The 288,358-nt window shown below is 44.7% G+C and overlaps 2 protein-coding genes across 3 annotated transcripts; both read left to right on the top strand.

Moving 5' to 3' along the window:
* The first annotated feature begins 4,313 nt into the window (after positions 1-4,313).
* On the top strand, positions 4,314-16,360 carry LOC138663411 (gastrula zinc finger protein XlCGF66.1-like). 2 transcript variants are annotated; one of them, XM_069749604.1, is made up of 5 exons: positions 4,314-4,457; positions 13,074-13,223; positions 13,353-13,529; positions 13,613-13,736; positions 13,820-16,360. In XM_069749604.1, exons 1-5 carry the CDS (start codon positions 4,455-4,457, stop codon positions 13,936-13,938), a joined length of 573 nt encoding a protein of 190 aa, XP_069605705.1. In that variant the 5' UTR covers positions 4,314-4,454; the 3' UTR covers positions 13,939-16,360. The 2 variants fall into 2 exon arrangements, with proteins under 2 accessions (XP_069605705.1, XP_069605704.1); XM_069749603.1 differs by having other exon boundaries at positions 4,409-4,522.
* A 101,700-nt stretch (positions 16,361-118,060) lies between these two features.
* LOC138663406 (oocyte zinc finger protein XlCOF22-like) lies at positions 118,061-222,823 on the top strand. The gene is made up of 8 exons (XM_069749595.1): positions 118,061-118,109; positions 133,066-133,168; positions 205,664-205,814; positions 205,934-206,110; positions 206,193-206,316; positions 206,405-206,502; positions 206,702-206,792; positions 218,373-222,823. The coding sequence occupies exons 3-8, from the start codon at positions 205,737-205,739 to the stop codon at positions 219,551-219,553; spliced, it is 1,749 nt and encodes a 582-aa protein (XP_069605696.1). The 5' UTR covers positions 118,061-118,109; positions 133,066-133,168; positions 205,664-205,736; the 3' UTR covers positions 219,554-222,823.
* The last annotated feature ends 65,535 nt before the right edge of the window (positions 222,824-288,358 follow it).

Below are 288,358 nucleotides of genomic sequence, written 5' to 3'. Positions count from 1 at the left end.
CCGTGTGTGTCCGGGTCAGTTCTACAGGGGGATAGAGAGCCGGGGGTCTGTGAGCGAAGCTGGGGGTTTACAGAGTACACAGAGGGGTCTGCGACCGAAACTGGTGGTATATGGGTGTATACAGTGTACACAGAGGGGTCTGTGACCGAAGCTGGGGGGATACGGGTGTATACAGCGTACACAGGGGGGTCTGCGACCTTAACTGGGAGTATATGGTGCAACTTCCTACCTCTGATAGCTGTCCCATCTGCTGCAATAGACTCTAATGGTATTAACTCCCACCTCTGCTTGCTGTCTGTCATCTGCTTTACCATCTAGAAACATAATTTAATGTGTTTGCTAATTCATTGGTATAATTCATTAGTTGCATTGCACTTAAAACTAAAGGTACCGTCACACTGAGCAACTTTAGAATGATAACGATAGCGATCCGTGACGTTGCAGCGTCCTGGATAGCGATATCGTTGTGTTTGACACGCAGCAGCGATCAGGATCCTGCTGTGACATCGCTGGTCGGAGCTGAAAGTCCAGAACGTTATTTCGTCGCTGGATCACCCGCTGACATCGCTGAATCGGCGTGTGTGACGCCGATCCAGCGATGTGTTCACTTGTAACCAGGGTAAACATCGGGTTACTAAGTGCAGGGCCGCGCTTAGTAACCCGATATTTACCATGGTTACCATTGTAAATGTAAAAAAAAAACACTACATACTTACATTCCGGTGTCTGTCGCGTCCCCCGACGTCAGCTTCCCTGCACTGTCTCTCTCTCTGACCACAACATTCTCTCCTTCACACTCACAAATCCTCGCTCACCCGAGCACCCTCCTACCTACCATTCAGTCAGAAATCTACAAGCCATTAACCCTCATACACTTTCAGACTCCCTACGCTCATCATTGTCCCCAATCTCTTCTTTTTCCTGTCCTGATCTGGCTGTACATCACTTCAATGACACTCTTAGAAGCACCCTGGACCAAGTAGCTCCCCTCACCCTCAGAACCTCCAAACACAGAGTGAAACAGCCCTGGCTCACATCACAAACCCGATTTCTCCAGCAATGCTCTAGGTGTGCTGAACGCTTATGGAGGAAAACTCGCACACCAGAAGACTTCATACACTTCAAATTTATGTTAAGGACTTATAACTCTGCCCTTCACCTCGCCAAACAGACCTACTTCACCACCCTGATCTCCTCACTATCCAACAACCCCAAGAAACTTTTTGACACCTTTCACTCCCTCCTCAGGCCAAAAGCACGAGCCCCTATCACAGACATTTGTGCTGATGACCTGGCCTCCCACTTTATAGAGAAAATAGACAATATCCATCAGGAAATCCGCTCCCAACCACTAAGTTCAGTGACTCCCATCCCTCCCCTCATTTCCCCTGGCTCACTCTCCACATTCGATCCCATCACAGAAGAAGAAGTCTCCAAGCTCCTCTCCTCTTCTCGTCCGACTACATGCACTACCGACCCCATTCCCTCACATCTAGTCCAGTCTCTCTCTCCAGTCGTCACAAGTCACCTAACTACAATCTTTAATCTCTCCCTCTCCTCTGGCATTTTCCCCTCCTCCTTCAAACACTCTATCATTACTCCATTACTAAAGAAACCCACCCTCGACCTATCCTGCACAAACAACTACAGACCGGTCTCCAATCTCCCCTTCATCTCTAAACTCTTGGAGCGCCTGATATACTCCCGCCTTACCCGTTACCTCTCCACTCACTCCCTCCTAGACCTTTCACAGTCCGGTTTCCGCTCCCTACATTCGACAGAAACTGCACTCATCAAAGTGACCAATGACCTTCTGACAGCAAAACGTAATGGTGACCACTCATTCTTCTCGATCTTTCTGTAGCTTTCGACACTGTTGACCACCCTCTCTAGGCTCCAGTCACTAGGCATTAAGGACACTGCTCTCTCCTGGTTCTCCTCCTATCTTTCTGACCGCTGCTTCAGTGTTCTGTTCTCTGGCTCCACTTCATCTCCTCTTCCTCTCGCTGTCGGGGTACCTCAGGGCTCAGTCCTTGGCCCCCTTCTCTTCTCCCTCTACACAGCCCCAATTGGACAGACCATCAGCAGATTTGGCTTTCAGTACCATCTTTATGCTGATGACACACAACTATACACGTCATCCCCTGACCTTACCCCCGCTGTACTACAGAACGACACTGTCTGTCCACAGTCTCCAACATCATGTCTGCTCTCTATCTGAAACTCAACCTCTCCAAAACTGAACTTCTTCTGCTCCCGCCATCTACTAACATCCCTAAATCTGACATTTCCCTCTCCGTGGGTGGCACCATAATAACACCCCGACAGCAGGCACGCTGTCTGGGTGTTATGTTTGACTCCGATCTCTCCTTCACCTCCCATATACAATCTCTTGCCCGCTCGTGCCGCTTACACCTAAAGAACATCTCTAGAATCCGCCCTTTTCTCACCATGGAGACAACTAAAACCCTCACTGTCGCCCTGATCCACTCCTGCCTGGACTACTGCAATGCTCTATTAATTGGCCTCCCCCTCACACGACTTTCCCCTCTCCAGTCCATCCTGAATGCAGCAGCCAGGGTCGTCCATCTGGCTAATCGTTACTCGGACGCGTCCGCTCTTCGCCAGTCATTACACTGGCTGCCCATTCATTACAGGATACAATTCAAAGTACTTGTGCTCACCCACAAAGCTCTCCACAGTGCGGCACCCCCATACATCTCCTCCCTCATTTCTGTCTATCGGCCTAACAGACCACTGCGCTCTGCAAATGACTTTCGACTAACCTCTGCACTAATCCGTACCTCCCACTCCCGACTCCAAGACTTCTCCCTTGCTGCGCCAATCCTCTGGAATGCTCTACCACCACAATTTGCATAGTTTTAGGCGCTCGCTCAAAACACATTTGTTCACTAATCAAAGTCATTTTATGTTTGTGTGTGTGTGTGTAGCCCATTAACTATCCCTATCTATTACCCAACCCCTGAAGAAGGCTGGATCATCATTGTAAATACATCATTGTAAATACACACCTGTACTTTGTATCTCCCCCACCTCATTGTAGATTGTAAGCTCTCACGAGCAGGGTCGTCTTATTTCGCTTTAATTATTGTATTGTTAACGTTGTTACTTATGACTTTTGTGTTTGAAACTGTTAAACTGTAAAGCGCTGCGGAATATGTTGGCGCTATATAAATAAAGATTATTATTATTATTATATGGGTGTATATAGTGTAAACAGAGGGATCTGCGAATGAAGCTGGGGGTATACGGGTGTATACAGCGTACACAGAGGGGTCCGTGACTGAAGCTGGGGGTATATGGGTGGATACAGTGTACACAGAGGGGTCTATGACCGAAGCTAGGGGGACACGGGTGTATACATTGTACACAGAGGGGTGTGCGGTCGAGGCTGGGGGTATACAGTGTACACAGAGGGGTCTGTGACCAAAGCTGGGGGTATACAGGTGTATACAGCATACACAGGGGTCTGTGACCGAAGCTGGGGGTATACCAGTGTATACAGCGTACACAAAAGGGTCTGTGACCGAAGCCAGGGGTATATGGGTGTATACAGCGTACAGAGGGGCCTGCGACCGAAGCTGGGTGTATGGGTGTATAAAGCGTACACAGAGGGGTCTGCGACTGAAGCTGGGGGTATACGGGTGTATACAGCGTACAGAGGGGTCTGTGACCGAAGCTGGGGGTATATGGGTGTATACAGTGTACACGGGGGGGGGGGGGCTGCGATCGAAGCTGGGGGTATACGGGTGGATACAGCATACATAGGGGGGTCTGTGACCGAAGCTGAGGGTATATGGGTGTATATAGCGTACACAGAGGGGTCTGCGACTGAAGCTGGGGGTATATGGTTGGTCAGTACACGGGACCCCATACAAACAGGGCTCCGCTCAGTACACGCCCGGCTCTGCTCTGTACACACATAGCTGCGCTCCGTACACCTCATACACAGGGCTTCACTCCATACTCCTCATACACACACGGCTCCTCTCCGTAAACCTCGTACACACGACTATGCTCTGTACACCTCATACACACACGGCTCCTCTCCGTAAACCTCGTACACACACGGCTCCGCTCTGTACACCTCGTACACACACGGCTCCGCTCCGTACACCTTGCACACACGGCTCTGCTACATCCACACTGTAAACCCCTCCTGACCTCACACATAAACTTCCCCTCATCCAGCTCCATGACAACCAGCACAGCAGAGTCCTGCATACACTGAGGCCCCTGATCATGTGACTCCTGACTCCTCCCCTCCTGTGACATCATCACAGGTCCTGTGCGCACAGAGCAGCCGTAGAAATCTCTGGCCATGGTGGTCTCACCCAACTTCTGCTCTTTCTCCTTCTTTTCTTGCAGGGGCCGCAGTGGATTTCATCCTAGATCCATAGATCTGAATAGAGGAGCGATGTTCCTTCAGTCTGATGGTAATTGATGGTGACTTTTGTCCAACTTCCACTTTACCGAGTAAATCCCACCAGGACTGTAGCAGGTAAAGACCCCAATATCCACAGGTGTCTCTTCTAATGGGGGTAAAGTACCAAAGAAAACCCATCATATCCCGAGAAAAATAAACCCAGTACATGGAGACACTGGCCTCATATATCTCCTGTCTTGGTTGTTACCAACAATCTAATATATAATTGCCTAGAATACTACTTCCTGCAATTTGTGCCAACTTCCGTGGCTTTGTCCGGAGCTAATGTCTGGAGCTAATGTCCGGAGCTAATGTGCGGAGATAATGTCCGGAGATAATGTCCGGAGCTAATGTCCGGAGCTAATGTCCGGAGATAAGTGACGTCAACAGTGTCCAGTGTCTGATTGGTTGCCGCCTGCTGCGAGCGACCAATCAGAAACGTGCCGTACTGTGACACACTCCGCCCGCCATTTTGGTGTGATTTTTGAATTTTTACCTCACAGCAAGTTTCTACTGCGTGGAGGCGGGCCCAGTAACGTTGCTCTTCAAGCTCCTGCCGAATTTCGTCAAAAAAATGATAATACCATTTACCAAAACTATATATATTTAGTTGTGAAGTGGTTCAGTGACATTTTCACACCAATTTTGAACTTTTGTTTGGTGTTTTCTCCATATACTGCCTATTATTCACTGACTGTTATACTGAGAGACTGCCGTTTATTAACCTCTTCTTTGCCACATTGGGTATATTGCTCTATTATTTGCCACATAAGGACATTGTCCATTATTGCCCAGCAATTTCTCTGCAATATAAACTGCCTATTTATTAATATCTGCATTCCTGCAAAGAACTATTGCCTATTATTAACTGGCTATTTTCCTACTACCTGACACTGCCTCTTATTAACCTGTTGTTTGCCACCACCACGCTTAAAGCTGTTTAGCTTAGCCAACATGAGCTCTAATAGTAAGGATACTAATGACACAGAGCCCAAAGCTGCTGATGGCGCACGTAAGATTAGGTCTGATAGAAAGTATACTAATAATGCAGAGCAAAAAGACGCCGATGCCGCACGTAAGCGCAAACAGCGTGCTAACAAGAGTAGAGAGGATAGATGCAAGCGCATGGACACTGTTAAGTATACTAATGACACAGAGTCCAAAGCTTATGATGGCGCACGTAAGATCAGGTCTGATATAAAGTATGGTAATGATGCAGAGCGAAAAGCCGCCGATGCCGGACGTAAGCGCAAACAGCGTGTTAACAAGAGTACAGAGGATAGATGCAAGTGCCTGGATACTGTTAAGTATACTAATGACACAGAGCCCAAAGCTGCTGATGGCGCACGTAAGATCAGGTCTGATATAAAGTATGGTAATGATGCAGAGCGAAAAGCCGTCGATGCCGCACGTAAGTGCAAACAGCGTGTTAACAAGAGTACAGAGGATAGATGCAAGCGCCTGGATACTGTTAAGTATACTAATGACACAGAGTCCAAAGCTGCTGATGGCGCACGTAAGATCAGGTCTGATATAAAGTATGGTAATGATGCAGAGCGAAAAGCCGCCGATGCTGCACGTAAGCGCAAACAGCGTGCTAACAAGAGTACAGAGGAGAGATGCAAGCGCCTGGACACTGTTAAGTATACTAATGACACAGAGCCCAAAGCTGCTGATGGCGCACGTAACATCAGGTCTGATAATAAGTATACCAATGACGCTGAGCGAAAAGCCGCCGATGCCGCACGTAAGCACAAACAGCGTGCTAACGAGACTACAGAGGACAGACATAAGCGCCTGGACACTGTTAATGCTGCTTGCAATAAACACATTACTAATGAGTCTTTTGAGGACAAAACTAATCGATTAAGTAATAAAGCTGCTGCTGCACGCTCTCAACGTTGCAAACATAATATTTCCACGTCCTCAGTCATAGATTCTGCCCACAATACAGCTTCTTTGTCTCCATTCATAGAATGTGTGCAGCTTGAAGCTCCTTTAACCGTTGGTAAATCTGCACGTAAGCGCAAACACTGTCCTACTTACACTCCAAATGATAAACGCCGTCGCCTGCACACTGTTAAGTCTGCTTATAAGACATGCTTCACACCTGACTCTTCTAAGGCAACAAACAAACCATTACCAAATGCAGCTGGTGCACGCCGTGAATGGCGCAAAAAAACCGCTTGCACCTCCATATTAATAAACTCTGACCACGATACACCTTCCAACTCCTCAGTGATTGAATCTGTGGACAGTGAAGATCCTCTACCAGGTCCACGCTTTATATATGTTGGCTTACAGAAACATTCCAATGCTCCGTTATCACAACCTGTACCTCAACATCCTACAGGTTTTACTAATGATGACAGTACCATAGTAGAACACTCCTGTGGTCCTATGAACTATTTATGTGAACATTGTCAAGCATTACATTTTAATGCTGAGATACCAGCAGATAAAAATTTTACTCTGTGTTGTCACAAGAGTAAAGTGCATATACCTATACCCCAATATCCCGAGGTCTTTAAACGATTGCTGACAGGGGAGAGTGAGTTCAGTAAGAATCTCATGGAAAATATTCGTAGTATTAACAGCTCATTTGCTTTCGCCTCCATGGGTGCCAATATATCCCCTCCACCTGGACATGGCCCTTACTGTTTCCGTATACATGGACAAATATATCATCGTACTGGAACTCTACATCCCAGTGATGATCAAGTTCCAGCTTATGCCCAACTGTATATTTTGGATACCGCTACCGCGAATGAACAACGTTTAAACTGTGAACAAAATCAAAAATGTCATCCCACTTTGATGAGTATAATTGCTCTTCAGTTAGACAATGTGAATCCCTTTGTTGCTGCCTACAAAATGTTACGAGATGTGGAACATGAAGAACATCTTAAAGCTGAAGCTAATGGCACTCTCATGCCAAATATCATCATGGCCCTTAAACAAGATCGGAATCAAGACCCTCGCCGATATAATAATCCAACTGTCAATGAAGTTGCTGTCATATTTGAAAATGACAATGGAGAGCCACCATTTAATCGTGATATTTTAATACATTTACAACCGGACCCCAAAAATCCTTTGGCGCCAAGAACACAACAGGTCAGCATTCTACACAGTAATTTAGATGCTTTACTCTATCCTTTATTTTTCCCTTACGGAGACCAGGGCTGGCATGATGGCCTCAAGCAACAAGGGCAAAGTCCACGCAGAGTTACACAACTGCAATATTACTGCTATGTGCTGTCTGTCCGTAATCAGTTTAATCCACTCCTGAATGGTGGCAAACTCACTCAGCAGTACTTAGTGGATGCTTATGTGAAAATCGAGGCAAATCGCCTAAATTATATCCGTCAACACCAAAAGGATTTGAAAGTAGAGGACTATTGTGTACTCCAGGAACATCTCCAGAAAAAATCCATTGAGAAGGGCATCCCCATTGGAAAAACGGTCATTTTACCATCTTCGTTTGAAGGCAGTCCCAGGAATATGCAGCAGCGGTACCAGGATGCCATGGCTATTGTGACTAAATATGGTCGTCCTGATCTATTCATCACCATGACCTGTAATCCGAAATGGAATGAGATTACTGAGAATTTGGAACCTTGGCAGCGTGTGGAACATAGACCTGATTTGGTGGCACGTGTTTTCAAAATAAAACTGGAAGCACTCTTAAAAGACATTAACAATGGATTATTTGGGAATGTTTGCGCTATGGTTCATGTAATTGAATTTCAAAAACGTGGCCTTCCACACGCTCACATTTTGATTATTCTGGACAGCAACTCCAAATTAAGGACTGAGGAGGACATAGACAATACAGTGTGGGCTGAAATTCCCAATCCTACCCACTACCCTCAGCTCCATAAAATTGTTCTCCAACATATGATTCATGGTCCGTGTGGAGAACACAACCAAAATTCTCCCTGTATGGATCTGGGGAAGTGTACAAAAGGTTTCCCTAAAGATTTGCAACCAAGAACCATCATAGCTAAGGACGCCTATCCTACTTACCGCAGACACTTTGGCCCATCTTTTCAACACCATTCTAACATGATTGATAATTCGTGGGTGGTTCCATATAATCCGTTCCTGCTATTAAAATACAAGTGCCATATAAATGTCGAAGTTTGTGGTTCCATTCAGGCTGTGAAATATTTATTTAAATACGTCTACAAAGGACATGATAAAGCTAATCTTGAAATCTGCCAGACTAACATCCAACATGATGAAACACACCAATTCATGGATTCAAGATATGTCAGTGCACCAGAGGCAGCTTGGCGAATATTCTCATATCCAATGCATAAACAATCTCATAGCATCATTCGCCTTGCTGTACATCTACCGCATTCTCAGCCACTCTATTTTCATGAGGATGACTCTATTGGAAACATCAAACAAAAGCTCCATCAAAATTCTACACTTATGGCCTACTTCAAGCTTAATCAGAACGACCATCATGCTCATATTTATTTATACCGTGAAATTCCCGAAAACTATGTTTGGAAAGAAGGTTCTTGGGAAGTTAGAAAGCGAGCAGGTGGTTCTGTGATTGGACGAATGTATACTGTCAGTGTGAAAGACCAAGAACGTTACTATTTAAGATTGTTATTGTTACATGTCAAAGGTGCAACCAGTTTTGACAGCATAAAAACTGTACACGGAGTCACACATGAAACCTTCAAAGATGCGGCATTAGCTCTTGGCTTACTATTTGATGATAGTCTGTGGAGAAATACATTACTTGATGCCAGTATTCTCAACATGCCAGCAGAGCTACGTGACATGTTTGCCTACATTTGTATTTTTGGTCCTCCAGCTAAACCTCGGGACTTATGGGATGAATTTAAGGAACACTTTGTAGAAGACTACTGCCATGCATACCACTCCGACACTCTGGAGTGTGTCAATTGTGAAGGCTATGCTATGACAGATGTCCAACATGTTCTTAAAGCTCATGGCAAAACTTATATTGATTTTAATTTGCCACGTCCAGTCAAGAAACAACACCTCCTCCCACAGTATGATAAAGATTATGAGTTATCAGCAGCTGCTGAAATGAAAGCTACTCTAAATGAGGACCAACTTTTTGCTTTTGATGCTATCACTCAAGCTTTAAAAGACACTAATTCTACAGCAAAGTGTTTTTTCCTTGATGGTCCTGGTGGCAGCGGAAAAACGTACCTATATCATCTACTCCTACATCAGCTAAGAGGACAAGGAGACATTGTGTCACCTGCTGCCACTACTGGAATTGCCGCCAACTTGCTACAAGGTGGACGAACCATTCATTCTCTTTATGGGATTCCAATTCCTGTGAATGAAACATCTGTTTCCAGGATTAAGAATGATACCGATGCAGCAAAAGATTTGCACAGCACTAAACTTTTTATTATTGATGAGTGCACAATGCTATCCAAATATGCATTGCATGTCATTGATAGAGTTTTACGTGATGTCATGACAACAAATGTAGCTCACAAAGAAAAAACACCGTTTGGAGGTAAAGTGATTGTTTTTGGAGGCGACTTTAGACAATGTCTTCCTGTCATCTCTCATGTGACAAGAACTGATGTTGTAGAGAGCTGTATAAAATATTCACAACACTGGCAACATTTTACTCGCCTGCCACTTATTAACAACATGCGCTCCATTGATCCTCACTACAGCAGTTTGTTGCTTCAACTGGGAAATGGTGAACTATCTAATGAACATAACCTTGGAGATGATGTAATTGAAATTCCTCCAGACATGGTATGTACTGGCTCTTTAATAATTGAAATTTTTGGAGATAATCTTTGTATTGATGTGAATGACACCGAAAGTATAAATACAGCTGCATCTCATGCAATTTTATGTCCAAAAAATGAGGACGTTGAGAAAGTCAATTCCCAAGTCATGGATTTATTGATAGGTGACTATACTGAATATATCAGTGATGATTCCATCGATCCTGATGAAGCTGATGACCTCGATCAATACCCACTTGAGTTTTTGAATTCACTAACACCAACTGGTATGCCTTCACATCGGCTGAAACTTAAAATTGGCACCATTGTCATGTTATTACGTAATGTGAACACGAACAAAGGTCTCTGCAATGGAACGCGGCTCATTGTCACTGCCTTACATGCCAATATCATACTGGCTAAAGTAATTAGTGGGTCAGCAGCAGGAAATGTGGTATTCATTCCACGAATTGATTTGTGTCCATCAGAGACTGGATTACCTTTTAAATTAAGACGGAGACAATTTCCCATCAAGCCCGCATTTGCAATGACCATAAATAAATCTCAAGGCCAGACCCTCCATCGAGTTGGCATTTATCTACCAGAACCTGCTTTTGCCCATGGTCAATTGTATGTTGCTTTTTCCAGGGTGAAGCAATGTTGCAATGTGAGGGTTAAAGTGGTTAATACACCACTTCAAGGACAATTATTGGCTGATAGTACTAAAGTCTTCACACGTAATATTGTGTACAAAAATATTTTAGTTTAAACTTAATTTTCTTTTTTTTCATTATTCAGTTTTTCTAATAACATAGACAGCAATAGGCAAATTCTATGTGTAGAGATAAGGAAAAAAATAAAAAATAAAAAAAAATTAGTGTAGCCATAGACATATAGATTTTAAGTACTTATGTGGGAAATACGTATATAACATACGTACTCATTAGCATATAGGGTTAATAACTCTATATCATATCTACATAAATTTAGAAATATGATATATCAATACATATTTTTATAGGTAAGTAGAACACACATTAAGTACAAGATGTAAGATGTGTATCATTCAAATGCCTGTATTTGGTGATAGGAACCTGTATTTGAAGCTCCAGCAGTATAGCTGCTGAGAGATTTCATTTTGTTTTTAAAAAGGGTGAGGTTTTTGTGAACAGGTAAGAGACGGGTGGGATGGCTGTTCACACACATCTCTATCTTCAGGTGTGTTCTGTACATAGAAATAGATATATAGATAGGTACATTTTTAGATAGATAGGGAAAGAATAGAGATTTTGCTTTCACATCAACATTTTTCTGCTATTTGGAGAATTTATGGTGGAAAAAAGGCTATTTCTGCACTTCCTGCCTAAGGGCTGACCCACGCCACTCTTGCTGTAAGTTGCATGCAATGTATACGGAATTTGTACTTCACTTGCGGCAGGTGCGGCACATGTGGTTTCTGCTGTTTTCGCCACAAAATCTCCACTTACCAGTGTTTTTGTTGTGGCTGCATTTAATGCAATTGCCGAAGCCGCGTTTGCTGCATTTACTGCAAGTTAACTCCAAGCTTCATCTACATTGCATGGCACTTGCTGAAAGTGTGTTGTAGGTCAGTTCTTTGGTGCCAAGTGTGGAAGTTGTATTGTTTTTAACATTACTTCTGCAAATATCAGAAACATGCAGATGTGAAAGAGGTCTGAGTATTAAGAAATAGGAATCAGTTAGTTAGGACCCATCAGTTCAAAGGCTACCGTGATGTGGTTGATGGGCATGCTTATATTAGCCCATCGGTGTACTATGAACGTTGATTTCTTAAATTTTACACTTCTGTAAAAATAAACACAAAAAATTTGGGTACACAAAAAGGCTTTTATTTCTGTTGTACCTATTAGAATTATTTAAAATGAAGGCTTAGCTAAGCCCAAGAGATGATTAAAAACGTTTCATACCAACCCATCAGATGTAAAATTACTGTGAAAATACCTGATGGGCACACAAGTATGCACCAGTATGGGTACTAAGAGCCTTTCCACATAATAATGAAATATTTTAAAATGTCATAGAACATACCAATATACATAGTTATTGATACATATTATTTATTATTTACATTATTGTTCTTAAGCAAAGAACCGTTGTGGCATTTGCCACAACACGCAAAGTTGTCGTCTGATGTCTTTCATCCCTCCCCTCATAAGCATGTTCATGGATCCTGTGTAACTGTACCTTAAATAACAAGAATTGTCAAGAGCTGGTGAGTGCAGCCATTTTTTGTTCTTTCTTACTATTATTTATTAATTGTATTATTCTTACATTTGAATAAATAAAGTATATATGGATTCTAGACTCCCGATTCTTTAGAATCGGGCTGCCATCTAGTCTCTTATAAAAGCCTCAAACTTCTGTGTGTGAATCAGACCTGAGATCTAACGTGATAGAAGATTACAGTGCGGGGAAGACGGGAAACCTTCATATAGACGGCCGGTGGTGATGGACTCAGTGATGGACTCTGGACAAATATGTATCTAGAGCCGTAGTAGAAGATGAAGATGTCGTCCTCATCATGAAGTAGTTATTTCTCCTGTCCCGTGTAATGAATATCTCCTGCAGTATTGCTAATGCCGATCCCAGTGTCGGTAAATGAGACGAGAATTAGCATTATGGAAGACGAGTCTATGAGAAACGTATTCAGCTGCCGACTCCGAGGAAGAAACTGCTTGTTGTCTGTGACCTAAATATATAGGTTTTATTAGTAGATGGAAAGAAGTAAACTAAATACTGTATAATAATAAATCTCCTCATATGTTTCCCTTATCTTCAGTAATTGTATTATTACACAGGATTTTTATGATGTTACATCGGCTCATCTTCTTCTCATTCAGATCTCTACAATATCGGATCCTCTCAGTGAAGATCTTCTATATAAGAGAATTTTCCTGATTTACCCATCAAAGATGGATATGGACAGACGCAAGATGACGGAGAGGATATTACACCTCACCCTAGAGATCCTCTTCCGGCTTACTGGAGAGGTGAGATATTCTGATGACGTCACATTACATCATTCTTATCTATGGGAATAATAGATGGACAGAACTGGAGAGGTGAGGACTCTGGAAATGTCTGTAGTGAGATTTATTAATGTGTCTCTCCATAACCAGGATTACACAGTAGTGAAGACCTCTAGTGAGCGCTGTCAGGATCCTGTGTCTGAGGGATGGGGAAGACCCCTGAGCCCAATCACGGGGCCTCCACCTCACCCCCTGATACAAGAGGACATCAATGACCAGAAGATCCTAGAACTCATCTACAAGATGATTGAGCTGCTGACTGGAGAGGTGACACTGCTGGGAATGCTGGGACATTATACAGTAACGCTATGAAGGGATCGGGGGGATGACGGTATCATTGTATGTGTCAGGTTCCTATAAGGTGTCAGGATGTCGCCGTCTATTTCTCCATGGAGGAGTGGGAGTATTTAGAAGGACACAAAGATCTGTACAAGGACTTCATGATGGAGGTTCCCCAGCCCCTCAAATCACCAGGTAATAGACAGGACTAAATACACATGGTCTATAATTATCTGTATGTAAGGAATGAATTCAGTCCCTGTATGTGTTTCCTCCAGATCTATCCAGTAAGAGGACAACACTAGAGAGATGTCCCCGTCCTCTTCTTCCACAGGACTGTAACCAAGAAGATCCCAATGTTCCTCAGGATCATCAGATAGATGGAGAGAAGGTGTAATGAGATCTCCCTTAGGCCGATTTTACACTTCTTTTTATTTCCGATCCCGGAAAAACCAATACTGGAGATATTAGTGTCCGTGTGTTTAATACTTGCGGCACACGTGTGGCAACCATGTGCTGCCTCAGTACCACACAGACGGCCGCCTGGGAAGAAGCGCTACTTAAAGTGCTGTTCCCCGGTGGCGGGTGCTGAAGACGGCTCTCATCGTTCTTCCCTGCTCTGCCAGCAATCGTCAGGAGCAGAAGAGAATGATGAGTTATATTAAAGTCTGAACGATGACAGGAGGTGGGGGCTTTTCGGACTCTTACTCCCATCATCCGACACTTGCTGCAGCTAATAACAGTGACAGCAGGAGCGGATGATCGGGGTATTCCTCAACGATATAATGAAATAAATTAATGAAAAACCCGGTGTGGGTTCCCCCCTAATTTCTTTAACCAACGAGGCAAAACTCACAGCTGGGGGCTGCAACTCTCAGCTGTCAGCTTCAGCAAGGTTGGTTATCAAGAATAGAGGGTGTGAAGACCTGAGGTTGTGGGTTATAAAAATCACCTAGGCAGGTTAACGATGCAACTAATTTTTTAATTCCATACATCCATGGTTGTATAACAAATCCATGTAGATGGCCAACACACAATGTCCTCAGTCCACAAGTTCCCAATCTGAGATCGGTAGTTCCACTGGCTCCATACCAGGCGATGCCCACTGCCTCCCAACTTTTGGTTGGCCCACAGATTTTGTATCTCCAGCTGGTATAGTGTGCAGTCACTGCCTATGTTCCTCCAGACGATGGATAGCCTGACCGTAGCTCATGGATACCCCTCCAGCCAACAATCTCCAAAGCTCCATAGATCATCCATCCATTCCAACTTGGATCCTCTTCCATCAAAATCCCTCCAACAACCTCCTGATTCAACCCGATGTCTTTTTATCCCGCCCCCTTAAACATTTATAATAATAATAATATTTTTTTATTTATATAGTGCCAACATATTCCGCAGCGCTTTACAAATTATAGAGGGGACTTGTACAGACAATAGACATTACAGCATAACAGAAATACAGTTCAAAACAGATACCAGGAGGAATGAGGGCCCTGCTCGCAAGCTTACAAACTATGAGGAAAAGGGGAGACACGAGAGGTGGATGATAACAATTGCTTTAGTTATTCGGACCGGCCATAGTGTAAGGCTCGGGTGTTCATGTAAAGCTGCATGAACCAGTTATCTGCCTAAGTATGTAGCAGTACAGACACAGAGGGCTATTAACTGCATAAAGTGAATGAGAACATGATGCGAGGAACCTGATTGTTTTTTTTTTTTTTTTAAATAGGCCACACAGGGATCGTTAGGTTAATGCATTGAGGCGGTAGGCCAGTCTGAACAAATGAGTTTTTCGGGTACGCTTAAAACTGTGGGGATTGGGATTAATCGTATTAACCTAGGTAGTGCATTTTCCTTTAGCTCACAGAACAAGGCATATTCCATCAGCTGGGACTGTATGTGAGACCTCCCGTGGTGATGGCTCCCCTGAGTCTACTATCCCAACCCACACAATGGCCTAGGTTTCGGAGTACAATGGGAGTGAGACCTTGATACAAATGAGATTGATAGAGTCTGGCCTTAAGGTACCTTCACACTGAGCAACTTTAGAATGAGAACGACAACGATCCATGACGTTGCAGCGTCCTGGATAGCGATCTTGTTGTGTTTGACATGCAGCAGCGATCAGGATCCCGCTGTGCAATCGCTGGTCGGAGCTAGAAGTCCGGAACTTTATTTGGTCGTCAGGTCGGCGTGATTCATCATGTTTGACAGCAAAAGCAACGATGCCTGCAATGTTTCTTCATGGAGCGAACAACCAGCAAGAGCGATAAGTGAGTCGCCGTTATGTCACTGGATTGCTCCTGCATCGTTCTGGTGTTGCCGTGTTTGAAGTCTCCTAGCGACCTAAACAGCGACGCTGGAGCGATCGGCTCGTTGTCTATATCGCTGCAGCGTCGCTTAGTGTAACGGTACCTTTAGGTTCACATAAGCTCTAGCCTGCTCGTCTTCCTCTGCTGACTGCCACTGAGTAGAAACTGAGCATGAACAGATGAGCAAGAAAATCACTAATAAAATAAAGCAAGAAAATCCCTAATAAAACACATCAAGCAAATTATCTATTAAAGTACAATAATATTGATGTAACCGGTGCTCCGTGCTGGAAAAAGTCTTTATGTCTTAGAGCTGTGGACTCCGCTCTACGTCCATTTGTCCTATAGTCTTCAGTAAACGGCCATATCCTCAGTGATGCATTGAGTAAGATCGGTTAACGATCGAAACGCGTCGCATGTTATGTGCACTCCTGCATTCGCACTTAGACAAGGATTTGTTGTTCTTATTCGTATTTTAACGGAGAAATAAAGATTTGAAATTTTATGGAGCTGGAACGCATTCTTCTGTTTTCCACTATATCTACTCATCCTGGTCCGAGATGAAGTTCCGTGCACCTGCGTTTGATCGGTGAGCTGGCTGTGGCTTTTTAGCCCAAACTTTTTTTGCTTTAGGCCATATCCTCACACTGGGGTCCCTATGCTATGTTTGTTTTTAAATATTTTAATAAGTAATTTAACAAAAACGGCATAGGGTCCCCGCATTTTTGGCAACCTACCTCGCTAAAGTTCACAGCTAGGGGCTGGTATTTTCATGCTGGTAAGGGGTCATTGCTTTAGGCCCCCTCCAGCCTAAAAACAGCAGCCCACAGCTGCCCAGAAAAGGCGCATCTATTAGATGTGCCAATTATGGTGCTTTGCCTGGGTCTTCCCACTTGCCCTGTAGCGGTGGCAATTGGGGTTAATATTTGCGGGGTTATTGTCACCCTTATATTGTCAGGTGACATGAAGCCCAAGGCTTAGTAATGGAGAAGTGTCTATAAGACACCAGGGGCTGCCATCAGAGCATTACTGCCCTGACTGGCGTATGGGGCTCAGGGGGCAGAGGGGGCCCCGTCTCATTTGCCCATCGGGCCCGGGCCCCGAGACGCAGGTTCTATTACTTTGCGGGCCAATCGGAGGCTGGCAGCTGACGTCAGCGCGCACGTTGCCTGCGTATGATGTCATTGTCATTTGCCGGTGAGTCCGCGCTGAAATGTCTGGGATGGACGTCGGCGCTGGAGCCCGGCCAGGTAAGAAAGCTGTTTTTTTTTTGTTTTTTTTACTGAATGCGGCAAGCCCGGGGCAGATTGGAAACACAGGGGGCAGGAATGAAGAAAACACAGGGGCTGAATGAAAACACGGGACAGAATGAAAACGCGGGGCAGAATGAAAACACCGGGGGCAGTATGAAAACAACACAGGGGGCAGAATGAAGAAAGCACAGGGGGCAGAATGAAGAAAGCACAGGGCGCAGAATGAAAACATGGGGTACAATGAAGACAACACGGGGCAGAATGAAAACAATACAGGGGGCAGAATGAAAACAACGGGACAGAATGAAAACAACACGGGGCAGAATGAAAACGGCAGGAATGGAAACAACATGGGGCAGAATGAAAACATGGGGCAGGAATGGAAGCAACATGGGGCAGGAATGGAAACAACACGGGGCCGAATGAAAACACGGAGAAGGAATGGAAACAACACAGGGGAAGAATGTGGGACACGGGGCAGAATGAGACACGGGGCAGGATGTGAGACACGGGGGCAGGATGTAAGACACGGGGGCAGAATGTGAGACACGGGGAAGAATGTGAGACACGGGGCAGAATGTGAGACACGGGGCAGAATGTGAGACACGGGGAAGAATGTGAGACACGGGGGGTAGGATAGACACAGGAGCAGGATGGGAGACAGCAGAATGGGAGACACGGGGGCAGGATGGGAGAAACGTGGGGCAAGGTGGAGACAGATGGGGCAGGATCATGGTGCAGGATGGATACGATGGAGACAGATGGGGCGGTAGGATCATGGGACAAATGGGGCAGGATCATGGGGACAGATGGGGCAGGATTATGGGGACAGATGGGGCAGGATCATGGGGAGAGATGGGGCACAATCATGGGGACAGATGGAGCAGGATCATGGGGACAGATGGGGCAGGATCATGGCGACAGATGGGGCAGGATCATGGGGACAGATGGGGCAGAATCATGGGGACAGATGGAGCAGGATCATGGGAACAGATGGGGCAGGATCATGGCGACAGATGGGGCAGGATCATGGGGACAGATGGAGCAGGATCATGGGGACACTTGGGGCAGAATCATGGGGACAGATGAAGCAGGATCATGGGGACAGATGGGGCAGGATCATGGGAACAGATGGGGCAGGATCATGGGACAGATGGGGCAGGATGGATATTCATGAGGGCAGAATGGGAAAACATATGGCTGGAGCCAGGAATGAGATACATGGGGCCCTCTGGGGAATATTATTACCATAGGGGCTAATTAAGGTATATTATTACTGCAGTGTTGTATTTATTTTATTTTTTGAGTATACTGTTTTAAATGTGGGGGGGGGGGGCGGTCCTGTTACTGTGCAGAGCGACACTATGTTAAGTAAAATTAAGTAATGTGTTCTGCAAGCGGAGCTCTAGATAACTGTTATTTCCTGCAGAGACGGCTCCTGGCTGGAAGAAGTGATGGTGGTCTGTGCTGGATTAAGATGAAAGGCGAAGCTGAAGAAATACACCTAGAGACGTCACTGGTGAGTCAGTGTGTTACCTGTACACTGAGACTATACACTGTATACTATATACAGCGGTCCTGTGTACAATGTCACCAGTGATCACTGTATTATTTTTACACTGACACTATATACAGAGCTCCTGTGTACAATGTCACCAGTGATCACTGTATTACTTTTATACTGACTCTATAGTCAGAGCTCCTGTGTATAATGGCACCGGTGATCACTATTACCTGTACACAGACACTGCATACTTAGTACAGATCTCCTGTGTATAATGGTTCTTTTAGTGATAGTATTGCGGTTTTTTTAAATTAATGATCAGTATTTTAATATTCAGTCATCATGTGGTGGTAATATGTTGTCCGACCATGGTGTAGCGGTATTTGTTCCCTGTATGTGGTATTATTCGTCACCGTGTGGTGGTCTGGTCTTGGTGTGGTAGTATTTGTCTCTTGTATCTGGTATTATTCGGTCACTGTGGTGGTAATATGTGATCTGGACATGGTGTGGCAGTATTAGTTACTTGTATGTGGTATTACAGGTCACTATGTGGTGGTAATATGTGATCTGGTCATGGTGCAGTGTATTTGTCCCTTGTATATGATATTATTGGTCATATTAAAGATTGAAAAATAAATAAAAATATACCTAAATTGTATTGCATATTTTAACAAATTTTTAATAGGTTAGCGTAGAGTAGAGCTCGGCCAAAAGATTCTGCCTTGTGGTGGCAGATTAGAAAAATATTTTGGCTAAAACAAAAGCTGCTGGCTATATCTGTGATCTGGTGATGGGAACTGTTAATGTGTGATTGGTGAGAAGTGGAGTTTTTTCAAGAGAGAGCGGTGGGACTTTGGACAGTTTGAGGGGTGGAGGCGGGACTGGGGTGGAGCCTGGGCGGAGTCTCAAAGGGGCCCAAAAAATTTTGCCTGTATGGGGCCCCGAAATTCCTAGTGGCAGCCCTGAAGACACCTATCCATTACTAATCCTATAGTTATACAGTATGTAAATAAAGACACAGCCAGAATAAAATCCTTTAATTGAAAAAATGACAGACTCCTTTATTAATCTCAATTAGTTACTGCATCGTCTAATTCCACTGAAGCCCTCAATCTATAATAAAAGGAAAATAAAAAAACAACAATATAAAATGACTGTCCGTCGTTCTGTCCCACGCTGTAATCCATTTCTGGGGGCTAAATAGTTTTCAAGCTGGACGGTGCCAAGATGCGACAGTCCAGGTTGAAAACCACTGGTGAATGAGCTGCTGCGAGCGCAGCCTCAGTGACTAGCGGTGACATCATCACTGGCATTTTCCCACGGTCCTGAGGTCACGGCAGTTCAGCCCGGCCTCGATTATGTCATCGCTTTTAAATGATACTGCGCTCTCATCAGCTCATTTACCAGTGGTTCTCAGCCTGAACGGTCACATCTTTGCACCATCCAGGTTGAAAACTAATTATCCCCCAGACATGGATTACGGCATGAGACAGAATGACAGACCGGTATGATATATTATTGTTTTGTTATTTTATTTTTATTACAGGAGATCGAGGGCTTTGGTGGAATTAGTCAAGGTCATAAGTATGGTTTAATTGAGAATATTAAAGGAGTCTGTCATTTTTTTTCAATTAAAGGACTTTATGTGTCTTTACCATATAACTATAGGATTAGTAATGGAGAGATGTCTTAGACCAGGGGTGTCAAACTGCAATCCTCAAGGGCTGCAAACAGGTCATGTTTTAGGGATTTCCTTGTACTGCACATGTGATAATTTAATCACCTACACACAATGATTACAGCACCTTGTGCAAAGCTAAGGAAATCTTGAATGCAGTTTGACACCCCTGTCTTAGACACTTCTCCATTGCTAAGCGGTGGGCTTGATGTCACTTGACAATACAAAGATGAAATCAACCCCACAAATATTAACCCCTCTTGCCACCTCTACAGGGCAAGTGGGAAGAGTCGGACAAAGCGCCAAAATTGGTGCATCTAATAGATGCACCCTTTCTAGGCAGCTGCAGGCTGCTGTTTCTAGGCTGGGGGTCAATATCCATGACCCCATACCATCCTGAGAATACCAGCCCCCAGCTGTGAGCTTTAGCAAAGCTGGTTGTCAAAAATGGGGGGGACCCCACGCCATTTTTTAAAATGATTGATTTAAATAAATATAAAAATAGTGTGGGTACCCCTCTATTCTTGATATCCAACCTTGCTGAATCTGACAGCTGGGGGTTGCAGCCCCCAGCTGTTATTTTTTGCCTGGTTGGTTCAAGAAAATAGGGGGGAACCCACACCAGGTTTTTCATTCACTTATTTTGATATATTGCAGGTGGCGGGTGAGGAATACCCCGATCATCCGTTCCTGCTGTCACTATTATTAGCAACAGCAGGTGTCAGATGATGGGCGTAATAGTCCCCAAAGCCCCCACCTGCTGTCATCATTCGGACTTTAATATCTTTCGGACTTTAATAGAACTCTCATGATTCTCAGAGCAGGGGAGAATGATGAGAGCCGTCTTCAGCACCTGCTGCCGGGAAGCAGCGCTTACTGTAGCGCTTCTTCCCCGATGCTGATGTGTGTCACACGGAGGACATCAATGTGTGTTCTCCATTTGCACATGTGCAGTACGTTTTGCCGTCCATGCTGATGGTGAAAAAACGGACATGTCTACGTGTGGGTCATACAGACATACGGTCCATGGAAACACGGTGACGTGCACAGACCCATTCATTCCGGTACGTGTGAAAACTTATCACCTCACATACCAGACATACGGACGTGTGAAAGGGGCTTTATGATGTTGTGGTAGTTCACCTACATGGCGGCACACAGAGGTAGGAAAAATGGGAACACCGTCTCTTTAATGTAAGGCAGCATAAACTAACTTGTGGGGAAAACAAACTTAGACTTTTTGGCTAAAACAGGAACATAACAACAAAAGAAAACAAAATGCTGCAGCACAGTCCGTATGTTGCTGGTGGCACCCCGCTCTGGAGCAGGACAGGTTCAGTCTGTACTCGATGAGCCACAAAGCCTCTGGAGTCCTCTCTCCGGGCTAGCTGGACCCAGACTGCCTGTAGAGCTCGGTTATTTCAACCCAAGCCTGTAACTTCCCCATCATGTGATTGATCACATGATCATGACCTCATGCAGGTCCTGGCAGGTCTGCCATGGGAGATAAAGTGGACTTTCTCCCACCCGCTCTGTGAAGGTCCACATAACACCAGCCCTGTTTATGCAACTTTACCCTCACAGCACGTAGTGTGCTGGAGAAAAAAATGCTCTGGTTTCACATCACTGACGCCGTTAAGCGCAGTGACACATATCTCCCCTCTATCAGCTTACCAGCTGTCACAATGTGTAGACGACTGTGAAGGTCTTGTGTTCAGTGTTCCTTTATCCACCAGTATTATATGTTTTATACTTGTGTAATGAGAACGGTGGAGATGGTAGGATTAGAGCTGATTATAAATGTGACGTCTCCATCTATCTGTGACTTTTACAATATTTGTTTCAGGGTGAAGATCTGACTCATATTAATACCACAGAGACATATGTGAGGGGTGATGAGCGGTGTAAAGAGGAGATTCCTACATATGACTACCCAGGTGAGTAGTAACCACTAAATGCAGAGAAGTCACAGATTCTTCTCAGTCATCGGCCGTGGCTGCTTTATCGGTCTTGTAGTCCGGCCGTATTACAATCGTGTGATCACCATTTTGCCTCTAGACCACAACATTCTCCTCCACCCAAAACTGTCCGAGTGACTTTGGGCATTGAAAGCCCTTTTCTATAGAACTTACAACCTGGAGGATCCACCTACCCCCTGAGATTAGAAGACTCTGACCGTTACCTGCCCAGATCTGTAAACTACAAAGCCAAATGACAGCGTACGTAGAATGTGCTGACAAGTTAGAAAAATATTATGATGAGAAAACGGAGGGTAATGATGCTGTTGGCTTCCACAATCCCTGATGTGGGAAGAAGGAAAAAATCAGGGCTTTGAAAAGCCTTTGCTGAGCCATAAAGTTGGCTATCAAAACAAACGAACGTTAAAAAAAACAACAACAAACTTTTCATTTTAATATTCTACCCATTTCCGATGTGAACCAGCTCCTTCCTCAGGCATATACAAATGATACATTGTGGAGGTTTTATATCCTCCAGAACGGCGTCACTGATCCAATTGCTTAATTCATTAATTAAACCGCGCCTATGGTGCAGTTTTTTGTGTTAAAACCGTTCTTCGTATACAAAACAATACAAATAGATGTAAAATGCATATTGGATGCACAATAAAATCCATATAAAGAAAAATATATGTACATGGAAAATCCTCCGCTTTGAGTGTGGATAGTTTAAAAATCCAATAGGATTATCTATTCACACTTCTTTGGGACCTATTAGACACACATTCTGATATTTGTTCTAATATAATGAGTCTTAACCCCTTAGCGACCGCCGATACGCCTTTTAACGGCGGCCGCTAAGGGTACTTAAACCACAGCGCCGTTAATTAACGGCGCTGTGGAAAAAGTCCATAGCGCCCCCCAGAGGCCGATTTTCTCCGGGGTCTCGGCTGCCGAGGGTAGCCGAGACCCCAGAGAACATGATTCGGGGGGTTTTTAACCCACCCCGCATTTGCGATCGCCGGTAATTAACCGTTTACCGGCGATCGCAAAAAAAAAAAAAAAAAAAGCGATCTCTTTTTAATTTCTCTGTCCTCCGATGTGATCGCACATCGGAGGACAGAGAAAAGGGGTCCCAGGAGGCCCCCCAATACTCACCTAGCTCCCCCGATGCTCCTCGTGTCTCCCGGTGGGCGCCGCCATCTTCAAAATGGCGGGCGCATGCGCAGTGCGCCCGCCGGCCGGCACCGGGAGAATCTTTGGGGTCTCGGCTGCCGGGGGTAGCCGAGACCCCAAAGAGCACGATCGGGGTCGGTATTACCGACCCCTGTTTTGCGATCGCCGGTAATTAACTGTTTACCGGCGACCGCAAAAAAAAAAAAAAAAAAAAAAGTAAAGTGTAATTCTCTGTCCTCTGATGTGATCGCACATCAGAGGACAGAGAAATAGGGGGATTCGGGGACCCTAGCATACTCACCTAGGTCCCTGGATCCTCTTGCTGCTCCTCCTGGCCGCCGGCAGCAGAACATGGCGGACGCATGCCCAGTGCGCCCGCCATCTGTCTCCATCTGCCGGCCGGCAGGAGAACAGCAGTTGGGGCTAAAATTAGGGGTAGGGTTAGGGGTAGGGTTAGGGGTAGGGTTAGGTTAGGGGTAGGGTTAGGGTTAGGGGTAGGGTTAGGTTAGGGTTAGGGGTAGGGTTAGGTTAGGGGAAGGGTTAGGGGTAGGGTTAGGTTAGGGGTAGGGGTAGGGTTAGGTTAGGGTTAGGGGTAGGGTTAGGGGTAGGGTTAGGTCAGGGTTAGGTTAGGGGTAGGGTTAGGGGTAGGGTTAGGGGTAGGGTTAGGGTTAGGTTAGGGGTAGGGTTAGGGGTAGGGTTAGGTTAGGGGTAGGGTTAGGGGTAGGGTTAGGTTAGGGTTAGGGGTAGGGTTAGGTTAGGTTAGGGGTAGGGGTAGGGTTAGGTTAGGGGTAGGGTTAGGTTAGGGGTAGGGGTAGGGTTAGGTTAGGGTTAGGGGTAGGGTTAGGTTAGGGGTAGGGTTAGGGGTAGGGTTAGGTTAGGGGTAGGGCTAGGGTTGGGGCTAAATTTAGGGTTAGGGTTGGGGCTAAATTTAGGGTTAGGGTTGGGGCTAAACTTAGGGTTAGGCTTCTTTCACACTTACGTCGGTACGGGGCCGTCGCAATGCGTCGGCCCGACATACCGACGCACGTTGTGAAAATTGTGCACAACGTGGGCAGCAGCTGTAGTTTTTCAACACATCCGCTGCCCAATCTATGCCCTGGGGAGGAGGGGGCGGAGTTACGGCCACGCATGCGCGGTCAGAAATGGCGGATGCGACGTACAAAAAAACGTTTCATTGAACGTTTTTTTGTGCCGACGCTCCGCCAAAACACAACTGATCCAGTGCACGATGGACGCGACGTGTGGCCATCCGTCACGATCCGTCGGCAATACAAGTCTATGGGCAAAAAACGCATCCTGCGGGCACATTTGCAGGATCCGTTTCTTGTCCAAAACGACGGATTGCGACGGAATGCCAAACGACGCAAGTGTGAAAGTAGCCCTAGGGCTAGGGTTAGGGTTGGGGCTAAAGTTAGGGCTAGGGTTGGGGCTAAAGTTAGGGTTAGAGCTGGGATTAGGGTTAGGGTTTGGATTAGGGTTCGTATTAGGGTTAGGGTTGGCATTAGGGTTACGCTTGGGATTAGGGTTAGGTTTGGGATTAGGGTTAAGGTTAGGGTTGTGATTAGGGGTGTATTGGGATTAGGGTTAGGTTTGAGGTTAGGGTTGAGATTAGGATTAGGGGTGTGTTGGATTTAGGGTTTTGATTAGGGTTATGGTTAGGGTTGACATTAGGGTTGTTTTGGGGTAAGGGTTGTGATTATGGTTAGGGTTAGTGATTAGGATTATGGATGAGGTTGGGATTAGGGTTAGGGGTGTGTTGGGGTTAGGGTTGGAGCTAGAATTGGGGGGTTTCCACTGTTTAGGTACATCAGGGGGTCTCCAAACACGACAGCCAATTTTGCGCTCAAAAAGTCAAATGGTGCTCCCTCCCTTCTGAGCTCTGCCGTGCGCCCAAACAGTGGGTTACCCCCACATATGGGGCATCAGCGTACTCGGGATAAATTGGACAACAACTTCTGGGGTCCAATTTCTCTTGTTACCCTTGTGAAAATAAAAACTTGGGGGCTACAAAATCTTTTTTGTGAAAAAAAAATATTTTTTATTTTCACGACTCTGCATTCTAAACTTCTGTGAAGCACTTGGGCATTCAAAGTTCTCACCACACATCTAGACAAGTTCCTTGGGGGGTCTAGTTTCCAAAATGGGGTCACTTGTGGGGGGTTACTACAGTTTAGGTACATCAGGGGCTCTGCAATCGCAACATAATGCCCACAGACCATTCTATCAAAGTCTGCATTCCAAAAAGGCGCTCCTTCCCTTCCGAGCTCTGCCGTGCGCCCAAACAGTGGTTTACCGCCACATATGGTGCATCAGCGTACTCGGGATAAATTGGACAACAACTATTGCAGTCCAATTTCTCCTGTTACCCTTGTGAAAATAAAAACTTGGGGGCTACAATATCTTTTTTGTGGAAAAAAAAATATTTTTTATTTTCACGACTCTGCATTCTAAACTTCTGTGAAGCACTTGGGCATTCAAAGTTCTCACCACACATCTAGATAAGTTCCTTGGGGGGTCTAGTTTCCAAAATGGGGTCACTTGTGGAGGGTTTCTACTGGTTAGGTACATCAGGGGCTCTGCAAACGCAACATAATACCCGCAGACCATTCTATCAAAGTCTGCATTCCAAAACGGCGCTCCTTCCTTCCGAGCTCTGCCGTGCGCCCAAACAGTGGTTTACCCCCACATATGGGGTACCAGCATACTCAGGACAAATTGGACAACAACTTTTGGGGTCCAGTTTCTCTTGTTACCCTTGTGAAAATAAAAATTTGGTGGCTAAAAAATCTTTTTTGTGGAAAAAAAAAATATTTTTTATTTTCACGGCTCTGCATTATAAACTTCTGTGAAGCACTTGGGCATTCAAGGTTCTCACCACACATCTAGATAAGTTCCATGGGGGGTCTAGTTTCCAAAATGGGGTCACTTGTGGGGGATTTCTACTGTTTAGGCACATCAGGGGCTCTCCAAACGCGACATGGCGTCCGATCTCAATTCCAGCCAATTCTACATTGAAAAAGTAAAACGGCACTCTTTCTCTTCCAAGCTCTGCGGTGCGCCCAAACAGTGGTTTACCCCCACATATTGGGTATCGACGTACTCAGGAGAAATTGCACAACAACTTTTGTGGTCTAATTTCTCCTGTTACCCTTGTGAAAATAAAAATTTGTGGGCAAAAAGATCATTTTTGTAGAAAAAATGCAATTTTTTTTTTTCACGGCTCTACGTTATAAACTTCTGTGAAGCACATGGGGGTTCAAAGTGCTCGCCACACATCTAGATAAGTTCCTTAAGGGGTCTAGTTTCCAAAATGGTGTCACTTGTGGGGGGTTTCCACTGTTTAGGCACATCAGGGGCTCTCCAAACGCGACATGGCGTCCAATCTCAATTCCAGCCAATTCTACATTGAAAAAGTAAAACGGCACTCCTTCTCTTCCAAGCTCTGCGGTGCGCCCTAACAGTTGTTTACCCCCACATATTGGGTATCAGCGTACTCAGGAGAAATTGCACAACAACTTTTGTGGTCTAATTTCTCCTGTTACCCTTGTGAAAATAAGAATTTGTGGGCAAAAAGATCATTTTTGTGTAAACAAAAGCGATTTTTTATTTTCACGGCTCTACGTTATAAACTTCTGTGAAGCACTTGGGGGTTCAAAGTGCTCACCACACATCTAGATAAGTTCCTTAAGGGGTGTAGTTTCCAAAATGGTGTCACTTGTGGGGAGTTTCCACTGTTTAGGTACATCAGGGGCTCTCTAAATGTGACATGGTGTCCGATCTCAATTCCAGCCAATTCTGCATTGAAAAAGTCAAACGGCGCTCCTTCACTTCTAAGTTCTGCGGTGCGCCCTAACAGTGGTTTACCCCCACATATGGGGTATTGGCGTATTCAGGAGAAATTGCATAACAAAATTTATGGTTACATTTCTGTTTTTACACTTGTGAAAATAAAAAAAATGGTTCTGAATTAAGATGTTTGCAAAAAAAAGTTAAATGTTCATTTTTTCCTTCCACATTGTTTCAGTTCCTGTGAAGCACGTAAAGGGTTAATAAACTTCTTGAATGTGGTTTTGAGAACCTTGAGGGGTGTAGTTTTTAGAATGGTGTCACACTTCATTATTTTCTATCATATAGACCCCTCAAAATGACTTCAAATGTGATGTGGTCCCTAAAAAAAAATGGTGTTGTAAAAATGAGAAATTTTAACCCTTATAACTCCCTAACAAAAAAAAATTTTGTTTCCAAAATTGTGCTGATGTATAGTAGACATGTGGGAAATGTTATTTATTAACTATTTTTTATGACATATCTCTCTGATTTAAGGGCATAAAAATACAAAGTTTGAAAACTGCAAAATTTTAAAAATTTTCGCCATATTTCCGTTTTTTTCATAAATAATCGCAAGTAATATCGAAGAAATGTTACCACTAACATGAAGTACAATATGTCACGAAAAAACAATCTCAGAATCAGCGGGATCCGTTGAAGCGTTCCAGAGTTATAACCTCATAAAGTGACAGTGGTCAGAATTGCAAAAATTGGCCTGGTCATTAAGTACCAAATTGGCTCTGTCACTAAGGGGTTAAACTGTTGAGATCTCGTTTATATTCTAAAATGAAATGCCTAAACAGACAGATTACACCTCTCCTAATATTATGTCTATGGCTTGGGTCATTTTTAGATCCCTGATATTGGATGAATCTCCCTTCTCCCCCTTGTGTGCTCCTGAATGTGATCATATGGTCCCTACAAGACCAGATCCAGTCTTTCTGGCCAAACTTCACTTTTATGATCGACAACATTAAATGTGCAGTGAGGCCAAGTGTGAATTTCTGTACAATAACAGCCATTTGGTAAATTAAAAAAAGTTCATTTTTTTCTCATTAATGTACACTCTGCACCCCATCTTGACTGAAAAAAACAGGAATGTAGTAATTTTTGCAAATTTATTAAAAAAGAAAAACTGAAATATCACATGGTCATAAGTATTCAGACCCTTTGCTCAGTATTGAGTAGAAGCACCTTTAACCCCTTAATCCCATATGACGTTCTATCCCGTCAAGGTGACCTGGGACTTAATTCCCAGTGACGGGATAGTACGTCATACGCAATCGACCCCGCTCACGGGGGGAGCGCGGCTGGGTGTCCGCTGACTATCGCAGCTGACATCCGGTACTATGTGCCAGGAGCGGTCACAGACCGCTCCCAACCTATTAACCCCCCGCACAGCGCGATGAAACATGATCGCAGTGTTCCGGGGGCATAGGGAAGCATCGCGCAGGGAGGGGGCTCCCTGCAGGCTTCCCTGAGACGATCGGTACAAGGCGATGTGCTCACCTTGTACCGAGCGTCTCCTCCCTGCAGGCCACGGATCCAAAATGGCCGTGGGGCTACTTCCGGGTCCTGCAGGGAGTACGTCCGGGTCCAGAGCAGGCTCTGGTAACCAAGCAGCAGGGCAGGCCAGATCGCTGATCTGGCCTGCCCGATCAAAGTGTCAGATGATGGGCTCTGGGACAACGTATAAAAGTAAAAAAATTTTTTTAGATGTGTAAAAAAAATAAAAATAAAATAAAAATTCCTAAATAAAGAAAAAATATATATATTGTTCCCATAAATACATTTCTTTATCTAAAAAAAAACAAACAATAAAAGTACACATTTTTAGTATCGCCGCATCCGTAGCGACCCGACCTATAAAACTGTCCCACTAGTTAACCCCTTAAGTGAACACCGTTAAAAAAAAAAAAAAAAAAAACGAGGCAAAAAACGATTTATTGTCATACCGCCGAACAAAAAGTGGAATAACACGCGATCAAAAACACGGATATAAATAACCATGGTACCGCTGAAAACGTCATCTTGTCCCGCAAAAAAACGAGCTGCCATACAGCATCATCAGCAAAAAAATAAAAAAGTTACAGTCCTCAGAATAAAGCGATGCAAAAATAATTATTTTTTCTATAAAATAGTTTTTATCGTATACAAAGCGCCAAAACATAAAAAAAGATAAAAATGAGGTATCGCTGTAAACGTACGGACCCGAAGAATAAAACTGCTTCATCCATTTTACCATACGCGGAACGGTCTAAATTGCCCCCCTCCCCAAAAGAAATTCATGAATAGCTGGTTTTTGGTCATTCTGCCTCACAAAAATCGGAATAAAAAGCGATCAAAAAATGTCACGTGCCCGAAAATGTTACCAATAAAAACGTCAACTCGTACCGCAAAAAACAAGACCTCACATGACTCTGTGGACCAAATTATGGAAAAATTATATGTCTCAAAATGTGGTAATGCAAAAAACATTTTTTGCAATAAAAAGCGTCTTTTAGTGTGTGACGGCTGCCAATCATAAAAATCCGCTAAAAAACCCGCTATAAAAGTAAATCAAACCCCCTTCATCACCCCCTTAGTTAGGGAAACATAAAAAATTTAAAAAATGTATTTATTTCCATTTTTCCATTAGGGTTAGGGCTAGGGTTGGGGCTAGGGTTGGGGTTAGGGTTGGGGCTAGGGTTAGGGTTGGGGCTAAGGTTAGGGTTGGGGCTAAAGTTAGGGTTAGGGTTGGGGCTAAAGTTAGGGTTGAGGCTAAAGTTAGGGTTACATTTACGGTTGAGATTAGGGTTAGGGATGTGTTGGGGTTAGGGTTTCAGTTAGAATTGGCGGTTTCCACTGTTTAGGCACATCAGGGCTCTCCAAACGCGGCATGGCATCTGATCTCAATTCCAGCCAATTCTGCGTTGAAAAAGTAAAACAGTGCTCCTTTCCTTCCGAGCTCTCCTGTGCGCCCAAACAGGGGTTTACCCCAACATATGGGGTATCAGCATACTCAGGACAAATTGGACAACAACTTTTGGGGTCAAATTTCTCTTGTTACCCTTGGGAAAATAAAAATTTGGGGGGCTAAAAAAACATTTTTGTGAGAAAAAAATTATTTTTTGTTTTCACGACTCTGCCTTATAAACTGTAGTGAAACACTTGGGAGTTCAAAGCTGTCAAAACACATCTAGATAAGTTCCTTGGGGGTCTAGTTTCCAAAATGGTGTCACTTGTGGGGGGTTTCTACTGTTTATGTGCATCAGGGGCTCAGCAAATGCAAAGTGACGCCTGCAGACCAATCCATCTAAGTCTGCATTCTAAATGGCGCTCCTTCCCTTCCGAGCTCTGCCATGCGCCCAAACGGTGGTTCTTCCACCACATATGGGGTATCCACGTACTCACGACAAATTGGACAACAACTTTTGGGGTCCAATTTCTCTTGTTACCCTTGGGAAAATAAAAATTTGGGGGGCTAAAAAACATTTTTGTGAGAAAAAAATAAATTTTTATTTTCACGACTCTGCCTTATAAACTGTAGTGAAAAACTTGGGGGTTCAAAGCTGTCAAAACAAATCTAGATAAGTTCCTTAGGGGGTCTAGTTTCCAAAATGGTGTCACTTGTGGGGAGGGTTCTACTATTAAGGTGCATCAGGGGCTCTGCAAATGCATCATGACGCCTGCAGACCAATCCATCTAAGTCTGCATTCCAAATGGCACTTCTTCCCTTCTGAGCTCTGCCATGCACCCAAATGGTGGTTCCCCCCCACATATGGGGTATCAGAGTACTCAGGATAAATTGGACATCAACTTTTGGGGTCCAATGTCTCCTGTTACCCTTGGAAAAATACAAAACTGGGGGCTAAAAAATAATTTTTGTGAAAAAAAAACACATTATTTTCTTGGCTCTGCATTATAAACTGTAGTGAAACACTTTGGGGTTCAAAGCTGTCAAAACACAGCTAGATAAGTTCCTTAGGGGGTCTACTTTCCAAAATGGTGTCATTTGTGGGGGGTTTCAATGTTTAGGCACATCAGGGGCTCTCCAAACGCAGCATGGCGTCCCATCTCAATTCCAGTCAATTTTGCATTGAAAAGTCAAACGGCGCTCCTTCCTTTCCGAGCTCTGCCATGCCCCCAAACAGTGGTTCACCCCCACATGTGGGGTATCGGCATACTCAGAACAAATGGCACAACAATTTTTTGGGTCCAATTTCTTCTCTTATCCTTAGAAAAATAAAAAATTGGGGGCAAAAAGATCATATTTGTGAAAAAATATGATTTTTTTATTTTTACGGCTCTGCATTATAAACTTCTGTGAAGCTCTTGGTGGGTTAAAGTGCTCACCACATATCTAGATAAGTTCCTTAGGGGGTCTACTTTCCAAAATGGTGTCACTTGTGGGGGGTTTCAATGTTTAGGCACATCAGGGGCTCTCCAAATGCAACATGGCGTCCCATCTCAATTCCAGTCAATTTTGCATTGAAAAGTCAAACGGCGCTCCTTCCCTTCCGAGCTCTGCCATGCGCCCAAACAGTGGTTTACACCCACATGTGGGGTATCGGCGTACTCAGAACAAATGGCACAACAACTTTTGGGGCTGAAGTAAATTTTTTTGTGAAAAAAGTTAAATGTAAATTTTTTTAAAACATTCCAAAAATTCCTGTAAAACACCTGAAGGGTTAATAAACTTCTTGAATGTGGTTTTGAGGGGTGCAGTTTTTAGAATGGTGTCACACTTGGTTATTTTCTATCATATAGACCCCTCAAAATGACTTCAAATATGATATGGTCCCTAAAAAATATTGGTGTTGTAAAAATGAGAAATTGCTGGTCAACTTTTAACCCTTATAACTCCCTAACAAAAAAAATTTGGGGTTCCAAAATTGTGCTGATGTAAAGTAGACATGTGGGAAATGTTACTTATTAATAATTTTACATGACATATCTCTGTGATTTAAGGGCATAAAAATTCAAAGTTGGAAAATTGCGAAATTTTCAAAATTTTCGCCAAATTTCCATTTTTTTCACAAATAAACGCAAGTTATATCGTAGAAATTTTACCACTATCATGAAGTACAATATGTCACGAGAAAACAATGTCAGAATTGCCAAGATCTGTTGAAGCGTTCCAGAGTTATAACCTCATAAAGGGACAGTGGTCAGAATTGTAAAAATTGGCCTGGTCATTAACGTGCAAACCACCCTTGGGGCTTAAGGGGTTAAAGCTAGTACAGCCATGAGCAGGGTGGATTTGATTTAAATCTAACTGATTTAAATCACGATTTAAATCACTAGTCAGTAAGACTTGATTTAAATCAGTGATTTAAATCAAAGTTTCTACCTAAACTAGTTCTTGCTACTTTAACATGCAAGTAGATGAAGATTTTTAGAATCACTTTTTATATTACTTTTTTCTCCCCAGTTTAATGGGTTAATCATTCATATTTGGACACCTGTTGTGAATTCCGCTCTTGGGCTCCCTCCAGTGGTTGTAAGTGGCACTTTTGTGAGTTCTGCTCTTGGGCTCCCTCCGGTGGTTTTAAGTGGTATGGCTGCTCCTTGTATTTAGCTGTCATCAGCTGCTTCCACTGATTGTCTATTCTGCTCGGCTATTTAGCCTGGCTCTTTCCTTCAGCTGGTGCCACTTGTCAATGGTTCCTGGTTGGATTCACATCTCTTTGGATTTCCCTGTTATCCTGACCAGTTCTGCAAAGCTAAGTCCTTGCTTGCTCTTTTCTGTCCACAGGTTGTGGACTTATCCGTTCTGTGCTTTCTATGTTTGTCCAGCTTGTCAGTATGAATTAATTCAGTGATGCTGGAAGCCCTGGGAAGCAGATTTACCCTCCACACCTTTAGTCAGGTGTGGAGATTTTTGTAAACTCTGCGTGGATTTTTTGTAGTGTTTTTTACTGACCGCACAGTATTCCATCCTGTCCTATCTATCAAGCTAGACTGGCCTCCTGTGCTCATCCTGGTTTCATTCTGTGTATGTCTTTTCCCTCTCCACTCACAGTCATTATTTGTGGGGGGCTATCTATCCTTTGGGGATTTTCTCTGAGGCAAGATAGTTTTCCTGTTTCTATCTTTAGGGGTAGTTAGTTCCCAGGCTGTGACGAGGTGCCTAGGGAGTGACAGGAGCATCCCACGGCTACTTCTAGTGTTGTGTTGAGCTTAGGGACTGCGGTCAGTACAGATACCACTTCCTTCAGAGCTCGTCCCATCTTGCTCCTAAACCACCAGATCATAACAGACACCACTGTTCTGTTGTACTTAGGAAGGAGAAAAATAATCCTGACCTTAATAACAATTTAAATAGATTTATTCAACTGAAACAATAACAACATTACAGCATAAGTTATTTGCTTAAACAAACATCCATGTTTGTTAACTAATTTGGCTAAACAAAATATATATATATTTTAAGAAACTTAGACTGTCAGCCCAGCCGACACATGAAAAACTTAAATACTACTGTCCCTGCTGTCCTCTGTAGCTCACTTGTCGTCATCTTCATGTTCTTCTTTGTTCCTATTCATAATCTGGAAAAGAAAAACAAGCTTTCCTGCTTTATTGGGTCCCAACCGATTTCTCAATTTAGAATGAATGAGTCCAAAGGAAGAGAATATTCTTTCAACGCCTGCAGAAGAAGCTACTGCTGTTAAAAGTGAAATCATTACTTGAACAGTCTCTAAATCCAAGCGCTTAAGTGACTTCCACCAGTTTACTGGTGTGACCTTCCTTAAAATATCTTCAGCAAACATGTATTTCTTGAATGGTTCCCCCTTAGCTCTGAAGTTTATTATAGTTGGCATTAAAGATGGATGATTGCTGGATACCCATGTCATAGCTAACTCCTCTTCCTCAGCACTTAGGTTTTGACCCTGATATTGGATATTGACAATATTTGCCAAAAAATGAGCTGGAGTCAGTGCTTGTCCCATTCGTTTGTTTACTGCTTGTAATTTAATTCTGTCCATGTGTAGTTCTGTTTTTAAGTGTTCACTCAGTTCCTTCCAAATTTCAACAGCATCCGCATGAGTCTTCTTGGGAATGATGCAACAAGTTTTTCACACATGGATTTGGGGATCCTCTGCCATTCTTCCTTGCAGCTCCTCTCCAGTTCCGTCAGGTTGGATGGTTAACGTTAGTGGACAGCCATTTTCAGGTCTCTCCAGAGATGCTCAATTGGGTTTAGGTCAGGGCTCTGGTTGGGCCAGTCAAGAATGGTCACAGAGTTGTTCTGAAGCCACTCCTTTGTGTGCTTAGGGTCATTGTCTTGTTGGAAGGTGAGCCTTCGGCCAATCTGAGGTCCAGAGCACTCTGAAAGTGGCTTTCATCCAGGATATCTCTGTATTTGGCCACATTCATGTTTCCTTTAATGACAACCAGTCGTCCTGTCCCTGCAGCTGAAAAACACCCCCATAACATGATGCGGCCACCATCATGTTTCACTGTTGGGATTGTATTGGGCAGGTGATGAGCAGTGCCTGGTTTTCTCCACACATACCGCTTAGAATTTTCATTAAAAAGGTCCATCTTTGTCTCATCAGACCAGAGAATCTTAGTCTGAGAATCCTTCATGTGTTTTTTTAGCAAACTCTATGCGTGCTTTCATATGTCTTGCACTGAGGAGAGGCTTCCGGGCCACTCTGCCATAAAGGCCCGACTGGTCGAGGGCTGCAGTGATAGTTGACTTTCTCCCATCTGCCTACTGCATCTGTGGAGCTCAGCCACACTTATCTTGGGGTTCTTCTTTACCTCTCTCACCAAGGCTCTTCTCCCACAATTGCAAAATTTGGCTGGACTGCCAGGTCTAGGAAGACTTGTGATGGCCCCAAACTTGATCCATTTAAAGATTATGGAGGCCACTGTGCTCTTAGGAACCTTGAGTACTGCAGAAATTCTTTTGTAACCTTGGCCAGATGTGTGCCTTGCCACAATTCTGTCTCTGAGCTCCTTGGCCAGTTCCTTTGACCTCATGAGTCTCATTTGGTCTGACATCCACTGTGAGCTATGAGGTCTTATATAGACAGGTGTGTGCCTTTGCAAATCAATTCCTATCAGTTTAACCCCTTACTGACATCAGGTGTAATAGTACGCCGATGTCAGACTTCCTCCCTTTGATGTGGGCTCCGGTGGTGAGCCCACATCTTTCATCATGTTTTGAACAGCTGACATGTGCCCGCAATAGCCACAGGTGGAATTGAGATCCACCCACGGCTATTAACCAGTTAAATGCTGCTGTCAAACTCTGAAGCGGCATTTAAATTTCGCTTCTGCAATCGCGAAGGGAATACGCACACCGGTGACAACTCGTCAGGTGATCACGGGTCACCGGTGCATTGGCATGACAATCTGGGGTCTCCTGGAAACCTCTATGGTTATCAATGCCGGCTTCCTGTGAGCGCCACCCGGTTGTCGGCGCTCATAGCAAGTGAGTAAATCAGCTACATAGAGATGATCTGAACATCGCCTCTATGTAGCAGAGCCGATCGGGTTGTGGCAGCTTCTAGTCTTCTATGGAGACTATTGAAGCATGCCAAAAGTAAAACAAAAAAAGTTTTTAAAAATAAAAAATATAAAAATTCATATAACCCCCCTTTTGCCCATTCAAAATAAAATAAAAATAAAATCAAACATACACATATTTGGCACCGCTGCGTTCAGAATCGCCTGATCTATCAATAAAAAAAGGATTAATCTGATTGCTAAACGACATAGCAAGAAAAAAAGTAAAAGCGCCAGAATTATGTTTTTTTGGTTGCCGCGACATTGCATTAAAATGCAATAATGGGCGATCAAAAGATCATATCTGCACCAACATGGTATCATTAAAAACATCAGCTCGGCACGCAAAAAGTAAGCCCTCACCCAACCTTGGATCACGAAAAAATGAGACGCTAAGGGTATGGGAAAATGGCGCCAATTTTATTTTTTAACAAAGTTTGAATTTGTTTTTTTTTTCACCACATAGATAAAAAAGAACCTAGACATGTTTGGTGTCTATGAACTCGTAATGACCTGGAGAATCATAATGGCAGGTCAGTTTCATTATTTAGTGAATGTAGCAAAAAAGCGAAACAAATAACAAGTGTGAGATTGCACTTTTGTTTTTTAAATTTCACCGCACTTGGAATTTTTTCCCATTTTCTAGTACACGACATGGTAAAATCAATGGTGTCATTCAAAAGTACAACTCTTCCCGCAAAAACAAGTCCTCACATGGCCATATTGATGCAAAAATAAAAAGTTATGTTTCTGAGAAGAAGGGGAGTGAAAAACGAAAACGCAAAACTGAAAAGGGCTTTGGGGGTGAATTAAACACAGCTGGCCTCCAATGAAGGCGTAAAACCATCTCAAGGAAGATGACAAGGAAATGGACAGCATGTGACTTAAATATGAGTGTCTGAGCAAAGGGTCTGAATACTTATGACCATGTAATATTTCAGTTTTTCTTTTATTTTAAATTTGCAAACATTTCTACATTTCTGTTTTGTTTTCAGTCAAGATGGGGTGCAGAGTGTACATTAATGAGAAAAATGAACTTTTTTGAATTTACCAAATAGCTGCAATGAAACAAAGAGTGATAAATTTAAAGGGGTCTGAATACTTTCTGTACCCACTGTACATTTATTCACACCTGCAGGAGATGTGTTGGCATGGCTCGAGCCCTGGTTTCATGGATTCACACCATGTCATAAAATACATTATGTTTTCAATCCTAAATACCGTATATACTCGAGTAGAAGCCAACAATTTCAGCCCATTTTTTTAGGCTGAACTTGCCCCTCTCGGCTTATACTCGAGTCATATCCTGGGGTCGGCAGGAGAGGTGGAGTGGCAGCTGTCTAAGCATACTCACCTGCTCCTGGCGCGGTGTCCCTGGTTCCCCAGCGCTGGCAGCTTCTTCCTGTAGTGACGTGAGCGGTCACATGGTACTGCTCATTACAGTAATGAATATGGACCCGACTCCACTCCCATAGGGGTGGAGCCGCATATTCATTACTGCAATGAGCGGTACCATGTGACCGCTCACTACAGGAAGAAGCTGCCGGCGTCAGGGAAGCAGGGACCGCGCCAGGAGCAGGTGAGTTTAACGCAGTGCGCGATATTCACCTGCTCCCCTTTCGACCGTCGCCAGACACCGCTACATTCCCTGTCCACTGCACTGATGCTCAGGTCAGAGGGCGCGGTGACGCAATTAGTGTGCGCCGCCCTCTGCCTGAGCAGTCAATGCAGTGGACGGGGAACGTAGCGGCGGCTGGCGGCGGTGGAACGCGGAGCAAGTGAATATAGAAAGTGCCGGGGGCCTGAGCGACGAGAGGTATGTGATTTTGTTTTTTTTTTAATTGCAGCAACAGCATATGGGGCAAATGACTGTATGGAGCATCTTATGGAGCCATAATCAGCATTTATGGAGCATTACATGGGGCAAATGACTGTATGGAGCATCTTATGGGGCCGTAATCAGCATTTATGGAGCATTACATGGGGCAAATGACTGTATAGAGCATCTTATGGGGCCATAATCAGCATTTATGGAGCATTATATGGGGCAAATGACTGTATGGAGCATCTTATGGGGCCATAATCAGCATTTGTGCAGCATTATATGGGGTGTATTTTGTATGGAGCATCTTATGGGGCCCATCATGAACTGTATGGAGAATTATATGGGGCTCCTGATTCAATATGGATATTCAAAAACAGCCTACTGATGTCTCAATTAATTTTACTTTTATTGGTATCTATTTTTATTTTTGACATTTACCAGTAGCTGCTGCATTTTCCACCCTAGGCTTATACTCGAGTCATTAAGTTTTCCAGTTTTTTGTGGCAAAATTAGGGGTCTCGGCTTATACTCGGGTCGGCTTATACTCAAGTATATACTGTAATTCGGATTGTGCAGTAATCTCTCCTGAAATGGGGGCACTAATACTTTCCCTTCTCTTCTGGTCAGGACTCATAGTAGCTCCAGTAGTCCACCGTAAATGAGTGCAACTCCGGTTTAGTGTTGGAGTTCTCCCCTCATACATATGTTGTTGTTGAGGATGTAACTTTTTTTTTGATACATGTTCATTCTGTATGATAGTTTGATTGTGCTGGGATCGGCCTGCCTCACTTATCTGAGTCTGTAACTCCCTGGTAGTGTTTAGAAAATGGTTTCAGATACCAAATGCCTAAATTTAAGACACCTCAGCTCTGCAGTATTATAAAAAGTTCTATTTAAAATGTCTAATATTTCTTCTTGACATTTATCTGGCAGAAAATATTGGTCCTTACGATAGTTTATATTGCTTAGAGCCACCATGTCCCATACTCCAATTACTCCAGAGAAGTTTCACCACTACTCATTTTTTTTTCCTGAGGTTGATTGTTTAGCTTGATCATTTCAGTAGATGTGTTATTGTCTATAGTCACAGTTTTGCCCATTACCCTTAAACTTCTTTAACCCCTCTACATGGATTTGGACTTACACAGAGACCCCTGGGCTTGAAGCACAGTGTTACCTGCTGTTCTGTGGAGTAAGATGGGAAGAAGAATAGACAGATAACTGTGTCAGAACCACGAGGCAAGAGAAAATACTAACTCAGGAGACATAAGAGTAGTCAGTTAACAGGCCGGGGTCACAGCAGGAAACAAATACACAAGCCGGGAGCTGAGCACAGAGGACTGAACTAGAGGAGATCAAAGCTGTTTCTGGCAGATTCCAGCAATATGCTTCAAGCTGTAGTAAGATGTGGTCCTTTCAAAGTCCAAATCTGATTGCCCAAGGTGTTCGCAATCTCAGGCGGACATATTGCATATGCTTTGGGATTGCCCCAGATTTTCTCCTATTGGATTGTAGTGTTGAACTTCATTGGTGGTGGAGTGGTGTATGGGTGCGTTATCCCTAGAGATCCATTGATATCTATGTTAGTGTATGTGGAGGAAATATTAACTGACAATACGACTAAAATTGTAATTGCAAGATTATTGTTTGCTGCAAGGAAACTGATTGCAAAATATTGGGTTAGAGAGGAGCCTCCGTCCAGACGCGAATTCACTGCTCATATGAACCACATAATTCAACTTGAGATAAGTATTTACACCAGGAGAGAAGAGCTGGATTTCTTCCATAAATTATGGCAGCCGTGGTTGGATAGGATTAATGTTATACTAGTAAATAGTACAGTCATGGACAAAATTTTTGAGAATGAGACAAATATTAATTTTTCCAAAGTCTACTGCTTCATTTTTTCTAATGGCAATTTGCATATACTCCTGAATGTCAGAGTGATCAGCTTAACAGCAATTACTGTACTTGCAAAGTCAATATTTGCCCAGAAAATGAACTTTAACCCCCAAAACATATTTCAACATCATTGCAGTCCTGCCTTAAAAGGAGCAGCTAACATTGTTTTAGTGATTGATCCATTAACACAGGTGTGGGTGTTGATGAGGATAGGGCTGACGATCAATCAGTCATGATTAAGTAAGAATGACATCACTGAACACTTTAAAAGGAGGCTAGTGCTTGGTATCATTGTTTCTCTTCAGTTAACCATGGTTATCTCTAAAGAAACACGTGCAGCCATCATTGCACTGCACAAAAATGGCCTAACAGGGAAGAGTATCGCAGCTACAAAGATTGCACCTCAGTCAACAATCTATCGCATCATCAAGAGCTTCCATTGTTGTCAAAATGGCTCCAGGGCGCCCAAGAAAGACCAGCAAGCGCCAGGACAGTGTCTTAAAACTGTTTCAGCTGCGGGATCGGACTACCAGCAGTGCCGAGCTTGCTCAGGAATGGCAGCAGGCTGGTGTGAGTGCTTCTGCACGCAGTGTGAGGCGGAGACTCTTTGAGCAAGGCCTGGTTTCAAGCAAGGCAGCAAAGAAGCCACTTCTCTCCAAAAAAAACATCAGGGACCAACTGATATTCTGCAAAAGGTACAGGGAGTGGACTGCTGAGGACTGGGGCAAAGTCATTTTCTCTGATGAATACCCTTTTCGATTGTTTGGGACATCTGGAAAACCGCTTATTCGGAGAGGAAGAGGTGAGCACTATCACCAGTCTTGTCTCATGTCAACTGTAAAGCATCCTGAAACCATTCATGTGTGGGGTTGCTTCTCAGCCAAGGGAATCGGCTCACTCACAGTCTTGCCTAAAAACACAGCCATGAATAAAGAATGGTACCAGAATGTCCTCCAAGAGCAACTTCTCCCAACCGTCCAAGAGCAGTTTGGCGCCCAACAATGCCTTTTCCAGCATGATGGAGCACCTTGCCATAAAGTAAAGGTGATAACTAAATGGCTCATGGAACAAAACATAGAGATTTTGGGTCCATGGCCTGGAAACTCCCCAGATCTTAATCCCATTGAGAACTTGTGGTCAATCATCAAGAGACGGGTGGACAAACAAAAACCAACAAATTTAGGCAAAATGCAAGCATTGATTATGCAAGAATGGACTGCTATCAGTCAGGATTTGGTCCAGAAGTTGATTGAGAGCATGCCAGGGAGAATTGCAGAGGTCTTGAAGAAGAAGGGTCAACACTGCAAATATTGACTTGCTGCATTAACTCATTCTAACTGTCAATATAACCTATTGGTACTCATAATATGATTGCAATTATATTTCTGTATGTGATATAAACATCAGACAAACACTAATAAAAACCAGAGGACAGCAGATCATGTGAAAATATAATTTTGGTGTCATTCTCAAAAATTTTGGCCATGACTGTATTATATAGTACAACTTATGGTAAACTGGAACTCTTTGATATTGTCAACTATGGACGAATTATTGTTTTCTCCTGATATGGTCTCCATTGGGGGGTTAATTTACTGTAAAACATAAAATGAGTATGAACATGTGATCTGTTGTAAATCTTGTTATGGTTAATACAAATTTATCTGATGAAAAAGGTGTGTTGCTTTCCAATTGGCTAAAACAGGGAGCAGATTACTGCAGCTGAGAGCATAAACACCCATACTGCCAGACTGGATGGTACTACAGAGGCCAGGCACCCTAATCTTAGTGGCTGGGAAGAGCCTGCACCGCCAAGAGCTTCTGGTTCCAACCCCACCTCTGTTACCAGCATCGCCTGCAGAATTAGTAAGCCGCGTCTGGTGTCCGAAGCAGACGTTACAAGAGCAGATCCCAGAGGAGATGGGGCACACCATTTGCAGAATTTCTAATATGACCAAACTGCAGAAAACCAGAGCAGATGAAATCCCTATAAAGTGACTCCATTTTGTAAATTATAACCCTCAATAAATTAATCTATAGGAATAGTGACTATTTTGACTGCACTGCAGTTTCCAGATATTAGCACGCGCAGTGGATGTTGGAAAGTGAAAATTGCAAATATCCCAAGTTATTACCCAACACATAGTGCCCAGATTGTGCTCCAGGAGATACACATGCCGTAAAATAAGTGGTTTCTTCTCACTATAGTAATGCCAAAAGCATGGATGCTTAATGTGGTTTTGAGCACAGTCTAGTAAACTGTCATTGTCTTGGTGAATAATTCAATAATTTTGCATAACTTGCCATTTTTACAGACCTTTTAAGTAGAAATGTTCAAAAATATAGAATTCAAGGATATTTTATTCTAAAATAATAATTGGTTTTATTCTTGGCAGATGACCGTACCAGGAGATCAGCAGGACAGTTGACATCTTCAATGTTTAAATCAGATAATCTTGAGATCCCACAGGATACAATTGAAGTGAATGCCATTACTCCAAATATACCATCCTCCCTTCAAAGCAAAGATCTGTCATCTGATCATTTGGCACAGGTCCTGTCTTCTGATTCATTGCCTAGTACTAATGAAAATCAAAGTCACAAAATAAGCATTAAAAATCAAACTGCTCCTAAAGCAATGAAGACCTTTTCATTTTCAGAATATGGAAATAGATTTCCCCTAGAAAAGTCATTTCTCAAACAACAAAAACTTCGCAAAGCAGACAATAGATTTTCTTGTTCCAAGTGTGGGAGATGTTTTAACCAGAAATCAGATTTTGTCAGTCACCAGAGAATTCACACAGGGAAGAAGCCATTTTCATGTTCAGAATGTGGGAAATGTTTTACTCGGAAAGCGCAGCTTGTTACCCACCAAAGAACTCACACAGGAGAGAAGCCTTTTTCCTGTTCAGAATGTAGGAAATGTTTTAACAACAAAGCGAATCTTGTTAGCCACCAGAAAACCCACACAGGGGAGAAGACTTTTTCCTGTTCAGAATGTGGGAAATGTTTTCTAGCTAAATCATTTCTTGTCAGACATCATAGATCTCACACAGGGGAGAAGCCTTTTTCCTGTTCAGAATGTGGGAAATGTTTTAACCTCAAAGCGAATCTTGTTACCCACCAGAAAACCCACACAGGGGAGAAGCCTTTTTCCTGTTCAGAATGTGGGAAATGTTTTAACCTCAAAGCGAATCTTGTTACCCACCAGAAAACCCACACAGGGGAGAAGCCTTTTTCCTGTTCAGAATGTGGGAAATGTTTTAACCTCAAAGCGAATCTTGTTAGCCACCAGAAAACCCACACAGGGGAGAAGCCTTTTTCCTGTTCAGAATGTGGGAAATGTTTTTCCAGGAAAGCGAATCTTGATAGCCACCAGAAAACCCACAGAGCGGAGAAGCCTTTTTTCCTGTTCAGAATGTGGGAAATGTTTTAACTACATAGCGAATCTTGTTAGCCACCAGAAAACCCACACAGGGGAGAAGCCTTTTTCCTGTTCAGAATGTGGGAAATGTTTTTCCAGGAAAGCGAATCTTTATAGCCACCATAAAACCCACACAAGGGAGAAGCCTTTTTCCTGTTCAGAATATGGGAAATGTTTTAACCACATAGGGAAGCTTGTTATCCACCAGAAAACCCACACTGGGGAGAAGCCTTTTTCCTGTTGAGAATGTGGGAAATGTTTTACCCATAAATCGAATCTTGTTAGCCACCAGAAAACCCACACAGGGGAGAAGCCTTTTTCATTTTCAGAATGTGGGCAATGTTTTGTGCTGTGAATTCAGCTTTTGGGCTCCCTCCGGTGGTTGTAGAGGGTAATGCAGTTGTGCCTGGACTGCAGGATTGAACAGGTGTATCTACTAATTGCAAAACTGACTGGGGTATATAGCTTTGCAGGACTCTTTAGTCCCTGCCAGTTGTCCATTGTTTTTGGAGGATTCACATCCCTTCTGGTCTCTCCTGTTCGCTGTGCTTTTCTTCAAAGATAAGTCCTGGCTTTGTTTTTCCTGTCCACCTGCTGTGGACCTTATAGTTCTGTGCATTTTCATGTTTTTTCTTGTCCAGCTTTGTCTGTGAAGTTTTTTTTGCAGCCTTGCTGTGTCTCTGGAGATGCAGATATACCCTCCATGTCTTTAGTCAGATGTGGTGTTTTGTATTTTCTGTGGTGGATATTTTCTAGTGTTTTAATACTGACCGCATAGTACTCTGTTCTATTCTTTCTATTTAGCTAGTATGGCCTCCTATGCTAAATCCTGATTTCATGTCTGCGTATGTTTTTTCCCTCTCCTCTCACAGTCAATATATGTGGGGGGCTGTCTGTCCTTTGGGGATTTTCTCTGAGGCAAGATAGGTTTCCTGTTTCTGTCTTTAGGGGTAGTTAGTTTTTTAGGCTGTGTCGAGGGGTCTAGGGAGTGTTAGGTACCCCCCACGGCTACTTCTAGTTGCGCTGCTAGGTTCAACGTTTGCGGTCAGTACAGGGGCCACCTCCAGAGTACGTCTCATGCTGCTCCAAGGCCACCAGATCATAACAGTACAACTGGTCAACAATGAGTTAATTGCATCTCCGAAGAAGGGAGGGAAGGTTTTGAGCCATTTTTTTTTTCCTTAGCCTGTTCCTCCCTCTTAATCTCTGGGTGGCTGTGGAACCTAGCAATAACATGAGTGTTCAGGAGTTAGTCTCTCGTGTGGATCAGCTTGCTGCTAGGGTACAAGGTATTTCAGATTATATTGTTCAGACTCCTGCCTTAGAACCTAGGATTCCCACTCCTGATTTATTCTTTGGTGACAGATCCAAATTTTTGAGTTTCAAAAATAACTGTAAACTGTTTTTTGCATTGAGATCCCGGTCTTCTGGTGATCCCATTCAGCAGGTTAAAATTATCATATCCCTGCTGCGTGGTGACCCACAGGATTGGGTATTTTCCCTGGAAACTGGCAATCCTGCTTTGCTTAATGTTGATTCTTTCTTTCAAGCATTGGGGTTATTGTATGATGAGCCTAATTCTGTGGATCAAGCTGAGAAGATCTTGTTGGCCCTGTGTCAGGGTCAAGAAGCGGCAGAATCGTATTGCCAGAAATTTAGAAAATGGTCTGTACTGACTAAATGGAATGAGGATGCCTTGGCGGCAATGTTCAGAAAGGGTCTTTCTGAATCCGTTAAAGATGTTATGGTGGGGTTCCCCACGCCTGCTGGTCTGAGTGATTCTATGTCTCTGGCCATTCAGATCGATCGGCGCTTGCGCGAGCGCAGAGTTGTGCACACTGTGGCGTTGTCCTCCGAGCGGAGCCCGGAGCCTATGTAGTGTGATAGGATTTTGTCTAGAGCTGAACGTCTAAGATTCAGGCGCCAGAATAGGTTGTGTTTTTACTGCGGCGATTCTGCTCATGTTATATCTGATTGCCCTAAGCGTACAAAGAGAATCGCTAGTTCTGTTACTATCAGTACTGCGCAACCTAAATTTCTGTTATCTGTGACCTTGATCTGCTCATTATCATCATTTTCTGTCATTTCATTTGTGGATTCAGGCGCCGCTCTGAACTTAATGGACTTAAAATTTGCCAGACGTTGTGGTTTCCCCTTGCAGCCTTTGCAGAACACTATTCCTTTAAGGGGCATTGATGCTACACCGTTGGCTAAAAATAAACCTCAGTTTTGGACACAGCTGACCATGCGCCAGCCCATCAGGAAGATTGTCATTTTCTGGTGTTGCATAATTTGCATGATGATATTGTGCTGGGTTTCCCATGGTTACAGGAACATAATCCGGTGTTAGATTGGAGATCTATGTCTGTGACTAGTTGGGGTTGTCAGGGGGTTCATGGTCACGTTCCTTTGATGTCAATTTCCTCTTCCCCCTCTTCTGAAATTCCTGAGTTTTTGTCAGATTTCCAGGATGTATTCAATGAGCGCAAGTCCAGTTCCCTTCCACCGCATAGGGACTGTGATTGTGCTATTGACTTGATTCCCGGTTGTAAGTTCCCTAAGGGTCGACTTTTCAACCTGTCTGTGCCAGAACATGCCGCCATGCGGAGCTATATTAAGGAGTCTTTGGAGAAGGGGCATATTCGGCCATCTTCTTCACCATTGGGAGCAGGTTTTTTTTTTCTTGCCAAGAAGGATGGCTCCTTGAGACCCTGTATTGATTATCGCCTCTTGAATAAGATCACGGTCAAATTTCAATACCCTTTGCCTTTGCTTACTGATTTGTTTGCTAGGATTAAGGGGGCTAGCTGGTTTACCAAGATAGACCTTCGAGGGTCATATAATCTTATTCGTATTAAGCAGGTTGACGAATGGAAAACTGCATTTAATATGCCCGAAGGCCATTTTGAATACCTTGTGATGCCATTCGGACTCTCTAATGCCCCATCTGTGTTCCAATCCTTCATGCATGATATCTTTCGGAGTTATCTTGATAAATTCATGGTTGTATATTTGGATGATATTTTGATTTTTTCCAATGATTGGGAGTCTCATGTGAAACAGGTCAGGATGGTATTTCAGATCCTCCGTAGTAATGCTTTGTTTGTGAAGGGGTCAAAGTGCCTCTTTGGAGTGCAGAGGGTTTCTTTTTTGGGCTTCATTTTTTCTCCCTCATCTATAGAAATGGATCCGGTTAAGGTTCAGGCCATTCATGATTGGATTCAGCCCACATCTGTGAAGAGCCTTCAGAAATTCTTGGGCTTTGCTAATTTTTATCGTCGTTTCATTGCCAACTTCTCCAGTGTGGTTAAACCTCTGACCGATTTGACAAAGAAAGGCGCCGATGTGACGAATTGGTCCTCTGCGGCTGTTTCTGCCTTTCAGGAGCTTAAACGTCGATTTACTTCTGCCCCTGTGTTGCGTCAGCCAGATGTTTCTCTTCCATTTCAGGTTGAGGTTGATGCGTCTGAGATTGGGGCAGGGGCCGTTTTGTCTCAGAGGAATTCTGATGGTTCCTTGATGAAACTGTGTGCCTTCTTTTCCCGTAAGTTTTCGCCTGCTGAACGCAATTATGATGTCGGCAATCGGGAGTTGTTGGCTATGAAGTGGGCATTTGAGGAGTGGTGACATTGGCTTGAGGGGGCCAAGCACCGTATTGTGGTCCTGACCGATCATAAGAATCTGATTTACCTCGAGTCTGCCAAACGGCTGAATCCTAGACAGGCTCGATGGTCCCTGTTTTTCTCCTGTTTTGATTTTGTGGTCTCGTATATTCCTGGTACAAAGAATGTTAAGGCGGATACCCTCTCTAGGAGTTTTTTTCCTGATTCCCCTGGGGTCCTTGAGCCGCTCGGCATTCTGAAGGAGGGGGTGGTCCTTTCTGCCATTTACCCTGATTTACGACGGATTCTTCAGGAATTTCAGGTTGATAAACCTGACCGCTGTCCAGTGGGGAAACTGTTTGTTCCTGATAGATGGACTAGTAAAGTGATTTCTGAGGTTCATTGTTCTGTGTTGGCTGGCCATCCTGGGATTTTTGGTACCAGAGATTTGGTTGGTAGGTCTTTTTGGTGGCCTTCTTTGTCGCGGGATGTGCGTTCTTTTGTGCAGTCCTGTGGGATTTGTGCGTGGGCTAAGCCTTGCTGTTCCCGCACTAGCGGGTTGCTTTTGCCATTACCGGTCCCCGAGAGGCCCTGGACACATATTTCTATGGATTTTATTTCCGATCTTCCTGTTTCCCAAAGGATGTCTGTTATCTGGGTTGTCTGTGACCGATTTTTTAAGATGGTTCATTTGGTGCCTTTGCCTAAATTACCTTCTTCTTCTGATTTTGTTCCGTTGTTTTTTCAGCATGTGGTACGTTTGCATGGTATTCCGGAGAATATTGTGTCCGACAGAGGTTCCCAGTTTGTTTCTAGGTTTTGGCGGGCCTTTTGTGCCAAGCTGGGCATTGATTTGTCTTTTTCTTCTGCATTTCATCCTCAGACAAATGGCCAGACTGAGCGAACTAATCAGACCTTGGAGACCTATTTGAGATGCTTTGTGTCTGCTGATCAGGATGATTGGGTGGCTTTTTTGCCATTGGCCGAGTTTGCCCTTAATAATCGGGCTAGTTCGGCTACTTTGGTTTCACCTTTTTTTGTAATTTTGGTTTTCATCCTCGTTTTTCTTCTGGGCAGGTTGAGCCTTCTGATCTTCCTGGTGTGGATTCTGTGGTTGACAGGTTGCAGCAGATTTGGGCTCATGTGGTGGACAAGTTGGTGCTGTCTCAGGAGGAGGCTCAACGTTTTGCTAACCGTCGTCAGTGTGTTGGTTCCTGGCTTCAGGTTGGGGATCTGGTTTGGTTATCTTCCCGTCATGTTCCTATGAAGGTTTCTTCCCCTAAGTTTAAGCCTCGATTTATTGGTCCTTATAGGATTTCTGAGATTATTAATCCGGTGTCCTTTCGCCTGGCGCTTCCGGCCTCTTTTGCTATTCATAATGTCTTCCATAGATCTTTGTTGCGGAAATATGTGGAGCCCGTTGTTCCCTCTGTTGATCCTCCGGCCCCTGTGTTGCTCGATGGGGAGTTGGAATATGTTGTTGAGAAGATTTTGGATTCTCGTTTTTCGAAGCGGAAGCTTCAGTACCTTGTCAAATGGAAGGGTTATGGCCAGGAGGATAATTCTTGGGTTTCTGCCTCTGATGTCCATGCCGCTGATTTGGTTCGTACCTTTCATCGGGCTCATCCTGATCGGCCTGGGGGCTCTGGCGAGGGTTCGGTGACCCCTCCTCAAGGGGGGGTACTGTTGTGAATTCAGCTTTTGGGCTCCCTCCGGTGGTTGTAGAGGGTAATGCAGTTGTGCCTGGACTGCAGGATTGGACAGGTGTATCTACTAATTGCAAAACTGACTGGGGTATATAGCTTTGCAGGACTCTTTAGTCCCTGCCAGTTGTCCATTGTTTTTGGAGGATTCACATCCCTTCTGGTCTCTCCTGTTCGCTGTGCTTTTCTTCAAAGATAAGTCCTGGCTTTGTTTTTCCTGTCCACCTGCTGTGGACCTTATAGTTCTGTGCATTTTCATGTTTTTTCTTGTCCAGCTTTGACTGTGAAGTATTTTTTGCAGCCTTGCTGTGTCTCTGGAGATGCAGATATACCCTCCATGTCTTTAGTCAGATGTGGTGTTTTGTATTTTCTGTGGTGGATATTTTCTAGTGTTTTAATACTGAACGCATAGTACTCTGTTCTATTCTTTCTATTTAGCTAGTATGGCCTCCTATGCTAAATCCTGATTTCATGTCTGCGTATGTTTTTTCCCTCTCCTCTCACAGTCAATATATGTGGGGGGCTGTCTGTCCTTTGGGGATTTTCTCTGAGGCAAGATAGGTTTCCTGTTTCTGTCTTTAGGGGTAGTTAGTTTCTTAGGCTGTGTCGAGGGGTCTAGGGAGTGTTAGGTACCCCCCACGGCTACTTCTAGTTGCGCTGCTAGGTTCAGGGTTTGCGGTCAGTACAGGGGCCACCTTCTCCAGAGTACGTCTCATGCTGCTACAAGGCCACCATATCATAACAGTTTTGTGAAGAAACCATCTCTTTCTAGCCACCAAAGAATTCACACAGGGGAGAAGCTTTTTTAAGTTCTTAATTGTTTTTACATAGTCACATAAAAGTGCTTCTAACTAAATTAGAATATTATCAAAAAGTTAATTTATTTCAGTTCTTCAATGCAAAAAAATGAAACTCTTAGATCACTCTGTAATGACTAATATATCTCAAGCGTTTATTCCTGTTGATGACTATATCCTACAGCCAATGAAAACCCAGAAGTCATTATGTCAGTAAATTAGAATAAAAACACCTGCAGTGGCTTCCTAAACGTTTAAAAAAGGTCCCTTAGTCTGTTTCAGTAGGCTCCACAATCATGAGGAAGACTGCTGACTGTACAGGTGTCTAGAAGGCAGTCATTGACACACTCCAGAAGGAGGGTAAGCCACTGTAAAATACTAGTATTTCAATAATAAAAAAATATAGATTACTTAACATATGCAGGTTCTAACTAGCAAATAGGTACTCTGGATAGTGACTGAATTATTCTGAGGATTTTGGCCGATACATCTGTTCTCTGTTTGTCAGAACTATAGGGCTTTTGTCAGAACTGTCAATATGTGGCTATTTGGAGATAGTAAATGGTTCTTAAAGGTCACAGGCTATATGCTTAAGCATTTCAAAATGAGGTAATGTACAAAAAACTAATATTCATATTCCGCAAGTTACTTGTGTTCTTCTAATATGGTAGAGGCTATGAACATAGCGGCAGATCATCTTATGTTGCTATGAGACAGGAAAAATAGAAACCAATGTAAGTCTATGGGTCAAAATAGTATATAAGCCGACCTAACTCTTGTTCAGGAGATCCCTCATACTTTAAGAATCTCCAACCTGGACCACATCAACTTTAAGACCATATGTAAGAACCACTGAATGCTTGTTTTCTCTTCTATAATCTAATACATATTTTTGGGTGCTATGAACTTACTTTTCTTCATTTTTGTAATCACTTTTTGAATAAACATTAAACAAGATTTGTTTTATCCACACAATTCAATATTGCGTTCCTTTCTATCCTCACCGTGCTCTTACTTAAAAAAAAAAAAAAATAAAAGTAAGAAAGTGTTATTTTTCTCTAACATTTTGGGGAGCCCAGCCAAATCTGATTTTTGTGCTATTTTGGGTGGATTCCTTTTTCTTGCACACAGGGGGAGGAGAGCTCTGCTAAACTTCTGTTGTTCAAGGCGCAGGAATTCCACTATTTCACGTCACAAGGATCAAACAGAGCCTACAGAGTATTGAAGATTTGTGTCTCCAACCATAAAGAGCTGCATGTGTCCCATCCAGGCGGAGGTCTGAGGAGTCATTAAAGACACAGAGGACCATCCATTGACGGTTGGATCAATCCACTAGAGGAAAAGACATTCCATAGGTGAGAAAATGGATTTTATTCATGATTATTCTAAGAAAAGTAATATAGAGCTTAAGTTTGTTCATAGCCATACAGATTCACAATTATGGTCTAGTTTGTATAGCCAATGTGAAGCAGAGAATATTAAAATTGATAAGAGGTTTTTCTCAGTAAAACAAGTTACAGAGAAAGCTTCAAAATATCATGCACATGGTCTGAGTGTACAATAATTTAGTCTTTGAGAAAACTGAAACACAAATACATAAAGCATGTACTATCACACAGGACATTGGTCATACTGACACACAAGGTGACACACAAGAGTCTGACGGGGATTACTTCGATTGTCCAAATTGTTTGATATTGTCAAAACATAATGAACAATTGGAAGATCAAATTGATACTCGAGCAGAATTATTGTCCAAATTGCGCCAAGATATAAAAAAGGCTTCTGTTGTTACACGATCAAACAAACATGAAGACAATGCCGCCACATCATTTTAACCAGACACACAAAATCCAGATGTTTCAGTAGAAGATTTACAGTCAGATGAACTACAAGGGAAAAAATTCCATGACAGAGCAGCACGAATTAATCTGAAAATACACGATCAGTTAATGAAAATTGTAAAAGACATTTCAAACTTCAATGACAAGATGGATGCCTTTTATAATGTGGACATTTTTGAATGAAACACAGATAAATTCAATCTTAATGATGAACAAAAAAACAAGATATTCAAAGTATGGTTACCCTCACATATGGGAAAAGATTACAGACTACACCCAGATCAAATGAGGATCATTAATAGACACATAGTACAAAAGACAGACTTAGACAATTAATATTGTTTATTACAGGCGAAGCCACTCCTACAATTGATATTCTGGAAAATGTACAAACTAATATTCATGATGACTCATTTGCATTTTTTGGTAAAATTTGTACAGACCTATAGGATGGTGATGGATCTTAGGCCTCATCCGGAGCCAACATCCATGATCAGATTTTTTGTAAAAAAAGTTCAAATATTTAGATCCTGCCTCAGAGCAATTGGCTAATGTTCAGCCATCATTGGAAGAAGCAATAGTTTTTATCGACTAAAATAGCTGTAGTTCATGAGAAAGAAGACAGCTGAAACCTAGACCCACAGTAACATCCAAGAACAGAGATTAAATTGATCATAGAGGTAAAAATACTACACAAAGGAACAATATCCATTGTTATTTTTGTGGTATACCTGGACACTTAAAATGGCAGTGCAGAAAATTCTTGAGAGCAGAATCAGAGACAGGTACACAAGGAACAGGTAAGCTTGGAAGGGAAAATGGACTCATGTCAAAATCATCCACCAAACCTTCTGCACCTCCATTACATTCTTCTGCACCCACTCACACTGACAGACAAACGCAGTCACCGTATGCATCATTAATCAGACAGATCAGAGAGACGACAGTGAAGGAGACTGAGTCCAGGGACAGAATTCCAAGTGCTTTTAAAAAGCACATTGGTCTTCTCCCATCTTTCTGACAATCACAGACTACTCCTGCACCCTATCCATTGGAATTTGTGACTCGTTACATTGGATGACTGTGGAAGACCATTTGTCAAAGGAAATTTAGCAGGACAGAATGTTGTATTTCTTATTGATACAGTGGCTCAGTTAAATGTTTCAATTCCGCAAAAAAAAACCGCATCGCGGTAAAAAAAGCAGCATGTTCATTAATTTTGAGGATTTTTTGCGTTTTTCCCGCTATTCTATGCATTTGGAAAAAAACGCACCAGAAACGCACAAACAAACGCGAAAAAATTGCATGCGGATTTCTGGCAGAAACGTCCGGTTTTTATCAGGAAAATTTCTGCAAGAAATCCTGACGTGTGCACATACCCCCAAGGTGTAATCCGAAAGGCTAATTTTGTAAGTAACAATGCTTTGTGGTGCGTCTTAAAATCTGATGGTTCTTATCAAATGATATTGGATTTGCGGATGTTTAACAAACACTCCCAATGTAGCACCAATTGTTGCAGATACTCATGACATGATGGCAAGGATGAATGCAACGGCAAAATACTTCTCTGTACTGGACATCAGTAATGTTTTTTCAGTATACCTCTTGAAAAGAGTTGTCAGTACAAGTTTGCATTTACTTTCTTGGATGAACAATATCTGTTTTGCAGGTTCCCTCAAGGAGCACATTTGTCACCTAGTATTTTCCATCAGGCGTTGGCAAAGGTATTATGCAGATTTTCGAGGCCAGATTGTATTTTGCAATATGTTGATGATATCCTGTTGTCTACTGAGAATAAAGAATCACATTTTTCTCTTCTGACAGAATTGTTTGAGCTGCTGCATGATGCACGGTTGAAATTGAACACCAAAAAGGTCAAATTGATGCAGATTGATGTCAGGTTTTTAGGAGTCCAGGAAAAAGACAGCCACTGCAGGAAATAATACAGGTAATTGCTTCTCTACCAATTCTAACATCACACAAGGCATTTCACACAACCCACACATTTTCACACAACCCATTTTTTGGGTCTTATGAACTTTTCAAGGGACTTCATTGAATATTTTGCAGACAAGGCCAGACCTTTGTATGATCCCATGGGTCATTCACAACACAGGGGGATATGAACACACACACAAAATGCACCACACACTACCACGTGCTTGAACACATATACCACCCTCAGCACACATTTTACCACACATACACCAACATCGCCACATAAAAGTCGAAACACAAAAGTCGCCGCTCAAAACTCGCCACGCGCAAAACTCGCCACATGCAAAACTAGGCTCATGCAAAACTCGCCACACATGCAAAACTCGCCTCAGGGAAAACTCACCACGCGCAAAACTTGCACACGCGGAAAAATTGCCACATGCACCAAAGATGCAACACATGCAAAAGTTGCCTCACACAAAACTTGCACAAACTCAAAACGCACCACACATAAAACTCGCCACACGCAAAACTCGCCATGCGCAAAACTTGCTGCACACTACTTGCTACACGAACCTGTCACATGCAACTTGACACACAAAAAGTTGCTACACGCATGTCGCCACACAAAACTCATCTCACAAAAGTCGCTACATGTATGTCGCCACACGCAACTCAACACACACAACTTGACACATGAAACTCACCCTAAAACACACACAAGTCTGGTATTATCCTTCAAAAATAAAAATCTGATTAATAAGCAAACTACAAGAGCAACAAATGTACCATGTAGAAAATATGGCAGCTGTCAGTCACATGATGGATAAGTAGCCCCCTGGGGCTGTGGCACTATCTCCTGAGCTTTGGTAAGACTCTATCCTTCATTTTGTTACTGTTGCTGCCAGTGCAGCATTTCTGTGTTGCTATCCATTGTCTACTTAATGTATGGTAACGTTGGCACGCCATTATGGCTTGATGTACTTGCTTTTAGCAATATGTATTATGAGTGCCATTGTGATTCCATTGTAGTTTCATCTCAAGTATAGCAACACATTATACTATATGTGTTTCATTATGTCTTACTAGACCATCTGCTCAGTAATGGTGCCACTCATGTTTTGCTTGGCTCATTAACCAAACATTTTCTGTGGTTACTATTTTAGATTTTGTATGTCCTTTTTATCCTAATAAAGATTGTTACATACGCTTTGCCTTTGTATGATTCTATATATGTAGCGTAGAACAGGTGCTTACTACCAGCTTATATGGATGCTATACTTCATTCTAACTAGTTGCTTTTTTATCTATGCACATTTGAAAGCATCCCTCTAGTCGGGTTATTATCAGATTTTCATATATACAGGAGGAGATGACACAGGTACATACTATATACAGGAGGAGATGACACAGGTATATACTATATACAGGAGCAGATGACACACAGGTATATACTATATACAGGAGGAGATAACACAGGTATATACTATATACAGGAGGAGATGACACACGTATATACTATATACAGGAGGCGATGACATACAGGTATATACTATATAAAAGAGGAGATGACACATAGGTATATAGAGGAGGAGATGACATACAGTAGGTATATACTATATACAGGGGAGATGACATACAGGTATATACTATATACAGGAGATGACATACAGGTATATACTGTTATGATCCGGTGACCTTGGAGCAACATGAAAACTTTCACTGGATTAGGTGGTCAACCAGGGATTCAAGCTTTAGGAGGCTAATTTGCATATTCCAGGTGCCTTCTGGGAGAAGCGAAGTCTCCCTAAGCTAGAAGATCGTTGGGTACAGCCGGGACCAGCTGCTTCGAAAGCATCACCAAACCGCGCGCCATAATTTTTGCCTGTAGGACATTATTGCAAGAGAGCTTGGCTGAGTAGATTACACAAGAAGGAAAACACACAGCAAGTCAGCAGGATCTAGGAGCAACATGGCAGATGTGACAACCTACATGGTGAGCTGCAGCATGTGCTACATGTTCACAGATCGACCAGAAGAAGAATCCAATTTCACCTGTCAGAAGTGTAGACTAGTGGCCCTTTTAGAAGAAAAGGTGCGGGGTCTGGAAGAAAGAATAGCAACTTTGAAACTCATCAAAGAGAATGAAGACTTTCTAGACAGAACAGAAGCATCTCTACTGGTCACAGAAGGTGAAAAAAGTGTCAGAGAACCTCCAAAAGCAGATGAGTGGAAGCATGTGACCAAAAGAAGCAAGAAGACCATGGAGAAATCACCAACCACACAACTGAAGAACCGATATCAAATCTTTGTAGAGGATGAAGAGGGCACACCTAAGAATGAAGCAATACCAGCAAGCAAAAAAGAAAAGGGCACACAGCAACAAGTGACAGCAAAAAGTACAGCCAAGAAGCAACGAAGAGTGGTGGTGGTGGGAGACTCACTACTGAGAGGCACAGAAGCAGCCATCTGCAGACCGGACATAACTGCAAGAGAAGTATGCTGCCTTCCAGGTGCGATGATCAAGGATGTGACCGATAGGATACCAAAGCTCTTCAGCTCCAAGGACGTCCACCCATTTCTTCTGATACATGTTGGCACCAATGACACGGCAAGGAAGGACCTACCGACAATCTGCAAGGACTTTGAAGAGTTGGGGAAGAAAGTAAAGGAACTGGATGCACAGGTAGTTTTTTCTTCTATCCTTCCAGTAGACGGGCATGGCACCAGGAGATGGAACAGGATCCTTGATGCAAACAACTGGCTAAGACGATGGTGCAGACAACAAGGATTTGGATTCCTGGACCACGGTGTGAATTACTGGTATGATGGACTCCTCGCCAGAGACGGACTACACCTCAACAAACCTGGGAAACACACATTCGCCAGAAGACTCGCTACACTCATCAGGAGGGCGTTAAACTAGAAGAAGAGGGGACGGGAAGAAAAACATTAGACTCGAACAAAGACGACCCAGGAAAACATACTCAGAAGGGAGGTAAGAACATTTCTAAAACAATCCACAGTGAGGAGATTGGAACAAAACAAAATCCTCTAAACTGCATGCTCGCAAACGCCAGAAGCCTGACAAACAAGATGGAAGAACTAGAAGCAGAAATATCTACAGGTAACTTTGACATAGTGGGAATAACCGAGACATGGTTAGATGAAAGCTATGACTGGGCAGTTAACTTACAGGGTTACAGTCTGTTTAGAAAGGATCGTAAAAATCGGAGAGGAGGAGGGGTTTGTCTCTATGTAAAGTCTTGTCTAAAGTCCACTTTAAGGGAGGATATTAGCGAAGGGAATGAGGATGTCGAGTCCATATGGGTTGAAATTCATGGAGGGAAAAATGGTAACAAAATTCTCATTGGGGTCTGTTACAAACCCCCAAATATAACAGAAAGCATGGAAAGTCTACTTCTAAAGCAGATAGATGAAGCTGCAACCCATAATGAGGTCCTGGTTATGGGGGACTTTAACTACCCGGATATTAACTGGGAAACAGAAACCTGTGAAACCCATAAAGGCAACAGGTTTCTGCTAATAACCAAGAAAAATTATCTTTCACAATTGGTGCAGAATCCAACCAGAGGAGCAGCACTTTTAGACCTAATACTATCTAATAGACCTGACAGAATAACAAATCTGCAGGTGGTTGGGCATTTAGGAAATAGCGACCACAATATTGTGCAGTTTCACCTGTCTTTCACTTGGCGGACTTGTCAGGGAGTCACAAAAACATTGAACTTTAGGAAGGCAAAGTTTGAACAGCTTAGAGATGCCCTTAATCTGGTAGACTGGGACAATATCCTCAGAAATGAGAATACAGATAATAAATGGGAAATGTTTAAGAACATCCTAAATAGGCAGTGTAAGCAGTTTATACCTTGTGGGAATAAAAGGACTAGAAATAGGAAAAACCCAATGTGGCTAAACAAAGAAGTAAGACAGGCAATTAACAGTAAAAAGAAAGCATTTGCACTACTAAAGCAGGATGGCACCATTGAAGCTCTAAAAAACTATAGGGAGAAAAATACTTTATCTAAAAAACTAATTAAAGCTGCCAAAAAGGAAACAGAGAAGCACATTGCTAAGGAGAGTAAAACTAATCCCAAACTGTTCTTCAACTATATCAATAGTAAAAGAATAAAAACTGAAAATGTAGGCCCCTTAAAAAATAGTGAGGAAAGAATGGTTGTAGATGACGAGGAAAAAGCTAACATATTAAACACCTTCTTCTCCACGGTATTCACGGTGGAAAATGAAATGCTAGGTGAAATCCCAAGAAACAATGGAAACCCTATATTAAGGGTCACCAATCTAACCCAAGAAGAGGTGCGAAACCGGCTAAATAAGATTAAAATAGATAAATCTCCGGGTCCGGATGGCATACACCCATGAGTACTAAGAGAACTAAGTAATGTAATAGATAAACCATTATTTCTTATTTTTAGTGACTCTATAGCGACAGGGTCTGTTCCGCAGGACTGGCGCATAGCAAATGTGGTGCCAATATTCAAAAAGGGCTCTAAAAGTGAACCTGGAAATTATAGGCCAGTAAGTCTAACCTCTATTGTTGGTAAAATCTTTGAAGGGTTTCTGAGGGATGTTATTCTGGATTATCTCAATGAGAATAACTGTTTAACTCCATATCAGCATGGGTTTATGAGAAATCGCTCCTGTCAAACCAATCTAATCAGTTTTTATGAAGAGGTAAGCTATAGGCTGGACCACGGTGAGTCATTGGACGTGGTATATCTCGATTTTTCCAAAGCGTTTGATACCGTGCCGCACAAGAGGTTGGTACACAAAATGAGAATGCTTGGTCTGGGGGAAAATGTGTGTAAATGGGTTAGTAACTGGCTTAGTGATAGAAAGCAGAGGGTGGTTATAAATGGTATAGTCTCTAACTGGGTCGCTGTGACCAGTGGGGTACCGCAGGGGTCAGTATTGGGACCTGTTCTCTTCAACATATTCATTAATGATCTGGTAGAAGGTTTACACAGTAAAATATCGATATTTGCAGATGATACAAAACTATGTAAAGCAGTTAATACAAGAGAAGATAGTATTCTGCTACAGATGGATCTGGATAAGTTGGAAACTTGGGCTGAAAGGTGGCAGATGAGGTTTAACAATGATAAATGTAAGGTTATACACATGGGAAGAGGGAATCAATATCACCATTACACACTGAACGGGAAACCACTGGGTAAATCTGACAGGGAGAAGGACTTGGGGATCCTAGTTAATGATAAACTTACCTGGAGCAGCCAGTGCCAGGCAGCAGCTGCCAAGGCAAACAGGATCATGGGGTGCATTAAAAGAGGTCTGGATACACATGATGAGAGCATTATACTGCCTCTGTACAAATCCCTAGTTAGACCGCACATGGAGTACTGTGTCCAGTTTTGGGCACCGGTGCTCAGGAAGGATATAATGGAACTAGAGAGAGTACAAAGGAGGGCAACAAAATTAATAAAGGGGATGGGAGAACTACAATACCCAGATAGATTAGCGAAATTAGGATTATTTAGTCTAGAAAAAAGACGACTGAGGGGCGATCTAATAACCATGTATAAGTATATAAGGGGACAATACAAATATCTCGCTGAGGATCTGTTTATACCAAGGAAGGTGACGGGCACAAGGGGGCATTCTTTGCGTCTGGAGGAGAGAAGGTTTTTCCACCAACATAGAAGAGGATTCTTTACTGTTAGGGCAGTGAGAATCTGGAATTGCTTGCCTGAGGAGGTGGTGATGGCGAACTCAGTCGAGGGGTTCAAGAGAGGCCTGGATGTCTTCCTGGAGCAGAACAATATTGTATCATACAATTATTAGGTTCTGTAGAAGGACGTAGATCTGGGTATTTATTATGATGGAATATAGGCTGAACTGGATGGACAAATGTCTTTTTTCGGCCTTACTAACTATGTTACTATGTTACTATGTCACTATACTGACCGCAAATCCTGATCTTAACACCGCAACTAGAAGTAGCCGTGGAGTGTACCTAACCAAACCTAGACACCTCGTCACAGCCGGAGGACTAAATACCCCTAAAGATGGAAATAGGAATACTATCTTGCCTCAGAGCAGAACCCCAAAGGATAGACAGCCCCCCACAAATATTGGCGGTGAGTCGGAGAGGAAAAAACATACACAGGCAGAAAAACAGGATTTAGCACAAGAGGCCACTCTAGCTAAATAGGACAGGATAGGACAGAGTTCTGTGCGGTCAGTATTAAAACCCTTCAAAAATATCCACAGCAGAATATACAAAAACTTCCTACAGCTAACTAAAGACGTAGGAGCGTAAATCTGCAACTCCAGCGAATCCTACATTCAGAGCAGGAATACAATCAAAAACAAGCACACAGCCTGTGTGCCACAGAAAAAGAAACAGACACTTATCTTTGCTGAAATGGCAACCAAGCAGGAGAAGCCAGAAATAGATCCATCATATCCCCAAAAACATTGACAACTGGCAAGGACTAATGAGTCCTGCAAGCCTAAATACCCCAGTCAGAACTGTAATTAGCAGATACACCTGTCCAAGACTGCAGCCCAGGAACAACTGCATTACCATCTGCTACCACCAGAGGGAGCTCAAAAGCAGAATTCACAACAGTACCCCCCCCCTTGAGGAGGGGTCACCGAACCCTCACCAGAGCCCCCAGGACGATCAGGATGAGCCAGATGAAAGGCACGAACCAAATCAGCAGCATGGACATCAGAGGCAAAAACCCAAGAATTATCCTCCTGGCCATAACCCTTCCATTTGACCAGGTACTGAAGCTTCCGCCTCGAAAGACGGGAATCCAAAATCTTCTCAACAACATATTCCAACTCCCCATCAACCAACACAGGGGCCAGAGGATCAACAGAGGGAAGAACAGGCTCCACATATTTCCGCAATTAAGATCTATGGAAGACATTATGGATAGCAATGAGGCCGGAAGCGCCAGTCGAAAAGACACCGGATTAATAATCTCAGAAATCCTATAAGGACCAATAAACCGAGGCTTAAACTTAGGAGAAGAAACCTTCATAGGAACATGACGGGAAGACAACCAGACCAGATCCCCAACCCGAAGCCGGGAACCAACACACAGACGACGATTAGCAAAACGTTGAGCCTCCTCCCGAGACAACACCAAACTGTCCACCACATGAGCCCAAATTTGCTGCAACCTGTCCACCACAGAATCCACACCAGGACAGTCAGAAGGCCCAACCTGCCCAGAAGAAAAACGAGGATGAAAACCAAAATTACAAAAGAAAGGCGAAACCAAGGTAGCCAAACTAGCCCGAATATTAAGGGCAAACTCGGCCAATGGCAAGAAAGCCACCCAATCATCCTGATCAGCTGTTGTGAATTCAGCTTTTAGGCTCCCTCCGGTGATTGTAGAGGGTAATGCAGTTGGGCCTGGATTGCAGGAGTGGACATGTGTATCTACTAATTGCAGGACTGACTGGGGTATATAGCTTTGCAGGATCCTTTAGTCAGTGCCAGTTGTCCATTATTCTTGAAGGATTCACTTCCCTGCTGGTCTCTCCAGTTTGCTGTGTTTTTCTACAAAGATAAGTCCTGGCTTTGTTTTTGCTGTCCACCTGCAGTGGACCTCATAGTTCTGTGCATTTTCATGTTTTTGTCCTGTCCAGCTTGGTCTGTGAAGGATTTTTTGCAGTCTAGCTATTTCTCTGGAGATGCAGATATACCCCCCATGTCTTTAGTCAGATGTGGTGATCCGTATTTTCTGCAGTGGATATTTTTCTAGTGTTTTTATACTGACCGCATAGTACTCTGTTCTATTCTTTCTTTTTAGCTAGTATGGCCTCCTATGCTAAAATCTGATTTCGTATCTGCGTATGTTATTTCCTCTCCTCTCAGTCAATATTTGTGGGGGGCTATCTATCCTTTGGGGATTTTCTCTGAGGCAAGATAGGTTTCCTGTTTCTGTCTTTAGGGGTAGTTAGATCTTAGGCTGTGTCGAGGGGTCTAGGGAGTGTTAGGTACCCCCCACGGCTGCTTTTAGTTCTGCTGCTAGGTTCAGGGTTTGCGGTCAGTACAGGGACCACCTTCTCCAGAGTACGTCTCATGCTGCTCCAAGGCCACCGGATCATAACAGTACAACTGGCCAACAATGAGTTAATTGCATCTCATAAGGGTGGAAAGATTTTGAGCCATTTTTTTTTCCTTAGCCTGTTTGGTCTGTTCCTCATTACCTCTGGGTGGCTACGGAGTCTAGTATTAACATGAATATTCAGGAGTTGGTTTCTCGGATGGATCAGCTTGCTGCTAGGGTACAGGGGATTTCAGATTTCATTGTTCAGACTCCTGCCTTAGAGCCTAAGATTCCCACTCCTGATTTGTTCTTTGGTGACAGATCCAAATTTTTGAGTTTCAAAAATAACTGTAAACTGTTTTTTGCATTAAGACCCCGGTCTTCTGGTGATCCTATTCAGCAGGTTAAAATCATAATATCTCTGCTGCGTGATGACCCACAGGATTGGGCATTTTCCCTGGAATCTGGCAATCCTGCTTTGCTTAATGTTGATTCGTTCTTTCAGGCATTGGGGTTGTTGTATGATGAGCCTAATTCTGTGGATCAGGCTGAGAAAATCTTGTTAGCCCTGTGTCAAGGTCAAGAAGCGGCAGAATTGTATTGCCAGAAATGTAGAAAATCGTCTGTACTGACTAAATGGAATGAGGATGCTTTGGCGGCAATTTTCAGAAAGGGTCTTTCTGAATCCGTTAAAGATGTTATGGTGGGGTTCCCCACGCCTGTTGGACTGAGTGATTCAATGTCTCTGGCCATTCAGATTGATCGGCGCTTGCGCGAGCGCAAAATTGTGCACACTGTGGCGTTGTCCTCTGAGCGGAGCCCTGAGCCTATGCAGTGTGATAGGATTTTGTCTAGAGCTGAACGTCAAACATTCAGGCGTCAGAATAGGTTGTGTTTTTACTGCGGCGATTCTGCTCATGTTATTTCTGATTGCCCTAAGCGTACTAAGAGAATCGCTAGTTCTGTTGCCATCAGTACTATACAACCTAAATTTCTGTTATCTGTGACCTTGATCTGCTCATTATCATCATTTTCTGTCATGGCATTTGTGGATTCAGGCGCCGCTCTGAACTTAATGGACTTAGAATTTGCCAGACGTTGTGGTTTTCCCTTGCAGCCTTTGCAGAACCCTATTCCTTTGAGGGGCATTGATGCTACACCGTTGGCTAAAAATAAACCTCAGTTTTGGACACAGCTGACCATGCGCATGGCGCCAGCCCATCAGGAAGATTGTCGTTTTCTGGTGTTGCATAATTTGCATGATGATATTGTGCTGGGTTTTCCATGGTTGCAGCTACATAATCCGGTGTTAGATTGGAAATCCATGTCTGTGACTAGTTGGGGTTGTCAGGGGGTTCGTGATCAGGTTCCTTTGATGTCAATCTCCTCTTCCCCCTCTTCTGAAGTTCCTGAGTTTTTGTCTGACTTCCAGGATGTATTCGATGAGCCTAAATCCTGTTCCCTTCCACCGCATAGGGACTGTGATTGTGCTATTGATTTGATTCCAGGTTGTAAGTTCCCTAAGGGTCGACTTTTCAACCTGTCTGTGCCTGAACATACCGCCATGCGGAGCTATATTAAGGAGTCTTTGGAGAAAGGGCATATTCGGCCATCCTCTTCACCGTTGGGAGCGGGGTTCTTTTTTGTTGCCAAGAAGGATGGCTCCTTGAGACCCTGTATTGATTATCGCCTCTTGAATAAGATCACGGTCAAATTTCACCCCTTGCCTTTGCTTACTGATTTGTTTGCTAGGATTAAGGGGGCTAGCTGGTTTACTAAGATTGACCTTCGAGGGGCATATAATCTTATCAAGCAGGGTGACGAATGGAAAACTGCATTTAATTTGCCTGAAGGCCATTTTGAATACCTTGTGATGCCATTCGGACTCTCTAATGCCCCATCTGTGTTCCAATCCTTCATGCATGATATCTTTCGGAGTTATCTTGATAAATTCATGGTTGTATATTTGGATGATATTTTGATTTTTTCCAATGATTGGGAGTCTCATGTGAAACAGGTCAGGATGGTATTTCAGATCCTCCGTAATAATGCTTTATTTGTGAAGGGGTCAAAGTGCCTCTTTGGAGTGCAGAAGGTTTCTTTTTTGGGTTTCATTTTTTCTCCCTCATCTATAGAAGTGGATCCGGTTAAGGTTCAGGCCATTCATGATTGGATTCAGCCCACATAGGTGAAGAGCCTTCAGAAATTCTTGGGCTTTGCTAATTTTTATCGTCGTTTCATTGCCAACTTCTCCAGTGTGGTTAAACCTCTGACCGATTTGACCAAAAAAGGCGCTGATGTGACGAATTGGTCCTCCGCGGCTGTTTCTGCCTTTCAGGAGCTTAAACGCCGATTTACTTCTGCCCCTGTGTTGCGTCAGCCGGATGTTTCTCTTCCATTTCAGGTTGAGGTTGACGCGTCTGAGATTGGGGCAGGGGCCGTTTTGTCTCAGAGGAGTTCTGATGGTTCCTTGATGAAACCGTGTGCCTTCTTTTCTCGGAAGTTTTCGCCTGCGGAACGCAATTATGATGTCGGCAATCGGGAGTTGTTGGCTATGAAGTGGGCATTTGAGGAGTGGCGACATTGGCTTGAGGGGGCCAAGCACTGTATTGTGGTCCTGACCGATCATAAGAATCTGATTTACCTCGAGTCTGCCAAACGGCTGAATCCTAGACAGGCTCGATGGTCCCTGTTTTTCTCCTGTTTTGATTTTGTGGTCTCGTACATTCCTGGTACTAAGAATGTTAAGGCGGATGCCTTCTCTGGGAGTTTTTTTCCTGATTCCCCTGGGGTCCTTGAGCCGGTCGGCATTTTGAAGGAAGGGGTGATTCTTTCTGCCATCTCCCCTGATTTGCGACGGGTTCTTCAGGAATTTCAGGCTGATAAGCCTGACCGCTGTCCTGTGGGGAAACTGTTTGTTCCTGATAGATGGACTACTAAAGTGATTTCTGAGGTTCATTGTTCTGTGTTGGCTGGCCATCCTGGGATTTTTGGTACCAGAGACTTGGTTAGTAGGTCCTTTTGGTGGCCTTCTTTGTCACGGACGGGATGTGCGTTCTTTTGTGCAGTCCTGTGAGATTTGTGCGTGGGCTAAGCCTTGCTGTTCCCATGCTAGTGGGTTGCTTTTGCCATTACTGGTCCCCGAGAGGCCCTGGACACATATTTCTATGGATTTTATTTCGGATCTTCCTGTTTCCCAAAGAATGTCGGTTATCTGGGTTGTCTGTGACCGGTTTTCTAAGATGGTTCATTTGGTGCCTTTGCCTAAATTGCCTTCTTCTTCTGATTTGGTTCCGTTGTTTTTTCAGCATGTGGTGCGTTTGCATGGTATTCCGGAGAATATTGTGTCCGACAGAGGTTCCCAATTTGTTTCTAGGTTTTGGCGGGCCTTTTGTGCCAAGCTGGGCATTGATTTGTCATTTTCTTCTGCATTTCATCCTCAGACAAATGGCCAGACTGAGCGAACTTATCAGACCTTGGAGACCTATTTGAGATGCTTTGTGTCTGCTGATCAGGATGATTGGGTGGCTTTTTTGCCATTGGCCGAGTTTGCCCTTAATAATCGGGCTAGTTCGGCTACTTTGGTTTCGCCTTTTTTTTGTAATTTTGGTTTTCATCCTCGTTTTTCTTCTGGGCAGGTTGAGCCTTCTGACCTTCCTGGTGTGGATTCTGTGGTCGACAGGTTGCAGCAGATTTGGGCTTATGTGGTGGACAATTTGGTGCTGTCTCAGGAGGAGGCTCAACGTTTTGCTAATCATCGTCGGTGTGTTGGTTCCCGGCTTCGGATTGGGGATGTGGTTTGGTTATCTTCCCGTCATGTTCCTATGAAGGTTTCTTCCCCTAAGTTTAAGCCTCGTTTTATTGGTCCTTATAGGATTTCTGAGATTATTAATCCGGTGTCCTTTCGCTTGGCGCTTCCGGCCTCGTTTGCTATTCATAATGTCTTCCATAAATCTTTGTTGTGGAAATATGTGGAGCCCGTTGTTCCCTCTGTTGATCCTCCGGCCCCTGTATTGGTTGATGGGGAGTTGGAATATGTTGTTGAGAAGATTTTGGATTCTCGTTTTTCGAGGTGGAAGCTTCAGTACCTTGTCAAGTGGAAGGGTTATGGCCAGGAGGATAATTCTTGGGTTTCTGCCTCTGATGTCCATGCCGTTGATTTGGTTTGTGCCTTTCATCGGGCTCATCCTGATCGGCCTGGGGGCTCTGGTGAGGGTTCGGTGACCCCTCCTCAAGGGGGGGGGGGGTACTGTTGTGAATTCAGCTTTTGGGCTCCCTCCGGTGATTGTAGAGGGTAATGCAGTTGGGCCTGGATTGCAGGAGTGGACATGTGTATCTACTAATTGCAGGACTGACTGGGGTATATAGCTTTGCAGGATCCTTTAGTCGGTGCCAGTTGTCCATTGTTCTTGAAGGATTCACTTCCCTGCTGGTCTCTCCAGTTTGCTGTGTTTTTCTACAAAGATAAGTCCTGGATTTGTTTTTGCTGTCCACCTGCAGTGGACCTTATAGTTCTGTGCATTTTCATGTTTTTGTCCTGTCCAGCTTGGTCTGTGAAGGATTTATTGCAGTCTAGCTATTTCTCTGGAGATGCAGATATACCCCCCATGTCTTTAGTCAGATGTGGTGATCCGTATTTTCTGCGGTGGATATTTTTCTAGTGTTTTTATACTGACCGCATAGTACTCTGTTCTATTCTTTCTTTTTAGCTAGTATGGCCTCCTATGCTAAAATCTGATTTCATATCAGCGTATGTTATTTCCTCTCCTCTCACAGTCAATATTTGTGGGGGGCTATCTATCCTTTGGGGATTTTCTCTGAAGCAAGATATGTTTCCTGTTTCTGTCTTTAGGGGTAGTTAGATCTTAGGCTGTGTCGAGGGGTCTAGGGAGTGTTAGGTACCCCCCCACGGCTGCTTTTAGTTGTGCTGCTAGGTTCAGGGTTTGCGGTCAGTACAGGGACCACCTTCTCCAGAGTACGTCTCATGCTGCTCCAAGGCCACCAGATCATAACATCAGCAGACACAAAGCATCTCAAATACGTCTCCAAAGTCTGATTAGTTCGCTCGGTCTGACCATTTGTCTGAGGATGGAACGCAGAAGAAAAAGACAAATCAATGCCCAGCCTAGCACAAAAGGCCCACCAAAACCTAGAAACAAACTGGGAACCTCTGTCGGACACAGTATTCTCCGGAATACCATGCAAACGGACCACATGCTGAAAAAACAACGGAACCAAATCCGAAGAGGAAGGCAATTTAGGCAAAGATACCAAATGAACCATCTTAGAGAACCGGTCACAAACAACCCAGATAACCGACATTCTTTGGGAAACAGGAAGATCGGAAATAAAATCCATAGAAATATGTGTCCACGGCCTCTCGGGGACCGGTAATGGCAAAAGCAACCCACTAGCACGGGAACAGCAAGGCTTAGCCCGCGCACAAATCACACAGGACTGCACAAAAGAACGCACATCCCGCGACAAAGAAGGCCACCAAAAGGACCTACTAACCAAGTCTGATAACCGACATCCTCTGGGAAACCGGAAGATGCGTCCAGGGCCTCTCAGGGACTGGCAATGGCAAAAGCAACCCACTAGCACGGGAACAACAAGGCTTGGCCCGCGCACAAGTCCAACAGGACTGCACAAAAGAACGCACGTCACGCGACAAAGAAGGCCACCAAAAGGACCTGCCAACCAAGTCTCTGGTACCAAAAATGCCAGGATGACCAGCCAACACGGAACAGTGAACCTCAGAAATCACTCTACTAGTCCATCTGTCAGGAACAAACAATTTCCCCACAGGACAGCGATCAGGTTTATCAGCTTGAAATTCCTGAAGAACCCATCGTAAATCAGGTGAAATGGCAGAAAGGACCACCCCTTCTTTCAAAATACCGACCGGTTCCAAGACCTCAGGAGAATCAGGCAAAAAACTCCTAGAGAGGGCATCAGCCTTAATGTTCTTAGAACCCGGAAGGTACGAGACCACAAAATCAAAACGGGAGAAAAACAGGGACCATCGAGCCTGCCTAGGATTCAGCCGTTTAGCAGACTCGAGGTAAATCAAATTCTTATGATCAGTCCAGAGCAAATACGGTGCTTAGCTCCCTCAAGCCAATGTCGCCACTCCTCAAATGCCCACTTCATAGCCAACAACTCCCGATTGCCGACATCATAATTGCGTTCCGCAGGCGAAAACTTCCGAGAAAAGAAGGCACACGGTTTCATCAAGGAACCATCAGAACTCCTCTGAGACAAAACGGCCCCTGCCCCAATCTCAGAAGCGTCAACCTCAACCTGAAACGGAAGAGAAACATCCAGTTGGTGCAACACCGGAGCAGAAGTAAATCGACGTTTAAGCTCCTGAAAGGCAGAGACAGCCGCAGAGGACCAGTTCGCCACATCCGCGCCTTTCTTCGTCAAATCGGTCAAGGGTTTAACCACGCTGAAAGAATTAGCAATGAAACGGCGATAAAAATTTGCAAAACCCAAAAATTTCTGAAGGCTCTTCACAGTTGTGGGCTGAATCCAATCATGAATAGCCTTAACCTTAACTGGATCCATCTCTATAGATGAGGGAGAAAAAATAAAGCCCAAAAAAGAGACCTTCTGCACCCCAAAGAGACACTTAGACCCTTTCACAAACAGGGCATTGTCACGAAGGATCTGAAATACCATCCTGACCTGCTCCACATGAGACTCCCAATCATCGGAAAAAATCAAAATATCGTCCAAATATACAATCAAGAACTTATCAAGATAAGTCTGGAAGATATCATGCATGAAGGACTGAAAAACAGATGGAGCATTAGTGAGCCCAAATGGCATCACAAGGTATTCAAAATGGCCTTCGGGCGTATTAAACGCAGTTTTCCATTCATCACCCTGCTTAATACGAACAAGATTATATGCCCCCCTGAAGGTCAATCTTAGTAAACCAACTAGCTCCCTTAATCCTAGCAAACAAATCGGTAAGCAAAGGCAAAGGATATTGAAACTTGACCGTGATTTTATTCAAGAGGCGATAATCAATACAGGGTCTCAAAGAACCATCTTTTTTAGCAACAACAAAGAACCCCGCTCCCAAAGGTGAAGAAGATGGCCGAATATGCCCTTTCTCCAAAGACCCCTTAATATAGCTCCGCATGGCGGTATGTTCAGGCACAGACAGATTGAAAAGTCGACCCTTAGGAAACTTACAGCCTGGAATCAAGTCAATAGCACAATCGCAGTCCCTGTGCAGTGGAAGGAAACTGGAATTGGGCTCATCGAAAACATCCTGAAAATCAGACAAAAACTCTGGAATTTCAGAAGAGGAAGAAGAGGAGATTGACATCAAAGGAACATCATTATGAACCCCCTGACAACCCCAACTAGTCACAGACATGGACTTCCAATCCAACACAGGATTATGTACCTGCAACCACGGAAAGCCCAGCACGATAGCATCATGCAAATTATGCAACACCAGAAATCGACAATCTTCCTGATGGGCTGGTGCCATGCGCATGGTCACCTGTGTCCACAACTGGGGCTTATTTTTAGCCAAGGGTGTAGCATCAATGCCCCTTAAACGAATAGGGTTCTGCAAAGGCTGCAAGGAAAAACCACAATGCCTGGCAAACCCAAAGTCCATTAAGTTCAAGGCGGGGCGCCTGAATCCACAAACGCCATGACAGAAAATGATGACAATGAGCAGATCAAGGACACAGAAAACAGAAATTTAGGTTGTACAGTACTGATGGTAAATGAACTAGCGATCCTCTTTGTCCGCTTAGGACAGACTGAAATGACATGAGAAGCATCGCCACAATAATAACACAACCCATTTTGATGTCTGAATCCTTGTCGTTCTGTTCTAGACAGAATCCTATCACACTGCATTGGCTCAGAAATCTGCTCTGAGGACAACGCCACAGCGCGCACAGTTCTGCGCTCTCGCAAGCGCCGGTCAATCTGAATGGCCAGAGACATAGAATCACTCAGACCAGAAGGCGTGGAAACCTCACATGACATCCTTAACGGATTCAGAAAGACCCCTTCTGAAAATTGCCGCCAAAGCATCATTATTCCATTTAGTCAACACAGACCATTTTCTGAATTTCTGACAATACAATTCTGCCGCCTCTTGACCCTGAGACAGGGCCAACAAGGTCTTCTCAGCTTGATCCACAGAATTAGGTTCATTATATAATAATCCCAAAGCCTGAAAAAAGGAGTCTATATTAAGCAAAGCCGGGTTCCCAGATTCCAGGGAAAACGCCCAATCCTGCGGGTCACCACGCAACAGGGAGATTACGATTTTTACCTGCTGAATGGAATCACCGGAGGATCGAGGTCTCAGAGCAAAAAACAGTTTACAGTTGTTTTTAAAACTCTAAAATTTGGACCTGTCATCAGAAAACAAATCAGGAGTAGGAATCTTCGGTCATAAACAGGAGTCTGAACAATATAATCTGAAATACCCTGTACCCTAGCAGCAAGCTGGTCTACACGAGAAGCTATTTCCTGAACATTCATGCTAGCACAAAGCTCCTCAGTCACCCAGAGATTAAGAGGGAAGAGAACAGAAAACAGACTGAAGAAAAAAAAATGGCTCAACACCTTTCTTCCCTTCTTCTGAGAGGCATTTAACTGCTAATTGCAGTTCTGACTGGGGTATTTAGGTTTGCAGGACTCATTAATCCTTTCCAGTTGTCAATGTTTCTTGGGATGTGTTGGATCTCTGTCTGGCTTCTCCTGCTTAGCTGCCAATTCAGCAAAGATAAGTGTCTGTTTCTTTTTCTATGGCACACAAGCTGTGTGCTTGTTTTTGATTGTATTCCTGCTCTGACTGTAGGAGTCTCTGGAGTTGCAGATATACGTTCCCCGTCTTTAGTTAGATGGAGGAATTTTTTGTATAATCTGCTGTGGATATTTTTGAAGGGTTTTAATACTGACCGCACAGAACTCGGTCCTATCCTTTCCTATTTTAGCTAGTGTGGCCTCTTGTGCTAAATCCTGTTTTTCTGCCTGTGTGTGTCTTTCTTCTCCTACTCACAGCCAATATTTGTGAGGGGCTGCCTATCCTTTGGGGTTCTGCTCTGAGGCAAGATAGTATTCCTATTTCCATCTATAGGGGTATTTAGTCCTCCGGCTGTGACGAGGTGTCTAGTAGTGATGGGTAGTTCGTGAGTGAGTAGTTCAAAATGAACTAATCTTCAGAGTGAACTAGTTCATCTAGTTCACCATCCTGACAGAGATTAGTTCATTATGAACAAAACAGCAAGTGGGAGGAGACAGAGAGTGATCCCTCATACAGCTCCTCACACTGAAGATCCCTGGTCTCACACTTTCCCTTTATAGCTCCTGATGCTGGAAAAGAAGGTAGTAAAATTATACCACACATCAAATAGTAAATACAAATATAATAGTAATAATAAAAGCTGAAATTGTACAGTAGACAGACACAGCTCATGTGTGTATGAGAGAGAGTGTTTCTGTGGTGTGGGTCATGCCCCTCACCAGTCTTTGTGATAAGATCAGCCTCCTGTAGAGGATCAGCCTCCTGGAGAGGATCAGCCTCCTGGAGAGGATCAGCCTCCTGTAGCATAGAAGATCAGTCTTGCTAAAATCTTTACCACTGGCTCCTGTTCTGTTCTTAGGTTGCTGAACGGCTTCTCCGCTCCCTCACACACAATCATTATGAGTCCGTACTCTACACACTAATACAGGGGGAACTCTGGGCTCAGTGAGATACATCACGTTGAACTAGGCTGTCCTGAGTCATTCTCAGCAGAACATCTAGTTCAGTAGTTCACATAGTTCATTTAGTTCACAGGTCACATGACATGATGCATTCTCTATCAGCTCCTCACAGGATAGGGTGGAGAATTATCAGGCTGTCTAATAGGAAGATTTTCTTTGCCCCATAGCAACCAATCACAGGTCAGCTTTCTGATACTGCAGTAGTGCAGTGCAGTGCTCTGGCAAGTGAAATCTGAGCTGTGATTGGTTGCTATGGGCAGCAAAAGATCCATTTACTGTAAGACAGCTTGGTAAATCTGTAGTTCTGTGTAGTTTCACCAAATCTCTTCCTTTTGCCACCTATTGCCGTGGTGTGAAATGAATACTGTCTGACTGCTCAGTGCTCAATACCAGAGACTGCAAGTGACCGTAATGTGTGCAGATAATACACTGAAGAGAAAGAGGAGCCAGGTATGGAATCATTTCACACTTAGTGGAGATCAGAAGAAAGCAACATGTTCCTACTGCGCAAATGTGATAAGTGTAGCTTGCGGTTCTGTGGGTAATCTGTCACGCCATTTAAATAATATTAATAATAATAATAATAATAAATATTTCACAAAGAAAAAAAAGAAATTACTAACTTGAATAAATAACTTCTGAATTTTTTTTTCTCCAGACTGAGTACCCCTTTAACAAGAGTTTGTTATGTAATGATCAGATGTATTAACTATTTCTGATCATTTTAACAAAACTATAACTCATCCTAGGAGCCACAGCTTCTGTGTAACGAGCTAGAACTGATCCATCTCTTCTCAGCAGAATCCAGAGAAATACTGAACTAAATGAACTAATCTTTTGAACTAATCTTTTCAGTGAACTAGTTCATGGTGAACTAATCACCAAAATTAACTAGATTTCCCATCACTAGTGTCTAGGTTTTGTTAGGCACACCCCACGGCTACTTCTAGTTGCGGTGTTAAGATCAGGATTTGCGGTCAGTATAGTTACCACCTACTGAAAGTTTTCATGCTGCTCCAAGGTCACCGGATCATAACAGTATACTATATATAAGGGAGATGACAAACGTATATACTGAGGGGAAAATGAGAGGTGTGAGGTGAAAATGAAAAGGTGTGAGTGCAAAATGAGAGGAGTGAGGGAAAATAGTGGAGTGATCGGAAAATGACAGATGTGAGGTCGAAATGACAAGTGTTAGGGGGGAATGAGAGGTGTGAGGGGGAAAATAAGAGGAGTGAGGGGGGAAATGAGAGGTGTAAGGGGGAAAATGAGAGATGTGATGGGGAAAATGAGAGGCGTGATGGGAAAATAAGAGAAGTGAGGTGCTATAACTAACCACAGATATTTACTATGCCCAGGCAACGCCAGGCTCTTCAGCTAGTAGAACAATAAAATCCAGAATTGCCAAAATGTTATTAGACAAAGGCAATACTTGGGTCGATGCCGTCTCTTTTGTACTGTTGAGTGTGAGAGGAACAATTTCTTCCACAACTCAATTTACTCCTATTGAACTAATGACAGGAAGAAAAATGCCATTGATTTTTCCACATGAACCATTTTTGTCTACACCTCACAAGGATGCTGTTGCAAGATCCAAATGGTTACAATTGTTGCAGGAAAACTTGACAACCATTCTTCCACATGCTGCATCAGTAATGCAGAGAATGGAGCCACCATATGAATCCAAATTCAAGAAAGGGGTGTAGTGATGATTAAAATTTTCAGGAAGAATGGACCTTGGGAAAGTAACGGGGAAGGTCCCATTGAGATCATTAAAACCATGGGATAAGTTATGATTCTTGTGCAACGAGCATCTAAAGTGGTTAAAAATACCTGCAGACAACAAAGAGTGTGAGTACATGTCGATCAATGCAAATTGTATGTTGCAAAATAATGATACTGCATTTCTTTTAGGAAGAAATGGATTCCAATAAGAGCTGGAATATGAAACACCATGTCCTTGATGGAAGGAATTCAACACCAATCTGTGATCATCTGTGATCTATGCAGAAGATATTTTACGTCATGGAACAAATACAAGCAAAACTAATGAACCTTTCAAAAGAACGCTACATTCACAGAAACCAAGAGGATCTAGTCTACAAAAACCTAATAGATGACAACATACCTGACAATTCAGTAGATATTACCAGAACATTTGCATGGGTTATGGTGTAAAATACTGTATTGATCTGCACTTGAACAATTAGACTTTTCTTCATGCTTACATTTTGTTTCTAAGGTAATGTGTCTACCTGGACAGGATAAAGTCATTATTATTCATGTTTCCATAATCATACCTCATGACCTGCCAGAGTGGAGAATGTACACACGATCCAGGACTTGGTGACACCAGTAAGCGCTGACAAGATTTGTTTCCAAGTTATGTCAGAAAAAGAAGTTGTTTGTCGAAAGTCTGACAATAGGTTTATATTGTATTGATGGAAATTTGTAAACTCTCTCAAAGAAGGAAGTATAAATATTACATCAACAGGCACAAGAAATCTGAAAATCCTTCCGATACAGTTCAAATTGTCACCACTAAATAATTTTCCTTGGGATATGTGGACAATATAGATAAAGAAAGACAAGGGTTTGTTAAATGTGTTAACAAAACAACTAAAAGAAGCTGAAACTGTATTCAGACATGAGCAAGAAATTTAAATGATAATGAACATGAATGGACGAGTATGTCAGGCTCATCTTGGTGGAGAAATTTAGGAAAATCAGTAACTAGTTGGTCTTCAGCGAAAATGGCAGCAGGAAATGTATTATCTAATCCGATTGTTATTATATTTATTGTGGTTTTGCTGTGTATAATATATCAAATAGTTATGTGTAAAATTAAGAGAATTTATAAAAAGATAAAGACAAATGAAAAAGGAAGATGATATTTTAAGAGAGATGTTAAAACAGAAAAATATAACTAATTTTATTTTTATTTTTACAATAGTTTTGAAAATTCAGATGACATTCAAAACAGATGTTGATAGAAGGTATTCAGAATAAAGAATGGATGTGATACAAATGGTGAGAGAATGAGTTTAGGATTGATTATGCTATTTCTCAAATAATAATCAGGGTGGACGGCAAAATATTAATATTTCAATAATAAATAAATATAAATTACTTAACATATGAGCAGAGACTCTGGTTAGTGAGCGACTGAGTTATTCTGAGGACTTTGGTAGATACAGCTGTTCTCTGTCAGAACTATAGGGCTTTGGTCAGAACTGTCAATATGTGGCTATTTGGAGATAGTAAATGGTTCCCAAAGGTCATAGGCCATAGGCTTAAGTAGTTCAAAATGAGGTAATGTACAGATAACTAATAAGCATATTCCATAAGTTACTAGTGTTCTTCTAATATGGTAGAGACTATGAATATAGTGGCAGATCACCATATGTGGTTATGAGACAGGAAAAAGAGCAACCAATGTAAGTCTATGGGTCAAAATAGTATATAAGCCGACCTAACTCCTGATCAGACAGATCTCCCATACCTTGAGAATCTCCAACACTGACCACAACAACCTCAAGACCATATGTAAGAACCAATGAATGCTTGTTTTATCTTCTATAATCTAATACATATTTTTGGGTGCTATGAACTTACTTTTCTTCATTTTTCTAATCAATTTTTTGAATGAACTTTAAACAAGATTTGTTTTATCCACACAATTCAATATTGTTTTCATTTCTATCCTCACTGTGCTCTTAGTTAAAAAGTAAGAAATTGTTATTTTTTCTAACAGGTGCCTTTAAGAAGATTTATCAATGGCGCGGCTGTTATAGCGAAACTCAGAATGAATAGCAGATAGTACCCACAATTCCAAGAAACGCCCTCACTTGCTTCTTGGAAAGTGGTTGCAGCCACTCTTGAATTGCCTCGTTCTTGTTTATTTGTAGCTTAATTTCGCCCCTCCCAATAACATAATAATAATAATTTTTATTTATATAGCGCCAGCATATTCCACAGCGCTTTACAATTAAGCGGGGACATGTACAGACAATAAATTCAATACAAGTTAAGACAATTTAATCAGTGACATTAGGAGTGGGGTCCCTGCTCGCAAGCTTACAATCTACAAGGAAATGGGGGACACAATAGGTGAAAAGTGCTTGTTATTTCAGGTCTGGCAATTATAATAAATAGGGATTTTCATATAAAGCTGCATGATCCGGTCATCAGCCCGTGTGTTTAAGTGCAATAGTCAAGTATCAAGTGCAGTTATCATGTGCATGGAGGGTGTGGAGACAGATGAATAGTAGGGTGCAGATTCACATGCAGATAATATTTGGAAGGAAGGAACAGGACAAAGTTAGTTTACTGAGTAGTTGATGTGGTAGGCTTGTTTGAAGAGATGGGTTTTCAAAGCACGCTTGAATAGGTCGGGGCTAGGTATCAGTCTGATCATCTGGGGAAGTGCATTCCAGAGAGCTGGCGCAGCACGAGAGAAGTCTTGGAGACGGAGGTGCGAGGTTCGGATTACGGGGGATGTTAGTCTTATGTCATTTGTAGAACGGAGGGCACGTGTGTAAGAGAGTGAACTGTAGTCCCACTGAGAGGGCACTAGGACCCTGTGGTTTTTGCCTGCTGCAGCAGAGGACAGACCCTGCAAAACTCCCGGAGACAATGTGTGCTGGGGGGTGGGGTCTGGTGTCTTGTGTGTAAAGTGAAACAAGGAAGTGAGCTGAGAGAAAAAGGCGGGAAGAAAAGGCAGAAGCTGCTGTGATATCTTAAAAAGAGACTGTGTGGATTTACTGCGAGTGTGTTTGGAGGAAAAGAAGCTTTTGAGAGACTTTTGTTGCTAACGTTTGCTGGAGAAGAGCTAACCCTTGATCTAAGAAAAGACTGAGACTTTACTAAAACCCAGTACGTATTTGGAAGTCTGTGGATTCCCTGTGCATTGAGTGGAGAAACAAGTCTGGGCAGACTGCTGATACAGAGACGGACGGGTTGTCGTGGAAGCATTCCTAGGAGCTACAGAAGCAGAGACAACATCGTGAGACCACTAACTAATTCCCCAGCATTTGGGCTCGGCATCGGCCGACAAGACAAGAGGAGCTTGCTGTAACTTATTGGCGCTGAAGATATGGACTGGCTGCAGCCTGTGCGGATTCCTGCCTGAGAGGAAATCCACCTCAGGATACGGTACCATAGTTATAGATACCTGGGTATCTCTGCTCTGAGTGTTTAATTGTTACTTTAGAGGTGTATCTTATATTAGAGTTGTGTAAGTTATACTCAGTGTGCCGTTCCAGGGGCTCCCTTGATAACACTACATTCAATTTACACTTGTTTCCTGTTTTTAGTTGCTCTGTTAGGTAAATTTCTTACTAGTCTGTTATAGAAACAGTTCTCAGAAGACCTTGGAGTGGCACAGTGATTTCAGCTGCTGCTGAGCTAGTGTATCTTTGGGGTGCATCTGCCTTAATATTCTCCATATTACCTTTATTATTTTGCTTTTGAGTAAATACCATTGGAGATTTCTGCCTTGGTCTTGGTTTGTGACTCACTGGATCTTATTTGGACCTCTGGTCATTACACGTGTAGGCCGACAGATGGAGATGAGAGAGGAGATATAGTTACATAGTTATTAAGGTTGAAGGAAGACTTTAAGTCCATCTAGTTCAACCCATAGCCTAACCTAACATGCCCTAACATGTTGATCCAGGGGAACGCAAATAAAACCCATGTGGCAAAGAGTAAGCTCCACATTGGGGAAAAAATTCCTTCCCGACTCCACATACGGCAGTCAGACTAGTTCCCTGGATCAACGCCCTATCAAGGAATCTAATATATATACCCTGTAACATTATACTTTTCCAGAAAGGTATCCAGTCCCCTCTTAAATTTAAGTAACGAATCACTCATTACAACATCATTTGGCAGAGAGTTCCATAGTCTCACTGCTCTTACAGTAAAGAATCCGCATCTGTTATTATGCTTAAACCTTCTTTCCTCCAGACGTAGAGGATGCCCCCTTGTCCCTGAATCAGGTCTATGATTAAAAAGAAATCATCAGAAAGGTCTTTGTACTGTCCCCTCATATATTTATACATTAAAATAAGATCACACCTTAGTCTTCGTTTTTCCAAACTAAATAGCCCCAAGTGTAATAACCTATCTTGATATTGCAGACCCCCCTATCCTCTAATAACCTTGGTCGCTCTTCTCTGCACCCGCTCCAGTTCAGCTATGTCTTTCTTATACACCGGAGACCAGAAATGTGCACAGTATTCTAAATGTGCTCGAACAAGTGACTTGTATAGAGGTAAAATTATGTTCTCCTCATGAGCATCTATGCCTCTTTTAATGTATCCCATTATTTTATTTGCCTTAGTAGCAGCTGCTGACACTGGCCACTGAATATGAGTTTGTCATCCACCCATACACTAATTCTAAACAGCAAGAGCACAAGAAGAGGATTCAGAGATCCTCCAAAAAATAGAAAAAAACAGCAGCAAAACAAGGCAGAGCTTCTTACCTGCCTAGGCCTCTAAACAAATGCACTATCAGGATGCAGTGGACCCATGTGGTTAAGATGGAGACAACACAGGTGCAGCATAACCGATGAGGCAACCACTCTCAACCTACCAAACTGATGGAGGGGGTGGCTGCTTGGCACAATGCTGCACATAAAAGACTTGTATGTGGCGCTGTTCACACAATGGAGATGCACAGCATCCAGGCAAGCCTAGTAGTGACACCCTTCTATTAGATCAGGCGGGCCTGCCCAGCGCTATCCAAATGCACCCCATGTGAACAGACACCACAGTTTACAAGACAAAAATGGGCCCAACTGCACCCCGAAAAAAATGCAAAAAACACAAAAAAATATAAAAAATCTTTTTGTGAGGTATTAGTTTATACTTTGGCCAAAATACGCAAGCTCGTAACCCGCGTCAAGGGTTGGGTCGTAAGCGTGGGGACCCTTGACGCGGGTTACGAGCTTGCGTATTTTGGCCAAAGTATAAACTAATACCTCACAAAAAGATGGACACATGGATAAAGGAGGAAATCTAGTGGACTTAGGACGAAGGGAAGGAGGAACCTTACCCAAGGACTCAATTCACATTGACGAGGACATGATCCTCGCCACATGTGATGTTGAGTCTTTATATACGAATATTCGCCACCTGGATGGCTTGAGGGCGGTCTACCATTTCTTGGCCATGACAGACCTTTTGGCTGATGATACTGAGTTTTTGTTGATTTTGTTGGAATTTTTACTAACAAAAATTTTTTTTCTTTTTAACGGGTCCTTCTTCCTGCAGTTCCAGGGGACAGCAATGGGGGCGGCATGTGCGCCCTCGTATGCTAATCTGTTCCTGGGGTTGTGGGAGAGGTACCTGTTCTCGTCGGATCGGGGTACGTCGATGGAGCGGGTTATATTTTGGGCCCGCTACATCGACGATATATTCCTGATCTGGCGAGTGACCCCTAATGATTTAAATTCTTTTTTTCAAGATCTTAACAATAATGATTTAAATATTCATTTATCTTTCAATTTCAGTTATCATCAGGTCGAATTTTTGGATGTTTTGGTCAGGAGAGGCCCTGATGGTCTTTTGTCCTCCGATGCCTTCCGTAAGGTCACAGCGGTTAACTCAGTTCTGTATGCTAGCTCCTCACATCCCCCACATGTGGTCAACGCTGTCCCTACTGGACAGTTCCTACGTATAAGAAGAATTTGCTCAGATATATCGGATTTTGAGGCCAGAGCCAAGGAGATGCAGGCACGTTTTTTGGAAAGAGGTTACAGCAAAAGATCTATCAAAAAAGCATATAATAGAGCGAGAAATACTAATCGGCATCAACTACTGTACTCATCCAATAGAAAAGAACCAACCACCCAGGTAAGACTGGTCACTACATATAACGCTCATTGGAATAAGTTATATGAAATTATGAAAAAGCATTGGCCTATACTAGGGTTGAGCGACTCTTACTTTTATAGGATTGGGTCGGGTTTCACGAAATCCGACTTTTTCAAAAGTCGGGTCGAGTGAAATCGGCCGATCCTATAAAAAAGTCAGGGTCGGCCGAAACACGAAACCCAATGCAGTGCATTGGGTTTCCAATGGTTCCCAGGGTCTGAAGGAGCGGAAACTCTCCTTCAGGCCCTGGGATCCATATTTAAGTGTAAAATAAAGAATTAAAATAAAAAATATTGCTATACTCACCCTCTGACGCGCCCTGGTACTCACCGGCAGCCTTTCTTCCTTAGAATCAGCGCGTGAATGACCTTAGATGACGTCGCGGCTTGTGATTGGTCGCGCGACCGCCCATGTGACCGCTCATGCGACCAATCACAAGCCGCGACGTCACCGAAGGTGCTTCAAGCGCTGATTCTTAGGAAGGAAGGCTGTCGGAAAGAAGCAGGGCGCGTCCGAGGGTGAGTATATTCCTATTAGGTATATCAATATTTTTTATTTTAATTCTTTATTTTACACCTAAATATGGATTCCGATACCGATTTCCGACATTGCAAACATGTCGGAACTCGGTATCGGAATTCCGATACCAGATTCAGAAGATCGCCGACCTCATGGCCGACCCCACACAGGGGTCGGGTCGGGTTTCATGAAACCCGACTTTGCCAAAAGTCGGCGACTTCTGAATCTGGCCGACCCGTTTCGCTCAACCCTAGCCTATACTCCTGGCTGATCCTGTACTGAAGCAATATTTGACACCTGAACCATCACTGACAGCTAGAAGATCTCCAAATTTGGGTGACATGTTGGTTAGGAGTTATTATACACCAAGAACTCCCCCCCCCCCCCCATTTTTTGTACTGGTCAACAAAAACCACAATCAGTTTGGGGTTGCAAGCCTTGCGGCAAATGCGTGCCATGCCCAAATATTGTTACAGCAAATGACTTTGCTTCAACGGATGGACGTCTCTTCAAAATAACGCACACCATTACGTGTTCAACAATGGCTGTGATCTATTATGCGTTCTGTCCTTGCAATAAGGTTTATATTGGGCTGACAACAAAAGCTTTAAAGATCAGAGTGAGGGAACACATAAGAGACATATTGACTGCTAAAGAGGAGGATAATATAGAGGTGTTGCAAAGCATACCGAGGCATTTTAAGCAACATCATGCCTGTGACCCCACTGTCCTTCTGGTAAAGGGGATTGATTGTGTTCGTTTGAACCTTCGAGGTGGTAATGTTGGGCGCTTGTTAGCCCAGAAGGAGACCCGTTGGATTTGGGAATTACGTACAATTTTTCCACATGGTTTGAATGAAATGATCAGTTATGCTCCATTACTCTGAGCTTCCTGTCGTCAAATTTTTTAATTGGCCTCGTCAGGGTTTTTTTATTCTAGTTATGTTTTTAGTCCTTTATATTAATTGATGTTTTTTTCTTTTCTCTCTTAGTTTATGAGTAGGATTTATCTGCTATGGCTATTCTTGTGGTGAAAACTTAGGTTATCCGTATTATGAAGAGGATCCTGGATGAATGCTGTTAACACCTTAATGATGGAATACAAGATTTTTATAACGTACACATGCACTTTAGTATTATCAAATTTCTATAAATTGTATGTAATCATTTATTATGTTTGTTTTATTATTTTATGTGTTACTGTAATAGTTACTTATATAATGTATAGCACGTGATGCACTTTATAATAATTATTGTTATTCTCTGTATATAATTATTAATAGAATTCTTATGTATTGTATCATATTATATGCACTGGTGCACTTTATAATATACTATTCCTTCTTTATATTCATAATAAAGTAGTTCCTGTTTCCCTTCATCTGGCCTGTGCGCATGCCCGTTGTGCCGTTCAGCTTACCATCGCTGACAGCGTCTTTATCGCCTGTAACATCTTGTGCGGGTGGTGACCTGCCCGCGTCACTGTGGGTGTGGTTTCCAGCTTGGTCACATGGCGATGACGCACTCAGTGATGTGCACGCTTCCCGTCCCGACTGAGCATGCGCCGATTTACGGCCAGTATTGAACGTCACTGTGAGTACTGAACCCTATTGGGTGGCCTCTTATACATATACTACAGCAAGACCTGACGACGCTACTCCCCCGGAAGAGGGCACGCACGCCGAAACGCACGTAGGGGTGGTGGCGCCACAGGTCCGAGGTAATACATGCTTTACATTGTTTATTATCGCTCATGTCTGCCTTGGCTTTTGTTGGCTGGATGCTTTGTACCAGCTGATTGGAACTCATTTTTATGTTAATGAATCCATTACTTGTGTATGGTAATCCCCATTGTGGACAGTATCACTATTTCCTTGCATGTTTATAGCCTCTGATCTGCGGCCCCATGTAGTTGTCACCTTCAGATTATCCCCTCTTGTTAGGTACCATTTTATTATTGACTTGAATTAATAAAATTATGTTTTTTGGTATAATTCCCGCTTTGTGCAGTAAATGTTTGTAGGATTTAATATTTTATTGCATGGGATTTTTGTAGTTTGTGAATCCCCCATAAGGGCACAGGTGTAATTTATGACACACTGTGTATTGTGTATCAATCTTTTGGTTTTACATCTTATTACTTCTACCCAAGTGCATGACTTTACATTTATCCCAATTAAAGCTCATTAGCCATTTATCAGCCCAAGCTTCTAGTTTACATAAATCATCCTGTAATATATATTTGTCCTCCCCTGTATTGATTACCCTGCAGAGTTTAGTGTCATCTGCAAATATTGAAATTCTACTCTGAATGCCCCCTACAAGGTCATTAATAAATATGTTAAAAAGAAGAGGGCCCAATACTGACCCCTGTGGTACCCCACTGCTAACCGCGACCCAGTCCGAGTGTGTTCCATTAATAACCACCCTTTGTTTCCTATCCCTGAGCCAGCTCTCAACCAACTTACACATATTTTCCCCTATCCCCATTGTTCTCATTTTATGTATCAACCTTTTGTGTTGCACCATATCAAGAGCTTTTGAAAAGTTCATATACACTACGTCCACTGGGTTCCCTTGGTCCAGTCCGGAACTTACCTCTTCATAGAAGCTGATCAAATTAGTCTGACATGAACGGTCCCTATTTATTCCCTTTCAGATACTCCAGTATAGAATCCCTTAGAATGCCCTCCAGGATTTTACCCACAGTAGAGGTTAAGCTTTCTGGCCTATAATTACCGAGTTCAGTTTTTGTCCCCTTTTTGAATATTGGCACCACATTTGCTATACGCCAGTCCTGTGGCACAGACCCTGTTATTATGGACTCATTGAAGATTAAAAATAATGGTCTATCAATGACTGTACTTAATTCCTGCAGTACTCGGGGGTGTATCCCATTCGGGCCCGGAGATTTGTCAATTTTAGTGATTTTTAGACGCCGCCGTACTTCCTGCTGGGTTAAGCAGATAGATAATTTTTGTTATCACTGAGCATATTGTCTGCCATGGGATTTTCTTTTGTAAACACTGATGAAAAAAAGTAATTTAACATATTGGCTTTTTCCTCATCCTCATCCACCATTTCACCCAGACTATTTTTAAGGGGGCCAACACTATCATTTTTTAGTTTCTTACTATTTACGTAGTTAAAGAATATTTGGGGATTATTTTTACTCTCCCTGGCAATGAGTCTCTCTGTCTCAATCTTTGCTGCCTTGATTTGCGTTTTACAGAATTTATTTCATTTTCTGTATTTATTTAATGCCTCATCACTACCTACTTCCTTTAATTCTCTAAATCCTTTCATTTTTGTTCCTTATTGTGCCCCTTACAGCTCTATTTAGCCAGATTGGTTTCCTTCTATTTCTAGTATGTATATTCACATACGGTATATACTGTACACAGGTCCTATCCAGGATGCTAATAAACGTCTCCCATTTTCTTTGTGTATTTTTATGTCTCAGGATATCGTCCCAGTTAATTGCACCAAGATCATCTCTCATCCGTTGGAAATTTGCCCTCCTGAAGTTTAGTGTCCTTGTAACCCCTCTACTACACATCTTATTAAAAGATACATGAAAACTTATTATTTTGTGATCACTATTCCCCAAGTGACCCCCAACCCTTATATTAGATATGCGGTCTGGCCTGTTGGTTAATATTAGGTCTAGCAGTGCCCCCTTCTTGTTGGGTCCTGAACCAGTTGTAAAAGGTTATTGTCTCTCATAGTTGTCAAAAACTGATTACCTTTGCTGGAACTGCAGGTTTCTGTTCCCCAATCTATTTCAGGGAAGTTGAAGTCCCCCATAATATTGACTTCTCCTTGAGTCGCAGCTTCATCTATTTGCTTTACGAGGATATTCTCCATTGCTTCCATTTATAACGCTACACGGGGGTGAGACGAAGAGGCGAAGTGAACCCAAAAGTGGACCCTCTGGGTCGCGGTCCCAGAGCCCCCCAGGGCGAGCAAACCTGATGGATGCACCCCCTACACAGGGAGTGTTAGGAGCAGGCCCAAGGAGGATGGAACCGCAACTGCCGGAGCCAAAGGGACGACTGGGTGAAGCAGCGGAGCAGGAACGCAGAGGGAGACGAGGCGGAGAGATGTAAAGGAAAAAGCACAAATATTAGGTGAAGGCAGAACCAGGAACCAGAAGAGAACAGGGAACAGAGGAAAACCGGAGGTATCCAAAGGATGGGCCCAAATACAACGCTGGAACTAGCAGAAACGCTACAGCGAAGATACGCAGGTGCTTACCTGAGGAAGCGCCGAACAGAAATACCCGTTGGGCGCTGCCATATTGGAGGCGGAGCCACCGGGTCACAACCTCCCAGCAGGCAGAGCGGTGGAGGAGACCCTACGGCACATGCGCGGACCACAGATGCGCCGAGAAGCAGAGAAGCTGAGCCGACTAGAAGAAGGAGGGACGTTGGGAGCGCGCCGGCCAGACAGGTAAGTATCGGCGATCGTGACAGTACCCCCTTTCTTACTCCCCCTCCTTCTTTTAGAGCTGAAAAGAAACCTCTTCAAAATATGGGGTGCATTGATGTTCTCTCGAGGTTCCCATGATCTCTCCTCAGGACCAAATCCCTTCCAGTCAATTAGAAATAACGTTCGACCCTTAACCGTCTTTTGAGCTAAAATATCCCTCACTTCGAACTGATCGTTGGAAGAGGAAAAGGATGGGACAAAAGATGAAGAAGAGTGGAAACGATCAAATACAGCAGGTTTAAGAAGCGAGACATGAAAGGCATTAGGAACACGCAAAGAAGCCGGTAATTTGAACTTATATGCCACCTCATTGATTCGGTTAGAAATTTCAAAAGGACCAATGTAGCGAGGACCTAGTTTATGAGAAGGGATTTTTAGCCTAATGTACCGAGAGGAGAGCCAAACCTTATCCCCCGGTTGATATGGAGGGGCATCAAGTCATCTCTTATCTGCAAACCTTTTCATACGATCACTAGACTTTAAAAGTGACTCCTTAGTCTCTTGCCAAATTTTGGAGAACTCCAGGGACAGAAAATCAGCCGCCGGTACGCCTGAAGTGCTGGAAATGGGAAAAGGAATGCCAGGGTGTTGCCTAAAGACCACAAAGAAAGGAGATTTAGAAGAAGATTCACTAGGATGATTGTTATAGGCAAATTCCGCCCATGGAAGCAAGGAAACCCAATCATTTTGATGAGCATTGGAGAAATGTCGTAGATAGGACGTGAGAATTTGATTGACGCGCTCTACTTGGCCATTAGACTGAGGATGATAAGCGGAGGAAAAATCTAGAGTCACCTTCATTAAGCCACACAGAGCTCTCCAAAACCGAGCCGTGAACTGGACTCCTCGATCCGAAACAATATGAAGAGGAAAGCCGTGAACTCGGAAGATATGGCAGATGAAGATCTTCGCCAGTTCGGGGGCAGATGGCAATCCAGATAAGGGTATGAAGTGAGCCATTTTGGAAAATCGATCTACTACCACCAGGATAACGGAGCAATTAGAGGAGCGAGGGAGATCCGTGATAAAGTCCATGGCGATATGACTCCAAGGACTAGAAGGTACTGGTAGCGGATGTAAGAGTCCGGAAGGTAATTGCATGGGAACATTGTTCTTAGCACAAGAGGGACACGAAGCAATGAAATCCAGGACATCTTGACGAAGGGACGGCCACCAATAGTGACGTGCAATAAGAGAAAGGGTCTTCTTAACTCCTGCATGCCCAGCAAATTTGGAGGAATGACCCCAGAGTAGAACTCTCTTTCTGTCCTCGCTTGCCACGAAGGTCTTGCCAGGAGGCAAAGAAATTACTTCCAAAGGAGCAACGGAAATGATCCTAGCAGGGTCAATAATATGTGCAGGAGTCTCCACTTCATCCAACGGTTGAAAGGACCGTGAGAGAGCGTCAGCTCTGACATTCTTGTCACCAGGACGGAAATGGAGTTCAAAATCAAAACATCCAAAAAACAGGGACCATCTAGCTTGTCAAGGATTTAGTCTTTGTGCTGACTGCACATAGGCTAGATTCTTATGGTCCGTAAATATAGTGAAGGGATGAACAGCCCCCTCGAGGAGATAGCGCCACTCCTCTAAGGCCAACTTAATGGCTAACAGTTCCTTGTCTCCGATGGAGTAATTACGTTCTGAGGACGAAAATGACTTGGAGAAGAAACCACACGTGACGATACGTCTTGAGGCTGACCTTTGTAAGAGGACTGCTCCGACTCCCAAGGAAGATGCATCCACTTCAAGAACAAAGGGTCTGTTGGCATCAGGACGATGAAGCACCGGAGCTTCAGCAAATCTCTGTTTCAAAGTTAGAAATGCATTTTGCGACTCTGATGACCAGTTGTTGGAATCAACTCCTTTGCGAGTGAGAGCCGAGATGGGCTTGGTTAATGAAGAAAAATGTGGAATGAATTGCCTATAATAATTGGCGAAGCCGAGGAAACGTTGAATGGCTTTAACTCCTACTGGCTGTGGCCAATCCAGAACCGCAGACACTTTGGTTGGATCCATTTTCAGACCGGCATCAGAAACGATATATCCCAAGAAAGGTACACTTGACTGTTCGAAAACACATTTTTCAATCTTGGCAAAAAGATGATTCTCACGGAGACGTTGTAAAACCAGACGGATGTCACGTCGATGAGTGGAGAGATTCGGAGAGAAGATGAGTATGTCGTCTAGATAAACCACGACACTAACATACAGACAATCTCTGAAGATGTCATTTACGAATTCTTGGAATACAGCAGGAGCATTACAGAGACCGAAAGGCATAACCAGGTACTCATAATGGCCGTCTCGAGTGTTAAATGCGGTCTTCCATTCATCTCCTGCACGAATTCGTACCAGGTTGTAAGCACCACGGAGATCCAGCTTTGTGAATACTCGTGCTCCTCTTAAATGGTCAAAGAGCTCAGAGATTAATGGTAATGGATATTTGTTCTTCACCGTTATGTTGTTCAAACCTCTATAATCTATACATGGACGAAGAGAGCCGTCTTTTTTCTTGACAAAAAAGAAACCGGCTCCTGCTGGCGAAGAGGATTTCCGAATGAAACCTTTAGCAAGGTTCTCCTGAACCTACTCCGACATGGCTTGAGTCACTGCAGGGGAGAAGGGGTAGATTCTTCCTCGCGGAGGCATGGTACCAGGAACCAGGTCTATTGGACAGTCATAGGACCGATGTGGAGGAAGATTCTCCGCTTCCTTCTTATTGAAAACATCAGAAAAAGAAGATTAGGCAGAAGGCAGACCAGAAAGAACAAGGGAAGAGGAAGAGTCACCCACAGGACGTACCGACGACAGACACCGAGCCCGACAGGAATCCCCCCAATAAAGAATATTGCCATTATGCCAATCAAATGCGGGCTCGTGGGTCCGCAACCAGGGTAAGCCTAAAAGCACAGGATGAGAAATATTGGCTAAAACGTAAAACGCAATTTTCTCCTTGTGTAAAACCCCTACTTGAAGTTCTACTACCTGTGTGACCTGGGTTACAGTCTCCTGCAAGGGTTTGCCGTCCACCGAAGCAAGAAAAAGAGGACTTTCTAGGGTCATAATGGGAACAAAAAATCTAACAACCTCCTCCTGTCTAATAAAATTCCCGGCTGCACCCGAGTCAATGTAGGCAAGCAAAGAATAGCGTTTACCAGAGACATGAAGTAGGACGGAAAGCGTAAGAGGTAGAGAGGTATCACATGCACCTAGGGAGGCCTCTCTTACCTGACCTAGGCAGAGGAGTTTTCCGGACGATCAGGACAAGCACGGAGGAGATGGGAAGCACTGCCACAGTAGAAACACAGGCCTTGGGTGCGTCTCTCCTTGCGCCGTTGCTCAGACATCTTGAGCCGGTCCACTTGCATCGGCTCAGGCGCTGGTACGATAGTAGATGCCCTGGGTCTAGGACTAGGTGGTCTACGTAATGGCAGGGAAGGACGAGGAATCCTTCTCTCACGCGCACGCTCTTGAAATCGGAGGTCAATACGGGTAGCCAGGGATATCAGTTCCTCCAAATTGGTAGGAGTATCTCGACCCGCCAACTCATCTTTAATGCGTCCGGATCATCCCCGCCAAAATGCCCCTACCAAGACCTCATTATTCCACCCAAGGTCAGACGATAACGTGCGGAACTGAATGGCGTACTGACCCACAGATAGAGTCCCCTGTTGTAAACTGAATAGAGACTCGGTAGTAGAGGCCAGACGACCAGGTTCGTCGAAAACTCGACGGAATGTTTCAAAGAAATCAGCTAAGTGTGACATCAGATGGTCGTCACGCTCCCAGAGAGGATTTACCCACGCCAACGCATCCTGTTATGATCTGGTGGTTTAGGAACAACATGAGACAAGCTCTGAAGGAGGTGGTATCTGTACTGACCGCAAACCCTGAACCTAGCAGCGCAACTAAAAATAGCCGTGGGGGGTACCTGACGCTCCCTAGACCCCTCGGCACAGCCTAAGATCTAACTTCCCCTAAAGATGGAAACAGGAAACCTATCTTGCCTCAGAGAAAATCCCCAAAGGAAAGATAGCCCCCCACAAATATTGACGGTGAGAGGAGGGGAAAATAACATAAGCAGAAATTAAATCAGATTTTAGCATAGGAGGCCAGTCTGGCTTGATAGATAGGACAGGAAAGGATACTGTGCGGTCAGTATAAAAACTACAAAACAATCCACACAGAGTTTACAAAAATCTCCACACCTGACTAAAGGTGTGGAGGGTAAATCTGCTTCCCAGAGCTTCCAGCTAACAGAAATAATCCATACTGACAAGCTGGACAAATATAGAATGCACAGAACAATAAGTCCACAACATGTGGACTGAAATGAGCAAAGCCAGAACTTATCTTTGCTGAACTGGTCAGGAAACCAGGAAAATCCAAGCAGAGATGTGAATCCAGCCAGGAAACATTGACAAGTGGCACTGGCTGAAGGAAAGAGCCAGGCATAAATAGCCGAGCAGAAAGACAATTAGTGGAAGCAGCTGCAGACTGCTAAATTCAAGGAGCAGCCATTCCACTTAAAACCACCGGAGGGAGCCCAAGAGCAGAACTCACAAAAGTGCCACTTACAACCACCAGAGGGAGCCCAAGAGCGGAATTCACAACAGTACCCCCCCTTGAGGAGGGGTCACCGAACCCTCACCAGAGCCCCCAGGCCGATCAGGACGAGCCAAGTGAAAAGCACTAACCAAATCGGCAGCATGGACATCGGAGGCAGCAACCCAAGAATTATCCTCCTGGCCATAACCCTTCCACTTGACAAGATACTGAAGCCTCCGCCTCGAAAAACGAGAATCCAAAATTTTCTCAACCTCATATTCCAACTCTCCCTCAACCAACACCGGGGCAGGAGGATCAACCGAGGGAACAACGGGCACCACATATCTCCGCAACAAAGATCTATGGAAAACATTATGAATGGCAAAAGAGACTGGAAGAGCCAAACGAAAAGACACCGGATTGATAATTTCAGAAATCTTATAAGGACCAATAAACCGAGGCTTAAACTTAGGGGAAGAAACCTTCATAGGAACATGTCGAGAAGACAACCAAACCAAATCCCCCACACGAAGCCGGGGACCAACACACCGACGGCGGTTAGCAAAACGTTGAGCCTTTTCCTGAGACAAAGTCAAATTGTCCACCACATGAGTCCAAATCTGCTGCAGCCTGTCAACCACAGAATCCACACCAGGACAATCAGAAGGCTCAACCTGCCCCGAAGAAAAATGAGGATGGAAACCAAAATTATAAAAGAAAGGTGAGACCAAAGGAGCCGAACTAGCCCTATTATTAAGGGCAAACTCGGCCAACGGCAAGAAAGCCACCCAATCATCCTGATCAGCAGACACAAAGCATCTCAAATAAGTTTCCAAGGTCTGATTAGTTCGCTCAGTTTGACCATTAGTCTGAGGATGAAACGCCGAAGAAAAAGACAAATCAATACCCATCCTAGCACAAAAGGCCCGCCAAAACCTAGAAACACACTGAGAACCTCTGTCAGACACAATATTCTCCAGAATGCCATGCAAACGAACCACATGCTGAAAAAACAATGGAACCAAATCTGAGGAGGAAGGCAGCTTGGGCAAAAGTACCAGATGGACCATTTTAGAGAACCGGTCACAAACCACCCAGATAACAGACATCTTCTGGGAAACAGGAAGATCCGAAATAAAATCCATGGAAATATGCGTCCAGGGCCTCTCAGGGACCGGCAAAGGCAAAAGCAACCCACTAGCGCGGGAACAGCAAGGCTTGGCCCGGGCGCAGGTCCCACAGGACTGCACATAAGTACGCACATCTCGCGACAAGGAAGGCCACCAAAAGGACCTAGCAACCAAATCTCTGGTACCAAAAATCCCAGGATGACCGGCCAACACTGAACAATGCACCTCAGAAATTACCTTACTTGTCCATCTATCAGGAACAAACAGCTTCCCTACCGGACAGCGGTCAGGTTTATCAGCCTGAAATTCCTGAAGCACCTGCCGCAAATCAGGGGAGATGGCAGAAAGAATCACCCCTTCCTTAAGAATGCCAACCGGCTCAATGACTCCAGGAGAATCAGGCAAAAAACTCCTAGAGAGGGCATCAGCCTAAACATTCTTAGATCCCGGAAGATACGAGACCACAAAATCAAAACGGGAGAAAAACAGGGACCATCGAGCCTGTCTAGGGTTCAGCCGCTTGGCCGACTTGAGGTAAATCAGATTCTTATGATCAGTCAAGACCACAATGCGGTGCGTGGCTCCCTCAAGTCAATGTCACCACTCCTCAAATGCCCACTTCATAGCCAACAACTCACGATTGCCGACGTCATAATTGCGTTCCGCAGGCGAAAACTTTCTGGAAAAAAAAGCACACGGTTTCATCAAAGAACCATCAGAATTCCTCTGAGACAAAACGGCCCCTGCCCCAATCTCAGACGCGTCAACCTCAACCTGAAAAGGAAGAGAAACATCCGGCTGATGCAACACATGGGCAGAAGTAAATCGGCGTTTAAGCTCCCGAAAGGCCTCAACAGCCGCAGAGGACCAATTCGTCACATCAGCGCCTTTCCTCATCAAATCAGTAAGGGGCTTAACCACACTGGAAAAGTTGGCAGTGAAACGGCGATAGAAATTAGCAAAGCCCAAAAATTTCTGAAGGCTCTTCACAGATGTGGGTTGAATCCAGTCATGAATGGCTTTGACCTTAACAGGATCCATTTCTATAGACGAGGGGGAAAAAATAAAACCCAAAAAAGAGACCTTCTGAACTCCGAATAGGCACTTAGACCCCTTCACAAACAAAGCATTATCACGAAGGATCTGGAATACCATCCTGACCTGCTTCACATGAGACTCCCAATCATCGGAAAAAAAAAAAAAAATATCATCCAAATACACTATCATGAATTTATCAAGATAATTGCGGAAAATATCATGTATGAAGGATTGGAACACAGATGGAGCATTAGAGAGCCCGAATGGCATCACAAGGTATTCAAAATGGCCTTCGGGCGTATTAAATGCAGTTTTCCATTCGTCACCCTGTTTAATACGGACAAGATTATATGCCCCTCGAAGGTCAATCTTAGTAAACCAACTAGCCCCCTTAATCCGAGCAAACAAATCAGAAAGCAAAGGCAAGGGGAATTTGACCGTGATCTTATTAAGAAGACGATAATCTATACAGGGTCTCAAGGAGCCATCCTTCTTAGCAACAAAAAAGAAACCCGCTCCCAATGGTGACGAAGACGCTCGAATATGCCCCTTCTCCAAAGACTCCTTAACATAACTCCGCATGGCAGCATGCTCTGGCACAGACAGATTGAAAAGTTGGCCCTTAGGGAACTTGCAGCTAGGAATCAAGTTAATAGCACAATCACAGTCCCTGTGCGGTGGAAGGCAACTGGACTTGGGCTCATCAAATACATCCTGGAAATCCGACAAAAACTCAGGGACCCCAGATGAGGGGGAAGAGGAAATTGACATCAAAGGAACGTCACTATGTACCCCTTGACAACCCCAACTAGTCACAGACATAGTTTTCCAATCCAGTACCGGATTATGTTCCTGTAACCATGGAAATCCCAGTACAACAACATCATGCAGGTTATGCAACACCAGAAAACGGCAATCTTCCTGATGTGCTGGAGCCATGTACATAGTCATCTGCGTCCAGTACTGAGGTTTATCCTTGGCCAATGGTGTAGCATCAATACCCCTCAAAGGAATAGGGCTCTGCAAAGGCTGCAAGGTAAAACCACAGCGCCTGGCGAATTCTAAGTCCATGAAGTTCAGGGCAGCACCTGAATCAACAAATGCCATGACAGAAAAGGACGACAATGAGCAAATCAGGGTCACAGATAAGAGAAATTTAGGCTGTATAGTACAAATGGTAACAGACCTAGCGACTCTCTTAGTACGCTTAGGGCAATCAGAGATAACATGAGCAGAATCACCACAGTAAAAACACAGCCTATTCTGACGTCTGAATTCCTGCCGTTCTGTTCTAGTCAAAATCCTATCACATTGCATAGGCTCAGGACTCTGCTCAGAGGACACTGCCATATGGTGCACAGCTTTGCGCTCGTGCAGACGCCGATCAATCTGAATGGCTAGAGACATAGATTCGCTCAAACCGGCAGGCGTAGAGAAGCCCACCATAACATCTTTAAGGGCTTCAGAAAGACCTTTTCTGAAAATGGCAGCCAGAGTGTAATAAACTTAGTGCTAAGTGCAGTGGAGATCAGTATCATGGGTCAGAAAAGAGGCCGAGAGTCAATAGGTTAAGAGTTCAAGAATATTTATAATGATATGCAGGTAAACAGCTATGACACAGCAGGTTAGTAGCAGACAGAGCTGGATAGGCAGTAAGCACGTGTACAGACCGTGGAAGTCCAAGTATGTGAGATCCAGAGACCTGGAGACCAGGCTAGGCCTCCTAGCAGGGAGCAGTCCAGCAGCAGAGACGGGTGCAGAGCAGATCCAGGGAAACAAGTCTTTGCAATGAAGAGATGTAGAACCGGAGACAGATGGGGTATCCCAAAGTAACGAAGAAACCAGCAAGATAGCAGTTCTTCCAGCTTGATCACAAGTCAGGAACAAGATACTCAAGCAATGAGTATATATTCAGAGCTCCCTTAAATACACCACAGACAGGAACATGGAAAATCTGACAGGAAACAAGATGGCCCCCGTGAGGCCAATGACTCCATCTTAGGTAAGGGCAAAAGTAACTGAACTGAGGGCAAACAGCAACTAGAAACAGATATACAGTCCAAGTCCTTACACAGAGCCTCCTCATTCCATTTAGTGAGCACAGACCATTTTCTAAATTTCTGGCAGTATAATTCTGCCGCTTCCTGACCTTGACACAAGGCCAACAGGGTTTTTTCTGCATGATCCACAGAAATAGGTTCGTCATACAATAATCCGAGCGCTTGAAAAAATGCGTCTACATTCAATAGTGCCGGATCCCCTGATTCAAGAGAAAAAGCCCAGTCTTGAGGGTCACCCCGCAGCAAGGATATGATGATTTTTACTTGCTGAATGGGATCACCAGAAGAATGGGGTTTCAAAGCAAAAAAACAATTTGCAGTTATTTTTAAAGTTCAAAAACTTGGATCTGTCCCCCAAAAAAACAAATCAGGAGTAGGAATTCTAGGCTCTAAAGCCGGAGTCTGGACAACATAATCTTGGATACTCTGTACTCTTGCAGCAAGTTGATCCACACGAGAAAACAGTTTACAAAAATCTCCACACCTGACTAAAGGTGTGGAGGGTAAATCTGCTTCCCAGAGCTTCCAGCTAACAGAAATAATCCATACTGACAAGCTGGACAAATATAGAATGCACAGAACAATAAGTCCACAACATGTGGACTGAAATGAGCAAAGCCAGAACTTATCTTTGCTGAACTGGTCAGGAAACCAGGAAAATCCAAGCAGAGATGTGAATCCAGCCAGGAAACATTGACAAGTGGGAAAGGCTGAAGGAAAGAGCCAGGCATAAATAGCCGAGCAGAAAGACAATTAGTGGAAGCAGCTGCAGACTGCTAAATCCAAGGAGCAGCCATTCCACTTAAAACCACCGGAGGGAGCCCAAGAGCAGAACTCACAAAACTGCCACTTACAACCACCGGAGGGAGCCCAAGAGCGGAATTCACAACAGCATCCCCCTCAAGATGAGAAATTATGAAAGCTATCTTAGCCCGATCAGTGGGGTATTGTAACGGCAAGAGCTCAAAGTGGAGACGGCACTCATTTAAGAAACCCCAACATAATTTGTGGTCTCCATTATAACGTGGGGGTTTGGCCAGACGAGGAGGTGCATGAGAAGCGGGGACCGGTGCGGGAGTAGATGCAGAAGTCTGCAGAGAGAGGAGACGAGAATCTATAGCGGCCATATAACACAAAATTTGCGTTTGTGTGTTGCGCTGCTGCGCCAGTTCTTGCTGCAAATTAAGCAACAAAGACGCATTCCCGGGATCGGAAGACTGAAGTGAGGACAAACGGGAGTCCATGGACTTCATAAAGGCCATCATACGGGACTGATTTTCGTGACAAAAGAGCAATTCTTTCTGAGCAGCAGAGGCTCCAGTGGGATCCATGGCCTGCGTATACTATAACGCTACACGGCGGTGAGACGAAGAGGCGAAGTGAACCCAAAAGTGGACCCTCTGGGTCGCGGTCCCAGAGCCCCCCCAGGGCGAGCAAACCTGATGGATGCACCCCCTATACAGGGAGTGTTAGGAGCAGGCCCAAGGAGGATGGAACCGCAACTGCCGGAGCCAAAGGGACGACTGGGTGAAGCAGCGGAGCAGGAACGCAGAGGGAGACAAGGCGGAGAGATGTAAAGGAAAAAGCACAAATATTAGGTGAAGGCAGAACCAGGAACCAGAAGGGAACAGAGGAAAACCGGAAGAACCAGGATTCACAGAAGGAACGGCGCACAGAGATGTATCCAAAGGATGGGCCCAAACACAACGCTGGAACTAGCAGAAACGCTACAGCGAAGATACGCAGGCGCTTACCTGAGGAAGCGCCGAACAGAAATACCCGGTGGGCGCCGCCATATTGGAGGCGGAGCCACCGGGTCACAACCTCCCAGCAGGCAGAGCGGCGGAGGAGACCCTACGGCGCATGCGCGGACCGCAGATGCGCCGAGAAGCAGAGAAGCTGAGCCGACTAGAAGAAGGAGGGACGTTGGGAGCGCGCCGGGCGGACAGGTAAGTATCGGCGATCGTGACACCATTATTTTTGGAGATTTATAACAAACCCCTATCAGTAATTTAATATTTTTTCCCCCTCCCCTTATCTCCACCCACAGGGACTCTACATTTTCATTAAATTCACCTATATTATCATGCCGGATGGGTTTTAAGGACGATTTTACATACAGACACACCCCTCCCCCTCGCTTATCCATTCGGTCATTTCTGAACAGACTACAACCCTGTAAATTAACAGCCCAGTCATGGCTCTCATCCAGCCACGTTTCAGATATCCCCACCATGTCATAATTATGCTCCAACAACTTTAATTCTAATTCGTCCATTTTGTTGGCGAGGCTTCTTGCATTAGTATACAAACATTTTATGTATCTCTCTGCACCTCTATTCTTTCTTAAATTATTAACTGTTCTAACCCCACCCCTCATCCCCCCGCCACCCCCATCTTCCTTATTTGTGCCCAGGTTTCTATCTGCACTATATTCCCCTCCTATAAAATGAATACCCTCCCCCCAATTCCTAGTTTATAAGGCGATGCAGAACTGTGGAGAGCTTTGTGGGTGAGAGAGATGAGTTTATACTGGACCCTGTAGCGAATGGGTAGCTAGTGTAATGACTGGCACAAGATGGAGGCATCGGTGAAGCGGCTGGACAGAAATATGACCCTGGCTGCCGCATTCAAGATGGATTGGAGAGGAGAAAGTTTGGTAAGAGGGAGACCGATCAGAAGAGAGTTGCAGTAGTCCAGACGAGAATGAATAAGAGCGACAGTAAGAGTCTTAGCAGTTTCAAAGGTGAGAAAAGGTCGGATTCTGGAGATGTTTTTAAGATGCAGGTGACAATAGCGATTGAGTGATCGGATATAGGGAGTAAAGGAAAGTTCAGTGTCGAATATGAGTCCAAGACAGCGGGCATGCTGCTTGGGGGTTATGGTTGAACCCTCCAGGGTTATTTCGATGTTAGAGTGAGGTTAATAGAGGGGAGAAACACAAGAAGTTCCGTTTTGGAGAGATTTGGTTTCAGATAGAGGGAGGACATGATGTTAGAGACAGCAGACAGACAATCCTTGGTATTTTGAATTACGGTAGGTGTGATGTCGGGAAGAGGTGTATAATTGGGTGTCATCAGCATAGAGATGATACTGGAACCCAAATCTGCTTATTGTTTGTCCAATAGGGGCAGTGTATAGAGAGAAGAGGAGGGGACCTAGGACCGAGCCCTGCGGAACCCCGATTGTAAGGGGGCAAGGAGAGAAAGAGGAGCAGGAAAAAGATACAGTGAAGGAGCGGTCAGAGAGGTAGGAGTTGAACCAGGAGAGGGCTGTGTCCTTGAGGCCTATAGAGCGGAGAAGAGTGAGTAGGAGTTGGTGATCCACAGTGTCAAATGCGGCAGAGAGATCCAGGAGAATCAGCAGGGAGCAATGACCTTTGGATTTACAGTGGGGCAAAAAAGTATTTATTCAGTCAGCAATAGTGCAAGTTCCACCACTTAAAAAGATGAGAGGCGTCTGTAATTTACATCATAGGTAGACCTCAACTATGGGAGACAAACTGAGAAAAAAAAATCCAGAAAATCCCATTGTCTGTTATTTTAAAAATTTATTTGCATATTATGGTGGAAAATAAGTATGTGGTCAGAAACAAAATTTCATCTCAATACTTTGTAATATATCCTTTGTTGGCAATGACAGAGGTCAAACGTTTTCTGTAAGTCTTCACAAGGTTGCCACACACTGTTGTTGGTATGTTGGCCCATTCCTCCATGCAGATCTCCTCTAGAGCAGTGATGTTTTTGGCTTTTCGCTTGGCAACACGGACTTTCAACTCCCTCCAAAGGTTTTCTATAGGGTTGAGATCTGGAGACTGGCTAGGCCACTCCAGGACCTTGAAATGCTTCTTACGAAGCCACTCCTTCGTTGCCCTGGCGGTGTGCTTTGGATCATTGTCATGTTGAAAGACCCAGCCACGTTTCATCTTCAATGCCCTTGCTGATGGAAGGAGATTTGCACTCAAAATCTCACGATACATGGCCCCATTCATTCTTTCATGTACCCGGATCAGTCATCCTGGCCCCTTTGCAGAGAAACAGCCCCAAAGCATGATGTTTCCACCACCATGCTTTACAGTAGGTATGGTGTTTGATGGATGCAACTCAGTATTCTTTTTCCTCCAAACACGACAAGTTGTGTTTCTACCAATCAGTTCCAGTTTGGTTTCATCAGACCATAGTACATTCTCCCAAAACTCCTCTGGATCATCCAAATGCTCTCTAGCAAACTTCAGACGGGCCCGGACATGTACTGGCTTAAGCAGTGGGACACGTCTGGCACTGCAGGATCTGAGTCCATGGTGGTGTAGTGTGTTACTTATGGTAGGCCTTGTTACATTGGTCCCAGCTCTCTGCAGTTCATTCACTAGGTCCCCCCGCGTGGTTCTGAGATTTTTGCTCACCGTTCTTGTGATCATTCTGACCCCACGGGGTGGGATTTTGCGTGGAGAGCCAGATCGAGCGAGATTATCAGTGGTCTTGTATGTCTTCCATTTTCTAATTATTGCTCCCACTGTTGATTTCTTCACTCCAAGCTGGTTGGCTATTGCAGATTCAGTCTTCCCAGCCTGGTGCAGGGCTACAATTTTGTTTCTGGTGTCCTTTGACAGCTCTTTGGTCTTCACCATAGTGGAGTTTGGAGTCAGACTGTTTGAGGGTGTGCACAGGTGTCTTTTTATACTGATAACAAGTTTAAACAGGTACCATTACTACAGGTAATGAGTGGAGGAAACAGGAGACTCTTAAAGAAGAAGTTACAGGTCTGTGAGAGCCAGAAATCTTGATTGTTTGTTTCTGACCAAATACTTATTTTCCACCATAATATGCAAATAAATTGTTAAAAAAACAGACAATGTGATTTTCTGGATTTTTTTTTCTCAGTTTGTCTCCCATAGTTGAGGTCTACCTATGATGTAAATTACAGACGCCTCTCATCTTTTTAAGTGGTGGAACTTGCACTATTGCTGACTGACTAAATACTTTTTTGCCCCACTGTAGCTGTTATCAGATCATTAGAGACTTTAGTGAAGGCTGTTTCAGTGGAGTGTAAAGAGCGGAAACAAGAATGTAAAGGGTCAAGAAGAGAGTTATCCGAGAGATAGCGGATTAGACGGGAGTGGACCAAGCGTTCCAGGAGTTTAGAGATGAAGGAAAGGTTAGAGACAGGTCGGTAGTTAGCAGTACAGTTCTGGTCCACGGATGGCTTTTTAAGTAAAGGGGTTATGATGGCATGTTTAAATGTGGAGGGAAAGATACCTGAAGAAAGAGAGAGGTTAAATATTTTAGTCAGGTGAGTGGTGACCACAGTTGAGAGAGACTGCAGGAGATGTGAAGGAATGGGGTCACTGTTGCAGGTTGTAGGCCGAGCAGAAGCGAGGAGCGTGGAAACTTCTTCTTCTGGAACAGGCTCAAAGATGTGTAGTGAACTAGGTACTTGGCATATTTTTTCAGAATTATGGTGAACCCCGCATTTCTTAAAGTATCCAGAACCGTCTGTACTTTTGGCTGATGACTAGCCCAGTCAGGGCTAAAGACAACAATGTCATCAACGTATGCTGCGGCATACTTCTTATGCAGAGTCAAGAGCCGATCCATCGCCCTCTGGAAGGTCACCGTGGCCCTCTGCAGTCTGAAGGGTATTCCGGTGTATTGAAAATACCCATCAGGCATCGAGAAGGACCTTTTTCTCCTTGACACTATGGGATATGCGGATTTACCAATAGTCCTGCGTCAGGTCTAGGGTTGTAATGTACCTTGCGGGACCAAGTCTCTCAATGAGCTCATCCACATAAGACTTCGGGTATGCATCAAATCTTTGGACTTCATTTAGCTTGCGGTAGTCATTGAAGAACCGCCACTCACCATCAGGCTTTGGAACGAGGACGACTGGACTCGATCATCCACTTTTCGACTCCTCTATCTTCCCGAGATCTTGCATCATCTTCACCTCATTTGAAAACACCTGCTGACGTGCTTCCGGAATTCTGTAGGGCTTGAGGTTCACCCTGACATGCGGTCCTGTTAACATGTCATGCTCTACCACCTGAGTATGCCTTGACAGCTCCGAGAACCGGTCATGGTTCTGCTGCAACAACTCCCGACACCATTGCCTCTGGATGGCCGTTAGTCTCTGCAACAGTGACATCATCCACTGTGGCTTGGGGATTGGCTCCCAGGTAAGGGACGTCCAATGATTCTCGGTCTCACCAAGGTTTAGCAAGTTCACATGATGAGACTTGGTGCGGCTTCCTTCGGCCTAGCTGTGTATCTTGTAAATTATTTCACCCAGTTTTTCCACCACCTCATATGGGCCTTTCCACTTAGTGACTTGCTCTCCGCCATACAGATAAGCTCTATTTTTATTATTTTATTATTATTATACATTTTTTATAGCACCATTTATTCCATGGCGCTTTACATGTGAAAGCACTAGCATGGGGTTCCCGGGCTGGAACTGCCTCAGTCTCGCTGATTGGTCATAGATAGAGTTGAGCGACCTTGACCTTTTTAGAGTCGAGCCGGGTTTCGCGAAACCCGACTATCTCAAAAGTCGGGTCGAGTGAAATCGGCCGATTATGACGTAAAGTCGGGATCGACCGAAACACGAAACCCAATGCAAGTCAATGGGGCAGCATAGTCGGCAGTGAGTGGGGGCCAGGAAAACACCTAGAGTGCCCATTTTAATGTCAAAACCATCCATTCTTCTTAATGAAGCTTGTCAAGCGTAATTTACCTTATAATAATTGGAAGGCATTTGAAATTGGGGGTCATTTGGCTAAAGTTGTGTGGGGTAGGGCTGGTTCAAGTAATTAGTGGGCCCAGGAAATCTGGACCACGTCACGGCAGTGGAGCAGGGAGAGGTAAGTATTTCAACTTTGCAAGTGCTGTGATCCTGAGCAAGCAGGGGGGGCCCACTTGTTGGCATTGGCACTGGCACAGGGCCCCTCAAAGTACAGCGGTGTGTTTGCACGGCGGGGGCGCCTCCCACCGGCAGCAACACTTTTGCGTACTATGAGAGGCCCTGTGCCAGTGACGTCGCCAACTAGTATTCCTCCCCCCACCTGATGAAGGAACCTGCACTTTCATCTGCACCTTCCTCTTTGTCCCCGTGTAAGGTGGTATGGTATGCGGGAAGAGCAACCTGACTTTCAGCAGGGTCACAATGTTGTTGTGTAGCATGCACGGGGAATGTTGCGTTATGGGTCAATGTACCAGCAGACTCATCTATCACTGGCTGGGCAATGGGCACGATGAAGTGGAAACACAGATATAGGCCCAAAGAATAAAGTGGGCTAAATGCAGTTCAAAATTGGTAACACATGAATAACCAGGGGGCATTGCAGTGGAGGACAACTGGAATGAGAGGCTGACACAGAGAGTAGGGCCAAATCAGTAAGTAGTCGAAATGCAGTTCAAAATTGGCAACCGTAGTAAACAGGCGGCACAGCTTTGTTCAGTGGAGGAGAACAGCAAGGAGTGGCAGACACCGATAGTAGGCCCCAACCCAACTAGTAGGCCAAATGCAGTCTAACATTAACAACTACTTAACGAGAGCCTGAAAATGGAATTTCAGGACAGGAAACCAGGAGAACAGCAAGGAGTGGCAGACACCGATAGTAGGCCCCAAACCAACTAGTACGCCAAATGCAGTTGTTCCATTTAACCACAATTTAATGAGAGCCTGAAGATAGAAGCTCAGGAAAGGCAACCTGGGGAACACCTTGGAGTGTAACACACCCTCTCCCTCCACCCCATACCCATTTTGTAGGCCTAATGCAGTGTACTTTTCTACAACTACTAAACGAGAGTCGGAAGACCGAAGCAATGGCAAGGAAACCTGGGGAACACCTTGGAGTGTAACACACCATCTCTCTCCACCCCATACCCAATTTGTAGGCCTAATGCAGTGTAGTTTCCAAGAACTACTAAACGAGAGCCGGAAGATCGAAGCTCAGGAAAGGCAACCTGGGGAACACCTTGGAGTGTAACACACCCTCTCTCTACACCCCATACCCAATTTGAAGGCCTAATGCAGTGTAGTTTCCAAGAACTACTAAACGAGAGCCGGAAGATCGAAGCTCAGGAAAGGCAACCTGGGGAACACCTTGGAGTGTAACACACCCTCTCGCTACACCCCATACCCAATTTGAAGGCCTAATGCAGCGTAGTTTCCAACAACTACTAAACGAGAGCCGGAAGATCGAAGCTCAGGAAAGGCAACCTGGGGAACACCTTGGAGTGTAACACACCCTCTCGCTACACCCCATACCCAATTTGAAGGCCTAATGCAGCGTAGTTTCCAACAACTACTAAACGAGAGCCGGAAGATCGAAGCTCAGGAAAGGCAACCTGGGGAACACCTTGGAGTGTAACAAACCCTCTCTCTACACCCCATACCCAATTTGTAGGCCTAATGCAGCGTAGTTTCCGACAACTACTAAACGAGAGCATGAAGATCGAAGCTCAGGAAAGGCAACCTGGGGAACACCTTGAAGTGTAACACACCCTCTCTCTACACCCCATACCCAATTTGAAGGCCTAATGCAGCGTAGTTTCCAACAACTACTAAACGAGAGCATGAAGATCGAAGCTCAGGAAAGGCAACCTGGGGAACACCTTGGAGTGTAACACACCCTCTCTCTACACCCCATACCCAATTTGAAGGCCTAATGCAGTGTAGTTTCCAAGAACTACTAAACGAGAGCCGGAAGATCGAAGCTCAGGAAAGGCAACCTGGGGAACACCTTGGAGTGTAACACACCCTCTCTCTACACCCCATACCCAATTTGAAGGCCTAATGCAGCGTAGTTTCCAACAACTACTAAACGAGAGCCGAAAGATCGAAGCTCAGGAAAGGCAACCTGGGGAACACCTTGGAGTGTAACACACCCTCTCGCTACACCCCATACCCAATTTGAAGGCCTAATGCAGCGTAGTTTCCAACAACTACTAAACGAGAGCCGGAAGATCGAAGCTCAGGAAAGGCAACCTGGGGAACACCTTGGAGTGTAACAAACCCTCTCTCTACACCCCATACCCAATTTGAAGGCCTAATGCAGTGTAGTTTCCAAGAACTACTAAACGAGAGCCGGAAGATCGAAGCTCAGGAAAGGCAACCTGGGGAACACCTTGGAGTGTAACACACCCTCTCGCTACACCCCATACCCAATTTGAAGGCCTAATGCAGCATAGTTTCCAACAACTACTAAACGAGAGCCGGAAGATCGAAGCTCAGGAAAGGCAACCTGGGGAACACCTTGGAGTGTAACACACCCTCTCGCTACACCCCATACCCAATTTGAAGGCCTAATGCAGCGTAGTTTCCAACAACTACTAAACGAGAGCCGGAAGATCGAAGCTCAGGAAAGGCAACCTGGGGAACACCTTGGAGTGTAACAAACCCTCTCTCTACACCCCATACCCAATTTGTAGGCCTAATGCAGCGTAGTTTCCGACAACTACTAAAGGAGAGCATGAAGATCGAAGCTCAGGAAAGGCAACCTGGGGAACACCTTGGAGTGTAACACACCCTCTCTCTACACCCCATACCCAATTTGAAGGCCTAATGCAGTGTAGTTTCCAAGAACTACTAAACGAGAGCCGGAAGATCGAAGCTCAGGAAAGGCAACCTGGGGAATCCTTGGAGTGGAACACACCATCTCTCTACACCCCATACCCAATTTGAAGGCCTAATGCAGCGTAGTTTCCAACAGCTACTAAACGAGAGCCGGAAGATCGAAGCTCAGGAAAGGCAACCTGGGGAACACCTTGGAGTGTAACACAACGTCTCTCTACACCACGGAAGGGCTGATTCTTAGGAAGGAAGGCTGTTGGAAATAAGCATTGCGCGTCTGAGGGTGATTATATTCTTATTAGGTATATACTCACCCTCGGACGCGCCCTGCTTCTTTATTTGGAATGAATGTTTATTTGCAATGTGGTGTTGACTTTCTCTATTATTTTGGTAATTAATGATTTTATTATTTTCATTGTTTTGCATCTTCTCGGCAATAATATAAAGAAGACACGACAGGACAACACTCGGTGGATGCCATATGTGTGTTTTCAATTGAAAAAACCTTTCAGTTAACTACTTGCAGGAGAAAGTAATTGTAGCTGGTGGCCATTTTTAGTACTGTACCAGATTTTAGTTGTGTGTTTGTTTTTAATGTTAAAATGTCTGCATTTGATATCTCTCCAGTATTTTCTTTTTTGTAAGCAAAATACTTATTTTTATATTTTCTGATGTTGGTTCCAGGGGTACATGGGCAGCAGTGCCCTGGTCAGTGTAGTAGTAGTTGAAAGAATGGACCGCAGACAGGCATCGAAGGCCTAAAATAAAAAAATTGGGCTGGCTGTAGGCAATTTTAAATTGGTTCCAGGGGTACACGGGCAGCAGTGGTGTGGTCAGTGGAGGCCTAGTGGAAGGAGTGACCGCAGACAGGCATCGAAGGCCTAAAATAATAACACATGGCTGTAGGCAATTTTAAATTGGTTCCAGGGGTACACGGGCAGCAGTGACCTGGTCAGTGTAGTAGTAGTTGAAAGAATGGACCGCAGACAGGCATCGAAGGCCTAAAATAAAATAATTGGGCTGGCTGTAGGCAATTTTAAATTGGTTCCGGGGTACACGGGCAGCAGTGGTGTGGTCAGTGGAGGCCTAGTGGAAGGAGTGACCGCAGACAGGCATCAAAGGCCTAAAATAATAACACATGGCTGTAGGCAATTTTAAATTGGTTCCAGGGGTACACGGGCAGCAGTGACCTGGTCAGTGTAGTAGTAGTTGAAAGAATGGACCGCAGACAGGCATCGAAGGCCTAAAATAAAAAAATTGGGCTGGCTGTAGGCAATTTTAAATTGGTTCCAGGGGTACACGGGCAGCAGTGACCTGGTCAGTGTAGTAGTAGTTGAAAGAATGGACCGCAGACAGGCATCGAAGGCCTAAAATAAAAAAATTGGGCTGGCTGTAGGCAATTTTAAATTTGTTCCAGGGGTACACGGACAGCAGTGGTGTGGTCAGTGGAGGCCTAGTGGAAGGAGTGACCGCAGACAGGCATCGAAGGCCTAAAATAATAACACATGGCTGTAGGCAATTTTAAATTGGTTCCAGGGGTACACGGGCAGCAGTGACCTGGTCAGTGTAGTAGTAGTTGAAAGAATGGACCGCAGACAGGCATCGAAGGCCTAAAATAAAAAAATTGGGCTGGCTGTAGGCAATTTTAAATTGGTTCCAGGGGTACACGGGCAGCAGTGGTGTGGTCAGTGGAGGCCTAGTGGAAGGAGTCACCGCAGACAGGCATCGAAGGCCTAAAATAATAACACATGGCTGTAGGCAATTTTAAATTGGTTCCAGGGGTACACGGGCAGCAGTGACCTGGTCAGTGTAGTAGTAGTTGAAAGAATGGACCGCAGACAGGCATCGAAGGCCTAAAATAAAAAAATTGGGCTGGCTGTAGGCAATTTTAAATTGGTTCCAGGGGTACACGGGCAGCAGTGGTGTGGTCAGTGGAGGCCTAGTGGAAGGAGTGACCGCAGACAGGCATCGAAGGCCTAAAATAATAACACATGGCTGTAGGCAATTTTAAATTGGTTCCAGGGGTACACGGGCAGCAGTGACCTGGTCAGTGTAGTAGTAGTTGAAAGAATGGACCGCAGACAGGCATCGAAGGCCTAAAATAATAACACATGGCTATAGGCAATTTTAAATTGGTTCCAGGGGTACACGGACAGCAGTGGTGTGGTCAGTGGAGGCCTAGTGGAAGGAGTGACCGCAGACAGGCATCGAAGGCCTAAAATAATAACACATGGCTGTAGGCAATTTTAAATTGGTTCCAGGGGTACACGGGCAGCAGTGACCTGGTCAGTGTAGTAGTAGTTGAAAGAATGGACCGCAGACAGGCATCGAAGGCCTAAAATAAAAAAATTGGGCTGGCTGTAGGCAATTTTAAATTGGTTCCAGGGGTACACGGGCAGCAGTGGTGTGGTCAGTGGAGGCCTAGTGGAAGGAGTGACCGCAGACAGGCATCGAAGGCCTAAAATAATAACACATGGCTGTAGGCAATTTTAAATTTGTTCCAGGGGTACACGGACAGCAGTGGTGTGGTCAGTGGAGGCCTAGTGGAAGGAGTGACCACAGACAGGCATCGAAGGCCTAACATAACAAAAATGTCAATACAATGGTACTGTCAGTGGCAGGCATTGAAGGATGTCAGCGCATAGACTAAACATTGGTGGAGCTGTGAGATAATTTTGCAAGTGGTAGAGCACTGTTTGAGCTGGGGTGGGGGGAAACTGTCTTGTGACCGGCGGTACAGGCCCAGGGCCCCTCATATTACAACGGTGTGTCTGACGTTGGGTGCGCACCACCACCGCCAGAGACACTTTATTGTACTAGGAGGGACCCAGTGGCAGTGCCGTCGACCAAAAGCGGGCTCACCCACCTCTTCAGACAAACTGCACTCTCACGGGTGCTGTCGCCAAGTGTCGATACCACGGCCCCGTGTGGGGAGTTTGGCCATTTAGTGAGGTGTAAACATGTCGTATGCTGGACAATCAGGTGCTGAAAATTACGAGATTGGAAAAGGCATTCAGAATAGTCCACAGGCAAGACCTTTTCATAGGAAAGCTAGGTGTCAGCCGGGCAAGGTGGGGCAAAAGATTTCGAAATCCAGTTGTGGTTCATTTTAATGAAGCTTAGATCATCTACATTTTGGGTAGCCAGACGAGTCCTTTTTTCTGTTAGTATTGAACCTGCAGCACTGAATACTCTTTCTGATAGGACACTAGCTGCCGGGCAAGCAAGCTCCTGCAATGCATATTCTGCCAATTCTGGCCAGGTGTCTAATTTTGATGCCCAGTAATCAAATGGGAATGACGGTTGAGGGAGAACATCGATAAGGGATGAAAAATAGTTTGTAACCATACTGGACAAATGTTGTCTCCTGTCACTTTGAATTGATGCTGCAGTACCTGTCCTGTCTGCGGTCATAGCAAAATCACACCACAACCTGGTCAGAAAACCCCTCTGGCCAACGCCACTTCTGATTTCTGCCCCTCTAACTCCTCTGGTCTGCTGGCCCCTGCAGCTCGTGTGAGAACGATCACGGGCGCTGTGTGCAGGGAATGCCAGAAGCAAACGGTCAACAAGAGTTGATTGTTTGGTTGCTAATATTAGTTCCAAGTTCTCATGTGGCATTATATTTTGCAATTTGCCTTTATAGCGAGGATCAAGGAGGCAGGCCAACCAGTAATCGTCATCATTCATCATTTTAGTTATGCGTGTGTCCCTTTTGAGGATACGTAAGGCATAATCCGCCATGTGGGCCAAAGTTCCAGTTCTCAAATCTGCGGTTGTGCTTGGTTGAGGGGCAGTTTCAGGCAAATCCACGTCACTTGTGTCCCTCAAAAAACCAGAACCCGGCCTTGCCGCGCCACCAATTTCCAGTGGCCCCGGAAAAGCTTCCTCATTAAAAATATAATCATCCCCATCATCCTCCTCGTCCTCCTCCTCCTCTTCGCCCGCTACCTCGTCCTGTACACTGCCCTGGCCAGACAATGGCTGACTGTCATCAAGGCTTTCCTCTTCCTCAGCTGCAGACGCCTGATCCTTTATGTGCGTCAAACTTTGCATCAGCAGACGCATTAGGGGGATGCTCATGCTTATTATGGCGTTGTCTGCACTAACCAGCCGTGTGCATTCCTCAAAACACTGAAGGACTTGACACATGTCTTGAATCTTCGACCACTGCACACCTGACAACTCCATGTCTGCCATCCTACTGCCTGCCCGTGTATGTGTATCATCCCACAAAAACATAACAGCCCGCCTCTGTTCACACAGTCTCTGAAGCATGTGCAGTGTTGAGTTCCACCTTGTTGCAACGTCTATGATTAGGCGATGCTGGGGAAGGTTCAAAGAACGCTGATAGGTCTGCATACGGCTGGAGTGTACGGGCGAACGGCGGATATTTGAGCAAAGTCCACGCACTTTGAGGAGCAGGTCGGATAACCCCGGATAACTTTTCAGGAAGCACTGCACCACCAGGTTTAAGGTGTGAGCCAGGCAAGGAATGTGTTTCAGTTGGGAAAGGGAGATGGCAGCCATGAAATTCCTTCCGTTATCACTCACTACCTTGCCTGCCTCAAGATCTACAGTGCGCAGCCACGACTGCGTTTCTTTCTGCAAGAACTCGGACAGAACTTCCGCGGTGTGTCTGTTGTCGCCCAAACACTTCATAGCCAATACAGCCTGCTGACGTTTGCCAGTAGCTGCCCCATAATGGGAGACCTGGTGTGCAACAGTGGCAGCTGCGGATGGAGTGGTTGTGCGACTGCGGTCTGTGGACGAGCTCTCGCTTCTGCAGGAGGACGAAGAGGAGGAGGAGGGGGTGCGAACGGCTACAGCCAATTGTTTCCTAGACCGTGGGCTAGGCAGAACTGTCCCAAACTTGCTGTCCCCTGTGGACCCTGCATCCACCACATTTAACCAGTGTGCCGTGATGGACACGTAACGTCCCTGGCCATGCCTACTGGTCCATGCATCTGTTGTCAGGTGCACCTTTGTGCTCACAGATTGCCTGAGTGCATGGACGATGCGCTCTTTAACATGCTGGTGGAGGGCTGGGATGGCTTTTCTGGAAAAAAAGTGTCGACTGGGTAGCTCGTAGCGTGGTACAGCGTAGTCCATCAGGGCTTTGAAAGCTTCGCTTTCAACTAACCGGTAGGGCATCATCTCTAACGAGATTAGTCTAGCTATGTGTGCGTTCAAACCCTGTGTACGCGGATGCGAGGCTAAGTACTTCCTTTTTCTAACCATAGTCTCATGTAGGGTGACCTGGACTGGAGAGCTGGAGATCGTGGAACTAGCGGGGGTGCCGGTGGACATGGCAGACTGAGAGACGGTGGGAGATGGTATTGTTGCCACCGGTGCCCTAGATGCAGTGTTTCCTACTACGAAACTGGTGATTCCCTGACCCTGACGGCTTTGGCCTGGCAAAGAAACCTGCACAGATACTGCAGGTGGTGCGGAAAATGGTGGCCCTACACTGCCGGAAGGGATGTTGCGTTGCTGACTAGCTTCATTGGCCGAGGGTGCTACAAACTTAAGGGACGTTTGGTAGTTAGTCCAGGCTTGCAAATGCATGGTGGTTAAATGTCTATGCATGCAACTTGTATTGAGACTTTTCAGATTCTGTCCTCTGCTTAAGGTAGTTGAACATTTTTGACAGATGACTTTGCGCTGATCAATTGGATGTTGTTTAAAAAAATGCCAGACTGCACTCTTTCTAGCATCGGATACCTTTTCAGGCATTGCAGACTGAGCTTTAACCGGATGGCCACGCTGTCCTCCAACAGGTTTTAGCTTTGCCACGCATTTTGGGCAAGATACGGGCCCGGCAGATGGAACCTGTTGCGATGTTGATGCCTGCTGCGGCCCCTCCTCCTCCGCTTCAGAACTGCTGCCGCCTGCACCCTGTTCCCCCAATGGCTGCCAATCGGGGTCAAGAACTGGGTCATCTATTACCTCTTCTTGTAGCTCGTGTGCAACTTCGTCTGTGTCACCGTGGCGGTCGGTGGTATAGCGTTCGTGATGGGGCAACATAGTCTCATCAGGGTCTGATTCTTGATCAGCACCCTGCGATGGCAATGTTGTGGTCTGAGTCAAAGGACCAGGATAGTAGTCTGGCTGTGGCTGTGCATCAGTGCACTCCATGTCAGATTCAACTTGTAATGGGCATGGACTGTTAACTGCTTCACTTTCTAAGCCAGGGACGGTATGTGTAAAGAGCTCCATGGAGTAACCCGTTGTGTCGCCTGCTGCATTCTTCTCTGTTGTTGTTTTTGCTGAAGAGGACAAGGAAGCGACTTGTCCCTGACCGTGAACATCCACTAACGACGCGCTGCTTTGACATTTACCAGTTTCACGAGAGGAGGCAAAAGAGCTAGAGGCTGAGTCAGCAAGATAAGCCAAAACTTGCTCTTGCTGCTCCGGCTTTAAAAGCGGTTTTCCTACTCCCAGAAAAGGGAGCGTTCGAGGCCTTGTGTAGCCAGACGACGAACCTGGCTCCACAGCTCCAGACTTAGGTGCAATATTTTTTTTCCCACGACCAGCTGATGCTCCACCACTACCACTACCCTCATTACCAGCTGACAATGAACGCCCCCGGCCACAACCTCTTCCACCAGACTTCCTCATTGTTTTAAAAACGTTAACAAACGAATGGTATTTGTTGCTGTCACACAACTTACACGGTGAGCTATAACTTCAGTATGATTTAGCTACCCGTTTACAGGTGGGTGAGACCACAACGAAAATCAGCCACAATGTTACACACTCTGTTGTTGTTGGCAACAAATTAGATGGCACACACGCAGGACTGTCACTGAAGCGCAAATGTAAATATTTATCTCCCACTGATTTGTGTTTGTTTTTTTTAAAAGGGAGACTTCAAAAAAAAAAAAAATTAAAAAATTATTTTTTACAGAAGAATTTATAAAACAAATAAAATGAAATGATTGTTTCAGGGAGAATTTAGGAAAAAAAAAAAAAAAAAAGGCTTTGTAGGGCCCACTGAGTGAGAGAGGACGCACACAGGAGTCAGGAGTGGCACACAAGCCCAGAGGCCAATATTAATCTCCCACCGATTGATTTAGTTATTTTTTTTGGTAGATTTTGGAACCCAAATCAAGCAAAAAAATTAATAGGCTTTCTATGGCCCACAATTGGGGAGAGAGAGAGAGATGGCACACCCAGGAGTCAAGACTGGCACACAAGCAGAAGGGGCAATATGAATCTCCCACAGATTTTTTTTTTTTTTTTTTTTCAGGGAGACTTGAGAGAAAAAAAAAATACCAAAATAATGATTTTTTTCAGGAATAATTTAGAAACCAAAGAAAATAAAATGATTGTTTCAGAGAGAATTTAGAAAACAAATAAAACAAAAAATAGGCTTTCTAGGGCCCACTGAGTGACAGATGACGCACACAGGAGTCAGGAGTGGCATACAATCCCAGAGGCCAATATTAATCTCCCACCGATTGATTTAGTTATTTTTTTTGGTAGATTTTGGAACCCAAATCAAGCAAAAAAATTAATAGGCTTTCTATGGCCCACAATTGGGGAGAGAGAGAGAGATGGCACACCCAGGAGTCAAGACTGGCACACAAGCAGAAGGGGCAATATGAATCTCCCACAGATTTTTTTTTTTTTTTTTTTTTTTCAGGGAGACTTGAGAGAAAAAAAAATACCAAAAAAATGTTTTTTTTCAGGAATAATTTAGAAACCAAAGAAAATAAAATGATTGTTTCAGGGAGAATTTAGAAAACAAATAAAACAAAAAATAGGCTTTCTAGGGTCCACTGAGTGACAGATGACGCACACAGGAGTCAGGAGTGGCACACAAGCCCAGAGGCCAATATTAATCTCCCACTGATTGATTTAGTGATTTTTTTCAGGTAGATTTTGGAACCCAAATCAAGCAAAAAAATTAATAGGCTTTCTATGGCCCACAATTGGGGAGAGAGAGAGAGATGGCACACCCAGGAGTCAAGACTGGCACACAAGCAGAAGGGGCAATATGAATCTCCCACAGATTTTTTTATTTTTTATTTTTTCAGGGAGACTTGAGAGAAAAAAAATACCAAAAAAATGATTTTTTTCAGGAATAATTTAGAAACCAAAGAAAATAAAATGATTGTTTCAGGGAGAATTTAGAAAACAAATAAAACAAAAAATAGGCTTTCTAGGGCCCACTGAGTGACAGATGACGCACACAGGAGTCAGGAGTGGCACACAAGCCCAGAGGCCAATATTAATCTCCCACTGATTGATTTAGTGATTTTTTTCGGTAGATTTTGGAACCCAAATCAAGCAAAAAAATTAATAGGCTTTCTATGGCCCACAATTGGGGAGAGAGAGAGAGATGGCACACCCAGGAGTCAAGACTGGCACACAAGCAGAAGGGGCAATATGAATCTCCCACAGATTTTTTTTTTTTTTTTTTTTTTCAGGGAGACTTGAGAGAAAAAAAAATACAAAAAAAATGTTTTTTTTCAGGAATAATTTAGAAACCAAAGAAAATAAAATGATTGTTTCAGGGAGAATTTAGAAAACAAATAAAACAAAAAATAGGCTTTCTAGGGCCCACTGAGTGACAGATGACGCACACAGGAGTCAGGAGTGGCACACAAGCCCAGAGGCCAATATTAATCTCCCACTGATTGATTTAGTGATTTTTGTCAGGTAGATTTTGGAACCCAAATCAAGCAAAAAAATTAATAGGCTTTCTATGGCCCACTGAGTGAGAGATGGCACACACAGGAGTAAGGAGTGGCACACAAGCCCTGAGGCCAATATTTTTCTCCCACTGATTGATTGATTGATTTTTTCAGGTAGAATTAGGAACCCAAATCAACCCAAAAAATAAATAGGCTTTCTATGGCCCACTATTTGTGAGAGAGATGGCACGCTCAGGACTGGCACACAAGCCCAGAGGCCAATATTAATCTCCCACTTTTTTTTTTTTTTCCAGGGAAAATTTATAAACCCAATAAAAAAAATAATAATAAATAGGCTTTCTATGGCCCACTATCTGAGAGAGAGAGATGGCACGCTTAGGACTGGCACACAAGCCCAAAGGCCAATATTAATCTCCCACTGATTGATTGATTGATTTTTTCAGGTAGAATTATGAACCCAAATCAACCAAAAAAATAAATAGGCTTTCTATGGCCCACTATTTGTGAGAGAGATGGCACGCTCAGGACTGGCACACAAGCCCAGAGGCCAATATTAATCTCCCACTTTTCTTTTTTTCCAGGGAAAATTTATAAACCCAATAAAATAATAAAAAAATAGGCTTTCTATGGCCCACTATCTGAGAGAGAGAGAGATGGCACGCTTAGGACTGGCACACAAGCCCAAAGGCCAATATTAATCTCCCACTGATTGATTTATTGATTTTTTCAGGTAGAATTTAGAACCCAAATCAAGCAAAAAAATTAATAGGCTTTCTATGGCCCACTGAGTGAGAGATGGCACACACAGGAGTAAGGAGTGGCACACAAGCCCTGAGGCCAATATTTTTCTCCCACTGATTGATGTTGTGATTTTTTCTGGTAGATTTTGGAACCCAAATCAAGCAAAAAAATAAATAGGCTTTCTATGGCCCACTGAGTGAGAGATGACACAGACAGGGATGGCACTCTAGCAGAAATGTCAATCTTAATCTCCCACAAAAAAAAAAAAAAAAAAAAGGGAACTGTCCTTCAATTACCAGGGATTCAAGCTTCAGGAGGCTAATTTGCATATTCCAGGTGCCTTCTGGGAGAAGCGAAGTCTCCCTAAGCTAGAAGATCGTTGGGTACAGCCGGGACCAGCTGCTTCGAAAGCATCACCAAACCAGGGATTCAAGCTTCAGGAGGCTAATTTGCATATTCCAGGTGCCTTCTGGGAGAAGCGAAGTCTCCCTAAGCTAGAAGATCGTTGGGTACAGCCGGGACCAGCTGCTTCGAAAGCATCACCAAACCAGGGATTCAAGCTTCAGGAGGCTAATTTGCATATTCCAGGTGCCTTCTGGGAGAAGCGAAGTCTCCCTAAGCTAGAAGATCGTTGGGTACAGCCGGGACCAGCTGCTTCGAAAGCATCACCAAACCAGGGATTCAAGCTTCAGGAGGCTAATTTGCATATTCCAGGTGCCTTCTGGGAGAAGCGAAGTCTCCCTAAGCTAGAAGATCGTTGGGTACAGCCGGGACCAGCTGCTTCGAAAGCATCACCAAACCAGGGATTCAAGCTTCAGGAGGCTAATTTGCATATTCCAGGTGCCTTCTGGGAGAAGCGAAGTCTCCCTAAGCTAGAAGATCGTTGGGTACAGCCGGGACCAGCTGCTTCGAAAGCATCACCAAACCAGGGATTCAAGCTTCAGGAGGCTAATTTGCATATTCCAGGTGCCTTCTGGGAGAAGCGAAGTCTCCCTAAGCTAGAAGATCGTTGGGTACAGCCAGGACCAGCTGCTTCGAAAGCATCACCAAACCAGGGATTCAAGCTTCAGGAGGCTAATTTGCATATTCCAGGTGCCTTCTGGGAGAAGCGAAGTCTCCCTAAGCTAGAAGATCGTTGGGTACAGCCGGGACCAGCTGCTTCGAAAGCATCACCAAACCAGGGATTCAAGCTTCAGGAGGCTAATTTGCATATTCCAGGTGCCTTCAGGGAGAAGCGAAGTCTCCCTAAGCTAGAAGATCGTTGGGTACAGCCGGGACCAGCTGCTTCGAAAGCATCACCAAACCAGGGATTCAAGCTTCAGGAGGCTAATTTGCATATTCCAGGTGCCTTCTGGGAGAAGCGAAGTCTCCCTAAGCTAGAAGATCGTTGGGTACAGCCGGGACCAGCTGCTTCGAAAGCATCACCAAACCAGGGATTCAAGCTTCAGGAGGCTAATTTGCATATTCCAGGTGCCTTCTGGGAGAAGCGAAGTCTCCCTAAGCTAGAAGATCGAATTTTTGCCTGTAGGACATTATTGCAAGAGAGCTTGGCTGAGTAGATTACACAAGAAGGAAAACACACAGCAAGTCAGCAGGATCTAGGAGCAACATGGCAGATGTGACAACCTACATGGTGAGCTGCAGCATGTGCTACATGTTCACAGATCGACCAGAAGAAGAATCCAATTTCACCTGTCAGAAGTGTAGACTAGTGGCCCTTTTAGAAGAAAAGGTGCGGGGTCTGGAAGAAAGAATAGCAACTTTGAAACTCATCAAAGAGAATGAAGACTTTCTAGACAGAACAGAAGCATCTCTACTGGTCACAGAAGGTGCAAAAAGTGTCAGAGAACCTCCAAAAGCAGATGAGTGGAAGCATGTGACCAAAAGAAGCAAGAAGACCATGGAGAAATCACCAACCACACAACTGAAGAACCGATATCAAATCTTTGTAGAGGATGAAGATGGCACACCTAAGAATGAAGCAATACCAGCAAGCAAAAAAGAAAAGGGCACACAGCAACAAGTGACAGCAAAAAGTACAGCCAAGAAGCAACGAAGAGTGGTGGTGGTGGGAGACTCACTACTGAGAGGCACCGAAGCAGCCATCTGCAGACCGGACATAACTGCAAGAGAAGTATGCTGCCTTCCAGGTGCGATGATCAAGGATGTGACCGATAGGATACCAAAGCTCTTCAGCTCCAAGGACGTCCACCCATTTCTTCTGATACATGTTGGCACCAATGACACGGCAAGGAAGGACCTACCGACAATCTGCAAGGACTTTGAAGAGTTGGGGAAGAAAGTAAAGGAACTGGATGCACAGGTAGTTTTTTCTTCTATCCTTCCAGTAGACGGGCATGGCACCAGGAGATGGAACAGGATCCTTGATGCAAACAACTGGCTAAGACGATGGTGCAGACAACAAGGATTTGGATTCCTGGACCACGGTGTGAATTACTGGTATGATGGACTCCTCGCCAGAGACGGACTACACCTCAACAAACCTGGGAAACACACATTCGCCAGAATACTCGCTACACTCATCAGGAGGGCGTTAAACTAGAAGAAGAGGGGACGGGAAGAAAAACATTAGACTCGAACAAAGACGACCCAGGAAAACATACTCAGAAGGGAGGTAAGAACATTTCTAAAACAATCCACAGTGAGGAGATTGGAACAAAACAAAATCCTCTAAACTGCATGCTCGCAAACGCCAGAAGCCTGACAAACAAGATGGAAGAACTAGAAGCAGAAATATCTACAGGTAACTTTGACATAGTGGGAATAACCGAGACATGGTTAGATGAAAGCTATGACTGGGCAGTTAACTTACAGGGTTACAGTCTGTTTAGAAAGGATCGTAAAAATCGGAGAGGAGGAGGGGTTTGTCTCTATGTAAAGTCTTGTCTAAAGTCCACTTTAAGGGAGGATATTAGCGAAGGGAATGAGGATGTCGAGTCCATATGGGTTGAAATTCATGGAGGGAAAAATGGTAACAAAATTCTCATTGGGGTCTGTTACAAACCCCCAAATATAACAGAAAGCATGGAAAGTCTACTTCTAAAGCAGATAGATGAAGCTGCAACCCATAATGAGGTCCTGGTTATGGGGGACTTTAACTACCCGGATATTAACTGGGAAACAGAAACCTGTGAAACCCATAAAGGCAACAGGTTTCTGCTAATAACCAAGAAAAATTATCTTTCACAATTGGTGCAGAATCCAACCAGAGGAGCAGCACTTTTAGACCTAATACTATCTAATAGACCTGACAGAATAACAAATCTGCAGGTGGTTGGGCATTTAGGAAATAGCGACCACAATATTGTGCAGTTTCACCTGTCTTTCACTAGGGGGACTTGTCAGGGAGTCACAAAAACATTGAACTTTAGGAAGGCAAAGTTTGAACAGCTTAGAGATGCCCTTAATCTGGTAGACTGGGACAATATCCTCAGAAATGAGAATACAGATAATAAATGGGAAATGTTTAAGAACATCCTAAATAGGCAGTGTAAGCGGTTTATACCTTGTGGGAATAAAAGGACTAGAAATAGGAAAAACCCAATGTGGCTAAACAAAGAAGTAAGACAGGCAATTAACAGTAAAAAGAAAGCATTTGCACTACTAAAGCAGGATGGCACCATTGAAGCTCTAAAAAACTATAGGGAGAAAAATACTTTATCTAAAAAACTAATTAAAGCTGCCAAAAAGGAAACAGAGAAGCACATTGCTAAGGAGAGTAAAACTAATCCCAAACTGTTCTTCAACTATATCAATAGTAAAAGAATAAAAACTGAAAATGTAGGCCCCTTAAAAAATAGTGAGGAAAGAATGGTTGTAGATGACGAGGAAAAAGCTAACATATTAAACACCTTCTTCTCCACGGTATTCACGGTGGAAAATGAAATGCTAGGTGAAATCCCAAGAAACAATGAAAACCCTATATTAAGGGTCACCAATCTAACCCAAGAAGAGGTGCGAAACCAGCTAAATAAGATTAAAATAGATAAATCTCCGGGTCCGGATGGCATACACCCACGAGTACTAAGAGAACTAAGTAATGTAATAGATAAACCATTATTTCTTATTTTTAGTGACTCTATAGCGACAGGGTCTGTTCCGCAGGACTGGCGCATAGCAAATGTGGTGCCAATATTCAAAAAGGGCTCTAAAAGTGAACCTGGAAATTATAGGCCAGTAAGTCTAACCTCTATTGTTGGTAAAATCTTTGAAGGGTTTCTGAGGGATGTTATTCTGGATTATCTCAATGAGAATAACTGTGTAACTCCATATCAGCATGGGTTTATGAGAAATCGCTCCTGTCAAACCAATCTAATCAGTTTTTATGAAGAGGTAAGCTATAGACTGGACCACGGTGAGTCATTGGACGTGGTATATCTCGATTTTTCCAAAGCGTTTGATACCGTGCCGCACAAGAGGTTGGTACACAAAATGAGAATGCTTGGTCTGGGGGAAAATGTGTGTAAATGGGTTAGTAACTGGCTTAGTGATAGAAAGCAGAGGGTGGTTATAAATGGTATAGTCTCTAACTGGGTCGCTGTGACCAGTGGGGTACCGCAGGGGTCAGTATTGGGACCTGTTCTCTTCAACATATTCATTAATGATCTGGTAGAAGGTTTACACAGTAAAATATCGATATTTGCAGATGATACAAAACTATGTAAAGCAGTTAATACAAGAGAAGATAGTATTCTGCTACAGATGGATCTGGATAAGTTGGAAACTTGGGCTGAAAGGTGGCAGATGAGGTTTAACAATGATAAATGTAAGGTTATACACATGGAAAGAGGGAATCAATATCACCATTACACACTGAACGGGAAACCACTGGGTAAATCTGACAGGGAGAAGGACTTGGGGATCCTAGTTAATGATAAACTTACCTGGAGCAGCCAGTGCCAGGCAGCAGCTGCCAAGGCAAACAGGATCATGGGGTGCATTAAAAGAGGTCTGGATACACATGATGAGAGCATTATACTGCCTCTGTACAAATCCCTAGTTAGACCGCACATGGAGTACTGTGTCCAGTTTTGGGCACCGGTGCTCAGGAAGGATATAATGGAACTAGAGAGAGTACAAAGGAGGGCAACAAAATTAATAAAGGGGATGGGAGAACTACAATACCCAGATAGATTAGCGAAATTAGGATTATTTAGTCTAGAAAAAAGACGACTGAGGGGCGATCTAATAACCATGTATAAGTATATAAGGGGACAATACAAATATCTCGCTGAGGATCTGTTTATACCAAGGAAGGTGACGGGCACAAGGGGGCATTCTTTGCGTCTGGAGGAGAGAAGGTTTTTCCACCAACATAGAAGAGGATTCTTTACTGTTAGGGCAGTGAGAATCTGGAATTGCTTGCCTGAGGAGGTGGTGATGGCGAACTCAGTCGAGGGGTTCAAGAGAGGCCTGGATGTCTTCCTGGAGCAGAACAATATTGTATCATACAATTATTAGGTTCTGTAGAAGGACGTAGATCTGGGGATTTATTATGATGGAATATAGGCTGAACTGGATGGACAAATGTCTTTTTTCGGCCTTACTAACTATGTTACTATGTAATTACTATCTCCCTGCAGTAATCTCAGCCAGGTATGGCAGGCAGCAATAAGGAGTGGACTGATGCACAAATTAAATAAAAAGTGTGGACAAACAAACAAGATAGCTGTGCAGAAAGGAAGGAACAAGAGGATTTGTGCTTTGAAAAAAGCAGTTGCTTTGCACAGCGGCGTACACACAGCAATGCAGCTATCAGGGAGCCTTCTAGGGCAGCCCAATGAGCTACAGCGCTGAGGAAAAAAAAAAAAAAAAAAGGAGCTTCCACTGTCCCTGCACACCGAAGGTGGTGTTGGGCAGTGGAAATCGCTACAGCACAAGCGGTTTTGTGGTTAATGGACCCTGCCTAACGCTATCCCTGCTTCTGACGAAGCGGCAGCAACCTCTCCCTAAGCTCAGATCAGCAGCAGTAACATGGCGGTCGGCGGGAACTCCCCTTTATAGCCCCTGTGACGCCGCAGACAGCAAGCCAATCACTGCAATGCCCTTCTCTAAGATGGTGGGGACCAGGACCTATGTCATCACGCTGCCCACACTCTGCGTTTACCTTCATTGGCTGAGAAATGGCGCTTTTCGCGTCATTGAAACGCGACTTTGGCGCGAAAGTCGCGTACCGCATGGCCGACCACGCACAGGGGTCGGATCGGGTTTCATGAAACTCGACTTCGCCAAAAGTCGGTGACTTTTGAAAATGTTCGACCCGTTTCGCTCAACCCTAGTCATAGACCCTTGTCTGTGCCTGGAGAAGATCCTACTTCATGATAGTCATTACTTTCACCATTTACTCCTGCAGCTGCGGAACATAGAATAATATTAGGAAGAAGGAAAAAGACACAAGATGATAATACACAGATAGGAATAATAAAGAGGAAATATTGGAAAACAATACATGTAATATTGAAATGGATCCAATCATTGTTTTATTAAAAAAAAATCTACTTATTAAACAAAGCTCTGCACCATACACACACGGCTCCGCTCCATACCCCTCATACACACACGGCTCCGCTACATTCACATTGTACACACACGGCTCCGCTCCGTACACCTCATACACACACGGCTCAGCTACATCCACACTGTAAACCCCTCCTGACCTCACACATAATCTTCCCCTCATCCAGCACCATGACAACCAGCACAGCAGAGTCCTGCATACACTGAGGCCTCTGATCATGTGACCCCTGACTCCTCCCCTCCTGTGACCTCATCACAGGTCCTGTGCGCACAGAACTGCCATATATGTGGTGTGCGGCTCTGCAGGTGAAGGTATGTGGAGATTCCCCATTACTGGCGCATTAATATTAGAAATATATTGCTTGGTCTTCCAGACCTTATCTTGACCTCCACTGTTCCTGGTAACTGCTATTTATTAATTACATTTAGGACTGAGGAAAGGGCAACTTGTAAACACTTTGTTATCTTCTTCTATCCTTCTCCTGCTTTGTGGCCTCCACTAGGGTTGAGCGAAACGGGTCGTTCATTTTCAAAAGTCGCCGACTTTTGGCAAAGTCGGGTTTCATGAAACCCGATCCGACCCCTGTGCTGGGTCGGCCATGCAGTACGCAACTTTCGCGCCAAAGTCGCGTTTCAATGACACGAAAAGCGCCATTTCTCAGCCAATGAAGGTGAACGCAGAGTGTGGGCAGCGTGATGACATAGGTCCTGGTCCCCACCATCTTAGAGAAGGGCATTGCAGTGATTGGCTTGCTGTCTGCGGCGTCACAGGGGCTATAAAGGGGAGTTCCCGCCGACCGCCATGTTACTGCTGCTGATCTGAGCTTAGGGAGAGGTTGCTGCCACTTCGTCAGAAGCAGGGATAGCGTTAGGCCGGGTCCATTAACCACCAAACCGCTTGTGCTGTAGCGATTTCCACTGCCCAACACCACCTTCGGTGTGCAGGGACAGTGGAAGCTACATTTTTTTTTTTTTCAGCGCTGTAGCTCATTGGGCTGCCCTAGAAGGCTCCCTGATAGCTGCATTGCTGTGTGTACGCCGCTGTGCAAACCAACTGCTTTTTTCAAAGCACAAATCCTCTTGTTCCTTCCTTTCTGCACAGCTATCTTTTTGGTTTGTACACACTTTTTATTTAATTTGTGCATCAGTCCACTCCTTATTGCTGCCTGCCATACCTGGCTGAGATTACTGCAGGGAGATAGTAATTGAAGGACACTCCCTGTTTTTTTTTTTTTTTTGTGGGAGATTAAGATTGGCATTTCTGCTAGAGTGCCATCCCTGTCTGTGTCATCCCTCACTCAGTGGGCCATAGAAAGCCTATTTATTTTTTTGCTTGATTTTGGTTCTAAAATCTACCTGAAAAAATCACTACATCAATCAGTGGGAGAAAAATATTGGCCTCAGGGCTTGTGTGCCACTCCTGACTCCTGTGTGCATCATCACTCACTCAGTGGGCCATAGAAAGCCCATTTTTTTTTTTTTTTGCTTTATTTGGGTTCTAAATTCTACCTGAAAAAATCAATCAATCAATCAATCAATCAGTGGGAGATTAATATTGGCCTTTGGGCTTGTGTGCCAGTCCTAAGCGTGCCATCTCTCTCTCTCAGATAGTGGGCCATAGAAAGCCTATTTATTTATTTTTTTTTTATTGGGTTTATAAATTTTCCCTTGGAAAAAAAAAAAAAGTGGGAGATTAATATTGGCCTCTGGGCTTGTGTGCCAGTCCTGAGCGTGCCATCTCTCTCACAAATAGTGGGCCATAGAAAGCCTATTTATTTATTTTTTTTTGGTTTTATAAATTCTCCCTTAAAAAAAAAAGGGAGATTAATATTGGCCTTTGGGCTTGTGTGCCAGTCCTAAGCGTGCCATCTCTCTCTGTCTCTCAGATAGTGGGCCATAGAAAGCCTATTTATTATTTTTTTTATTGGGTTTATAAATTTTCCCTGGAACAAAAAAAAAAAAGTGGGAGATAAATATTTGCCTCTGGGCTTGTGTGCCACTCCTGACTCCTGTGTGCGTCATCTCTCACTCAGTGGGCCATAGAAAGCCTTTTTTTGTTTTATTTGTTTTCTAAATTCTCCCTGAAAAAATCATTTTATTTTATTTGGTTTCTAAATTCTTCCTGAAAAAATCATTTTATTCTATTTTTTTTTCCTAAAGTCTCCCTGAAAAAACAAAAAACAAAAACAAATCAGTGGGAGATTAATATTGCCCTTTCTGCTTGTGTGCCAGTCTTGACTCCTGGGTGTGCCATCTCTCTCTCTCTCTCCAATTGTGGGCCATAGAAAGCCTATTATTTTTTTTTAGCTTGATTTGGGTTCCAAAATCTACCTGAAAAAATCACTACATCAATCAGTGGGAGATAAATATTGGCCTCTGGGCTTGTGTGCCACTCCTGACTCCTGTGTGCGTCATCTCTCACTCAGTGGGCCATAGAAAGCCTTTTTTTGTTTTATTTGTTTTCTAAATTCTCCCTGAAAAAATCATTTTATTTTATTTGGTTTCTAAATTCTTCCTGAAAAAATCATTTTATTCTATTTTTTTTTTCCTAAAGTCTCCCTGAAAAAAACAAAAACAAAAACAAATCAGTGGGAGATTAATATTGCCCTTTCTGCTTGTGTGCCAGTCTTGACTCCTGGGTGTGCCATCTCTCTCTCTCTCTCCAATTGTGGGCCATAGAAAGCCTATTATTTTTTTTAGCTTGATTTGGGTTCCAAAATCTACCTGAAAAAATCACTACATCAATCAGTGGGAGATAAATATTGGCCTCTGGGCTTGTGTGCCACTCCTGACTCCTGTGTGCGTCATCTCTCACTCAGTGGGCCATAGAAAGCCTTTTTTTGTTTTATTTGTTTTCTAAATTCTCCCTGAAAAAATAATTTTATTTTCTTTGGTTTCTAAATTCTTCCTGAAAAAATCATTTTATTCTATTTTTTTTTTCCTAAAGTCTCCCTGAAAAAAAAAAAAAAAATCAAATCAGTGGGAGATTAATATTTACATTTGTGCTTCAGTGACAGTCCTGCGTGTGTGGCATCTCTCTCATTTGTTGCCACCAACAACAGAGTGTGTAACATTGTGCCTGATTTTCGTTGTGGTCTCACTCACCTGTAAAGGGGTAGCTAAATCATACTGAAGTTATAGCTCACCGTGTAATTTGTGTGACAGCAACAAATACCGTTAGTTTGTTTACATTTTTAAAACAATGAGGAAGTATGGTGGAAGAGGTCGTGGCCGGGGGCGTTCATTGTCAGCTGGTAATGAGGGTAGTGGTAGTGGTGGAGCATCAGCTGGTCGTGGGAAAAAAAATATTGCACCTATGTCTGGAGCTGTGGAGCCAGGTTCGTCGTCTGGCTACACAAGGCCTCGAACGCTCCCTTTTCTGGGAGTAGGAAAACCGCTTTTAAAGCCGGAGCAGCAAGAGCAAGTTTTGGCTTATCTTGCTGACTCAGCCTCTAGCTCTTTTGCCTCCTCTCGTGAAACTGGTAAATGTCAAAGCAGCGCGTCGTTAGTGGATGTTCACGGTCAGGGACAAGTCGCTTCCTTGTCCTCTTCAGCAAAAACAACAACAGAGAAGAATGCAGCAGGCGACACAACGGGTTACTCCATGGAGCTCTTTACACATACCGTCCCTGGCTTAGAAAGTGAAGCAGTTAACAGTCCATGCCCATTACAAGTTGAATCTGACATGGAGTGCACTGATGCACAGCCACAGCCAGACTACTATGCTGGTCCTTTGACTCAGACCACAACATTGCCCTCGCAGGGTGCTGATCAAGAATCAGACCCTGATGAGACTATGTTGCCCCATCACGAACGCTATACCACCGACCGACACGGTGACACAGACGAAGTTGCACACGAGCTACAAGAAGAGGTAATAGATGACCCAGTTCTTGACCCCGATTGGCAGCCATTGGGGGAACAGGGTGCAGGCGGCAGCAGTTCTGAAGCGGAGGAGGAGGGGCCGCAGCAGGCATCAACATCGCAACAGGTTCCATCTGCCGGGCCCGTATCTTGCCCAAAACGCGTGGCAAAGCTAAAACCTGTTGGAGGACAGCGTGGCCATCCGGATAAAGCTCAGTCTGCAATGCCTGAAAAGGTATCCGATGCTAGAAAGAGTGCAGTCTGGCATTTTTTTAAACAACATCCAATTGATCAGCGCAAAGTCATCTGTCAAAAATGTTCAACTACCTTAAGCAGAGGACAGAATCTGAAAAGTCTCAATACAAGTTGCATGCATAGACATTTAACCACCATGCATTTGCAAGCCTGGACTAACTACCAAACGTCCCTTAAGGTTGTAGCACCCTCGGCCAATGAAGCTAGTCAGCAACGCAACATCCCTTCCGGCAGTGTAGGGCCACCATTTTCCGCACCACCTGCAGTATCTGTGCAGGTTTCTTTGCCAGGCCAAAGCCGTCAGGGTCAGGGAATCACCAGTTTCGTAGTAGGAAACACTGCATCTAGGGCACCGGTGGCAACAATACCATCTCCCACCGTCTCTCAGTCTGCCATGTCCACCGGCACCCCCGCTAGTTCCACGATCTCCAGCTCTCCAGTCCAGCTCACCCTACATGAGACTATGGTTAGAAAAAGGAAGTACTTAGCCTCGCATCCGCGTACACAGGGTTTGAACGCACACATAGCTAGACTAATCTCGTTAGAGATGATGCCCTACCGGTTAGTTGAAAGCGAAGCTTTCAAAGCCCTGATGGACTACGCTGTACCACGCTACGAGCTACCCAGTCGACACTTTTTTTCCAGAAAAGCCATCCCAGCCCTCCACCAGCATGTTAAAGAGCGCATCGTCCATGCACTCAGGCAATCTGTGAGCACAAAGGTGCACCTGACAACAGATGCATGGACCAGTAGGCATGGCCAGGGACGTTACGTGTCCATCACGGCACACTGGGTAAATGTGGTGGATGCAGGGTCCACAGGGGGACAGCAAGTTTGGGACAGTTCTGCCTAGCCCACGGTCTAGGAAACAATTGGCTGTAGCCGTTCGCACCCCCTCCTCCTCCTCTTCGTCCTCCTGCAGAAGCGAGAGCTCGTCCACAGACCGCAGTCGCACAACCACTCCATCCGCAGCTGCCACTGTTGCACACCAGGTCTCCCATTATGGGGCAGCTACTGGCAAACGTCAGCAGGCTGTATTGGCTATGAAGTGTTTGGGCGACAACAGACACACCGCGGAAGTTCTGTCCGAGTTCTTGCAGAAAGAAACGCAGTCGTGGCTGGGCACTGTAGATCTTGAGGCAGGCAAGGTAGTGAGTGATAACGGAAGGAATTTCATGGCTGCCATCTCCCTTTCCCAACTGAAACACATTCCTTGCCTGACTCACACCTTAAACCTGGTGGTGCAGTGCTTCCTGAAAAGTTATCCGGGGTTATCCGACCTGGTCCTCAAAGTGCGTGGACTTTGCTCACATATCCGCCGTTCGCCCGTACACTCCAGCCGTATGCAGACCTATCAGCGTTCTTTGAACCTTCCCCAGCATCGCCTAATCATAGACGTTGCAACAAGGTGGAACTCAACACTGCACATGCTTCAGAGACTGTGTGAACAGAGGCGGGCTGTTATGTTTTTGTGGGAGGATACACATACACGGGCAGGCAGTAGGATGGCAGACATGGAGTTGTCAGGTGTGCAGTGGTCGAAGATTCAAGACATGTGTCAAGTCCTTCAGTGTTTTGAGGAATGCACACGGCTGGTTAGTGCAGACAACGCCATAATAAGCATGAGCATCCCCCTAATGCGTCTGCTGATGCAAAGTTTGACGCACATAAAGGATCAGGCGTCTGCAGCTGAGGAAGAGGAAAGCCTTGATGACAGTCAGCCATTGTCTGGCCAGGGCAGTGTACAGGACGAGGTAGCGGGCGAAGAGGAGGAGGAGGACGAGGAGGATGATGGGGATGATTATATTTTTAATGAGGAAGCTTTTCCGGGGCCACTGGAAATTGGTGGCGCGGCAAGGCCGGGTTCTGGTTTTTTGAGGGACACAAGTGACGTGGATTTGCCTGAAACTGCCCCTCAACCAAGCACAACCGCAGATTTGAGAACTGGAACTTTGGCCCACATGGCGGATTATGCCTTACGTATCCTCAAAAGGGACACACGCATAACTAAAATGATGAATGATGACGATTACTGGTTGGCCTGCCTCCTTGATCCTCGCTATAAAGGCAAATTGCAAAATATAATGCCACATGAGAACTTGGAACTAATATTAGCAACCAAACAATCAACTCTTGTTGACCGTTTGCTTCTGGCATTCCCTGCACACAGCGCCCGTGATCGTTCTCACACGAGCTGCAGGGGCCAGCAGACCAGAGGAGATAGAGGGGCAGAAATCAGAAGTGGCGTTGGCCAGAGGGGTTTTCTGACCAGGTTGTGGAGTGATTTTGCTATGACCGCAGACAGGACAGGTACTGCAGCATCAATTCAAAGTGACAGGAGACAACATTTGTCCAGTATGGTTACAAACTATTTTTCATCCCTTATCGATGTTCTCCCTCAACCGTCATTCCCATTTGATTACTGGGCATCAAAATTAGACACCTGGCCAGAATTGGCAGAATATGCATTGCAGGAGCTTGCTTGCCCGGCAGCTAGTGTCCTATCAGAAAGAGTATTCAGTGCTGCAGGTTCAATACTAACAGAAAAAAGGACTCGTCTGGCTACCCAAAATGTAGATGATCTAACCTTCATTAAAATGAACCACAACTGGATTTCGAAATCTTTTGCCCCACCTTGCCCGGCTGACACCTAGCTTTCCTATGAAAAGGTCTTGCCTGTGGACTATTCTGAATGCCTTTTCCAATCTCGTAATTTTCAGCACCTGATTGTCCAGCATACGACATGTTTACACCTCACTAAATGGCCAAACTCCCCAAACGGGGCCGTGGTATCGACACTTGGCGACAGCACCCGTGAGAGTGCAGTTTGTCTGAAGAGGTGGGTGAGCCCGCTTTTGGTCGACGGCACTGCCACTGGGTCCCTCCTAGTACAATATCGTGTCTCTGGCGGTGGTGGTGCGCACCCAACGTCAGACACATCGTTGTAATATGAGGGGCCCTGGGCCTGTACCGCCGGCCACAAGACAGTTTCCCCCCACCCCAGCTCAAACAGTGCTCTACCACTTGCAAAATTATCTCACAGCTCCACCAATGTTTAGTCTATGCGCTGACATCCTTCAATGCCTGCCACTGACAATACCATTGTATTGACATTTTTGTTATGTTAGGCCTTCGATGCCTGTCTGTGGTCACTCCTTCCACTAGGCCTCCACTGACCACACCACTGCTGTCCGTGTACCCCTGGAACAAATTTAAAATTGCCTACAGCCATGTGTTATTATTTTAGGCCTTCGATGCCTGTCTGCGGTCACTCCTTTCACTAGGCCTCCACTGACCACACCACTGCTGCCCGTGTACCCCTGGAACCAATTTAAAATTGCCTACAGCCATGTGTTATTATTTTAGGCCTTCGATGCCTGTCTGCGGTGACTCCTTCCACTAGGCCTCCACTGACCACACCACTGCTGCCCGTGTACCCCTGGAACCAATTTAAAATTGCCTACAGCCATGTGTTATTATTTTAGGCCTTCGATGCCTGTCTGCGGTGACTCCTTCCACTAGGCCTCCACTGACCACACCACTGCTGCCCGTGTACCCCTGTAACCAATTTAAAATTGCCTACAGCCATGTGTTATTATTTTAGGCCTTCGATGCCTGTCTGCGGTGACTCCTTCCACTAGGCCTCCACTGACCACACCACTGCTGCCCGTGTACCCCTGGAACCAATTTAAAATTGCCTACAGCCATGTGTTATTATTTTAGGCCTTCGATGCCTGTCTGCGGTCACTCCTTCCACTAGGCCTCCACTGACCACACCACTGCTGCCCGTGTACCCCTGTAACCAATTTAAAATTGCCTACAGCCATGTGTTATTATTTTAGGCCTTCGATGCCTGTCTGCGGTGACTCCTTCCACTAGGCCTCCACTGACCACACCACTGCTGCCCGTGTACCCCTGTAACCAATTTAAAATTGCCTACAGCCATGTGTTATTATTTTAGGCCTTCGATGCCTGTCTGCGGTCACTCCTTCCACTAGGCCTCCACTGACCACACCACTGCTGCCCGTGTACCCCTGTAACCAATTTAAAATTGCCTACAGCCATGTGTTATTATTTTAGGCCTTCGATGCCTGTCTGCGGTGACTCCTTCCACTAGGCCTCCACTGACCACACCACTGCTGCCCGTGTACCCCTGGAGCCAATTTAAAATTGCCTACAGCCATGTGTTATTATTTTAGGCCTTCGATGCCTGTCTGCGGTCACTCCTTCCACTAGGCCTCCACTGACCACACCACTGCTGCCCGTGTACCCCTGGAACCAACATCAGAAAATATAAAAATAAGTATTTTGCTTATAAAAAAGAAAATACTGGAGAGATATCAAATGCAGACATTTTAACATTAAAAACAAACACATACAACAAAAATCTGGTATAGTACTAAAAATGGCCACCAGCTACAATAACTTTCTCCTGCAAGTAGTTAACTGAAAGGTTTTTTCAATTTTAAACACAGATATGGCATCCACCGAGTGTTGTCCTGTCGCGTCTTCTTTATATTATTGCCAAGAAGATGCAAAACAATGAAAATAATAAAATCATTATTTACCAAAAAAATAGAGTAAGTCAAAACCACATTGCAAATAAACATTCATTACAAATAAAGAAGCAGGGCGCGTCCGAGGGTGAGTATATACCTAATAAGAATATAATCACCCTCGGACGCGCCCTGCTTGTTTCCGACAGCCTTCCTTCCTAAGAATCAGCCCTTCCGTGGTGTAGAGAGAGGGTTTGTTACACTCCAAGGTGTTCCCCAGGTTGCATTTCCTGAGCTTCGATCTTCCGGCTCTCGTTTAGTAGTTGTTGGAAACTACGCTGCATTGGGCCTACAAATTGGGTATGGGGTGTAGAGAGATGGTGTGTTCCACTCCAAGGTGTTCCCCAGGTTGCCTTTCCTGAGCTTCGATCTTCCGGCTCTCGTTTAGTAGTTGTTGGAAACTATGCTGCATTAGGCCTACAAATTGGGTATGGGGTGTAGAGAGATGGTGTGTTCCACTCCAAGGTGTTCCCCAGGTTTCCTCTCCATTGCTTCGATCTTCCGGCTCTCGTTTAGTAGTTGTTGGAAACTACGCTGCATTAGGTCTACAAATTGGGTATGGGGTGTAGAGAGATGGTGTGTTACACTCCAAGGTGTTCCCCAGGTTTCCTCTCCATTGCTTCGATCTTCCGGCTCTCGTTTAGTAGTTGTTGGAAACTACGCTGCATTAGGCCTACAAATTGGGTATGTGGTGTAGAGAGATGGTGTGTTACACTCCAAGGTGTTCCCCAGGTTTCCTCTCCATTGCTTCGATCTTCCGGCTCTCGTTTAGTAGTTGTTGGAAACTACGCTGCATTGGGCCTACAAATTGGGTATGGGGTGTAGAGAGATGGTGTGTTCCACTCCAAGGTGTTCTCCAGGTTGCCTTTCCTGAGCTTCGATCTTCCGGCTCTCGTTTAGTAGTTGTTGGAAACTACGCTGCATTAGGCCTACAAATTGGGTATGGGGTGTAGAGAGATGGTGTGTTACACTCCAAGGTGTTCCCCAGGTTTCCTCTCCATAGCTTCGATCTTCCGGCTCTCGTTTAGTAGTTGTTGGAAACTACGCTGCATTAGGCCTACAAATTGGGTATGGGGTGTAGAGAGATGGTGTGTTACACTCCAAGGTGTTCCCCAGGTTTCCTCTCCATTGCTTCGATCTTCCGGCTCTCGTTTAGTAGTTGTTGGAAACTACGCTGCATTAGGCCTACAAATTGGGTATGGTGTGTAGAGAGATGGTGTGTTCCACTCCAAGGTGTTCTCCAGGTTGCCTTTCCTGAGCTTCTATCTTCAGGCTCTCATTAAATTGTGGTTAAACGGAACAACTGCATTTGGCGTACTAGTTGGTTTGGGGCCTACTATCGGTGTCTGCCGCTCCTTGCTGTTCTCCTGGTTTCCTGTCCTGAAATTCCGTTTTCAGGCGCTCGTTAAGTAGTTGTTAATGTTAGACTGCATTTGGCCTACTAGTTGGGTTGGGGCCTACTATCGGTGTCTGCCACTCCTTGCTGTTCTCCTCCACTGAACAAAGCTGTGCCGCCTGTTTACTACTGTTGCCAATTTTGAACTGCATTTCGACTACTTACTGATTTGGGCCTACTCTCTGTGTCAGCCTCTCATTCCAGTTGTCCTCCACTGCAATGCCCCCTGATTAGTCCCGTGTTACCAATTTTGAACTGCATTTAGCCCACTTTATTCTTTGGGCCTATATCTGTGTTTCCTCCTCATCCTGCCCATTGCCCAGCCAGTGATAGATGAGTCTGCTGGTACATTGACCCATAACGCAACATTTCCCGTGCACGCTACACTGCAAGATTGTGACCCTGCTGAAAGTCAGGTCCCCCTTCCCGCATACCATACCACCTTACACGGGGACAAACAGGAAGGTGCAGATGAAAGTGCAGGTTCCTTCATCAGGTGGGGGGAGGAATACTAGTTGGCGACGTCACTGGCACAGGGCCTCTCATGGTACGCAAAAGTGTTGCTGCCGGTGGGAGGCGCCCCCGCCGTGCAAACACACCGCTGTACTTTGAGGGGCCCTGTGCCAGTGCCAATGCCAACAAGTGGGCCCCCCCTGCTTGCTCAGGTTCACAGCACTTGCAAAGTTGAAATACTTACCTCTCCCTGCTCCACTGCCGTGACGTGGTCCAGATTTCCTGGGCCCACTAATTACTTGAACCAGCCCTACCCACCACAACTTTAGCCAAATGACCCCCAATTTCAAATGCCTTCCAATTATTATAAGGTAAATTACGCTTGACAAGCTTCATTAAGAAGAATGGATGGTTTTGACATTAAAATGGGCACTCTAGGTGTTTTCCTGGCCCCCACTCACTGCCGACTATGCTGCCCCATTGACTTGCATTGGGTTTCGTGTTTCGGTCGATCCCGACTTTACGTCATAATCGGGCGATTTCACTCGACCCGACTTTTGAGATAGTCGGGTTTCGCGAAACCCGGCTCGACTCTAAAAAGGTCAAGGTCGCTCAACTCTAGCCTCCACCATTGTCAGAGCTCGGCAGCTGCTTAGAGCCCATGGCTGCTGTTGTTTGGCACAAGGTTAGAGGAGGCCGGGTTTTTACAAAGTTGGTAAATTTGCATCACCTGACCTTTCCTAACAATGATAGTGAACAAGCGATAACCCTAACAGGTTAATTAAGGTGTGAAACCTGGGTCAAAGATAACTGAGCGCACACCTCTCCAAGCCTGCCCAAACTTTTTCATCACCGCCTTTTCCTTTTTGTACTTTATAAAATGTGAAGAATGTGTGTGTGTGTGTGTGTGTATGTGTATATATATATATATATATATATATATATATATATATATATATATATATATATATATATATACACATGCCTAAAATACAAAGGAAATGTGTCATCTTTAACTTTAGGCCTTTTAGACATCATTTAACCTTTAACTTGCTTAGCTGTTCACAATAACAGCAAAAACCATCTTTTACAATTGGGATAATTATCAGTTTAGCGCTTAGCAGCACATCTGCACTTTTATTATTTCCCTTTTTGCACAGTAACATTGCATACACTAGTCCCATATTTTCATTTTTCTTTTTTTTACATTTTTTTTAGGTTTTGTATTAAAAACTGGGATTAGGGAAATCAGGGAGGGGAAGGGTTAACAGTGGACAGTGGAAGGGATCAATAAAATTAGAGAAGCCTAATAACAGTCTCTAACAAATACTGATTTGCAATGTGAAGAATGTTGTATGTAGATGTCATACTTAAATGTATACAATTCTGAGGAAAGATGCACAAAATGGCAATTTTAAACCTGTTCTGTTCACATTTGCTATACACCTGTACTGTTCCCGGGTCAATATGACCCGACCTATTTATTCTTGATTTTTAGCTACTCTATGTTTTATTTGAATACTTTTTTCATTATTATACTGTATGTGAACATGGTTGATCATAAACAAATGAAAAATTTAAATTTAAACTTAATAACTTTTTTTTTTTTTCATAAAAAGGTTACACGGGCTTCTTACAATTATCTTTGATTGTTGGCATTCTGCACACACAGGACAATAAAACTTTACATTACTATTACTAAAACATGAAATGTAACTTTTTGAAAACAATATTTATAAATCAACAAATGAAAAATCATAAAAACTTCAACCTTTATAGAAAAAAAGAAAAACTGAACATGTTCATACGTTTTTACACTGAACACAATAATAAGACACATGTCCTATACACAGATATTTTGAACATCCAGCACATGTCAGATTAGTCTTATTGTCACAGGAAGATGGACAGAAGCTACATCTCTTCCTTTTTTTACTGGTAGCTGTGTTGGTGGAGGCCGTGGATGTTGAGTCTCTTTCTTGAGCATGCTGGACACTTTTTACAATGGCTGTTGCTCCTTCACTTCTGGGGGTCACTTTTCTGCTCTCAATATATGGCCTAACCAGGGATTTGCCCAATTCCTCAAATAAATACTTGATTACTGATAACAGTGAAACCCCAGCCTTTGAATGATAGACAACAAGTCTCCTCTCTCACAAACAGCAAATGGATAATACTAGATAATTACTTGTTTCCTGATAAGAATAGTGAAACCACCACCATTTTGAGATGAAGTACACATAAAAAAACATAACTTTTGCAGTCAGAAATAACCAGAGACCTGTAGAACAGTATAAAATGCTATTGGGTCACATTGACCCGAACAGTACAATTGTAACAATCAGCGTGTAGCAAAAAGTAAACAAACAAACAAAAAAAAAATATATATATATAGCTCCACAAATGAGGGGAAGTCAAGATACCACTAGTTTCAAATCCTCATATAAAAAAATCTACAGGGTCTCAAAAATCATTTCGGGTCATATTGACCTGAACAGTACAGCAGGGTTAAATTTGCTGTTCCAGATCTTCCATTTCTTAAAATATTTGTAAACTCTGCTATTGTTAGCCGCAAATCTCCATTCCAGAGCGCTATGTTGGTGAATTTTGTCCAAAATATTTGAGAATTTGGATGTTCCGGCTTTTTCCACCAGAATGCCAATGCATTTTTGACAACTAGGAGGATCTGTATGATGACATTTCTAACCAAGGGGTCAAATTGCTCCATGTCAAGGGAAAGAAGCGCCCTTTAAGGGGTGATCACAAAGTTTTCAGAAAAGGAGTTAATATGGCACGATACCTGGAACCAGAGATTTTTTATTATTGGACAACCCCAAAATAAGTGAAAGAGATTACCCCGTTGTCCGCAGTCTCTCCAATATAAGGGAGAGTGTTCCTGGTTTATATGTGACAATCTGATGGGCGTTAGATACCATCTTGTCATTATTTTAAAGTAGGACTCATGGAACGCCATTGATATGTTTGACTCGTATGTGTTTTTTATAGCGCTGTCCCATTGTTCAGTTCACAAGTCTGTAACAAGGTCGGACTCCCACCTCTTCACATATACGTTTTTAGAGGTAACATTGTCCTTGATAAAGTACAGTGCCTTCCAAAAGTGTTTGGCAACCTGGAACATTTCGACCTTTTCTCACATATCATGCTTCAAATATAAAGATACCAAATGCAAATTTTTGGTGAAGAATCAACAACAAGTGGAACACAATTGTGAAGTTGAATGAAATGTATTGGTTATTTTAAATTTTTGTGGAAGTTCACAAACTGAAAGTGGGGCGTGCAATATTATTCGGCCCCTTTAACGTAATACTTTGTTGCGCCACCTTTTGCTGCGATTACAGATGCAAGTCACTTGGGGTATGTCTCTATCAGTTTTGTACATCGAGAGACTGAAATTCTTGCCCATTCTTCCTTGGCAAACAGCTTGAGCAGCAGTTTTCAGCTCTTTCCACAGATTCTCGATTGGATTCAGGTCTGGACTTTGACTTGGCCATTCTAACACCTGGATACGTTTATTTGTGAACCATTCCATTATAGATTTTGCTTTATGTTTGGGGTCATTGTCTTATTGGAAGACAAATCTCTGTCCAAGTATCAGGTCTTTTGCAAACTAGAACAGGTTTTCTTCAAGAATGGTCCTGTATTTGGCTCCATCAATCTTCCCATCAATTTTAACCATATTCCTTGTTCCTGCTGAAGAAAAGCAGGCCCAAACCATGATGCTGCCACCACCATGTTTGACAGTGGGGATGGTATGTTCAGGGTGATGAGCTGTGTTGCCTTTACGCCAAACATATCATTTGGCATTGTTGCCAAAAAGTTCAATTTTGGTGTCATCTGACCAGAGAACCTTCTTTCACATGTTTGGTGGGTCTCCCAGGTGGCTTGTTGCAAACTTTAAATTACACTTTTTACAGGTATCTTTGAGAAATGGCTTTCTTCTTGCCACTCTTCCATAAAGGCCAGATTTGTACAGTGTACGACTGATTGTTGTCCTATGGACAGACTGTCCCACCTCAGCTGTAGATCTCTGCAGTTCATCCAGAGTGATCATGGGCCTCTTGGCTGCATCTCTGATCAGTCTTCTCCTTGTTTGAGATGAAAGTTTAGAGGGACGGATTGGTCTTGGTAGATTTGCAGTGGTATGATACTCCTTCCATTTCAATATGATCGCTTGCACAGTGCTCCTTGGGATGTTTAAAGTTTTGGAAATCATTTTGTATCCAAATCCGGATTTAAACTTCTCCACAACAGTATCACGGACCTGCCTGTTGTGTTCCTTGCTCTTCATGATGCTCTATGTGCTTCAAACAGAACCCTGAGACTATCACAGAGCAGGTGCATTTATACGGAGACTTGATTACACACAGGTGGATTATATTTATCATGATTAGGCATTTAGGACAACATTGGATCATTCAGAGATCCACAATGAACTTCTGGAGTGAGTTTGCTGCAGTGAAAGTAAAGGGGCCGAATAATATTGCACACCCCACTTTTCAGTTTTTGAATTTCCACAAAAATGTAAAATAACCAATAAATTTCGTTCAACTTCACAACTTTGTTCCACTTGTTGTTGATTCTTCACCAAAAACTTACATTTGGTATCTTCATGTTTGAAGCATGATATGTGGGAAAAGGTTGAAATGTTCCAGGGGGCTGAATACCTTCGCAATGCACTGTAACTATATAGGTTACTTCAGCTCCAAATGTTTTTATTGTTTAGGTTGCACAGCAGTGAAGAACAGATTTCAAGATTCAAGGCTTTACCGTCAGGAGTTTTTGTATACTGTCCTATAGCATAATAAAAAGGACCAGTTCAGAAGAGGGTAAGTTGTATTTAGATTTTATCTCGCTGAATATAAGAAATTTAATCCCATTGTGAATATTCACAATTCTCCTAATGCCAGATTTGTTCCATGATTCGGTCAGAGGGAGGTTAACACTAGGACTACTGGACTCGTGACCCCGCCTAGAACTACTGAAAGGAGTCATTTTGACTCCTTGCTTGTTTTCGTTTATTTTTAGAGTTTCATTTGTGGTTATTTATTAATAATTATATTTTTTGTAATGTATTATTATTGTGAGATCCAACAGTAATGCTTTTGATTGTTTTTTTTCTGCTTTTCTTATTTTTCTACAGAAAATAACAATAATTATAATAGATGTTTTTCAAACATTTTTTTTTATTCAAGTGCACACATATAAACAACAACTGAAGAACAAAAAGCAGAGAAAATGTAGGTGGAGGAGCATAAAAATGAAAATATGGTGCAGAATTCACCTTCTAAACTTTTGGTGTTTCGCATTTTAGGCATTGCCTTTGATTTATGGCAGTACATTGCCCACACAAAGACTTACCACAAGTCTTACAATTGCCGACAGATCTATTTTTCTTGCACTTTTCTTTGATCTGGCAAAATTTTGTTTGAACCATCACTTCTGAACATGTAGAAACTTGGGACGTGGAACCCTTTTCCCTATCTGTGACATAAGGACCACTCAACTCTCTCACAAGCGTTTGCAAAAATGCCTTGCGTGACATTTTTTGGTGGGTAATCTCCTTGAATATTATACATGCATTTATACCCGCAAAGTCTAAGGCATTTTCAAATGCATGAACAGGCCATCTCCTTGTGGATGTTCGTGTGGTATATTTTCGTGCCATCTGATCCACTACATCTACTCCATATTTTGTTTCATTGTAAAACTTTACCGTTTCTGGAGTTTTTTTAGCGGAATCAGACGCAACAACAACATCTGGATGGACGGAACTCAAAATGACAACATTTTTGTTGGGCTTTCCTTGATATACTGTAAGTGTAAAATTGTCTTCATTTCTAAACACTTTAGTGTTGTACAATTCCTCTTTCATGGATTTTATTTCTTTAGGCACTTCTCGCCTTATCTTATTCAGTGTTCCCATGATGGTTGTTCCTTTGCTTTTTAGCTGTTTAGCTAATTTTAATGAAGTAAAATAATTATCGGTTGTAACATTGCGACCTTTTTTCAAAAACGGGTCCAATAACTTCATTACCACATGGTCAGCTAAACGGTCCTCAGCACGGCGTGTGTCATCTTTGCCTAGATAAGGGAAGCCATTTGCCAGATATTTGCTCTCCTTATCAACAGCTAGCCAATATTTGTGGCCATATTTATCTGGTTTGGAAGGCATGTACTGCGTGAATGGACACCTAGTTTTGCTTGGGAAAAGTTGCTCATCCACCGTTATGTATGGGCCAGGTTTGTAACACGCAATACAATTTTCAATAAACCTGTCCCCCACAGTAGAAAATAGAGCAAACTTGTCCGTTTGCAGTCTCTCCGATCGAGTAGATTTCTCATCAAATCTGAGAAACCTCATAATTTCAACAAAGCGGTCCCTAGACATTGTCGCTTTGCAAAACGGTATTCCCCAGTCATTACACCAAATACTGCTAATCGAGTGACGGTTCGTGCCAGATATTCCACGAGCATAGAATATCGCAATGAATGCATCTAGCTCCTCATCAGATAGAGTAAACTGTAAATTATTGTTTCTGCAAGCGTACAGTTCTTTATATGTGTCAATATATATGAATCAAAAAATAAATGCCATGCGCTCAAAGGACTATCGATAATGATATTTCTTCTGGCGTATCCTGTAGGGCCAGGTGCTTCTCGAAGAATATTTTGGCTGTCACGCCTACCAGGCAAGTGTTGTCCAATTTCAACAGGTTTCCATTGAATACCATCCGCTGAAACTAGTATTCCTTCAGATTCGCCTTCTCTGGTGTTTGTTGTTGCATTACCTTCGCCGCCATCGTTATCTGTTGTTCTTTCATTTCTGGGACGTTTTGCTGATTATTTCTGTCCACGACCAGGAGGATGGTCACGAAGCAACATAACTGCATGAGCCCGATCCCCAGTTGATGTGCTTGGAATATCTGGAAAAAAGTTGATGAATATTTAGAATTTTTGTTTTGTAAGGGTCCGTGCACACTGGCTGGATTAGCGGCGGAATATCCGACCGGATATTCTCACCACAATCCGGCCCGTACCTGCCCGCTCAGGTACAGAGCGGAGTTTCATACCTGAAGCTCCGCTCCGAACCCCGGGCTGGAGCCGCTGTCTGGGACGGAGCCGTGCTCGCGCGTAAGCAAGCGCTGCTCTGTCCCTGACAGCGGCTCCAGCCCGGGGTTCGGAGCGGAGCTTCAGGCATGAGCGGGCAGGTACGGCCTGTATTGCGGCAAGAATATCCAGATGGCTATTCAGCCAGAATTCTGCTAGTGTGCACAGGCCCTAACTCAGTGTGTGGAAGAACAAATAAATACACATAACTACTTACCTTCTGGATTTGTTCCTTCTGAGTCTTCAGATTCACTTGATATGTTCTGAGGAATGAAATCTTCATCACTGTCAGAATCAAATACATGTTCCTGCAATTCGGATTCCGATTCATCCTCCGGTATGGATTGCAAAGTAGCCAGAATATCCTGAGGCTTTATCAAACGTCTTCTCTCCATATTCCTCACAAATTCCATAATTCTATATAGTTCCCTGCTGAAAAATAGAAATGAAATGAAAACTAAAAGAAATAATAACTGTTCTGCCACCTTCAAAAGTAGGTGGGCTGAATCAGTTGACAGACAGCTAAACTATTTCATAACAATTCATACCTGTATGAGTCTTCAGAGCTCATATGTCTGCGTCTGTTCTCTTTGTCTCTTCAGCTGAACTGAAAGTAAAGTTACTATCCAGAATACTGTCTCCTGCTAGGACCTTAGAAAAACACCACCCTTCATTAGCATAAGATAAGAGCCTAGAGTAAACAAGCTATTTTGTTCAGCATTACACAGTAATACAAGCAGGTAAAACACAAGGAAAATGTGAAAAGTTGACATGTAAATTGAACTACATCTATATGAACATCAGGGTAAATAAGACAGAGTGAAAAAATTATTCACAAAACTTTATAGCAACATTTAGTGACAAAAGGACCTCAAAATATAGTAGGGAGTCAAAATGACTCCCTTCAGTAGTTCTTGGTAAATTTTGAAAAAAACGCGCAAATTTTTTACCAAAATTATTTATTCTCACAAAATCTTTTTTCACATCATATTTGAGGAAAAGTCACCGAGTTTCAAGCCGGAATTCTGAACAATGTAGTCACAGAAGAGAAATAAAAAACGAAAGGAGTCAAAATGACTCCATCAGTAGTTCTAGTGTTAAATATTAAAGCTAATAAGTGTAAAGGAAATTTCATAACTTGTTCAATTTTATTAAAGTCTTTGTTAGGTGAGTAATCTTCTGAAAGGCTATGTGTTTCATCTGTAGAAGGGTTAGCTTTATTCTCTTGATCAGTAAGACCCTTTCATTTATACGATTTAGAGGTGTCCATTTCCTCTGTAGGTATCACAGATGGCATCAGTGGTTTGGTGTCTTCTTTAGTGTCACTTTTGAAAGAAAGTGAGCTGGGACTTGTTTTAGTTGTTGTTTTTTTGGGCCAACCCCTCCTTTTATTGTCTTATTATATGTCAGGATATATGATTGTTTTGGATATGAAGGTTTTGATTCATTTCCTTTTAGTGGAGACTGTTGTGAATTCTGTGGTCGAGCTCCCTCCTGTGGTCACAAGTGGTACTTCGGCTGATTCTGTCTATGAGCTTCCGTTGGTGGATGTGAGTGGTACTGCGGCTTCTAAGTTTCCTTCCTCAGGTGATGTGGTGAAGTCGTTAGGTGTTGCTCTATTTAACTCCACCTAGTGCTTTGCTCTTGGCCTAGAGTCAATGTTCTAGTGTAGATCTTGCTCTCTCCTGGATCGTTCCTGTGGCCTGTCTTTCCTGCATAAGCTAAGTTTTGCTGGTGTTACTTTTGTTGCTATTTTTTCTGTCCAGCTTGCGCTATTGGTTTTTCTTGCTTGCTGGAAGCTCTGGGACGCAGAGGGGGTACCTCCGTACCGTTAGTCGGTGCGGAGGGTCTTTTTGCCCCTCTGCGTGGTTGTTTGTAGGGTTTTGTGTTGACCGCAAAGTAATCTTTCCTATCTTCGGTCTATTCAGTCAGTCGGGCCTCACTTTGCTAAAATCTATTTCATCTCTGTGTTTGTATTTTCATCTTAACTCACAGTCATTATATGTGGGGGGCTGCCTTTTCCTTTGGGGAATTTCTCTGAGGCAAGGTAGGCTTATTTTTCTATCTTCAGGGCTAGATAGTTTCTCAGGCTGTGCCGAGTTGCATAGGGAGCGTTAGGCGCAATCCACGGCTACCTCTGGTGTGGTTGGATAGGATTAGGGATTGCGGTCAGCAGAGTTCTCACGTCTCAGAGCTCGTCCTTGTTATTGGTAACTGTCAGGTCACCTTGTGTGCTCTTAACCACTAGACCCATTGTGGTTCTGAATTACCTGTTCATAACAGGAGACCTAGATTTAATAGGACTTAATAGGTTTGGGAAGTCCTCATATGATTTTGAGAGCGCTCCCAGGGAGGTCTGTCTGTTTTTTTGAGATTTGTTTTTGAACTTCCCTCCAGCTGGCTCCATTTTAAGTCCACTGCCCCCAACAAGCCGTCAACCAGTAATTTTCACGAGAGCTGTATATGGTAGTACAGTTCAAAGTATATATGTAAAATTTTTAACCTGCAATATAGAATAATACAAATGAGATTTCAATAAACTTGCAATAGAATTAAAGTTGACAAATAGACAAATGGGTACACTATGACCATACAGTATTGGCAAAGGTGGTAGGTAGGCAAGTAAGTCAGGTGAGTGATCCCTTTAAGTAGATAGAGAGGTTGCGATGATGTAGATGGTTGTTTGCCACTAAGGAGATATGTTGTGTGAAGACAGACAACCAATCTTCTCATTGATACAGGCTTATATATCTTATTTATAAGGCTCTCAGGTGTAAGAGGGTCGAACTCTCGTGTAGTACAATGCCAGGTAGATTTTACTCCTCAAGCCATGTGGTGCCACAGGATAAGATTTATAATGAATATGCCCTTAAGTAGACTGCAAGGTTAAGGCAATATAGACAAAGTAGAGTATCTGCTCTGGTTTATTTATAATATATATTAGGACTCGCAGAGTTAAGGTACCGTCACACTCAGCAACTTTTGAACGATAACGATAGCGATCCGTGACGTTGCAGCATCCTGGATAGCGATATCGTTGTGTTTGACACGCAGCAGCGATCAGGATCCTGCTGTGACATCGCTGGTCGGAGCTGAAAGTCCAGAACTTTATTTCGTCCCTGGATCACCCGCTGACATCGCTGAATCGGCGTGTGTGACGCCGATCCAGCGATGTGTTCACTGGTAACCAGGGTAAATATCGGGTTACTAAGCGCAGGGCCGCGCTTAGTAACCCGATGTTTACCCTGGTTACCATTGTAAATGTAAAAAAAAAACACTACATACTTACATTCCGGTGTCTGTCACATCCCTCGCCTTCAGCTTCCTGCACTGACTGTGAGCGCCAGCCGGCCGTAAAGCAGAGCACAGCGGTGACGTCACCGCTCTGCTTTACGGCCGGCGCTTACACAGTGCAGGGAAGCTGACGCTGGGGGACGTGACAGGAATGTGAGTATGTACTGTTTTTTTTTTTTACTTTTACAATGGTAACCAGGGTAAATATCGGGTTACTAAGCGCGGCCCTGCGCTTAGTAACCCGATGTTTACCCTGGTTACCCGGGGACTTCGGCATCGTTGGTCGCTGGAGAGCTGTCTGTGTGACAGCTCTCCAGCGACCACACAACGACTAAACAGCGACGCTGCAGCGAAAGGCATCGTTGTCTATATCGCTGCAGCGTCGCTAAATGTGACGGTACCTTTAGTTATATCTCGGGTCTTTAACCCTGGCACTCAATACAGTACTGTTGCCTCCGGTATATAGGTTAAATTGCTTCAGTGATTATCTGACTGTCATCCCAAACAGAGTGTTGTGTGAATCTTATAGGAGGAAATGCAAGCCTATTGGTTTTTAGGCGTATCCTCCCTGTCAGCACTGATCAGCCACGAGTCCCCCTGTATTCTGCTATGCTTGGGGCCTTCCCTACTCCATCCCTCGGTTATTCCTGCTGCCGGATTCTTTGCACCGCTCCTTGATAGGTCACGGTGGGCAACACCGGATCAGTCACTGACCACAGGGCTCCTCACAAGAGGCTCCCCGGCAGACTCTGCAGTCTCGTCTGTGTCACGTCTGAGCCTGGGTCTGTTGCAAGATGGCGCCTGGACGGGGCCGGATCTACTTTCTGCACTGCGCGGTAAGCACAGCCCGGGGCGTGGCAGGCCCGCCGCGGTCATCGAGTGAGATCCCCGTTGTGCCTCACCTTAGGAGGTTGCTGTGGGTCCCTTGATGCTGGGGAAGTCCGTCTTGTGTGTCCTCTGTGTGGGTAACACTGGCACTATGGTGCAGAAGCACTCCACACAGATTAAATGATGAAAGAGAGGACCCCTCCGCCTTTCCTGCACCACTGTTGTCCTTGGATTTTAAACGCTGTGTCTTCTGATTTTTTTTTTTGTCCAAAAACCCCGATTTTGGTATCAAAATGGTCCAGGCACGATGAGAAACTGTTCTGGATCAGGAAGAGTCAGTTAGATAATATTCTTGTAGGCTTTGTGAGTCGCTTTTAAGATGTCAAGGAGGGAGCTCAGACCTTCTGCCTCCTACATAGCCAGATCTCAAGCCACCCCACCATATTTTCATTTTTCTTAAGTGTTTCTCCACACTGTAACACTTTACAGCTCACCGCTAATATTCACACACATTAATAGGTTGCTCATAGAGGAAACACTTTCTTCACCACTCCCCCCTCTATATGTATAATGTGTCCTTTTTCGTGTTTATCTCCATACATATTAGGCCCAGCACCCATTATACATTCCCTTGCCATTCTATTTACTGACGGCATATTATTAGTGATGAGCGAGCACTAAAATGCTCGGGTGCTCGTTGCTCGGGTTGAGTAAATTGGAATACTCGGGTATTCGACCCGAGCAACGAGCCCAATGTAAGTCTATAGGAAACCTGACTATTTTTACCGAGATTTCCCCCGGGGGTCCTTTAAGGTCTGAAAATGATGGAAACACTGCTGAAATGACAAAGGAACCTCATGGGGATCGCCCCTGGAAGCATTCCTGACTCCTAGTTCACAGCTTTAAACAATTTTTTTCTGAGATTCATGACATTTTTCCCGGTGCCACAAAAAACGCATTAAAAGAAAACCAAAACGGATTTTGCTGGGAAATATGTTAAGGTACATCCAGCGTCGGACTGGAGTACCTAGGGCCCACCAGAGAAAATCATTCTTGGGGCCCACCATGCAGTTTAAAAATACCACACAGGATAGATCCTATAAACCACACCACACACGAGAGCTGTCAGCTAATCTATATACTAAAGCAAACAGGAGAGCTGACAGATCCTCTATATACTACACCACACAGGAGAGCTGACAGATCCTTTATATACTACACCACACAGGAGATCTGACAGATTCTCTATATACTACACCACATGGGAGAGCTGACAGATCCTCTATATACTACACCACATAGAAGAGCAGACAGATCCTCTATATACTACACCACACGGGAGAGCTGACAGATCCTCTATATACTACACCACACAGGAGAACTGACAGATCCTCTATATACTACACCACACAGGAGAACTGACAGATCCTCTATATACTACACCACACAGGAGAACTGACAGATCCTCTATATACTGCACCACATGGGAGAGCCGACAGATCCTCTATATACTACACCACACAGGAGAGCTGACAGATCCTCTATATACTACACCACGCAGGAGAACTGACAGATCCTCTATATACTACACCACACAGGAGAGCTGACAGATCCTCTATATACTACAGCAAACAGGAGAGCTGACAGATCCCCTATATATTACACCACACAGGAGAGCCGACAGATCCTCTATATACTACACCACAAGGGAGAGCCGACAGATCCTCTACATACTACACCACACAGGATTGCCGACAGATCCTCTATATACTACACCATACAGGAGAGCTGACAGATCCTCTATATACTACACCACACAGGAGAGCTGACAGATCGTCTATATACTACACCACACAGGAGAGCCGACAGATCCTCTATATACTACACCACTCAGGAGAGCTGACAGATCCTCTATATACTACACCACACAGGAGAGCTGACAGATCCTCTATATACTACACCACACGGGAGAGCCGACAAATCCTCTATATACTACACTGTTATGACCTGGTGGTTAGGAGCACCCGGAATGACCTGATAGTTAAACCTCATACAGGACAAGCTCTGGGATGTGGGAGCTCTGCTGACCGCAAGCCCTAATCCTATCACACACTAAAAATAGCCGTGGAGCGCTCCTGACCAGACCTAGGCGCCTCGTCACAGCCTACGAACTATCTAGCCCTAGAGATAGAAAATAAAGCCTACCTTGCCTCAGAGAAACTCCCCAAAGGTAAAGGAAGCCCCCCACATATATTCACTGTGAGTAAAGATGAAAGTCACAAACGCAGAGATGAAACAGGTTTCAGCAAAGGGAGGCCAGACTTACTAAATAGACAGGGACCACTCTGCATCCCAGAGCTTCCAGCTAGCAAGACAAAATCATGAAAACAAGCTGGACAAGAAAACAGTGAACAAATAATGACTATCAGGAACTTAGCTTCTGCAGGAGAAGGCAGGTCACCAGAGAGATCCAGGAGCGAACTGAACCAATGCAAAAACATTGACAGCTGGCATGGAGTAACGATCTGAGAGGAGTTAAATAGAGCAGCCAACCAAAGGACAACCCACGTCACCTGTGTAAGGAACCTCAGAAGCAGCAGCTTCTCTCATAGCCACCAGAGGGAGCCCATAGACAGAACTCGCCGAAGTACCACTCACGACCACAGGAGGGAGCCCGACAACAGAATCCAAAACAGTACCCCCGCCTTGAGGAGGGGTCACCGAACCCTCACCAGAGCCCCCAGGCCGATCAGGATGAGCCAAATGAAAGGCAAGATCGGCAGCATGAACATCAGAGGCAAAAACCCATGAATTATCTTCCTGACCATAACCCTTCCACTTGACCAGGTACTGGAGTTTCCGTCTCGAAACACGAGAATCCAAAATCTTCTCCACCACATACTCCAACTCCCCCTCGACCAACACCGGGGCAGGAGGATCAACGGAGGGAACCATAGGCGCCACGTATCTCCGCAACAACGACCTATGGAACACATTATGGATGGCAAAAGAAGCTGGAAGATCCAAACGAAATGACACAGGATTAAGAACTTCAGAAATCTTATATGGTCCAATGAAACGAGGCTTAAACTTAGGAGAGGAAACCTTCATAGGAACATGACGAGATGACAACCAAACCAAATCCCCAACACGAAGTCGGGGACCAACACAACGCCGGCGGTTAGCGAAACGTTGAGCCTTCTCCTGGGACAATGTCAAATTGTCCACCACATGAGTCCAAATCTGCTGCAACCTGTCCACCACCGCATCCACACCAGGACAGTCCGAAGACTCAACCTGCCCTGAAGAGAAACGAGGATGGAAACCAGAGTTACAGAAAAACGGAGAAACTAAAGTAGCCGAGCTGGCCCGATTATTAAGGGCGAACTCAGCCAAAGGCAAGAAAGACACCCAATCATCCTGATCAGCAGAAACAAAGCATCTCAGATATGTCATAGTAACATAGTTAGTAAGGCCGAAAAAAGACATTTGTCCATCCAGTTCAGCCTATATTCCATCATAATAAATCCCCAGATCTACGTCCTTCTACAGAACTCCAAAGTCTGATTAGTTCGTTCGGTTTGGCCATTAGTCTGAGGATGGAAAGCCGAATAAAAAGACAAATCAATGCCCATCTTAGCGCAAAAGGACCGCCAAAACCTCGAAACAAACTGGGAACCTCTGTCCGAGACGATGTTCTCTGGAATGCCATGCAAACGAACCACATGCTGGAAAAACAATGGCACCAAACTTAGGAGAGGAAACCTTCATAGGAACATAACGAGACGACAACCAAACTAAATCCCCAACACGAAGTCGGGGACCCACACAGCGCCGGCGGTTAGCGAAACGTTGAGCCTTATCCTGGGACAATGTCAAATTGTCCACCACGAGTCCAAATCTGCTGCAACCTATTCACCACAGTATCTACACCAGGACAGTCCGAAGACTCAACCTGCCCTGAAGAGAAACGAGGATGGAAACCAGAATTGCAGAAAAACGGCGAAACCAAAGTAGCTGAGCTGGCCCGATTATTAAGGGCAAACTCAGCCAACGGCAAAAAGGACGCCCAATCATCCTGATCAGCAGAAACAAAGCATCTCAGATATGTTTCCAACGTCTGATTAGTTCGTTCGGTTTGGCCATTTGTCTGAGGATGGAAAGCCGAGGAAAAAGACAAATCAATGCCCATCCTAGCACAAAAGGATCGCCAAAACCTCGAAAAAACTGAGAACCTCTGTCCGAAACGATGTTCTCCGGAATGCCATGTAAACGAACCACAAGCTGGAAAAAACAATGGCACCAAATCAGAGGAGGAAGGCAGTTTAGATAAGGGTACCAAATGGACCATCTTAGAGAAGCGATCACAAACCACCCAAATGACCGACCTCTTTTGAGAAACAGGGAGATCAGAAATAAAATCCATGGAAATATGCGTCCAGGGCCTCTTCGGGATCGGCAAGGGCAAAAGCAACCCACTGGCACGAGAACAGCAGGGCTTAGCCTGAGCACAAATCCCACAGGACTGCACAAAAGAACGCACATCCCGTGACAAAGAAGGCCACCAAAAGGATCTAGCCACCAAATCTCTGGTACCAAAGATTCCAGGATGACCAGCCAATACTGAACAATGAATCTCCGAGATAACTCTACTAGTCCATCTATCAGAGACAAACAGTTTCTCCGTAGGACAACGGTCAGGTCTATCAGCCTGAAACTTTTGCAGCACACGCCGCAAATCAGGGGAAATGGCAGACAAAATTACCCTTTCTTTAAGAATACCCGCCGGCTCCGGAACACCCGGAGAGTCAGGCACAAAACTCCTTGACAGGGCGTCAGCCTTCACATTCTTAGATCCCGGAAGGTATGAAACCACAAAATCAAAACGGGAGAAAAAGAGCGACCATCGAGCCTGTCTAGGGTTCAACCGTTTGGCAGACTCGAGATAAGTTAAATTCTTGTGATCCGTCAAGATCACCATGCGATATTTAGCTCCTTCAAGCCAATGTCGCCACTCCTCGAATGCCCACATCATGGCCAACAACTCCCGATTGCCCACATCATAATTGCGCTCAGCAGGTGAGAATTTTCTAGAAAAGAAGGCACAGGGTTTCATCACCGAGCCATCAGAACTTCTTTGCGACAAAACAGCCCTTGCTACAATTTCAGAAGCATCAACCTCCACCTGAAAAGGAAGCAAAACATCTGGCTGGCACAACACAGGGGCAGAAGCAAAACGACGCTTCAACTCCTGAAAAGCCTCTACAGCCGCAGAGGACCAATTGACCACATCAGCACCTTTCTTGGTCAAATCAGTCAACGGCTTAGCAACACTGGAAAAGTTAGTGATGAAGCGACGATAAAAATTAGCAAAGCCCAGGAACTTCTTCAAGCTCTTCACAAATGTCGGCTGAGTCCAATCGTAAATGGCCTGAACTTTAACAGGGTCCATCTCGATAGTAGAAGGGGAAAAAATGAAACCCAAAAATGAAACCTTCTGAACTCCAAAGAGACACTTTGACCCCTTCACAAACAAGGAATTCGCACGAACGACCTGGAACACCATTCTGACCTGCTTCACATGAGACTCCCAATCATCCGAAAAGACCAAAATGTCATCCAAATATACAATCATGAATCTATCCAGGTACTCTCGGAAGATGTCATGCATAAAGGACTGAATCACAGATGGAGCATTAGAAAGCCCGAATGGCATAACCAGGTACTCAAAATGGCCCTCGGGCGTATTAAATGCCGTCTTCCATTCATCGCCCTGTTTAATTCGCACAAGATTATACGCACCACGAAGATCTATCTTGGTGAACCAACTAGCCCCCTTAATCCGAGCAAATAAATCAGACAGCAGCGGTAAAGGATACTGAAATTTGACTGTGATCTTTTTAAGAAGGCGGTAATCAATACAAGGTCTCAAAGAACCATCCTTCTTGGCCACAAAAAAGAACCCTGCTCCCAATGGTGACGACGACGGGCGAATATGACCCTTCTCCAAGGATTCCTTTACATAACTCCGCATAGCAGCGTGCTCTGGCACAGATAAATTAAACAGACGGCCCTTAGGAAACTTACTACCAGGAATCAAATCAGATTATCAGAGATCCCAATATCATAGTGCTGGTCCGGGTCACACTACACAACCATAAAGTGTCCCCGGATCAGTCACACAAGCTCCATAATAGGCATATTTATCAAACAGGAGAAAAAGAGGAGCATACAATCTAGGTATTATTTAATAAACATATATCTTTATTTGAATACAAAAAGGTAAAATACAACAACGGTTCCATATAAAGTGCAATCCAGTCAAGCACGGGGGGGGGGGGGGGAACCATCCCCTGCAAATCCCATGCTGCATATAACGGTGGTAATCAAGGGGCAAAAAGAGAACCCCGTATGAACAAGTACTGGGAAGTCTCAACACACATATATCTGAAACGATATTATGGCAGATAGTAATACTAAGCGAAGAATAATATATAGTGCGTAGTAAGGTAGCAAGCACTGTGGCTAAGCCTATCTACAGGCATATATGACAGCCCGTGGCACTTTGCCATAGGTAATGTGTATAGCGCATAGTATACCATAAAATGACAGGTACTGTGGTCAAGCTCACCTACAAGGGATGCAGAGGAAGGGTCCCGCCGGAAAAGAAAAGCGCCCCGACGCGCGTTTCGCGGCTCCTAAGCGCCGCTTTCTCAAGGGGATGCTTGTCCGCCGGTGCAGGACCTGCTAATAACCCCCCCTGACCCCGGTCACGTGTGCCGTAATGGCCAATCCGCGCGGCCGTAGCGGCGCATGCGCGCTGCGGAGAGCGGGTCCGGAGCGGGGGCAGGGCGTCAGGCCAAGGGCGCAGGCGCACAAGGCACCAAGACGCCCCGCCCACACACCAGAGCCGCTCACAAGCAGCGCGATGCGCACAGCCGCCTAGATAAGATGGTGAAGGGTGAATGTAACCCATGAGTATCAATGGGAGACATATGCAAAGCGACATATAGCGGCACATGAGGCACAAGGACCCGCATAAAGAGGTACTCACAGTGGATATATGTATCAAGACAAGGATAATATATAACAACATCCTGAACACAGACATACATAATATACATAAAAATACTAAATGCAGGTGTGTGCCAATATATATTGTCCATAATGTCTTCAGACGTCGGCAGGAAAACAAGGGCGGACCAATAAGATACATTTCCACCTATAATCACGAGTGGGAGAACATGCGTTCTATTTTTGCCAAACATTGGCCTGTGTTACATACTGAGCCCTCCCTGCGTGCTGCCCTGGGGAATTTTCCTTTAATGACCCCTAAAAGGTGTAAGAGCTTAAATGACATATTAGTGAGGAGTCATTATATCCCATCTCCATCTAATGTTTTTGGTACAGGTGGTCCCCGTCCAGGTTGTGTTCCGTGTGGGCGTTGTCTTGCCTGCGCCAATGTCCTCCGCTGCTCTGACTTTGTTTCGAGTGATGGTAAGAAAACATTTCAAATCAGACATCGCATAACTTGTAATACCACCAATGTAATTTATTATGCGACTTGTCCATGCCCAAAAATATATATTGGGCTCACCACTCGTGAACTTAGGGTTCGGATACGTGAGCATGTGCGGGACATTGGCGCGGCCAGGACAGCGCCCACTCTGGTGGACTTGAAAACAATTCCACGCCATTTTCGGCAGCACCACAATTGTAATGCCAAATTACTTTCTGTCAGAGGGATCGATGCCCTTCATCTTGGCATTAGAGGTGGTGACTATAAAAAACGACTCGCACAAATCGAGTCGAAATGGATAGTTCTGCTTGACACCCTTACGCCCAGGGGCCTCAATGAGTCCCTGAGTTTCGCCCCCTATCTATAGCGTAGCTTTATATGAGTCTCTGTTGAGTTCCCTTTTTGTTGTCCCTCCGGATTTTTGCTTTGTTTTTATTTTTCTTTTATTGTAATATTCTGATTTTAACTTCATGTTATTTTTTCCATAGTAATATCTTTTGCATGTGGCTCTCTTCTGATCCTGGCTCGTGTGGAGTGAATGCTCTATATAAATTCTCGCCATCCGTTGACTATTTGCGTGAGACTGTACAGCGTTCATCACCTGGCAATTCTGAAGACATTATGGACAATATATATTGGCACACACCTGCATTTAGTATTTTTATGTATATTATGTATGTCTGTGTTCAGGATGTTGTTATATATTATCCTTGTCTTGATACATATATCCACTGTGAGTACCTCTTTATGCGGGTCCTTGTGCCTCATGTGCCGCTATATGTCGCTTTGCATATGTCTCCCATTGATACTCATGGGTTACATTCACCCTTCACCATCTTATCTAGTCGGCTGTGCGCATCGCGCTGCTTGTGAGCGGCTCTGGTGTGTGGGCGGGGCGTCTTGGTGCCTTGTGCGCGGTCGCCGGGTCTTTTCCCGGCGCCTGCGCCCTTGGCCTGACGCCCTGCCCCCGCTCCGGACCCGCTCTCCGCAGCGCGCATGCGCCGCTACGGCCGCGCGGATTGGCCATTACGGCACACGTGACCGGGGTCAGGGGGGGTTATTAGCAGGTCCTGCACCGGCGGACAAGCATCCCCTTGAGAAAGCGGCGCTTAGGAGCCGTGAAACGCGCGTCGGGGCGCTTTTCTTTTCCGGCGGGACCCTTCCTCTGCATCCCTTGTAGGTGAGCTTGACCACAGTACCTGTCATTTTATGGTATACTATGCGCTATACACATTACCTATGGCAAAGTGCCACGGGCTGTCATATATGCCTGTAGATAGGCTTAGCCACAGTGCTTGCTACCTTACTACGCACTATATATTATTCTTCGCTTAGTATTACTATCTGCCATAATATCGTTTCAGATATGTGTGTTGAGACTTCCCAGTACTTGTTCATACGGGGTTCTCTTTTTGCCCCTTGATTACCACCGTTATATGCAGCATGGGATTTGCAGGGCATGGTTCCCCCCCCCCCCCCCCGGTGCTTGACTGGATTGCACTTTATATGGAACCGTTGTTGTATTTTACCTTTTTGTATTCAAATAAAGATATATGTTTATTAAATAATACCTAGATTGTATGCTCCTCTTTTTCTCCTGTTTGATAAACAGGAATCAAATCAATAGCACAGTCGCAATCCCTATGAGGAGGTAGGGCACCAGATTTTGGCTCTTCAAATACATCCCGGTAATCTGATAAAAACTCAGGGACTTCAGAAGGAGTGGAAGGTGAAATTGAGAGCAATGGAACATCACCATGTACCCCCTGACAACCCCAACTGGACACAGACATAGATTTCCAATCCAACACTGGATTATGGACCTGTAGCCATGGCAACCCCAAAACGACCACATGCAGATTATGCAGATTATGCAACACCAAAAAGCGAATATCCTCCTGATGTGCAGGAGCCATGCACATGGTCAATTGAGTCCAGTACTGAGGCTTATTCTTGGCCAAAGGCGTAGCATCAATTCCTCTCAATGGAATAGGATACTGCAAGGGCTCCAAGAAAAAAACCACAGCGCCTGGCAAACTCCAAGTCCATCAAATTCAGGGCAGCGCCTGAATCCACAAATGCCATTACAGAATAGGACGACAGAGAGCAAATCAGAGTAACGGACAAAAGAAATTTCGACTGTACCGTACCAATGGTGGCAGACCTAGCGAACCGCTTAGTGCCCTTAGGACAATCGGAGATAGCATGAGTGGATTCACCACAGTAAAAACACAGCCCATTCCGACGTCTGTGTTCTTGCCGTTCAGCTCTGGTCAAAGTCCTATCACATTGCATAGGCTCAGGCTTATGCTCAGAGAATACCGCCAAATGGTGCACAGCTTTGCGCTCACGCAAGCGCCGATCGATCTGAATGGCCAAGGACATAGACTCATTCAGACCAGCAGGCGTGGGAAATCCCACCATGACATCCTTAAGGGCTTCAGAAAGACCCTTTCTGAAAATTGCCGCCAGGGCACATTCATTCCACTGAGTAAGCACAGACCACTTTCTAAACTTTTGACAGAACACCTCCGCTTCATCCGGACCCTGACACAAAGCCAGCAAGATTTTCTCTGCCTGATCCACTGAATTAGGTTCATCATAAAGCAATCCAAGCGCCAGAAAATACGCATCAACATCACGCAATGCAGGATCTCCTGGCGCAAGGGAAAATGCCCAGTCTTGAGGGTCACCACGCAACAAAGAAATAATGATTTTTACTTGTTGAACGGGGTCACCAGAGGAGCGGGGTTTCAAAGCTAGAAACAGTTTACAATTATTTTTGAAATTCAAGAACCTAGATCTATCCCCAGAAAATAAGTCAGGAATAGGAATTCTAGGCTCTAACATAGGATTCTGAACCACAAAATCTTGAATGTTTTGTACCCTTTCAGTGAGATGATCCACACAAGAGGACAGACCTTGAATGTCCATGTCTACACCTGTGTCCTGAACCACCCAAAGGTCTAGGGGAAAAGAAAGACAAAACACAGTGCAAAGAAAAAAAAATGGTCTCAGAACTTCTCTTATCCCTCTATTGAGATGCATTAATACTTTGGGCCAGCTGTACTGTTATGACCTGGTGGTTAGGAGCACCCGGAATGACCTGATAGTTAAACCTCATACAGGACAAGCTCTGGGATGTGGGAGCTCTGCTGACCGCAAGCCCTAATCCTATCACACACACTAAAAATAGCCGTGGAGCGCTCCTGACCAGACCTAGGCGCCTCGTCACAGCCTAAGAACTATCTAGCCCTAGAGATAGAAAATAAAGCCTACCTTGCCTCAGAGAAACTCCCCAAAGGTAAAGGAAGCCCCCCAGATATATTGACTGTGAGTAAAGATGAAAGTCACAAACGCAGAGATGAAACAGGTTTCAGCAAAGGGAGGCCAGACTTACTAAATAGACAGAGGATAGGAAAGGTAACTTTGCGATCAGCACAAAAACCTACAAAAGACCACGCAGAGTGTGCAAAAAAGACCTCCGCACCGACTCACGGTGCGGAGGGACCACTCTGCATCCCAGAGCTTCCAGCTAGCAAGACAAAATCATGAAAACAAGCTGGACAAGAAAACAGTGAACAAATAATGACTATCAGGAACTTAGCTTCTGCAGAAGAAGGCAGGTCACCAGAGAGATCCAGGAGCGAACTGAACCAATGCAAAAACATTGACAGCTGGCATGGAGTAACGATCTGAGAGGAGTTAAATAGAGCAGCCAACCAAAGGACAACCCACGTCACCTGTGTAAGGAACCTCAGAAGCAGCAGCTTCACTCATAGCCACCAGAGGGAGCCCATAGACAGAACTCGCCGAAGTACCACTCACGACCACAGGAGGGAGCCCGACAACAGAATCCACAACTCTACACCACACAGGAGAGCTGACAGATCCTCTATATACCACACCACACAGGAGAGCTGACAGATCCTCTATATACTACACCGCACAGGAGAGCTGACAGATCCTCTATATACTACACCACACAGGAGAGCTGAAAGATCCTCTATATACTACACCACACAGGAGAGCTGACAGATCCTCTATATACTACACCACACAGGAGAGCTGACAGATCCTCTATATATTGCACCACACGGGAGAGCTGACAGATCCTCTATATACTACACCACACAGGAGAGCTGACAGATCCTCTATATACTACACCGCACAAGAGAGCTGACAGATCCTCTATATACTGCACCACACGGGAGAGCTGACAGATCCTCTATATACTACACCGCACAGGAGAGCTGACAGATCCTCTATATACTACACCTCACGGGAGAGCTGACAGATCCTCTATATACTACACCACACACACGAGAGCTGTCAGATACTCCATATACCACACCACACAGGAGAGCTGACAGATCCTCTATATACCACACCACACAGGAGAGCTGACAGATCCTCTATATACTACACCACACAAAAGAGCTGACAGATCCTCTATATACTGCACCACATGGGAGAGCTGACAGATCCTCTATATACTACACCACACAGGAGAGCTGACAGATACTCTATATGCTACACCACACAGCAGAGCTGACAGATCCTTCATAAACTACACCACACAGGAGAACTGACAGATCCTCTATATACCACACCACACAGGAGAGCTGACAGATCCTCTATAAACTACACCACACAGGAGAACTGACAGATCCTCTATATACCTCACCACACAGGAGAGCTGACAGATCCTCTATATACTACACTGCACAGGAGAGCTGACAGATCCTCTATATACTACACCACACAGGAGAGCTGACAGATCCTCTATATACTACACCACACGGGAGAGCTGACAGATCCTCTATATACTACACCACACAGGAGAGCTGACAGATCCTCTATATACTACACCACACAGGAGAGCTGACAGATCCTCTATATACTACACCACACAGGAGAGCAGACAGATCCTCTATATACTACACCACACGGGAGAGCTGACAGATCCTCTATATACTGCACCACATGGCAGAGCCGACAGATCCTCTATATACAACACCACACAGTAGAGCTGACAGATCCACTATATACTACACCACACAGGAGAACTGACAGATCCTCTATATACTACACCACACAGGAGAGCTGACAGATCCTCTATATACTACACCACACAGGAGAGCTGACAGATCCTCTATATACCACACCACACAGGAGAGCTGACAGATCCTCTATATACTACACCGCACAGGAGAGCTGACAGATCCTCTATATACTACACCACACAAGAGAGCTGAAAGATCCTCTATATACTACACCACACAGGAGAGCTGACAGATCCTCTATATACTACACCACACAGGAGAGCTGACAGATCCTCTATATATTGCACCACACGGGAGAGCTGACAGATCCTCTATATACTACACCACACAGGAGAGCTGACAGATCCTCTATATACTACACTGCACAAGAGAGCTGACAGATCCTCTATATACTACACCTCACGGGAGAGCTGACAGATCCTCTATATACTACACCACACACACGAGAGCTGTCAGATACTTTATATACTACACCACACAGGAGAGCTGACAGATCCTCTATATACTACACCACACAGGAGAGCTGACAGATCCTCTATATCCCACACCACACAGGAGAGCTGACAGATCCTCTATATACTACACCACACAGGAGAGTTCACAGATCCTCTATATACTACACCGCACAGGAGAGCTGACAGATCCTCTATATACTACACCACACGGGAGAGCTGACAGATCCTCTATATACTACACCACACGGGAGAGCTGACAGATCCTCTATATATTACACCACACAGGAGAGCTAACAGATCCTCTATATACTATACCACACGGGAGAGCTGACAGATACTCTATATACTACACCACACAGGAGAGCTGACAGATCCTTCATAAACTGCACCACACAGCAGAACTGACAGATCCTCTATATACCACACCACACAGGAGAGCTGACAGATCCTCTATAAACTACACCACACAGGAGAACTGACAGATCCTCTATATACCTCACCACACAGGAGAACTGACAGATCCTCTATATACCTCACCACACAGGAGAGCTGACAGATCCTCTATATACTGCACCACACGGGAGAGCTGACAGATCCTCTATATACTACACCACACGGGAGAACTGACAGATCCTCTATATACTACACCACATAGAAGAGCTGACAGAGCCTCAATATACTACACCACACAGGAGAGCTGACAGATCCCCTATATACTACACCACACAGGAGAGCTGACAGGTCCTCTATATACTACACCACACGGGAGAGCTGACAGATCCTCTATATACTACACCACACGGGAGAGCTGACAGATCCTCTATATACTACACCACATAGAAGAGCTGACAGAGCCTCAATATACTACACCACACGGGAGAGCTGACAGATCCTCTATATACTACACCACACATGAGAGCTGACAGATCCCCTATATACTACACCACACAGGAGAGCTGACAGGTCCTCTATATACTACACCACACGGGAGAGCTGACAGATCCTCTATATACTACACCACACGGGAGAGCTGACAGATCCTCTATATACTGCACCACACGGGAGAGCTGACAGATCCTCTATATACTACACCACACAGGACAGATCCTCTATATACTACACCACACAGGAGAGCTGACAGATCCTCTATATACTACAGCAAGCAGGAGAGCTGACAGATCCCCTATATACTACACCACACAGGAGAGCTGACAGATTCTCTATATACTACACCACACGGGAGAGCTGACAGATCCTCTATATACTACACCACACAGGAGAGCTGACAGATCCTCTATATACTACACCACACAGGAGAGCTGACAGATCCTCTATATACTACAGCAAGCAGGAGAGCTGACAGATCCCCTATATACTACACCACACAGGAGAGCTGACAGATTCTCTATATACTACACCAAACGGGAGAGCTGACAGATCCTCTATATACTACACCACACAGGACAGATCCTCTATATACTACACCACACAGGAGAGCTGACAGATCCTCTATATACTACAGCAAGCAGGAGAGCTGACAGATCCCCTATATACTACACCACACAGGAGAGCTGACAGATTCTCTATATACTACACCACACGGGAGAGCTGACAGATCCTCTATATACTACACCACACAGGAGAGCTGACAGATCCTCTATATACTTCACCACACAGGAGAGCTGACAGATCCTCTATATACTACAGCAAGCAGGAGAGCTGACAGATCCCCTATATACTACACCACACAGGAGAGCTGACAGATTCTCTATATACCACACCACACAGGAGAGCTGACAGATCCTCTATATACCACACCACACAGGAGAGCTGACAGATCCTCTATATACTACACCACACAGGAGAGTTGACAGATCCTCTATATACTACACCACACAAAAGAGCTGACAGATCCTCTATATACTGCACCACATGGCAGAGCCGACAGATCCTCTATATACAACACCACACAGTAGAGCTGACAGATCCACTATATACTACACCACACAGGAGAACTGACAGATCCTCTATATACTACACCACACAGGAGAGCTGACAGATCCTCTATATACTACACCACACAGGAGAGCTGACAGATCCTCTATATACCACACCACACAGGAGAGCTGACAGATCCTCTATATACTACACCGCACAGGAGAGCTGACAGATCCTCTATATACTACACCACACAAGAGAGCTGAAAGATCCTCTATATACTACACCACACAGGAGAGCTGACAGATCCTCTATATACTACACCACACAGGAGACCTGACAGATCCTCTATATATTGCACCACACGGGAGAGCTGACAGATCCTCTATATACTACACCACACAGGAGAGCTGACAGATCCTCTATATACTACACTGCACAAGAGAGCTGACAGATCCTCTATATACTACACCTCACGGGAGAGCTGACAGATCCTCTATATACTACACCACACACACGAGAGCTGTCAGATACTTTATATACTACACCACACAGGAGAGCTGACAGATCCTCTATATACTACACCACACAGGAGAGCTGACAGATCCTCTATATCCCACACCACACAGGAGAGCTGACAGATCCTCTATATACTACACCACACAGGAGAGTTGACAGATCCTCTATATACTACACCGCACAGGAGAGCTGACAGATCCTCTATATACTACACCACACGGGAGAGCTGACAGATCCTCTATATACTACACCACACGGGAGAGCTGACAGATCCTCTATATATTACACCACACAGGAGAGCTAACAGATCCTCTATATACTATACCACACGGGAGAGCTGACAGATACTCTATATACTACACCACACAGGAGAGCTGACAGATCCTTCATAAACTGCACCACACAGCAGAACTGACAGATCCTCTATATACCACACCACACAGGAGAGCTGACAGATCCTCTATAAACTACACCACACAGGAGAACTGACAGATCCTCTATATACCTCACCACACAGGAGAGCTGACAGATCCTCTATATACTACACTGCACAGGAGAGCTGACAGATCCTCTATAAACTACACCACACAGGAGAGCTGACAGATCCTCTATATACTACACCACACGGGAGAGCTGACAGATCCTCTATATACTACACCACACAGGAGAGCTGACAGATCCTCTATATACCACACCACACAGGAGAGCTGACAGATCATCTATAAACTACACCGCACAGGAGAGCTGACAGATCCTCTATATATTGCACCACACGGGAGAGCTGACAGATCCTCTATATACTACACCACACGGGAGAACTGACAGATCCTCTATATACTACACCACATAGAAGAGCTGACAGAGCCTCAATATACTACACCACACGGGAGAGCTGACAGATCCCCTATATACTACACCACACAGGAGAGCTGACAGGTCCTCTATATACTACACCACACGGGAGAGCTGACAGATCCTCTATATACTACACCACACGGGAGAGCTGACAGATCCCCTATATACTACACCACGCAGGAGAGCTGACAGATCCTCTATATACTACACCACATAGAAGAGCTGACAGAGCCTCAATATACTACACCACACGGGAGAGCTGACAGATCCTCTATATACTACACCACACATGAGAGCTGACAGATCCCCTATATACTACACCACACAGGAGAGCTGACAGGTCCTCTATATACTACACCACACGGGAGAGCTGACAGATCCTCTATATACTACACCACACGGGAGAGCTGACAGATCCTCTATATACTGCACCACACGGGAGAGCTGACAGATCCTCTATATACTACACCACACAGGACAGATCCTCTATATACTACACCACACAGGAGAGCTGACAGATCCTCTATATACTACAGCAAGCAGGAGAGCTGACAGATCCCCTATATACTACACCACACAGGAGAGCTGACAGATTCTCTATATACTACACCACACGGGAGAGCTGACAGATCCTCTATATACTACACCACACAGGAGAGCTGACAGATCCTCTATATACTACACCACACAGGAGAGCTGACAGATCCTCTATATACTACAGCAAGCAGGAGAGCTGACAGATCCCCTATATACTACACCACACAGGAGAGCTGACAGATTCTCTATATACTACACCAAACGGGAGAGCTGACAGATCCTCTATATACTACACCACACAGGACAGATCCTCTATATACTACACCACACAGGAGAGCTGACAGATCCTCTATATACTACAGCAAGCAGGAGAGCTGACAGATCCCCTATATACTACACCACACAGGAGAGCTGACAGATTCTCTATATACTACACCACACGGGAGAGCTGACAGATCCTCTATATACTACACCACACAGGAGAGCTGACAGATCCTCTATATACTGCACCACACGGGAGAGCTGACAGATCCTCTATATACTACACCACACGGGAGAGCTGACAGATCCTCTATATGCTACACCACATAGAAGAGCTGACAGAGCCTCAATATACTACACCACACGGGAGAGCTGACAGATCCTCTATATACTACACCACACAGGAGAGCTGACAGATCCCCTATATACTACACCACACAGGAGAGCTGACAGGTCCTCTATATACTACACCACACGGGAGAGCTGACAGATCCTCTATATACTACACCACACATGAGAGCTGACAGATCCCCTATATACTACACCACACAGGAGAGCTGACAGGTCCTCTATATACTACACCACACGGGAGAGCTGACAGATCCTCTATATACTACACCACACGGGAGAGCTGACAGATCCTCTATATACTGCACCACACGGGAGAGCTGACAGATCCTCTATATACTACACCACACAGGACAGATCCTCTATATACTACACCACACAGGAGAGCTGACAGATCCTCTATATACTACAGCAAGCAGGAGAGCTGACAGATCCCCTATATACTACACCACACAGGAGAGCTGACAGATTCTCTATATACTACACCACACGGGAGAGCTGACAGATCCTCTATATACTACACCACACAGGAGAGCTGACAGATCCTCTATATACTACACCACACAGGAGAGCTGACAGATCCTCTATATACTACAGCAAGCAGGAGAGCTGACAGATCCCCTATATACTACACCACACAGGAGAGCTGACAGATTCTCTATATACTACACCAAACGGGAGAGCTGACAGATCCTCTATATACTACACCACACAGGACAGATCCTCTATATACTACACCACACAGGAGAGCTGACAGATCCTCTATATACTACAGCAAGCAGGAGAGCTGACAGATCCCCTATATACTACACCACACAGGAGAGCTGACAGATTCTCTATATACTACACCACACGGGAGAGCTGACAGATCCTCTATATACTACACCACACAGGAGAGCTGACAGATCCTCTATATACTTCACCACACAGGAGAGCTGACAGATCCTCTATATACTACAGCAAGCAGGAGAGCTGACAGATCCCCTATATACTACACCACACAGGAGAGCTGACAGATCCTCTATATACTACACCACACAGGAGAGCTGACAGATCCTCTATATACTACACCACACAGGAGAGCTGACAGATCCTCTATATACTACACCACACAGGATAGCTGACTGATCCTCTATATATATCCAAATAAGAGGGGAAGTAACAAACCAAACAAATAAAATATAAGAAATTTTATTCAATATGATTAAAAGACAAAAATGCAATTCATATGTAAACGTATACAGAACAAGGGGAAACACGGCAGAATGAACCCAAGGCAATCCACAAAGTGTAAATAAATATAAAGGAATGGATCACTAAATACATATGCACCAGCAGGCTCTGGATTGCAAAGCATGAATGACCACAGATGAAATACAACAATGGTTTATATAAAAAATCCTAACACACTGTGTAGATAGTCAAAAAAACCACAAGTGTATGTGGATGACAAATGGAAGTAAATGTGTCTTATTTAAAGACTACTATGCTGTACTAGACGAGGTGCCATATAGTTATACCCATATGTGGTACTAGTGTACAAAAAATATAGGACGGTGTCAACTATCCGGTAACCACATAGGTCCGGAATAAAGTGTCAGTGCATAATGCAAATAACGCAAAAGGCCATATCAGTCCATATAGGAGCCATACTAAAAAGATCATAAGAAAGGTATCAGGGCTGCATGCATACCTGCTGGTGAGAGGATTTGCCGTGGGACAGGATAACCCCGACGCGCGTTTCGCAACGTGGCTTCTTCCAGGGGGTCGTAGTGGTAAGTGGGACAAAGTGCGGTCTTATAGAGTGCGGCGGTTGTTATGGCGCTGGCGTCCATCAGTCACAGAACAGGAAGCGGCGGGTCCGGCGTCCCACGTCATCGAGTCCCGCCCAACTCCGACGCGTCAGAGAGGTGGGGAACAGGAAGACGCTAAGGGACACGTTGCCACGGCAACCCGAGGAGGCCGATAGACACGAGCGCACTACGCAGCACCCACAGAGCACCAATAAAAAGCTGCAGATAAGTGTGGGGGAATACCGGAAGTATAGAGGCTGAATGAATGCAGGGAGGTGACCAGATGCTGAAAGGAATATGTGTATAATGAAAAGCTGCAAATGAGACTGATAAAATACCGGAAGTGTAAGAGCTAGATGAATATAGGGAGATAACCAGATGCTGAAGGGAGTGTGTGCTCAATGTGAAATAAGGGAAAGGGGGATGTGCCAAATTAGACATGACTGGCAAATATGCATAGGAGGGTGTGTTATGTGGAAAAGAAAAAGCAATAATGTAATTAGTACCAGGGGTGAAGGGGAGTAAAATGCTAATATGTATATAAGGTGCAAGATTATGTGTGGAATACACATAGGGGTAAGGTGTAACCAGAAATATAGGATATACAATATACAAAGCTACAAAAAGGTGTACACAAAGATACAGTTAAAATCCAAATGCATACAAAAAATTATTATAAAAGTGTAATTAAAATACACATTTCTTCTTTCCCAATGTGCAGGTCCGGGATCTAAGCACGTGACGTCAAACGTAGAAGACATGAAGATGAGGATGCAACAGCTGGTTAAGGTAAGTTCAAATTGTTATAACTACAAAGGAGAGAGACAGCAAATGTTAGTGGATAGGTACATAAACAGCCAAACCAGAAGGGTGATACGAATAATACACAAATACATAATGAATGCAGAATTAAATGTATATATACAAAATTTAAAATAAATTAAAAACACGGCACTGAAAAAATCCCGAGAAGTATGACAGAATGTTATAGAAAGGGAGCAAAACTCATCACCTCGTTTAGGCCCTTAGGTTGGAGTGAGCCTAACCTTGAGATCCACTTGGTCCACGTCGAAGGTCACCAACCACATGTCAGTCTCCAGAGGGATGTCAGCCAATTTACGAAGTACGTCCCCAGTGTCCTGAATATACGACGGGAGGCTCTCCACCATGGGCTTAAGATGAAAGTCCAGGAATTTATATGGCCTCGAATATATAGGGATGACTTCAAGACCATTGAAAATACGGACTCGAGAGCATGTCCGTGACATCATCCATGCCTGTGAGGCCAGTGATGTAATGTCTCTAAAACCTATACCACGCCATTTTAGATTGGTCCACAACTGTGATTCCAGCCTATAAAGAGTGATTGGCATAGATAGGATTTTGAGGGACTCAAGAGGTGGAGATCTAAAAACCAAATTGGCTCAACTTGAGACCAAGTGGATCTCAAGGTTAGGCTCACTCCAACCTAAGGGCCTAAACGAGGTGATGAGTTTTGCTCCCTTTCTATAACATTCTGTCATACTTCTCGGGATTTTTTCAGTGCCGTGTTTTTAATTTATTTTAAATTTTGTATATATACATTTAATTCTGCATTCATTATGTATTTGTGTATTATTCGTATCACCCTTCTGGTTTGGCTGTTTATGTACCTATCCACTAACATTTGCTGTCTCTCTCCTTTGTACTTATAACAATTTGAACTTACCTTAACCAGCTGTTGCATCCTCATCTTCATGTCTTCTACGTTTGACGTCACGTGCTTAGATCCCGGACCTGCACATTGGGAAAGAAGAAATGTGTATTTTAATTTCACTTTTATAATAATTTTTTGTATGCATTTGGATTTTAACTGTATCTTTGTATACACCTTTTTGTAGCTTTGTATATTGCATATCCTATATTTCTGGTTACACCTTAGCCCTATGTGTATTCCACACATAATCTTGCACCTTATATACATATTAGCATTTTACTCCCCTTCACCCCTGGTACTAATTACATTATTGCTTTTTCTTTTCCACATAACACACCCTCCTATGCATATTTGCCAGTCATGTCTAATTTGGCACATCCCCCTTTCCCTTATTTCACATTGAGCACACACTCCCTTCAGCATCTGGTTATCTCCCTATATTCATCTAGCTCTTACACTTCCGGTATTTTATCAGTCTCATTTGCAGCTTTTCATTATACACATATTCCTTTCAGCATCTGGTCACCTCCCTGCATTCATTCAGCCTCTATACTTCCGGTATTCCCCCACACTTATCTGCAGCTTTTTATTGGTGCTCTGTGGGTGCTGCGTAGTGCGCTCGTGTCTATCGGCCTCCTTGGGTTGCCGTGGCAACGTGTCCCTTAGCGTCTTCCTGTTCCCCACCTCTCTGACGCGTCGGAGTTGGGCGGGACTCGATGACGTGGGACGCCGGACCCGCCGCTTCCTGTTCTGTGACTGATGGACGCCAGCGCCGTAACAACCGCCGCACTCTATAAGACCGCACTTTGTCCCACTTACCACTACGACCCCCTGGAAGAAGCCACGTTGCGAAACGCGCGTCGGGGTTATCCTGTCCCACGGCAAATCCTCTCACCAGCAGGTATGCATGCAGCGCTGATACCTTTCTTATGATATTTTTAGTATGGCTCCTATATGGACTGATATGGCCTTTTGCGTTATTTGCACTATGCACTGACACTTTATTCCGGACCTATGTGGTTACCGGATAGTTGACACCGTCCTATATTTTTTGTACACTAGTACCACATATGGGTATAACTATATGGCCCCTCGTCTAGTACAGCATAGTAGTCTTTAACTAAGACACATTTACTTCCATTTGTCATCCACATACACTTGTGGTTTTTTTGACTATCTACACAGTGTGTTAGGATTTTTTATATAAACCATTGTTGTATTTCATCTGTGGTCATTCATGCTTTGCAATCCAGAGCCTGCTGGTGCATATGTATTTAGTGATCCATTCCTTTATATTTATTTACACTTTGTGGATTGCCTTGGGTTCATTCTGCCGTGTTTCCCCTTGTTCTGTATACGTTTACATATGAATTGCATTTTTGTCTTTTAATCATATTGAATAAAATTTCTTATATTTTATTTGTTTGGTTTGTTACTTCCCCTCTTATTTGGATATATGCTATTTCTGGAGGTACGCCTCAGATATTGTTTGGTCTAATATTTTGGGTATATTGATCCTCTATATACTACACCACACGGGAGAGCTGAGAGATCCTCTATATACTACACCACACAGGAGAGCTGACAGATCCTCTATATACTACATCACATAGAAGAGCTGACAGATCCTCTATATACTACACCACACGGGAGAGCTGACATCCTCTATATACTACACCACATAGAAGAGCAGACAGATCCTCTATATACTACACCACACAGGAGAGCAGACAGATCCTCTATATACTACACCACACAGGAGAGCAGACAGATCCTCTATATACTACACCACACAGGAGAGCTGACAGATCCTCTATACACTACACCACACAGGAGAGCTGTCAGATCCTCTATATACTACACCACACAGGAGAGCTGACAGATGCTCTATATACTACACCACATAGAAGAGCAGACAGATCCTCTATATACTACACCACACAGGAGAGCTGACAGATCCTCTATACACTACACCACACAGGAGAGCTGACAGATCATCTATATACTACACCACACAGGAGAGCTGACAGATCCTCTATATACTACACCACACAGGAGAGCTGACAGATCCTCTATATACTACACCACACGGGAGAGCTGACAGATCCTCTATATACTACACCACACAGGAGAGCTGACAGATCCTCTATATACTACAGCACACAGGAGAGGTGACAGATCCTCTATATACTTCACTACACAGGAGAGCCGACAGATCCTCTATATACTACACCACACGGGAGAGCTGACAGATCCTCTATATACTACACCACACAGGAGAGCTGACAGATCCTCTATATACCACACCACACAGGAGAGCTGACAGATCCTCTATATACTACACCACACAGGAGAGCTGACAGATCCTCTATATACTACACCACACAGGAGAGCTGACAGATCCTCTATATACCACACCACACAGGAGAGCTGACAGATCCTCTATATACTACACCACACAGGAGAGATGACAGATCCTCTATATACTACACCACACGGGAGAGCTGATAGATCCTCTATATACTACACCACACAGGAGAGCTGACAGATCCTCTATATACCACACCACACAGGAGAGCTGACAGATCCTCTATATACTACAACCACACAGGAGAGCTGACAGATCCTCTATATACTACACCACACAGGAGAGCTGACAGATCCTCTATATACTACAGCACACAGGAGAGCTGACAGATCCTCTATATACTACACCACACAGGAGAGCTGACAGATCCTCTATATACTACACCACACAGGAGAGCTGACAGGTCCTCTATATACTACCCCACACAGGAGAGCTGACTGATCCTCTATATACTTCACTACACAGGAGAGCTGACAGATCCTCTATATACTACACCACACAGGAGAGCTGACAGATCCTCTATATACTACACCACACGGGAGAGCTGACAGATCCTCTATATACTACACCACACAGGAGAGCTGACAGATCCTCTATATACTACAGCACACAGGAGAGGTGACAGATCCTCTATATACTTCACTACACAGGAGAGCTGACAGATCCTCTATATACTACACCACACAGGAGAGCTGACAGATCCTCTATATACTACACCACACAGGAGAGCTGATAGATCCTCTATATACTACACCACACAGGAGAGCTGACAGATCCTCTATATACCACACCACACAGGAGAGCTGACAGATCCTCTATATACTACAACCACACAGGAGAGCTGACAGATCCTCTATATACTACACCACACAGGAGAGCTGACAGATCCTCTATATACTACAGCACACAGGAGAGCTGACAGATCCTCTATATACTACACCACACAGGAGAGCTGACAGATCCTCTATATACTACACCACACAGGAGAGCTGACAGGTCCTCTATATACTACCCCACACAGGAGAGCTGACAGATCCTCTATATACTACACCACACAGGAGAGCAGTAATGTAAGTCCAGTGTGTGTAGTAAAATACTTACCGGTGGCCATATTCCACTGCAATGAAGACACAAGCAACGACACAGCGGCAGAAAACGGCGACTGCTGCGTATTTTATTACACACAGGAAAGCTTTCTGTTGGGGGCGAGACAGTTTTTATTAGTACGATTTTGGGATAGATGTGATGTTTTCATCATTTGTTATAGCTTTTTGTGTGGAATTGTGGCGAACAGAAAAAAGGACATTCTTGAGTTGTTTCTTTTTACGGTGTTTACTGATCAAGTTAAATTGTTTTTATAGTTTGATAGATCGGACTTTTCTGAACCCAGCATTATCAAATATTTGTTGTTTTTATTTTTAAAATATATTTATTTTCAATGGGATTAAAAGTGTGATTTGAACTTTTAGGAATTTTTTTAATTTTTTTTTACCTTTCACTGGTACAGTTAGCCCCCTTAGAGGACATGAAGATGCGATCATCCGATCGCATGTGCTATTATAAACAGTGATGCCACAGCATCATTGCATATAGAAGAAATTATGGTCTCCTTTAAAGGGAACCTGTCACCCCGAAAATCGCGGGTGAGGTAATCCCACCGGCATCAGGGGCTTATCTGCAGCATTCTGTAATGCTGTAGATAAGCCCCCGATGTTACCTGAAAAAGGAGAAAAAGACGTTAGATTATACTCACCCAGGGGCGGTCCCGCTACTGGTCAGGTCGGATGGGCGTCTCCGGTCCGCTCCGGCGCCTCCTATCTTCTTTCCATGGCGTCCTCTTCTGATCTTCAGCCACGGCTCCGGCGCAGGCGTACTTTGCTCTGCCCTGTTGAGGGCACACAAAGTACTGCAGTGCGCAGGCGCCGGGCCTCTGACCTTTCCGGCGCCTGCGCACTGCAGTACTATCCTCTGCCCTCAAGAGGGCAGAGCAAAGTACGCCTGCGCCGGAGCCGTCGCTGAAGATCAGAAGAGGACGTCTTGTAATGAAGATGGGAGGCGCCGCAGCGGACCGGAGACGCCCATCTGACCTGACCAGCAGCGGGACCGCTCCTGGGTGAGTATAATCTAACGTCTTTTTCTCCTTTTTCAGGTAACATCGGGGGCTTATCTACAGCATTACAGAATGCTGTAGATAAGCCCCTGATGCCGGTGGGCTTACCTCACCCACGATTTTCGGGGTGACAGGTTCCCTTTAAAGCCCTGGCTGTTATGACAACCCATCGGCGACCCACGATCACATCATGGGCGCCAATGGGTGAGAGAATGATGCGCACGCATGTTGGCATGTGCTTTATGCTGCTGTCAGAGATTGACACTGGCATTTAACACGTGCCATACATGTAAGGAAGATGTCAAAAGGTGTTAATTACCTTAGGACCCCCTTCAAGACTGTTACCCAATATCCTGTGGGCCCCCCCACTGTTTCACCTCTATTTTCCTGTGGGCCCCCTCCCCCACTGTTTCACCTCTATTTTCCTGTGGGCCCCCTCCCCCACTGTTTCACCTCTATTTTCGTGTGGGCCCCCTCCCCCACTGTTTCACCTCTATTTTCATGTGGGCCCCCTCCCCCACTGTTTCACCTCTATTTTCCTGTGGGCCCCTTCCCACACTGTTTCACCTCTATTTTCCTGTGGGCCCCCTCCTCCACTGTTCACCTCTATTTTCCTGTGGGCCCCCTCCCCCACTGTTTCACCTCTATTTTCCTGTGGGCCCCCTCCCCCACTGTTTCACCTCTATTTTCCTGTGGGCCCCCTCCCCCACTGTTTCACCTCTATTTTCCTGTGGGTCCCCTCCCCCACTGTTTCACCTCTATTTTCCTGTGGGCTCCCTCCCCCACTGTTTCACCTCTATTTTCCTGTGGGCCCCCTCCCCCATTGTTTCACCTCTATTTTCCTGTGGGCCCCCTCCCCCACTGTTTCACCTCTATTTTCCTGTGGGCCCCTTCCCACACTGTTTCACCTCTATTTTCCTGTGGGCCTGCTCAGTAAGTGAAAGGGGAGCCACAGGAAAATAGAGGTGGTTGATACAATAGGGGAGGGGGGCCCACGAGAAAATTAGAATATCACTGTGGGCCCCTTCCCCTGTGTTACCTTTAGGATGCATGGGGCCCCCTCCCCTAACTGCCTCTGTGGTTGGAGATCTTGTCAGGGTGCAGGCATCATAACTATTTATGTAATATACCAGGAGGACAATGAGTCAAGAGAATATGCCAAAATTTATCAAACGTAGAAAAGCTTTATTAAATATAAAAACAAAACAAAAGAACAGAACTGTTATAGACATATCTACAGTTCAAGTGAGCAATCAATACAAAACATGACAATACTAACAACAGGTGTAAAGCAAAATAACGATCGGTAAGTCAAACTAAGATGTCTACATAGGGTATAGCATACTATGTAAGATAACATCCATCACTGTGGTACTGAATGTTGTAAATGGCCCTAATAGTGGCTGCGGGGTGACTCGAACTCGCATGCAGCAATGCATTGACCGAGGTGGGCTTCCGATACACATCAGTGTGCATTTGCAGATGTTCATCAGTTGAAATTTTGATATCAAGGAAATCCACCTCGGTCTTGCTATACTTATAAGTCAGTTTGATGTTAAATGCATTCGAGTTCAAGCCCTCCATAAAGTCCCGCAGCTGCTTCTCATCACCCTACCACACGATAAACACGTCATCAATATAACGTAGCCAGCACTGCACATGGTCCGTGGCCTGAGCGCCCTCTCCGCCAAACACCTCCCTCTCCCAAAATCCTAGGAAGAGGTTAGCAAACGAGGGCGCACAGGCCGCCCCCATGGCAGTGCCGCACCGCTGTAAATAAAAAATATCGCGGAAAACAAAAAAGTTATGGGTGAGGATGTAATGAAGCAGCTGCAGGACAAACTCACACAGAGGGCCATCCCAGTTGCTGTTAGTAAGGAAAAATCGACAAGCTCAGAGACCATCATCGTGTCGGATGCACGTGTACAGCGATTCAATGTCTGCTGTGACCAGTATCATTTCCCTATCCAGGGACATACCGTCAATTCTGGACAAAACATCCATCGTATCGCGTGCGTACGAAGGGAGTGACTCCACAAGGGGCTTAAGGTAATAATCGATGAACTTGCACAACGGTTCACAGAGTCCACCCAGGCCCGACACAATCAGCCGGCCTGGCGGAGTCAGTGGATTTTTGTGAATTTTGGGTGTGAAGTAAATGGTCGGGCCCCCTGAGGAAGGTGTACCCGCACCGAAACGTGTGTTGGGGATTTAGGATCGGTTTGGCCTGCCTTCTACTACATGGGTAACTATTAACCACCATGTTTCTATCACTGTGGTCCAGTTTGGGGATATTTATTACTCCTTTTAGACCGGCTCTCTGCACTGTGGGCTGTTTGTGAGTGGGTGTGACCCAGACTTATGGAGGCCACATGATTTGTGTTGCTTTGGGATTACAACATAAAAAAACCCTCTCCATACATACCCCCCCCCCCCCCCCTCTTACTTTTTACTTTTTTACCCTTTGCTCATATTTATGGATATATGACCTAGCCTGTCTTATGTATGTACTGTATTATATCCCCTGTATTTACAACATTCAGTACCACAGTGATGGATGTTATCTTACATAGAATGCTATACCCTATGTAGACATCTTGGTTTGACTTACCGATCGTTATTTTATCAGGAATTTTGCTTTACACCTGTTGTTAGTATTGTTATGTTTTGTATTGATTGCTCACTTGAACTGTAGATACGTCTATAACAGTTCTGTTCTTTTGTTTTTATATTTAATAAAGCTTTTCTACGTTTGATAAATTTTGGCATATTCTCTTGACTCATTGTCCTCCTGGTATATTAGTTATGTTTTGAGTCGTTTTCTTGCCTATTGTTAAACATGCTACTTAGCATATACATGCCATTGTTTGCATGGTATCACTATTAGTTTAATATGACTTCGGAACTATTGTTTATATAACTATTTATGTACTTACAGTCACACTGACTGCAGCCATCCCTCTGCTCCTCTGTGCACAATATGTGGCCTTGCTGTGTGCTGCTTGGGCAGAACAGCTGACCAATCACAGCACAGCTCCTTGCCTGAGCTGTGCTGTGATGTCACACAAAGAAAACTAACACTGATTGGCTGAATTGCAGCCAATCAGCGTTTACACTTCTGCCCAGGGCTTTGTGGAAGAGGAGCAGAGGGACAGAGCACACAGGAAACAGGTGACTGCGGCCGGTGGACTGTTGTGTGGCGTCTCCTCTCAGACTCAGCCTCACACTCAGCTGTTCCTCTGACTGTGCTGGCTGAAGTGAGGGTGGGCACACACAGCTCTCCTGGTGGAGTAATGGCAGCGGCAGCAGGTGATGTGAAAGAGCTGCTCCTGTACTTCCCATCACCTGTGCGGTCTGCCAGCCGGTGCCGGCTATACAATAAAGTGTGCACTGCTGGGTGCACGCTATGAGCATGCAGGGCAGGCACAAATGAGGGAGGCAGGAGCTGGGGCGGGGCCCACAGGAGGATTCTCCAGTGTCCCGGTGCCCCAGTCCGACCCTGGGCCTAGTAGAATTTGGTGCAACTCAGCAGCGTACCCCACCCATGAAGCAAGCTACACCGCCTGTTTACCTAACTACTATTTTGTAACGGCATCTAGCCCAGGAAATCCTTTTGGGCCTAGTAGAATTTGGTGCTACTCTGCAGCGTATCCCACCTATGAAGCAAGATACACCGCCTGTTTACCTAACTACTATTTTGTAACGGCATCTAGCCCAGGAAATCCTTTTGGGCCTAGTAGAATTTGGTGCTACTCAGCAGCGTACCCCACCTATGAAGCAAGATACACCGCCTGTTTACCTAACTACTATTTTGTAACGGCATCTAGCCCAGGAAATCCTTTTGGGCCTAGTAGAATTTGGTGCTACTCAGCAGCGTACCCCACCTATGAAGCAAGATACACCGCCTGTTTACCTAACTACTATTTTGTAATGGCATCTAGCCCAGGAAATCCTTTTGGGTCTAGTAGAATTTAGTGATACTCAGCAGCGTACCCCACCCATGAAGCAAGCTACACCGCCTGTTTACCTAAGTACTATTTTTTTAACGGCATCTAGCCCAGGAAATCCTTTTGGGCCTAGTAGAATTTGGTGCTACTCAGCAGCGTACTTCACCCATGAAGCAAGCTACACCGCCTGTTTACTTAAGTACTATTTTTTAATGGCATCTGGCCCAGGAAATCCTTTTGGGCCTATTAGCAATTTCTGCTACTCAGCAGAGTACCCCACCCATGAAGCAAGCTACACCGCCTTCTTCCTTTCTCAATCTAACCCCTCGGCTCTGGGGTGTCCACTCTCCCTCCAGCTCTCTCCTTCTCAGAGGTGGACTACCGCGTGTTTTCACACTGTGGTGAATCTTTGGGCCCAGGCATAAGAAGTCGGCGAGGTAATGGATAATATGTGCCGCCTTACAAACGTCCATGACAACACATTCGAGGAAGCAACTAAACCCCTCAAATAGTGAACAGGATATGGAGCACCCCATGGGCAAACCGCGATCTATGTAGTATGCTCCTTCACAGAAGCAGCCCAATGGGAGGACACTATTCGGAGGTACAGGTAGTAACCAGAACGCCCCCTCAATGTCTGTTTTGGCCATTAGGTGCCCCTTACCAACTTCTTGACCCGCCTGACTGCCTCGTCAAAGGAGGTACAGTACATAGTACTGTACTTGGTTCCGTGTCGATGTTGTCGTTTACTGACCTGCCCCTTGGATATGACAAATGGTGGATTAGTCTGAATGTATTCGGTTCATTTTTTGGCACAACTCCCAACGGGGGTACCACTATGTCTTCTAAGGAAAGTGTTCTGAATGGACCCGCCGCCATTCTACCTAAAGATATTTATTTTTTTACTTTTTTTTGTCAAGACGTCTGGGTGTTGGTAGAGTGAGTTTAGATTTTTACTCCAGCCTTTCTTGATTTTGGAAGGGCATGACATGCCTATATCTGTGTCTCCTCCTCCTTTTACTCCTCCACCTCTTTTCTTTTCGCATGACTATATGTAGTTGTGACTTTTCCATGTGTTTGTTGTGTCTCCTGAGCAGTTTGTCAGCTTTTGGATACCTTTTTAGGTGTTTTCTATGTGTTTTCCATGTGTTTGTATGTGTTTGTGTTTGCCTGTCATTGGTTTCAATGGGGTTCGACGGTGTTCGTCGAACACGTCCCTGTGCAACGAACCGAACCAGAACACTAGGGAGGTGGCTCAACACTAGTTCTGACCTCCGGTGTATAAGAAAGACATAGCTGAACTAGAGTGGGTGCAGACAAGAGCAACCAAGGTTATTAGAGGACTGGGGGGTCTGCAATGCCAAGATAGGTTATTACACTTGGGGCTATTTAGTTTGGAAAAACGAAGGCTAAGGGGTGATCTTATTTTAATGTATAAATATATGAGGGGACAGTACAAAGACCTTTCTGATGATCTTTGAACTCATAGACCTGAGACAGGGACAAGGGGGCATCCTCTACGTCTGGAGGAAAGAAGGTTTAAGCATAATAACAGATGCAGATTCTTTACTGTAAGAGCAGTGAGACTATGGAACTCTCTGCAGTATGATGTAATGAGTGATTCATTACTAAAATTTAAGAGGGGACTGGATGCCTTTCTGGAAAAGTATAATGTTACAGGCTATATATATATTCTAGATTCCTTGATACGTCGTTGATCCTGGGATCTAGTCTGATTGCCATATGTGGAGTCGGGAAGGAATTTTTTTCCTCAATGTGGAGCTTACTCTTTGCCACATGGGTTTTTTTTTTGCCTTCCCCTGGATCAACATGTTAGGGCATGTTAGGTTAGGCTATGGGTTGAACTAGATGGACTTAAAGTCTTCCTTCAACCTTAATAACTATGTTACTATGTCACAGGCCATATGCTGCCACCAGTACGTCCTCGCCAGGAGCTCAGATGTCCTCTTGGTCCCAAAATATCCACCCACCCTGGACGAGTGAGCCCAAGAGAGAACCTCCGGTCGCAAATTAGGTGGAAGTCTTGCCTGGAGGTACAGACTATAAGGCCGGCCTCACACTAGCGTGTTTTACAGACGTAAGAGAGGTGCTGAAAATACGGATTGCATACGGTACAATGCTTCTCTATGCCCCAACTCCTATCAGCCGTATTTTACTGATCCGTATTATACGGTGTTCTGCGGCCGTAGAAAAAGGCAGCATGCTGCGTTTGTCACCGTATTGCGCAAAAAATACGCCGATGAAAGTCTATGGGGGCCAGAAAAATACGGATTACACACGGAACAACAGTGTGACTTGCGAGAAATACGCAGCGGTGTTCTAGCGAAAAGCCGACAATTCAGTGCGGTGTACAGTAAAATCACACTGACAGGTTAGAGTAGAATAGCTAAGATAAATGTCTACACATAGTATAGGGGTATAGATATATATGTCAGTGAGACACATATATGTATATATATTAATATTTCATACAGCGCTAGATAGCTTAAAAGCCGGTAATTCAATTGCCGGCTTTTGCTATCTCCTTCTGAAACCCGACATGATATGAGACATGGTTTACATACAGTAAATCATCTCATATCCCTTTTTTTTGCATATTCCACACTACTAATGTTAGTAGTGTGTATGTGCAAAACTTGGGCGCTCTAGCTATTAAATTAAAGGGTTAAATCGTGGAAAAAATTGGCGTGGGCTACCGCGCTAAAGCCAGTGACTGAGGGCAGATATTAATAGCCTGGAAAGGGTCCATGGTTATTGCCCCTCCCCCCCCCCCCCCGGCTAAAAACATCTGCCCCCAGCCACCCCAGAAAAGGCACATCTGGAAGATGCGCCTATTCTGGCACTCTCTTCCCATTCCCGTGTAGCGGTTGGATATGGGGTAATGAAGGGTTAATGTCACCTTGCTATTGTAAGCTCCTTATAAAGCTGTGCCCCATATATATTGCTCTGCACCATTGTTTATGGCCCCATAGATGCTCCTTATAAAGCTGTGCCCCATATATATTGCTCTGCACCATTGTTTATGGCCCCATAGATGCTCCTTATAAAGCTGTGCCATATATATTGCTCTGCACCGTTGATTATGGCCCCATAGATGTGCCATATAAAGCTGTGCCATATAGAATGCTGCTGGTGCTGCAATTAAAAAAAAAATCACATACTCACCTCTCTTGCTCAGGACGCCGGCGCTTTCAATATTTACCTGCTCCTCGTGCGGCTCCGTCTCCAGCACTGACGCTCAGCAGAGGGCGCGCAGTGACTACGTCACCGCGCCCTCTAACCTGAGCGTCACTGCTAGAGGACGCTGCAGACGGAGCCGCACCGGAGCGAGGAGCAGGTAAATATAGCGCAGCGCTCCCCTCCCCGTATACTTACCTGCTCCTGGCGCGGTCCCTGCAGTCCCTGGCTTCCCCGGCGCTGCAGCCTCCTGTAATTGAGCGGTCACAGTTACCGATCATTTACAGCAATGAATATGCGGCTCCTCCCCTATGGGAGATGGAGCCGCCTATTCATTTCTGTAATGAGCGGTGCCATGTGACCACTCAGTACAGGAAGAATCTGCAGCGCTGGGGAAGCCAGGGACTGCAGGGACCGCGCCGCAGCAGGTAAGTATAATTACACAGCCCCCACTCCCCTTCCCCTGCCATAATTGCCAATCAGAGGTGCTTTTTTACTCCTTGGTTTGAGCTCAGAATATGGGCCCTCCCCAATCTGCCGTCCCCCTTCCTCGGCCAAACCAGCCAACAATCTCACATCCTCTAGTGAGTCAGATGATATCCCTAATTGTTGGCATTGTGATCTGTCTTTTTGGGAAAAGAATTTCTTCCACTTCAACTTTCTTATAAAAAGATTGAGATCTTTTATCCATATAAACGGATCAAATTTAGTGGTAGGAACAAATGACAAACCATGCCTCAACACCATCATCTCCGAGGAGGAGAGAGAATGAGCGGAGAGGTTGATAATACGTTCAGCTCCTCCATCCTCATAGTTAGTGTTTATCTTCTCTGACTTTGAGGGAATCGTGTGCGTAATGCATATGGGGGCATTTCTCTCTGCTCTAAAAAAGAAAAGCCGTCGACGAGTGGGGGCGCCATGTCGAATTTTATGGTGCCAACCTCCGCTGTGAGGTAGGGCGAGTAAGGGAAAGATCACGCCTTTACTGTATGTAAACCATGTCTCATGTCATGTTGGGTTTGGAAAGGAGATAGCAAAACCCGGCAATTGAATTACCGGCTTTTAAGCTATCTAGCGCTGTATGAAATAATATATATATATATATACAGTATGTGTCTCACTGACTGTATATATATATATATATATACATATATATATATATATATATATATATATGACAGTATATATGTTTTTACGATTTTTTGAGCACATGGATCCATTGTATGTCCGTATGTCGGTTTTGCAAGTCTGTGAGAAAATCGCGCAGTACGGATGCCATACGGATTACATACGGAGGATGCCATGCGCAAAATACGTTGACACACCCTGCCTACGGATGGCATACGGACCATTATTTTGGGGACTTTTCTGCGTATTATGGCCGTAAGTATTTTTATACGCTGAGAGTGAGGCCGGCCTAAGGAGACCTGGGCCACAGTTCTCAGGCTCTCTGAGGGGACAATTAGCCGCGGCTCCTCCTCCACTGATGACACTACGGAATTGGAGAGAGCGTCGGCACGGATCTTCTTCCCCCCGGAAAGATAATGGAGGGTGAAGTGGAATCCAGAGAAGAACAAGGACTATCTAGGCTGGCGAGAGTTTAGCCGCTGGGCTGTCTGTAAATAAACCACATTTTTGTGGTCGGTGTACGCTTAGGCTGTGGTCACACTAGCAGTATTTGGTCAGTATTTTACATCAGTATTTGTAAGCCAAAACCAGGAGTGAAACAATTAGAGGAAAAGTATAATAGAAACATATGCCCCACTTATGCATTTATCACCCACTCCTGGTTTTGGCTTACAAATACTGATGTAAAATACTGACCAAATACTGCTAGTGTGACGGCAGCCTTAGAAGGGAAAATGCGCCCCCTCCAGGAGGTGTCTCCACTCCGAAAAGGCAAACTTCATAGCTAGCAACTCCCTGTCCCCGATGGAATAATTCCTCTCCGCTGGTGTGAAGGTCTTAGAGAAAAAGAAGCAAGGATGCTTCCGACCTTGAGCCTCCTTTTGAAATAGGACTGCTCCAGCACCGAGACATCCACCTCCATTATAAAAGCAATACCACCTATAGAGAAAGAATGGCCGAAATCAATGGCACTTCCAAACTTAAATAGTATCAAACTAGAACAAGAAGTCTAAGCCATGAAGTAAAATCAATACATTTTATTAATACAAATACATAAAATCCATACAAGTAAAAAGGAGCACATGTCCAATATTACTGCCTGACAGCGCCAAATCCCATGTATAATTATCCTGTAGAACCTATCAACAGCCTACAATGCATGTAATGCTGGAGCCATAGAGTCTATGCAGGTACAAAACCGATATCTGCGGGGTTCCTCTAAGATATTGATAGGTCTGGTTCAGTACATATATACAATAGTATATTGAGGGCCATCACAGCTCCAAAATGCATATCCAAAAGTCCTATATATAAATGACGTATTCCATCAAATGGGACACACAGACATATGCCAGCTGTAATGTGCTGCTGCAGTGCAATATAGAGCAACCTCCACCAGGGGGTGCTGGCTAAGGAAAGGAGGCTGCACACACAGCGCAGCAAAACTGAGCAACAACACAGGTGTCACAGGTAATGAAAGGGACATGAAACAAGCCAAGGTCATACACGGAGATAGCGGCGCGGTACAGAAGGGGCGAGCAGAGAATCGTCGGGGACAAGCAAGACGTCAGAACCTACCGGGAACGCGGTAACCAAATCGTGAGACGGAGACGGAGTCGGGGTACAGGCCAGAGGTCAGAACAAGTCATAAACGGGTGCAGGCAGTCAGAGGCAAACAGGAACACTATAACGGATCAGGTCAGGAGCTCAAACAGTGTAGCATGAACTATAGCTGACACTGGCCCCCAGGCTGCAGAGGACTTAAATAGCACAGCCAGCTCCAGGGTGAGGCAGAGAGGATTAACTCCCACATGACCAGTCCAGAGACAAGAGAGCTGAACATAATCTCAGAACTGGATCATGACACCAACTATAGCAAATATAAAGGTAGTAGATAGGTAAATGGTCTATGACCTTATCCAGGCAGTCTTGGTCCCCCAAGGAAAAGGTCAGAACAAAGTACTGCAGTGCGCAGGCGCCGGGCCTCTCTGACCTTTCCCAGCGCACTGCAGTACTTTGCTCTGCCCTCAACAAGGAAGACAAAGTACACCTGTTCCGGAGCCGCAGCGTGAATACAAGAAGAGGATGTCATCGTATGAAGATGGGAGACCCCGAAGCGGACCACGACGCCCATCGGACCTGGACCACAGAAGGACCGCCCCTGGGTGAGTAATAGCGTCTGTACTGCGGATATCACACAATGACGCCTCATCATGTGACCCCTGACTCCTCCCCTCCTGTGACCTCATAGAAAACACAAAGAGAAAGAGACATGCAATAACGCAGGGATCAACAAGAATCACAATTTTTATTTATTACAAATCCTAAATACAGCACACTAACAACGTTAAAAACAGTTAAAAAACATACAAAGAGAAATTACCCAAGAAGACTAATTACCCACAGGGGACCTGAGAACCTATAAAAATACCTCAATAATCCCAAACTATCCTGAGCAAGTAGCTGTACCAAAAAAAAAAAAAACCGTACTAACCAATCATAGCTATAAAGTGTAAATGGTACAGACATTTAACCCCTTAGCGACCGCCGATACGCCTTTTAACGGCGGCCGCTAAGGGTACTTAAACCACAGCGCCGTTAATTAACGGCGCTGTGGAAAAAGTCCATAGCGCCCCCCAGAGGCCGATTTTCTCCGGGGTCTCGGCTGCCGAGGGTAGCCGAGACCCCAGAGAACATGATTCGGGGGGTTTTTAACCCACCCCGCATTTGCGATCGCCGGTAATTAACCGTTTACCGGCGATCGCAAAAAAAAAAAAAGCGATCTCTTTTTAATTTCTCTGTCCTCCGATGTGATCGCACATCGGAGGACAGAGAAAAGGGGTCCCAGGTGGCCCCCCAATACTCACCTAGCTCCCCCGATGCTCCTCGTGTCTCCCGGTGGGCGCCGCCATCTTCAAAATGGCGGGCGCATGCGCAGTGCGCCCGCCGGCCGGCACCGGGAGAATCTTTGGGGTCTCGGCTGCCGGGGGTAGCCGAGACCCCAAAGAGCACGATCGGGGTCGGTATTACCGACCCCTGTTTTGCGATCACCGGTAATTAACTGTTTACCGGCGACCGCAAAAAAAAAAAAAAAAGTAAAGTGTAATTCTCTGTCCTCTGATGTGATCGCACATCAGAGGACAGAGAAATGGGGGGATTCGGGGACCCTAGCATACTCACCTAGGTCCCTGGATCCTCTTGCTGCTCCTCCTGGCCGCCGGCAGCAGAACATGGCGGACGCATGCCCAGTGCGCCCGCCATCTGTCTCCATCTGCCAGCCGGCAGGAGAACAGCAGTTGGGGCTAAAATTAGGGTTAGGGTTAGGGGTAGGGTTAGGGGTAGGGTTAGGGTTAGGTTAGGGGTAGGGTTAGGGGTAGGGGTAGGGTTAGGGGTAGGGTTAGGGGTAGGGTTAGGTTAGGGGTAGGGGTAGGGTTAGGTTAGGGGTAGGGTTAGGTTAGGGGTAGGGTTAGGTTAGGGGTAGGGTTAGGTTAGGGGTAGGGTTAGGGGTAGGGTTAGGTTAGGGGTAGGGCTAGGGTTAGGGCTAGGGTTGGGGCTAAATTTAGGGTTAGGGTTTGGGCTAAATTTAGGGTTAGGGTTGGGGCTAAACTTAGGGTTAGGCTTCTTTCACACTTACGTCGGTACGGGGCCGTCGCAATGCGTCGGCCCAACATACCGACGCACGTTGTGAAAATTGTGCACAACGTGGGCAGCAGCTGTAGTTTTTCAACACATCCGCTGCCCAATCTATGTCCTGGGGAGGAGGGGGCGGAGTTACGGCCACGCATGCGCGGTCAGAAATGGCCGATGCGACGTACAAAAAAACGTTTCATTGAACTTTTTTTGTGCCGACGCTCCGCCAAAACACAACTGATCCAGTGCACGACGGACGCGACGTGTGGCCATCCGTCACGATCCGTCGGCAATACAAGTCTATGGGCAAAAAACGCATCCTGCGGGCACATTTGCAGGATCCGTTTCTTGTCCAAAACGACGGATTGCGATGGAATGCCAAACGACGCAAGTGTGAAAGTAGCCCTAGGGCTAGGGTTAGGGTTGGGGCTAAAGTTAGGGTTAGAGCTGGGATTAGGGTTAGGGTTTGGATTAGGGTTGGCATTAGGGTTATGCTTGGGATTAGGGTTAGGTTTGGGATTAGGGTTAAGGTTAGGGTTGTGATTAGGGGTGTATTGGGATTAGGGTTAGGTTTGAGGTTAGGGTTGAGATTAGGATTAGGGGTGTGTTGGATTTAGGGTTTTGATTAGGGTTATGGTTAGGGTTGACATTAGGGTTGTTTTGGGGTAAGGGTTGTGATTATGGTTAGGGTTAGTGATTAGGATTATGGATGAGGTTGGGATTAGGGTTAGGGGTGTGTTGGGGTTAGGGTTGGAGCTAGAATTGGGGGGTTTCCACTGTTTAGGTACATCAGGGGGTCTCCAAATACGACAGCCAATTTTGCGCTCAAAAAGTCAAATGGTGCTCCCTCCCTTCTGAGCTCTGCCGTGCGCCCAAACAGTGGGTTACCCCCACATATGGGGCATCAGCGTACTCGGGATAAATTGGACAACAACTTCTGGGGTCCAATTTATCTTGTTACCCTTGTGAAAATAAAAACTTGGGGGCTACAAAATCTTTTTTGTGAAAAAAATAATATTTTTTATTTTCACGACTCTGCATTCTAAACTTCTGTGAAGCACTTGGGCATTCAAAGTTCTCACCACACATCTAGATAAGTTCCTTGGGGTGTCTAGTTTCCAAAATGGGGTCACTTGTGGGGGGTTACTACAGTTTAGGTACATCAGGGGCTCTGCAATCGCAACATAATGCCCACAGACCATTCTATCAAAGTCTGCATTCCAAAAAGGCGCTCCTTCCCTTCCGAGCTCTGCCGTGCGCCCAAACAGTGGTTTACCCCCACATATGGCGCATCAGCGTACTCGGGATAAATTGGACAACAACTATTGCAGTCCAATTTCTCCTGTTACCCTTGTGAAAATAAAAACTTGGGGGCTACAATATCTTTTTTGTGGAAAAAAATAATATTTTTTATTTTCACGACTCTGCATTCTAAACTTCTGTGAAGCACTTGGGCATTCAAAGTTCTCACCACACATCTAGATAAGTTCCTTGGGGGGTCTAGTTTCCAAAATGGGGTCACTTGTGGAGGGTTTCTACTGGTTAGGTACATCAGGGGCTCTGCAAACGCAACATAATACCCGCAGACCATTCTATCAAAGTCTGCATTCCAAAACGGCGCTCCTTCCTTCCGAGTTCTGCCGTGCGCCCAAACAGTGGTTTACCCCCACATATGGGGTACCAGCATACTCAGGACAAATTGGACAACAACTTTTGGGGTCCAATTTCTCTTGTTACCCTTGTGAAAATAAAAATTTGGTGGCTAAAAAATCTTTTTTGTGAAAAAAAAAAATATTTTTTATTTTCACGGCTCTGCATTATAAACTTTTGTGAAGCACTTGGGCATTCAAGGTTCTCACCACACATCTAGATAAGTTCCATGGGGGGTCTATTTTTTCCAAAATGGGGTCACTTGTGGGGGATTTCTACTGTTTAGGCACATCAGGGGCTCTCCAAACGCGACATGGCGTCCGATCTCAATTCCAGCCAATTCTACATTGAAAAAGTAAAACGGCACTCTTTCTCTTCCAAGCTCTGCGGTGCGCCCAAACAGTGGTTTACCCCCACATATTGGGTATCGACGTACTCAGGAGAAATTGCACAACAACTTTAGTGGTCTAATTTCTCCTGTTACCCTTGTGAAAATAAAAATTTGTGGGCAAAAAGATCATTTTTGTAGAAAAAATGCAATTTTTTTTTTCACGGCTCTACGTTATAAACTTCTGTGAAGCACATGGGGGTTCAAAGTGCTCGCCACATATCTAGATAAGTTCCTTAAGGGGTCTAGTTTCTAAAATGGTGTCACTTGTGGGGGGTTTCCACTGTTTAGGCACATCAGGGGCTCTCCAAACGCGACATGGCGTCCAATCTCAATTCCAGCCAATTCTACATTGAAAAAGTAAAACGGCACTCCTTCTCTTCCAAGCTCTGCGGTGCGCCCAAACAGTGGTTTACCCCCACATATTGGGTATCAGTGTACTCAGGAGAAATTGCTCAACAACTTTTGTGGTCTAATTTCTCCTGTTACCCTTGTGAAAATAAGAATTTGTGGGCGAAAAGATCATTTTTGTGTAAACAAAAGCGATTTTTTATTTTCATGGCTCTACGTTATAAACTTCTGTGAAGCACTTGGGGGTTCAAAGTGCTCACCACACATCTAGATAAGTTCCTTAAGGGGTCTAGTTTCCAAAATGGTGTCACTTGTGGGGAGTTTCCACTGTTTAGGTACATCAGGGGCTCTCTAAATGTGACATGGTGTCCGATCTCAATTCCAGCCAATTCTGCATTGAAAAAGTCAAACGGCGCTCCTTCACTTCTAAGTTCTGCGGTGCGCCCTAACAGTGGTTTACCCCCACATATGGGGTATTGGCGTATTCAGGAGAAATTGCATAACAAAATTTATGGTTACATTTCTGTTTTTACACTTGTGAAAATAAAAAAAATGGTTCTGAATTAAGATGTTTGCAAAAAAAAGTTAAATGTTCATTTTTTCCTTCCACATTGTTTCAGTTCCTGTGAAGCACGTAAAGGGTTAATAAACTTCTTGAATGTGGTTTTGAGAACCTTGAGGGGTGTAGTTTTTAGAATGGTGTCACACTTCATTATTTTCTATCATATAGACCCCTCAAAATGACTTCAAATGTGATGTGGTCCCTAAAAAAAATGGTGTTGTAAAAATGAGAAATTGCTGGTCAACTTTTAACCCTTATAACTCCCTAACAAAAAAAAATTTTGTTTCCAAAATTGTGCTGATGTAAAGTAGACATGTGGGAAATGTTATTTATTAACTATTTTTCATGACATATCTCTCTGATTTAAGGGCATAAAAATACAAAGTTTGAAAATTGCAAAATTTTAAAAATTTTCGCCATATTTCCGTTTTTTTCATAAATAATCGCAAGTAATATCGAAGAAATGTTACCACTAACATGAAGTACAATATGTCACGAAAAAACAGTCTCAGAATCAGCGGGATCCGTTGAAGCGTTCCAGAGTTATAACCTCATAAAGTGACAGTGGTCAGAATTGCAAAAATTGGCCTGGTCATTAAGTACCAAATTGGCTCTGTCACTAAGGGGTTAAATATGCATACTGCCGCAAAGCAGTCCAAAAATTTGTCAAACAGGTATATACACAAGCTACAGGACAGAAAATATGTATGCAGATCAGTTGTAACCTATAGTGCCATACAATTACCAAATAGCGTCTCCAATAGACATGTTCGCAGAGGCTCGGTTCTCTAAGATAAAGGAGGTCAATAAGGAAATCAGCCCCCCTGTGGCCCACCCAACGCGTGTCGTCACATCAGTGACTTCATCAGGGGTAATGGTAGTGTACTAACGCAGGGATTCTAAGTTATATAGTACTTACTAATGGTGTGATCACATGCAGCTGTAAGGAATCTGCCGTATGAGAAAGCTGCAGCACCAGGCACTGAGTTCTCGGCGTCCCGGAAGTAGCCACTGCGCATACTCAGTGGTTGCTAAGGTGATTGGATAATGCCCAAATGTCAGTTCGCTTATTGCTGCAGTCACTGCATACAGGGAGGTCACAAACAATAAATAAATATGTGCCCCAAGCAATAAGCGTACATATTTCGCCCCCCAACAACACCCCAAAGGGGTAATCGGCTCTGTCTCTCTCCATAATAACCAAACCTGCCCCCGGGCGATCGTCGCTCTATATCTAGCCATAGAGCTCCACTGCGCATGTCCGGAATCCTCCGGATACGCGACAGTGTGAGGAGGATAGTTACCTGGCAACCTGCTAACGCCATCTCCATTACGCAGGCGCCATCTGTCTCAGCAGTCAGCAGCCCGAGGTCAGGACGGATGCCCGGACAGTGCGCCGCTGTGAGGAGCTCTCTCACGCGTGCGCACCACCACCGCTCCCCCGGATCTCAAAGAAGTCAGCTGTCCATACATGGTCAGCCAAAGGGGCCAACTATATCTCACAGTATAATAGAGGATCGTCATCTAGACACCGCCCTCAAGCGAGGGAAACCCATCATCCACAAGGGGTCACAGCTATATAAAGTACTGGCATAAACTTATATAATTCTCACAATAATGAGAATAGAAATAAAAACCATTGGTCCCACCCGATGTAGGTTCCCGCCCCATGTACATTTATGAGGTCTTAAAGCCAGAAACCAATCAATAAATCAATGAGGGCAAGAGGTGCAGCAGCTACATCCCACTGACAATAAGTCGCTGATGGTATCCAAAATCTTTTATTCATTAGTATAAAACGTCGAAATAACAGAATCTGGAGCCAAAAGTTAAATGCCAATGCCGTCTCGGTAGAGCCAACTAACTCCTCCCCTCCCCATGACCAATATAGCCCCAACTGCTAGACTCCACACATAGAGGCTATACAAACCAGGACCTATGGCTTAATACAAAGGGATTCTTCTATCCTAAGTTCCACTTTCCAATGTCCTCAACCCTACCAATAGCAGCACCACCGATCAACCGATGGGTACAATAACAAGGATATACAAAAAAAAGAAAGAAGAGAAGGGGGGGGGGGGCAGACAAAGAAAAAGTTAACTACAGTTGCTTATAGAACCCCGTAAAAAGGAGCTCTTCATTCAGTCCTCTTGGTGCGAGACTCTGTACTTTATAGATCCATTTGGATTCACGTCTCAGCAATTGATGAGTGAGGTTGCCTCCTCTGATAGTTACGTTTATGGCCTCCAATCCCACAATCCTCAAACCTCTAGTGCTTCCACCATGCATCTGTAAAAAATGTGCCGCCACTGAAGTGAGTTTTTTCCCTTTTTCCAGATCCCGTTTGGCCAAATTGATGTTTGAAATATGCTGTTGGCACCTTCTTCTCAATTGTTGAGACGTTTGGCCCACATAAAGCTTGGGACATTCACATAGTATAACATAAATTAGATTCTTTCACCTGCAATTAAAGTAAGTCTCAGATTTAATAGGAAACAATAAGGTGTCAATCGAAATTGCTTCCCGTGCGGCCATATATTGGCACACATTGCAGTCCCCACACGGAAATGTGCCCAAGATCTTTTGGCCCGTACCCACTTCACTTTTGGGGCGTTGATAATGGCTATGGCACAGTTGGTCTTTGAGGTTGATGGCACGCCTAGCCACCACCCTAGGAGTCTCTGTAATATGCGGAATAAGTCTTGACTTATTCTTGAAAGAAGAATATTCCAATTTTTGTTCAGTATCTGGTAGATGTCTGACCACTAGTTATTATATGTGGTGATTAGCGAAAGAGGTTGATCTGAGTTACGCACCCGTGGATTAAAAAGACTTAGTCTATCTCTCTGCCTGGCCTCTTGGTAGGCCCCTGATATGATTTTCCGTGGATATTGCCTATTAGCAAAACGGGTAGTTAAATCACCTGCCAGTCTTTGGAAATCCTCTGATGAACTACAGTTTCTGCGAAGCCTTAGAAACTGAACTTTTGGGATCCCATTCTTCAGGTGCGCAGGGTGAAAGCTGGAATAGTGTAGGAGATTGTTCGTTGCTGTCGGCTTACGATACAGGCAGGAGGAGATGCAATTTTCTTTCACCATTAGCTTGATGTCCAGGAAATCTACAGTGTATGGGGAAATGGTCGAGGTGAGTCTTATATTAAGCAGATTGTGGTTCAAGTCTTCAATAAATTTCTCACATTCAAGTTGCGACCCTGTCCACATAAACAACACATCGTCTATGTACCGTCACCATGTGATGACGTTTTGTGAGAATCTTTCATGTTGGAACACCACAGTCTCCTCTCACCACCCCAAAAATAAATTCGCATATGAGGGCGCACATCGCGCCCCCATGGCGGTCCCGGAGATCTGCCTGTAGTATTTCCTATCAAATGTAAAATAGTTTTTATCCAGAACAAAATGGAGTAATTCTAGCAAAAACTGATTATGCTCACCATTATTATGATGTTTGTCCAGATAGTAGGAGACCGCTTGAATGCCCAAGTCATGGGCTATGTTTGTATATAGAGATTCAACGTCCAGACAAATTAGCAAGGTGTTTTCTGGGATCCTTAGATCCTCAAGATACGTCATTAGATGTGCTGAATCTCTAATGCAGGAATCAAGCGAGAGGGGCATAGGTTGAAGAAAGTGATCCAAATAGATACATGGTCTCTCCATGATGCCACCTATACCAGAAACTATCGGTCTTCCCGGGGGTAGAGTCAGTGACTTATGCACTTTTGGCATGACGTAAAAGGTAGGAACTACAGGGTAACGAGTAAAGAGAAAATCCGCTTCCCTCTTGGTTAGAATGCCTTCATTTGTTGCCATTTGTATGAGATGATCCAATTTCCCCTTGAATACCCAAGTGGGGTCTGAGGGAAGAATATGATAGTTATTAGTATTATTCAGTTGACGTAGGACTTCCGTGGTATACATCTCATGAGGCCAAAGGACAACATTCCCCCCTTTATCTGCCTCTCGAATGAGAAAGTCACTATTGTTACGTAATTTCCATAAAGCTTTTCTCTCCCCCATGTTCAAGTTTGCATATCTATTTGAGTCCAATTTGAGCACCTCTATATCTCTACATACACTATCGAAAAAGATTTGTACCGCAGGGAACAATGAAAAGGATGGTGTCACCTGTGATGGAGATCTTCTGGTAAATCTTGTCGGATCTGTTGAACTCTCATTCTCCTGCAGGAGTTCGAGGAGATCTCTAAACGTCTGTCTTTCATCATTTGGTAGGGAGTCAACTACAGAGGGTTTGTGATATAGCAATTTAAATGTCATTTTCCGGCAAAAAAGATAGAGATCCTTGACCAAAGTAAATTTGTCCAAAGGATTCGTAGGTGAAAATGATAGGCCCTTCATCAACACAGTTTTTTCTATATCTGACAGGACGTATGATGATAAATTTATAATTTGAAAATCCTCCATAGTAGTACGAGAAGATGACGTACCTGATGGACTTAACGTTTCCGGTTGAGTCTCGTCTCCCTGCTGAACGTGGGTGACCAATTCCGGTAGCTCCTGCCTTTTTTCCGAGCTTGTCTGTGGTTTGCGTCTCCCCCTCCTCCTCCTGCGCCGCCTATGGCGCCCTCCGGTTCGCTGAGATCCGAGGACAAAAAATCACTGGAAGATAGTTCATGTCTAGGCGGTTGTTCAGTTGAATTGTTACCAGAATTCACTTGAGTATTGGTAAAGCGCCTCATCACAGGTCCTGTGCGCACAGAACAGTCTGCCATACATGTGGAGTGCGGCTCTGCGGGTGGAGGTTGGTGCTGGAGGCTCCATTATTCTCTGTGGAGTGCGGCTCTGCGGGTGGAGGTCGGTGCTGGAGGCCCCATTATTCTCTATGTGGAGTGCGGCTCTGCGGGTGGAGGTCGGTGCTGGAGGCTCCTTTATTCTCTATGTGGAGTGCGGCTCTGCGGGTGGAGGTCAGTGCTGGAGGCTCCATTATTCTCTGTGGAGTGCGGCTCTGCGAGTGGAGGTCGGTGCTGGAGGCTCCATTATTCTCTATGTGGAATGCAGCTCTGCGGGTGGAGGTCGGTGCTGGAGGCTCCTTTATTCTCTATGTGGAGTGCGGCTCTGCCGGTGGAGGTCGGTGCTGGAGGCCCCATTATTCTCTATGTGGAGTGCGGCTCTGGGTGGAGGTCGGTGCTGGAGGCCCCATTATTCTCTATGTGGAGTGCGGCTCTGCGGGTGGAGGTCGGTGCTGGAGGCTCCATTATTCTCTATGTGGAGTGCTGCTCTGCGGGTGGAGGTCGGTGCTGGAGGCTCCATTATTCTCTATGTGGAGTGCGGCTCTGAGGGTGGAGGTCGGTGCTGGAGATTCCCTATTACTGAGCATGGGGGACATTAACCCCTTCAGCACTGAGACTCTTTTGAGGTTTTTGTTGCCACTTTATAGGAATCATAACGGTTTCTCAGTCGCCCATGACAGCACTACCAGAGAGAGGGGATCCGCCCTTCAGGGACAGGAAACCTACAGGATAAAAGGGCGGTACCTCTCCCCTGCATCAGTTTGATTTCCTGTCCCTGACGGGGAACCTTCTCGGACGGTACCTGTCATGACCGACCGGAATATTAAGACTAACCTGGCGAAGATCCGGAGCCGGCCAGTCCGGGTTCTGGCAGCGGGGAGGCCCCTGCCACGGCTGGTCCGGTATCCGAAGCCGCCACGGCTTCGACCGAGGGGTCTGGAAGCGTGAGCGGGGGGAAGCGCCGCCGCCACTCCGGATAGGAGTTGGGGCGCTCCAGCACACTGCCGCACAGAACGCCAGGATTCCAAGATGGCGCTGCACCGGAAGTAGTGGAGGAACTTCCAGTTCGGGGGCAGTGAGGTGAATGACTATACCAAGATGGCGCTGCCCTGGAACCGGAATCCTTCATGTCCGGGTCACTGACTGTGTGCGCATGCGCAGTAGCTGGGAAAGGGAAAAAAAAAAAAAGAGAGATGCTTCCTCTAACAATGCAGCCATGGGGGGAGGGGATAAGCGCCATCATTAAAAAGGTGCGCTTGGGATCCCCTTGCTGCATGCTGTTCCAGGGTAATAAGCCATGGAGGACAGCGATCAGCAGCTCCAGCCGCCGCCGCAGCAGCGCCATCGTCAGCGGCAGAAGTCGGACGCTCAGGGGAAGCGAACTTCTGCGGACAACCGGAGTTCTCGATCCGGTAGCCATTCCACGCAGTGTAGTAAGGATTCCAGTGTAGTAAACCTGCGGCCGGCCACGGATCATACACCTCAGGATCCTACCCCTCCTCCAGAACCGGTACCTGTGGCTGTGTCAGACTGGTGAGTGATCTTCGTGAAAAGCTCATTTTTTGTAATTGGGGTTCCCCTTCTCCCTTATCTTAGGCAAGGAAGAGAACGGGAAGACGAAACATAGAGCCTGCCCCTTATGTGAGAAAGCATTACCACAGTCCTGGGAGAAGAAACTATGTGACTCCTGTATTGAGCGAGTCCTCTGTGAGGAGACCCCAAACTTCGCCTCTGAGTTACGTTCTGTAATTAAATCGGAGGGTGAGACGGTGTTTAACTCCCTTAAAGGCGAAAGGAGATCTAGTAAGAAACAATCAATTCCTGATAGGAATTCCAACTCTTCCAGCTCCGAGGGTAAAGACTCGGATACGCAGGATTCTTCCTTCTCCTCTTCGGATAGTGAAAGTGGGGGTCGTCATTGCTTCCCCCTAGATGAGGTTGACGGCCTCGTTAAGGCTGTGAGATCAACAATGGGGGTGTTGGATCCTCGTCCTGATAAAACTGTGCAGGACATTATGTTTGGAGGGCTATCCCAAAAAAAGCGTAAAGTGTTTCCCCTTAACGAAAACATTCAAGCATTAATAAAAAAAGAGTGGGAGAAACCCGAGAGGAAAAATGCATCGGTTCCCTTTATTAAAAGGAAATACCCCTTTGAAGAAGAGGCTTCTGTCTCGTGAGATAAAGCCCCAAAACTAGACGTCGCGGTAGCTAAGGCCTCAAAAAAGTTTGCATTGCCATTCGAGGATATGGGAACCTTGAAAGATCCTCTTGATAAAAGAGCAGATACTTTTCTTAAAGGGGCCTGGGAGTCAGCAGGGGGATGCTTAAGGCCAACTATAGCGGTGGCATGCACGTCATGCTCTTTCATGATTTGGGTTGACAACCTAGAGAAACAGTTTAGAGATGGGGTCTCCAGAAGTAAAATTTTAGAGTCCATCCCTATGATTAGAGGAGCCGCGGCATTCTTGGCAGATTCATCGGCCGACTCCATTAAATTGATGTCTAAATCTGCAGCTCTCTCAAATGCGGCGCGTAGAACCTTATGGCTGGCCGGGGGACTTACAAACTAAACAAAAACTGTGTTCAATCCACTGTGAGGGCAAGTTTCTCTTTGGAGAGACTTTGGACGATATCCTGCAAAAAGCAGGTGATAAAAAGAAAAGGTTTCCCATCCTGGCCCCAACATATAATAAACGGCCCTTTCGGAATAGAAAGTTTTTTAGAAGGAGACCACCAAGGGAGCAAAACCGATGGGATGACGGGAGAAGGAAAGACAGAGGATTCCTTTTTGGTAACTCCCCTCGGGATAGAACCCCCCCCCCCCCCCCCCAAGTGACATCTTCCCCAGGGTGGGAGGGAGATTGTCTCATTTCCTCCCGGCCTTGGAGAAAATTTTGACCAGCCCTTGGATATTGAAATTGATAGAAGAAGGGCTTCGCATAGAATTTTTATCCCTACCCCCACGGAATTATGTGTTAACACCGCTGAGATCATCTCCTCAACAACAAGAAGCTCTAGAATTAGAAATCGTAAAACTAGTAGACAAAGCTGTCATCAAAGAAGTCCCCCCTCTGGAGAGAGGAAGGGATTCTACTCTCCATTATTCCTGGTTCCCAAACCAGACGGGACCTTCCGGACTATAATAAACTTACGGAGGTTGAATACTTATGTAAAAAACCAAAAATTCAAAATGGAGTCAATGAAGTCAATAATAAAAAATCTGTTTCCAAACTGGTTTATGATAGTTCTAGATCTCAGCGACGCGTATTATCACGTCCCCATCCACAAGACCTCTCAGAAATTCTTCAGACTTGCAGTAGTCATAAAAGGACAAACCAGGGAATACCAATACAGGGCTCTTCCCTTTGGCATATCAATTGCTCCCCGCATCTTCACGAAGTTGATAGCGGAGATGATGGCACATCTGAGAGAGGAAGACGTCTTGATTATTCCATATCTAGACGACTTTCTGATTGTGAGCAACTCGGCCGAACTCTGCCGTCAGCAATGCAACAGAGTGATAGACACCTTAAAAAAATTGGGCTGGCTGGTGAACCTCCAAAAATCAAAACTGGAACCAACCAGGGTTCAAGAATTCTTGGGTCTCACCCTGGACTCAAGTTCTCAGGTGTTTCACCTTCCAGACAAGAAAAAACAAAAGATAATCCACCTAGTGTCAGAAGCGCGTGCTGTTATGATCAGGTGACCTTGGAGCAGCATGAAAACTTTCACTGGAGTAGGTGGTAACTATACTGACCGCAAACCCTGATCTTAACACCGCAACTAGAAGTAGCCGTGGGGTGTGCCTAACAAAACCTAGACACCTTGACACAGCCGGAGGACTAAATACCCCTATAGATGGAAATAGGAATTTCTACCTTGCCTCAGAGCAGAACCCCAAAGGATAGGCAGCCCCCTCACAAATATTGACTGTGAGTAGTAGAGGAAAAGACACACGTAGGCAGAAAACAGGATTTAGCAAATGAGGCACACACTAGCTAAATAGGAAAGGATAGGACAGGATACTAAGCGGTCAGTATTACAAAATCCTTCCAAAAATATCCACAGCAGAAAATACAAAAACTCCACCATCTAACTAAAGATGTGGAGCGTATATCTGCAACTCCAGAGAATCCAACAAGACTGAGAAAACACTGACACAGTCTAAGCTGGACAAGAGAAAAACAAATGAATAGCACAGAATATAAGCACACTGCATGTGTGCCACAGAAACAAAAACCAGACACTTATCTTTGCTGAATTGGCAGCTAAGCAGGAGAAGCCAGAAAGTGATCCAACACTTCACAAGAAACATTGACAACTGGCAAGAACTAAAGAATCCTGCACACCTAAATATCCCAGTCAGAACTGCAATCAGCAGATACACCTGGCTAGGACTGCGACTCAGAGACAACTGCATTCCTGTTGTGAATTCAGCTTTTGGGCTCCCTCCGGTGGTTGTAGAGGGTAATGCAGTTGTGCCTGGATTGCAGGAGTGGACATGTGTATCTACTAATTGCAGGACTGACTGGGGTATATAGCTTTGCAGGATCCTTTAGTCAGTGCCAGTTGTCCATTGTTCTTGAAGGATTCACTTCCCTGCTGGTCTCTCCAGTTTGCTGTGTTTTTCTACAAAGATAAGTCCTGGCTTTGTTTTTGCTGTCCACCTGCAGTGGACCTTATAGTTCTGTGCATTTTCATGTTTTTGTCTTGTCCAGCTTGGTCTGTTAAGGATTTTTTGCAGCCTAGCTATTTCTCTGGAGATGCAGATATACCCCCCATGTCTTTAGTCAGATGTGGTGATCCGTATTTTCTGCGGTGGATATTTTCTAGTGCTTTTACACTGACCGCATAGTACTCTGTTCTATTCTTTCTTTTTAGCTAGTATGGCCTCCTATGCTAAAATCTGATTTCATATCTGCGTATGTTTTTTCCCTCTCCTCTCACAGTCAATATTTGTGGGGGCTATCTATCCTTTGGGGATTTTCTCTGAGGCAAGATAGGTTTCCTGTTTCTGTCTTTAGGGGTAGTTAGATCTTAGGCTGTGCCGAGGGGTCTAGGGAGTGTTAGGTACCCCCCACGGCTACTTTTAGTTGCGCTGCTAGGTTCAGGGTTTGCGGTCAGTACAGGGACCACCTTCTCCAGAGTACGTCTCATGCTGCTCCAAGGCCACCAGATCATAACAGTACAACTGGCCAACAATGAGTTAATTGCATCTCAGAAGAAGGGTGGAAAGATTTTGAACCATTTTTTTTTCCTTAGCCTGTTTGGTCTGTTCCTCCCTCTTTACCCCTGGGTGGCTACGGAGTCTAGTATTAACATGAATGTTCAGGAGTTAGTTTCTCGGGTGGATCAGCTTGCTGCTAGGGCAGGGGTCCCCAACTCCAGTCCTCAAGGCCCACCAACAGGTCATGTTTTCAGGATTTCCTTTGCATTGCACAGGTGATGCAATTATTACCTGGGCAAGACTAAGGAAATCCTGAAAACATGACATGTTGGTGGGCCTTGAGGACTGGAGTTGGGGACCCCTGTGCTAGGGTACAGGGTATTTCAGATTTCATTGTTCAAACTCCTGCCTTAGAACATAAGATTCCCACTCCTGATTTATTCTTTGGTGACAGATCCAAATTTTTGAGTTTCAAAAATAACTGTAAACTGTTTTTTGCATTAAGACCCCGGTCTTCTGGTGATCCTATTCAGCAGGTTAAAATCATCATATCTCTGCTGCGTGGTGACCCACAGGATTGGGCATTTTCCCTTTGATCTGGCAATCCTGCTTTGCTTAATGTTGATTCGTTCTTTCAGGCATTGGGGTTGTTGTATGATGAGCCTAATTCTGTGGATCAGGCTGAGAAAATCTTGTTAGCCCTGTGTCAAGGTCAAGAAGCGGCAGAATTGTATTGCCAGAAATTTAGAAAATGGTCTGTACTGACTAAATGGAATGAGGATGCCTTGGCGGCAATTTTCAGAAAGGGTCTTTCTGAGTCCGTTAAAGATGTTATGGTTGGGTTCCCCACGCCTGCTGGTCTGAGTGATTCTATGTCTCTGGCCATTCAGATTGATCGGCGCTTGCGCGAGCGCAGAATTGTGCACACTGTGGCGTTGTCCTCTGAGCGGAGCCCTGAGCCTATGCAGTGTGATAGGATTTTGTCTAGAGCTGAACGTCAAACATTCAGGCGTCAGAATAGGTTGTGTTTTTACTGCGGTGATTCTGCTCATGTTATTTCCGATTGCCCTAAGCGTACTAAGAGAATCGCTAGCTCTGTTGCCATCAGTACTATACAACCTAAATTTCTGTTATCTGTGACCTTGATCTGCTCATTATCATCATTTTCTGTCATGGCATTTGTGGATTCAGGCGCCGCTCTGAACTTAATGGACTTAGAATTTGCCAGACGTTGTGGTTTTCCCTTGCAGCCTTTGCAGAACCCTATTCCTTTGAGGGGCATTGATGCTACACCGTTGGCTAAAAATAAACCTCAGTTTTGGACACAGCTGACCATGCGCATGGCGCCAGCCCATCAGGAAGATTGTCGCTTTCTGGTGTTGCATAATTTGCATGATGATATTGTGCTGGGTTTTCCATGGTTGCAGCTACATAATCCGGTGTTAGATTGGAAATCCATGTCTGTGACTAGATGGGGTTGTCAGGGGGTTCATGATCAGGTTCCTTTGATGTCAATCTCCTCTTCCCCCTCTTCTGAAGTTCCTGAGTTTTTGTCTGACTTCCAGGATGTATTCGATGAGCCCAAATCCAGTTCCCTTCCACCGCATAGGGACTGTGATTGTGCTATTGATTTGATTCCAGGTTGTAAGTTCCCTAAGGGCCGACTTTTCAACCTGTCTGTGCCTGAACATACCGCCATGCGGAGCTATATTAAGGAGTCTTTGGAGAAATGGCATATTCGGCCATCTTCTTCACCGTTGGGAGCGGGGTTCTTTTTTGTTGCCAAGAAGGATGGCTCCTTGAGACCCTGTATTGATTATCGCCTCTTGAATAAGATCACGGTCAAATTTCAATACCCCTTGCCTTTGCTTACTGATTTGTTTGCTAGGATTAAGGGGGCTAGCTGGTTTACTAAGAGTGACCTTCGAGGGGCATATAATCTTATTCGTATCAAGCAGGGTGACGAATGGAAAACTGCATTTAATACGCCTGAAGGCCATTTTGAATACCTTGTGATGCCATTCGGACTCTCTAATGCCCCATCTGTGTTCCAATCCTTCATGCATGATATCTTTCGGAGTTATCTTGATAAATTCATGGTTGTATATTTGGATGATATTTTGATTTTTTTCCAATGATTGGGAGTCTCATGTGAAACAGGTCAGGATGGTATTTCAGATCCTCCGTAATAATGCTTTATTTGTGAAGGGGTCAAAGTGCATCTTTGGAGTGCAGAAGGTTTCTTTTTTGGGTTTCATTTTTTCTCCCTCATCTATAGAAATGGATCCGGTAAAGGTTCAGGCCATTCATGATTGGATTCAGCCCACATCTGTGAAGAGCCTTCAGAAATTCTTGGGCTTTGCTAATTTTTATCTTCGTTTCATTGCCACCTTCTCCAGTGTGGTTAAACCTCTGACCGATTTGACCAAGAAAGGCGCTGATGTGACGAATTGGTCCTCCGTGGCTGTTTCTGCCTTTCAGGAGCTTAAACGCCGATTTACTTCTGCCCCTGTGTTGCGTCAGCCGGATGTTTCTCTTCCATTTCAGGTTGAGGTTGACGCGTCTGAGATTGGGGCAGGGGCCGTTTTGTCTCAGAGGAATTCTGATGGTTCCTTGATGAAACCGTGTGCCTTCTTTTCTTGGAAGTTTTCGCCTGCGGAACGCAATTATGATGTCGGCAATCGGGAGTTGTTAGCTATGAAGTGGGCATTTGAGGAGTGGCGACATTGGCTTGAGGGGGCCAAGCACCGTATTGTGGTCCTGACCGATCATAAGAATCTGATTTACCTCGAGTCTGCCAAACGGCTGAATCCTAGACAGGCTCGATGGTCCCTGTTTTTCTCCCGTTTTGATTTTGTGGTCTCGTACATTCCTGGTACTAAGAATGTTAAGGCGGATGCCCTCTCTAGGAGTTTTTTTCCTGATTCCCCTGGGGTTCTTGAGCCGGTCGGCATTTTGAAGGAAGGGGTGATTCTTTCTGCCATCTCCCCTGATTTGCGACGGGTTCTTCAGGAATTTCAGGCTGATAAGCCTGACCGCTGTCCTGTGGGGAAACTGTTTGTTCCTGATAGATGGACTAGTAAAGTGATTTCTGAGGTTCATTGTTCTGTGTTGGCTGGCCATCCTGGGATTTTTGGTACCAGAGATTTGGTTGGTAGGTCCTTTTGGTGGCCTTCTTTGTCACGGGATGTGCGTTCTTTTGTGCAGTCCTGTGGGATTTGTGCGCGGGCTAAGCCTTGCTGTTCCCGCGCTAGTGGGTTGCTTTTGCCATTGCCGGTCCCTGAGAGACCTTGGACGCATATTTCTATGGATTTTATTTCCGATCTTCCTGTTTCCCAAAGAATGTCGGTTATCTGGGTTGTCTGTGACCGATTTTCTAAGATGGTTCATTTGGTGCCTTTGCCTAAATTGCCTTCTTCTTCTGATTTGATTCCGTTGTTTTTTCAGCATGTGGTGCGTTTGCATGGTATTCCGGAGAATATTGTGTCCGACAGAGGTTCCCAGTTTGTTTCTAGGTTTTGGCGGGCCTTTTGTGCCAAGCTGGGCATTGATTTGTCTTTTTCCTCTGCATTTCATCCTCAGACAAATGGCCAGACTAAGCGAACTAATCAGACCTTGGAGACCTATTTGAGATGCTTTGTGTCTGCTGATCAGGATGATTGGGTGGCTTTTTTGCCATTGGCCGAGTTTGCCCTTAATAATCGGGCTAGTTCGGCTACTTTGGTTTCGCCTTTTTTGTAATTTTGGTTTTCATCTTCGTTTTTCTTCTGGGCAGGTTGAGCCTTCTGACCTTCCTGGTGTGGATTCTGTGGTCGACAGGTTGCAGCAGATTTGGGCTTATGTGGTGGACAATTTGGTGCTGTCTCAGGAGGAGGCTCAGCGTTTTTCTAACTGTCATCGGTGTGTTGGTTCCCGGCTTCGGGTTGGTGATCTGGTTTGGTTATCTGTTGTGAATTCTGTGGCAGAGCTCCCTCCTGTGGTCACAAGTGGTACTGCGGCTTCTGAGTTTCCTTCCTCAGGTGATGTGGTGAAGTCGTTAGGTGCTGCTCTATTTAACTCCACCTAGTGCTTTGCTCCTGGCCTCCAGTCAATGTTCTAGTATTGGTCTTGCTTCCTCCTGGATCGTTCCTGTGGCCTGTCTTCCTGCATAAGCTAAGTTTTGCTTGTGTTATTTTTGTTTGCTATTTTTTCTGTCCAGCTTGCTTAATTGGTTTTTCTTGCTTGCTGGAAGCTCTGGGACGCAGAGGGAGCACCTCCGTACCGTTAGTCGGTGCGGAGGGTCTTTTTGCCCCTCTGCGTGGTTGTTTGTAGGGTTTTGTGTTGACCGCAAAGCAATCTTTTCTATCCTCGGTCTGTTCAGTAAGTTGGGCCTCACTTTGCTAAATCTATTTCATTTCTGCGTTTGTATTTTCATCTCACTCACAGTCATTATATGTGGGGGGCTGCCTTTTCCTTTGGGGTATTTCTCTGAGGCAAGGTAGGCTTATTTTTCCTTCTTAGGCCTAGCTAGTTTCTCAGGCTGTGCCGAGTTGCATAGGGAGCGTTAGGCGCAATCCACGGCTGCCTCTAGTGTGGTTGGATAGGATTATGAATTGCGGTCAGCAGAGTTCCCATGTCTCAGAGCTCGTCCTATGTCTTTTGGTTATTGTCAGGTCACTTTGTGTGCTCTGAACTTCAAGGTCCATTGTGGTTCTGAATTACCTATTCATAACAGTACTGGAGGCCCAAAGTACTAATGCTTCTCAATTGAGGGAAAAAAGAAGTTCTGAGACCATTTTTTTTTCTTTGCACTGCGTTTTGCCTTTTTTTTTCCCCTAGACATTTGGGTGGTTCAGGACACAGGTGTAGTGATGGACATTAAAGGTCTGTCTTCTTGTGTGGATAATCTCACTGCAAGAGTACAAAAAATTCAAGACATTATGGTTCAGAAATCTATGTTAGAACCTAGAATTCCTATTCCTGATTTGTTTTCTGGAGATAGAACTAAGTTTCTGAATTTCAAAAATAATTGCAAACTGTTTCTGGCTTTGAAACCTCGCTCCTCTGGTGACCCAGTTCAACAAGTTAGGATTATTATTTCTTTATTACGTGGCGACCCTCAAGACTGGGCATTTTCCCTTGCGCCAGGAGATCCTGCATTATGTAATATTGATGCGTTTTTCCTGGCGCTCGGATTGCTGTACGATGAACCTAATTCGGTGGATCAGGCAGAGAAAAATTTGCTGGCTCTGTGTCAGGGTCAGGATGAGATAGAGATTTATTGTCAGAAGTTTAGAAAGTGGTCCGTGCTCACTCAATGGAATGAAGGTGCGCTGGCAGCTATTTTCAGAAAGGTTCTCTCTGAAGCCCTTAAGGATGTCATGGTGGGATTTCCTATGCCTGCTGGTCTGAATGAGTCTATGTCTTTGGCCATTCAGATCGGTCGACGCTTGCGTGAGCGTAAATCTGTGCACCATTTGGCGGTATTATCCGAGCATAAACCTGAGCCTATGCAGTGCGATAGGACTTTGACCAGAGTTGAATGGCAAGAACACAGACGTCAGAATGGGCTGTGTTTCTACTGTGGTGATTCCACTCATGCTATCTCCGATTGTCCTAAGCGCACTAAGCGGTTCGCTAGGTCTGCCACCATTGGTACGGTACAGTCAAAATTTCTTTTGTCCGTTACTTTGATCTGCTCTTTGTCATCTTATTCTGTCATGGCATTTGTGGATTCAGGCGCTGCCCTGAATTTGATGGACTTGGAGTATGCTAGGCGTTGTGGGTTTTTCTTGGAGCCCTTGCAGTGTCCTATTCCATTGAGAGGAATTGATGCTACGCCTTTGGCCAAGAATAAGCCTCAGTACTGGACCCAGCTGACCATGTGCATGGCTCCTGCACATCAGGAGGATATTCGCTTTCTGGTGTTGCATAATCTGCATGATGTGGTCGTGTTGGGGTTGCCATGGCTACAAGTCCATAACCCAGTATTAGATTGGAAATCAATGTCTGTGTCCAGCTGGGGTTGTCAGGGGGTACATGGTGATGTCCCATTTCTGTCTATTTCGTCATCCACCCCTTCTGAGGTTCCAGAGTTCTTGTCTGATTACCGGGATGTATTTGATGAGCACAAGTCCAATGCCCTACCTCCGCATAGGGATTGTGATTGTGCTATTGATTTGATTCCTGGAAGTAAGTTTCCTAAAGGTCGACTGTTTAATTTATCTGTGCCTGAGCACGCCGCTATGCGGAGTTACGTGAAGGAGTCCTTGGAGAAGGGTCATATTCGCCCGTCATCGTCGCCATTGGGAGCGGGGTTCTTTTTTGTGGCCAAGAAGGATGGTTCGCTGAGACCTTGTATAGATTACCGCCTTCTAAATAAAATCACGGTCAAATTTCAGTACCCCTTGCCGCTATTATCTGATTTGTTTGCTCGGATCAAGGGGGCTAGTTGGTTCACCAAGATAGATCTTCGTGGTGCGTATAATCTTGTGCGTATTAAGCGGGGCGATGAATGGAAAACAGCATTTAATACGCCCGAGGGCCATTTTGAGTACCTAGTTATGCCATTCGGACTTGCCAATGCTCCATCGGTGTTTCAGTCCTTTATGCATGACATCTTCCGAGAGTACCTGGATAAATTCCTGATTGTATACTTGGATGATATTTTGGTCTTCTCGGATGATTGGGAGTCTCATGTGAAGCAGGTCAGAATGGTGTTCCAGGTCCTGCGTGCTAATTCTTTGTTTGTGAAGGGATCAAAGTGTCTCTTTGGTGTTCAGAAGGTTTCATTTTTGGGGTTCATTTTTTCCCCTTCTACTATCGAGATGGACCCTGTTAAGGTCCAGGCCATCTATGATTGGACTCAGCCGACAACTCTGAAGAGTCTGCAAAAGTTCCTGGGCTTTGCTAATTTTTATCGTCGTTTCATCTGTAATTTTTCTAGTATTGCTAAACCATTGACCGATTTGACCAAGAAGGATGCTGATGTGGTCAATTGGTCTTCTGCTGCTGTGGAAGCTTTTCAAGAGTTAAAGCGTCGTTTTTCTTCTGCCCCTGTGTTGTGTCAACCAGATGTTTCGCTTCCGTTCCAGGTCGATGTTGATGCTTCTGAAATTGGAGCGGGGGCTGTTTTGTCGCAAAGAGGTTCTGATTGCTCGGTGATGAAACCATGCGCCTTCTTTTCCAGGAAGTTTTCGCCTGCTGAGCGAAATTATGATGTTGGCAATCGAGAGTTGCTGGCCATGAAGTGGGCATTCGAGGAGTGGCGTCATTGGCTTGAAGGAGCTAAGCATCGCGTGGTGGTCTTGACTGATCACAAGAATTTAACTTATCTCGAGTCTGCCAAACGGTTGAATCCTAGACAGGCTCGTTGGTCGCTGTTTTTCTCCCGTTTTGACTTTGTGATTTTGTACCTTCCGGGCTCTAAAAATGTGAAGGCGGATGCCCTGTCTAGGAGTTTTGTGCCCGACTCTCCGGGTTTGTCTGAGCCGGCGGGTATTCTCAAAGAGGGAGTAATTTTGTCTGCCATCTCCCCTGATTTGCGGCGGGTGCTGCAAAAATTTCAGGCTAATAAACCTGATCGTTGCCCAGCGGAGAAACTGTTTGTCCCTGATAGGTGGACGAATAAAGTTATCTCTGAGGTTCATTGTTCGGTGTTGGCTGGTCATCCTGGAATCTTTGGTACCAGAGAATTAGTGGCAGAATCCTTTTGGTGGCCATCTCTGTCGCGGGATGTGCGTTCTTTTGTGCAGTCCTGTGGGATTTGTGCTCGGGCTAAGCCCTGCTGTTCTCGTGCCAGTGGGTTGCTTTTGCCCTTGCCGGTCCCGAAGAGGCCTTGGACACATATCTCTATGGATTTTATTTCGGATCTCTCTGTTTCTCAAAAAATGTCGGTCATTTGGGTGGTTTGTGATCGCTCTCTAAGATGGTCCATTTGGTACCCTTGTCTAAATTACCTTCCTCCTCTGATTTGGTGCCATTGTTCTTCCAGCATGTGGTTCGTTTACATGGCATTCCAGAGAACATCGTTTCTGACAGAGGTTCCCACTTTGTTTCGAGGTTTTGGCGAGCCTTTTGTGCTAGGATGGGCATTGATTTGTCTTTTTCCTCGGCTTTCCATCCTCAGACAAATGGCCAGACCGAACGAACCAATCAGACCTTGGAAACATATCTGAGATGCTTTGTTTCTGCTGATCAGGATGATTGGGTGTCCTTCTTGCCTTTGGCGGAGTTCACCCTTAATAATCGGGCCAGCTCGGCTACCTTGGTTTCGCCGTTTTTCTGCAATTCTGGGTTCCATCCTCGTTTCTCTTCAGGGCAGGTTGAGTCTTCGGACTGTCCTGGTGTGGATACGGTGGTGGACAGGTTACAGCAGATTTGGACTCATGTAGTGGACAATTTGACCTTGTCCCAGGAGAAGGCTCAACGTTTTGCTAATCGCAGACGCTGTGTGGGTCCCCGACTTCGTGTTGGGGATTTGGTTTGGTTGTCATCTCGTCATATTCCTATGAAGGTTTCCTCTCCTAAGTTTAAGCCTCGTTTCATTGGTCCGTATAGGATTTCTGAGGTTCTTAATCCTGTGTCTTTTCGTTTGACCCTTCCAGATTCTTTTTCCATCCATAACGTATTCCATAGGTCATTGTTGCGGAGATACGTGGCACCTATGGTTCCATCTGTTGATCCTCCTGCCCCGGTTTTGGTGGAGGGGGAGTTGGAGTATATTGTAGAGAAGATTTTGGATTCTCATGTTTCGAGACGGAAACTCCAGTATCTGGTTAAGTGGAAGGGTTATGGTCAGGAAGATAATTCCTGGGTCTTTGCCTTTGATGTTCATGCTGCCGATCTTGTTCGTGCCTTTCATATGGCTCATCCTGGTCGGCCTGGGGGCTCTGGTGAGGGTTCGGTGACCCCTCCTCAAGGGGGGGGGTACTGTTGTGAATTCTGTGGCAGAGCTCCCTCCTGTGGTCACAAGTGGTACTGCGGCTTCTGAGTTTCCTTCCTCAGGTGATGTGGTGAAGTCGTTAGGTGCTGCTCTATTTAACTCCACCTAGTGCTTTGCTCCTGGCCTCCAGTCAATGTTCTAGTATTGGTCTTGCTTCCTCCTGGATCGTTCCTGTGGCCTGTCTTCCTGCATAAGCTAAGTTTTGCTTGTGTTATTTTTGTTTGCTATTTTTTCTGTCCAGCTTGCTTAATTGGTTTTTCTTGCTTGCTGGAAGCTCTAAGACGCAGAGGAAGCACCTCCGTACCGTTAGTCAGTGCGGAGGGTCTTTTTGCCCCTCTGCGTGGTTGTTTGTAGGGTTTTGTGTTGACCTCAAAGCAATCTTTTCTATCCTCGGTCTGTTCAGTAAGTTGGGCCTCACTTTGCTAAATCTATTTAATCTCTGAGTTTGTATTTTCATCTCACTCACAGTCATTATATGTGGGAGGCTGCCTTTTCCTTTGGGGTATTTCTCTGAGGCAAGGTAGGCTTATTTTTCCTTCTTAGGCCTAGCTAGTTTCTCAGGCTGTGCCGAGTTGCATAGGGAGCGTTAGGCGCAATCCACGGCTGCCTCTAGTGTGGTTGGATAGGATTAGGAATTGCGGTCAGGAGAGTTCCCACGTCTCAGAGCTCGTCCTATGTCTTTTGGTTATTGTCAGGTCACTTTGTGTGCTCTGAACTTCAAGGTCCATTGTGGTTCTGAATTACCTATTCATAACAGTTATCTTCCCGTCATGTTCCTATGAAGGTTTCTTCCCCTAAGTTTAAGCCTCGATTTATTGGTCCTTATAGGATTTCTGAGATTATTAATCCGGTGTCCTTTCGCCTGGCACTTCCGGCCTCGTTTGCTATTCATAATGTCTTCCATAAATCTTTGTTGCGGAAATATGTGGAGCCCGTTGTTCCCTCTGTTGATCCTCCGGCCCCTGTATTGGTCGATGGGGAGTTGGAATATGTTGTTGAGAAGATTTTGGATTCTCGTTTTTCGAGGCGGAAGCTTCAGTACCTTGTCAAGTGGAAGGGTTATGGCCAGGAGGATAATTCTTGGGTTTCTGCCTCTGATGTCCATGCCGTTGATTTGGTTCGTGCCTTTCATCGGGCTCATCCTGATCGGCCTGGGGGCTCTGGTGAGGGTTCGGTGACCCCTCCTCAAGGGGGAAGGGGCACTGTTGTGAATTCAGCTTTTGGGCTCCCTCTGGTGGTTGTAGAGGGTAATGCAGTTGTGCCTGGATTGCAGGAGTGGACATGTGTATCTACTAATTGCAGGACTGACTGGGGTATATAGCTTTGCAGGATCCTTTAGTCAGTGCCAGTTGTCCATTGTTCTTGAAGGATTCACTTCCCTGCTGGTCTCTCCAGTTTGCTGTGTTTTTCTACAAAGATAAGTCCTGGCTTTGTTTTTGCTGTCCAACTGCAGTGGACCTTATAGTTCTGTGCATTTTCATGTTTGTGTCTTGTCCAGCTTGGTCTGTGAAGGATTTTTTGCAGCCTAGCTATTTCTCTGGAGATGCAGATATACCCCCCATGTCTTTAGTCAGATGTGGTGATCCGTATTTTCTGCGGTGGATATTTTCTAGTGTGTTTATACTGACCGCATAGTACTCTGTTCTATTCTTTCTTTTTAGCTAGTATGGCCTCCTATGCTAAAATCTGATTTCATATCTGCGTATGTTTTTTCCCTCTCCTCTCACAGTCAATATTTGTGGGGGGCTATCTATCCTTTGGGGATTTTCTCTGAGGCAAGATAGGTTTCCTGTTTCTGTCTTTAGGGGTAGTTAGATCTTAGGCTGTACCGAGGGGTCTAGGGAGTGTTAGGTACCCCCACGGCTACTTTTAGTTGCGCTGCTAGGTTCAGGGTTTGCGGTCAGTACAGGGACCACCTTCTGCAGAGTACGTCTCATGCTGCTCCAAGGCCACCAGATCATAACACATTCCCACCTACAACCACTGGAGGGAACCCAAGAGCAGAATTCACAACAGTGTGCAAACCCTACCATGACTCTAAGGAAGGCGATGTCATTACTGGGGTCCCTTTCTGCCTGTCTCGCAGCGGTTCAGTGGGCACAGCTCCACACAAGGCCTTTCCAGTGGGATATCTTAAGGAACCAAAAACTACTGGGAGGGCGGTTAGAAAGTCGAATGACTCTAAGTTTACCTACTATTCATTCCCTAGTCTGGTGGTTAAATCCCAGCAACTTATCAAAAGGGATTCCCTGGGTGATAGAGGCGTCTCAGATAGTCACCACAGACGCAAGTCCCACAGGGTGGGGGGCTCACCTGGACAACAAAGTCGCTCAAGGGATATGGACAATTCAGGAGCTCAGGTCCTCCTCAAATCAAAAAGAGCTGAGGGCTGTAAATCATGCACTACTTTACTTCCTAGACCAACTACAAGGCCATCATGTCCGAGTATTCTCGGACAACAAAGTAGTAGTAGCTTGCTTAAACCACCAGGGGGGAACCAGGTCTCAATCATTAATGGAAACCACCTCCAAAATTTTCAGCCTGGTACAAAACAACTTCCTGTCCCTATCGGCCCTACATATAAAGGGGTAGAAAACCAGAAAGCGGACTTCCTGAGTCGTACCCAACTAAAGCAGGGGGAGTGGTCTCTAAATCAGGGCATATTCAACAAAATTACAGATCTATGGGGAATCCCTGTAATAGACCTCTTTGCCAATGTGCACAACAGGAAAGTGGAAACTTTCTGCTCCCTAGATCCCAGGGGGAACCCTCAGGCTGTGAATGCGTTCACAATTTCCTGGACACAGACCCTGGCGTATGCATTTCCCTCTACTATTCTCATTCCAGCAGTTCTGCGGAAGATCAGGCAGGACAAATCCAGACTCATCTTAATAGCCCCCTTCTGGTCCAAGAGAGCCTGGTTCTCATGGCTGAGGATGCTATCGATCACCAATCCCTGGGTGCTTCCGGATCTTCCGGACCTCCTGTCTCAGGGACCGGTGTTCCACCCTCAGTCAGAGAATCTCCATCTGACAGCGTGGAAATTGAGAGGTCACTATTGAGGGAAAGAGGGTTTTCTGACAAACTAGTATCCACACTAATGAAAAGTAGAAAACCTGTGACCACAAAAATATACGGCAAAACCTGGAAAAAAATTTTGTCCTCCTCCGGGGTAAGGTTGCAAGACGGAGTTCCAGTGGCTGAAATATTAGAATTTCTACAAAGGGGGTTAGACCTAGGCCTTTCAGTAAGTACCTTAAAGGTACAGATAGCAGCTCTAGGAGCGTTATACTGTGAAAACATAGCGGCCAATCCTTGAGTTATACGGTTTATCAGAGCAGCCGCAAGGTCTAAACCTGCAACTATAAGTAGATTACCAACCTGGGATTTGAACTTAGTCTTGTCAGCCCTAACAGAATCCCCGTTTAAGCCTATAGAATCGGTACCCCTCAGGATTCTTTCACTTAAAACAGCCCTCCTAATAGCCCTGACTTCGGCCCATAGGATAAGTGACCTTCAAGCCCTGTCTGCAAACCCTCCATTTACACAAATCCTGGATGATAAGGTTATACTAAAAACAGACTCTGCCTATCTTGTAGATTGTGAGCCCTCGCGGGCAGGGTCCTCTCTCCTCCTGTACCAGTTGTGACTTGTATTTTTCAAGATTATTGTACTTGTTTTATTATGTATACCCCTCCTCACATGTAAAGCGCCATGGAATAAATGGCGCTATAATAATAAATAATAATAATAATAATAATAATATCTACCAAAAGTTGCGTCCACATTCCATAGATCTCAGGAAATAATCCTTCCTTCCTTCTGTCAAGATCCTAAAAATAAGAAGGAAGAGAAATTCCATATACTAGACGTAAAAAGGTGCCTAGTCCAATACATTAAAATAACCCAGCAGTATAGGAAGGAAGGGTCTCTTTTTATCTGCTTCCAGGGGCCCAGAAAAGGACTCAAAGCTTCTAAGGGCACTATAGCTCGATGGGTCACAGACTCAATAGCCTTGGCGTACTCATCCACCGGGAATGCCGTTCCGCAGGGACTGAAGGCACACTCTACAAGGGCTATGGCGACCTCCTGGGCCGAAAGGTCAGAGGTACCATTAGATCAAATTTGTAAGGCGGCCACCTGGTCATGACCTTCAACCTTCTTCAAGCACTACCGCTTAGACCTAACCTCTTTGTCTGACCTAACCTTCGGAAGAAGGGTTCTGCAGGCTGTGGTCCCTCCCTAAGCAATGATCTCTGTAATTCTCTCTGGTAGTGCTGTCATGGGCGACTGAGAAAAGTGTAGTTACTCACCGATAACGGTGTTTCTCGGAGCCCATGACAGCACCTGCTTATTCCCCCCCTCATCACATGTGCGGTGAGCACATTATTTTGTGTGAAGTGGTTTTCCATATAGACACGGTGTTCACTTGTTAAGCATTATGATTAAATTGCATATTTTTTGTGTTGTTGTGACTAACCTGGAGGACCTCCGATGCTCTGTAAACAAACTGATGCAGGGGAGAGGTACCGCCCTTTTATCCTGTAGGTTTCCTGTCCCTGAAGGGCGGATCCCCTCTCTCTGGTAGTGCTGTCATGGGCTCTGAGAAACACCATTAGTAACTACACTTTTTGTTCTATTTCCTGTTCTTTTTTTTGTTTTTCTTTTTGTTCAATAATACATCTTTATTTAGCTTTCAAAAATGCATAAAAAATGCATCAAAACCGCACCTGCGTTTTCTGCCAAGAGCTGTGGATTTAGTGCAGAAAAATCTGCAAGCAAATCTGCAATGTGTGCACATAGCCTTATAACTTAATGACTTCTGTTTTTACTCATTTTTTTGCAATAAAATAATACAATTTTATTCTAATCAAGAAAACTTTTTCTTTGTTTTTTTTGGTGGTGTTTTTGCTCCATGTTTTGGTGGTTGAATGTTGTTTGGGAGCTCGGCAGGATTGTACCCATGTGTACGGGTTGCTTTAATCCTGATTTCTTATGATGGTATCTGTATTTGAGATTCTGTTGTTTGACAATTATTAGGCATGTAAGTATCGTAGTATCTAGGCCGCCCCATACTATCGAGTACTCGGGGGCGGAGGGCATTCAGCCGAACTCTGTCACACCTTCTGAGATGCCATGTTTGCTTTTGAAAAGAGCAAGTGGTTAAACTGCCAGGGTTGTATATAGGAAAAACACACAAGCGCTAACTCCTGAATGCTACCCTCAGCAGCTGGAATCGAGACAGATAGGTACCAGAACTGTCGTTTATTGTAACCAATTATGATAGTGAAGGCGGAAACCGTGCTTGAGGGTTTGACAACTGTGTAGGGAATTGGGTCAAAAATGAGAGGGAAGGAAGTGCACCTACTGGGGGCTTGTGGGGGGGGTTTCTGAGTAGGACCTCTGCTGAATAGGGGTGGATGACTATATTCCTGAAAAGATCAGTGGTGGCGGTCCTGGTGTTCAGATGGCAGGAAGGAGGACTAGTGGCAGCCGCGGCACAGCAGGAATGCAAAGAAGTTGCGTAGAGCCAGGGAGAGCCCCGGCCGGTGGCGTCCGTCTGTACGAGCGGGGGAAGAATGGCTGGTGGAAAAGCCTGGCGTGTGACGTCACAGGAACTACGGAGCGGTGCTGAGAGCAAGAGGGTATCTGATGCGTTTCGAAGGAGCGGCGTCCTTCATCAGTGTTACCGCTCATATCCAGGGACGCCACTGGCCGGGGCTCTCCCTGGCTCTATGCAACTTCTTTGCATTCCTGCTGTGCCGCGGCTGCCACTAGTCCGCATTCCTGCCATCTGAACACCAGGACCGCCACCACGGATATTTTCAGGCAGCAACATATAAAGCAGCACCACATCCACAATGCCTTTGGATCCTGGTGAGTCCCCAGCCGGCCCTACCGGTGTATGTGGTTTACACAATTTACATGTGTGCATATATACGCTACACACCCATACCCTGTAGTGTGCAGAGCACCTTAGTCGGGTCACATTTAGGTTAATATTCTGTAGGTTGACAATACCTGCGCGAGGCACAGGATCCACTAGGCGCACATAATGGAAGCCTGAACACACGACTATTTTCATATAGTCATCCACCCCTATTCAGCAGAGGTCCTACTCAGAAACCCCCCCACAAGCCCCCAGTAGGTGCACTTCCTTTCCTCTCATGTCAGAGAAAAAACAATATTATAAAATAATAAAAATATACCATATTTTTCGGACTATAAGATGCACCAGACCATAAGACGCACCCCAAATTTACAGAAGGAAAATGGGGGGGGGGGAAGTGTCAAATGGTGGTCCGTCATACAGTCCGAATTCAGCTTACCATAGGAAATCAGTGGAGGGTGATCACAGGGGGTGTTCGGTGGTTTCGCAGTGATATGACTCCTAGGGCAGACTGATGCAGTAGGTTCTGTGGTTCTCGTGGTGCGGTGGCTCCTCCAACATTTTCTGAAAGCCCGGAGCACCCGCACATCCCTTGCTGTGAAGCAGTGGCCTCTGAGAAATCCCAGGCTGATGCAGCAGGTTCATCGGTGCTAAGAGTTGCGGGGAGTACGCTGTCATTTTGTGACACCCACTGGTGCTGAACCCGCCATTCATATCTTCTCTGCAGCAGCATTTGCTGTAGAGACGATATGAATAATCGTGTGTAAAAAAAAATCAAGATCCATGTCCCCACCCCACTCCCACCCACTGTGCACCTGCCCGCTGTTATTAAAATACTCACCTGGCTCCCTCGCTGGCTGGCGCTGCTTCCTGTCCTGGCCGCACCTTCTACTGTATGAGCGGTCACGTGGGGCCGCCAATTACAGTCATGAATATGCAGCTCCACCTCCCATATCTCCAGTAATTTTATTATTATTAGAATTCTTTGTAATTATTCATCCTCTCATCGTCTTCCTATTCAGGTCCCTACAATATCCGATCCTTTCAGTAGACATCTTCTATATTAAGAGAATTTTTCCTAACTACCCATCAAGAATGGATATTAAGAGGGACAAGATGGCAGAGAGGATATTACACCTCACTCTAGAGATCCTCTTCCGTCTTACTGGAGAGGTGAGAGATTTTGATAGCGTCACATTACATAATTCTTATTTATGGCAATAAAACTGTTAGACGGAACTCAAGAGGTGAGGACTCTGGTGAGATTTATTAATGTGTCTCTCCATAACCAGGATTACATAGTAGTGAAGACCTCTAGTGAGCGCTGTCAGGCCCCTGTGTCTGAGGGATGGGGAAGACCCCTGAGCCCAATCACAAAGCCTCCAACTCACCCCCTGATACATGAGGACATCAATGACCAAAAGATCCTAGAACTCACCTACAAGATGATTGAGCTGCTGACTGGAGAGGTGACACTGCTGGGAATGCTGGGACATTATACAGTAAAACTATGAAGGGATCTGGGGATGACGGTATCATTGTATGTGTCAGATTCCTATAAGGTGTCAAGATGTCGCTGTCTATTTCTCCATGGAGGAGTGGGAGTATTTAGAATTACACAATAATCTGTATGAGGACATCATGATGGAGGTTCCCCAGCCCCTCACATCACCAGGTAATAGGATAAAATACACACAGCCTATAATTATCTGTATTATCTGAATGTAAGGAATGAATTCAGTCCCTGTATGTGTTTCCTCCAGATCTATCCAGTAAGAGGACAACACCAGAGACATGTCCCCGTCCTCTTCTTCCACAGGACTGTAAACAAGAAGATCCCAATGTTCCTCAGGATCATCAGGTAGATGCAGAGAAGGTGTCCTGAGATCTCTTCTATCATGTGTGTGATGGTGGTGAAGGTCTTGTACTCAGTCTTGTTTTATCCACCAGTATCACATGTTTCATACTGGTTTCATGAGAACGGTGGAGATGGCAGGATTAGAGCTGATTATAGATGTGACTTCTCCATCTGTCTGTGACTTTTACAATATTTATTTCAGGGTGAAGATCTGACCCATATTAATACTACAGAGACATATGTGAGGGGTGATGAGCGGTGTAAAGAGGAGATTCCCACATATGGCTACCCAGGTGAGTAGTGACCACTAACTACAGAGAAGTCACAGATTCTTCTCAGTCACCGGCTGTGGCTGCTTTATCAGTGGTGTAGTTCGGACGTGGCATCAAGTGATCCCCATTTTGCGGGTAGAGCATAACATTCTCCTCCATCCGAAAAAGTTTAAATGGCTTTGTGAAATTGTGAAAACTCTTTTGTATAGCCAGGGCCGTATTTAGAGTTTCTGCTGCCCTAGGCACTTTTCGTGCTAACTCCCCCATTGGTGAGTATGACTAAGGGCTCCTTTCCACTTGCGAGACATTCGTCCGTGTCTCGCAGGTTAAAACCCTTCTCTGGCGTCAGCACTCCAGAGCGGCCGCATAGGAATACATGGAGCTGCACGCTCCGCTCTGGAGTGCCGGCACCAGAACTTGGTTTTAACCTGCGAGACACGGACGTATGTCTCGCAAGTGGAAAGGAGCCCTAAAGCAGACACTGTCAGCAGTGACTTAGGCTACTTTCACATCAGCGATTTTTACCATTCGCGGCAGATCCTGCAGTTTTTCTGCATCTGCCATTTAACGCATCACTTACGGCAACACTGTGTTTGGTCTCATTCATTCCCTGTGGGACTTGCGTTTTTGCCATGATCCGGTAAATGCGGTACTTGCAGAAACGGAAAAAAAACGCTGCTAGCAGTGTTTTTTTGTCTCATCTTAAGTGTAAAACCGCAAGTGCTGCACATGTTCGCAAGTCCCATAGGGAATCCGTAAGGGGTCCAAATCTATGTATATGCCCATGTAGCTCTTTCAAAGACAATTGCAGCAATATTTTTACATGTTCAGTCCATTCATCTGAAATCGGTTTACATACAAATAAGGGAATCTGTTACTCCAGCTCTATACCCCCTCAGTACCATATTATATAATATATAACACAGCCACATGGTACATAGCACAGCCACGTAGTATATAGCAGCCACGTAGTATATAGCACAGCCCATGCAGTATATAACTCAGCCCACGTAATATATAGCACAGGCCACGTAATATATAACAAAGCCGACGCAGTATATAGCACAGCCCACGCAGTATATAGCACAGCCCACGCAGTATATAGCACTGCCCACGCAGTATATAACACTGCCCACGTAGTATATAGCAGCCAGGCAGTATATAACACAGCCCACATAGAATACAACACAGCCCACGTAGTATATAGCAGTGTGGGCACCATATCCCTGTTAAAAAAAAGAATTAAAATAAAAAATAGTTATATACTCACCCTCCGGCGTCCACCGAAGCTGTACCGATGCGCACGATGCTGCCGCCAGATTCTGTTCCCAGTGATGCATTGCAAAATTACCCAGATGACTTAGCGGTCTGCCGCCAGCTTCCGTTCCCAGTGATGCATTGTGAAATTACCCATATGACTTAGCGGTCTAGACCGCTAAGTCATCTGGGTACTTTTGCAATGCATCACTGGGAACGGAAGCTGGCGGCAGCATCGTGCATCGGTGGACGGAGGAGGGTGAGAATAGCACAATACATACAACATACAGCTCTGCGCACACATACAGCTCCACTGCCCGCGCACGCACACATACAGCTCCGCTGCCCATGCACACACAGCCCCACACATGCAGCTCCGCACACACACACACACCACCGCACAGACACGCACATACATGCAGCTCCGCACACACACACACACACACACAGCACCGCAGACACACACATACATACAGCTCCGCGCACACACACACACCTAAAGCTCCGCTGCCCGTGCATGCACACACATACAGCTCTGCTGCCCACACACACAGCACCGCACAGACACACACATACATACAGCTCCGCGCGCACACACACAGCTCCGCTGCACGTGCACGCACACACATACAGCTCTGCTGCCCGCACATACACACACATACAGCACCGCAGACACACACATACATACAGCTCCGCGCGCACACACACACAGCTCCGCTGCGCACGCACGTACGTACGTACGTACATACATACATACATACCGCACAGACACACACATACATACAGGCACACACACACCAGCACTGGCAATGTTTGCTCCTAGGACCCAGATAGAGTGAGTGGGGGTGTATTATACCCCACCCCCACCACTCACTCTCTGGATCCGTCTGCCGGGAGCAAAGATCAAACATACATCAAACATTCAAGGGCTGCTGTGTTTGCACGGCTCCTCCAGCCTCAGGCACTACAGTCAGAAATGAGGCTGTCGGAATGTAAAGGAAGGGGTGAAGACCGTGAGGTGAGTCACAGACAGAGCCATGCAGCAAGCAGCGCGCAGGCAGGAGCCAGGAGGGAGATCATTACAGAGACAGTACACTACTTACTGTGTATGTACTGCTCTACTGCGAATCCTCCAGGGCAGCAATGTGAGTCCAGGACAGGACCCAGGGTTGGGACACAGGGCGCCGCCGCTCCACCTCAACAGTCACATTCCGCGGGGTACCAGTGAGGCTGTGAGCAGGGGGTCACTGTGTCTCAGCAGGGGAAGTAGGGAGAGTCGGCACCAGCACCGCTCTGCCGCCCCCTGTCTTCAGGAAGGGACGCACAGGACTAGTATTTAAAAAAAACAAAAACCTTGCTGAGGTGCCGCCCCCTCGCCTGTCCCCGCCCTAGGCACGAGCCCTCGAGTGCCTAGTGGCAAATACGGCCCTGTGTATAGCGCTTACAACCTGCAAGTGTAAGGCAGCCAGGGTGGCAGTCGTGGCAATGAGCTGTAGTGTTTCCACACCCTGGCACCCCACAGATGAAATACAAAATCCTTTCTGGTGTGTGTGTTTGTGATGTGTGCAGCACAGTACTCATTTCAGTTCCCTCGGTTTCTTTCACTCCAGCTTCAGGATTCCAGGTTCCATAAAACACTAGAGCGTTACAGTCCTTTTCAAACTGTTCAACTTTACTGATAACATGGGCACCCATCACTTTTGCAGCACATTTCACACAAAGCATCATATCTTGCACTTTACCTTCCTTCTGGGCAGACTCCATTTCCTCTAGAACCTCTCCTTCTCTCCCGGCAATCCATGCCATTTCTGTGGACAATCCGTGTCCCTTCCGTACTTCCTACATCACCAGCTCCCTGTCAGCCCCTTGTTCGATTCCATCTTGTAAAGATGCCGGGAGTTCCATCTTACTGACTCCCACCCCAGTCATAGACCCCAGAATCGCCCTGAGGATGATCCTATTGAGCTGATGCCTGACTGTACTATTCTCCAGCCTGGGGCCCCTTATTGCCATCCGCAGCTTTACACCCATGACCTGTAGCTGTCTCATACACTGCATGCACCCTGCCCTTGGCAAGGCTGCCCAGGTGTCTGTCTCTAATCAGGAAGTATACTGATTATACTTCCCTGCTCCTTGCTGTACCTCCCCTTTAGTTAACCCCTGTGCTTGGCCATTCAAGAATATTCCACTTCTTTGCTTTAATAAACTCCTGGGTTGCTTTGGCTTTATGTTTTGGGTCATTGTCCATCTGTAGTATGAAACGACGAGCAATCATTTTGGCTGCATTTGGCTGGATCTGAGCACACAGTATGGCTCTGAATACCTCAGAATTCATTCGGCTGCTTCTGTCCTGTGTCACATCATCAATAAACACTAGTGACACAGTGCCACTGGCAGCAATGCATGCCCAAGCCATCACACTGCCTCCGCCGTTTTTTTCAGATGATGTGGTATGCTTTGGATCATGAGCTGTACCACACTTTTGCCATACTTTTCTCTTTCCATCATTCTGGTAGAGGTTGATCTTGGTTTCATCTGTCCAAAGAATGTTCTTCCAGAACTGTGCTGGCTTTTTTAGATGTTTTTAGCAAAGTCCAGTCTAGTCTTTTTATTCTTGATGCTTATGAGTGGCTTGCACTGTGCAGTGAACCCTCTGTATTTACTTTCATGCAGTCTTATCTTTATGGTAGATTTGGATATTGATACGCCAACCTCCTAGAGAGTGTTGTTCACTTGGTTGGATGTTGTGAAGGGGTTTCTCTTCACCAAGGAGATTATTCTGCGATCATCCACCACTGTTGTCTTCCGTGGGCGCTCAGGTCTTTTTGCATTGATGAGTTCACCAGTGCTTTCTTTCTTTCTCAGGAGGTACCAAACTGTAGATTTTGCCACTCCTAATATTGTAGCAATTTCCCAGATGGGTTTTTTCTGTTTCGCAGCTTAAGGATGGCTTGTTTCACCTGCATAGAGAGCTCATTTGACCGCATGTTTACTTCACAGCAAAACCTTCAAAATGCAAACACCACACCTCAAATCAACACCAGGCCTTTTATCTGCTTAATTGAGAATGACATAATGAAGGGATTGCCCACACCTGTCCATGAAATAGCATGGAGTCAATTGTCCAATTACTTTTGGTTCCTTTAAAAACAGGGTGGCACACGTAAAGGAGCTGAAACTCCTAAACCCTTCATCCAATTTTAATATGGATACCCTCAAATGAAAGCTGAAAGTCTGAACTTCAACTGCATCTGAATTGTTTTGTTTAGAATTCATTGTGGTAATGTCTATAACCAAAATTAGAAAAATGTCTCTGTCCAAATATATATGGACCTAACTGTATATATCATTAGATTACATTACAATATATGAACAGTAATACACAGTGAGGTGCCACATGTGAACGTGCGAACAGAGTCCAGGAGAGAGAAGGCACACGAGGGTCCCCGCCACCTTCTTACACAGGATCCACCTACCCCCAGGGATTAGAACAAGCTGACCGTTACCTGCCCAGGTTTGTAGACTTCAAAGCCAAATAACAACGTACGTAGAATGTGCTGACAAGATATTATGATGGGCCTACAAGAGAAAGCAGAGGGTAATGATGCTGTTGGCTTCCTAGAACCCTGATATCTTATTGGATGAATCTACCTTCTCTCCCTTCTGTGTTGCTGAATGTGCTCATATGGTCCCTACAAGACCAGGTCCAGTCATTCTGGACAAACTTTGCTTTTATGGTCAACAGCATTAAATGTGCAGTGAGGCCAAGTGTGAATTTCTGTACAATAACAGCAGAGTTTCCCTTTATCCTGACTTTTCAATTTGTATTAAAACCGACTAACGTCAAACAGGATTGTGATAATCTACATAAAAACCAAGACACCTGTGCCATGATATATCTCTAAGCTGTGTGTGGTTCATGGCTGTAATATACATTTATTCACGCCTGCAGGAGATGTGTTGGCATGACTTGAGTCCTGGTTTCATAGATTCACTCCATGTCATAAATTACATTATGTTTTCAATCATAAGGAATTCAGATTATTGCACAATCTCTCCTGAAATGGGGGCGCTAATACTTTCTCTACTCTACTGGTCAGGACTCAGTAGCTCCAATGGTCCACCATAAACGAGTGCAACTCCAGTTTAGTGTTGGAGTTCTCCCCTCGTACATACATTTTTGGGGGAGATGCAACATATTTTTTGTTCTGTGTTTTTGGTTTTTTTTTACATGTTCATTCTGGTTGATAGTTTGGTTGTGGTAGGATCAGCCTGCCTCAGGTGAGTTTGTAAGTTTGGAACTCCCTGGTATTTTTTTTTTTTTTTAAGTCTCCATTACATCTTCCAAATGTGCGAGATCTAAATTGAAGATGCCCCAGCTCTGCAGTATTATAAAGAGTTCTCTTTAAATGTCTAATATTTTTTCTTGAAACTCATCTGATAGAAAATATTGGCCCTTACGATAGTTTAGATTGCCAAGAGCCACCGAGCACCATACTCTAATTACGCCAGAGAGTTGAAACCACTACTCATATTTTACTGATGAAGACTGTTGAGTTTGAACATTTTGATAGATGTGTTATTGTCCATATTCACAGTTTTTGACTACAGTAGTTACTGCCCAACATACTCCCATTTTTCACATCTAACGTGTCGCTTTTTGTGGTGATAACTTTGGAATTCTTCACAAAGGATAAAAGGAAACAAATGGACCTCACAAATTATTTTCCAATGTCTCTTGAATCCAACAATACCCTGTATACGGTTGTACACTACTGTCTGGGCACATGATAGGGTTAAGAAGGGAAGGATTGCGATTTAGCTATTTGAATGCATATCTTGTTGGAATAGATTCCAGACACAATGTATTGGTTACCTGGCAGCTCAAAATATGGCTACCACAATCAGGCTTGGCACTATCTACTCAGCTTTGCAGATCCCAAGGATTGCCTTGCTCAACATTCTTTACATGGATCTGTTCTTACACAGCGATCCCTAGGTTTGGGCCATGGTGTTACCTGCTGTTCTGTGGAGTGAGGTGGGATAACGAATAGTCAAGTAGTTGGGTCAGATCCACGAGGGCAGAGAAAATACAAAATCATAAGAAGCAAGATTAAGGGGTCACAGCAGCTTAGCACAGAGGACTGAACGAGAGGAGAACAAGGCTGTATCTGGCATCTTCCTGCAATTTGCTTTGAGCTTTAGTAGGGTGAGGTGCTTTCCAAGTGGCGATAGCAGGATGTAGATTACTCCAGATGGACAGCACACACACCCATAATGCCTGACTGGATGGTACTACAGTTCACAGCAACCCTAATCTAAGTGGCTTAACAGAGCCTGCACCATCCAGAGCTTCTGGTTCCGATATCTCTTCCATCTCCAGTGCTGCCTGCAGAATGAATGAGGCCATGCCTGGTGACAGAAGTAGAGGTGGCAGGTGTGAATCCCAGGCGAGATGGTACACACCATTTTCACAAGCCTTAATATGACAAAATGCAGAAAACCAGAGCAGTTTAAAACCTCATAAAGTGACTCCATTTTGGAAATGATGAGTCGCTCCCAGGGCAGTGGGGTACTCTGTATCGGGTCCGGTCTCGAGGGGGAATGTCACGGTGGCTGCGACCCGGTCCGTGGCCCTGGGCCTCAACGATAAAGGGGAACGGTCTTTTAAGGGAAAAGTGTTTAAAGTCTGTCGTGATGCCACCTGTAGAGTTTGGTTAATAGTGGGACCGACGCTGCATTAAAGGAGTCCTCTGGGGGATCTTGTGGCAGCACTGATGTTACACTTCCCACAGGTGAAGCAGGGTCCTAAGATGTAAGGTGTGGATGGTATGTGCCGATGAATAAAGATAGGACACAAGTTGTAAGTCTTTACCTGGTTTACTGCAGTTGGCTGGCCACAGTCCAGGGCACCAGGCACGGGGGTGGTATGGCCCGGCTAGCACAGAGGCAATGGAGGGTCCCCTTCTCCAGGTGAGTTCCGTGAGCCTTTCCTCTAGCACCTCTTAAAGACAAAGTCCCTGCTGCCTGAAATTTCCTACAGGGTCCTCCACTTTCCCCCTGTCCTGTGACAGGTACCTGCACGACGGGCAGCTCGAGACGTTTTACAGGGACTCTATCATGCCCCGGGCTCCTTAGGTGCTGCTGCGTCTCAGGCGAGGTGTGGGCCAATTACATACAGTTCCTGGCCCTCTGGTTCTGCTCTGTGTCCTAGAGTTCTACAAAAGCCTCTGGCTCCCGGTACCTGGTCCCTGCGCTTCGGCTCTGAGGGTGCCCAGTCACAGTTCCCTTCTGAGCCCTGTTCTTCTCCTTTGCTCCTTTCCTCTCCAGGTACTCCACATCCAACCCTCCATGTTCTTTCTCCTTTCCCAGAGGCTGCAGCTCCCTCGTGGCAGTCAGACCTCTCTTCTGCTCTGTGTCTCTCCTAGACGTCCGTCCACTTCAGTGTTCCTCTCCAACTAACCTAACTCCTCCTCCAGGTCAGGATACATATAGCTGGGGGACACTCTCCTGAATCCGGGTCTTGAACTCCCCCTCCTGGCCTAGATTCAGAATGTGTTGCATGTGGTTACCTTACCTGGTGAAGAGAACTCCCTTGCCTCTGATCATGACATTACCTTCCCCGAAGGAAACGCAACATCACTGTAGCAACCGGTTACCTGGGGTGCTACATTAACCTTCAGTGAATTAATCTATAGTAGTGACTATTTTGACTCCACAGCCACTTTCCAAAAATTAGCGCGCAGTGGATGTTAGAGAGTGAAAACTGCGAATATACCATTTTATTACTCACCACATAGTGCCCAGATTGCGCTCCAAGAGACACACACCGTAAATTAAGTGGGTTCTTCTCACTATAATAATGACAACTACATGGGTCCTAATTTTGATTTGGGCAAACTGAAAGGCTCAGAAGCGACGGGAAGATTTGACTTTGTGAAAGTGGATATAGATGGATTGGTTTATAAAAGTCATATTGCTATTTGAACATGTCCATTGAAGAAGAACTCGCCACCTCTCGTGGCAGCCTGTTCCACTCATTGATCACCTTCACTGTCAAAAGGTTTTTTTTCCAATATCCAATCTGTGTCTCCTCCATTTCAGTTTCATCCCATTGCTTCTAGTCTTTCCTTGTGAAAATGAGAATAAATCAATAAAGCTATTTTTACATACCGTATATACTCGAGTATAAGCCGAGTCACCTAATTTTACCTAAAAAACCTGGGAAACTTATTGACTCAAGTATAAGCCGGGTATGCATTTTCCCCTCATCGCTATCCTTGTATGCATGGCTCCTCATCCCTATTCTTGTATGCAAGGCTCCATCCCTATCCTTGTATGCATGATCCAATCACTATTTATGTATGCATGGCCCCATCCCTATCCTTGTATGCAAGGCTCCTCATCGCTATCCTGGTATGATCGGCCCCATCCCTATGCTTGTATGCACGGCTCCATCCCTATCCTTGTATGCAAGGCTCCATCCCTATCCTTGTATGCAAGGCTCCATCCCTATCCTTGTGTGCACGGCCCCATCCCTTTCCTTGTGTGCACGGCCCCATCCCTATCCTTGTGTGCATGGCCCCAATCCTTATGCTTGTATGCATGGCCCCATCCCTATCCTTGTATGCACGGCCCCATCCCTATCCTTGTGTGCACCGTCCCATCCCTATCCTTGTGTGCACCGTCCCATCCCTGTCCTTGTGTGCACGGCCCCATCCCTGTCCTTGTGTGCACGGCCCCATCCCTGTCCTTGTGTGCACGGCCCCATCCCTATCCTTGTGTGCATGGCCCCATCCCTATCCTTGTGTGCACGGCCGCATCCCTATCCTTGTGTGCATGGCCCCCATCCTTATGCTTGTATGCATGGCCCCATCAATATTTTTGTATGCACGGCCCCATCCCTATCCTTGAATGCATGCCCTCATCCCTATTCTAGTATGCACAACCCCATCCCTATCCTTGTATGCACGCTCCATCCCTATCCTTGAATGCATGCCCTCATCCCTATCCTTGTATGCAAGGCTCCATCCCTTTCCTTGTGTGCATGGCCCCATCCCTTTCCTTGTGTGCACGGCCCCATCCCTATCCTTGTGTGCACGGCCCCATCCCTATCCTTGTGTGCACGGCCCCATCCCTGTCCTTGTGTGCACGGCCCCATCCCTATCCTTGTGTGCACGGCCCCATCCCTATCCTTGTGTGCATGGCCCCCATCCTTATGCTTGTATGCATGGCCCCATCAATATTTTTGTATGCACGGCCCCATCCCTATCCTTGAATGCATGCCCTCATACCTATTCTAGTATGCACGACCCCATCCCTATCCTTGTATGCACGGCTCCATCCCTATCCTTGAATGCATGCCCTCATCCCTATCCTTGTATGCAAGGCTCCATCCCTTTCCTTGTGTGCACGGCCCCATCCCTTTCCTTGTGTGCACGGCCCCATCCCTATCCTTGTATGCAAGGCTCCATCCCTTTCCTTGTGTGCACGGCCCCATCCCTTTCCTTGTGTGCACGGCCCCATCCCTATCCTTGTGTGCATGGCCCCATCCCTATCCTTGTGTGCACCGTCCCATCCCTATCCTTGTGTGCACGGCCCCATCCCTGTCCTTGTGTGCACGGCCCCATCCCTGTCCTTGTGTGCACGGCCCCATCCCTGTCCTTGTGTGCACGGCCCCATCCCTATCCTTTTGTGCACGGCCCCATCCCTATCCTTGTGTGCATGGCCCCCATCCTTATGCTTGTATGCATGGCCCCATCAATATTTTTGTATGCACGGCCCCATCCCTATCCTTGAATGCATGCCCTCATCCCTATTCTAGTATGCACGACCCCATCCCTATCCTTGTATGCACGGCTCCATCCCTATCCTTGAATGCATGCCCTCATCCCTATCCTTGTATGCAAGGCTCCATCCCTTTCCTTGTGTGCACGGCCCCATCCATTTCCTTGTGTGCACGGCCCCATCCCTATCCTTGTGTGCACGGCCCCATCCTTATGCTTGTATGCATGGCCCCATCCCTATCCTTGTATGCACGGCCCCATCCCTATCCTTGTGTGCACCGTCCCATCCCTATCCTTGTGTGCACGGCCCCATCCCTATCCTTGTGTGCACGGCCCCATCCCTGTCCTTGTGTGCACGGCCCCATCCCTGTCCTTGTGTGCACGGCCCCATCCCTATCCTTGTGTGCACGGCCCCATCCCTATCCTTGTGTGCACCGTCCCATCCCTATCCTTGTGTGCACGGCCCCATCCCTATCCTTGTGTGCACGGCCCCATCCCTGTCCTTGTGTGCACGGCCCCATCCCTATCCTTGTGTGCACGGCCCCATCCCTATCCTTGTGTGCATGGCCCCCATCCTTATGCTTGTATGCATGGCCCCATCAATATTTTTGTATGCACGGCCCAATCCCTATCCTTGAATGTATGCCCTCATCCCTATTCTAGTATGCACGACCCCATCCCTATCCTTGTATGCACGGCTCCATCCCTATCCTTGAATGCATGCCCTTATCCCTATCCTTGTATGCAAGGCTCCAGTCCTATCCTTGTACAGTATGCATGCCCTCATCCCTATCCTTGTATGCACGGCTCCATCCCTATCCTTGTATGCACGGGCACCATCCCTATCCTTGTATGCACGGGCACCATCCCTATCTTTGTACGCATGGGCACCATCCCTATCCTTGTATGATTGGCCCTCATCAAAAAACATTAAACAAATAAACCATTACACTTACCTTCCTTCGCTCCCTCGCAGCGTCTTGTCTCGATGCCAGCAGCTGCTTTATGCTTGTAAGCATTGCATGGCAGGGACTTCATGCGCTGCTCACAAGCAGAGCACGGCTTCCGGAATACTCACCACTCCCAACGCCGGAACTATGTGTGTGGGGCAGTGAGTATTAAGTAGCGCACACAGCGTCAACCGCCAGGCGGTCATGTGTGCCGCTACTTCAGAGAAATTAATATTCAGAATGAATATTCATCTCTGTTAAGTTGCAGCACATGTGACCTCCCCGCAGCTGCAGGACCGGCTGCTGCAGCTGACACTGCGCGAGCTTTAACTTTTTAGAAGCGGGCACCGCAGTTAGCTGCAGCAGCCGGGTCCTACCTCTGTAACCCGCTACTCCACCGCTGCCTCTCCCCCTCCATGTTCTGGACACCTCACTCGAGTATAAGCTGAGGGGGGTGATTTCAGCACAAAAAATGTGCTGAAAACCTCTACTTATACTCGAGTATATACATCAACTTACCATTTTTACAGACCGTTTTAGGAGAAATGTTCAAAAATATGAAGTTCAAGGATATTTTATTGAAAAATAATTGGTTTTATTCTTGACAGATGACTGTACCTGCAGATCAGAGGGACAGCTGACATCTTCAATTTTAAAATCAGATGATCTTGAGATCTCACAGGATACAATTGAAGTGAATGCCATTACTCCAGATATACTATCATCCCTTCACAGCAAAGATCTGTCATCTGTTTCACTACCGACTACTAAGGAAAATCAAAGACCCAAAAGAGGCATTAAAAAACAAACTGTTCCTAAAGCAAGGAAATCTTTTTCATGTTCAGAATGTGGGAAATGTTTTAACTGGAAACATAATCTTGATCGACACCAAAGAATCCACACAGGAGAAAAGCCTTTTTCCTGTTCAGAATGTGGTAAATGCTTTATGGAGAAATGTAATCTTGATATCCACCAGAGAAACCACACAGGGTATAAGCCTTTTTCATGTTCAGAATGTGGGAAATGTTTTACTAAGAAAGTGAATCGTGATACCCACCATAGAACTCACACAGGGGAGAAGCCTTTTTCATGTTTAGAATGTGAGAAATGTTTTGCAGACAAATCACAACTTATCGAACATCAGAGAACCCACACAGGGGAGAGACCTTTTTTCTGTTCAGAATGTGGAAAATATTTTGTGAAGAAATCATCTCTTGTTAGACACCAGAGACTCCACACAGGGGCAAAGCCTTTTTCATGTTCAGAATGTGGAAAATATTTTGTAGATAAATCAGATTTGGTTAAGCACAAGAGATTTCACACAGGGGAGAAGCCTTTTTCATGTTCAGAATGTGGAAAATATTTTACACAGAAATCAGATGTGGTTAAGCACCAGAGAATTCACACAGGGGAGAAGCCTTTTTCCTGTTCCGAATGTGGAAAATATTTTGCCCAGAAATCAGATTTGGTTAAGCACCAGAGAATTCACACAGGGAAGAAGCCTTTTTCCTGTTCAGAATGTGGAAAATATTTTACACAGAAATCAGATTTGGTTAGGCACCAGAGAACTCACACAGGTGAGAAGCCTTTTTCATGTTCAGAGTGTGGGAAATGTTTTAATCAGAAAGCGAATCTGGATAGCCACCAGAGAATCCACACAGGGGAGAAGCCTTTTTCCTGTTCAGAATGTGGGAAATGTTTTACCCGGAAATCGAATCTTGATGAACACCAGAGAACCCACACAGGGCAGAAGCCTTTTCCTATTCAGAATGTGGAAAATGTTTTGTGAAGAAATCACAACTTGTTAAACATCATAGAATCCACACACGGGAGAAGCCCCTCCAGCATGGGAGGAGACTATAAATATTTTTATTTTAACCCCTTAACGTCTAATGAAGGATAGAGTCCTCCCACATGATCGCCGGCAGGAGACTCCTGTGGTTGTCATAGCCGTATAGCTATGAGCATCGCCCAGCGGTCGGCGCTCGTGGCAAGTGAGCATATCTGCTTCATAGAGCAGGGCAGCAGCCCTCCCCTATGTAGCAGAAGCAATCAGACAAGTGCAGCTTCTAGTCTCCCATGGGGACTATTGGAGCAAATAAATAGTAAAAAATGTTTTTAAAAACATTAAAAAATAAAAAAATATAAAAGTTCAAATCACCCCCTCTCGCCCCAGTAAAAAAGAACAACAAATATACACATATTTGGGATCACCGCATTCAGAATCGCCCGCTCAATCAATATATAAAAAGAATGTATCCAATCAGTAAACGGTGTAGCGAGAAAAAAATTGAAACGCCAGAATTATGTTTTTTTGGTCGCTGCAATATTGCCATAAAATGCAAAAATGCGTTACCTGGCAATCAAAAGATTGTATCTACACCAAAATGGTATCAATAAAAACATCAGACCGATGCGCAAAAAATAAGCTCTCATCCAGCCCCAGGTCCCGAAAAATGGAGGCGCTATGGGTCTCGGAAAATGGCAACATTTTTTTTTTTTTTTTACAAAGTTTGGATTTTTTTTCACCACTTAAATAAAAAATTGTAGTGTCTGTGAGCTTGTAATGACCTGGAGAATCATAATGTCAGGTTAGTTTTAGAATTTAGTGAACATGGTAAACCAAAATTAAAATAACCGCGTTTGGATTTTTTTCCCCATTTTCCCGTACATGGTATGGTAAAATAAATGGTGCCTTTCAAAAGTACAACTTGTCCTGCAAAAAACAAGCCCTCACATGGCCATATTGACAGAAAAATAAAAAAAGCTATGGCTGTGTGAAGAAGGGGAGCAAAAAATGGAAACGCAAAAATGGAAATAACCCTGGTTCTTAAGGGGGTTAAATAGACCAATCATGAGGAATAAGAAGGGGTTGTCCTAGTAATGGACAACCCTTTTAAGCATCAAAAATCCCACACAGATAGCCGTCATTATTAGCGATGAGCGAGCACTAAAATACTTGAGTGCTCGATATTTGAGTGAACAGGTCGCATGCTCAGCAGACTTTTCCAGGAAGACTGAGGGGACAGGAAAATTGCTGAAATGGATGAAAACTGCGCTAAATTGGAATGAGAAAAGCATGGGGAAGATGGCTGGATGCATCTCTGACTCTCAGGTCGCTTTTGGAATCAATGTTGTCGGAGTATTTCGCTACTTTTAAGGAGTGACAACAAAACATCCAAAAACGAAAAAAAAGATGTATTTTACAGGTAAAAACATTCGTTCCTGTATATAAGGCAATTTAAAAAAGAGAAAAAATAATCTTCCTTCACCCCTTAGTTTGTGTTTACACCTAGCCTCTTTGCTGCATTTTTCCATTTTCTCTTTTTTTTCAATGGTGACAAAAGCATTCACTGTAAATGTAGTTTTAACATTTTAATACCTTATCTGGACATGTGGTGTGTGACATAGTGAGACACATCCTGTTAAATTTATGAAAGGACTCTGAAAATCACAAATCCTATGCAGACAATGCAAGAACTTCCAAAAATTAGAAGGAAGAAGGACTCTGATACACCCTGTATTAGACATAAAGGAGGGTCTCATAAACATTTTTTTAAAATTGTTAGGCAGTGGGACTTCTAGACTCATAAAGTCTATGCACTAAGTGAAAGGTCTAGCAAAAATTTAAATGAGGGTGTGATGACACAGTATTTTATATTAATTAACCAGATGTCTATTTTCAGTAAGCCAGGAGGAATAGACTGTTTTCTATATGACGACTTTTGAATTTATGCAATTGTTCTTCAGTGGGTCAAAAACCATACACTGTTGTCATGAGTCTTAAACGTTGATTTTTGATCATTTTAAATGGCTAATGTTTGCCTCTTACATCAGCTCCTACAACTTATTGTCTGCTTTATTTGCAAGACTCTGATGCAGGGTCATTGAACAATGGATGTTTGCTTATTTTATTGAATGACGATTGTGTGGGTCTTGTGGCTTGTTGACTTACAAAACAAAGGAATATGAAGTATGCAAATAGATTAAATGGTCAAACGATACAAGTTAACATCATCACGTCTCTCTCTTGACCTTTGGATGCTGGCTTAAAAGACAACAATTGTGAGCTATATAAGTGGGATATGCCTATAATAATATACATCCAGACAGCCAAGAGATCCAAAGAACCAGAGACTCATTACATTTACCACAGCTAGGAACACTTTACAGGATAGCTGCCAGATTGTGGCTCTATCACGAGTGACACAGATCTGACATTCTACAGGATGCCAGCCAGGCCTCGGCTGAAAGAATATACATCTGCTTCACTGACCATCACTGAACCCGTGAATACATTTGGGGTAGTCAGGATTTGGACCCATCGGTCACCGGAGGCCCATGGATACATTTGTGAAAGCCAGGAATGGGACTCACCGGTCAACTGGCTCCATGGAGATGTTCGGAGAAGCCAGGTTGTGACCTTCCCGGCACCTGGCCTTGTACCTCAATGGACTGTCAGCTTCCTCAGCTTGTCGTTACCTCCTCTCTGTCCGAGGGAGAGGTCGAGGTAGTTGGCCCTGGAAGCTCTGAAGTCACAGCTGCTCTTATCCCAGCGAGTCAGTGGGTGAGACTGTAATTTGCAGCATCTTGGGTATTGCTGGTACTGTTCTATGTGTTATTTAGAAGTATAAAATGAAAATAGTGGCGCAAGTGTTAAGGTTTATCTGCAGCGAATGAGACAATTACCGGAAAACTAAAGTATTATGAATATTCGCACTGATACAACTTGGTAAAATTTAAAATTGACTGGTGAACAGTGTGAGCTAGCTTTGGGCCTTGTTTTTTTTTTATCATGTACTTTTTTATTAAAGCATACGCCAATAACACAGTCCGATACAATATCCAGACAAATACCGTAAGTTAGATACATAACCTGATAATACATTTTCATTTTACTAAACAACACCCTTACTCCCAAGCCAACCCCCTGCTCCCTCCCCCCAATCTCTTGCCCATTATCCAATACAACCATCTAAAGGTACCTTCATACTAAACGACGCTGCAGCGATCCAGACAACGATCCGGATCGCTGCAGCATCGCTGTTTGGTCGCTGGAGAGCTGTCACACAGACAGCTCTCCAGCGACCAACGATGCCGGTAACCAGGGTAAACATCGGGTTACTAAGCGCAGGGCCGCGCTTAGTAACCCGATGTTTACCCTGGATACCATCCTAAAAGTAAAAAAAACAAACGCTTCATACTTACCTTCGGCTGTCTGTCCTCGGCGCTCTGCTTTCCTGCACTCACTGTGAGCACAGCGGCCAGAAAGCACAGCGGTGACGTCACCGCTCTGCTTTCCGGCCGCTGTGCTCACAGTGAGTGCAGGAAAGCACAGCGCCGAGGGACAGACAGCGGAAGGTAAGTATGTAGTGTTTTTTTTTTTTACTTTTAGGATGGTATCCAGGGTAAACGTCGGGTTACTAGGCACGGCCCTGCGCTTAGTAACCCGATGTTTACCCTGGTTACCAGCGAAGACATCGCTGAATCGGTGCCACACACGCCGATTCAGCGATGTCAGCGGGAGAGCCAGCGACCAAAGAAAGTGCTGGCCCTCTAGCCCCGACCAACGACATCACAGCAGGATTCTGATCGCTGCTGCGTGTCACACTGAACGATATCGCTAGGGAGGACGCTGCAACGTCACGGATCGCTAGTGATATCGTTTAGTGTGAAGGTACCTTAACAACATCACCTCTTGAGAAAAGATAACAAGCTTTACAAAAACCCACCTGTACATATAGGAGCCCCCCAAAATCAACTAAACACCCATTCTACTTTGCAGTAACTCAGCAGTCACTACACCTGGGTAATCCATCCATCCACCCCACACATTTTCAAATTTTGTATTCTGACCTCTCTTACTGTATATGTTTCTTTCCATAAGAACAATAAAATTTATCTTGTTGATTAAATTTATTTTTCCCTGGCGGTTTTTCATCCAACCAATGCATTGCAATAAGCTTTCTCGCAGCATACAACAATCTTGTGATAGTTAGCCTTCAACATTCATCCGTAGCAATATCATCCATACAGCCCAAAAGGCAAGTCAGCGGGTTGCGCACCACATCTACTCCAGTCACCTCCTGGATCAAATTGAGCACCTTCACCCAGAAGGGTTGGAGGCGAGCACACGACCACATATGTAACAGATCAGCGCTTTCCTCCCCACACCTGAGACACTTTGAGTCACCTCTCAGTCCTGCCTTCCTCATCCATGCCGGGGTCCTATACACCCTATACACCAGGTATAACTGTGACACCCTTTTAGCCTCACTCAGGGAAGCCCTGGGGATATATTGAAGTATGGATTCCCGCTGGGACTCCGACAAGGGGCCGTCATCCGCCGCCCATTTGTCCTTAATCCTTAACGGATGCTTCAATAAAAAGGTATCCATCAGACCCCTGTACATCAAGGTAATGAACCCCTTCGTACTCCTCCGAGGCCCAATAAGATTCAACAGGCTATCTGACTGCAGATTCACGCGCGACACCTCATTTTGGCAGTTTATGGCAGGTCTCAACTGCAGGTACTAAAAGAATGATTTCTGGGTTAAAGGAAACTCAGTCCTAAGTGTCTCGAATGTTTTAATGACATCCCCATCAAGCAACTGAGACACGAACCAAATGCCAATGCGCCTCCACTGACCGAACCCCCGCAATCTCTTAAGCTCTGCCAGCCTAGGTTCAAACCAAATTGGCGTATATCTCGTAAATTCCGTTACTCCCCTCCATTGCTTAATTTTCTGCCATACTTTCCCCATCATAGCTATTGTTGGGAATTTGGGGGGGTTAATTCTGAATCTACCTACTTCAAGACTGGCCAACAATGGGCCCTTCCCTGCCGTATGTTCAATGATTATTCCCCCTGAAGAGCTTTGTTCTGGCTCTCCCCAACCTACCATGTGCTGGCATTGAGATGCTATATAGTAAATCCATGGATTGGGGACCACCAGACCACCCTCATCCTTTGCCCTTTGCAGATGTTCCAATTTAATGCGCGCCCGTCAACCCTTCCAGCTTAAATCCCTAAATAGAGTATTGATCCTATAAAATTTACTCTGAGGTAGCCACACTGGAGCATTATGCAACATGTAGAGGAGCTGACGCATAAGTATCATTTTGATCAAATTGGCTCTGCCTGCGACCAACAGAAATAGCTTCTTCCAAGCCCCAATCTTCTGCTGGAACCTCCCAAGCAAAGGAGTCAGATTGAGCCACACATAGTCCTCTATTTTGTCTGAAACCACGATGCCCAGATATTTAAACTCATGTACTACTCTTTAGGGAACCCCGGGGTCAAGAGTCAGAGGAGCCGCCGCGTCCACAGGCAACAACACAGACTTTTCCCAATTAATAGATATCCGGAAAGAGCCCCAAATTTAGATATATTGTTCATAGCGGCCCCTGTTGTGAATTCTGTTGTCGAACTCCCTCCTGTGGTCGTGAATGGTACTTCGGCGAGTTCTGTCTATAGGCTCCCTCTGGTGGCTGTGAGTGAAGCTGCTGCTTCTGAGGTTTCTTACACAGGTGACGTGGTTTATCCTTTGGTTGGCTGTTCTATTTAACTCCACTCTGATCGTTACTCCATGCCAGCTGTCAATGTTTCTGCATTGGTTCAGTTCGCTCCTGGATCTTTCTGGTGACCTGCCTTCTCCTGCAGAAGCTAAGTTCCTGATAGTCATTATTTGTTCACTGTTTTCTTGTCCAGCTGGTTATCATGATTTTGTCTTGCTAGCTGGAAGCTCTGGGATGTAGAGTGGCCCCTCCGCACCGTGAGTCGGTGCGGAGGTCTTTTTTGCACACTCTGCGTGGTCTTTTGTAGGTTTTTGTGCTGATCGCAGAGCTACCTTTCCTATCCTCTGTCTATTTAGTAAGTCTGGCCTCCCTTTGCTGAAACCTGTTTCATTTCTGCATTTGTGACTTTCATCTTTACTCACAGTCAATATATGTGGGGGGCTTCCTTTACCTTTGGGGAATTTCTCTGAGGCAAGGTAGGCTTTATTTTCTATCTCTAGGGCTAGCTAGCTCTTAGGCTATGACGAGGCGCCTAGGTCATGTCAGGAGCGCTCTACGGCTATTTCTAGTGTGTGTGATAGGATTAGGGATTGCGGTCAGCAGAGCTCCCACATCCCAGAGCTCGTCCTGTATGAGTTTTAACTATCAGGTCATTCCGGGTGCTCCTAACCACCAGGTCATAACAGTACAGCTGGCCCAAAGTATTAATGCATCTCAATAGAGGGATAAGAGAAGTTCTGAGACCATTTTTTTTTCTTTGCACTGTGTTTTGTCTTTCTTTTCCCCTTAACCTCTGGGTGGTTCAGGACACAGGTGTAGATATGGACATTCAAGGTCTGTCCTCTTGTGTGGATCATCTCACTGCAAGGGTACAAAACATTCAAGATTTTGTGGTTCAGAATCCGATGTTAGAGCCTAGAATTCCAATTCCTGATTTGTTTTCTGGGGATAGATCTAAATTCCTGAATTTCAAAAATAATTGTAAACTGTTTCTAGCTTTGAAACCCCGCTCCTCTGGTGACCCCGTTCAACAAGTAAAAATCATTATTTCTTTGTTGCGTGGTGACCCTCAAGACTGGGCATTTTCCCTTGTGCCAGGAGATCCTGCATTACGTGATGTAGATGCGTTTTTTCTGGCGCTTGGATTGCTTTATGATGAACCAAATTCAGTGGATCAGGCAGAGAAAATCTTGCTGGCTTTGTGTCAAGGTCAGGATGAAGCGGAGGTGTACTGTCAGAAGTTTTGAAAGTGGTCTGTGCTTACTCAGTGGAATGAGTGTGCCCTGGCGGCAATTTTCAGAAAGGGTCTTTCTGAAACCCTTAAGGATGTCATGGTGGGATTTCCCACGCCTGCTGGTCTGAATGAGTCTATGTCCTTGGCCATTCAGATCGATCGGCGCTTGCGTGAGCGCAAAGCTGTGCACCATTTGGCGGTATTCTCTGAGCATAAGCCTGAGCCTATGCAATGTGATAGGACTTTGACCAGAGCTGAACGGCAAGAACACAGACGTCGGAATGGGCTGTGTTTTTACTGTGGTGAATCCACTCATGCTATCTCCGATTGTCCTAAGGGCACTAAGCGGTTCGCTAGGTCTGCCACCATTGGTACGGTACAGTCGAAATTTCTTTTGTCCGTTACTCTGATTTGCTCTCAGTCGTCCTATTCTGTTATGGCATTTGTGGATTCAGGCGCTGCCCTGAATTTGATGGACTTGGAGTTTGCCAGGCGCTGTGGTTTTTCCTTGGAGCCCTTGCAGTATCCTATTCAATTGAGAGGAATTGATGCTACCCCTTTGGCCAAGAATAAACCTGAAGAATGGACGCAATTGACCATGTGCATGGCTCCTGCACATCAGGAGGATATTCGCTTTTTGGTGTTGCATAATCTGCATGATGTGGTCATTTTGGGGTTGTCATGGCTACAGGTCCATAATCCAGTATTGGATTGGAAATCTATGTCTGTGTCCAGCTGGGGTTGTCAAGGGGTACATGGTGATGTTCCATTGTTGTCAATTTCGCCTTCCACTCCTTCTGAAGTCCCTGAGTTTTTATCAGATTACCGGGATGTTTTTGAGGAGCCCAAATCCGGTGCCCTACCTCCTCATAGGGATTGCGATTGTGCTATTAATTTGATTCCCGGTAGTAAGTTTCCTAAGGGCCGACTGTTTAATTTATCTGTGCCAGAGCACGCTGCTATGCGGAGTTATATAAAGGAATCCTTGGAGAAGGGTCATATTCGCCCGTCGTCGTCACCATTGGGAGCAGGGTTCTTTTTTGTGGCCAAGAAGGATGGATCTTTAAGACCTTGTATTGATTATCGCCGCCTTAATAAGATCACAGTTAAATTTCAGTATCCTTTGCCGCTGCTGTCTCATTTGTTTGCTCGGATTAAGGGGGCTAGTTGGTTCACCAAGATAGATCTTCGAGGGGCGTATAATCTTGTGCGAATTAAACAGGGCGATGAATGGAAAACAGCATTTAATACACCCGAAGGCCATTTTGAGTACCTGGTTATGCCATTCGGGCTTTCTAATGCTCCATCTTTGTTTCAGTCCTTTATGCATGACATCTTCCGAGAGTACCTGGATAGATTCATGATTGTATATTTGGATGACATTTTGGTCTTTTCGGATGATTGGGAGTCTCATGTGAAGCAGGTCAGAATGGTGTTCCAGGTCCTTCGTGCGAATTCCTTGTTTGTGAAGGGGTCAAAGTGTCTCTTTGGAGTTCAGAAGGTTTCATTTTTGGGGTTCATTTTTTCCCCTTCTACTATCGAGATGGACACTGTTAAAGTTCAGGCCATTTACGATTGGACTCAGCCGACATCTGTGAAGAGCTTGCAGAAGTTCCTGGGCTTTGCTAATTTTTATCGTCGCTTCATCGCTATTTTTCTAGTATTGCTAAACCATTGACTGATTTGACCAAGAAAGGTGCTGATGTGGTCAATTGGTCCTCTGCGGCTGTAGAGACTTTTCAGGAGTTGAAGCGTCGTTTTTCTTCTGCCCCTGTGTTGTGCCAGCCAGATGTTTCGCTCCCGTTTCAGGTTGAGGTTGATGCTTCTGAGATTGGAGCAGGGGCTGTTTTGTCGCAAAGAAGTTCTGATGGCTCGGTGATGAAACCCTGTGCCTTCTTTTGTAGAAAATTTTCGCCTGCTGAGCGCAATTATGATGTTGGCAATCGAGAGTTGTTGGCCATGAAGTGGGCATTCGAGGAGTGGCGACATTGGCTTGAAGGAGCTAAACATCGCGTGGTGGTCTTGACGGATCACAAGAATTTGACTTATCTCGAGTCTGCCAAACGGTTGAATCCTAGACAGGCTCGATGGTCGCTCTTTTTCTCCCGTTTTGATTTTGTGGTTTCATACCTTCCGGGATCTAAGAATGTGAAGGCTGATGCCCTGTCAAGGAGTTTTGTGCCTGACTCTCCGGGTGTTCCGGAGCCGGCGGGTATTCTCAAAGAGGGGGTAATTTTGTCTGCCATCTCCCCTGATTTGCGGGGTGTGCTGCAGAAGTTTCAGGCTGATAGACCTGACCGTTGTCCTACGGAGAAACTGTTTGTCCCTGATAGATGGACTAGTAGAGTTATCTCTGAGGTTCATTGTTCGGTGTTGGCTGGTCATCCTGGAATCTTTGGTACCAGAGATTTGGTGGCTAGATCCTTTTGGTGGCCTTCTTTGTCACGGGACGTGCATTCTTTTGTGCAGTCCTGTGGGACTTGTGCTCGGGCTAAGCCCTGCTGTTCTCGTGCCAGTGGGTTGCCTTTGCCCTTGCTGATCCCGAAGAGGCCCTGGACGCATATTTCCATGGATTTTATTTCTGATCTCCCTGTTTCTCAAAGGATGTCGGTCATTTGGGTGGTTTGTGATCGCTTCTCTAAGATGGTCCATTTGGTACCCTTGTCTAAATTGCCTTCCTCCTCTGATTTGGTGCCATTGTTTTTCCAGCATGTGGTTCGTTTGCATGGCATTCCAGAGAACATCGTCTCGGACAGAGGTTCCCAGTTTGTTTCGAGGTTTTGGTGGTCCTTTTGTGCTAAGATGGGCATTGATTTGTCTTTTTCTTCGGCTTTCCATCCTCAGACTAATGGCCAAACCGAACGAACTAATCAGACTTTGGAAACATATCTGAGATGCTTTGTTTCTGCTGATCAGGATGATTGGGTGTCCTTCTTGCCTTTGGCTGAATTCGCCCTTAATAATCGGGCCAGCTCGGCTACTTTAGTTTCTCCTTTTTTCTGTAATTCTGGTTTCCATCCTCGTTTCTCTTCAGGGCAGGTTGAGCCTTCGGACTGTCCTGGTGTGGATGCGGTGGTGGACAGGTTGCAGCAGATTTGGACTCATGTGGTGGACAATTTGACATTGTCCCAGGATAAGGCTCAACGTTTCGCTAACCGCCGGCGCTGTGTGGGTCCCCGACTTCGTGTTGGGGATTTGGTTTGGTTGTCATCTCGTCACGTTCCTATGAAGGTTTCCTCTACTAAGTTTAAGCCTCGTTTCATTGGGCCATATAAGATTTCTGAAGTTGTTAATCCTGTGTGATTTCGTTTGGACCTTCCAGCTTCTTTTGCCATCCATAATGTGTTCCATAGGTCGTTGTTGCGGAGATACGTGGCGCCTATGGTTCCCTCCGTTGATCCTCCTGCCCCGGTGTTGGTTGAGGGGGAGTTGGAATATGTGGTGGAGAAGATTTTGGATTCTCATGTTTCGAGACGGAAACTCCAGTACCTGGTCAAGTGGAAGGGTTATGGTCAGGAAGATAATTCCTGGGTTTTTGCCTCTGATGTTCATGCTGCCGATCTTGTTCGTGCCTTTCATTTGGCTCATCCTGATCGGCCTGGGGGCTCTGGTGAGGGTTCGGTGACCCCTCCTCAAGGGGGGGGTACTGTTGTGAATTCTGTTGTCGAACTCCCTCCTGTGGTCGTGAATGGTACTTCGGCGAGTTCTGTCTATAGGCTCCCTCTGGTGGCTGTGAGTGAAGCTGCTGCTTCTGAAGTTTCTTGCACAGGTGACGTGGTTTATCCTTTGGTTGGCTGTTCTATTTATCTCCACTCTGATTGTTACTCCATGCCAGCTGTCAATGTTTCTGCATTGGTTCAATTCGCTCCTGGATCTTTCTGGTGACCTGCCTTCTCCTGCAGAAGCTAAGTTCCTGATAGTCATTATTTGTTCACTGTTTTCTTGTCCAGCTGGTTATCATGATTTTGTCTTGCTAGCTGGAAGCTCTGGGATGCAGAGTGGCCCCTCCGCACCGTGAGTCGGTGCGGAGGTCTTTTTTGCACACTTTGCGTGGCCTTTTGTAGGTTTTTGTGCTGATCGCAGAGCTACCTTTCCTATCCTCTGTCTATTTAGTAAGTCTGGCCTCCCTTTGCTGAAACCTGTTTCATTTCTGCGTTTGTGACTTTCATCTTTACTCACAGTCAATATATGTGGGGGGCTTCCTTTACCTTTGGGGAATTTCTCTGAGGCAAGGTAGGCTTTATTTTCTATCTCTAGGGCTAGCTAGCTCTTAGGCTGTGACGAGGCGCCTAGGTCATGTCAGGAGCGCTCCACGGCTATTTCTAGTGTGTGTGATAGGATTAGGGATTGCGGTCAGCAGAGCTCCCACATCCCAGAGCTCGTCCTGTATGAGTTTTAACTATCAGGTCATTCCGGGTGCTCCTAACCACCAGGTCATAACAGCTGCCGATCTAGTTCGTGCCTTTCATTTCGCTCGTCCTGATCGGCCTGGGGGCTCTGGTGAGGGTTCGGTGACCCCTCCTCAAGGGGGGGGGGGGTACTGTTGTGAATTCTGTTTTTGAACTCCCTCCTGTGGTCATGAATGGTACTTCGGCGAGTTCTGTCCATGGACTCCCTCTGGTAGCTGTGAGTGGAGCTGCTGCTTCTGAGGTTCCTTCCACAGGTGACATAGTTTATTCTTTGGCTGGCTGTTCTATTTAACTCCACTCAGATCGTTACTCCATGCCAGCTGTCAATGTTCTTGTACTGGTTCAGTTCGCTCTTGGATCTTTCTGGTGACCTGTCTACTCCAGCAGAAGCTAAGTCCCTGCTAGTTAATTATTTGTTCATTGTTTCCTTGTCCAGTTGGCTATCATGATTTTGTCTTGCTAGCTGGAAGCTCTGGGATGCAGAGTGGCACCTCCGCACCGTGAGTCGGTGCGGAGGTCTTTTTGCACACTCTGCGTGGTCTTTTGTAGTTTTTTGTGCTGACCGCAAAGATACCTTTCCTATCCTCAGTCTGTTTAGTAAGTCTGGCCTCCCTTTGCTGAAACCTGTTTCATTTCTGTGTTTGTGATTTTCATCTTAACTCACAGTCAACATATGTGGGGGGCTGCCTTTTCCTTTGGGGAATTTCTCTGAGGCAAGGTAGGCTTTATTTTCTATCTTTAGGGCTAGTTAGCTCTTAGGCTGTGAAGAGGCGTCTAGGTTTTGTTAGGTACGCTCCACGGCTATTTCTAGTTGTGTGATAGGATTAGGGGTTGCGGTCAGCAGAGCTCCCACTTCCCAGAGCTTGTCCTGTGTGAGTTTAACCATCAGGTCGTTCCGGGTGCTCCTAACCACCAGGTCCATAACAATTACCTAACGGTGATAGCAGCAACCCGACGCACGTTTCGCGTGTAGCTTCGTCCGGGGATGAGTGCATACTAAGTGTGCGTCGCCAAATGCTTAAATAGTAGGAGTTTAAACAGGACTGGTAGCAGTTCAATGACGGCGCTTCCGTGAGTGCTCCTGTATGCTGCCGCTGCTGATCGGCGTCATGTGACGCCTGACACTCCCCCGCCCGACGCATCAGAGCGGGGGGTAGACCAGGCGCCAGCTGAGACGCGTCTCCACAGCGACCACAGAGCCAGGGAGCCCGCGCAAGCGCACACTGTACTAGGGATAATGAGAGGCACAGATGTCAGCCGAGATATGTCCCTAAGGTAGAAATGAGCCCGCACAAGCGCAGATCGCGCTGAAAGTGAATGCTATCTATGCAAGCTACATATGGCCATAAGAAAGACTGTGACAAGAAGGACAGAAAACTAAATTATGAAAGAAGGAGCAGCCTTCCAGTGAAATTAAAATAAAATATAGGTGTCAATGCGCTACTATAAGTGTAAATTAGTGAATGCATGAAAAGTACAAAAAACGATGTTCCACATTATATAGGTGCAAGAGAGTGAATTATAATGATTACAGCGTAGTTGTTTTTCAAACGTTTTTATTGGTATTTTCAATTTTAAACAGGTAGAAATGAGAGAAAGGGGAAGGAAATAAACATAGGGTAGGGAAAAGGAAAGGAATCCCCAAGTGAAATGGGGAATGAAATATCAGGCATTAGAAAACAGACCATAAATTGGTAGCTTAAATATACTACATATATATGTCACTAACAAAGGGACGAAAATTAAATTAGTCTTGCGATGCAGTATAGTAAAAAATAAGCATTAGCAGTAAAGAAAAATGTTGCTTAATAACTAGGCCCAAGAGAATAGACAAAAGTATACAAGTCAGAATTAAAGTAGCCTGTGCGATGAAGTAGAATATTAATAAGCATTTACAGTAAAGAAAAATGTTGCTTAATAGCTGAGCCTAAAAGAGAAAACAACCATATACATGTCGGATTCAAAGTAGCCTAAGTATAGAGATATACTGTATGATTATGATGCCTACTTATAAACACAATAAGTGGAATATCAAATAACGTCGCTGAAAAGTCAATATTATATGATGCTCAGTAATATTAGTATACATGTTTTTTATAGCCAGTGAGATAAAAGTAGAATAAAGGTCGCATAATGTGTGAAATAATGCCTGCCCAAGTCCCAGAGTGCACATGGCACCCCTAAGACCTAGTGGAGGAAAGTTCGGTTTTGATCCAAGAAACAATCAAGTAACGAAAAAAAATTTAAAAAAAAACTTTTAAAGTGGAATTAAGTTGTTACAGCTAGTCAAATAACAGATCTTTGTAGATTGTTCAACCAGAACAGTTACCCTTCAAGTTGTTGGTAGGGAACTGGATGTGGCTTCAGAGGAGTTGATTCCAATGCGTTTTAAAAATTCAATACCCTCGTCCGGAGAGGCAACATGAAATAAACCTGACGGAAGTCTCACCCGGAGGGTTGATGATCTTGTCCAGGAGTAAGAGAGGCCTGCACGCAGTAGTTCTCTTGTGGTATGCGAAAAAACTCTCCTGTTTTGGAGAGTGACTTTAGACAAATCCTTATAAAAAACCAGTTGCTTGTAAGGGGAAGAGAGAAATCTCGGATTTTTTGAGATACCTAAGAGCGCGTTCCTGACCCAATTTGGGTAAAAAGTAACAATGACGTCACATGATAAATCCCTGGGAAGCGTGGGTGGTCTGCGTATTCTGACAACCTTTTCTGATTACAGCGTAGTTGTAAAAGACTTGTTGGAGTGTTAAAGGGAAGACTCATGAATATATAATGGCTATACCATATCAATAGTATCAAAAAAATGCATATATAATAAATATTTATAAAAAATATTTATACATAAAGTGACTGTGCAATATACATAATAACCACAAAAATATGATAAAAATATACAGGAAATACACGATGAGTGTCCATATAAATATCCAATGAAGAATTCATCCTTCTTGATGAAGCAATCTTAGCTTTGTTATTTTTTGTAGAGATAGCCATGTTAAAGTGAGGCGGAAGTGTTCATAACGGCATCAGCCCTCATAAAGATGGATAAATTGATCGCCATTAGACCAGTACTTCATAATGTAAACGAACTAACTAGAGAAATAAAAACAAGAGTTAAAAATAGATACTAAATAAGCATAAAAAGCATACCTAAAACAAATGAAAAAGAAAACATTAAAAATTACCAAAGTTTTTACAAAAAAGGGGCAAAACTGAGAACTTCGTTTAAACCTGACGGTTGAATGGAACCCACCCTAAAGATACACTGGGCCTCTAACTGCGCTAATTTTTTCTTCCAGTTACCTCCCCGAATATCAACGTAAACCTTATCGATACCAATAACAGATAGAAGCGTAGCATCACAATCATGAAATTTCCTAAAATGCCTAGGAATAGGCTTAAGGAGTGAGAGGTCATCTACTTTTGAGGCATTCAAGATGTCTCGATAGTGCTCCCTTGCTCTGATTTTGAGTGGCCTAGAGGTGAGTCCCACATACGATTTGGGGCAAGTACAGGTTGCTAAATATACTACCCCAGTAGTGTTACAGGTAATATGTTGCGTGAAGGTGAACGTATTCTTACCGTCACATGATTTGAACTCGGTTGCACGTAGCATGTTGGGGCAGGCAATGCATTCCCAACACGGGTAGAATCCCCATTTCGGGCCTCTGGAGGTAAAGCTTTTCTCTATTTGTGGTCCACGGTAATAACTATGAACAAGTTGGTCTTTTAGATTCGGGGATCGACGGTACGTGATGGCTGGATTCTGCGGTAGATACTTAACAAGGGTACGATCGGTCATTAAAATAGGCCAGTATTTTATTAGGGCTTCTCTCATTTCGAACCATTTGCCGTTGTACGTGGAGATAAAACGCACCGTTGAATCAGTAGTGGTTTTCTTACAGGGTTGCAGCAAATCAGAACGTCTTGCATCTGTGGCTTTTTTATAACCTTTTTTGACGCTTCTTTTTGAGTAGCCTCGCTCTTCAAATCTAGTCGTAAGTGCACTAGCTTGTTCTTGGAAAGTCAGATCATTCGAGCAGATTCGTCTGGCCCTCAAAAATTGTCCCGTAGGGATACCACTTATGAGAGGTTTGGGGTGGGAAGATGAGGCATGGAGCAAGTTGTTCACAGCTGTTTTCTTCCTAAAAACATCTGTTTCCAGGGTTTTTCCCACTGTTCCTGAAATTTGAATATCCAAGAAGTCGATGGTAGTTTGACTGTACTTTACGGTTAATCTAATATTCAAATTGTTATCATTCAAAATTTTGACAAATTCAAGGAGGTCCCGCTCTGAACCCTGCCAGATGAACAAAATGTCATCAATATAGCGGGTCCAGAACAGGACCCCCTCAATGTTCGCCACCGGTTTTGTGAAAAAAAGCCCCCTCTCCCACATACCCAAAAACAAGTTTGCGTATGAAGACGCAAAAGCTGCACCCATAGCGGTGCCCTGCTTTTGGAGATAGATAGTCTCCTTAAAAATGAAAAAGTTGTGCTCCAGGGCAAAAGTTAACAAAATGAGGAGAAATTCAACAAAATCAGGGTCGTGCTCGGTCATTGTCAAGAATGTCCTAACTGCCTGAATTCCATCTTGATGGTAAATAGATGTATACAATGACTCAACATCCATAGAGACGAGCCACATGTCCTCATCCCATGGTATCCCCTCGATATTTCTCAGGACATCACTGGTGTCTTTAGCATAAGATGGAAGGTCAAATACCAGTGGCTTAAGATGAAAATCCAAGAATTTAGAAATAGTCTCACACAGGTTGCCATTGCCTGAGACTATAGGCCGCCCGGGTGGAATGTTAGGATTTTTGTGAATTTTTGGGGTAAAATAGATACAGGCCATTCTTGGATGCTGAGGGATGAGGTGATTTTGCAGTTCCTTAGAGATGAGGCCGTTATAAAATGCTTCATCCAGAATATTTTGCAGTTCTTGCTGGAATTTGGATGTAGGATTGAATGTTAATCTTTTGTAACAGGTCTCATCTCGTAACTGTCTGAAGGCCTCCCTTTCGTACATATGAATTGGCCACACTACAACATTCCCTCCTTTGTCAGCAGGTTTAACCCCTTCCCGACCTTTGACGCATACGCTGCGTCATGAAAGTCGGTGCCATTCCGACCCATGACGCAGCATATGCGTCATGGAAAGATCGCGTCCCTGCAGGCCGGGTGAAAGGGTTAACTCCCATTTCACCCGATCTGCAGGGACAGGGGGAGTGGTAGTTTAGCCCAGGGGGGGTGGCTTCACCCCCTCGTGGCTACGATCGCTCTGATTGGCTGTTGAAAGTGAAACTGCCAATCAGAGCAATTTGTAATATTTCACCTAAAAAACTGGTGAAATATTACAATCCAGCCATGGCCGATGCTGCAATACCATCGGCCATGGCTGGAAACACTTATGTGCACCCACCCCACTCCTCCGATCGCCCCCCCAGCCCCCCGATCTGTGGTCCGCTCCCCTCCGTCCTGTGCTCCGCTCCCCCGTCCTCCTGTCCGCTTCCCCGTGCACCAATCACACCCCCCGCGCTCCAATCAAACCCCCCCCGCACTCCGATCCCCCCCCCGCACACAGCGACCCCCCCGTGCTCCGATCCACCCCCCCGCACAGCGATCCCTCACCCCGTGCTCCAATCCTTCCCCGTGCTCCAATCCTCCCTCCCGTGTTCCGATCCACCCCCCCCATGATCCGATCCACCCCCCCGTGCTCCGACGCCCCCCCCCGTGCCCTGATCTCCCCCCCCTTATACTTACCTGGCCGCCCGAGGTCCGTCCGTCTTTCCTGGGCGCCGCCATCTTCCAAAATGGCGGGCGCATGTGCAGTGCGCCCGCCGAATCTGCCGGCCGGCAGATTCGTTCCAGAGTGAATTTTGATCACTGAGATATAACCTATCTCAGTGATCAAAATAAAAAAAATAGTAAATGACCCCCCCCCTTTGTCACCCCCATAGATAGGGACAATAAAAAAAATAAAGAATTTTTTTTTTTTCACTAAGGTTGGGGTAAGGGTTAGGGGTAGGGTTAGGGGTAGGGTTAGGGGTAGGGTTAGGGCTAGGGTTAGGGGTAGGGTTAGGGGTAGGGTTAGGGGTAGGGTTAGGGCTAGGGTTAGGGTTTCGGTATGTGCACACGTATTCTGGTCCTATGCGGATTTTTCCGCAGCGGATTTGAAAAATCCACAGTGCTAAACCGCTGCCGATTTATCGTGGATTTACCGCGGTTTTTCTGCGCATTTCACTGCGGTTTTACAACTGCGATTTTCTATTGGAGCAGTTGTAAAACCGCTGCGGAATCCGCAGAAAGAAGTGACATGCTGCGGAATGTAAACCGCTGCGTTTCCGTGCAGTTTTTCCGCAGCATGTGTACAGCGATTTTTGGTTCCCATAGGTTCACATTGAACTGTAAACTCATGGGAAACTGCTGCGGATCCGCAGCGTTTTCCGCAGCGTGTGCACATACCTTTAGAATTAGGCTATGTGCACACGGTGCGGATTGGCCGCTGCGGATCCGCAGCAGTGTTCCATCAGGTTTACAGTACCATGTAAACATATGGAAAACCAAATCCGCTGTGCCCATGGTGCAGAAAATACCGCGCGGGAACGCTGCGTTGTATTTTCCGCAGCATGCCAATTCTTTGTGCGGATTCCGCAGCGTTTTACACCTGTTCCTCAATAGGAATCCACAGGTGAAATCCGCACAAAAAACACTGGAAATCCACGGTAAATCCACAGGTAAAACGCAGTGCCTTTTACCCGCGGATTTTTCAAAAATGATGCTGAAAAATCTCATACGAATCCGCAACGTTGGCACATAGCCTTAGAGTTGGGTTGGAATTAGGGTTGTGGTTAGGGTTAGGGGTGTGTTGGGGTTAGGGTTGTGGTTAGAGGTGTGTTGGGGTTAGGGTTGTGATTAGGGTTACGGCTACAGTTGGGATAAGGGTTAGGGGTGTGTTGGAGGTAGAATTGAGGGGTTTCCACTGTTTAGGCACTTCAGGGGGTCTCCAAACGCAACATGGCGCCACCATTGATTCCAGCCAATCTTGTATTCAAAAATTCAAATGGTGCTCCCTCACTTCCGAACCCCGACGTGTGCCCAAACAGTGGTTTACCCCCACATATGGGGTACCAGCATACTCAGGACAAACTGCGCAACAATTACTGGGGTCCAATTTCTCCTGTTACCCTTGAGAAAATAAAAAATTGCTTGCTAAAACATCATTTTTGAGGAAAGAAAAATGATTTTTTATTTTCACGGCTCTGCGTTGTAAACGTCTGTGAAGCACTTGGGGGTTCAAAGTGCTCACCACATATCTAGATAAGTTCCTTGGGGGGTCTAGTTTCCAAAATGGGGTCACTTGTGGGGGGTTTCTACTGTTTAGGCACACCAGGGGCTCTGCAAACGCAACGTGACGCCCGCAGACCATTCCATCAAAGTCTGCATTTCAAAAGTCACTACTTCCCTTCTGAGCCCCCACGTGTGCCCAAACAGTGGTTTACCCCCACACATGGGGCATCAGCGTACTCAGGAGAAACTGGACAACAACTTTTGTGGTCCAATTTCTCCTGTAACCCTTGGGAAAATAAAAAATTCTGGGCTAAAAAATTATTTTTGAGGAAAGAAAACGTATTTATTATTTTCACGGCTCTGCGTTATAAACTTCTGTAAAGCACTTGGGGGTTGAAAGTGCTCACCACACATCTAGATAAGTTCCTTTGGGGGTCTAGTTTCCAAAATGGGGTCACTTGTGGGGGGTTTCTACTGTTTAGGCACACCAGGGGCTCTGCAAACGCAATGTGACGCCCGCAGACCATTCCATCAAAGTCTGCATTTCAAAAGTCACTACTTCCCTTCTGAGCCCCCACGTGTGCCCAAACAGTGGTTTACCCCCACACATGGGGTATCAGCGTACTCAGGAGAAACTGGACAACAACTTTTGTGGTCCAATTTCTTCTGTAACCCTTGGGAAAATAAAAAATTCTGGGCTAAAAAATTATTTTTGAGGAAAGAAAACGTATTTATTATTTTCACTGCTCTGTGTTATGAACTTCTGTGAAGCACTTGGGGGTTCAAAGTGCTCACCTCACATCTAGATAAGTTCCTTTCGGGGTCTAGTTTCCAAAATGGGGTCACTTGTGGGGGGTTTCTACTGTTTAGCCACATCAGGGGCTCTGCAAACGCAACGTGACGCCCACAGAGCATTCCATCAAAGTCTGCATTTCAAAACGTCACTACTTCACTTCCGAGCCCCAGCATGTGCCTAAACAGTGGTTTACCCCCACATATGGGGTATCAGCGTACTCAGGAGAAACTGGACAACAACTTTTGGGGTCAAATTTCTCCTGTTACCCTTGGGAAAATAAAAAATTGCGGGCTAAAATTCATTTTTGAGAAAATATTTTTTTTTTTTTATTTTCATGGCTCTGCGTTATAAACTTCTGTGAAGCACTTGAGGGTTCAAAGTGCTCACTACACATCTAGATTAGTTCCTTTGGGGGTCTAGTTTCCAAAATGGGGTAATTTGTGGGGGATCTCCAATGTTTAGGCACACAGGGGCTCTCCAAACGCGACATGGTGTCCGCTAATGATTGGAGATAATTTTCCATTTAAAAAGCCAAATGGCGTGCCTTCCCTTCTGAGCCCTGCCGTGCGCCCAAACAGTGGTTTACCCCCACATATGGGGTATCTGCATACTCAGGACAAACTGGACAACAACAATTGTGGTCCAATTTCTCCTATTACCATTGGCAAAATAGGAAATTCCAGGCTAAAAAATCATTTTTGAGAAAAGAAAAATTATTTTTTATTTTCATGGCTCTGCATTATAAACTTCTGTGAAGCACCTGGGGGTTTAAAGTGCTCAGTATGCATCTAGATAAGTTCCTTGGGGGGTCTAGTTTCCAAAATGGGGTCACTTGTGGGGGAGCTCCATTACATCGGCACACAGGGGCTCTCCAAATGCGACATGGTGTCCGCTAACAATTGGAGCTAATTTTCCATTCAAAAAGTTAAAAGGCGCGCCTTCCCTTCCGAGCCCTGCCGTGTGCCCAAACAGTGGTTTACCCCCACATATGAGGTATCGGCGTACTCGGGAGAAATTGCTCAACAAATTTTAGGATCCATTTTATCCTATTGCCCATGTGAAAATGAAAAAATTGAGGCGAAAATAAATTTTTTGTGAAAAAAAAGTACTTTTTCATTTTTACGGATCAATTTGTGAAGCACCTGAGGGTTTAAAGTGCTCACTAGGCATCTAAATAAGTTCCTTGGGGGGTCTAGTTTCCAAAATGTGGTCAGTTGTGGGGGAGCTCCAATGTTTAGGCACACAGGGTCTCTCCAAACGCGACATGGTGTCCGCTAACGATGGAGATAATTTTTCATTCAAAAAGTCAAATGGCGCTCCTTCCCTTCCGAGCCTTACCATGTGCCCAAACAGTGGTTTACCCCCACATGTGAAGTATCGGTGTACTCAGGAGAAATTGCCAAACAAATTTTAGGATCCATTTTATCCTGTTGTCCATGTGAAAATGAAAAAATTGAGGCTAAAAGAATTTTTTTGTGAAAAAAAAGTACTTTTTCATTTTTACAGATCAATTTGTGAAGCACCTGGGGGTTTAAAGGGCTCACTATGCATCTAGATAAGTTCCTTGGGGCGTGTAGTTTCCAAAATGGGGTCACTTGTGGGGGAGCTCCAATTTTTAGGCACACGGGGGCTCTCCAAATGTGACATGGTGTCCGCTAAAGAGTGCAGCCAATTTTTCATTCAAAAAGTCAAATGGCGCTCCTTCCCTTCCAAGCCCTGCCGTGCGCCCAAACAGTGGTTTACCCCCACATATGAGGTATCAGCGTACTCAGGACAAATTGGACAACAACGTACGTGGTTCAGTTTCTCCTTTTACCATTGGAAAAATAAAAAAATTGTTGCTGAAAAATCATTTTTGTGACTAAAAAGTTAAATGTTCATTTTTTCCTTCCATGTTGCTTCTGCTGCTGTGAAGCACCTGAAGGGTTAATAAACTTCTTGAATGTGGTTTTGTGCACCTTGAGGGGTGCAGTTTTTAGAATGGTGTCACTTTTGGGTATTTTCAGCCATATAGACCCCTCAAACTGACTTCAAATGTGAGGTGGTCCCTAAAAAAAATGGTTTTGTAAATTTCGTTGTAAAAATGAGAAATCGCTGGTCAAATTTTAACCCTTATAACTTCCTAGCAAAAAAAAATTTTGTTTCCAAAATTGTGCTGATGTAAAGTAGACGTGTGGGAAATGTTATTTATTAACTATTTTGTGTCACATAACTCTCTGGTTTAACAGAATAAAAATTCAAAATGTGAAAATTGCGAAATTTTCAAAATTTTCGCCAAATTTCCGTTTTTATCACAAATAAACACAGAATTTATTGACCTAAATTTACCACTAACATGAAGCCCAATATGTCACGAAAAAACAATCTCAGAACCGCTAGGATCCATTGAAGCGTTCCTGAGTTATTACCTCATGAAGGGACACTGGTCAGAATTGCAAAAAACGGCAAGGTCTTTAAGGTCAAAATAGGCTGGGTCATGAAGGGGTTAATTAACACCCCCTTAAGATTTTTTTGCCCTATGAACCCCCGAAAGATTGTGTCTGATAGTAGATGTTTCAATTTTTTCAAATTCTCTTGTGACTAATTTGACAAACATCTCTATGTCAGGGTAAAGATTTAAAGGGGGAAACTTTTTAGGAATGGGAGGAGAAAATTTCAAGTTACCTGCATCCACTCCATGGTCTGTTTGCTGCTGGCCCTCCAATTCTTCCAAAATGGCTATAGTTTGTAGGTCTGGGTCCGTCCAGTCCTCCCCAGTGGGCCTATCATGCAGTTTTCTGAGGACCAGTTTGCGGGCGAACAGTTGTAGATCCTTTATAGCTAAAAAGGAATTGAAGGATGAAGTAGGTGAGAAAGATAGACCTAGACTAAGCACTTCCTGTTGCGCTTTCGTAAGTTCATAGTTGGAAAGATTGATCACCTGTAATTTAGAGGTCGAAGCACCTCCATTATTTTTCCCAAATCTCCTAGGAGTGTAATTCCTCCTTCTGAAGAATTGGAGGGCGAGCAGCAAACAGACCATGGAGTGGATGCAGGTAACTTGAAATTTTCTCCTCCCATTCCTAAAAAGTTTCCCCCTTTACATCTTTACCCTGACATAGAGATGTTTGTCAAATTAGTCACAAGAGAATTTGAAAAAATTGAAACATCTACTATCAGACACAATCTTTCGGTGATTCATAGGGCAGCTTTGAAGGAACTTAAAAATCTTAAGGGGGTGTTAATTAAACCTGCTGACAAAGGAGGGAATGTTGTAGTGTGGCCAATTCATATGTACGAAAGGGAGGCCTTCAGACAGTTACGAGATGAGACCTGTTACAAAAGAATAACATTCAATCCTACATCCAAATTCCAGCAAGAACTGCAAAATATTCTGGATGAAGCATTTTATAACGGCCTCATCTCTAAGGAACTGCAAAATCACCTCATCCCTCAGCATCCAAGAATGGCCTGTATCTATTTTACCCCAAAAATTCACAAAAATCCTAACATTCCACCCGGGCGGCCTATAGTCTCAGGCAATGGCAACCTGTGTGAGACTATTTCTAAATTCTTGGATTTTCATCTTAAGCCACTGGTATTTGACCTTCCATCTTATGCTAAAGACACCAGTGATGTCCTGAGAAAAATCGAGGGGATACCATGGGATGAGGACATGTGGCTCGTCTCTATGGATGTTGAGTCATTGTATACATCTATTTACCATCAAGATGGAATTCAGGCAGTTAGGACATTCTTGACAATGACCGAGCACGACCCTGATTTTGTTGAATTTCTCCTCATTTTGTTAACTTTTGCCCTGGAGCACAACTTTTTCATTTTTAAGGAGACTATCTATCTCCAAAAGCAGGGCACCGCTATGGGTGCAGCTTTTGCGTCTTCATACGCAAACTTGTTTTTGGGTATGTGGGAAGGTCCTTTTTTTCACAAAAACTGGTGGCGTACATCGAGGGGGTCCTGTTCTGGACCCGCTATATTGATGACATTTTGTTCATCTGGCAGGGTTCAGAGCGGGACCTCCTTGAATTTGTCAAAATTTTGAATGATAACAATTTGAATATTAGATTAACCGTAAAGTACAGTCAAACTACCATCGACTTCTTGGATATTCAAATTTCAGGAACAGTGGGAAAAACCCTGGAAACGGATGTTTTTAGGAAGAAAACAGCTGTGAACAACTGGGGTAGTATATTTAGCAACCTGTACTTGCCCCAAATCGTATGTGGGACTCACCTCTAGGCCACTCAAAATCAGAGCAAGGGAGCACTATCGAGACATCTTGAATGCCTCAAAAGTAGATGACCTCTCACTCCTTAAGCCTATTCCTAGGCATTTTAGGAAATTTCATGATTGTGATGCTACGCTTCTATCTGTTATTGGTATCGATAAGGTTTACGTTGATATTCGGGGAGGTAACTGGAAGAAAAAATTAGCGCAGTTAGAGGCCCAGTGGATCTTTAGGGTGGGTTCCATTCAACCGTCAGGTTTAAACGAAGTTCTCAGTTTTGCCTCTTTTTTGTAAAAACTTTGGTAATTTTTAATGTTTTCTTTTTCATTTGTTTTAGGTATGCTTTTTATGCTTATTTAGTATCTATTTTTAACTCTTGTTTTTATTTCTCTAGTTAGTTCGTTTACATTATGAAGTACTGGTCTAATGGCGATCAATTTATCCATCTTTATGAGGGCTGATGCCGTTATGAACACTTCCACCTCACTTTAACATGGCTATCTCTACAAAAAATAACAAAGCTAAGATTGCTTCATCAAGAAGGATGAATTCTTCATTGGATATTTATATGGACACTCATCGTGTATTTCCTGTATATTTTTATCATATTTTTTGTGGTTATTATGTAGATTGCACGGTCACTTTATGTATAAATATTTTTTATAAATATTTATTATATATGCATTTTTTTGATACTATTGATATGGTATAGCCATTATATATTCATGAGTCTTCCCTTTAACACTCCAACAAGTCTTTTACAACTACGCTGTAATCATTATAATTCACTCTCTTGCACCTATATAATGTGGAACATCGTTTTTTGTACTTTTCATGCATTCACTAATTTACACTTATAGTAGCGCATTGACACCTATATTTTATTTTAATTTCACTGGAAGGCTGCTCCTTCTTTCATAATTTAGTTTTCTGTCCTTGTCACAGTCTTTCTTATGGCCATATGTAGCTTGCATAGATAGCATTCACTTTCAGCGCGATCTGCGCTTGTGCGGGCTCGTTTCTACCTTAGGGACATATCTCGGCTGACATCTGTGCCTCTCATTATCCCTAGCGCAGTGTGCGCTTGCGCGGGCTCCCTGGCTCTGTGGTCGCTGTGGAGACGCAGCTCAGCTGGCACCTGGTCTACCCCCCGCTCTGACACGTCGGGCGGGGGAGTGGTCAGGCGTCACGTGACGCCGATCAGCAGCGGCAGCATACAGGAGCGCTCACGGAAGCGCCGTCATTGAACTGCTACCAATCCTGTTTAAACCCCTACTATTTAAGCATTTGGCGATGCACACTTAGTATGCACTCATCCCCGGACGAAGCCACACGCGAAACGCGCGTCGGGTTGCTGCTATCACCGTTAGGTAATACTCCTGGCTGCTTACTTTATATTTGTAATGTTACTATCCCTCAACATATGTGAGTATGTATATAGATAGGTTTTTTATCCCCATCTTTTCCATTTAGCTGCATGCACTCCTGAAGCCATCTGGTCTCAGTGTAGACACGTGTTATGATCTGGTGGTTAGAACAAATAGTGGACCTGGTAGTTTGAGCACCAGAAAAGACCTGATAGCACTTTAATACAGGACAAGCTCTGGGAAGTGGAACCTCTGCTGACCGCAATCCCTAATCCTATCACGTACACTAGAAATAGCCGTGGAGCGCTCCTATCAAGACCTAGGCGCCTCGTCACAGCCTCAGAACTAGTTAGCCCTAGAGATAGGAAAAATAAGCCTATCTTGCCTCAGAGAAAATTCCCCAAAGGAAAAGGCAGCCCCCCACATATATTGACTGTGAGTAAGATGAAATCACAAACACAGAGATGAAATAGATTTAGCAAAGAGAGGCCCGACTTACTAAACAGACAGAAGATAAGAAAGGTCACTTTGCAGTCAGCACAAAACCCTAAAAAGCCACACAGAGAGTGCAGGGAAAAATACCATCCGCACCGACTAACGGAGCGGAGGCGCCCCTCTGCGTCCCAGAGCTTCCAGCAAGCAAGGCAAAATTCACATAAGCATGCTGGACAGAAAAAATAGCAAACAAGAAAAAAGCAAAGCAAAACTTAGCTTCTGCTGGAGAAAACAGGTAACCAGGAAGATCCAGGAGCGAACTAGACCAATGCTACAACATTGACAGCTGGCATCGGACAAGGATCCAAGTGGAGTTAAATAGAGCAGCCCACTAACGAATTAGCCTCGTCACCTGTGGAAGGAAACTCAGAAACACCCACAGGCATCAGAGAAAGTTCATGGACAGAACCAGCCGAAGTACCATTCATGACCACAGGAGGGAGCCCGAAAACAGAATCCACAACAGTACCCCCCCCCTTGAGGAGGGGTCACCGAACCCTCACGAGAGCCCCCAGGCCGACCAGGATGAGCCAAATGAAAGGCACGAACCAGATCGGCCGCATGAACATCAGAGGCAAAAACCCAGGAATTATCCTCCTGACCATAACCCTTCCACTTGACCAAGTACTGGAGTTTCCGTCTCGAAACACGAGAATCCAAAATCTTCTCCACCACATACTCCAACTCCCCCTCAACCAACACCGGAGCAGGAGGGTGTTAGGAGTCGAGTTTCCTCTGCTGCACAGGAGGAATCTCGATCCGTGTCTGCTGCGGTATCCCATTCTGCATCGGCCGCAGTGGGGTCTGCTCAGCGGAGGCGTCGCTCCCAGCGTCTTGCTGGGACTGATTCTGTGCAGAAGGTTACTACTGCCTTTTCTGGCTCTCCTGTTGTACCCTGCACTGATCTGCGGCGAGCAGGCTTCTCTGGGACTAAGTCCTTATTTTCACACACTGAGCATGCCCAGGACAAGATCTCCCGTTGGAGATCAAGGGTCACATGCTCAGGTACTGCAGCACATTCCATTGGTCCTCCAGGAAGGTCCTGAAAGGGCAAAACTTCGGTAGCAGCTTCCTGTGCTGCAACTATATAAACTGCGCATGACCGCACGGCCATGCGCTAGTATTGTCTTGATAATATGTGTGTGTGTTGTGAGTGAAAGTCGCTCTTTAAAATACCCTCCCTATTGGATGACTGTTCGCGGAAGGTGTATGTTTGCTATCTAGCGCCCGACTTATCCAACAGCACGTTACACACATAACAGCGTCTAGTTGCTGTGACCGCCTGTATGGCGCCGTGCGCTTCCTCTGCGCTTTCCTTACCCAAGCCTGGGTGGTTAGTGGCGTCCGTCAGTGCGGCACTGCAGGCACTCTCGTGCCTTTATATACTATTTTAATAGTTTCCTTACACACCCAGTTGCGGTGTTGTGCCAGCAAGTGGTCTAATCGGACTTCAATCCTGTGTTGGGGTTGTGTTCGCTGACTTCTTGCTCGCGCTCTACGTGCGGTACCGCGGTCCTGTGACTCAACAGGATCGCTTCCTTCACGCAGGGTGAAGTTAACCCATGCGTGTATACTTATAGTACCGCCATATAATCCGTCTTACTAGCAGCAGGGTTTTTACCTGCACGGTGGACCTCGGACTGCGAACGCACCTAGTTTCATATCATCTATACTTGGTGCGTTCCGCCAGTCATTAACATAATACTAGCGCCAAGGTCTGGCTAGTAAATGGCGGACATTCAGCAATCTTTGCGGTATATCCAGCAGCTGGAGGGTAGGTTGACGGCTCTCGAGAGCTCAACCTCAGCTGTGGTTGTTACCGCAGTTGCTGTACAGGCTGCTAGCGTGGCTGCAGCAACCTTGTCCACTGCCACCCCTGTTCCGACATTATCCCGCCTCCCGTTGCCAGAAAAATTTTCTGGAGATTGCAAAACTTGTAGGGGATTCGTGAGTCAGTGCTCTATCCATCTCGAGCTCCTGGCTGCACGTTTTCCTACAGAGCGGGCTAAGGTGGGATTTATTGTCTCTCTCTTGTCGGACAGGGCGTTGGAGTGGGCTACGCCGCTGTGGGAGCGTGGTGATCATGTGGTGCAGAGTGCTCCGTTGTTCTTGAGCATTCTGAAAAAGGTCTTTTTAGGACCTCAAGTCACCCATGACACAGCGCTCCAACTACTGGCTTTAACTCAGGGTGAGTCCTTGGTCAGCCATTTTTCCGTCCGCTTCCGTACTTTAGCTTCCGAGCCGGAGTGGTCGGATAAGGCCCTTATCCCCATATTTTGGAGGAGCCTGGCTGATCACGTTAAGGATGTTCTGGCCACTAGGGAGATTCCTGCCACACTGGAGGAATTAATAACTGTCTCTACTCGTATTGACCTCCGTTTTAACGAGCGAAGGTTAGAGCGAGCCCAGTGTAGGCAGAGGTTTCGGCTGGCTCCCACCTTTGCCAAACCTTTGGAATCTCCAATCCAGGCATCCAAATCACATGAGGCCTTAGAGGTGACACGAGCGGGATCCAAATCTCTGTCCGCCCGTGCACATAAGGTCCGTCATGTTTGCCAGCAGTCAGGATATCTTGCCTCCAAGGGTCCTCAGCGGTCGGGGAAACGTCAGCGTCTAGTGGCAGTTGGAGGAGGTACACTAGACACGGCGACGTTTGCCTCAAAGTTGTCCTTCAAGGGGACAATTACCATAGGCCCATCCACTCTTATGGTCGAGCTATGCGTGGATTCTGGGGCAGAGGGTAACTTTATGTCTTCCGCTTTTGCCCAGCGTCACGCAATACCCTTGGTGATGCTCGCCAAGCCAGTAACCGTTCGAGTGGTAAATGGGTCAACACTACCCTCACAGATTACCCACCAAACCATTCCTTTCACGCTTTCTGTGTCTCCATTACATCAGGAGATAATCTCCCTATTAGTCATTCCTGAGGGAATTGATGAGGTCCTGTTGGGGATACCATGGCTTCGCTACCATTCTCCTCATATTGAGTGGTCCTCTGGAAGAATTTTGGGATGGAGTAAATCCTGCGAGGGTAGATGTCAGAGGGAGTGCGTTCAGGTTGCTACTACACAGGTACCCGCAGATCTTTCCTCTCTCCCCAAGCACTATTGGCCCTATGCAGACGTGTTCTCCAAAAGAGCTGCGGAGACCCTTCCGCCTCACCGCCCCTATGACTGTCCTATTGACCTCTTGCCTGGTGCTGAGCCTCTCCGGGGTCGAGTCTATCCATTATCTCTCCCGGAGATGGAGGCAATGTCTCAGTATATCCAAGAGAATCTGGCAAGAGGATTCATTAGGAAGTCAATGTCACCGGCAGGGGCTGGGTTCTTCTTCGTACAGAAGAAGACTGGAGACTTACGTCCATGCATAGACTACAGGGGTCTTAACGCCATCACCGTTAAGAACAAATACCCATTACCCCTGATATCTGAGCTGTTTGATAGGCTACGGGGAGCGAGGGTATTTACAAAGTTAGATCTGCGGGGTGCTTACAACCTGATTCGCATCCGTGAGGGGGATGAATGGAAGACGGCTTTTAACACCAGGGATGGGCACTATGAATATCTGGTGATGCCCTTCGGGCTCTGTAATGCCCCAGCCGTTTTCCAAGACTTTGTGAACAACATCTTCCGGGATATGCTCACCACCTCGGTCGTAGTCTATCTGGATGATATTCTCATCTTCTCTCCAGATATTGACTCCCATCGGAGAGATGTTCGCAAAGTCTTCGACCTCTTACGGGCAAACTCCCTCTACGCCAAGTTGGAGAAGTTTGTGTTTGAGCAGGAGTCCTTGCCATTCCTTGGTTAGATCATCTCTGCCCAGGGTTTGGCTATGGATCCTGCCAAGCTACAGGCTGTAATGGACTGGCAGGAACCCCATTCTCTTAAAGCGGTGCAGCGCTTTATGGGGTTCATTAATTACTATCGCCAGTTCATTCCACACTTCTCAACTTTGGTAGCTCCCTTGGTTGCCCTCACCAAAAAGGGAGCAAATCCCAAGTTGTGGTCAGAGGAGGTCTCCAAAGCCTTTCTCTCGATCAAGTCTCATTTCGCTAGCGCTCCCATCCTACATCGCCCCGATGTTGATAAACCATTTATCTTGGAGGTGGATGCCTCATCTGTTGGTGCTGGAGCAGTCCTTTTCCAAAAGGATGCTCAAGGTCGGAAGCATCCTTGCTTCTTCTTCTCCAAGACCTTCACACCAGCGGAGAGGAATTATTCCATCGGGGACAGAGAGTTGCTAGCCATGAAGTTGGCTTTTTCAGAGTGGAGACATCTCTTGGAGGGAGCTCGCTTTCCCTTCCAAGTCTTCACTGACCACAAGAACTTGGTATATCCACAAACGGCCCAGCGGCTGAATTCTCGCCAGGCTAGATGGTCCCTGTTCTTCTCCCGGTTCCATTTTACTCTCCATTTTCTCTCCGGGGAGAAGAACGTTCGTGCCGACGCTCTCTCCCGCTCCGTAGTGTCATCTGAGGAGGAGGAGGAGCCTCGGCTTATTGTCCCTTCTGAGAGCCTGAGAACTGTAGCTCCGGTTTCGCTAGAGTTTGTGCCCCCGGGCAAGACTTTCGTGCCAGCTAACTTGCGACCGGAGGTTCTCTCTTGGGCTCACTCCTCCAGAGTGGGTGGGCATTTTGGGACCAAGAGGACATCTGAGCTTTTGGCGAGAACATACTGGTGGCCGCATATGGCCCGAGATGTCAGGGACTATATTCAGGCGTGTTTCCTGCGCCCAGAATCGGTCTCCTCGGCAATGGCCTGCTGGGTTGCTTTACCCTCTACCGGTGGCAGACAGGCCCTGGGAGATGGTCGGGATGGACTTTGTGGTGGGCTTACCCAAGTCGCGTGGCTGCTCCATTATTTGGGTTGTCACCGACCATTTCTTTAAGATGGTGCATTTGGTGCCGCTTCCTCGGTTACCTTCAGCACGGGCCTTGGCGGTGTTGTTCATTAAGCACGTTTTCCGATTGCATGGTATGCCTGATAAGATTGTCAGCGATCAGGGTCCCCAGTTCGCGTCTCGGTTTTGGAGAGAGCTCTGCCGTTTACTCAGCATAGAGTTAAACCTCTCCTCTGCATATCATCCCGAGACGAATGGGTTGGTGGAGAGAACCAACCAGACTCTGGTGACATATTAGCGTCATTTCTGCTAGGCAGGACGACTGGGCATCTTTGCTACCTTGGGCGGAATTTGCCTTGAACAACGCCGTAGCCGATTCCACTGGTCAGACTCCTTTTCTCCTTAATTACGGCCAGCATCCGCGTGTCCCTGTGCCCATGCCCGTGTCATCCACCGATTCTAGGGTGGCAGACTGGGCGGTGGAGGCACGTGACATCTGGGACCGCACACAGGATGCCATCCGGGCCTCCAAGGAGAGAATGAGGGTTTCGGCTGATACACAGCGGCACCCCGCTCCAGTCTTTGCTCCTGGCGACTTAGTGTGGCTCTCCGCCCGTAACATCAGGCTGCGAGTTGAGTCCACTAAGTTTGCTCCTCGCTACATTGGCCCGTTTAAGGTTCTGGAACAGGTCAACCCTGTGGTCTACCGTTTGGCTATTCCTCCACGCCTTGGTATCACCGATACTTTTCACGTTTCCCTCTTAAAGCCCGTTCGTTTGTCCCGGTTTTCTGAGTCATCTGCTGGGACATCGGGTTCATCCACGGATGAGTTTGAGGTGAATGCTATTGTGGGGTGCAAGGTGGTACGTGGCAAGAAATTTTATCTGGTGGACTGGAAGGGTCACGGCCCAGAGGATAGAACCAGGGAGCCTGTAGAGCACATTCGGGCTCCGCTGCTTATTGCAGCTTTTGAGCGTAGTGAGGCTCAAGGAGGGGGGCCCTAGGAGGGGGGGTAATGTTAGGAGTCGAGTTTCCTCTGCTGCACAGGAGGAATCTCGATCCGTGTCTGCTGCGGTCTCCCATTCTGCATCGGCCGCAGTGGGGTCTGCTCAGCGGAGGCGTCGCTCCCAGCGTCTTGCTGGGACTGATTCTGTGCAGAGGGTTACTACTGCCTTTTCTGGCTCTCCTGTTGTACCCTGCACTGATCTGCGGCGAGCAGGCTTCTCTGGGACTAAGTCCTTATTTTCACACACTGAGCATGCCCAGGGCAAGATCTCCCGTTGGAGATCAAGGGTCACATGCTCAGGTACTGCAGCACATTCCATTGGTCCTCCAGGAAGGTCCTGAAAGGGCAAAACTTTGGTAGCAGCTTCCTGTGCTGCAACTATATAAACTGCGCATGACCGCACGGCCATGCGCTAGTATTGTCTTGATAATATGTGTGTGTGTTGTGAGTGAAAGTCGCTCTTTAAAATACCCTCCCTATTGGATGACTGTTCGCGGAAGGTGTATGTTTGCTATCTAGCGCCCGACTTATCCAACAGCACGTTACACACATAACAGCGTCTAGTTGCTGTGACCGCCTGTACGGCGCCGTGCGCTTCCTCTGCGCTTTCCTTACCCAAGCCTGGGTGGTTAGTGGCGTCTGTCAGTGCGGCACTGCAGGCACTCTCGTGCCTTTATATACAATTTTAATAGTTTCCTTACACACCCAGTTGCGGTGTTGTGCCAGCAAGTGGTCTAATCGGACTTTAATCCTGTGTTGGGGTTGTGTTCGCTGACTTCTTGCTCGCGCTCTATGTGCGGTACCGCGGTCCTGTGACTCAACAGGATCGCTTCCTTCACGCAGGGTGAAGTTAACCCGTGCGTGTATACTTATAGTACCGCCATATAGTCCGTCTTACTAGCAGCAGGGTTTTTACCTGCACGGTGGACCTCGGACTGCGAACGCACCTAGTTTCATATCATCTATACTTGGTGCATTCCGCCAGTCCTTAACAGAGGGTCAACGGATGGAACCACAGGCGCCACGTATCTCCGCAACAACGACCTATGGAACACATTATGGATGGCAAAAGAATCTGGAAGGGCCAAACGAAATGACACAGGATTGATAACCTCAGAAATTTTATACGGACCAATGAAACGAGGCTTAAACTTAGGAGAGGAAACCTTCATAGGAACATAACGAGACGACAACCAAACTAAATCCCCAACACGAAGTCGGGGACCCACACAGCGCCGGCGGTTAGCGAAACGTTGAGCCTTCTCCTGGGACAATGTCAAATTGTCCACCACATGAGTCCAAATCTGCTGCAACCTATTCACCACAGTATCTACACCAGGACAGTCCGAAGACTCAACCTGCCCTGAAGAGAAACGAGGATGGAAACCAGAATTGCAGAAAAACGGCGAAACCAAAGTAGCCGAGCTGGCCCGATTATTAAGGGCAAACTCAGCCAACGACAAAAAGGACACCCAATCATCCTGATCAGCAGAAACAAAGCATCTCAGATATGTTTCCAACGTCTGATTAGTTCGTTCGGTTTGGCCATTTGTCTGAGGATGGAAAGCCGAGGAAAAAGACAAATCAATGCCCATCCTAGCACAAAAGGATCACCAAAACCTCGAAACAAACTGAGAACCTCTGTCCGAAACGATGTTCTCCGGAATGCCATGTAAACGAACCACATGCTGGAAAAACAATGGCACCAAATCAGAGGAGGAAGGCAATTTAGACAAGGGTACCAAATGGACCATCTTAGAAAAGCGATCTCAAACCACCCAAATGACCGACATCTTTTGAGAGACGGGGAGATCCGAAATAAAATCCATAGAAATATGCGTCCAGGGCCTCTTCGGGACCGGCAAGGGCAAAAGTAACCCACTAGCACGAGAACAGCAGGGCTTAGCCCGAGCACAAGTCCCACAGGACTGCACAAAAGAACGCACATCCCGTGACAAAGAAGGCCACCAAAAGGATCTAGCCACCAAATCTCTGGTACCAAAGATTCCAGGATGCCCAGCCAACACCGAACAATGAAGCTCAGAGATAACTCTGCTAGTCCATTTATCAGGGACAAACAGTTTCTCTGCTGGGCAATGGTCAGGTCTATCAGCCTGAAATTTTTGCAGCACCCGCCGCAAATCAGGGGAGATGGCAGACAAAATTATCCCCTCTTTGAGAATACCTGCCGGCTCAGAAACACCCAGAGAGTCAGGCACAAAACTCCTTGACAGGGCATCAGCCTTCACATTCTTAGAGCCCGGAAGGTATGAAACCACAAAATCAAAACGGGAGAAAAATAACGCCCATCGAGCCTGTCTCGGATTCAACCGTTTGGCAGACTCAGGATAAGTCAAATTTTTGTGATCTGTTAAGACCACCACTTCATGGCCAACAATTCTCGATTACCAACATCATAATTGCGCTCAGCAGGCGAAAACTTTCTAGAAAAGAAAGCACATGGTTTCATTCCCGAGCCATCAGAACTTCTTTGCGACAAAACAGCCCCTGCTCCAATCTCAGAGGCATCAACCTCAACCTGAAACGGGAGCGAAACATCTGGCTGGCACAACACAGGGGCAGAAGAAAAACGACGCTTCAATTCCTGAAAAGCATCCACGGCCGCAGAAGACCAATTGACCACATCAGCACCCTTCTTGGTCAAATCAGTCAACGGTTTAGCAACACTAGAAAAATTAGCGATGAAGCGACGATAAAAATTAGCAAAGCCCAGGAACTTTTGCAGGCTCTTCACAGATGTCGGCTGAGTCCAATCATGAATGGCCTGGACTTTAACAGGGTCCATCTCGACAGTAGAAGGGGAAAAAATGAACCCCAAAAATGAAACCTTCTGAACTCCAAAGAGACACTTTGACCCCTTCACAAACAAGGAATTAGCGCGAAGGACCTGGAACACCATTCTGACCTGCTTCACATGAGACTCCCAATCATCCGAAAAGACCAAAATATCATCCAAATACACAATCAGGAATTTATCCAGGTACTCTCGGAAGATGTCATGCATAAAGGACTGAAATACTGATGGAGCATTGGAAAGCCCGAATGGCATCACCAGGTACTCAAAATGGCCCTCGGGCGTATTAAATGCTGTTTTCCATTCATCGCCCCGTTTAATACGCACAAGATTATACGCCCCTCGAAGGTCTATCTTGGTAAACCAACTAGCCCCTTTAATACGAGCAAGCAAGTCGGACAGCAACGGCAAAGGATACTGAAATTTGACAGTAATTTTATTAAGAAGGCGGTAATCAATACAAGGTCTCAAAGAACCATCCTTCTTGGCCACAAAAAAGAACCCTACTCCCAACGGTGATGACGATGGGCGAATATGGCCTTTCTCCAAGGATTCCTTTATATAACTCCGCATAGCGGCGTGTTCTGGCACAGATAAATTGAACAATCGGCCCTTAGGAAACTTACTACCAGGAATCAAATTAATTGCACAATCGCAATCCCTATGAGGAGGTAGGGCACTGGCTTTGGGCTCATCAAATACATCCTGATAATCCGACAAAAACTCCGGAACTTCAGAAGGAGTAGAAGACGAAATTGACAAAAATGGAACATCACCATGTACCCCCTGGCAACCCCAGCTGGACACAGACATAGATTTCCAGTCCAATACTGGATTATGGACCTGTAGCCATGATAACCCTAAAATGACCACATCATGCAAATTATGTAACACCAAAAAACGGATATCCTCCTGATGTGCAGGAGCCATGCACATGGTCAATTGGGTCCAATACTGAGGCTTATTCTTGGCCAAAGGCGTAGCATCAATTCCTCTCAATGGAATAGGATGCTGGAAGGGCTCCAAGAAAAAACCACAGCGCCTAGCATACTCCAAGTCCATCAAATTCAGGGCAGCGCCTGAATCCACAAATGCCATAACAGAGTAGGAAGACAAAGAATAAATCAGTGTAACGGACAATAGAAATTTTGACTGTACCGTACCAATGGTGGCAGACCTAGCGAACCGCTTAGTGCGCTTAGGACAATCGGAGATAGCATGAGTGGAATCACCACAGTAAAAACACAGCCCATTCCGACGTCTGTGTTCCTGCCGTTCAGCTCTGGTCAAAGTCCTATCACACTGCATAGGCTCAGGCCCATGCCCAGATAGTACCGCCAAATGGTGCACAGACTTACGCTCACGCAAGCGCCGATCGATCTGAATGGCCAAGGACATAGACTTATTCAGACCAGCAGGCATGGAAAATCCCACCATGACATCCTTAAGGGCTTCAGAGAGACCCTTTCTGAAGATTGCTGCCAGGGCACATTCATTCCACTGAGTGAGCACAGACCACTTTCTAAACTTCTGACAATACATCTCTGCTTCATCCTGACCCTGACACAGAGCCAGCAAGACTTTCTCTGCCTGAACCACTGAATTAGGTTCGTCATAAAGTAATCCGAGCGCCAGGAAAAACGCATCCACATCACGCAATGCCGGATCTCCTGGCGCAAGGGAAAATGCCCAGTCTTGAGGGTCACCACGTAATAAAGAAATAATGATCCTTACTTGTTGAGCAGGATCACCTGAGGAGCGAGGTTTCAAAGCTAGAAACAATTTACAATTATTTTTGAAATTCAAGAACTTAGATCTATCACCAAAAAATAAATCAGGAATTGGAATCCTAGGCTCTGACATCGAATTCTGAACCACAAAACCTTGAATGTTTTGTACCCTTGTAGTGAGATTATCCATCCAAGAGGACAGACCTTGAATGTCCATGTCTACACCTGTGTTCTGAACCACCCAGAGGTAAAGGGGAAACGTGAGACAGAACACGCTGCAAAGAAAAAAAAATGGTCTCAGAGCTTCACTTATCCCTCTATTGAGATGCATCAATACTTTTGGCCAGCTGTACTGTTATGATCTGGTGGTTAGAACAAATAGTGGACCTGGTAGTTAGAGCACCAGAAAAGACCTGATAGCACTTTAATACAGGACAAGCTCTGGGAAGTGGAACCTCTGCTGACCGCAATCCCTAATCCTATCACGTAGACTAGAAATAGCCGTGGAGCGCTCCTATCAAGACCTAGGCGCCTCGTCACAGCCTCAGAACTAGCTAGCCCTAGAGATAGGAAAAATAAGCCTATCTTGCCTCAGAGAAAATTCCCCAAAGGAAAAGGCAGCCCCCCACATATATTGACTGTGAGTAAGATGAAATCACAAACACAGAGATGAAATAGATTTAGCAAAGAGAGGCCCGACTTACTAAACAGACAGAAGATAGGAAAGGTCACTTTGCAGTCAGCACAAAACCCTAAAAAGCCACACAGAGAGTGCAGGGAAAAATACCATCCGCACCGACTCACGGAGCGGAGGCGCCCCTCTGCGTCCCAGAGCTTCCAGCAAGCAAGGCAAAATTCACATAAGCATGCTGGACAGAAGAAATAGCAAACAAGAAAAAAGCAAAGCAAAACTTAGCTTCTGCTGGAGAAAACAGGTAACCAGGAAGATCCAGGAGCGAACTAGACCAATGCTACAACATTGACAGCTGGCATCGGACAAGGATCCAAGTGGAGTTAAATAGAGCAGCCCACTAACGAATTAGCCTTGTCACCTGTGGAAGGAAACTCAGAAACACCCACAGGCATCAGAGAAAGTTCATGGACAGAACCAGCCGAAGTACCATTCATGACCACAGGAGGGAGCCCGAAAACAGAATCCACAACAGACACGGGTCCAGCACCACACTATTTTGTATACACTTACTTTTTCTGCAAGACAAACTATTGGGTCATTTTTATTGCTTACAATGAGGCTGGTTTTACTACTCTAAGGATTTTTTCCTAGTATATACTTCTGCAGCATTTAAATTATTTATTTACTTATATTCTTTTTGGAGGCTTTCTATATTTATTGACTACTCTATATGTTTGATGTGGCTATTGTTTTGGCATAACTTATAAGCACGCCTGATTATGCGCATTGTACATTTTATCCATATCTGGTATAACTTCATTATAAGAAGTCATGTTGTGACTCTATCCACTTTATTACACTATGTCTTTGTCGCATGAATGACTATATTGAAATATGTTTTCCATCTATTTTTTGTATATTTGGTATTGATACTATACTCTGCCTTTCGGTGATTACTCTTTTTGCATATTTTCCGTCCCCATTTTTTTAGGTTCTAATATTTTGTATTTAATATGTGTTCTAATAAAATTTGAATATTTTTATGGCTATATTGCTTCTATTTTGCCTTTTTGGATGTTTATATTGATTTGGAGCATTGCCATTTAACTAGGCAGGTACTTCTATTTTGATGTATTGTTATTGCTGTACTAGTTTACAGTCTTTCTATTTTCTGTCAGGATGGATTTCAAAGCCAGAGATAAAAGCTGGCTTACGTCTATTGATACAGTTTTTGGTGGGGAATCTATGCAACAGGTTTCTGCAGAAAGTGGGCAAAAATTGGAACTGAAAATCTCAATGAAACATTTTCTAAAAAAGAGAACTCGAACCTGGTGGAATAAGGCATCCCTGGAGAATTACTTAGCAAAAGGCCTCATACCGAGAGGCCTGCGGGTGCGTATAATGCCCTCTTTTCCAGTCGACGATATCACCTTTAAGACAAGATGGGAGGAAGCATGTTCTAACTGCTCCAAGGTATTTATGGAGCTTCTCATAGGTAACAACGAAAAAAGATTGGATAAGCTAGATACGGATATAGAAGATACTCGGAGGAAACAGAATGAAAATCTAACTGCATCCGAAATGGATGGATTAAATAAAGAAATTGACGGTCAATTTTCTATTTGGGAAAAGGAAATAAAAGAAACTAAAGCAAAGAAATTTCAGAGAGATTTACAAGACTATAAAAGCGGTACAGTATATAGATGGCAATCTACCACCTCTAAACCCTCTAATTTATCTCGCTCATCCTCCATGTCATCCTTATCCTCAAGAGAGGGAGAAGAAACACAAAACCAGATATATAATCTGCGTAAAAACAACTACAGAAGGAGGAATGACACTCCTAGGAGATTTGGGAGAAATAATGGAGGTGCTTCGACCTCTAAATTACAGGTGATCAATCTTTCCAACTATGAACTTACGAACGCGCAACAGGAAGTGCTTAGTCTAGGTCTATCTTTCTCACCTACTTCATCCTTCAATTCCTTTTTAGCTATAAATGATCTACAACTGTTCGCCTGCAAACTGGTCCTCAAAAAACTGCATGATAGGCCCACTGGGGAGGACTGGATGGACGCAGACCTACAAACTATAGCCATTTTGGAAGAATTGGAGGGCGAGCAGCAAACAGACCATGGAGTGGATGCAGGTAACTTGAAATTTTATCCTCCCATTCCTAAAACGTTTCCCCCTTTAAATCTTTACCCTGACAGAAAGATGTTTGTCAAATTAGTCACAAGAGAATTTGAAAAAATTGAAACATCTACTATCAGACACAGTCTTTCGGGGGTTCATAGGGCAGCTTTGAAGGAACTTAAAAATCTTAAGGGGGTGTTAATTAAACCTGCTGACAAAGGAGGGAATGTTGTAGTGTGGCCAATTCATATTTACGAAAGGGAGGCCTTCAGACAGTTACGAGATGAGACCTGTTACAAAAGATTAACATTCAATCCTACATCCAAATTCCAGCAAGAACTGCAAAATATTCTGGATGAAGCATTTTATAACGGCCTCATCTCTAAGGAACTGCAAAATCACCTCATCCCTCGGCATCCAAGAATGGCCTGTATCTATTTTACCCCAAAAATTCACAAAAATCCTAACATTCCACCCGGGCGGCCTATAGTCTCAGGCAATGGCAACCTGTGTGAGACTATTTTTAAATTCTTGGATTTTCATCTTAAGCCACTGGTATTTGACCTTCCATCTTATGCTAAAGACACCAGTGATGTCCTGAGAAAAATCGAGGGGATACCATGGGATGAGGACATGTGGCTCGTCTCTATGGATGTTGAGTCATTGTATACATCTATTTACCATCAAGATGGAATTCAGGCAGTTAGGACATTCTTGACAATGACCGAGCACGACCCTGATTTTGTTGAATTTCTCCTCATTTTGTTAACTTTTGCCCTGGAGCACAACTTTTTCATTTTTAAGGAGACTATCTATCTCCAAAAGCAGGGCACCGCTATGGGTGCAGCTTTTGCGTCTTCATACGCAAACTTGTTTTTGGGTATGTGGGAGAGGGGGCTTTTTTTCACAAAACCGGTGGCGTATATCGAGGGGGTCCTGTTCTGGACCCGCTATATTGATGACATTTTGTTCATCTGGCAGGGTTCAGAGCGGGACCTCCTTGAATTTGTCAAAATTTTGAATGATAACAATTTGAATATTAGATTAACCGTAAAGTACAGTCAAACTACCATCGACTTCTTGGATATTCAAATTTCAGGAACAGTGGGAAAAACCCTGGAAACGGATGTTTTTAGGAAAAAAACAGCTGTGAACAACTTGCTCCATGCCTCATCTTCCCACCCCAAACCTTTCATAAGTGGTATCCCTACGGGGCAATTTTTGAGGGCCAGACGAATCTGCTCGAATAATCTGACTTTCCAAGAACAAGCTAGTGCACTTACGACTAGATTTGAAGAGCGAGGCTACTCAAAAAGAAGCATCAAAAAAGGTTATAAAAAAGCCAGAGATGCAAGACGTTCCGATTTGCTGCAGCCCTGTAAGAAAACCACTACTGATTCAACGGTGCGTTTTATCTCCACGTACAACGGCAAATGGTTCGAAATGAGAGAAGCCCTAAGAAAATACTGGCCTATTTTAATGACCGATCGTACCCTTGTTAAGTATCTACCGCAGAATCCAGCCATCACGTACCGTCGATCCCCGAATCTAAAAGACCAACTTGTTCATAGTTATTACCGTGGACCACAAATAGAGAAAAGCTTTACCTCCAGAGGCCCGAAATGGGGATTCTACCCGTGTGGGGAATGCATTGCCTGCCCCAACATGCTACATGCAACCGAGTTCAAATCATGTGACGGTAAGAATACGTTCACCATCACGCAACATATTACCTGTAACACTACTGGGGTAGTATATTTAGCAACCTGTACTTGCCCCAAATCGTATGTGGGACTCACCTCTAGGCCACTCAAAATCAGAGCAAGGGAGCACTATCGAGACATCTTGAATGCCTCAAAAGTAGATGACCTCTCACTCCTTAAGCCTATTCCTAGGCATTTTAGGAAATTTCATGATTGTGATGCTACGCTTCTATCTGTTATTGGTATCGATAAGGTTTACGTTGATATTCGGGGAGGTAACTGGAAGAAAAAATTAGCGCAGTTAGAGGCCCAGTGGATCTTTAGGGTGGGTTCCATTCAACCGTCAGGTTTAAACGAAGTTCTCAGTTTTGCCCCTTTTTTGTAAAAACTTTGGTAATTTTTAATGTTTTCTTTTTCATTTGTTTTAGGTATGCTTTTTATGCTTATTTAGTATCTATTTTTAACTCTTGTTTTTATTTCTCTAGTTAGTTCGTTTACATTATGAAGTACTGGTCTAATGGCGATCAATTTATCCATCTTTATGAGGGCTGATGCCGTTATGAACACTTCCGCCACACTTTAACATGGCTATCTCTACAAAAAATATCAAAGCTAATATTGCTTCATCAAGAAGGATGAATTCTTCATTGGATATTTATATGGACACTCATCGTGTATTTCCTGTATATTTTTATCATATTTTTGTGGTTATTATGTATATTGCACGGTCACTTTATGTATAAATATTTTTTATAAATATTTATTATATATGCATTTTTTTGATACTATTGATATGGTATAGCCATTATATATTCATGAGTCTTCCCTTTAACACTCCAACAAGTCTTTTACAACTACGCTGTAATCATTATAATTCACTCTCTTGCACCTATATAATGTGGAACATCGTTTTTTGTACTTTTCCTGTATTCACTAATTTACACTTATAGTAGCGCATTGACACCTATATTTTATTTTAATTTCACTGGAAGGCTGCTCCTTCTTTCATAATTTAGTTTTATGTCCTTGTCACAGTCTTTCTTATGGCCATATGTAGCTTGCATAGATAGCATTCACTTTCAGCGCGATCTGCGCTTGTGCGGGCTCGTTTCTACCTTAGGGACATATCTCGGCTGACATCTGTGCCTCTCATTATCCCTAGCGCAGTGTGCGCTTGCGCGGGCTCCCTGGCTCTGTGGTCGCTGTGGAGACGCGTCTTAGCTGGCGCCTGGTCTACCCCCCGCTCTGACGCCGATCAGCAGCGGCAGCATGCAGGAGCGCTCACGGAAGCGCCGTCATTGAACTGCTACCAATCCTGTTTAAACCCCTACTATTTAAGCATTTGGCGATGCACACTTAGTATGCACTCATCCCCGGACGAAGCTACACGCGAAACGCACGTCGGGTTGCTGCTATCACCGTTAGGTAATACTCCTGGCTGCTTACTTTATATTTGTAATGTTATCCCCATCTTTTCCATTTAGCTGCATGCACTCCTGAAGCCAACTGGTCTCAGTGTAGACACGGGTCCAGCACCACACTATTTTGTATACACTTACTTTTTCTGCAAGACAAACTATTGGGTCATTTTTATTGCTTACAATGAGGCTGGTTTTGCTACTCTAAGGATTTTTTCCTAGTATATACTTCTGCAGCATTTAAATTATTTATTTACTTATATTATTTTTGGAGGCTTTCTATATTTATTGACTATTCTATATGTTTGATGTGGCTATTGTCTTGGCATGACTTATAAGCAGGGGCTGACTGGCAAATTTTAGCCTGGGGGGCAAGTACACAGCAGTGGCCCATGAGTAGCGGCCCATCCTTAAAGGGGTTGTCGGATCTTAAAGGGCACCTGTCACCCCGAAAATCGCGGGTGAGGTAAGCCCACCGGCATCAGGGGCTTATCTACAGCATTCTGTAATGCTGTAGATAAGCCCCCGATGTTACCTGAAAAAGGAGAAAAAGACGTTATATTATACTCACCCAGGGGCGGTCCCGCTGCTGGTCAGGTCGGATGGGTGTCTCCGGTCCGCTGCGGCGCCTCCCATCTTCTTTCCATGACGTCCTCTTCTGATCTTCAGCCACGGCTCCGGCGCAGGCGTACTTTGCTCTGCCCTGTTGAGGGCAGACAAAGTACTGCAGTGCGCAGGCGCCGAGCCTCTGACCTTTCCGGCGCCTGCGCACTGCAGTACTTTGTCTGCCCTCAACAGGGCAGAGCAAAGTACGCCTGCGCCGGAGCCGTGGCTGAAGATCAGAAGAGGACGTCATGGAAAGAAGATAGGAGGCGCCGCAGCGGACCGGAGACGCCCATCCGACCTGACCAGCAGCGGGACCGCCCCTGGGTAAGTATAATCTAACGTCTTTTTCTCCTTTTTCAGGTAACATCGGGGGCTTATCTACAGCATTACAGAATGCTGTAGATAAGCCCCTGATGCCGGTGGGCTTACCTCACCCGCGAATTTCGGGGTGACAGGTTCCCTTTAAGCTACATGTCTACAGTCACTATGTGTGAATCCTCATATCGTGCGCACTATGCTCTGTGAGGATTCTCCGGTGCCTGCGCCGGGAACAGGTTTTCCTGTGACGGCAAACATGCGAGATATATATATATATATATATATATATATATATATATATATATATAAAACACACACGCACAGTCCCAATGTATAATTGACACACGCACAGCCCCACTGTATATATAGTGCACACACGCACAATCCCACTGTATAATCACACACACACACACACGGCCGGACAGGGACAAAAAAGCAGCCCTGCCACAAAAAACCCCACCAGTCCACATACTCAAACACTCCCCACCCCCGAAAAGTGAATTTTGCTATACTTTGTCCTGCCCTTCAACACTCCTCTTAAAGGCGTTATTTGAAGAGCCACATGTGAATGGCGCCGAAGTGCGCATGATCGACCACAGGTCCATTTACATGGTGCTCTTTAGCCACGTAGCATATTGCCCAGCCACGTAGTTTACGTAGTATATTGCCCAGCTACGCACAGAGCCACGTAGTATACAGCACAGAGCCACGTAGTATACAGCACAGAGCCACGTTGTATACAGCACAGAGCCACGTAGTATACTGCCCAGCCACGTAACTGGGCAGTATACTACGTGGCTGGGCAATATACTACGTGACTGGCCAATATACTACGTGGCTCTGTGCTGTATACTACGTGACTGGCCAATATACTACGTGGCTCTGTGCTTTATACTACGTGAATGGGCAATATACTACATGGCTGGGCAATATACTACGTGGCTGGGCAGTATGCCCAGTTACGTAGTATACAGCACAATCACGTAGTATATTGACCAGTCACGTAGTATACAGCACAATCACGTAGTATATTGGCCAGTCACGTAGTATGCACCATATCCCTGTTAAAAAAAAAAAGAATTAAAATAAAAAATAGTTACATACTCACCTCCTGGAGCCTCCGGATCGAAGCGTCCGTTCCCCGATGCTTGGCGTGCAGTCCGGTCTGAAGATTGCATTGCGGTCTCGCGAGAACGTACGTCATCATCTCGCGAGACCGCAATGCATGCAGCGGTCACCGGGACGTCGCGCGGAGCGGAAAAGGCCGGTTCCTGATCCGGGGGGGCCACCGGAGGGTGAGTATGTAACTATTTTTTATTTTTTTATTATTTTTAACATTAGATATTTTTACTATTCATGCTGCACAGGCAGCATGAATAGTAAAAATGTGGTCACACAGGGTTAATAGCGGCGGTAACCGAGTGCGTTACACCGCGGTCAATGCTGCCATTAACCCTGTGTGAGCGCTGACCGGAGGGGAGTATGCGGACGCCAAGCACTGACTGCGGGGAGTAAGGAGCGGCCATTTTCTTCCGGACTGTGGCCGTCGCTGATTGGTCGCGGCAGCTATGACAGGCAGCTGGCGAGACCAATCAGCGAATGAATAACCGTGACAGAAAGAAAGAAGGACAGACGGAAGTGACCCTTAGACAATTATATACTGTATATATATATATATATATATATATATATACATATTTAAGACAGCATTATACTATATTATGATGCATACATCACATAAGAGACACCGCGACTGCTGAATATATATCACATTGAAACTACTGTATATACAATATATAGTTGATACTGCGACTGATGTGTATAGTTGTAGTATCACCTATATATTGTATGTGATACTGTGACTGCTGTACATACATACATTATATAGGTGAAACTGATTATATATATATATATATATATATATATATATGTTTCACCTATATAATGTATGTACAGCAGTCACATTATCACATACAATATATAGGTGATACTACAACTATACACATCAGTAGCAGTATTGCCTATATATAGACTGCTGTATATACATTATATAGGTGATATTGCGATTATATACAGCAGTAGCAGCCAGTATCACCTATATAATGTATATATAGCAATCTGTATCTTATATATGTGGGCAATACTGCTACTGATGTGTATATACGTTATATAGGTGATACTGCTGTGTATACAGTGGTGTGATATATACACACACCCCACAGTGTCACCTATATAAGGTATATACGCATCAGTAGCAGTGTCACCTATATAACATATAGACTGCTATACGTACATTACATAGGTGGTATAGCGATTATATACAGCAGTATCTATATATAAGTAGCGTGGTGTATTTATCCAATAATATTTATACCGTATAGTAGCAAAAGGATAAAATTTAACCTTTATTAGGTATGTGTTAAAAATAGGCCTAAAATAGGACCTGACTATAGACCAAAAAATAAAAAATAATAAGACAAACCAAAATAGAAAACCAAACGTGGTATGTGCCCTATTACCTACACAGAAAGGAAAAACGAGAAACAGACAGACAAATAACATATATTCTGCAGCACTGACCGTGCCAATACTGAGTAACCAATCCACAATAGTCTTTACAGGCTCACGCAAAGTGGGCCAACTATTGAACCAACCAGCTGGACATAAATATATTTATGACACAGGATGCACCTCTATATGAAGGTATAATGGCTATAACTATGTCTATACAAACAGAGTATCACCTTGTCACAGCTGGTTATTAAACCAAAGAATGTACTTATAGTATATCACTGGTAGACAACATATCATTGCTCTACCAAAATATATATACCCAGATGGGAATAACGTCAGTGCAGAGTAGCAGACCACATATGCAGCATAGTGAGATGCCCAACAATAAAAAATAATACCCTTCCATATAACTTAGGGATACATGTAAACTCATTTACATATACTATGAGTGTTCCCTGAAGGATACAGTTGTGGCATTCTTAAAAGGGTTAATGACGGTGGGGTATAGTAACGGGAACGCTGTGATACACGAGATCAGTCATGTAACCACCATGTAAATTGGTTAGATCTCACCGCGTGTTCAACTCATCACCAGCTGATCCTCTTTCTTCGTCCACCTCATATCCTGACCCTTAGTCTTTTACAGAGTGGTACTGCAGAGAGCGTCTCCCGACGCGTTTCCTCCTTGCGGATTCATCAGGGGAGAATGCTGCTGCCATTACGGGTCTCCCCCTTCTGTGTCCTTTATAGATTAAGCTCGTGCCGCGCTGACATAAGCCCCGCCCACCTGGCGTGTGACGCGCTGCTCGAGCTTGTCCAGACTGTACCAGCCGCTCACCGTCTTCGTTGAACCTAGGGAATCCCGGCACAGTAGCGCATGCGCGTCTGCCGTAGCGGGGATAGAGATGTCCCAGGGTATGTGAGTGAACTGTATCTTATTCTTGATACGGGGGAATAAAGCGTAAATGTATGAATTCATACATATACCCCCCTAAGGTGTCTGTACACATTGCCGCATGGAATCAATAATCCATCCAATATGCCGCACACTTAGTCAGCACCCTAAAAACAGGACCTGCAATAGAACACCGATCCTGTTCACCAAACGACATGATTCATGGAAAAACTCAGCATATTATCATACCAATTAAGTTACAGTAGACAAACAGAGGGTTGTCTACTTTTAGTGTATGACCATATCAAATATAAACTGCGAGAAACAAGGACGAGAGAGCCTAGAAAAACAGTAAGAATTTAAATACTGATTTGTTAATATACAGAAATATATAGGGTAAAAATTCCTATGCGCGGGACACCACCATCCATCACCAAAAAACCCAAAGGAGGGAAAAGGTGACCCTAGAATATTACCCTATCATAATATCCCTACTCTCCTGTCCCTGCCTGTCGCGGAGGTTGGCACCCTACAAAGAACCCTGCGCAAGTGGCGCCCCCACTCGACGTCGGCTCACCCAAAACTATCTCTCCCTATAGCACCCTCATATCTACAAAGGACAGCTATAAAGAAAGAAACACAGATAGGGGGGAGAAAAGGAACTGTAGGATTTTCCAATAATTTGAAAATATTTATTAAGGTCAGATCCGTAATTAGGCGATATAAACAATCCCTAAGATCCTGACCCTACCTGTCGCGGGGGTTGGCACCCTACAGCCTTCGCATGTGGCGCCCCCACTCCACGACGGCTTGCCCTAATTGGAAACCCTATCAGATATAATCACAAAAGAGGTGGAAAAAATAGTAAAATACAGGACCACTTAAATACATACTACAGAAAACAACTGTATGATTGTGTCTCATTTAGTCCTAACGGTTGTACAGTCTTCAACATGAATATCCATCTTGTCTCTTTTTGCAATATTTGTCTGTCCCAGTCGCCACCTCTTGGTGGAGGTATAATCCTGTCAATCCCTACGAAATAGATCTTATCGGGGTTACCCTGATGAAACTGATTCATGTGGATAGCCACGGGAGTGTCCCTTTTATTAGCAATATCACGGAGGTGCTCACCAATTCTCTTACGAAACTCCCTTTTTGTTTTACCCACATACTCCAGGTTACAATCACATGTGGCCTTGTAAATAACCCCCTTGGTCCGGCAGTTGATAAAATGCCGAATTGTGTATGTGGTACCTGTGACATTGCTTATAAAGCTCTTTGAGGGTCTGATGGATGCACAGCTTTTGCAGCCACCACACTTATAACAACCCTTAGTCTGGTTTGTCGTTAACCAAAGGCTGTTACCTGAGTCAAAATGGCTGTGAACCAATCTGTCATGAAGAGATTTGCCCTTTCTGTATGTGATCTGAGGTACCGGTGGGACATGTTTGTTTATATCCCTATCCATCTGCAGGATGGGCCAATGTTTCTGAAGAATTTCTCTGACATAATTCGACCCATTGGAATATCTAGTGATGAAGCGAATAACATTGTCTTCATCAGACTTTGGCTTGGGTATCAATAAATCTTTCCTTTCTTTTTTCAGAGATTCTTTGTAGGCCTTATTGAGTACCCCCTCCGGATATCCTCTTTCCAAGAACCGATGCTTCAAATCAATGGCTTGTTCCTGGAACACTTCATTGTTTGAGCAATTTCTGCGCACCCTTAAATATTGCCCCTTAGGGATCCCTCTTTTAAGAGGAGCAGGGTGACTGCTTTCCCACCTGAGGAGAGAATTTGTGGCCGTGTCCTTTCTGTGTGTTTTTGTGGTCAATTCACCATTAGGACGTTTATTAATGCGTATGTCCAAAAATGCCAGGCTAGTGTTGTTGGCTTCAAAAGTGAAGCGCAGGCCTAGGTCATTGATGTTTAGCCCCTCAACAAAGTTGCCAAAATCAGTGGCTTCTCCTCTCCAAATTACAAACACATCATCAATATATCTTAGCCACAAAATTATCCTCTCCTCAGGATGGGTCAAAGTGTCTCCAAAAACTACCGTTTCCTCCCACCAGCCCAGGAGCAAATTAGCATACGAGGGCGCACAAGGGCTGCCCATCGCAGTGCCCCTGAGCTGGTGGAAGTACTTCCGGTCAAACAGGAAAAAATTATGGGTCAAACAAAATTCTAGGGCCTTTATCACAAAATCATTATGTCTGTTATATTGTGTGCCTCTGGTATGTAAGAAGTGGCTCACAGCCATTAGGCCCTTGTCATGTGGTATTGAAGAGTATAGTGACTCCACGTCAATGCTGCCTAAGATCATGTCTGGGTCCAGGCAAACATCTTCCAATTTAAGCAAGAGGTCAGTGGTGTCCCGCACATAAGAATTCAGAGCTCCCACAAATGGTTTTAAGATCTTATCGATATAAACACCAAGTCTTTCTGTCAAACTGTTGTTTCCTGAAACAATCGGGCGCCCCTTTAGGGGATTGGTCCCCTTGTGAATCTTTGGAAGACAATAAAAAGTTGGAGTAACCGGATGTTTGGGTACCAGATACTCCCTCTCGTCCTTGCTTAACACTCCTTCTCTGAAGCCCTCCTCAACGATAGATCTGAGTTCACACTCATATTGTTTAAGGGGGCCATGTGGTAGTATCTTATAATCCTCCTCACCCTCCAAAAGAGAAAGGCATAGAGTACGGTATTTAATAGTATCCATTACCACCACATTACCCCCTTTATCTGAGGGCTTGATGGTAATATTTTTGTCCTTTTCCAAATTACACAGACAGTTCATTTCACTTCTGGATAAATTGTGGGAATTTTTTCTTTTTTTGTCTGATATTCTCATGAGATCTTCCGTGACCAAGTTTAAAAAAATATCAATGGAGCTTAAGTCTCCCATAGGTGGGGGCATACTGGAGCTTTTATTCTTAAGTTTGGTAAAAGGTCCCAACCCTTCCATATTGGGATCAACATCTCCCAGATGGAACAACAACCGAACATCCTGCAATAGATCCTCTGCTATACCCAAATCTGCACATTGTTTTCTCTCTTCCCTCAGAAAAAATTCCTTCCACTTGAGACGTCTTACAAATAAATTTACATCCTTAATAACCTCAAAAGTGTCCATGTCTGAACTAGGTACAAAAGAAAGACCCCTACTTAATAATGATATTTCAATCTCTGATAGTGCTCTGGAAGAAAGGTTTACTACCTGCATATTTAAGTTGGGGGATTGGTTCGACTCCTGAGTGGATAACTGAGGTCTAAAAAATTGTTCTTGACCGGTGATTTTTTGTTACTCCCGCGTCCCCAGTTACCACCTCTCCCCCTATTCTTTCCTTTTCCTCTCTGTCCTCCAGCTCTACCTTCACTGTCTGAAACTTCTGCCTCTGAAGATGAAATATCAGTCTCTGTTTTTCGGGGAAATCTACTGGCTGAAAAGGTATATGCTTTATTATCTTTGAACTCCTGAAGATCTCTTATGAAAAACTTATGTTTTTTATCCTTCAGATGATACTGGAATCTCTCTACCGAGTTCTGTAATTGAATTTCTTTTTTAGAGAATTCAGGTTCAGCCGAGAATTTCTTTGTTATATCTATATGTTCTTTCAGGGATTCATTCAAACTGTTCAAATTTTGTTTTTCTTCTTCTAATAGTAGTCCCATCAATCTAAGAGAACTCGCCGTGGCCTCCTTCTCCCATTTAGCTAACAGACTGGGATTTTTATAACGATAACCAGGTGCCAAGGTGATCCTTAGATGTCTGGGAACAATACCAGATTTAATGTAGTTGTCTAAACTTTGTACCTCCCACCATGAGGCAATTTGATCTTTGTATACTTTGGTCAGCTCTTTAAATGCCGCATTAAATGAGGGAACATATTTTTTTTGGGTATAAGATCTTTCAGAGAAAACCTCCCTTGCCTCCGTAACCCACTGATTGGTATCAATTCCTGTGCTGAGAAATCCTGCCATGCCAAAAATAAATATATATAAGTAGCGTGGTGTATTTATCCAATAATATTTATACCGTATAGTAGCAAAAGGATAAAATTTAACCTTTATTAGGTATGTGTTAAAAATAGGCCTAAAATAGGACCTGACTATAGACCAAAAAATAAAAAATAATAAGACAAACCAAAATAGAAAACCAAACGTGGTATGTGCCCTATTACCTACACAGAAAGGAAAAACGAGAAACAGACAGACAAATAACATATATTCTGCAGCACTGACCGTGCCAATACTGAGTAACCAATCCACAATAGTCTTTACAGGCTCACGCAAAGTGGGCCAACTATTGAACCAACCAGCTGGACATAAATATATTTATGACACAGGATGCACCTCTATATGAAGGTATAATGGCTATAACTATGTCTATACAAACAGAGTATCACCTTGTCACAGCTGGTTATTAAACCAAAGAATGTACTTATAGTATATCACTGGTAGACAACATATCATTGCTCTACCAAAATATATATACCCAGATGGGAATAACGTCAGTGCAGAGTAGCAGACCACATATGCAGCATAGTGAGATGCCCAACAATAAAAAATAATACCCTTCCATATAACTTAGGGATACATGTAAACTCATTTACATATACTATGAGTGTTCCCTGAAGGATACAGTTGTGGCATTCTTAAAAGGGTTAATGACGGTGGGGTATAGTAACGGGAACGCTGTGATACACGAGATCAGTCATGTAACCACCATGTAAATTGGTTAGATCTCACCGCGTGTTCAACTCATCACCAGCTGATCCTCTTTCTTCGTCCACCTCATATCCTGACCCTTAGTCTTTTACAGAGTGGTACTGCAGAGAGCGTCTCCCGACGCGTTTCCTCCTTGCGGATTCATCAGGGGAGAATGCTGCTGCCATTACGGGTCTCCCCCTTCTGTGTCCTTTATAGATTAAGCTCGTGCCGCGCTGACATAAGCCCCGCCCACCTGGCGTGTGACGCGCTGCTCGAGCTTGTCCAGACTGTACCAGCCGCTCACCGTCTTCGTTGAACCTAGGGAATCCCGGCACAGTAGCGCATGCGCGTCTGCCGTAGCGGGGATAGAGATGTCCCAGGGTATGTGAGTGAACTGTATCTTATTCTTGATACGGGGGAATAAAGCGTAAATGCAGTATCACCTATATAATGTATATATAGCAGTCTATACACATTATATAGGTGCAACTGCTGTTTATAATCACTATACCACCTATATAATTTACGTATAGCAGTCTATATGTTATATAGGCAATACTGCTACTGATGTATATATGTTATATAGATGATACTGCTGTTGTGTATACATGTACATATATATATACATAAACACACCCCACAGTGTCACCTATATAAGGTATATATATGCATCAGTAGCTGTCACCTATATAAGATATAGATTGCTATACATACATTATATAGGTAGTATAGTGATTATACACAGCAGTATCACCTATATAATGCATATATAGCAGTCTATACACATTATATAGGTGCAACTGCTGTATATACATAAAAAAAATTCATCTTGGGAGTTGGGACTAACCCAGGTCCCTGGTGAGGTCGGGAGGATGAAGGGCTGAGGTGGGACGGGTCCTGGCCAGCGTCGGCGATGAAGAGGATCCCAGGCAGACAGGCAGTGGTGAGCAGCCAGTTTTCTCTGACGCTGGTGCAGGCCGGCCAGCGTCAGACGCACACACAGTCAGGTGGAGCCTGGAGGCGCCCTATGCGCGCGCGCGGGACATTTCAAATCTTTCGTGGTCTGATCTCCTGTGTGCCTGCGCTGGCACAGGCAGCAGACGAGCGCGCGCAGGACCTAGGAACGCGGCCGTGCTCGTGCACTAGCACGGCCGCCGCGGCGCTTCTCAGCCGCCGGCAATGCGCGCGCGCACACACAGGACCTGCCTTTACAAGATTTAAAGGGCCGGCTGGCGGAAATCGCTGCCGGTCCTCCAGCGGCCCTGTCCAGCTGCTCAGGCACCAGCCCGGGGGGCATATGCATTCCTGCCACCCGGCCCAGTCCGCCCCTGCTTATAAGCACGCCTGATTATGCGCATTGTACATTTTATCCATATCTGGTATAACTTCATTATAAGAAGTCATGTTGTGACTCTATCCACTTTATTACACTGTGTCTTTGGCGCATGAATGACTATATTGAAATATGTTTTCCATCTATTTTTTGTATATTTGGTATTGATACTATACTCTGCCTTTCGGTGATTACTCTTTTTGCATATTTTCCGTCCCCATTTTTTTAGGTTCTAATATTTTGTATTTAATATGTGTTCTAATAAAATTTGATTATTTTTATGGCTATGTTGCCTCTATTTTGCCTTTTTGGATGTTTAACCCCTTTACCCCCAAGGGTGGTTTGCACGTCAATGACCAGGCCAATTTTTACAATTCTGACCACTGTCCCTTTATGAGGTTATAACTCCGAAACGCTTCAACGGATCCTGGTGATTCTGACATTGTTTTCTCGTGACATATTGTACTTCATGATAGTGGTAAAATTTCTTTGATAGTACCTGCGTTTATTTGTGAAAAAAACGGAAATTTGGCGAAAATTTTGAAAATTTCGCAATTTTCAAACTTTGAATTTTTATGCAATTAAATCACAGAGATATGTCACACAAAATACTTAATAAGTAACATTTCCTACATGTCTCCTTTACATCAGCATAATTTTGGAACCAATTTTTTTTTTTGTTAGGGAGTTATAAGGGTTAAAAGTTGACCAGCAATTTCTCATTTTTACAACACCATTTTTTTTTAGGGACCACGTCTCATTTGAAGTCATTTTGAGGGGTCTATATGATAGAAAATGCCCAAGTGTGACACCATTCTAAAAACTGCACCCCTCAAGGTGCTCAAAACCACATTCAAGAAGTTTATTAACCCTTCAGGTGTTTAATAGGAATTTTTGGAATGTTTAAATAAAAATGAACATTTAACTTTTTTACACAAAAAATTTACTTCAGCTCCAATTTGTTTTATTTTACCAAGGGTAACAGGAGAAATTGGACCCAAAAAGTTGTTGTCCAATTTGTCCTGAGTACGCTGATACCCCATATGTGGCAGTAAACCACTGTTTGGGCGCATGGGAGAGCTCGGAAGGGAAGGAGCGCTATTTGACTTTTCAATGCAAAATTGACAGGAATTGAGATGGGACGCCATGTTGCGTTTGGAGAGCCACTGATGTGCCTAAACATTGAAACCCCCCCACAAGTGACACCATTTTGGAAAGTAGACCCCCTAAGGAACTTATCTGGATGTGTGGTGAGCACTTTGACCCACCAAGTGCTTCACAGAAGTTTATAATGCAGAACCGTAAAAATAAAAAATCATATTTTTTCACAAAAATTATATTTTTGCCCCCAATTTTTTATTTTTCCAAGGGTAAGAGAAGAAATTGGACCTCAAAAGTTGTTGTCCAATTTGTCCTGAGTACGCTGATACCCCATATGTGGCAGTAAACCACTGTTTGGGCGCATGGGAGAGCTCGGAAGGGAAGGAGCGCAGTTTGACTTTTCAATGCAAAATTGACAGAAATTGAGATGGGACGCCATGTTGCGTTTGGAGAGCCACTGATGTGCCTAAACATTGAAACCCCCCACAAGTGACACCATTTTGGAAAGTAGACCCCCTAAGGAACTTATCTAGAGGTGTGGTGAGCACTTTGACCCACCAAGTGCTTCACAGAAGTTTATAATGCAGAACCGTAAAAATAAAAAATCATATTTTTTCACAAAAATTATATTTTTGCCCCCAATTTTTTATTTTTCCAAGGGTAAGAGAAGAAATTGGACCTCAAAAGTTGTTGTCCAATTTGTTCCGAGTACGCTGATACCCCATATGTGGCAGTAAACCACTGTTTGGGCGCATGGGAGAGCTCGGAAGGGAAGGAGCGCCGTTTGACTTTTCAATGCAAAATTGACAGGAATTGAGATGGGACGCCATGTTGCGTTTGGAGAGCCACTGATGTGCCTAAACATTGAAACCCCCCACAAGTGACACCATTTTGGAAAGTAGACCCCCTAAGGAACTTATCTGGATGTGTGGTGAGCACTTTGACCCACCAAGGGCTTCACAGAAGTTTATAATGCAGAGCCATAAAAATAAAACAAAATTTTTTTCCCACAAAAATTATTTTTTAGCCCCCAGTTTTGTATTTTCCCTAGGGTAACAGGAGAAATTGGACCCCAAAAGTTGTTGTCCAATTTGTCCTGAGTACGCTGATACCCCATATGTGGGGGGGAACCACCGTTTGGGCGCATGGGAGGGCTCGGAAGGGAAGGAGCGCCATTTGGAATGCAGACTTAGATGGAATGGTCTGCAGGCGTCACATTGCGTTTGCAGAGCCCCTAATGTACCTAAACAGTAGAAACCCCCCACAAGTGACACCATTTTGGAAAGTAGACCCCCTAAGGAACTCATCTTGATGTGTTGTGAGAGCTTTGAACCCCCAAGTATTTCACTACACTTTATAACGCAGAGCCATGCAAATAAAAAAATTTTTTTTTTAACAAAAATTATATTTTAGCCCCCAGTTTTGTATTTTTCCAAGGTTAGCAGGAGAAATTGGACCCTAAATGTTGTTGTCCAATTTGTCCTGAGTACGCTGATACCCGATATGTGGGGGGGAACCACCGTTTGGGCGCATGGGAGGGCTCGGAAGGGAAGGAGCATCATTTGGAATGCAGACTTAGATGGATTGGTCTGCAGGCGTCACATTGCGTTTGCAGAGCCCCTAATGTACCTAAACAGTAGAAACCCCCCACAAGTGACCCCATATTGGAAACTAGACCCCTCAATGAACTTATCTAGATGTGTTGTGAGAACTTTGAACCCCCAAGTGTTTCACTACAGTTTATAACACAGAGCCGTGAAAATAAAAAATCTTTTTGTTTTCCCACAAAAATTATTTTTTAGCCCCCAGTTTTGTATTTTCCCAAGGGTAACAGGAGAAATTGGTCCACAAAAGTTGTTGTCCAATTTGTCCTGAGTACGCTGATACCCCATATGTTGGGGTAAACCCCTGTTTGGGCACACAGGAGAGCTCGGAAGGGAAGGAGCACTGTTTTACTTTTTCAACGCAGAATTGGCTGGAATTGAGATCGGACGCCATGTCGTGTTTGGAGAGCCCCTGATGTGCCGAAACAGTGGAAACCCCCCAATTATAACTAAAACCCTAATCTAAACACACCCCTAACCCTAATTCCAACGGTAACCCTAACCACACCTCTAACCCTGACACACCCCTAACCCTAATCCCAACCCTATTCCCAACTGTAAATGTAATCTAAACCCTAACCCTAACTTTAGCCCCAACCCTAACTGTAGCCCCAACCCTAACCCTAACCCTAGCCCTAACCCTAGCCCTAACCCTAGCCCTAACCCTAACCCTAGCCCTAACCCTAGCCCTAACCCTAGCCCTAACCCTAGCCCTAACCCTAACCCTAGCCCTAACCCTAGCCCTAACCCTAGCCCTAACCCTAGCCCTAACCCTAGCCCTAACCCTAACCCTAGCCCTAACCCTAGCCCTAACCCTAGCCCTAGCCCTAACCCTAGCCCTAACCCTAGCCCTAACCCTAGCCCTAGCCCTAACCCTAGCCCTAACCCTAGCCCTAATGGGAAAATGGAAATAAATACATTTTTTTTTTATTTTTCCCTAACTAAGGGGGTGATGAAGGGGGGTTTGATTTACTTTTATAGCGAGTTTTTTAGCGGATTTTTATGATTGGCAGCCGTCACACACTGAAAGACCCTTTTTATTGCAAAAAATATTTTTTGCAATACCACATTTTGAGAGCTATAATTTTTCCATATTTTGGTCCACAGAGTCATGTGAGGTCTTGTTTTTTGCGGGACGAGTTGACGTTTTTATTGAAAACATTTTTGGGCACGTGACATTTTTTGATCGCTTTTTATTCCGATTTTTGTGAGGAAGAATGACCAAAAGCCAGCTATTCATGAATTTCTATTGGGGGAGGCGTTTATACCGTTCCGCGTTTGGTAAAATTGATAAATCAGTTTTATTCTTCGGGTCAGTACGATTACAGCGATACCTCATTTATATCATTTTTTTATGGTTTGGCGCTTTTATACGATAAAAACTATTTTACAGAAAAAATAATTATTTTTGCATCGCTTTATTCTCAGGACTATAACTTTTTTATTTTTTTGCTGATGATGCTGTATGGCGGCTCTTTTTTTGCGGGACAATATGACGCTTTCAGCGGTACCATGGTTATTTATATCTGTCCTTTTGATCGCGTGTTATTCCACTTTTTGTTCGGCGGTATGATAATAAAGCGTTGTTTTTTGCCTCGTTTTTTTTTTTTTTTTTCTTACGGTGTTTACTGAAGGGGTTAACTAGTGGGACAGTTTTATAGGTCGGGTCATTACGGACGCGGCGATACTAAATATGTGTACTTTTATTGGTTTTTTTTTTTTATTTAGATGAAGAAATGTATTTATGGGAATAATATTTTTTTTTTTTTTCATTATTTTGGAATATTGTTTTTTATTTTTTTTACACATTTGGAAAATTTTTTTTTTACTTTTTTACTTTGTCCCAGGGGGGGACATCACAGATCAGTGATCTGACAGTTTGCACAGCACTCTGTCAGATCACTGATCTGACATGCAGCGCTGCAGGCTTCACAGTGCCTGCTCTGAGCAGGCTCTGTGAAGCCACCTCCCTCCCTGCAGGACCCGGATCCGCGGCCATCTTGGATCCGGGGCTGGAGGGAGCAGGGAGGGAGGTGAGACCCTCACAGCAACGCGATCACATCGCGTTGCTGCGGGGGGCTCAGGGAAGCCCGCAGGGAGCCCCCTCCCTGCGCGGTGCTTCCCTGCACCGCCGGCACATCGCGATCATCTTTGATCGCGGTGTGCCAGGGGTTAATGTGCCGGGGGCGGTCCGTGACCGCTCCTGACACATAGTGCCGGATGTCAGCTGCGATAAGCAGCTGACACCCGGCCGCGATCGGCCGCGCTCCCCCCGTGAGCGCGGCCGATCGGCTATGACGTACTATCCCGTCCAGGGTCAGATAAGCCCAGGGCACCTCGACGGGATAGTACGTCTAAGGTTACAGAGGGGTTAATCCATGTCAAGTGGCAAGTGTGATTTAGTTATTGCCAACACCTGTTAGGTGCCACAGGTAAGTTACAGGTGCTGTTAATTACACAAATTAGAGAAGCATCACATGACTTTTCGAACAGTGTTCAATACTTTTGTCCACCCCGTTTTTTTATGTTTGGTGTGGAATTATATCCAATTTGGCTTCAAGGACAATTCTTTTTGTGTTTTTTTTTCATTTAAGACAAATTAAATGAAGATAATAATACCAAAGAATTTGTGTTTGCAATCATTTTCAGGAAGAAACTGAGTATTATCTGACAGAATTGAAGGGGGGTGTCAATACTTTTGGCCACAACTGTAAATCCATGCGACACATTCATTCCTGCGTCAAAGGTTGTCATTAGCTTATACTCCCAGACCCTTCTGTGTCTCTGAGATTTGAAATTACCCTTTAATATAAGTAATCTCATGTCCATGGTGCTGTGGTCAGGGAGACAAAAATGTTTTGGCACAGGTAGATCTATACTTTTTTTTCTCTTATTGTGTGGTGTTGAGAGTTCATCTTTGGTCTCAGTTTTTGCCCTGTGTCCCCTACATACAGACCCCCAGTTGGACATTTATCTTGTTGGTGGTCATTATAAATGGACAGGTTTTACGTTTTTTCTGTTTGCAAGGAAAGGTTCCTGCAGCTATTTGAGAGGACAGGGAGCTTCTGACACTGATCCTTCTTAGATTTGGGGTCTGCCTAAAACACAGTAGTGGGGGGCCTGGAAAAATGTATTGTAAGCGGGCATCTTTTTGTAGTAAAGGTTGTAATTTCCGTGCAGCTCCCCTTAGCACCTCCAGATTTGGATTGTAGGTGACTACTAGAGGTACCCGGTTATTTTCTGCTTTAGCTTTGTAATGTAGGAGATGATTCCTTGATATTCTAGTTGCTCTTGTAATTTGGTTTTGAATTGTTCTTGGATGGTAGCCCTTATTCATAAAGGTCTTTCTGAGGTGATCAAGGTGTTCATCCCTATCCATGGGGTTGGAACATATACGATTGTATCTGATGGCTTGGCTGTAGACAATAGAGGTTTTTTTATGTGTTTTGGATGGAAGCTGCCCCATTTAAGGTATGTTGGATGGTCGATTGGCATCTGACACAGGGATGTTTCTATTTCATTGTTCTGCAGCTTAATGATGTGTCCAAAAAGTTAATTTCAGTGCTGGTACATTTGAGTGTTAAGGTGATGGTAGGATGAAATTGATTAAACTGTTCATGGAATGTCTTTAGCTGTGGCTCAGACTCTGTCCAGATGATTAAAATATTATCAATGTAGCGGTAGTAGGTTAGTAGGTATCAACCACTGAGGACTCTCAATTCTAAATATTTTTCCATCTACTGGCTATCATGGTACCAAGATATATATCTTTCCTGTTTACCTTTAATTAACTCAAGCTCTTTAAAGCTCTTGACACAATGGTGTAAAATCTTCTGCAGCTGCAAGCTAGCTGGCCCCTTTGTGTGACTAAAGGTATCGTCACACATAACGATTTTGTTAACGATATCGTTGCTTTTTGTGACGTAGCAACGATATCATTAACGAAATCGTTATGCGTGACAGCGACCAACGATCAGGCCCCTGCTGGGAGATCGTTGGTCGCTGGGGAATGATCAGGACTTTATTTTGTCACTGGATCACCCGCTGACATCGCTGAATCGGCGTGTGTGACGCCGATTCAGCGATGTCTTCACTGGTAACCAGGGTAAACATCGGGTTACTAAGCGCAGGGCCGCGCTTAGTAACCCGATGTTTACCCTGGTTACCATAGTAAAAGTAAAAAAAAAAAACACTACATACTTACATTCCTGTCACGTCCCTCAGCGTCAGCTTCCTTGCGTCCCCCAGTGTCAGCGCCGGCCGGCCGTAAAGCAGAGCACAGCGGTGACGTCACCGCTCTGCTTTCCGGCCAGCGCTTACACAGTGCGGTGAAGCTGATGCTGGGGGACGCGACAGGAATGTAAGTATGTAGTGTTTTTTTTTTTACTTTTACAATGGTAACCAGGGTAAACATTGGGTTACTAAACCCAGGAGTTTATTAAAGCAAAGAAGTGGAATATTTTTGAATGGCCAAGTCAGTCACCTGATCTCAACCCAATTGAGCATGCATTTCACTTGTCAAAGACTAAACTTCAGACAGAAAGGCCCACAAACAAACAGCAACTGAAAACCACCACAGTGAAGGCCTGGTAGAGCATCAAAAAGGAGGACACACAGCATCCGGTGATGTTCATGAGTTCAAGACTTCAGGCAGTCATTGCCAACAAAGGGTTTTCAACCAAGTACTAAAAATGAGCATTTTATTTAAAAATTATTGAATCTGTCCAATTACTTTTGGTCCTTTTAAAAACAGGGTGGCACATGTTAAGGAGCTGAAATTCCTAAACCCTTCATCCAATTTTAATAAGGATACCCTCAAATGAAAGCTGTAAGTCTGATCTTCAACTGCATCTGAATTGTTTTGTTTAAAATTCATTGTGGTAATGTCTATAACCAAAATTAGAAAAATGTTGTCTCTGTCCAAATATATATGGACCTAACTGTATATATATATATATATATATATATGTATATATATATATATAGGACCTTTATAAACAATTAGGAAGCCTTTGCAGATGTTTTTTGTTAATTATTCTAATTTACTGAGTTAATGACTTTTGGGTTTTCATTGGCTGTAAGCCTTAATCATTAACATTAACAGAAAAAAAAACACTTGAAATAGACCACTCTGTTTGTAATTACTCTATATAATATGAGTTTCACTTTTTGTATTGAAGAGCTGAAATAAATTAACTTTTTGATGATATTCTAATTTAGTGAGAAGGGGATTGAGGTTATATATATATATATATATATATATATATATATATACACACAACCAAAAAAAGAGTTAAAGTAAAGCAGCACAGCCCACAATGGAGACCTGGTGTATATTAAGTCCTCAACACTGGAAACCTGCTGTTCTCTGGAGGTGCTCGCGTATGAAACAAGGAGAAAACCATATAGCGGAAATAGAACAGAACGCGGCAACACTCACCGAGCCTGTGGTGGGAGCTTGTCTTTATTGAAGCGTACATACAAACATCATCACGGCACGAGGGAGTGGAACGAAGGAAGAGGTGAGCAGGGAAGGGACGACGGCCGTTTCACGCCAACATCGGCGCTTCTACGGGTCCATGTTGAGAGGAAGTGACACCTGAGGAGATAAGTGGGTAACCACTGCCTCCCTAGCTCACAATCCAATCAACCCACAGCGGTGACAGGTGCAGAATAAAATGCAATTAAAAACATCAATAATGAAATATATAAGGACATCAGAACATATCTCTATCTACAGTAACGTAGTCTCGGAGACGGACGAAAAAATATGTAACAACTAAGAATCTTTAGACGACAATAGAATTTCATCTCTCTACCTAATGGACAGATGAATACAGGGAACCAAAAGAACAAACCGGGAGACTCGGACCCGTCATAGGTCAGCTAGAGGAAAGTAGACTATTCGGTACTCTATTAGATATATTAACATAGTAGCTACTACAAGGACCTTTACCAAATTTGTCATAAAAAGACAAACATGTCAATTTTCTTGTTTAGACCTGCGGGCCCTGTTGCCTGTGTTCTCATAAACCATCTGGCTTCTCGCTGTAATAATAATTTCTGTAGATCCCCTCCTTGTTTAGGTAACGTCACCCTCTCAATGCCTGCAAAAGTTAATACATCTGGATTGCTCTCGTTACATTCTCTAATATGTTGAATCAACCTGGGCACCCCCTTTCCCGAGAGGATAGATTTATAGTGTTCCCTGAAGCGTATATATAATTTCCTTATGGTTTTCCCAATATAGAATCTTTTACAGGGACAAAAAATCACGTATACCACATACTCGGTTTTGCAAGTGATAAATTTGTTTCACGTTATGTGAATAGGGGCAAATATTCAAGACAGAATCCTGAATATGGAACCGACAAAATTGACACACTGCCCACATCGGTAATTCCCTTTAGGGGTTGTTTGTTCCAACCAGGTGTTTTTTTCTTTCACCATCCGGTTGTGAACTAGCATATCTCTCACTCTCCTCCCTCGTCTATTGGAGATAAGAGGTCCTCCTGCAGCTTTCTTAGCTAAATCTCTGTCTCCCGCTAACACATGCCAGTGCTTTCTTATTATTGATCTAATCTCCCTATCCATCGGACTATATTGAAAACAAAAAGTGAATCGTTGTTGAGATGCTTCAATGGGACGCTCCGGGTAGGTCTGAGAGCTTACCTGTTCCATAGCGTTCAGTAAAATATCTTCGGGATAACCTCTATCTCGAAAACGTTGACAAATTTCTGTAGACTGAACTTCAAAACCTCTATGGGTATTATTAACCCTTCTAGATCTCAATAATTGGCTATAGGGTAATGATTTCTTAATGTGGGGAGGATGAAAGCTGTCGAAATGCAGAAGCGAATTGACAGCAGTGGATTTGCGGAAAATGGACGTGCATAATCTCTCTTCCTGGATGTCAACTGCAACATCCAGAAACTCCAATTTTTTACCCCCAATCTTATAGGTGAAAGACATAGCCATAGTGTTGTTCTTATTCAAAAAATCAACAAAGTGTGAGAATTCATCTTCAGTGCCATCCCATATCAGGAACACATCATCGACGTATCTCAGATATATCTTAATGTGTTTCAAGAAGATATTACGATCAGAGTACACATAGTCTTCTTCAAATACTGCCATAAATAAATTAGCAAAAGTACATGCAGCCAGGGTCCCCATGGCGGTCCCTGTGGTCTGTTTGTACCATGTGTCAAGAAAGGTGAAGATGTTGTGAGTGAGGATAAAACGAAGACCCTCGCACACAAAGTCTATATAACCTTGGCTTTTGTCAGTTGTCTCTAAAATGCGTTTGACCGCTCCTATACCCAACTCTTGGGGAATATTAGTATAAAGGCTGACCACATCAATGGATGCCAGGGAGAACCCAGGGCTGCCAATCAAAATTCTGTACATGGCTCAAAAAAGACTTTGTGTCTCTGATGTAGGAAGGGATATCCTTCAGAAGGGGACTTAAGAGCCAGTCGATATACTTGGAAAGAGAATCTGTAAGCAAACCTATCCCAGAAACGATAGGTCTGCCAGGTGGAGATGTCACAAACTTATGTATTTTAGGGAGGTAATACCAATGAGGTTTTGTAGGGAATTGGGGAAGTAACCTCTCTGCTTTCCTTTGTGTAATGATTTTATTCTCCACTGCTTTCCTCAAAAAAGTACATAATTCTCCTTTAAATTTTTGTGTACAATCTCCCTTCAGTTTAACATAAGTGGAAGTGTCTGATAACTGTCGATTCGCTTCTGTTAGATATGCCTCTCTGGGTAACAACACAATTTTGCCCCCTTTATCAGCTGGACGCACGGTGACATCCATCCAGCTGGCCATGTCCTTCAATGCCCTCCTTTCGGCTACAGTGAGGTTAGACGGTATCTTTTTATATAACAAGGCTTCCATGTCTTTTAATACTAAGGTCTCGAATAAGTCCACCATATTCCCAGGGGAAGTAGGAGGCATGTAAGTGGAGGGGACCCCACCCACAAAGGGGCCATCAATAATCGATTCTGAACCCTCAGTTTCCATCGAGGTATTGGCGATACTCAGGAGAAGTATTGCAGCCTCCCGACTATCAGCCAAAACCTCTTCCTTATTACTAGCCATGAAGCCAAGGCGTCCAATATGGCATGGTTGTTTACCCTCCAAAACAATAGAATTCACTGGATTAGAGGAGAAAGATTTATAAAGATGAATCTTTCTGGTAGCTTTAAATAGGTCAATTTGAAAAGTGGAAAAGTCAAAATTTTCAGACAAACAAAAATTCAGGCCTTTCGAGAGTAACGTCCGATGTACCGGGTCTAAATCACGCTGAGTCAAATTCAATACGTTATCGTCACGATTTTCATCTGATGCAGTTCCTATCTCCAAGAGACAAACTTCCTCTTGTGTCGCCATCCAGGACCGGCGCCTGCGTTTGCCCCTCCGGTTTTCCTCCTAAAGGGAGTGAAAAGGTAGAGGGAGTTTCTGGTGTCATATCTTCTGAAGAACCCACATTATTAGTACCGCCCTCGCTGAGGCTGACATCTGACTCAGTAGTTAAGTAGTCTTTTCTGGTAAATTGGTTACGTCTTCTGAGGTTGCGTTTCCTCTGTCTGTGCCCACTATCATGGGAACGTGCCTCTTTATTTTCCCTATTCATGTTATGAGTCTTATTCCAGGTAAAAACGTTTCCAGAGTCATAATTGTTCTTATCTCGTAAAAATTTATCTCGTTTTTTAGATTTGATATCAGCCTGCATTAAAATAAGTTTAGTATCCAACTTTTTATTAAATGCCGACCATTGGTTCTCCGTGAGTCTACTTTTTAATTCCATTTGCATCTTGGATATCTCAATACTCACAGTCTCATAATTCTGTTTATTGGATTTCAGAACCAAATGTAAAAGATCTTGGGAGCATCTCATCATAATGGTCTCCCATTCCAATTTTAAAGCAGCATCATTGTTAAAATGCGACATTTCCTTCCATCCTCTTGGGACACGTCCATTATCTACGTATGATTGTAAAGGAATTATTCATCCAAAACAACCTGATCTGCCTTTCAGAAAGATTGGTCAGTTTATATTCTAGCGACTTCGTGCTGAGCATGTGTACCTCGTCCGCCTGCTCACACTCTTTAAAATAATTACAAACATCCTCCCGGCCGGCTTGCAGACTGTTCCGCACAGGTGCCAAATCAGTTTCCATCGTGTGGTGCCAAAACGTGCACTTCTCCAATCATATATGTAGCACACAGGTATCTCAAACAAAGGCGTGCCTGCTTAAAAAAGGGTACAGAATCCAACCAAAAAAGAGTTAAAGTAAAGCAGCACAGCCCACAATGGAGACCTGGTGTATATTAAGTCCTCAACACTGGAAACCTGCTGTTCTCGGGAGGTGCTCACATATGAAACAAGGAGAAAACCATATAGCGGAAATAGAACAGAACGCGGCAACACTCACCGAGCCTGTGGTGGGAGCTTGTCTTTATTGAAGCGTACATACAAACATCTTCATGGCACGGGGGAGTGGAACGAAGGAAGAGGTGAGCAGGGAAGGGACGACGGCCGTTTCATGCCAACACCGGCGCTTCTACGGGTCCATGTTGAGAGGAAGTGACACCCGAGGAGATAAGTGGGTAACCACCGCCTCCCTAGCGCACAATTGAATCAACCCACAGCGGTGACAGGTGCAGAATAAAATGCAATTAAAAACATCAATAATGAAATATATATAAGGACATCAGAACATATCTCTATCTACAGTAACGAAGTCGCAGAGACGGACGAAAAAACATGGAATAACTAAGAATCTTTAGACGACAATAGAATTTCATCTCTTTCTACCTAATGGACAGATGAATACAGGGAACCAAAAGAACAAACCGGGAGATTCGGACCCATCATAGGTCAGCTAGAGGAAAGTAGACTATTCGGTAGTCTATTAGATATAATAACATAGTAGCTACTACAAGGACCTTTACCAAATTTGTCATAAAAAGACAAACATGTCAATTTTCTTGTTTAGACCTGCGAACCCTGTTGCCCGTGTTCTCATAATCCATCTGGCTTCTCGCTGTAATAATAATTTGTAGATCCCCTCCTTGTTTAGGTAACGTCACCCTCTCAATGCCTGCAAAAGTTAATACATCTGGATTGCTCTCGTTACATTCACTAATATGTTGAATCAACCTGGGCACCCCCTTTGCCGAGAGGATAGATTTATAGTGTTCCCTGAAGCGTATGTATATCATTTCCTTATGGTTTTCCCAATATAGAATCTTTTACAGGGACAAAAAAATCACGTATGCCACATACTCGGTTTTGCAAGTAATAAATTGTTTCACGTTATGTGAATAGGGGCCAATATTCAAGACGGAATCCTGAATATGGAACCGACAAAATTGACACTGCCCACATCGGTAATTCCCTTTAGGGGTTGTTTGTTCCAACCAGGTGGTTTTTTCTTTCACCATCCGGTTGTGAACTAGCGTATCTCTTACTCTCCTCCCTCGTCTATTGGAGATAGCAGCTTTATTTGCTAAATTTCTGTCTCTCTCTAACACATGCCAGTGCTTTCTTGTTATTGATCTAATCTCGCTATCCATCGGACTATATTGAAAACAAAAAGTGAATCGTTGTTGAGATGCTTCAATGGGACGCTCCGGGTAGGTCTGAGAGGGAGAGCTTACCTGTTCCATATCGTTCAGTAAAATATCTTCAGGATAACCTCTATCTCGAAAACATTGGGTATAGGAGCGGTCAAACGCATTTTAGAGACAACTGACAAAAGCCAAGGTTATATAGACTTTGTGTGCGAGGGTCTTCGTTTTATCCTCACTCACAACATCTACACCTTTCTTGACACATGGTACAAACAGACCACAGGGACCGCCATGGGGACCCCAGCTACATGTACTTTTGCTAATTTATTTATGGCAGTATTTGAAGAAGACTATGTGTACTCTGATCGTAATATCTTCTTGAAACATATTAAGATATATCTGGGATACGTCGATGACGTGTTCCTGATATTGGACGGCACTGAAGATGAATTTTCACACTTTGTTGATTTTTTGAATAAGAGCAACACTATGGGTATGTATTTCACCTATAAGTTTTGGGGTAAAAAATTTGAGTTTCTGGATGTTGCAGTTGACATCCAGGAAGAGAGATTATGCACGTCCATTTTCTACAAATCCACTGCTGTCAATTCGCTTCTGCATTTCGACAGCTTTCATCCTCCCCACATTAAGAAATCATTACCCTATAGCCAATTATTGAGATCTAGAAGGGTTAATAATACCCATAGAGGTTTTGAAGTTCAGTCTACAGAAATTTGTCAACGTTTTCGAGATAGAGGTTATCCCGAAGATATTTTACTGAACGCTATGGAACAGGTAAGCTCTCAGACCTACCCGGAGCGTCCCATTGAAGCATCTCAACAACGATTCACTTTTTGTTTTCAATATAGTCCGATGGATAGGGAGATTAGATCAATAATAAGAAAGCACTGGCATGTGTTAGCGAGAGACAGAGATTTAGCTAAGAAAGCTGCAGGAGGACTTCTTATCTCCAAAAGACGAGGGAGGAGAGTGAGAGATACGCTAGTTCACAACCGGATGGTGAAAGAAAACCCCTAAAGGGAATTACCGATGTGGGCAGTGTCAATTTTGTCGGTTCCATATTCAGGATTCTGTCTTGAATATTGGCCCCTATTCACATAACGTGAAACAATTTATCACTTGCAAAACCGAGTATGTGGCATACGTGATTTTTTTGTCCCTGTAAAAGATTCTATATTGGGAAAACCATAAGGAAATTATATATACGCTTCAGGGAACACTATAAATCTATCCTCTCGGCAAAGGGGGTGCCCAGGTTGATTCAACATATTAGAGAATGTCGAGAGCAATCCAGATGTATTAACATTTGCAGGCATTGAGAGGGTGACGTTACCTAAACAAGGAGGGGATCTACAGAAATTATTATTACAGCGAGAGGCCAGATGGTTTATGAGAACACGAGCTACTATGTTATTATATCTAATAAAGTACCGAATAGTCTACTTTCCTCTAGCTGACCTATGACAGGTCCGAGTCTCCTGGTTTGTTCTTTTGGTTCCCTGTATTCATCTGTTCATTAGGTAGAAAGAGATGAAATTCTATTGTCGTCTAAAGATTCTTAGTTATTCCATGTTTTTTCGGCCGTCTCTGCGACTTCGTTACTGTAGATAGAGATATGTTCTGATGTCCTTATATATTTCATTATTGATGTTGCTAATTGCATTTTATTCTGCACCTGTCACCGTTGTGGGTTGATTGGATTGTGCGCTAGGGAGGCGGTGGTTACCCACTTATCTCCTCGGGCGTCACCTCCTCTCAACATGGACCCGTAGAAGCGTCGGTGTTGGCGTGAAACGGCCGTCATACCTTCCCTGCTCACCTCTTCCTTCGTTCCACTCCCCCGTGCCGTGAAGATGTTTGTATGTACGCTTCAATAAAGACAAGCTCCCACCACAGGCTCGGTGAGTGTTGCCGCATTCTGTTCTATTTCCGCTATATATAAATATATAATTTATATTACAGTACAGACCAAAAGTTTGGACGCACCTTCTCATTTAAAGATTTTTCTGTATTTTCATGACTATGAAAATTGTACATTCACACTGAAGGCATCAAAACTATGAATTAACACATGTGAAATTATATACTTAACAAATAAGTGTGAAACAACTGAAAATATGTCTTATATTCTAGGTTCTTCAAAGTAGCCACCTTTTGCTTTGATGACTACTTTGCACACTCTTGGCATTCTCTAGATGAGCTTCAAGAGGTAGTCACCGGAAATGGTCTTCCAACAATCTTGAAGGAGTTCCCCGAGATGCTTAGCACTTGTTGGCCCTTTTGCCTTCACTCTGCGGTCCAGCTCACCCCAAATCATCTTGATTGGGTGCAGGTCTGGTGACTTTGGAGGCCAGGTCATCTGGTGTAGCACCACATCACTTTCCTTCTTGGTCAAATAGCCCTTACACAGCCTGGAGGTGTGTTTGGGGTCATTGTCCTGTTGAAAAATAAATGATGGTTCAACCAAACGCAAACCAGATAGAATAGCATGCCACTGCAAGATGCTGTGGTAGCCATGCTGGTTCAGTATGCCTTCAATTTTGAATAAATCCCCAACAGTGACACCAGCAAAGCACCCCCACACCATCACACCTCCTCCATGCTTCATGGTGGGAACCAGGCATGTAGAGTCCATCCGTTCACCTTTTCTGCGTCACACAAAGACACGGTGGTTGGAACCAAAGATCTCAAATTTGGACTCATCAGTCCAAAGCACAGATTTCCACTGGTCTATTATCCATTCCTTGTGTTCTTTAGCCCAAATAAGTATCTTCTGCTTGTTGCCTGTCCTTACCAGTGGTTTCCTAGCAGCTATTTTACTATGAAGGCCTGCTGCACAAAGTCTCCTCTTAACAGTTGACCTGGTCTCTAATCTGAGCTGCTGTTAACCTGTGATTTCTGAGGCTGGTGACTCGGATAAACTTATCCTCAGAAGCAGAGGTGACTCTTGGTCTTTCTTTCCTGGGGCGGTCCTCATGTGAGCCAGTTTCTTTGTAGCGCTGGATGGTTTTTGCAACTGTACTTGGGGACACTTTCAAAGTTTTCCCAATTTTTCGGCCTGACTGACCTTCATTTCTTAAAGTAATGATGGCCACTCGTTTTTCTTAGCTGCTTTTTTCTTAACATAATACAAATTCTAACAGTCTATTCAGTAGGACTAGCAGCTGTGTATCCACCAGACTTCTGCTCAACACAACTGATTGTCCCAACCCCATTTATAAGGCAAGAAATCCCATTTATTAAACCTGACAGGGCACACCTGTGAAGC

Source organism: Ranitomeya imitator, chromosome 2 (genome assembly GCF_032444005.1).
Source record: "Ranitomeya imitator isolate aRanImi1 chromosome 2, aRanImi1.pri, whole genome shotgun sequence".
Taxonomy (NCBI): domain Eukaryota; kingdom Metazoa; phylum Chordata; class Amphibia; order Anura; family Dendrobatidae; genus Ranitomeya; species Ranitomeya imitator.
Note: the sequence above shows the minus strand (reverse complement) of the source record. Positions and strands in the feature narration are given on the sequence as shown.

Coding starts and splice junctions, on each gene's coding strand:
- LOC138663406 (XM_069749595.1), top strand. CDS start 205,737: ATGGATATTAAGAGGGACAAGATGGCAGAGAGGATATTACACCTCACT. Junction 205,815..205,933: donor TCTTCCGTCTTACTGGAGAG/GTGAGAGATTTT, acceptor CTCCATAACCAG/GATTACATAGTAGTGAAGAC. Junction 206,793..218,372: donor TCCCACATATGGCTACCCAG/GTGAGTAGTGAC, acceptor TATTCTTGACAG/ATGACTGTACCTGCAGATCA.
- LOC138663411 (XM_069749604.1), top strand. Junction 13,224..13,352: donor TCTTCCGGCTTACTGGAGAG/GTGAGATATTCT, acceptor CTCCATAACCAG/GATTACACAGTAGTGAAGAC. Junction 13,530..13,612: donor TTGAGCTGCTGACTGGAGAG/GTGACACTGCTG, acceptor TGTATGTGTCAG/GTTCCTATAAGGTGTCAGGA.